The 252,652-nt window shown below is 39.7% G+C and overlaps 3 protein-coding genes across 3 annotated transcripts in view; 1 reads left to right on the top strand and 2 right to left on the bottom strand.

The window, feature by feature from the left end:
- Positions 1 to 18,663: 18,663 nt before the first annotated feature.
- LOC126197230 (protein SREK1IP1-like) lies at positions 18,664 to 19,559 on the bottom strand. Its single transcript, XM_049934624.1, has one exon. The coding sequence runs from the start codon at positions 19,446 to 19,448 to the stop codon at positions 18,990 to 18,992; it is 459 nt and encodes a 152-aa protein (XP_049790581.1). The 5' UTR covers positions 19,449 to 19,559; the 3' UTR covers positions 18,664 to 18,989.
- Positions 19,560 to 83,693: 64,134 nt separating this feature from the next.
- Positions 83,694 to 201,373, top strand: LOC126197214 (adipocyte plasma membrane-associated protein Hemomucin-like). The gene is made up of 8 exons (XM_049934623.1): positions 83,694 to 84,370; positions 123,402 to 123,511; positions 130,481 to 130,686; positions 148,192 to 148,308; positions 163,636 to 163,804; positions 177,713 to 177,847; positions 197,403 to 197,676; positions 200,924 to 201,373. The coding sequence occupies exons 2-8, from the start codon at positions 123,405 to 123,407 to the stop codon at positions 201,185 to 201,187; spliced, it is 1,272 nt and encodes a 423-aa protein (XP_049790580.1). The 5' UTR covers positions 83,694 to 84,370; positions 123,402 to 123,404; the 3' UTR covers positions 201,188 to 201,373.
- A 50,370-nt stretch (positions 201,374 to 251,743) lies between these two features.
- LOC126197155 (6-phosphogluconolactonase) overlaps positions 251,744 to 252,652 on the bottom strand; it is an 18,408-nt gene continuing 17,499 nt past the window's right edge. Inside the window, exon 4 of the mRNA XM_049934619.1 lies at positions 251,744 to 252,652. This exon is cut by the window's right edge and continues 1,368 nt beyond it. The gene's annotated coding sequence lies outside the window, so the exon portion shown is untranslated.

Raw genomic sequence — 252,652 nt, 5'->3', positions numbered from 1 at the left:
GGGGGATGTTGAATAAAAGTAAAACAAGCACAAAGGAAGCTATTTGTGACACTTATCTAGTTTAAGAGCAAATAATTACTGAGTTAGAGAGAGTAGGGTGAATAAATGGTAGACTGACCAGTGAAGTAATTTTCTGGATTCCAACAGATAAGTAATTCTAAGATGACTGCCTAAAAGAAGGTAGGTAAATGACACTAAAAGTATGCAAGAGCAATGTAGATGTGTGTAGCTAAAAACTGTAACAGATGGAGAAGTCCAGAACTTTATCCACATTGGCTGAAGAAGACGAAAAAAAAGAATAATCCCCAATGTTACAACCTTGTGCAAAATCATGTATTAGGCAAAGGCTATGTTTTGTTACTTGTAGACCAAATTGATCACTAGACAACAAAAACAAAATTAGTTTCAGTTTTTGAAATGTTACCACAGAAAGGACATACACTGAATATGAATATGTGTTTACTCCATGTCTAATGATCTCGTCATTGGCAGATTGTTGAACTACCTGACTGACTCATGACAAATTTTGATTTTCTTACTTTTGAAAACTGCCACCAGAGAGCTTTGTGATTCTTGAATATTTGATTTAGTTCATAAAATAACAAGAATTTTCACATCATTAATGGGATTAATGGTGAACATTTTTTATACTTTGTAATCATTTCCATACATTTTCTCAACAGAAATAGTTGTTCTGCTTAATTTGGGCTCTACTTCTTAATAAATAGTAAATATTAGTAACATCTGTCTACCTGTACGTAAGTCCTGTGGTGGTTATTTCTTGTGGTCTGGCGATATCAAGATTGCATTTCTTTCTCAGAAAATTGTAAATGCTAAGTAATGGAATGTTTGAAACTCACCTTAATTGTAAGGTACCATCAACCTAATTCCAAAGCATACAACCCTACTTAAGGCAAGTACATATAGGACAGAGAGAGAGAGAGAGAGAGAGAGAATGGCTGGCCAATATTTCCCTTGATGTGGCACAATGATAGGCATGCGGACAGAAATGTGTAAAATTGGATACAACACTTTTAGCTCTTAAAACTAGATATTCATTCATCACGGAGGAAAGATTGATTGATTGCTACATCTACATCCAAATGCTGAAAAACATTGAAGTGTTTGGTAGAGGGTACTTATCTTTCAACTGCATATTAAAATTTCTTCCTGTTATATTCACAAATGGTGGGCAGGAAGAATGATTGCTTAAATGCCTTTGCATGCACTGAAAATAGTCTAATCTTGTCATCATAGTCCCTATGGGAGTGATACTTAGGGGGCCAGCATATTGTAATAAATTCTTCACTTAATACTGTCTGCCACTTTAGGATTTTCAGCATTTTTGTGAGCCTCTTCTGTGGGTCAGACAAACCTGTGACCATTCAATCTGTCCTTTGTATACAGTGTTTTAAAAAAGAAGGAAAAATATCTACTTAACAGGATCTCTAAAATGCAAACCTTAAGAGCTATAAACACTTGTTCATCTTCGTTACTGTGAAACACACCTTTTCTACTGCAATACCTTTGCTATTATGAACAACCTGCAGACTGTAGTAAATGAGTGAAAACGTATTATACTGTTACTGCGAAACAGCAGAGCTTCAAACATAAACTGTTTGCTATTACAAATGCTCTGCACTTGTGAGCCTTCGCTACAATAGTGCTCAGTATGGTGTCATCATAGTAAGCCATACTTCTCTCCAACATCTCAGAGAATCACACACTCTCTGAATAACTCCAGGTTCATGGCCAGGATTGATGATGTGTTCTCGTAGTGCCTGCACATCATTAGTGGGGCTTGCGTACACAAAAGATTTCAAGTATCCCCACAACCAAAAACCCACAGGATTTAAGATCAAGGAAATGAGCAGGACAACATATTTGACATCCCCAATCTATCTGTTCCCCAGTAAATGTCTGTGTGAAGTGTTCTCAGACATTTTGGAGAAAGCAAACTAGTGCTCCATCATAGGTGAACCCTGTTTCCAGCCATTGTTGGAATGGGAACTCCTCTAGTAGGACAGACAAGTAGTTTGATGTGAACTGGTGTTCCTTGCATCAGTCAATCTGTTTGATAGTAAGTAATATCCTGTCAGTCTATTGTCAATAATTCCTGCCCATACATTAACTGAAAATCAGTGCTTGACATCTTGCTTCTTCAACTGTATGTGGTTTTGCAACAGTCCACAACATTGGTTATGAAAATTGACAATCCCAACTCATGTGAAACTAGTCTCCTCTGTGAACAGCATCTTTGTTGTGAAAAGTGGACCTTCAGCACACCTTTGGAACAGCCATTGGCAGAACTGTATTCAGACTGGCTGATCTTTTGTCAGAGGGCTTGGAAACTTTGTACAGAATATCAGTATAGCAACTGTTCATATAGGATTGTCTACGTTAGAGATTGACTAACGCACCCCTAGATATTGAAATTCTATGTATCAGTACTCTAGTTCCCGGGTCTTCTTTCACTCATAGCAATACTTGCTCCTCCACAACAGGAGTCGAATGGTGTGAGTCTACCACAATCTGTCATTGTTGGAGCTACAGGGCGAGAGTCTGCTAGTCACTGGAAAATATAGCTGAATAATTGTGCAGATGTTGCCCTATCTTCTGAATATTTTTCAACATACATGATACAGACTTGGCAGTTGCTGCCATTTGCCACACAGTAACAGTATATTATGCCTTGTCATTTTTCCATGTGGAATATTAGGCTTCCATTACACAGGGAAGTGCGAAGATAAAAATATACTATAAAAGCATTTCATATACTGATCAAAACACTGCACTTACCCAGGACTGTCTCTATAGTTTAAAGTAATAATATTAACAAATGTTTACTGCATGCTGTATCCATGGAATGTGTCCTCTTTTGTTTACTGCATTCTAGTAGGTCATTTGTAATCACAAAGATCTTGCAATACTCGCAAAGTCTGCATCAGCTTCATCGACAAGTATTGTTTAGTTTCAGTGCTGCTGCCACAAAATATTACTCATCTTTGCAGCGGTGCAATAGTGCTGGATGTTCTTTACTACCCTCAGTTTCAGTACCTGTGTCATCTGTTGTGCAGTAGTCACTGCCCTTTAAAAAGTTTCATAACATATACTGCATACCGTGAAGTGCCCCTTCTGTCATTAATTGTTCTACTAGGTACACATTATCAGGTGCTTGGTTGAACTATTTTTCTACACTTGAGCCATAGTTCCTGTACATGCTCCTACCCAGAGTTAAATGTTTCAAGTTCTTCTTGCTTAGTTGTCCTTTATATTTGATAATCATTGTCCTGCAACTGCTCATGGTCAGATCTATTTGTTGACATTAGACCTAATATAATTGTCTCTTGAGCAGAAAGTCTAGTCACGCCCATCACATACAAAACTGCAAGGATCCATGTGACTCCATCAACAGAACACATTGCTGAGCACAAAATGTACTTAAACTTGCAATGGTTACTTCATGCCCATGCCATGTAAGTTGCATCTCCCCTCCCCCTCAGATACCAGCTACTTCGAATTACATAATTGGGAATAGCCCTTCCAGTTATCCTTCAGTCCCGCAAAACTTCTGGCCACAGTTTCCATTATCCTCCATCTCACTTCCATCTTCACCCCTGGCCTGTGTGTGACCCCCACTTCACTGTTTATACACTTGCACACTCTTCTCCATAGTCCAACTCTTTTTCTGTTCAATCTCCTTTCTATGTTCCCACACTTCTCTGTATGCCACACACATCTCTCTCTGCCTGACTAGTGTGAACCCACTGGTGCCACATTCTTGTCCTGTCCTGTCCCTCTCTTTTTCTCCCTCCCAGCCATCAGCTATGTTCCCTTCCACCCCTTACTCAACAAGCCCACATACTTTTTTTCTGTCGCCCATTTCTCACAAAACAACCTCTCACCACAGTTGAGCTGCTGTTAGTTCTGAATAACAATGTCCAAAAGCTTCATAATTTATCCCATTTTATGTGCCCCTCCTCCCTACCATATGATGAGCTGTTTATCTCCTATAGCTAGTTTAATAATTACTTGATTGCATTGGTATTTTTCAAAGAAAATATTTGCCTCTATTTGTAAATGCAGAGTTCTGTTTAGAATGCATTACTGCTTATCATGCAGCTTTACAAAAACTGCAACTTGCTATTTAGAACTTTTCAGTCCTTGAATCTAGATATTTAGTTTGTAGTAGTAGTTCCTAATGAGGTATGCTTTTAATTTTCTTTTGAATTGACAGATTCCAAATTTCTTCCTTAAATTATATGGGTGCATGCTTGAATATCTTTGAACCACTGGACACAACTCCACTCTGAACCCTACATGAGAAGGCAAAGACTACATATAAATTTTTTTACATCTTCCCATGACAAAAACAAATACATATATACAACATTTGTGGACAAATCACAAGCTCGACAATCTGACATCTCCAGATCTAGTTCCCGGATCCATTCAGTCATGTCATCTGATATATGGTGAATGACCATACATTTTCCTTTGTACACTCAAAGGTAGTCAGCAAAAATATGGCGGATTGACTGTAAGGAGACACCACAGTCACAATGTGCAGAACTCGCCCATCCCAACTTGTGGTTTAAATAACCACATCTACTTTGCATGGTTTGAATCTGGTTCATGATCCTCCATTAACACCTGGGAGATCAAATCCTCATATGTGCTTGGAAGTCATTGAGTAGATGTTAACTGAGTATATATGATTGAAGTCATAAAATTGTCTCTGTCTGAAGGGCATACTGAACATCAGTTTTCTAGGAATTATGATGGTGACAGTGGAGGTGTGGAGTGTGATGGAGCTCTACAAATATTTCAGAGGTCGGTGCCCATTTATAACGTTAGATATATGAAGTACCTAGACGATGGGGACTCTAAAGCTTTCAATAAAATTAATGAGTTCAATGTTTATGGTGATACCTTGGTAACAAAACTGGAGTGTTGTGGACATGTGCTAGACTGAGGAAGCTACAAAGAGAAATGAAAGGAAAGTTGCTATCTGATGGAAGATCTCTGTCTGGCCGAGGCAGATTGGCAGAAACTGAAATGACCTCCTTCAGAATTATTATGGTCCGGCCATTAGATGAACTGCACCTGTGAAAGATGTTACAGCAATGAGAAAAGCTGTATGGGCCACCTACTGTCATAAGTTGTCCACAGATGACCACCCTGTTCACGGACTTTGCCCTAAAGGAGCAGATTCTTGGTGTGGTTACCAGAAAGTAAAAGAACGTGATCAAATATACCATCATAAGCATTCTCTTCCTGAGCCTGTTCTAAATGAAATAAAACCAATTTTTTAGAGACCTGAGTGACCCTGTTTGCTTAGTAAATGTCTTCCTGGGGGCACTAAGAATACAAATGAAAGTTTCAACCACTGCGTGTGGGAAAGATTACCCAAGAATGTTTTTGTAGGACTAAATACATTAAAAGTTGGTGTACTAGATGCAGTGATATGTTTCAATTCTAGTGAGATAGGAAGGTTGGACGTCATGAGAAATTTAGGCATAAAACGTGGCTCTAATATGGAAGATCAATTGCTGAAAGATTCACTCTTGAAGTTACCAAAGAAGCAAGAAATGCTAAAAGAAATGCCAAGAGGAACCTTGAAGATGAAGAAAAGCAGCAGGATGAAGACTATGCTTCAGGGATGTTCTGCGGCACAGTTTAATTGCACTCATATCTTCATTCGCAATTTCCTGCAAGTTCTATTTTTCAGAAATCAGGTACAAATATTTCCTAAAGTTTATAAGGCATTGCTCTTATTTTTTTCTTTAACTTGCAATAGTCCATACTTATGTAGTAGACCTAAGCTTTAGTGCAGAATCAACTAAATTATACGTAAAATAACATTTTTATTAGGAAAAAAATTATAAAAATTAAAATGTAAGGTGTGATTTTTTTAAAATCCTTGTGTTATACATAATAGGTAGAATTAAATATGTCTAGTAACTCAGCCATCATGTCATGCATATCTGGTAAAAATTTGGTCTCCTTCAAATATATAACATTGTATTAAATGGTACCTCAATTTGAGGAAGCATTTTGGGAAAAAAGTGCATCAGTTTCTTTGTAGTTTTTTTTTAAATAACCCTCAGCAGGTTCAAAAATATTCAAAATACTTCTATAAAGAAATTTAGCCCCAAACGAAAGTTTCTTGGCAGCCAGTTCCAAACACAACTGTGTAAGTACTGCAATTGTGAAGATAGTATTGACATTTCTGAGGACATTTCAGCAAGGAAGGGTCTTTCTAGTTGGTTATTAATTGCCTGTAACTCATGAAAGATGCACTGTTATACTATGACACTGCCAGTAACTGATAGTCGACATTACACTGTAAATATTCACCTTGCTTATGCAATGTGATGTATTGGACTGTTCAGTATTGAAAGGGGAAAGATAGGTGCCCAGACTTTTTGTACACAGGAATCTGCCTCCACTAACGTTTGACAAATACAAGAAATTAATACATAATGCTTTATGTGGTGTAAGTGAACATTCAATGAAAAGAGCAGCAGAAGAAGCAGTAGCCTTGTCTGAGAATACAGACATTGTAGCAGCATTTGGTGGATCTTGGCAGAAGAGAAGTCATACTTCTCTGAATGGGGTTGTAACTGCCACATTTATTGAAACTGGTAAGATACTAGATTATGAATGTGTAACAAAGTAGATTATGAATGTCTAACAAAGCACTGCCAGGGTTGTTCAAGTAAATTTACTGGCACCCATGTTTGTGTAAAGATGATGGCCCATATGGAAACAAAAGGTGTTCTAAACATTTTTAGAAGATCAGAGGTCAGCCGTGGTGTGAGGTATGTAGGCTACCTTGGGGATGGAGACTCTAAAGGGCACACTACTGTTGTTAATGACAGACCATATGGGGACACTAGGATAGAAAAGCTTGAATGTGTTGGGCACGTACAAAAAAGAATGGGAGCTCGGCTGAGAAAACTATGTAAATACTTAAGTGGAAAAAAAAAACTGTCAGACGAAACACACATAGGTGGCCCAGGTCATCTTACAAAAAGTGAAATTGATTCTTTGACTCAATATTATGGACTAGCAATAAGGAGATTTGGAGAACATGGTTTCACAGAGTGTCAACAGATAAAACCCCTCAGCATGGTTTGTGTCCAAAAGGGGAAGATTCATGGTGCAAGTACTGGTTGAGCAATGCTACAAGCATACAATATACCCACAGGCATTCTTTACCACTTGCTGTAATGGAGGCAGTTAGGCTTATATATAGGGATCTGGCAAATAAAAATCTACTTAGGAAATGTGTGCATGGTCTCTCTCAGAATGCAAATGAAAGCTTCAAAGCTGTATATGGGAGAGAATATCCAAAACTGTATTTGTTGGGCTGACAGAGCTGAAGATTGGTGTAATGGATGCAATAACAACATTCAATGATGGTGCAATTTCAAGGATCAATGTTACGAATAACTTGAACATCCAGACGGGAAGGAATATGGCTTCAGCTCTAACTGCTATTGATAAGTGGCGGGTAACCAAAGCAGAGACAGCTGCTACCAAGGAGTAAAGGATAAAGAAAAGCATGAAGAGAAAGAGCATGGAGGATAAGGAAACATGGGGACAACTGGAGTATGCATCTGGAATGTTCTAAACGAGCATAGTGAATTAATAACTCTGTAAATCTTCTTTTGCGGTTTACTGAAAACTTGAATTTTCATCATTCAGGCACACTTTTCTCCTAAATGACTTAAGTTAAACTTACAAAAATTGGTACAGATATTTAGAAAGACCTCCTCTACCTCCCTTGCCTACTATTTTCTGAAAAATTTATAACATGATGATGTTGGTGATATTTGAGCTACATCTTTAAATATTTTTGTTGTAGTAAAATAAATTACTTGTCTTTTTCACAGATCAGCATCAGGGAAGGAAACTGAAGGCATAAAACACGTGAATGTTGTCTGTACTCTTGACTCTTTTTAAAAGCCGTGCAGTCAGCGGTTCCAAAGAAAATGGTACCAGAGTGAAATTGTGTTCCGTTTTCTACACTATTATAAATATTGTTGTCAGTACAAAAATATAATAATTATCTCAATGATTTTCTGGGAAATGCTTTGACTAATGACCCTAATTGAGTGTAAGAATTGTGAACTATGTCTCATTTATACATCAGTTGCAATATGAGGGTGAAGATAATGCTAAAAATGCAGCCAGTTCAGGGGCATGTCCTCTTAAAGCTTCAGATATTTCTTACTGGTGGCCTGTACACTGTCAGTACTACATGCTTGTGTGTTTCCCAATCATCTACTGTGGCACAGCAGACAAAAAGCTGTTTTTAAAGTTATAATTGTTTGTACAAACATGTAGTTGGAATTTCAAAACATTTTTAGATTTGTTATTAGACTTTCTACTTTAAGTACACATATTTCGGTATTGCTAGCATTAAATCTTGAATATGCAGATGAAACTTTGGTTTAACCTTAATCATCACAGAAAAAAATTGAAACGGAGTTCTGGTATTCAAACATGTAATCTTTCTGTTTTATGTTTCTTTTGCTGCTGATTTACATCTAAAGGAACACACAAAACACAAGATCAAAGCAGATTTTTTGCACTCATAGTGAAGTACAGTGCAAGACAAACAGAAACATGGAGAGATACACAGTCCAACGTTAAATTCACAACACTCTTTATCTTATGCTCACAAACTTTTCCTGAAGGAGAATCCTTCATAAAAACACAATCTGTGAAAATAATGCAATAAGTATATCAGCAACTCATTTTCAAAAAAGACTAGAATTACTACAATTTTCAGAAGAACTGTAATCAGAATCCTCATCAAATAGTTTATTTTCATTATCTATAGACTTATCAAGGACTCTAAATCATTTTCATCAAATGTTTCTCCTCTTCACTATTTGAAACCACAAAAATCATCAAAACTGGTGGTGATATAATATTGCATTTGCTGCATGTTCTCATTTCCCAAAGGTTCCGTAACATTATGTGAGCTGTACGCTACGTGTTTATACATTGAAGGCCAAAGAAACTAGTATAGGCATGCATGTTCAAATACAGAGATATGTAAAACGACAGAATACGGCGCCACGGTCAGCAACGCCTAAATAAGACAACAAGTGTCTGGAGCAGTTGTCAGATTAGTTGCTGCTGCTACAATGGCAGGTTATCAAGATTTACGTGAGTTCGGGTAATCTCCGACATTGCTGCGGCCGGAAAAAGATCCTACAAGAATGGGATCAACTACAACTGAAGAGAACTGTTCAATGTGACAGAAATGTAACCCTTCTGTGAATTGATGCAGATTTCAATGCTGGGCCATCAACAAGTTTCAGCATGCGAACCATTTACCGAAACATCATAGACATGGTCTTTCGGAGCCAAAAGACCACTCCTGCACCCTTGATGACTGCACGACACAAAGCTTTACATTTTGCCTGAGCCCGTCAACATTGACATTGGGCTGTTGACGACTGGAAACATGTAGCCTGGTCGGACGAGTCTCATTTCAAATTGTATCGAGCAGATGGACATGTACGAGTGTGGAGACAACTTCATGAATCCACAGACCCTGCATGTCAGCAGGGGACTGTTCAAGCTGGTGGAGGCTCTGTAATGGTGTGGGACTTGGGCAGTTGGAGTAATATGGGAGCCCTGATATGTGTAGATAGGACTCTGACAGGTGACACGTACGAAAGTATCCTCTCTGATCACTAACATCCATTCATGTCCATTGTGTATTCCAACAGGCAATTCCAGCATGACAATGCAGCACCCCACATATCCAGAATTGCTACAGAGCGGCTCCAGGAACACTCTTCTGAATTTAAACACTTCCACTGGCCACCAAACTTATGAGCATATCTGGTTTGCCTTACAATGTGCTGTTCAGAAGAGATCTCAACCCCCTTGTACTCGCATGGATTTATGGACAGCCCTGTGGGATTCGTGGTGTCAATTCCCTCCGGCACTACTTCAGAAAGATAGCGTCCATGACACGTTGTGTTGCAGCACACCTGCGTGCTCGCGGGGGCCCTACATGATGTTAGGCAGGTGTACCAGTTTCTTTGGCTCTTTAGTAGTACAATACTAGCTCATCCCATTAACATAATCCTGTTCAATTTCAGTGATTTCCATATAATGTTCTGATACACAAACTCATATACAGATATTTTGTCTGCCGTTTCATTTGCCTCTTTCAGCATGAGAAATTCATTCTTTTAGTTACTGCAGCTTCTTTAGCTACTTAATGTGTTTTCTGTAATATCAGTGACTTTGGACAAACTGCAGAATTTGTTCTGCTAGTAGCTGTTTTAATTTGTTATATTTATTTTGCAGCTCTGACTTTCAGATACTATTATACGTCAGATACCATGATATTTGATCTTATCTAAGAAAATGTTGTTAACTGCACAAATGAATGTTTTTGATATGTCACAGAAAACATTAGTTTGACAATATTTTGTTAATTTGCGAACTATAACGTTTTATGAAAAACACCTTTGGAATCCAATTTGAGGTAGGTGCGTACATATCTTCACTGCTACCATAGCAGATGTAGTAAGCAGTGAGACTGGCCAGTAATTATCAGTATATATTGCATATACAACAGTTTTCATAAAATACAACACTGAAAACAGAGATATCCAACAACAGCTGCTACAAATTAATGTACTTCTGATACAATGGTTGGTGAATACTGTTATAGCAAGAACAAACATGATTTATAGAACTTAGTACTTTATAGAGCCAGCATAACATACGATGAAGTACTGGTTGCGTGTAGCACTGAACACATTGAATGGATAACAGTAATACAGAATAGGCTGAGGAACTGTTTGCTATCGCTTAAACAATGCTGATTCTCTGGCGGCTCACCAGAGCATGCCAGGAGCTGACCCAGGCGGCCTCGATAATGGGCCTGTGAACTGCATGTACATGCGATCTCTGAAATTGTACGTTTCATGAGTGAAGGTATATCGCTCCTCCCTTGTAGGGGTGGGAAGATCACATACATACATAAAAACACTAGACACAGAAAAATGCATGGTACTGAAAAATGCACAGTACTGAAAAAGCACTGATCTCATAAGGCACAGATTACTAGTCACAGAATACACCAACGATGGTGCTGAAGTCCGTTTCATCAGCCAATGATGGCTGCTGCTGCAGCATGTGGCATGCAGGCACTGGCGAGTAGGAGCAGAAGTGATGAGGGGCAGTTTCGCACTCTGTCCCCCGCTCTCATGAGAGGCCACACAGCAGGACCAGGGATGGCATCTCCATAGCAACATCCTCATCGAAGTCAGCAGTCGGCGCCAGAGGCACCAGTGGGGGTGTGGGACACGACAGAGGTGGCCGCGGCGTCAGGTGCTGCCGGGCAATGGCAGACAACAAATGGGGGCAGAGGCAGAGAACCCAGGCAGCTCCCCCACTGCGGTGTGAACCACACTGTCTGGGACACAGGAACAGGCATTGGCGGCGGTGAGGTTAGTTGAGGTGGTGGGCCCTCCAGAACAGACCCCGCCATGCACAGCCGCAGCTGATCAAAGTCACGGAATGCCTGCCAGTCAAGAGTGTGGGTGACTCTCAGGCATCAGCCCCGGCGACACTCAATGATGGCAGAAATTCAGTGCAGTCTGCAGCCAAAATCACGAGCCCAGACAGGCACACCTGGCCAGAACCATTGCGGAGCTGGCAGCACCAGCGGATGCGGCGTTGAATGCAGCAAGTAAAGGAGGGTCCATGGGTGATGTCCATGTAGTATAGATCTGTGGCTCTTGTACACCACCAGAGTAAAACGGTACAAGCTCAAAAAACTGTCTAAAGCAGCTTCATGGAATATACCAGATATGTATGACTGCATCCATGTTTTAAATGTCCAAACCATGCGTTCAGCCACATCATTAGATTGAGGATGAAACAGGGGAGCTGTGAGATGGCAACACCATTAGCCTGACAAAAGATGCAAATTCTTATGAAACAAACTGGTGTCCATTACTGGTAACCACGGTATACAGAAGTCCCTCAATTGCAAAAATCTTAGACAAGGCCAAAATATTGGCTGCTGCAGATGTGGATGGACAATATGCCACAAGGGAAACTTGGCATAGGCATCCACTACAATTAGCCAATACTGATTTAGGAAGGGGCCAGCAAAATCGACATGTAGACGCTCGCACAGGTGCTGTGGGGTCGGCCAGTGAGTCAAGCCGTGATAAGCTGCATAATGTACCCATCTCTGCCCGGCCAATACACGTGCCGGTGGGTCAAAGTTTTGGTGTGAGAGGTCCCCCAATGACCGACATGCAGAAGCCACAGCATAAGGAAGCGAATCACAACCCAAGGAGCAGTGTCCTCTTTAGCTAACAAAGGAACCCCTCAAACATAGAAAAGCAGTGCTCAAGGAAGAAATAATTACACAAGGAATCCGTGGCACAGCCCAGGGGTTTTTCTGCACCCCCCCCCCCCCCCCCCCCCCGTGCTGCACGAAAGAGAGGACCTGACTGAGTACAGGATCTGCAGCGATGGCCAATGCTGTTGTGGCACTAGTGATGGGGAAACTATCAATCGCATTCTGGTTCTCAGTATATAAAGAGAAACAAAGCAACTCATCCTGATTGAACACCAGGTCCAGCCCGATCGGAAGGTGACATAAGGCTTTGGTGTTGACATGTTGCACCATAGGTGGATAATGGATCTGATCTTGATAACGGGAGAGGAAGAGAGCTCACCACTGCAAATGATGCGCAGCCTTGTCTGGCATGGAAGCCAAAGGGTTAAAAAGAGCAACCAACAGCTTGTGATCTGTGATTAACAGGAACTCAAAACTGAACAAGATGATGTAAAATTTCTTGAGGGCAAACACAATTACTAAAGCCGCCTTTTCAGTCTGAGAATACTGCTGCAGAGCGGGAGCTAAAGTCTGAAAAGCATAAGCAATGGGTTGTCCAGATCTATCCTTGTATTTGTGCACCAAGACCATGCTGAAAGGCTCTGTAGCCAACACGAGATGCTGCCCTGGCTGAAAAGTGACCAGACACGAGGCAGATTGAAGCTTAGATTTAAGGCAAACACTCGGTCACAAGCTGGAGACCAGAAATAGGCACATTTTACACAAAAGTGCATCACAGGGGCTGAGCAACAGTGGATGAGTCTGGTAAAAACCAATGGTAGTACACAACTTTAAGTGGAAACACTTGCAGTTCATTAACAGAGATCAGCTGTAGCATAGTCGCAATTGTGTCAACATGACTGGCCCCTGTGCGAGAAATCTCAAAACCTAGGTACTCCATTGACGGCTAAAAAAAACTGAGAATCGGCAAGATTGCACTTGAGACTCAAAATCTGCAAAACAGAAAACAACGAGTGAAGATTGTTAAGATGGTCTTTGGTGGAAGAACTGACAACAATGGTATTGTCAAAGTAATTGTTGCAACCAAGCAAAGAAGCTATCAGCTGATCTAGAAAACACTGATAAATTGCAGGCACACTAGTGACATCAAAAGGCAATGAGAAGGCACCTAGTGGCCTCACCCAAGAGGCGCTGGAGGTAAGCTTCCAACAAATCAATCTTGAAAAAGTAGTGGCTACCTGATAATTTTGTGAGGAACTTATCAGGGCAGGGCAAGGGTAAGTGTCTATCATGGACTGTGCATTAATCATGACACTATAGTTGCCCCAGAGGTGAAGCTTACTTGTCAGCTTGTTAACAAAGACCAGTGGTGCAGCCCATTTCCTGGAAGAAGTAGGTCAAATGACTCCAAGTGACGGGTGGGATCGGACGCCACCGTTGACCCGCCAACTCAAATGTACAGTCCCTCACAAACAAGTTTGCCACTGGTTACATAAGTGAGGCCAGATGTGTTACACATGAGGTAATCCCAAAAGGAAGGTCTCCAAGCATTGGGAATGCAGAGAAACTGTGTCACTGTTGGCCACACTTTTGTCATTGGTGCCTCCCCAAGAAAGCATGTACACCTCACTAATCGCTCAGTCTCCGTGGGGAGCAGGGTTTCAGAATGGAGCTCCCACTGGAATCTACGACCAAGATGAGTCCCTAAAATGAGTATGTAAAAACTGACATTCAGCTCAAATTAATCCATTTGCCTGTGGCGACAGTCTAATCTGTAGCAGGTTATGTTGAGTCAACACCTAACTGTGTGTTCTGTAGCAGAGTTATCAAAAAGAAAAGATCAGATGCTTTCGAAACTGCATTTCTGTTACTGAATGGTAATACATATTTGAAAACATCGCATATACCATTTCAGTTGCTTGCTTCAGAGCCTTAAAAAGATCTGGTGAGATGTTCCCAGAGCAGCCTTCAGGAGCCTAATAAGCAGTTATGGACTGTGGCAAATTGTTTACCAACTTGGGGTGACGCCTGCCTTGACACTGTTCTAACAAATTTAAGTAGTTGAGACTACTCAATAAGTGTAGATGAACCAATATCGACAGACTACAGCGTAGTTATCAGGAGCTATAGAGTGTAAGTGGCGAAGCCAACAAATGTGAATTCCAACTAAAGGTTGTTCTAAGAGGCTGATACGTAGCATGGCCTAATACTTATGTTCACACCATATTTAACAGGTCGATTTCAGACCAAACTCTGGTGGTACTGTAGTCATTTTGACTGCACGTACGCCAAGTCCTAAGTCTGTGCAGTTACGAGGTTTTTAAACACAAAAGGCATTGAACTAACTGAAATTAATCACTAAACGATGGAAGTGCACGGACAGTCATTAACGGAGGTGCAAAGCGTTCACAAGTGATGTAGAGAGTTTACAGCCGTTCGTACAAAATTTCATAATAAATAAAGGAGTAGGAGACTATTTCCCAGACGGTCATGAATGTTGATCATCAAATCACTCCGGATGATTTCTGCACTTTTCTTCCTGAGATTTCCTGAAACATCATTCACAGCATTTTAACAAAAAACTGCAGTATCACAAGATTTGTGCTACGTAGATGGTTACCACAAATGCTGATGGAAGCTCACAAACTACAATGAGTTGATTCTTCACCACTATGCAGATGAAAGGATACATTTTTGAGCCTGGTTCTCAAGGGGAACAAAATCTAGGCATTCCACTTTACACCTGAGCTCTAAACAATCAATTGAGTGACATCATTCTTCTTCACCCAAGTCATGAAAATAAAAACATGGTCTACCAGTAATGTCATGGCAACTGTGTTTTGGGATCAAAAGAAGTACTGATCTCGCATTTTTACTTGGCCTCTGTGAAAAGCGTGCTCGGAATGGAAGCTTACAATCAGCTTATAGTACATTGGCTGCTGAGATAAGCCCCGCCTCCTTTTCCCAGAGCAGCCTTCAGGAGCCTAATAAGCAGTTATGGACTGTGGCAAATTGTTTACCAACTTGGGGTGACGCCTGCCTTGACACTGTTCTAACAAATTTAAGTAGTTGAGACTACTCAATAAGTGTAGATGAACCAATATCGACAGACTACAGAGTAGTTATCAGGAGCTATAGAGTGTAAGTAACCAACAAATTCTTTTGTGGCACCTAACTGTGTGTTCTGTAGCAGAGTTATCAAAAAGAAAAGATCAGATGCTTTCGAAACTGCATTTCTGTTACTGAATGGTAATACATATTTGAAAACATCGCATATACCATTTCAGTTGCTTGCTTCAGAGCCTTAAAAAGATCTGGTGAGATGTTGCCACTGAAACAAAATTTAAAAAAATAAATATCCTAAAAAATTCAAGAAAAAGTCGTGGTACTTCCCTAGACTAGCAAGCATGATATGCACTGTTTGGATACTGAATACTGGGTTAAATGCATACTTTGACTTTAAAGAGTGCACTATATTTCAGTTACCTACAGACAGAAGGACCCGCAGACAGGAAGTGGAAAAAACAAAGAAGCATGACACTGCTTTATTGAAAGCACTCACAATCCCCGCAAGGCAGCACAGGACCTGAATAAAAGTTCTCAGGCTTCAAACCACATCAAGTAATTAAAACTACTTGAGCTTTCAGCCAAATATTCCTTGGCCTTTGTCAAGTGGTATGATTACCGTGGGCTGCTTGTACACCCCTTGTATACACTATTTGCCATATATATTGACTCAGCATGGGACCTTGTCAACGGATACAGAAAAAAAACCATATCTTTATCAAATACATGTTAATTTAATCACGATTTTATCAGGGTAATTGAAAAAAATGTAGGTGCAATTCCCAACTTAGGAATATGTCCTGCAATTTCCATGAATCCTAAAAACCAGTGCAGCAAGCAAAATTGAAAAAAAAAGGGGGGGGGGCACAATAGTCAGTGAGCCCTGATATTTATGGCACACCCTGTACTATTCTAAAAAAGGATAATTGATCAATCACTAACTGAATAAATGATGAATACTTCTCTACTGGCAAATCCCCATACCTAAGTTACTAGACCTATTATGCACAGCTCCACTTTCAAAAAACGGAGACCCAGTGGAGTCTCATACTACAGGCCTATTTCCATAATCTTAGTACTGATTAAGGTGATTTTAAAGACAATAACCTCTCTTATGTACGAATGCATGCTTTCGCAGTGATATCTGTTAATAAAACATTCTCAGGTTTCAAGCCGTGTCAAGTGGTTTACTGCCCACGAGCTTTCGGTAGAGGAAAGCTCGTCGGCAGTAAACCACTTGAGGCAGCTTGAAAGCCGTGAAGTTTTCATTAATAACCTCTCTTGTGATGCAAAAAATGGTTTTTGGGAGGGCAATTCTTTTATGGCAGCAGTTCTGGACCTAATTACAAATGTAAATCAAGCTTTTGATGAGACAGCACTGGTCGTTTATGACTTTAGTGAGGCCCTTGTTCGCACCCCACATAAGGTTCTGCTTCCTAATTAAAATCCTACGGAACTGGGGGAATTGCCCCAGCAACCCTTAGATCATATCTGATATCTAACAAATGTCAAACTGGTGTCAGTTCATTGAACAGACTCACACAGAAAGAATTTGCTACATTGTGTACTCCAAGAATCCATACTGGGACTATTCTCTCTCATTTTTGTTGAAGGTTTACGATCAAAATGGACACATCCTACAATTCACAGATGACAACATTGATCATTAGTAATATGCAGGGTGTACAATAAGCAGATGTTCTGTTCAGTGAGGCAATGAGTGGTTTAATGCAAAGAAGATGGGGGAAAAAGGCCACAGAAGATTGCATGAAGCATCAGTGACACTAGAGTTTTTGGTAATATTGGCACTGTTAAGCTTTCGGATCTTTTTCTTTGACATTATACTAACCTGGAAACAGTACACTGCACTTGAGTGTGTCAAGCTTTTTGTTCATTCTGTTTTCTGAGGAACCTAAAAAGTTTTGGAAACATGTAGTACCTATTAGTAGCCTCCTACTACTACTACTACTATCACCACCACCACCACCACCACCACTACTACTACCTCTACTACTACTACTACGCCTTTGAATGCACATATTTGCTAAACTTGGAGTTGTGTGTCCAATAGCCTCCTCACATGGAGCTGAATTATAATATGTACAGCAGTACACAGAAAATTCGTCATCACATCTGCAATCGCAACAGTCTAGACAATCCAAGATATCAACTGAACAAAACACACAATAGTGTCCTAACAGTGACCACTACCATTCCTCACCAGTGGGGAGCTGTTTAAAGCAAAAATGTTACAAGACCTACAAGAACATTATAATATATGGATGAATTCTTTCCATTCTATGGATGAACTTTCTTCCCCTAATGGTAGCAAATAATGTGTACTTAACTTGCAACTCATTGCCGAGACACAAGCACCAACACTGACTGATATTGTAATTTATGTTGTAACACAGTACATTTTATTGTTGTATTATCTTAGATTTCATACATAATACCGACACAGTCCATGCAATCCTAACTAAAATGGAACTCCAGAGTTTTAACATCCTGGTGACAATGAGTTCATTACAGAAGTAACACACGCTTGAGTTGGGCAAGAATGGGGCAGGGAGTTAGCCATATCTTTTTCAAAAGAACCATCCTGGCATTTTCCATAACCGATCTACAACACTCGCAGTAAAGCTAAATCTGGATGGCCAGACTGGGAACTGAACCGTCATTGTCGTGGATGTGAGTATAGTGTGTTAACCACTGCGTCACCTCATTCAGTATTCAGTCCTAACTGGTTAATGACACTGGATTGGTAACAAATGGTAGTTTATACTACTTTATTACGATACTAAAGTAGCTATTCTCCTTCAATCAGTATGCAAGAAAATATAAAAAACAGCGACATTTGACTGTAGGCCTAATTATCTATAAGGTCCTTGTTGGCTCACAATGACACATTTGCCATTGTCCTGTTGGAGTTGCTGTGACCTTATGTTCCCTCTGCATCAACTGTTCACTCAGCTATATGGGCAACTACAAATGAATGTAAAAAAGGATCCATAGTACCGTTATACATAGTAAGAGTACCGTTTACGTGAAATTCACATTTAGAAATCCTAGGAAACAGTACGAAATGTATGCCAAACTTCAGCTATGCGACATATGTACCACATCCCAAATAAAATGTTTTAGAAACAACAAAATAGCTCGTCTTAAAAAGAAAACTCTCCCATTGAATCAACTTGTAAATAAAAATGGGTGAAGTTCGGAGATGATTAAAAAAAGGCCAGTAATTTGCGTTCAAGATACATTCAAAACCTGGTTTGTTTTCAAAAACACTGATCAATACAAAAAGGCACATCATACTTTGTTGAACGAGGTACATTTAAAAAGAAAACCTAAATAAATTTGCACACAAGTTCTGCATCATTCATTAGTAATCTAATCGTGTAGGTTTTTCGTCTGTTATTCGTGAACTAAACACACCTGGTTCTTCGAAATGAAAGCGTTGCATGCAACAACCAAACTGAAAAAAAAAAAAAAAATTAACACCATGCTTCACTGCGTTGATAAGTGCCAAAGGCAGTTTGCACGACGCTAATGGTGTAAATCAGTCGGATTCATTTGCACTGTCATCTGAGGGGTGCGTCGATTTCTTATGTTTTTTATGCTTCTTTCTTTTATGTCTTTTGTGTTTCTTATCACTGTCACTTTCTGATTCACTACCGGTGTCACTCTCTGATCTAGAACGAGACCGGGATCTGTCCCGTTCTTTCGATTTTTTCTTTATTTTCTTTTTCTTCCTCTTTTTCTTCTTAGCACTTTTCTTGGCTTTCTTCAGCTTTTTCTTTAGTTCCTTCTCACGTAATTCCGTTAACGGTGTCAAGTAATCATCAGCACTGTCGCTACTCGTACTACTAATGTCTAGGACAATTTCCTTGTTTGGGTCAACTTTAAGAAAATTTCTACACTGATACGTCAAATGTCCTGCGTAACCACATTTCTTGCATGCGGGGCGTACCGTCTCCTTTCCCTGTGGTATAAGTCGGGCAAGTATTTCTGGATCCATTCATTCCACTGTAATTACATGCACATAATCCGAAAACATTGCACAAAATCCGAAAACATTCCGAAAAACACTAGTTACAGCAATGTATACACACTTCGACCACAGATACTATTGTCGTTTGGTTGAAGAATTGATGGATTCGCTTTGCATATTAATATCTGTGGTTTTCTAAACCATAAAGAAAATCTAAGCTTCCACAGGCAATGAAACCTTGCACAAATAGCACCCGTATTGTCTTCAGCCACAAGGAGCTATTTCCATGGGCAGTATGAATTTCTATTTTTCGGGGTAGCGTAACCAGTAGTAGCTCGTGGACGCGATTAACACAGATGTGCAGATTTTAGCTCAAGAGCGGTCATAGACGTTAACGAAGAGAAAGAGAAACGCATCCCTAAATACTGGGTAGGAAAATAGAATCCCCTTCAAAATTATTTATGGAAATCAAAGACACTAATAAAAAAGTTACCAACAGGGAAGAAAGTAAAAAGTGATGTCTGAAAACCACTTTCGAATGTGTAAAATTAATTTTGAATAGCTTTTGGGTTTTGTTTACTCCTCTTTACATAAATTACATAAATATTATGTGAGATGTCATGTTAGGTTATGTTAATTTACAAGAAACATTATGTACTTGACAACTGCAGGCGCTCTTAATAACTCTGTTGCATACTTCCCACATTCCTAAAATCATTATTTTTGACTTTTCGCGTCTTATTTACAATACTATGGAGGTACAACATAAAACAAATCTCTTATCTCTACAGTTCTGTTTTATTTTTTCCTTAGTTAAATTTCTGAGAGGTTTCTGTTGATGTATATATAAAATAAATGGAAATTATTTATGGCATTATTGACCAACGGACTCCATCTAAGATAAATGTATATTCGTGCATATAATTACGAAAAACATTCTTTGTACCATTGTGCAGAACCAGTCATCATTCAGTGGTTGTACCAATAAGATTTCTATTGTGTTAGAACTGGATTTTGTTTCAGATCAATAGTAGCTTCAAATCAATGAAGGCACAAATACATTTTCTATTTCCGGCTCTTAGTAGTATTTACACTCAGTTATCAAAGTAAAAATTTGCTATCATTTAACTGAAATAAAAAAAATTAAAAATTACAAAAAATATTGTAAACCTCAGAAAGTCCATACTCGCTATTACAAAATACTTTTTGAACATATTGCACCCTGCAGGTGGTACTATGATACTTTAATGCTACTCGGTGACTAAAGGGAAATGCTCAGTGTTGGATTAAGATTCTATCACAAAAATTAAGAACATCTTACTGCTTTCCAAAGCCTTTATTTACGAAGAATATGAAGTTCATTTATTTTGGTCATGATACCAACTCTTCATGGAACAAACGATTCAGGATGCATACTGCCGAATTGACAAATGTAAAACGAAAAATATCTGACTAGGACAGTTGCTGAAGTCTTTGGACGTTTGTGGAGGATTGTATTGTATTGTATGTTAACGAGGGGTCTAGAAACGTTGGAGAGGCTCCATCCCCGCCACAGCCACAGTGGTCCACAACCTCACGATGGCTACCGCAGTCCACTTCACCCTTCCGCCGCCCCACACCGAACACCCAGTGTAACAAGTGTAACCCCTATGTTTGTATGGTAGAGAAATGGTGGTGTACGCGTATGTGGAGAACTTGTTTGTGCAGCAATCGCCGACATAGAGTAGCTGAGGCGGAATAAGGGCAACCAGCCCGCATTCGCTGAGGCAGATGGAAAACCGCCTAAAAACTATCCACAAACTGCCTGTCTCACCGGACGTCGACACAAGTCCGCCGGTCGGATTCGTGTCAGGGACCAGGCGTTCCTTCCTGCTCAGAAAGCCGTGCATTAGGCCGGTATTACACTATCAAATTTCTTTGTCAAAGATTTGATCAAAGATGTGATCCAATATTCCGTCCAATATATTTGACAAAGATCTTTGACATAGCGCTACAAGGGGTATTACACTGTCATCAAATTTTTCGTCAAAGTTCAAGATGGCTGACAACAACTTGTTATTAACCGCAGCAGTTCTACGTACTCCAATTGCATTGTGTGCACATGCGGAAAAGAAGTGGGGGGAAAAAATGGAACCATACATACGAGGTTGACAGTCTTAAAAGTCCTGGGATTACAACTTGATAATAAATTCAGTTGGGAGGAGCACACCCCAGAACTGCAGAAACGCCTTAGCAAATCTGTATTTGCAATTCGAGTGTTAGCAGACATAGGCAACATAAAAATGAAAAAGCTTGCATACTTTCATTCCATAATGTCATATGGGATAATATTTTGGGGTAAATCTTGAAGTCAAACAAAAGTTTTCAAGGTCCAAAAGCGTGTAATACGTATTATTTGTGGAGTAAATTCACGGACCTCCTGCAGAAACCTCTTCAAAGAACTGGGTATACTAACTACTGCCTCTCAGTATATTTACTTCTTAATAAAATTTGTCGTAAATAATATATCTCTTTTTCCAACAAACAACTCAGTTCATACATACAATACCAGGAACAAAAATGATCTGCACAAGGACTTAAAAGCACTTACTTTAGTTCAAAAAGGGGTCCACTACTCAGGAACACTCATCTTCAATAATTTGCCAGGAAACATAAAAAATTTAGTTAGAAATAAAGATCAGTTTAAAAGGAGCCCGAAAGACTTACTACTGGCCAACTCCTTCTACTCCATTGGCGAAATTTTTAATAGAAACAAATGATGTATTGTATTTATTCATACTATTAGTATTTTTATTTCAGCTTAAAAAAAATCGACATGTTCCACATCCACGAGGATCTCCTCAGCACGGATCTATGGAACGAAAAACTAATCTAATCTGTGTGAAGCCGTGGGTTTTACGACGACACGATAAAAGCATTCAACAAAACTTGTTACGTGAGCTTACAGTGGAAGACGTCAAGTCGTACATCAATTACTTAAGAATGGATGAGCATACATTTCTGTATGTGCTCAATGAAGTGTATCCTCATATCACAAAGCACAATTTTCACTTAAGAACTGCTACATCTTCATCTTCAGAAGACAGGCTCACTATAACACTCTGATCTCTTGCTACAGGAGAGGGTTATGATAGGTTAGGTTAGGTTAGGTCTCCAATCTTCTTAATCTATTTTTGTATTCAGGGTGCCTCACGTTGTAAAGCGCCTCATCAGCTTCAGACATCTCTATTAATTCTGTAGTTGTCGGCACACACCAATTGTATTTACCGGCAATGGTTATAAAAACACTACAGACGACAGAACGCTGCAGCGATGCTAGCGCTCCGCGTGGTAACATATCGCATTGCAGTGAACAGAAGACAAGCGATTTCTTTGATCAAATATACGGCCTCGGCCTAGATTTGATCAAATATTGGACTACATTTGTCACAGATCCCTATTACACTATCAAATATCTTTGAAAAAGATATTGGACAAAGATATTGGACAAAGAAATTTGATAGTGTAATACCGGCCTTAGACCGCACAGCCAACAGAGTGAGCTTTTGTGGAGGATAGTGCATGGGGTATGTAAGTTAAAGCTGACTAAAGATCCCTGCAAACACGAATCTTAGCCAACTTTCCACATCAATATGTTTACACCCAGGCATTGATTCATGTGAAAATATTGTCGTATCCCTCAGGAACATGTGCTCATATGTGAGATAGAGATGCATTTTAATCACTCATTGACTGTAGTTGGAAGTATTTTATCAGACAAACATGCAGTTTTTAAAGCATAATGACACTCTGTTCGTTTGACAGATAATGAATGACATGATTTAACCAAGAAATTGGGAAATGGTCAGTCTTTCATTACTGGACTGTAAAATCGTTTGAAGTTGTTACATTACTTCTACGAGGAGTAGAAGGCTGCACCAGTCATTGTTTAACTTGCCTTCCATCAAATAAAAAGTGATAACATTTTAGTGTAAATTATTCCTTAATTGAATCTCATAATAAATGCTATTCTTTGGTGTATTTTTTAAACTTATGTTGATAAATGTTGTAATATTCAGTACACTGTATCTGATCATATTTTGACAAGATACTTAAAATTATACTTTGCATTTCATGATAAAGAATGAAGGTTGCACAGCAAGTCGCAGATGATATTAGCCTCTAGATTACACTGATCAAAGGACTTTCTCAACTTCAACACAACCGTTATGCATACTTCAAAAGTAACATTTACTTATGGTAAAAGCTGAAATCGACAAGTTCAACATATAATTGGTATGCAATGTTTACTTTATATCCAATCACAGAATATCAAACACACACACACACACACACACACACACACACACACACACACACACACAAACAAACAAACAAATATAATACACTCATAAATGTGCACAGTTAAGACGATAAACTGTTTCACTAGGCAGAAGGTCACCAAGTGACTGAATTATCAGTATTTACCTTAGTCGGTTATTTGCATTTGTTTATCATAAACACTGATGTGCATCTTATCACAGTGAGTTGGGTGACGAGAGTAGAAAATTGCGTGACTCTGAAGATCACTTGTTTTCAGTCCTATTGGGCACATTTGGGACTCCATCAAGTGAGATGTATGGAACTTGTATCCAAGTCTGATCAATCTCCAAAGTACATGAGTGACAATTGTACAGTTTTGGATCAGAATGGCTCCCCAGCACTTTCAATTTCTAGTGGACACAGTGCCACAATTTGTCACCCCCAAAACACGGGCAAAATAGGTAGTACATACTACAAGATAGGCGGTGACATATTTGGGACCTAGGCTGAATCAGTGGTGTGGGCCATACTAGAGAAAATTTTATGTTAAAGAGCAACTGTTAAGTTTAAAAAAAACTATAGTTCTGTCTTTAGGTTTATTATGTCAAATTTTACAGTATAATTTGTGAGGTGCTGGGGGTGGAGAAGAGTTTGTACCTCTTTAATTCAGACGAATTTTGCATGAGAACTGGACATGCACTCGACCCACTTCTTACAAACCACCTAACTGATTATGTGCACAATGGTAGCGGAAGAAAATGATGGTAGACCCTGCTAGTTGGTAAAATAAGGAGTGCACACTCACAATAATTTAATAAAAATCGTAATCTACTCAGAAAAAAGAGAACTTTATCATAATAAACAACATTAAATGGGATTCTGCATATATCTATGAAATGATATGCGGATTAAATATTACAATGAGATTTATTATACATCACAACATAAATGTACGTGATTATCGACACAAACAGTGGGTTAAAGGACAAGATGTACTGAAATATTATGAGAATAAGAGTTGGATCGAGAACAAGGAGCTCCTACTCTCTGTGATGCAAACGATTGACGATAATGACTGGAGACCCTAATGAATCAAATATTAATCTCCCAATTATATAGCAGTATTGTAATTAGTAGTGCGAGCTCAAATGGGATCACATGGAGAAACAAACAAGGTGAACTTGTAGCAAAGTGAACGCGCGTGCTGTTGAGGGATTCAGTATAAAACTGCTAGAGCCGCAAAATACTGTACCAGTACTGAAATCTGCAGCATGTCATCGGTAGGCAGCGTCCTGATGATGTAGGTGCCGACTTCTGCTGTGCAGCAACTCTGTGTCAACCCCTGGCCTCGAAGGCTATCTGAGAATTCTAAGTTCTTCCGAAAAAGAGCGACCAAGTCGCAAGGCCGTCCGACTCCGACGAAGATCAAATCCCGAATCCCCTCTGTGATGCGATCCAAAAACGAAGCCAGCATTGCTCAATTCCCTACCCTCCTCGAAAACCGCGAATCAGCATTCAGTTCTGATTCCAAAATTCCCCCACACTGTCTCAGAACATCATTCAACCAATAGCTACCGTTCCCTCCAATTTCGAGCAGGGCTTTATGATGTCAACTAGCCTCAGTTTAACTTGACCAATCATGCCTCTGCTATTCAGCTGAGGGCACTTAAGTTGTCATTTGACCAGCTACAAAACAACCTGCCTAGACCACAGACCATCCATTGCTAGACAGTAGCACCCAGCAGAACACAGTCCACAAGTATTCTCAGAATCATGAGGACAATGCAGTCAGTTGGTGCCAGGAATCTTCGATCCGGACGCGCCGCAATGGTAAACACATAAACTGCGGCGACACTCAGACGTCTCGCAGGTCGTTTCGCCCTGCATACAATACTCGAAACTCGACCGACGTCAGTCGTTCCGCCAGGCGCTTAAGCCTAATGTACAAACCTCTCAGAATTCAGGGAAGTGCAGCTCCCAACCGGAAACGCAGTGTGCCGCGTCCTACGACGCTCGCCTCGCCCAGGCCACCCACGGAAGTAAAACAATTTGTTTAAGAGTCAAGTGAAAAGTAATTTTTTGAGCTCTCAGTACAAATACTCTCACTACAATAACCTTAAGCGGTTTGTTACTACAATTAGAGGGGACATGCAAAATAGGGTGCGGAACCTCCCTAATGTATTATTTAATAAACTTATGAGATCAAAAAATTAAAAGAGTGGAAATCACTAATATATTCAAATCAGTTCATTAAAGGTGATGTGAAGAACAGTTTTTAAACACAATAATATGAAATAAATATCCATCCAAAAATCAGTATTTCATCATTAAAAAGAACATATTCAATCTGTTAACAATCATGTTTGTTAGGTAGATGCTAGATAACAAACATTTAAATTTAAAATAACAAATACTTAACTAAATACAAACTTCTTAAAAATAACAACCTTAAAATGAAAATTTCAAATAAAATTACTGGGTCATTGGTTTGCACCTACATACCACAATAATGAAGCTATTGATAATATCTTCATAACATACTTGTCTTAGCACTTTGAGTGTAAATGAATTAACTTGTCATGTTCTGTCCCTCTCCAGGTGCTGTGGACAAGCTCAATCACAGCCTAGAATTTTCCTGAAGGGCTGCTGATATGCTTACATATCCGGTCCCACTGGCCCACTCACTACAGTGGACGAGATTAAGCACGTGATCCATGGATACCAGTGTGCTCTAGAATGCTGACATATTGAATTCAATTTCCACATCTTTCTTCCAGAACTGTTCAGAGTTCCACCTGCATAGATCTAGTGTGCATCCGTGTTTACCGTTGTGGTCCCTCCTTACACGTTGCAAATTTTTACATTGCTTTGTACGTTTTCAACATTATTAGCTTTGCATTTTTCTGTATTATGAGAGAAATGTCATGTCACCAAGGTTACACAAGTAAAATTATTGTGGAAATACTCAAAAGGAACAACAGTGAGTGTGAATTCTCTGATTTCTGTAGCTGTTATGGGTTTTTAGTGGATTCACAAAGTAGTAGCCCTGTTCATTGGCTGGGACAGTATATTAGCTTGATACTTCTACAAGAGGACATGTTGGCAGATATTCTAAATTCGAAGAATCAGAAAGTGATAATGAAACTCTTCAGGAAAGAGCATGCCTTACTGGTACTTTTGATTGTAACCAAACCGATTTCCAGCCACTAAACATGTGTTTGATGAGTTGATATCAGGCCACGAATGTCACCTGGTTAATAACTCAAGTATAGTGTCCTATTTTATGATACTTCTGTTAGGAGATCTGTTTCAATTTATAGCCAACGGAAAGAATCGATTTTATGTATATACCAGGACAAATATTCCATAATCCATGCATTCAAAGTGGAAAGTAGCTATATTGTTTTCTTGCTATTTATCTTCTAAAAGTTGATTTTGGGATATCGTTTTATACACTTCAGTCATCAGTGGAGTTATGTTTAGAGACCACTTTATTTTACTTGTGAAAATGATACACTTTAGTTATGACCAAGTGAGTATTGGAGGCAACAGATTGTTTACAACTATAAACGTTGTCGACAAAGTTCATACACTGTTTTGCAGCTTATCAGTGCACATCAGAAGCATTGTGTTGGCAATAGTCCCTTCTAGTTAAAAAGCTGATTATCTTTTAAACAGTTTATTCCATGTAAGTGAAATAGATTCGGAATAAGACATTTGTGGTATGTGATGTCACACGAGTATAATTTTGGACTTCATTGAATATAGTATGAAGGCACAAGAAGCGAAATTGGGTTCGATTATTTATGAAAAAGTGGCGTATAATATCAACACTAATGAGACCATACTTGGAACAGGACATTTACTATATGATGAAACTGTTATTTCAGTTGAGACCGATTTCTTGGCTTCACAGTCACAGAACAACAACATATGGCATTGTCCATATCAATTGGTGCAACATGCCAAAGCTGCAGAAGAAATTGAAAAAAGGAGAACTGAGTTTCATTCGATTGACAAAATGCTTGCTATTAAGTGGGGCGATGAAAGAGAAGTGTGAAGTTGATCTCACGAACCACAACGCGAATGGTTGAAACAGCGAAGACTGGCAGAAATATAGGTGAAAAGATCAATAAACCCCAATGTATTGTAGATTACAACTCAAATGAGGCTACAGTTGACTACAGTGACAAACTACTGCCCTCAGCAATAAACTGTTATATTGTTCAGGATTAAAAACCTCTTTACTAAGTCATTCCTGAACGCAAGATGATGAAAATTTCGCCAGGAAAGCGCTTTTGAATTGATGATTTATTTCGCAGACTCGTCAGGTAGACTCTCCTCGGATGTGAGCTGTAGTAAATTGAACCATTTATTGCTCAGTCCAAGTTTTAGGAAGTATACCTACAAAGTTTTCGTATAAATACGTTGGTATATGGTGACTTCTTTCAGGAGAAAATACCTGAAATTGCCGATATTCCAGCAAGATTTTCTCCAGAAGTATTGATGATATAATGGATACAGCTCCCTACTACAAGCTAAGTGATTAGTTAATGAGCTAAACTTACCTATTTGTCCCTGTACCTACTATTGTACTGACCTCTGGCTGTATACATCTCACTTGGCTAAGTAATTAAGGGCAGTGCGCCATGAACATTGTTTTTAACTGTGAATAACTCCCCATGTAAATCATTCATCTGTGCAGCTGTGTTTCCTGGCCACTCAGGGATGTCCTTCGTTAAAACAGTTTTACCTGACTTAAATAATGGTTAAATTCTTCACTGGTAGTGCCTCATTCCATGACACTTTCATGCTAACTCGTTGTACTGCACATTTCAATTCTGTATAATTTCTCGCAAATTTGCACATCTTTATCATTTATCCACTCTCTAAAGTCATCAGATAATCTTTTTCCTTGAGCCTTAACGCGCTTTTGTAACTTTGTATCTTGAACCAAGGGCCATACTGCTAACCTGAGCTGATAACTGCTGAACAATACTTTGTATATTCGCCTGTGCTGCGAAGAGACTACACATCAGTTGACAATTTTGCAATCACTTCTACGATACCTTTATAAGCTTCTTTTAGTCAAGAAATTTCCGTTGAAGTATTCGAAATACTACTGTTTATTTGAGCAGCAAATTTTTTATCATGTTCCTCCATTTGTGTAGCTGAATATTTATTACATTCATTCATTTGTGCAGCTAGTTCCTTCATGTGTGTATTTACATTTCTGTTGTACTCATTCATTCACACGTCCTTGTCAGATGCAATTACGATAGCTGAAAATTTTCGATACAGTGCTGTCGGTGGGTTAGATATTTCACTCATTTGCAAAATATCTTTGTTGATCTCTGACTGTACTTGTGTTTCATTTTCCATTGAGAAGGGTCCTATATTTTCAGTAGTCAGATCAGCTGTGTCGCTGCCATTAACAAAGGATTCAATCTCACTGTTATCAACAAGATCCATTTTATGCACTTTTCAGATTTTACAATACCACAGACAATAATTAAAATTTATGTTAAAACTTCACTTCCCTTATAATAATGCAACAAGAATATACTCAGTAATAGCAGTTCAAGAGATAAGTATTTAACATGGACTGTGCAACATTACAAAACAAGCTAACAATGACACACCATCTTTGCTTTGCACTACGTGAAGTCCGCTGTATTATGTATGTGATTTTCAAGTAAAATGTAATTAATGCATTTAAATTTCCAAAATTAGAACTGAACTAATTAATATGGGTAATTAACCATCTACTGAAATGCCTTAAGATTTGTGTAACACAAATATATGGAGTCGACCAATGATGATCTTACCTCTGTTGTAGTGATGGAATTTTTTTTTTAGTCAAAGATTTTTTTATGATTTAAAATCTTCTTCTGAGGTTTCTGCTGTTTCTTGACAGTATGTTTAACAAGATCCTACTTCATTTCATTTTCCTCCAGGCATTGTAGATTTCCTCCATGATATTTTATATGTATGAACATGAAAAAGAGAAGATATATGTTATAAAGGCATACATAAAATTTCAAATGTTATGTATACATATATATTTATTCTTTGCAGTCCCATACTTCAGAGATCAGTTTTAAAGTTAGTATTATATATATATATATATATATATATATATATATATATATATATATATATATATATATATATATATATATATATGTTTCCTGGAAGTAAAGTCAACATCTGAAGTGTACCTTTCCGCTTATATTTTATACTAACTTTAAAACTGATCTCTGAAGTATGGGACTGCAAAGAATAAAAATTTACATGAAGTTATCATCTCTATAAGAGACCTCAGGGAAGATCAGTCTGGGTTCCTAAGAAATATAGACCCACACATGGAGATACTGATCCTATGACTTACATTGTTTGTAAATGTCTCAAGTTCTGCATTCATGTGGACCAGGCTATGGATAAGGGAGAGTGTTTGCGAGAATTAATTCTAAAACTTGCTGAAAAATTTGTGCTAACTATTTTTTCTAATATGCCTACATCAACCCCAAATGTGAGACAACTATCTGACTTACAAGCAAAAAACAAGCTGGAGACAGCCAACAATGAATCCATTTGACATACCATACACATTCAACAAATTTCATTAAGGTGTCTCAACAATGTTAGTTTATTTTTAAAACTCTAGAAACTAGTTCCACGAGTTTCTTCCTAATTAAAAAGGATGGACAGCCATTCTAGCAGACGAATTAAAGAGGTGGTTAATTTAACTTACGATTTATGAATAAATGCTGTTCCAAAACATGAGCATGTTGAGGCCTATGTAAAACGCAGAATAAATTTCTTTTAAATCGCGTGTATGGTCACAAACGTGTAGGTCTACATTTACATCTACATACATACTCCGGAATCCACCATACGGTGCGTGGCGGAGGGTACCTCGTACCACAACTAGCATCTTCTCTCGCTGTTCCACTCCCAAACAGAACAAGGGAAAAATGACTGCCAATATGCCTCTGTACGAGCCCTAATCTCTCTTATCTTATCTTTGTGGTCTCTCCTCGAAATATAAGTTGGCGGCAGTAAAATTGTACTGCAGCCTGCCTCAAATGCTGGTTCTCTAAATATCCTCAGTAGCGATTCACGAAAAGATCGCCTCCTTTCCTCCAGAGACTCCCACCCGAATTCCTGAAGCATTTCCGTAACACTCGCGTGATGATCAAACCTACCAGTACCAAATCTAGTTTCAGTTTCAGTCAGCAATAATCATCTTCAGAACTGTAGCAAAGTACAGGAAAAATTACAACTAGCACATTGCCTACAGCTTAAAACAATAAAATAGACAATGATGAAAAGTATTACTGACATACATGTGAAAATTATGCGCTTTAAATATAATGAGGCATGCCTGTTTTACGAAAACATGTCCTAATATACTGGAGCCATAGTGACATCTTTAAAAGCTAAACACAGCATCGTCACACATTTATAAACAATAGTAATCACAGGCGTCATCTGGGTAGCAGCACAATTATTCAAGGCAAACTGCCATACAGGAGCCACGAAATGTTTGTGTTGCGAGCTCGCAAGGTGTTGCTACTGTAGGCGTACACATATACTTCAGTGATAATTGTACGATGTAAAATCAAAAGAGGAAACAATCATTAAAGTCTGTAGTGAGCTTATAAGCTGTAAAAGTCATTACAGTAATAAAATGTCATAAATTAAGACACGACAAAAGCTAGATTGTTAAAAAGGAAAAAGATTAAGTGACAGTAATTTAGACATGCTCAAGTGGCGATATTTTAGATAATGACGTAAGTAATAAACGGCTTTCTGAGTACACAAAATAATATAAAAATTACAAAATAAATAGCTAAAGAAGCCCAATGAATAAAAACAGACAGCAGCACATAATCCGTGCCCTCTGTTGGCACTACTGTCAGAACGCTGTATAGGCAAGAAGTGGTTAGAGGAACGTAACCGCCAGAGGGCTCCTCGTAACCTGAATGATAAAACACCGTACCAGTGCATGAGCAAGATCACCTAGTTAATGAAGCATATTACACTGAAGAGAAAAAAAAACTTGTACACCTGCCTAATATCATGTAGGGCCCCTGCGGGCACACAGAAGTGCTGCAAACATGACATGGCATGAACTCGACTAATATCTGAAGTAGTGCTGGAGGGAACTGACACCATGAATCCTGCAGAGCTGTTCATTAATCGGTAAAAGCACGAGAGGGGGAAATCTCTTCTGAACACCACGTTGCAAGGCAGCCCAGATATGCTCAATAATGTTCACATCTGGGGAGTTTGGTGGCCAGCGGAAGTGTTTAAACTCAGAAGAGTGTTCCTGGAGACAGTCTGCAGCGATTCTGGTCGTGTGGGGGTCGCATTGTCCTACTGGAATTGCCCAAGTCCGTCGGAATGCACAATGGACATGAATGATGCAGGTGATCAGACAGGGTGCTTAGGTACTTGTCACCTGTCAGAGTCGTATCTAGACGTATCAGGGGTCCCATATCACTCCAACTACACACACCCCACACCATTATAGAGCCTCCACCAGCTTGAGCAGTCCCCTGCTGACATGCAGCGATATGTGAGATTTGATGTTTTACCGGATTCCTGATATTCACGATAACTCTTGAAATGGTCGTATGGAAAATCGCCACTTCTTCGCTACCTTGGAGATGCTATGTCCCACCGCTAGTGCGCCGACTATAACAGCACGTTCAAACTCAGTTAAATCTTGACAACCTTCCATTGTAGCAGCAGTAACCGAACTAACAACTGCGCCAGACACTTGTTATCTTACATAGGCGTTGCCGACCGCAGCACCCTATTCTGCCTGGTTACATATCTCTGCACTTGAATACCCATGCATATGCCAGTTTCTTTGGCGCTTCAGTGTATACAAACAGAGAAGAGACAAGAAAACACTATAGTTGCATGCACAATGTAAGAAAATGAAGTATATATGTAAAGCATTCTCTACTAGGTGAAGCCATACGCAAGATATATAGAACAGAGGCGTTCAGTGATTACAGTGGAATTGTCAAACAAAGAAAAGTAGGCATTTTGTACAAAATCTCTTTACCAATTATGTACTTTTGTTGGCTCTTGTTTTTTCGCTTAATTATTAATTTGAAGCTCTTCTAACAAGTTAGAACACTGGTCTCAGTGTTGCTAATTCAATGATTAGTTTCTGATAAACGCTGTCCCAAGGTAATTTTGTTACAAGGTTGTGTATGTTCTTTAAACCTTACATTATAAGAGCGGCTGGAAGTGTCCTAAAAGAACTAACTTGTAAATTTTGTTCTGCACTTTGTAGATAGCTGAGATTAAGTTACCTCTTAATTCTTTTGCAGATGTGTCAGTCTTTTCTGTGCTTCTTATTCAGGCTGATAGTTTGGTTTGCCAGATTATCATCGTGTTTTGAACAATTTATTAGCATTTATGTGTTACACACTTAATTTATAAGGTACTGCCAATGACAACTTACTCCTGAGAGAACACTCTTACATATAATGTACGTAACATCAACATACTCCTATTAAATTACCAAGAAAGTCACAAAATATTTCAGAAACGCGAAGGTTAAAAAAAATTGAGAACAGCTGGGCGAAGCCGCCAATTTACGCTTTAATCACTGCTTTCATATGTCCACACTTTCATCCATTATACCATGAGGACCTGATGGAAGATCAGTCTATAACTTAAGAGCTCATGAAAGCTTTAAGTGCTGATATGTCATTACGTAGTGTTTAATTAAACAAATCGAACCAAGAACGACGTGTTTTTATAAATCTTCTCTTTGCCATTATCTTGAAACAGCACACTTTTATAACCTGCAAAGTATTATATGAAATCCGATATGGCAAGCCCCAAGCACCCCACATCGAACGCAAGGGAAAGTTGATTGTAGCTCATGCTGTATTCGATATTGCGTGTCATGTCCACAGTCGACTAGAAATAGTTCCTAATCGGGAGTGTTGGACGTGTAAATGATGTCACATGTGCATGAACCCTTGTGGAATGTGTGTTACCCCCCATTAATTTCCATTGAAAATGTGGAGTTATTTTGGGTCTTGTTTGTTGGTAGTGAATGCATGTGTTTCCACTGCTAGCTTGGGACATCACGTTTTCCACATCCACAGAACCAATTATATTAAAACTTGCAGTTTTAAAAACTTGCCCTCTGTAGTGAAAATTTCCGTGGACGCCCATAAGAAGAAGCCATAAGTGGTACAAATGAAAGTCCCTTCGCCATACAGTTCATAGCAGTTTACAGGGTACAGAATTATCGTATTTTCACATATTCCTTCCGCACTCGACACCTGGATCACAGGCTTCTTTTTTTTATTAAAAGTTTTCCTTTCTTCTAGCCCTAACCTTTCTCAGAAAATTCTCTAGCCTATCCCAACAGTTTTCTATGTTTCTTTTTCCTACCATTTTTATGTACTGTAATGTTTTCACTAACTCCTTTCACACTGGGCTACAGGATAGGCGGAATAGTAGCCTTTTATACAAGAAGCGCTGATTCTTCTTCTGATTTTGGATAACCTTTGGGTTCTGTAATTACCAAACGTTTCTCTTGAACGCATATAACCTTTTTTTTAAGTGAATGAAATATTTTTATTCCTATACTCATGCTGAAAAAAGCTCATGCCATTTTGCAATGTAGTTATGATGTTCATTCTTTCCTTCTGTTCTACATCTACGTCTATACTCTACAAATCATTGTGATGTACATGGCAGAGTGTACTCATTCAACTAATTATTAGGATTTCATCCTGTTCCGTTCTCATATAGCTCATGGATAGAATAGTTGCTTGAACACCTCTGGTGTCCACTGTAATTAGCCTAATCTGAGCTTTGTGGTCCCTACAGGAACGATAGATAAGTGCTTGTGGTACATTTCATATAATACTGGACCCTGAGCTTTGTAAGTTGACTTTCTTGGATAATTTGCATCTCTCTCCAAGCGTCCTTCAGTTCTAATTTTGCAGCATTTCCGCGAGGCTTTCACATGGGTCAAGCAAACATGAGAACATTCGTGCTGATCCTCTTTGTACAATTCAATATCCCTGTCAGTTCTGTTTTGTATGAATCTCAAAGGCTTAAGCAATGTTCTACACTGAATCACACAAGTGTTTTGCAAACAATGTTCTTCCCAGTATTCTATCAATGATGTCTGCTACTCTCTGCAAATACAACTGGGCCTCTGTAATTATTACATTTTATCCCACAAATTGTAACACCTAAGTATTTGTATGAGTCAACTATTCCAGTTGCCCCTGATATCGTAGTCACTGGAAATTACATCTTTGCTTTTTGTGGATTGCAATGTTCTACTTTCTCAAACATTGAAAGCAAGTTGCAAATCTTCACACACCTTTGATATTTTATTGTGATCTGATTGCTGAATTAAATTTTGATTCAGTTGAGGTATGAAGGGAGATTTTATTTTTGAAAGGTTATTATTAACTTACCATACAATTTTATGTTCTGATTCATTGGATTTAAACTGTGTGACTAAATTGAATTGTTGTGATTTTTTATTTAATTGAATTGCTGATCTTGAAGGACCAAAGAGAATCTCTGTGTGAGTAAACTGTAAATTGATCTGACTGAAAATGCAATGTTCTTTACTATTTACTTTAAAATGTGAAATCTGAATCACAATAATGTTCTGAAAGATTAAAGAATTAATTCTGTAATTAATGATTGTGATAATGCTGTAAATACTCGTTGAGAAATTAGAAAAGCGTTTATGTTAAGTTTATTGTATGAAGTACTGTCCTTATGAAGTGTCACTTTTGTTTGTTTTGAAAGTTGCTATCAAGAAGCTTTGGCTTCCCGACGTCTCGCTGGTCAGTTCGCCATAGACTACAGCGCATAAATATATTCGAATGCTCGTGACAGACCATTTAGACGTTTTCCATGCAGAGAGAAGAATGGGGAGTGGATTCTGGTAAGCACTTTCTGTCCTACTAAAAACTTAAAAAGGTGGAAAACGCTCTTGTCGTGTAGAAAGTTCTCCCAGTAAAGTTTTGACTGTATGCAGGCTCTTGGATTATTATCAGATTCCATCTCTCTGAAAGTCTAATTCAGTGAGTACCACTTAGGCATTCTTATATGCAGTATCACTTGGAATGGAAATCAAATTTATGTTTTAACTAAGGAAAGATGGGTTTTGATATGTTCCTCTTGTGAAACACAAATCTTGCTTGTATCAGTTGTACGGTGAGTATAGCAGATCATTAAAGTTTCTAAAGTAAAAAATTATCAAGAAGGCTGACTGTAAGAATGCAGTCAGGCTCCTACTGTCGCCTGGTACATATCTGGAAAGGGTAGGTTATGTATTTAGCTTCGTCTGTGTTTTCTTAGTAGTATAGTTTCGCGCGTGTTTTGCTCTATTTAAGAGATTTATTCTCGCGTTTTGTAATTAGGTGTAAGTTCAGGCAGACAGTAGCACTCTAGTTACTCACTTGTTTGTTTTGAAGAGATAGGGACCGTTCGTTACAGCATAGCAAGCGTCAGTCAGGCTCCTGCTGCAGCCTGGTACACACATGGAAATGGCAAGTTAAGCATAACTTCTTCTATGTTTTCTTTGTAGTATAGTTCTTCAACTTCGTGGACATTTTTTCTCTATTTGAAAGGGTTATTCTAGCGTTTTTGAAACTGTAATGTGTTGTCCAGTAGTCTGTAGTGCAGTTTTCATTTCTGCTAAACAGCAAGCTGTAACGTTCCCTGGCAAACTCACGTTATTAAAGAACAAGAGTTTATTTGTAACATATACGCCGCTCTGGGCAAGTTGTATATATCGTAATTATTGAACAAAAATATTACTGAATGTGGTGTAAAAGACATTTGTTATTCTCCTTATATTTTTTGTTGTAATATTTCTCTGTATTTAGGATAGGAATTTTTCTGTATTTATTATGTGATTGTAAAATGTGTCAATATTTGCGGTATCAGAGACATGAAAGTTTGCCAGAAGAGAATAATATCGTCAATTTACAAAGAAATGTTAATAGTCAGCAATGCTATTTAAGCACAATTCATTATGTATTCTCTGGTCTTCTCTGTTCAGAAGTCATTGCGGTAGGACACTGTGAAAGAGTTTTTTACGAATGTGTAGACTTCTTTTGTCTCTGTCTGGACTTAGCCGCCATTAGACGATGTGTTACGAATTAATGTGAGTTGTATTACTGTTTGATCTAAATATATCAGTATTTATCAAAAGTGTGAATTATTTATGTAAATTAGCTTGCCCACGTCATCTATAAAATTTCTTTAAGAATTTTTCAGCATTTTTTAGCGGTGTTGCTGGGCTGTGCCGCAACCAACAATAGCAGAGGCGGCACATTTAAAAAATTATCAAACCCGTAAAACGGGAACAGATGCATAAAAATCAATAGTGAATTAAGAAATTGTTCTTCTTTTTCAATGATCCTGTGGCTGATAAAATTTGAATTAATTATACGTTTGTGCATTCGTAGGCGGATAGTTAATGTTAGTTAACATTGAAATTTAAACAGTTTGGTTCTTTCAAAATACTTAAATGTATAGCGAAGTAGGTTTGATCAGTGATAAATGTCGGCTTGGCAATAATTAAAACATTTTCTGCTAATAGAGACAATCTTGTGTTCTGTGGCTATTGCCGGGATAAAATTCAGTAAAAATATTTAACAAAACCCACTGCATCTGGAAAGTGTATGCCAAGGCCGAATGATTTAAAGGACTCAATTCTCAACCTAATATTCTTAACCAGTTCATATGAGTTCACGTAAATATTTTTTCTTTAAATGTACGTAATTCTTAAGAAAGTAAATTTTTTTATTACCACACGAAAATAAGAGAGTGGTTCTACAACAAAGTTCGCAAGGAAAGAGAAAGAAAATTAACTTAAAAGCAAAAAATATAAAATTTATTATTCTTTAACGAAATTTCAAACCATTCATATTCAGATTTCGTTAAATTGGCGCCCAACGTGGGGCTCGAATATGCAGTGGCCACTAAATACCCGTGAGATAACTAGGGAATTAATATAGTCGAACTTTGTTGCAGAACATTTAATAATTTTTCTATGTATTGTATATATTGCATAACCAATATTGTGTGATAATACCTGTGTATGATTTTTTGCATGAGAACACTATGTACCCAGAGGCAAGCTGAAGAAGAGAGCTCAATATTTCGAAAAATTAATTACCTACCACAATATCAGGGGGCAGCTGCACCCAAGATAGATCACCAAAAGGTAAAGCTACAGTGTAGTTGTCCTGTGGGTAGTAAAGTAGCCTCAGTGCAGTGTTCTCGGATCATTAGTGGTGTGCTTGTTGTTAGTGCTTTGTTTTAAAATAACAGGACATTTAAGTAGTTAGTCATTGTAGTATATAGTAAGTGTGTATTAGTTAATGTCCATTTCTTGTGTGATTATGTCAGTGAAACCTGAGTGTTAGGATATTTAGTTCAGATTTTATTTCCTTTGTTTACTATGGTTAGATTGCGTAGTCAGAAAGATATCAACATGGATAATGAGCAACAGTTAGTAAGTAGTGATACCGAGTTAGAAAGTGGGACACAAAGTAATGTTAGTGACGTAGTTCAGGAAGTACAATGTGAGAATTTGGGGGCAGAAGGGCAAGAAATATTGCCACTGCCACCCAGTGATTCAGTTGATAGCGGAAATACTGTGCCATCCGCAAGCACTGGACACGGACCAGAGAGTGGTGAGATGCCAGAAGTGCAATCATTAAGAGTTATGTTCGAGCGCATGCTCAATTTCCAAGCTGAATTTGTACATATGCAAGCAGAGCGTGACCAAAGATTGGTAGCTGAATTTGCATGTAAACAAGCGGAGCGTGATAAAGAACGTGATGCTGAACAAGCAAAGCGTGACCAGAGATTGGTAGCTGAATTTGCATGTATGCAAGCAGAGCGCGATAGAGAACGTGATGCTAAACAAGCAGAGCGTGACCGACGCCTGCATGAGAGGGACTTGCAGTTGATGCAAACTTTAGAAGTTATCCAAAGTGACATTGTTAGTTTGAAACAAAAATATGAAACCATACCCAAAACGGTACAAGAATTAAGCGAAAGAGTAGATAGTGTTCAAGTGGCTAACGCCAATATCGTAGAGGAAATCAGTGTCCTGACTAACAGAGTCGAACAATTAGAAATTGACACAACTCAAGTAATTGAGAACAAAGTGACCGAACAAGTGCACAAAGTAGAAAATGAAGTTATAAAAGAAATAGATCAGAAAGTGCACGCCGCAATTGAGGCCAGAGAAGTGGACTCAAAAGCGGAAGTGCAGAATCTAAAAAAGATTGTGCAAAAAGACATTCCGCTGTGGCAGCGGAGTGTGGACCGTCGTCTTGCCGAGATGGAGCTTAGCTTGCGGCATGACGATGCGCAGGCGTATGTCACGCCAGCCAGGTCCAACAATGATAGGCATATAAATATAGCAGTAAAAAATTGCGACTGCGAGACAGAACAGGCAACCAGTGTAAGCGAAACAAATAAATGTCATTCCAAAGTAGTAATTGAAGAAAGCCTGATTAGGAACCGACAGTTTCAGATCTTTACAACGGAGAAGAAATCTGTTCACCCTGTAGTGTTTATCAAGGGATTTAGAAACATTTTGCCTAGCGTTTGGAGTCATACCCAGAAAATACAGTTCGTTATGTCTTACGTACAAGGAGATGCTGCATTATGGGCAACCGAAGCAGCTGATAGTTGTGATACATATGAGCAATTTGAAAAGGCATTCTTGGCCAAATATTGGTCAACATGTATTCAGGAGAGATTACGGAAGGAGGTATATAATCCAGAGCCGTATTCTCCACGACTAGGCAATTTACGAAAATATTTTGAGAAGTACATTAATAAGACCCGTTACTGGGACGAGCAGATTTCATCTCGGGATTTGATCAGACTTTTGAAATCACACTTGCCGATACATGTAAAGGAAAAACTTATACACGTGCCCGAAAACGATATGGAACATTTCTTGTCTGTTCTGGACTCAATTGACCTGATTCAGGAGGATGTTAAAGCAGCCTCTGAACAGGCTAGAAATAACGGAAGCGGTTATAGAAATGGTAGAAATAACACGCCTCCACCAAGTAATGGAAACGGCGGAGGTAACAATAGGAGACAAGATTATGCACAAAACGGGAATAGAGGTAGAGACCGGAACGGCAATAGTCCGCCGGTGAATAATGACAGGAAAAGGAGGTTCGATGACCGGTATGAAACAGGCCCACCAAGCAATAGTAGATGGAAAAATGCCAGGGGGCCGTGCAACACTAATACTTATAATGATGCAAACCGAACTTGGCCACAGAACCAGAGGCCCAGTCCGGACCGGCAAAACGGTGAAAGATATGACAATAACCGACCGCCACCACAAAATGCGCCAATTGCGCAACCGTGGCGGCCGACGCAACACAACTTGCATATAGTGGAGGTCAGTGACACAGAGCAGCCACACCCATCCACTATCAATAATTCAACAAACTAGATGCAGCCGAGATACGCTCTCCATCGTCGGCTGAGGTTTGGAGTGAGAGCAGCCCGACACAAAACAAGACACCGAACAAAATCTGTATCCTTAGGTATAATGACGGGGTACAGATGGGAGATGAACTAATAACTGAACCATCCACGTGCATAAAGGAGCACAAAGACAAAGTACAAGCGATAATAGAGATCAAAATTAACAATATTGATGTGCAAGCGGTCGTAGATACAGGTGCTACTGTCAGTGTTATGAGTATGGACTTATTCAAAGTACTGGGGAAGGAAAGGCGTATGCTGACTTTTCCCGTGAATAATTGTAAAGTCACTGGAGCCATAAGTGCACAGCGACAAATAATTAAACTCCAAGTGCGGGTAGAGATGTATTTAGGGGATGAAGCCATAGCGTGCTCATTCCTGGTAGTAAAGGGTTTAAAGGTAGCCTGCATTTTGGGGGTAGATTTTGTGAGAGAAAGGGACGCAGTAATCGACCTCTCTCGGGGAAAATTAAGTTTGATGAATGCTGGTAGGAGAATAGAATTGTCCATGCTCAGATCTGAAGAGGTACCTGTACCTAATTGTAATGCTATTAACATAAAGTGTAGGAATCAGTCGATACTACATTTAGACAATCATTGTCTAGGACAGAATCTCTATTATCCTGACGTACAAGGTGATCAATCAAAAGCAAATATGGACGCATTAGTGAACAAAGTATCACAGTCCGAAAATTTGAATTCTATGCAACAGCAGGATTTGGTACAGTTATTATTTAATTATGCAGAGGTATTTTCAGAACGACCAGGAATTGTTAAGGGATATCAGTACAATATCGAGGTGAAACCTCACAAAACTTACTGTCGAGCCTCATACTCCATTCCTTGGTCCAAGAAGGAAATAGTAGCTAAAGAAATAAGAAAACTGATCGAGTGGGGAATAATAGAACCGTCTTTGTCCCCTTATAGTAGTCCTTTGGTGGCGGTAGCAAAAGCAGACGGACAGGTACGGTTAGTACTAGATGCAAGAGACATAAATGAAATTATTGTACCTGTCAGGACTCATCCGGAAAACCTTGATGAGCAAATTCAAAAATTCCATGGAGTGCAATATTTGACATCTATTGATATGAGAAGTTCATTCTGGCAAATCCTGCTCACGCCCGAGTCGAGGAAATATACTGCATTTATATTTGAGGGAAGGAGCTACCAATTTAGGGTACTACCTTTCGGCCTAAATGTAAGTGCAGGAGTTTTCATACCAGCCCTCGACGCGGTTTTGGGTCCGGATTTGCTGCAAAGGGTAACAGTGTATGTAGACGATCTAGTGATTGCCACTGCCACCTGGGAGGAGCGCGTAGAACTACTGAGTAAAGTCTTAGAAAGATTTAAACAAGCGGGAGTAACAGCGAATCTTGATAAATCAAAATTTGGACGTAATCAGATTAAATTTCTAGGTCACATAATAACACCACAGGGCATCAAACCTGACAGCAAAAAACTTGATGCAATTCGTGGGTTTCCTAGTCCGAGAACTAAGAAACAGCTCAAAGCATTTATAGGTCTAGCATCTTTTTTTAGACGGTTTGTTCCCAACCAATTAATGAATAACGAATCTTTATTGAACCTGTTGCGTAAAAATGCGCACTGGGTGTGGACAGAAGGATGTCAACGCACATTTGACGCTATCAAAAATGCCTTGGTGAATGCAAACATACTGCGACACCCAGACATGACAAAAGATTTTTGTATAGCGACAGATTCGTGTTCATACGGTCTGGGCGCGTGTTTATTTCAGTGGGACAGGAGCAACGACCCCACAACAATCAATATAATCGGATTTGCCAGCCGCACACTAAACAGCTGCGAGAGAGCATATTCCGCTACCGAATTAGAGGCTCTTGCAGTGGTTTGGGCGGTAAAGAAATTTAACTATTACATCTATGGTAAAGAAGTCAAAGTATTCAGTGACCACCAGGCTTTGAGCTATTTAATGACTTGCAAATTATACCATACCCGCTTGCTAAGATGGAGGTTAGCATTACAGGAATATAAAATTAAAATTATGTACCTAAAAGGACAAGATAATGTTGTAGCAGACGCCTGGTCGAGGCTTCCACTAGGGCAATCCTCAATGTCAAATATTTTGGAACAATCGGAGGAATATCGAATACTCTTAGTACAAGATAAGGTACATAGGAGGGACTTTTTACATATGTGTAAGAATATGTCTAGATTGCAGGAAACTGATCCGATTTGGCGAGATATCATTAGCAAAATTAAAAAAGGAACCAATCTTAAAAGTGTTCAGAATTTCAAAATAGTAGATAATATTCTGTATTATAAAACAGGTGTGTCAAATGACCATGGAGTCGTGTGTATACCGCAACAGGCTATCCCAGCTGTAGTGTGGCACACGCATTTAGCATGGGGTCACGCTGGGATAGGCAAAACAATAAGGATTTTATCCAGATTCTGTTATTTTAAGGGGATAAGCCAGCAGACTCGCAACATTATCAGGACTTGTCCTCTGTGCCAAAAAGCTAAGTTTCAAAATAAGTCCACTAGGTTTGAACTGCATCCCATAGTGCCTCATCGGCCACTTCAGTTAGTATCTATAGACATAGCAGGACCCTACCCACGAGCCAGGGGTGGATTGAAGTACATTTTAGCGGTGTATGATCTTTTCTCTAAATACTTAAAAATATACTGCCTTAAATCAGCCACTGCTCGTGGAATAGTTAAATGGTTAGGGAAAGAATATTTTACACAAGTAGGTAAGCCTGAAGCGATAATATCGGATAATGCTTCCTATTTTACAGGCCATACCTGGAAAAACTATTTACATGAACAAGATATAAAGCACATACTAATTTCCCACTTTCACCCACAAGCAAGTTTAGTAGAGAGAACATTTGGAGAGTTAAATAAATTTTTCAGGTTATACATTGCATATAAGCACACAAGATGGCCAGATCTGATACCTAAGTTTGTAGAAATTCACAACGCAACCCCGCATGCTTCTACGGGGTATCCACCAAACGAGATATTAATGAATAATAATAGAATACTGAATGAGTGGCTGGCACCTTTGCCTAAGGTCCCAGTAATTCCTGAGCCTAAGGAAGAGAAGATAAGAAAAGCAGGGTGCAACCTTACCAGGTGCGCTCAGAAAAGGAAAGAAAAATATAATCGACATGTGACGAATAACCAAAAATTTAGTGTTGGGGACTTGGTACTCTTACGCAATCATCCTAAGTCCTCGGCATCCTTGAAACAGAATAGCAAGTGGCAATTGGTGTACAATGGACCTTTTCGAGTAGTAAGTGTGCCACATGAGTGTAGCTATCTCTTAGCAGATCCCCACTCAGGGAGAGTACGGGGACTGTATCCGCGTAAGGATGTAAAAGTATTCCTACAGTAAAAGACTAATAGTCCTATGTGGACACCATTCTTTTGTAAATAATGAACATTAATAATGTGTGATCTCTAGAGATAATGTACTAGTGTAGAAGTGTTTAGTTATAAGAATATGATTGACTTTCTCATGTGTACGGATATTTGTGTTATGTACTCTTTTAATTTGTGTTATCTAAAACATGCTCTAAATGTCTGCACAGATATTCTGATTAGTGCAATTATTTGTAGTGTTAAGCTGTGACAGAGTTCAGTCAAGAAGAACATTTTAGTAATGATTAGTTAGCGTATTACATAATTTTCTATATGTGTGTCAAAATTGAAATATTTCTTGGCACAATCTTTTCTATTATGTGTATGTATGTATATATGTGTAGCTGTCAGATTGACAGACTCGAACCCAGAATAATATCAGTAATATGAGGCCCTGAGAACTTTATTATCTCACCAATGTTATCAGAGAAAATAATGCACCCAGTAGTGACCCGAGGGCACCACGGGAGGCAAACTTGTTGCAAAGTTATGTAACGCAAAGTTACGCACAAAGAAGCTTCAATTGAAGCATGTGCATATTCAACCAGTAAAAAAGGGAGCTAGCCAAATATACTCCAAGTCAATTTTTGCCTACAGAGACTACACTGTAGTTACGTAGGACGTTGATAGTAAAGTGTGACATGAGTTCAAAGGAGTTATTGAACAATATGCCTGAATCCGGCTGGAATGCACAAATAAAATATAATCGAACACGAATATAGATGACTTTTGGGCAAACTAATACGAATTTTTAATATTTGTTACCATGTACGCAAATATCACACCTTGGTAAAGAGTTGCGAATGTGCTGTTACAAAAAAAATTGTACAGCGGACACTGTAAATAAAAATAAAGGAACTTTAACAAAAGTGCAGTATTGTGCGGCAGAGACAGACAGTGACTGTTAAACCTGCAGCAATACGTCACGGAGTATTTGTGTATAAGTAATAAAAAACTGTATCATCGCAGTGTGTGCAAGTGGACAAGGAACTAGCACGACACGAACAGTGAACCGATAACGGACGGTGGATCAAGTTAGTGTCAAAGTTTAACTCTTTGTGTGTCAAGGGACGCTAGGAAAGCGCATTGACTACGAAGATACATTTTGTCCTGAGGTGAAAACTTGCGTGTGACTAATGACAAGTCATGACATGGTGAAAAATATTGTGTGCCCATAAAACGTGTTACTGTGACAACGAAACATTGTGCAAACCAGACTAGTGAAGGCCTACTGAGTAATAACTGCCACTAACTGTGTGCGTTCTTTCCCACAGCAGGAAAAATGCCTATAAGGATAGTACACTGTTTGTGAACTTGTTGCATGTTTCCTGGAGCACTGCAAGAAGACGTCGCACGGGCGAGCTGATATCCAACGCGCATCCGGCTACACCAGCTATGCAGCGGCCGCAGCAGCCCGTAGCAGACAGACAGCCACGCCCCTCCGCGCCGTAGCTGTCAACGCCGGGGGCGGTGACCTACACGGAGTCAGCGCGCCGCGCCGAGCGCCGCTCAACAATCACTCCGCACTGCTCACCAAATACAGCATTATTGACTTTTTTGAAATGTTCACATAAACTGAATAACATGTCAATCACTTCATTTCGATAAACATTGAACATTTACTATGTATGTCCGTAAGTGATATATCCTAGAACAAGTGACCTTGTAGTGTATCACAAGAATAATAGTATCACACACAAAAAACTTCCGTTGAACTGTATGTGACTGTGATATTGTGTAATTGTGTAACCGTTTGTGACAAACTGCTAATTTAATTCAAATGAATAACTGTTAAAGAGACAATATTGACTATGAACCAACTGGGATGGCTGGGCTCCGGCACAGTTTTGCCCAGGTTTCCTGTCTGCCTACGCCCAAATGGGGGAGCCATGAACTTATATAACCCTGGGACTAAATAAAAGAGCCATTCCGTAAAAAAAAAAAATACAGAACTGAAAAGAACGTTACTGGCACCATTGTGTCAAAGTGTAAAAACTCTTTGCCAAATACTGCCAGGGGGCAATGTAACGTTCCCTGGCAAACTCACGTTATTAAAGAACAAGAGTTTATTTGTAACATATACGCCGCTCTGGGCAAGTTGTATATATCGTAATTATTGAACAAAAATATTACTGAATGTGGTGTAAAAGACATTTGTTATTCTCCTTATATTTTTTGTTGTAATATTTCTCTGTATTTAGGATAGGAATTTTTCTGTATTTATTATGTGATTGTAAAATGTGTCAATATTTGCGGTATCAGAGACATGAAAATTTGCCAGAAGAGAATAATATCGTCAATTTACAAAGAAATGTTAATAGTCAGCAATGCTATTTAAGCACAATTCATTATGTATTCTCTGGTCTTCTCTGTTCAGAAGTCATTGCGGTAGGACACTGTGAAAGAGTTTTTTACGAATGTGTAGACTTCTTTTGTCTCTGTCTGGACTTAGCCGCCATTAGACGATGTGTTACGAATTAATGTGAGTTGTATTACTGTTTGATCTAAATATATCAGTATTTATCAAAAGTGTGAATTATTTATGTCAATTAGCTTGCCCACGTCATCTATAAAATTTCTTTAAGAATTTTTCAGCATTTTTTAGCGGTGTTGCTGGGCTGTGCCGCAACCAACAATAGCAGAGGCGGCACATTTAAAAAATTATCAAACCCGTAAAACGGGAACAGATGCATAAAAATCAATAGTGAATTAAGAAATTGTTCTTCTTTTTCAGTGATCCTGTGGCTGATAAAATTTGAATTAATTATACGTTTGTGCATTCGTAGGCGGATAGTTAATGTTAGTTAACATTGAAATTTAAACAGTTTGGTTCTTTCAAAATACTTAAATGTATAGCGAAGTAGGTTTGATCAGTGATAAATGTCGGCTTGGCAATAATTAAAACATTTTCTGCTAATAGAGACAATCTTGTGTTCTGTGGCTATTGCCGGGATAAAATTCAGTAAAAATATTTAACAAAACCCACTGCATCTGGAAAGTGTATGCCAAGGCCGAATGATTTAAAGGACTCAATTCTCAACCTAATATTCTTAACCAGTTCATATGAGTTCACGTAAATATTTTTTTCTTTAAATGTACGTAATTCTTAAGAAAGTAAATTTTTTTATTACCACACGAAAATAAGAGAGTGGTTCTACAACAAAGTTCGCAAGGAAAGAGAAAGAAAATTAACTTAAAAGCAAAAAATATAAAATTTATTATTCTTTAACGAAATTTCAAACCATTCATATTCAGATTTCGTTAAAAAGCTTCGCAGATCATAAGGAATTTACCTCCACTTGTGACACGTCAGGGGCTTAGCAAGTTGCATACCTGGTTTTCTGTCTATGCTTTTGTAGTCAGTTCTCAAGTAAGTAATAGTGGTATGGGCAGGATATGTGCACGCTGTGTGCGGGTGCAGGAGGAGCTGGCCACAGTTTGCGAACAGGTGAATATTGTTTGGCTGTGGTCAGTTGTCTTCAGAGTGATGCCTCAGGATGTAATGGTGGCGGAAAATCTGGTATGTCGAGTGAGACACATCAGGTGTCACTTAATCCACCCATAGGCTTTGCTGACAAATGACTTCCCCCTGTACCTGATATGGTGGATCTACCCTCACTGGAGGATGAGTGGCTGGTGGTAATGTGTTTGCATTGCTTGAACCAGAGGGCAAATGTGGTGGCTGGCCATCTGACCTGGCCCATTCACCCTGTGATTGGACAGCTGACCACTTCTTCAGCAGGGTCCAAGCAAGAACAAGGGAGGAAGGCGTTACTAGTTATTGAAAGCTCCAGCATTATGTGTGTTATTGAGTACCTTAGGCAGACAGCATTCAGGGCTGGAAAGAAAGCCAGCGTGGTAAGTCTGGCAAGGTTCCTCATCTGAGGCGTGGAGGAGGCCTTGCCTGCGGCTATTGAGTGTGGAAGGTGCAGCCATCTGCAAGTTGTGGCACACGTTGGTATCAATGATGACTGTTGTTTGGGTTCTAAGGAAATCCTCATTTCAAATGGGCAGCTGGCAGAGGCAGTAAGGGCTGCTGGCATTGCAGGCAGAGTAGAATTGCAGTTCGCAGTTTGCAGCAATGTTTCCATAGTCAATCTGGGTCCTTTGGTTTGGAGCCACGTGAAGAGTCTCAGCCAAATGCTTCATCGACTTTGTGGTGGTCTTAGTTGCACATTACTGGACTTGCATTAACAGCTCAGGAATTGTAGGACGCCTCTTGATAAGTCAAGGACGCGCTACACAAAGGAATCAGCTGCTCAGATAATAGAGTATTTCTGGAGTGCACATGGGGGTTTTGTAGGCTAGACTCGCAGATAGTGAAATCAGACTCCATTCAGAGTAAAGACACTTTGTCAAAAAAATTTATCAGTAAAATGTCGAAATATTCATAACAAAGTTCCAAAATTTACTGCCCTCCATGGAACTTCTCACACTCAAATTATTATTGGGACCTGGAATTGGCTGAAACCCACAGCAGAAAGCTTTGAGATATTTAGCGATTCATGGAATGTATTTCGAAAATATGTATTTGGACCACAGGAGGGCTTGTGTTCATTGCAGCTGACAGAAATGTTGTCTCTACTGTGGTTTAGCCGCACAGAGTGGCCACGCGGTTTGAGGTGCCCTGTCTTGGATTGTGAGGCCCCTCCCGCTGGAGGTTCGAGTCCTCCCTCGAGCATGGGTGTGTGTGTTGTTCTTAGCATCTGTTATTTTAAATAGTGTTTAAGTCTAGGGACGGATGACCTTAGCAGTTTGGTCCCTTAGGAATTCACAAACATTTGAACATTCTACTGGGGTCGAATTTGAGTGTGACTGTGTATGACTGGTGTAGTTGAAACGAAGTTAATTGTTGGGTGTTTTTAAAGGCCGCCCAATTCCGCTGTGACGGTTTTAGAAACGTTGACAGAAAGTAAAAGATCAGTAGTGCGGAAATACCTAGATCATGCAATATTAGTTGCTGGCGACTTTCAACTACCGAGTGTAGACTAGGACGTCTACAGATTCATTTCAGGGGGTCCACACGGACATGGTTTCAAAGTTTTTTTGAACACATTTCTCGAAAAAGTCTTAAGTAGCTAGTTCGACAGCCTACATGCAATGCAGATGTTTTAGACACTGAAGCTACAAACATGCCTAACCTATTCGACGGCGTTAGTATAGACACAGTGTTAGTGGCCATGATGTCATCATAACATCATTCGTTACTAAAGTTAATAACAATGAATTGAGATCATTTAGTGCTAGTACGATTGACATGTTATTTGTTGCTGTGGTCTTCAGTTCTGAGACTGGTTTGATGCAGCTCTCCATGCTACTCTATCCTGTGCAAGTTTCTTCATCTCCCAGTACCTACTGCAACCTACATCCTTCTGAATCTGCTTAGTGTATTCATCTCTTGGTCTCCCTCTATGATTTTTACCTTCCACGCTGCCCTCCAATGCTAACTTTGTGATCCCTTGATGCCTTAAAACATGTCCTACCAACCGATCCCTTCTTCTAGTCAAGTTGTGCCACAAACTTCTCTTCTCCCCAATCCTATTCAATACCTCCTCATTAGTTACGTGATCTACACACCTTATCTTCAGCATTCTTCTGTAGCACCACATTTCGAAAGCTTCTATTCTCTTCTTGTCCAAACTGGTTATCGTCCATGTTTCACTTCCATACATGGCTACACTCCATACAAATACTTTCAGAAACGACTTCCTGACACTTAAATCTATACTCGATGTTAACAAATTTCTCTTCTTCAGAAACGATTTCCTTGCCATTGCCAGTCTCCTTTTTATATCCTCTCTACTTCGACCATCAGTTATTTTGCTCCCCAAATAGCAAAACTCCTTTACTACTTTAAGTGTCTCATTTCCTAATCTAATCCCCTCAGCATCACCCGATTTAATTTGACTACATTCCATTATCCTCGTTTTGCTTTTGTTGATGTTCATCTTATATCCTCCTTTCAAGACACTGTCCATTCCGTTCAACTGCTCTTCCAAGTCCTGCGCTGTCTCTGACAGAATTACAATGTCATCGGCGAACCTCAAAGTTTTTACTACTTCTCCATGGATTTTAATACCTACTCCGAATTTTTCTTTTGTTTCCTTTACTGCTTGCTCAATATACAGATTGAATAACATCGGGGAGAGGCTACAACCCTGTCTCACTCCTTTCCCAACCACTGCTTCCCTTTCATGCCCCTCGACTCTTATAACTGCCATCTGGTTTCTGTACAAATTGTAAATAGCCTTTCGCTCCCTGTATTTTACCCCTGCCACCTTCAGAATTTGAAAGAGAGTATTCCAGTCAACATTGTCAAAAGCTTTCTCTAAGTCTACAAATGCTAGAAACATAGGTTTGCCTTTTCTTAATCTTTCTTCTAAGATAAGACGTAAGGTTAGTACTGCCTCACGTGTTCCAACATTTCTACGGAATCCAAACTGATCTTCCCCGAGGTCCGCTTCTACCAGTTTTTCCATTCGTCTGTAAAGAATTCGCGTTAGTATTTTGCAGCTGTGACTTATTAAACTGATAGTTCGGTAATTTTCACATCTGTCAACACCTGCTTTCTTTGGGATTGGAATTATTATATTCTTCTTTAAGACTGTGGGTATTTCGCCTGTCTCATACATCTTGCTCACCAGATGGTAGAGTTTTGTCATGACTGGCTCTCCCAAGGCCATCAGTAGTTCTAATGGAATGTTGTCTACTCCCGGGGCCTTGTTTCGGCTCAGATCTTTCAGTTCTCTGTCAAACTCTTCACGCAGTATCTTATCTCCCATTTCATCTTCATCTACATCCTCTTCCATTTCCATAATATTGTCCTCAAGTACATCGCCCTTGTATAAACCCTCTATATACTCCTTCCACCTTTCTGCCTTCCCTTCTTTGCTTAGAACTGGGTTGCCATCTGAGCTCTTGATATTCATACAAGTGGTTCTCTTCTGTCCAAAGGTCTCTTTAATTTGCCTGTAGGCAGTATCTATCTTACCCCTAGTGAGCCAAGCCTCTTCATCCTTACATTTGTCCTCTAGCCATCCCTGCTTAGCCATTTTGCACTTCCTGTCGATCTCATTTTTGAGACGTTTGTATTCCTTTTTGCCTGCTTCATTTACTGCATTTTTATATTTTCTCCTTTCATCAATTAAATTCAATATTTCTTCTGTTACCCAAGGATTTCTATTAGCCCTCGTCTTTTTACGATTGAGGAATAAAAAATGGTTCAAATGGCTCTGAGCACTATGCGACTTAACTTCTGAGGTCATCAGTCGCCTAGAACTTAGAACTAATTAAACATAACTAACCTAAGGACATCACACACATCCATGCCCGAGGCAGGATTCGAACCTGCGACCGTAGCGATCACGCGGTTCCAGACTGAAGCGCCTTTAACCACACGGCACACCGGCCGGCACAGAGGAATATAGGCAAAGTTGAAATGGATTGTAAATCGTACGATAGAGAAGTAGGTGTCGAGTAAGTCGATTAAGGATGAAAAAGGTCCACTATGATTTAAAAATGAAATTCGAAACATGCTGAGGAAGCAGTGGCTATTGCACTTTCAGTTCAAAAGAAAACTCGCCAATTATGACGAGCGAAAGTTAACAGTCCGGTACGACAGCTGAAGATAGCAAAAGTAAAGCCAAAGTTTCAAATTTCACGTTTAAGATATCTTCCACACAGGAGAATTGCCCAAACATAACGTCGCTTGACGATCGCATAGACTCCCATATGGATTTTTCGAGGTGATAATTAAAAGCTTACGACTAACCCAGGGAGTACTGGCGCAGCCTAGGTAATTGCTGGATTTACAATTACATTACCGATCACATCACCTGATAATGTCATGTAACGTTGCCAGATTTCTCCCTCCTCTTCCTTCCACTGCTCTGATGTCACAGTTCTACATGTCAGATGTGGGTCTTTAGCGTAAAATGGCGAGAAATATAAAAAATGGTGGGAATTCAAAAACTCCACTAGATCTCTGCAAGAGCAATTGTCCTAAGTGTAAAAGTCTCCATATTCAAAAATCCACCTGGCTGAAGTCCACTTTTTCTATCCTCATATTTAATGTTTAAAGAGTTTCCCCACAACACTGCCAGGATACTTGTGGTCTTTAAACAACTGGGCCACCACTGGAGTAGGGTAGTATACGAACAATTTCATCGGTGTGATTCTTGATGCTGCGCCATCTGAAGGGGAGCGCCAAAGATGACCTCGGTTTGAGAAAGGCCGGCGTGTACCAGATTCCATGTCAATGTGGCAAGTCGTATATGGGTCAGACGATGCGTACCGTCGAGGATCGATGCCGTGAACACCAGAGGTACACTCGACTTATGTATCCGAGCAAGTCGGCGGTAGCTAAAAATTGTTTGTCAGAAAATCACGCTATGGAGTATGAACGCACGAGGATTCTGGTTCAGACTTCGAGATACTGGGACAGCGTTGTTAGAGAGGCCATCGAAATTCGCACCAATGACGACCTCATAAACCGTGACTGTGGCTATAATCTTAGCAAGGCTTGGGAACCAGCGATTGGGTTAATCAAGAGTAAATCGAGCAAACGTATAGTTGCGACAACCACGGCGGACGGAACCATCACTCCGACGTCATCTCAGACGCCGTCGCAATCTGTTCCACAGCGTGACCGTGGCGCGGGGCGCGGACAGCGGAGGGAGCGCGCCGCGGGCGGAGGGTATTTAAATCGGCCTCCGCCGCGACCGAACCCAGTTCCCTCTGAGCAGCCATAACGTACGGATTTCCGTGCCGGCACGTTCGCAGGAGCTCAGTCCGTCATTTCACCTGATGATGGCGACATGTATGATCGCCGAAATAATGTGCCCGTTGGACACTGTAGACCGGCAGTACACCCGTGGATATTTTGAATTTCATCAGTATTTTATTTGTTTAAACAACTGCCAACACCACTTCAGGCAGTTTGGCACTGTATCCACTCCACCTACATGTCGCCCCCTCTGCCACCACTGCTGTCCCCTGTGCTGCTCATATTTGAACAATTTTCCCCACAGCAGAGTCCAACCGCCAAAGCATGTGCAGTAGGACAGGAACGTTTATTTACTTTATAAAATGCATCTGCATATTATTCGCTTACACAGTCACGAACAGACGTGATACTGCAGTGCCCACCACTTATCCACCAGCTGCCTACTGAGCAGTGATGTAGTAGTCTCTGCCTGAAGAGGCTGAAGTGCCAGTCGGTTATGCACCTTGTTCACCACAGTCGACTGCCAGCACTGAACTCACTGCACCACAAATTGACGTGAGATCTAGTGACATCAGGCGATCCCATAACTGCAACGCCACTGACTGGTCCAAGCACACACCGTATTTGCAGAATGACTAACTCTGAAAAGTCTAGAGAGCAGGCAGCAACCCCCCAGTGGAGTCTGACTCATGCCGAACTTACTGATGTGAAGCTGGTTTCAGTTGTTAGGAATGCAGCAACACAGAAAAGTGGTAAAGCTTCATCTCTGACTAGCTGAAACTATTTCTAGTGTACAAACATTTCCTATTAAAGCTACGCTAATTCTGATGGCCACCAATTTCTTTCATAAAGAAGAGAGCAACTTTGCACAAAGCAAAAGTTCGTGTCTGTGCTTTATAACATATCTTTTGATGCAGCCACAGAGGTGAACTGCTGTGCTGGATTCAAACCTTAAGGGTCATGGCAATAATAATAATGGCAACTGATATTCCAGCTTATAGACGCCTACATAATAATTCCTAGTGTTTCTTTCAGTTAAAATGTTTGTGGAATCATGGAAACTTCATTAAATGAACAGAAAAAGTATTTATTTTATCTACATTTATAAAAAGCAAAGTCTTCAGAAATGTAACACCTGTAAAACCCTTATGTGATGCTACTCTTTATTTTATGTAGCTGTACCTGTTTAATCAATGAAAAAAGCAACATTTTCCTTCTTCCCTTTCTGGCGGTGGCATGATACGAAAGTTTCTTCATTGAAAGGTTTTGCCGATAATAATTGTATGATTACGTTTCAAACTTAGTTTTATCTTGTAAAACAAACAACCTTTCTGTTCTTCTGTTTTAAGTATGTAATCCAAGTAACTCCTGGTCGTTTATATCTACCCTCTATTGTTATTTATTTTGTATAAAAAAGTCGAACTTGCTTCTAAATTAACGGCTAAAACCACTGTAGAATCTGCAAAAAATAGTTTGTTTTATTGACTTAAAAGATGCATTGAAACTTCTAAAATATGAGGCGAAAAGTCAAATCCCTGAAAAAAATTGTTCTATGGAATTCCGAGCTCCTTATTTAGCGCTTTGGATGATCCTACCTGCGCCACTTTGATAACCCCTTTAGTGTCTGAGGATAGTCAGAAGCATTTCAAAATATAATACATTAGATTGGAGTCCTCAAGCGTCAATATGTGTACGCAAAAGACAATTCTTTCACTTCACATATTTGTTTTTGTTTGCGGTATTGTTTTTTGATAGTTTATTTGTGATCTTATTGTACATAGTTCTATCTTTCAAGTAAGAATGAATGGTGAGAAAGTTTACTCGGGCAGAAAAAGTACGAAAGCGGCATATCCAATGCGGTGCCAAAGCAGTAAGTCATCAAAGCGTCTAAAGCATAGATATGAACCTGAGAGCATTTTGAAACGAGTCAATGTGTCTGTGAAGAAACTGAAAGACAGTAACAAGGATTTTGATGTGAATTATGATTGGTTGATTGGTTAGTTGATTTGGGGGGGGGGGAAGTGGGGGGGACCAAACAGCGAGGTCACTGGTTCCATCATCGTCAGGAAGAATGGGGAAGAAAGTCGGCCATGCCATTTCAAAGGAACCATCCTGACAATTGCCTGAAGCTATTAAGGAAAATCACATAAAACCTGAATCATGATGGCCAGTGCAGGTTTGAATCATCTTCCTCCCAAATGTGAGTCCATTGTGAATTATGGGTTGAGCTGAAGAGTTGTAATTTTTCTTGCCATTTTTATTCTTCCACTGTTTTATCTCACACACAAAATGTAAAACATACAAAGCAGATACAACAATTCGCATGAACTATGTTCTAAAGACTTAGACTACCCAATAATTATTGCTTGTCCAATCTGTCCAGAAGTTGTTATACCAAGTAGTATTTTTATATAGAATGTACATGACATAAATCATCGAATCATCCTAGTAATGCACCTGCATGGAGTAGGGCTAAACGGAATTGCAAATTTTTGTTCATTATTTTTATTTATTTATTCTTCATAATTACAGCCTATTATCTGAAAACCCAAAATATGCCATACAAACTACATTTCCTTGGATAGTAACAAATTATGTATTAATTATTTATTTCTGATACATAATTAAAAATATGCATAGATATAAAAAAACTACAACTACATCTCCTACTATAAAACTACATTAAAGCTTTAACCAATTACCCAGTTACTAATCTACTACATATATTACAGGATGAGTTCTCTGTTTGTTTATTTATTTTGGTGCATTTAACTTGTAAATGGTTGTTTCTGCGACTGGATCCACCCTCATACTGCCCCAGGTAACAGCCATAATCTTCTAGATTCCTCAGGCATTGAGCAGCACATCAGCAGGATTTCCACTATTGCAAGTAATTCCACACTTCACTGTTACTTCTTAAACTCCACACTTCCACGATCGCTTGCACTGACTTCAGCTATCTTCTCTCCATGTACAAGATATGTTGTCTAGCATGGATGGCACCATGATGCCTTAGGATTGAATAACTCGTAAAGTCTTCCATGGCCTTTCTGGATACTGTGGCTGCAGTATCGTCCAAGATGCGCCAGGTCGACTTACTCCTTAGTGCTGCTTTGTGATCCAATATTCTTAATACATGACGTGTATTACCAGCTGCATCTTCTTAGGGTGTGCAGTCCCACAATGTGTGTTCTGATGGGCCCAAATTGCCGCAGGCGCAGCTATCAGTCATCTGTCTTCTGATTTTGTACAGGTACGTGGCCTAACGGCCATGACAAGTCAGGTAATGTATCAATCCACGATGAATTAAGAAATTTCATTTTTAATCTCTCCCTGATGTTAGGGAGAAATTCGTATTTTCTCCTGCCTGTAACTGAAGTGTTCCATTTATTTTGCCACATTTGCTATATGCGATCTTATACTGCCTTTTTCGAACAGGCCTCAGCTTCAAGCACCCTTTGTACTTTCATTTGATTACCTTTCTTTAATTAGTAGAAAGCTCCCCTTTTCCTAATTTCCAAGTCCATTAGTCATATTCCTAGAATTACTAACCAAACATCATTCGGAGTAGTGCAGTAGGCGTCCTTTAATCTCAGTAGCACGCCTCATTGAACTCTTCTCACTACTGAGGCTGGCTTCACTAACTGCAGTCTATGAGCCCAAACGCTCACACCATATCCTGCGACTGATGCTAGTATAAATTGGTGGTATACTCTGACTGTCTTCAAGGGAAGCCGAAATTGCCTATTTGCAATGGTTATAATTATATTCATCAGGTTTGTACCGTTTCTGGCTACTTCCTCTACATTATGTGGAAAGTTACGATGTTCATCCAGAAATACCCCTAGATATCTCGTTATTGCGCTTCTCCTATGTCACATCACTTAATTTTATTTTAGGATTTCTTACTAGGTGCCTTTTCAGCAGGAGGTATGTTGTTTAGTTTGTGAGTTCATAGAATTATCACTTCTGATATTTCAATCGTTATCTGATGAACTAGTATTTTCAATCGCAATGATCACAATATGATAGATCAGTCTTGATATAATAGAGTAATGGTAATAGTTTTCTAAAAGCTGAATCTTTTCATTTGTTCCTATTTGTGACACATTTCAAAACGAGATTTTCTGAGAATGTGATTTTGCAAAATGTCACACAGCATCATAACAAAAATTTTCACTCTTTTTATTTGAAAATTTAACACCAGTTTTGAAACAACAGTCCAAAGTAATCCACCTAAGGAATTTCCAGTTAGTTAATTTAAACTATATTTATAAACAAATGACTGTCCTTTTTGGTGAAAATTGAACGACTTTATCCATACACTGCACAATTGAATGAAAATCAATATTTCTAAAATCCTGTAAGTGCTCACTAGTTGCACTCATGCAGATAACATTGTTTTCTTCTTTTATCTGCATAAAATTGTCACCAGTTACAGAGTGTGCTGCAGATTGTCTCAAATTCAACATACATCAGAGGAATGGCTGTAGTGTCACCACACTGAAACACTTTCTGACAAAACGTTTTTGTGATATACTTAAATGTCTGCTCAGTAACTACTCCAAGTATTATTTCCCTGTAAACATTCCTTCCATCCAAAAAATTGTCAAGAAAACGCTCTTTTAGGCTATTGCAGTGGTGTTAATGGTGTTAATCCTTAACTTTTTAGAAATAATCTCTTCTGTATAAACATTAACTGTGTACACGGTCATTCATCAACAAGTGTGCTGTTAACTAACACTGACCATTTTATCCTGAATTTAATTTTCATTCCAGTTAGTGAAGCAAATAAACTTGATTTTATTTGAAGTAAAAAGTATTTACAACTATTTCAGCTGCTTATGACAGTAATCACAGTAACCCCTTTTTTACCAGCTTCGAAGTTTATACTTTTGTCTGAGAGTCTGTTTACACATGAACCAGAAACTCAATCACACAACACGAAAGGAACCACTTCACGAAACAGACAGTCTCATATTCTTCCAGAGTTAGCTAACAGGACGGAAAAAATGAGGAAAAAAGAGAAAGAAAGCAAACAAATAAGACTTCGACATGACAGGTGTGAAAAATCCCTTTTTTTGTTTGCCAGCTATGGACTTGCATCCCCTATACAAAGTGATCATCAAATGAAAAAAGTGTCAGCTAAGTTAACAATCAGCAGAAAGATGAAATTACACTCTTCACAGCTTGGTGCATAAGTCTGTAGGTTTTTTTCATTATAAAAAACAACAGATAACATAACAGAGGCTTTAATCATCAACAATAGATTCTCCTTCACTACTTACAACGGTATGCCAATTGTGGGATAACTTTTCGATTCTATGACTGCAGAAATCACGTGGTTTCGAAGCAACGAACTCGTCGACTCATATTCGGAGTACATTTTCATCCAGAATGGAATTTCCTTGAAGGTTGCGCGATAGAGAGCGGAAAAGATACTCAGAGGGCTCCAGATCAGGTGAATAAGGTGTGTGCAAAATGACTTCCCAAACCAACTACTGTACAGTGATTTTTGTTAGTCTATCAAAATGCAGGCGGGCGTTATTGTGGAGTAATATCACTTCACGCAGTTTTACTGGTCGTTGTTCTTGGATTGCGTTTGCAAGACGTCTCAGTTGTTGACAATCAATGCCAGTAGTGAAGGTTACACCTCGGGGAAGCAATTCCGAATATAACAGACCATCGCTGCTCCATCAGATGCATAATATTATCTTATATGGGTGTACACAGGTCTTTGTATGAGGAGTTGCTGCTTTGTTTAGAGTCAACCATTCCTTTCTTTCCCTCATGTTAGCATAAAAACACAATTTCTCGCCACCAGTAACAATACGGAATAAAAATGGTTGGTGCAGTACCGATATACCCGATTTTGGAACAGGGCTGACCACATGTGACATCAGGAAGAGTGGTCCGTTATTTGGCTGTAAGGGTACGACGGTACCGCGTTAGTACTGCACTGTAACTGGCATCTGACCTCACAGCATCCTCTGGACGTGTCATGCTGAGGCAGTAAATGTACAGAAGGCTTCAGCAGAGTGGCCCTTATTGTTGGAGACCTGCTGTCTGTTTACCTTTGCTGTGTATTCACAGAAAAGAACGTCTAGAGTGGAGCTGCAAACACGCCACCTGGGTGTTCTAATGGTGGGCCAATATTCTTTTCACAGATGAGTCCCAATTTGATCTGGCGAGTGATTCGCGACGGATTCGCATCTGGAGGGCATGTGGAACATAACTTTGGGACCCAAACATTGTGGCAAGAGACCAATATCGAGGAGGATCCTTAATGATGTGGGAAGCGATTATGTTGACCACTCGAACACCTCTTTACGAAATTTTACAGGTGAATCGACAAGATTTAACTGCTGTCAGTTACCATGAGGAGATCTTGGGATATCATGCGTGCTTGTTGCGAGGTGCTGTTGGCTCAGACTTCGTACTGATGAATGATAAAGCTCGACCTCGTGGTATTTTTCTTTGAAATGGAAGATCTTGCATCCATGGTGTGGCCTGCTCGCTCTCCCGATTTGAATCCTATAGAGTATGTCTGGGATGCACTAAGGAGACAGGTTGCATCACGTCAGCATCCACCAACCACTTTATAAGAACGGCGAGCATCTCTGTATGAAGATAGTGCCTTACTGTCTCACTATGAGACTGTCTAACATTCTGCGTGGTGTCTGTTTGTTCTAAGTCGTGTCTTCCTACCACTTTCGCGCAATGAGGCTCTGAGCGTGTTTTTAGGGAATTGACTAGTTGCTGTTGCTGGTAAGGAGACGCCAGACCACATATGACATGTAGAGTTCAGATGAGTTCAGTGAGACTAGCGATGATATAATCAAATACTTAATGATTTCAGCGTCAGCTCCACTGCACTCCCTGTAAAAGAATCTTAATACTTACTAAATTTAGTGGAAGGGGTTCAAGGCTTTCCTATTTTTAGTTAGCTGGTAAAATAACGTCGAAAAACCAGTTAAGTTTAGCATTGGAATTTTTATTCTACTCACAAAACATTGTTTATACATTGCGCTATTGATGAAAGGAAATATTTTAATACAGGATGATAAAAACCAATTGCGTTCAACAAAAATGTGAACGAATATTCCCTGAACGGGTTTCCAAGTTCTATAATGGATCGAAGGATGACCTATGCCATATGACATCTATAATCTAGGTTTAAGTTAAGTTTCATAAAACAGAAAACTATCAAAATGGTCTACAGTGACCCTCAATTATCTTTAATTACTTATTTAACTTGTCATAAATTACAGTGGCTGATGTGGCTTCTCCATAACTATATAACAGAAAAATCATCGCGTTTCAGATTTTAACTTCAATTAGCAAATGTGAATACCATGAGCTTTAACTGACGATCGACACTAGTATTACACAGAAATGGGATGTAGCAGATGAGACTTCTGCTGTTCTGAGTGAAGTCTTATGCGCTCTTATGCGGCATCGCGTGCGTTCATTACCTTGTCGGTGGTTACGCAGCGTCAGGGGGCAGCGGACGGCGCAGCTCCACACACCTCGCCATCTCGGAAGCAACTCTTTCTAACCTCTCTTTACTACAATTTACCGAAGTTGGTTTAAGAAAAAGGTATCTGGCTGTGTTTCCAACTGACCAATCAGGGTCTCAGTGTTAACCTTAAGCTCTGCCTACAAAAATTCTGTCCATCCAATGAGAACATTATACTTTTCGTGGTGGGGCAATTTTTTTAATGTTTGCAACGTAACAGAGACGCGTATAGTCTCACGCTAAAACTTGCAGCTGGTGGCCCTTTTAGTGTTATCGTAAGATCTATACTGTTCTTCTGGAGGGCTCTATCTTTTAACATGGGCTGGGGGCTGCTCTTGGGGGTTGGCTGGCGATGTGGGTGTTCTTTATCGTAGGGTCTTCCAGCTTACACGACTCTACTCTTGGCTTCTGTTCTCGTTTCTTCCCTCGGAACTGCGTCTGTTTCACGGTGGGAAGGTATGACATGCATTTAGGCGCTCTTGTGTTAGTCTGTGGTATTCCATTTGCTCACTCGTTGGTCATATTACTTTGGTTAATTTAATGTCAGGATTTATTCGGAGGTATGTGACATACTGCCGGATTTGCTATCATGTCAGGGTTTTCATGGAAGGTGTTGGATTTGCCTGACACCTTACAACATGACATGATTCACAGCACCACCCATCGTTGCCCGACTTATATTGCTAACAGAGATGGTCACACCCCATCCCGAGCACACAAAAAATCCGTTAAGCTGAAAAAACGAAGAACATTTTCGTCTACCATTACGTATATTGCAGTTGATTATGTCCTGTACTCTTTACATTGTTTCTGGTTTACTGTCACCTGTTTATACTGTTTCATGGCAAAATAAACGCAACCTTACAAAATTTCCGTTTGTTGCTTTAATTTTGGAAAACAGTGTAACATTTCTGTAAAGTAAAACAGAATTTCCAAAAAGCACATTTCAGAACAAGTTTGATAAATTTCAGCTGCGATATTCTTAAATATATATTTTGACTGATGCTTTGATTTATTGATTTATTCATTTTTTGAACGATACACATTGTATGGATGTTGTAAAATGTTTGTACAATATTTCTTACTAAAATAAACATGCCTCTTACAGTGTTTATAGCTCTTATACTGAGTCCTACTTTTCTAATCATGTGATAAATTGTTACATAGTATAATGTTCATAAACATGAAGCCACTATTTATAGCTATTTTAAGAATTCATTTAAGGTGTTTTTAACGTTTGGCTAAAAGTGTGGCGATCTTTTATAACTTTCACTTCCTGTGACTGTCTTTTGAACAATTTTATTCCATTATGCAATAAACTATTTTGAGTTTTTTACTCATTTCTTCTGTTTGGATGTAAATAGTGTCTGGATTTGGTTCCATGATCAATATTGTGATGTTTGTGGTTTACAGATTAAGACTTCCTTTTATATAAATTATGTGGTTATATATGAATTAACACAGAAATGTCAGAATTTCTAGCTTTTGCAAGTAATCATGCAGATACAGATGTCAGTTGCCTCTGGTGTTAAATACAGCAGTTTATTTTTTATAGGAGAAATTCTCAGTAGAATGGTTTTCATAATACTGGCTGAAATTGCTTGGAAAATCGCTTGTGCATGGCAGGGTTGAAATGAGCAGCTGATTGCACAAATATCACTTGTGACAGATTGCTTAGCATTTAAAATAGGTTACAAAGCTAAGAGTGAAAAGTGCTGAAAGAGTTTCACAACTCTTCAAACAACTATGTCGCATATTAAAAAGATCCACGATATTCTTCGTTGCTATCAGAGCATCATCTGTAGTGAAGGTTTTCTTTATCGAATTAATTATTTTTTTCTCTTTTTAGTGTGTTGGAAGGACAACACACTTGAAATAACTGAATTTTGCTCAATTTGTTGGTGCAGATTAGCAAATATACAAATGTACCACTGCCCCTATGTATTTTCCTGTAGGAATGGTGCCAACGAGTTTTTCCTAATTACAGTGCATACAGAGGTATTCAAGCAGCCATTATTTATGTGCACTATATGTGAATGGAAAGGAAAAAATCCTAATATGTTTCACAATGGGAAGAACAATTTCCCATGTATGTGTGTGTGGTTTGCAAAGTATGTATGTAGATGGAGAGGTTACTCAAATAAGTGAATATTGCCGCCACCAGAATGAGCCTGTTGCCTCTGGTATGCCTTTGCCTTCTTCCAACCTTAGATTTGTCTCATTCAGTTTAACAAAGATTCTATATCATAGTGTAACTTGGAATTTTGCACATTAGCAAATCCTTGTCAGAGATGATGGAGTGAAAAAAACTCCTTGCACAGAAGTGCGATTGAACCCCAGAGCTTTAGGTTAAAGGTTTAGCATGTCGACTAAGTGACAGAGCCCAACAATTCCTGCTATCTAAACATATTTATAAAGTCGTTTACTAGTTGTGAACTTCTAGTTACTTTTCATAAAAAACGTGTAACTTGCAAGAATGAAGTCAGCAGGTTGTGATTTACGAAGGAAGAAAAGACAGCAATAGTTTCCAAAAGTCCTACTTGAAGTTATAATGAGCTAATGATTTACCTTGTCTGCTAGAATGGCTTCTGCCATGTAGGATCACAATACTCGGTCCATAGAAACATCTTTCTGTGCCTGTCTCTGGAAAGGCACTACTGTCAAAAATTTATATTTATTGTAACATCATTGATTCACATGTTCGAAATCCAGAAACAAAATCAATAATCAAAGAATTAACACAAAAATAAAATATAACTGATGATTTATTGTCTACAATGCAAGAGCAGCAGCTTTTCAACTGTGACATAGTACTACACATAGAACGCATAAAAATTGTACAACATATTGCAACATGGATTATAATTTTTAATATTACTATTTTTTAAACTCACATTTGCAAAATCCTATCTCTTTGATGACTCTATAGATAGTAAGTAAATAAATAAATGATGTGGCTTAAATTTAGTACAATTCTCAGGGTTTTGTGGACTTTTTCTTTAACACAAAGATTACAGTTATCAGTCTTCTCCAACCATAATACTGTTGTCTATTCTTAAAATAAATGTAGTGTTTTCCACAGTCTTTTTTTCATCTTCTCGAGGTATGCACACAGTTTAAACCTTGTTTGTATTAGGTTGGTGCATAAATTCATAGCGTTATTTTTCTCCATGTTTGTATTCGGTTGCTGACGGTTTATTTATCGATTGTCATTTTTTATTTGTAGTTCACTGTTGCTACTTGAGTTTACTTATTGCCATTTGGATATAGTGAGTGAAGCTGTGGACACTAGGAAATGGTGTGCCAAGTAGAGAAATCAGAACATTTCCAACATGTTCTTATGTTTGAATTCAGTAGATGGATGACAGCAGTGGAAGGAGCCAGAAATATTTACACCATGTGTGGGGGTAATGCCATTGGACAGAGTATGGTAAGGAACTGTTTTTCTCGTTTTAAGGAGGATCGTGTTGACTTAGTGACTTATCACAATCAGGGAAACCTTCAGGGTTTGATGAAGGTCATTTAAAGGCTTTAATCCACACCTAACCACGTCAGTGTACTTGATAACTGCAAATGTGATGAACTGTGATCATTTCACCATTGTGTGACATACAGTTTTGGTCTCTATAAAATATCGCCTCATGCAAGAAACAACAGAATGATTCACATGAAGCCACCAGAACACATCAGTTTGTGTCTCTACTGCTTCTATCCTTCCTATGGCCCTCCACAGCAGGAAGTCTGTAGGCGTCTTCTCTGTGCCATGCTGCACCATCTGTGACTGTTTACACAGTGATTATGGATGTGGGACTATCCTGCAAACTCTACCCCACTTGATAGGTGTCCTGACGTCATTGCTGGTGTGGCTGTCCATTGATTGGTATGCCATCTTCCATGAAGAACACGATCGTAAAGAGATCTTTTGACAGTTTGTATGACTATAATGTGAATTAGATTCAGGGAGAGGAAATAGAATTTGCTGCTTTAATTTTGGACAACAGTGTACATGCTATGTAGGTTGTGCACATCTTTTCAGTGTACTAACAGTTTGGTTTTTATATTTATTAGTCCTCATTTAGTTTTCCATCAATTTGTCATATAGTTTAACTGCAAGTATGTAGACAATTTGTTTAGTAATCTCGACGTGTCAGAAATGTTGTCAATAGCAACACTGCTGATTTCCATAACTCTTGTTATAAATTGTGTAAGGGAGAGTTCGATTATATGTTATGAAAGGGACTTGAGTATAGCTGTAATAGACTTGCCCTAAACATTCAAATTAAATTATTCATTTAACATTATAGTACCATTACATCATTCTGTTTAGAAGTTTAAAAGTTTATTAATCCCTGTAGATGTTTTATAATTAAAAATCCCCATCAATTCAAAATGGTAACCTTTGCAAAATTACATGGCGTCAATGTTTTTTTTTTTTGCATTTGCATTACCTATTAATTTAAATGGAAACTCCACCACTAACTACACTTCTCAGAGTGGAGATCGTCTCTGAATAGGTGTAAATTTTAGTTTAAAGTGAAACAAAATAAAACCACGCCTTCATGCTCAGTAACTATACATATGGGGCACAGCCAGGCATGAGTCACATGTGATCCATCAGATTGCCTGAGTTTTCTATGCAGTCAGTGACTGATCAATACAATTTACATCATGTGATCTACAAAGCCATCATATCTACATGTGACAGATTATTGCAATCCAACTGTCATGTGTGGAGGCCTGCTAGAAAGGGCCAAAGCACAAGAGCAGATACATCTATGACTTCACCTGGTAGTCCAGGGTCCATGCAAATGCTACTGCTTAATGCTTTTATATGGGTATGTACCTGTAATATAGGACTCATGATTTTGCTTACACCTAGAGAATATACATATAATAGGTTACACAATAAAAACATACACTAGCTAGCACAGTTTTAATTCCTGTTTAGTTTCTTGCACTAATTTGTAATTCTAGTTTCTCTTAATGTTGAACATAACATTTATAACTCACAGTATTAACTTTTTCTCGCCATCTGCCCATGTACTCAGTCACACTTTGGAATTCCTCTACTATTAAAAAGTTTTTTAGGGATGCAGAAAACATCTTCTCAGTTTTGAGGATTTCTAAGTTCCTTGGCAATGCATGTATTAACTTTATTCCACAGTATTTAGGTCTTCTTTCATAAATCCGAAAACTACATGAAAAGCATCACAATTGTGTTGTGAGAATGAACAGTCTCATTGGTCTCCAGTTTTGTGGGATCTTGTAATGCAGTGCAGTGCAAATATTGTGTACATGGAAAGTCCTACTGATGTGCAGTTTCCACAGATTGGGTTGGCAGCCAGTGGCTTGTATTATCAGCCAATCAACAGATTTTAATAATTCTTAGAAAGTGTACATTTTCTGCAGACATATAGTTTTTTAAATGGAACAATTCCCACTGACATTAACAAACTGAAAGCAGGGTAAATTAGAATGTAAGTGGTGTTTGTTGCAAGATTCTAGTGCAAATCGTTGACGAAATATATTTTGTACTGTTCCCACACTGACACCTGTACCTGTGTTTGCACACAGTAAAGAACAACACAGTTGCATACACTAGTTATGTGGATACTGACCATTAACAAGACAATTGGCCATCACAGGTAGTGTTCAAAATGACCACTGGCAGTGGCAATACACACTTCCAATCTGGTACAGCCTGACTGCTACATACATGTTAGTATTTCAACGGAGATATCCGAGCAGGCTTCACTAATACAACGTTGTGTATCATTGAGTATAGCTGGTATGTCCTTATAGTCAGCGTCTGTTAGCTTTTCCCCCATAGGAAAGTCTACAGGTGTCAAATCTGGGAACAAGTCATCCAAGATACAGATCCTCTGCGTCCAATCTAACGATCGGAAAGCAATTTGTGAAGACATGCTGTAGTACTTCAAGCAGCCAATATGTTGATACCACAGGTTCCGCCCAGTCTGCAGAGGAACGTGTTCTAGCGTCTGTGGAAGATGCCCTGTTAAGAGGCTGTGAGAAACGAACCTATGAGCTCATGGTTCCCCATCACACGCCACACGTTTACACTCTGTCGACACTGATGTTCCACCGGGAGTTGTCAACGGTGGCTTACCTGGCCATGATTGGTAAATGTGCCTTCATCACTAAACAAGACACGTGATACATCTGGCATATCCTGTGTTAATAGTCATGTAGAGAAGTTAACATGATTCTCATAATAATTTCCATGCAGATCTGAAAGGTGAGAGATGTGATATGGATGGAACCTCTGTCGTTGGTGAATGCATAGGCCACCTGCCTGATTCATACTACTTCTTCATGTGATAGTGCAGGAGATAATGTGCAGATAACTGCAACAGCAGCAACAACATTAATTCCCCCCTCTTCAGTTGTCAGTTGTTTCCTTCTGCCACGTTGTCTAGGTATTATCACTTTCACATAATTGTTTAAAGAGGCTGGTACATAATTGCTGACATGGTTGATGTCTATTGGGCTATCTTGCTACTTACGCTGTACAAGAATGGACTGCATTTTCCATACACTCTCAATACACTACGAGCATGTCAGCTTTTTCTGAATTGGTAAATCCCATCACCTACTCACGACTCACTGAGAAGCAAGTCGCAATACATTCAAGGAACAAACCAGCACACTGTAAGCAAATATAATAAAATCGTACCTAGCAACAATGCAGGTTGAATGGCTCAAACAAGTACAAACTTTTCAAAATACGATATCTCCTAAACAAACTCATTGCATCTTCATGTACCAGAGGAGCGGTATGTCCATAAAACTGAAAAAAAACTAATTTCAAACAGGTTTACTTTGTTTGCACACTCTGCTGTCGGATTTAGAAGACTGGCACTAGAACCCTGCAATAAACACCACTGACATTCTACAGGGTGATTAAAAAAGAATACCACAACTTTTAAAATGTGTATTTAATGAAAGAAACATAATATAATCTTCTGTTATACATCATTACAAAGAGTATTTAAAAAGGTTTTTTTTCACTCAAAAACAAGTTCAGAGATGTTCAATATGGCCCCCTCCAGACACTCGAGCAATATCAACCCGATACTCCAACTCGTTCCACACTCTCTGTAGCATATCAGGTGTAACAGTTTGGATAGCTGCTGTTATTTCTCGTTTCAAATCATCAATGGTGGCTGGGAGAGGTGGCCGAAACACCATATCCTTAACATACCCCCATAAGAAAAAATCGCAGGGGGTAAGATCAGGGCTTCTTGGAGGCCAGTGATGAAGTGCTCTGTCACGGGCTGCCTGGCGGCCGATCCATCGCCTCGGGTAGTTGACGTTCAGATAGTTACGGACAGATAAGTGCCAATGTGGTGGCGCTCCATCCTGCTGAAATATGAATTGTTGTGCTTCTTGTTCGAGCTGAGGGAACAGCCAATTCTCTAACATCTCCAGATACTGTAGTCCAATTACAGTAGCACCTTCGAAGAAAAAGGGACCAAAAACTTTATTGGCTGAAATGGCACAGAAAACGTTCACCTTAGGCGAGTCACGTTCATACTGAGTTGTTTCCCGCGGATTCTCAGTGCCCCATATACAGACATTGTGACGGTTGACTTTCCCGTTAGTGTGGAAAGTTGCTTCATCACTAAACACAATCTTTGAAACGAAAGATTCATCTGTTTCCATTTGAGAAAGGATAAAATCACAGAAATCGATTCTTTTAATCTTATCAGCTGCAGACAGTGCTTGAACCAATTTCAGACGATAAGGTTTCATAACAAACCTTTTTCATAGGACTCTCCATACAGTTGATTGTGGAATTTGCAGCTCTCTGCTAGCTCTGCGAGTCGATTTTCCTGGGCTGCGAACAAATGCTTGCTGGATGCGTGCTACATTTTCATCACTCGTTCTCGGCCGTCCAGAACTTTTCCCTTTGCACAAACACCCATTCTCTGCAAACTGTTTATACCAACGTTTAATACACCACCTATCAGGAGGTTTAACACCATACTTCGTTCGAAATGCACGCTGAACAACTGTCGTCGATTCACTTCTGCCGTACTCAATAACACAAAAAGCTTTCTGTTGAGCGGTCGCCATCTTGGCATCAACTGACGCTGACGCCTAGTCAACAGTGCCTCAAGCGAACAAATGCACAACTAAATGAAACTTTATAGCTCCCTTAATTCGCCGACAGATAGTGCTTAGCTCTGCCTTTTGTCCTTGCAGAGTTTTAAATTCCTAAAGTTGTGGTATTCTTTTTGAATCACCCAGTAATTTACCCTACATTTAATATGTTAATCTCAATACACATTGTTCAATTTAAAAAGTGTATGTTTGCACAAAAAATACACTTTTTTAATATTATTACAATCTGTTGATTGGTTAACAATACGAGCTGCTGACTACCAATCCATTCAATGAAAACTGCACATCAAAAGCACTTTCTATTTCTACAATATGTGCTGTGCAAGATTTAGGTGATTCACCCTAAGTACTGTTGTACCCCCTCCCCCCCCCTCCTCCATCACCTTCACTACTCATAGCGTTTCCAAACGCTGAAGTTGGAAAAAATACTTTCGTCTCCAGGGGGGGGGCAGTCCAAAAAAGGAACTGTGCTTTGTTGCTCTCACGTGATGTCAACAGGCTGTGCCAGGCAGCTCGCTGTATGAAAGCAAGGTCGAGGGAAGGTTTAGATAGAATGTGCCCTCTGTAAATGGTTTAAGTGCTTATAAAAGGTGTTAAAGAAACATAAATAAATATTAGGCCAAAAAAAGTACATAATAAAAATAATTTTGCACTAGATGCAGTAATTCAGTTCGGAAAACGAACATGCCTGCATTCTGTAATTATAAGTATGTGAATTTCCTGTCGTGAGTAAAAGTACAATCTTCAATTTTTACACGGTCGAGGTGCTGTCCACATCAAATTCTTCTATGCCACATTCTTCTTCCATGCTCTTTCGTCAAATGCCTAATGCAAATTAATGTTCTCATTATTGCAGACAAACTCATTACATCTTCATGTGCCAGAGGAACGATATGTTCATAAAATTCAAAAAATATAATTTCAAACTGTTTTACAGTGTTCACCCAGTCTGTTGTCGGATTTAGAAGACCTCCTTGAGAAACACTAGATATCCAGGAATCAGAACCTACTCCAAAAATTGAGCACTTTTAAGTTCGCAATCCCAAGGATTTGTCAGTGGCTCAACACTTGGGAAATGCAAGATAGCCTGCCATGTAGCAGACAAAGTCAGCCGAAACGTCTTCTGTATCAGAATTTATTTCCTCTATTTTGTGGATTGTTCTCAGGAATTCTTCTTCCTCTTCCATAATGTGTGCAATATAACATATACTTGTCAATACAAAGTTCACTGGTAATGAATTTCGTCAATTCATCACCATGCGTTTCGGTGCCCATAGCAGTTGTACTGATTATCTCATCAGCAACCGATGCACATCGTCTGCATTTCCTGTTAAAACAAGAAGCCGAATTCTGTGCTTCATCTCGACTGCTGAAGGCTCTTGATAGGAAGCACTAAGATCTCAAATTCTCGAAAATTTTTCGAGACAGTCTTCATTTAGTCGGGATGTTAAGGTATACCTTCCTTTATCTTTCCTTACTTCTTCAAACAGTCCTAGACGCGATGTGATGGAGATACGATAAACCACTTTCTGTTTCCAAAGTGTATATCATGACAAACGTCTAGAAACTTTCTTAAAATGTTCTCTTGATTTGGAAGATTTACAATGAGCCCACAGCATAGTGGCATGCTATGCTCAAAGAGAACTCTGGAATTCAAAACGTCGAACTTATCATTGACTAATTAAAAAATTACATTCACCTTCTTTTCCTAGAACATACAGCATAGCTTTAGCCGAGTAGTGTGAAAATAACGAGCAGCCATGCTAACATTTTATCGCGCTCTATCTGTGACACTGAAGCGAGCTGCTGATTAGAGGCATGTTATATTCAGGCCACTTTTCTGACTGTCTAAAAGGCTCTCAATGAAGGCGCATCGTAGAAAACCACGATCTTCCTTTTATTGTCCGCTGGATTTGTGGAAAATGTTTTGGATGTGTCAACAGAAAGCTCATTCCACACTCTATTGATATTGTTCCTCCCACATAACACGTTATGGCTACAGCATGTAGCCCTGAACATTCGGCTTTCATTATTATATCTTGAAGCAGGTTAGTGTTCATTGTCACATCAAAATCATGATAAACTGGTTGTATCCAAGATTTACATGAACCACGAATCATCACAACTATTAAGCCCGGCCCACACGCAACGATCTGTCTGCGCAGACATCGGCACAGATGTCTCTACATGCAAAAGATCGCTGAAAATGTGGTGTGTTCACACGACACAAACCCCAATCTACTACTCGCCCGCCATCTGTCGGTGTAGAAAAGAAATATCAGTGGCAAGCGACAACGCTCTCCGTAAATGTCAAAAATTTAATTCAATTATTTTGAATATAGAAATGGAGGAAGTACTGTTGTGGTCTGTGTTCGCAACTTGTGTTGCAAAAAACGTTCAGACCAACAGCAGGAAACAGAGAAAGCGGTCAAAATGGTGTAGACAGTAGCTGATAAAGCGAAAGCAGTTTTCTCACGTAAATTTACTGCGAGAGTTGCAGGGCGAACCTAACGACTGGCGAAATTATTTGCGGATGGATGTCGAAACTTATAATTATCTCTTAAAGCTTGTAGCCCCTCATATTATGAGAAAAAATACTTGTATGAGAAGAGCAATTTCTCCTCATGAACGGCTGGCGGTAACATTAAGATTCCTAGCAACAGGAAGGAGCTACAAGGATTTAGAATTTTCAACTGCAATATCGAAACAAGCGTTGAGTGAAATAAAACCCAACACATGTGAAGCTATTTACGCTATCCTGAAGGATGAGTTCATGAAGGCAAGTCAAGTAAATTAAGTCTGTCAAGTTACAGATAATATTTTTGGCGTTGTTGACATGTTTGAAACACAGTAGGCCTATGCTATTAGAGATTATATACCTACATGGCCAATGGGCTATGGTTTACTTTGTTGCTGAGTAGGTATTTTCAGTTCGCTACTGTGTAGAAGCAACCTGTTACAAACTTTTGTTCCAGGATACAAAATTCCACTCTGAATTCCAGACAGAGATTCGTTATCTGCCTGAAAAGTTTTTTTTGTACGAGGTGCATTCAAGTTCTAAGGCCTCCGATATTTTTTCTCCGGACTGAAAAGAGATGGAAACATGCATATTGTTTTAAAATGAAGCCGTGTTCATTGTCAATACGTCCCAGAGATAGCAGCACCGTACGGCAGATGGAATTTTACCGCCAGCGGTGAGAATGAGAACTGTTTTAAATACTTAAAATGGCGACGTTTTCCTTACTAGAACAGCGTGCAATCATTCGTTTTCTGAATTTGCGTAGTTTGAAACCAATTGAAATTCATCGACAGTTGAAAGAGACATGTGGTGATGGAACTTCCTGGCAGATTAAAACTGTGTGCCCGACCGAGACTTGAACTCGGGACCTTTGCCGTTCGCGGGCAAGTGCTCTACCATCTGAGCTACCGAAGCACGACTCACGCCCGGTACTCACAGCTTTATTTCTGCCAGTACCTCGTCTCCTACCTTCCAAACTTTACAGATGCTCTCCTGCAAACCTGCAGAACTAGCACTTGCCCGCGAAAGGCATAGGTCCCGAGTTCGAGTCTTGATCGGGCACATAGTTTTAATCTGCCAGGAAGTTTCATATCAGCGCACACTCTGCTGCAGAGTGAAAATCTCATTCTGTGGTGATGGAGTTATGGATGTGTCGAAAGTGCGTTCGTGGGTGCGACAGTTTAATGAAGGCAGAACATCGTGTGACAACAAACCGAAACAACCTCGGGCTCGCACAAGCCGGTCTGACGACATGATCGAGAAAGTGGAGAGACATGTTTTGGGGGATCGCCGAATGACTGTTGAACAGATCGCCTCCAGAGTTGGCATTTCTGTGGGAAGGGCTGCGCGTGTGCTGTTTCACCAAGACAACGCACCCGCACATCGAGCTAACGTTACGCAACAGTTTCTTCGTGTTAACAACTTTGAAGTGATTCCTCATGCTCCCTACTCACCTGACCTGGCTCGTAGTGACTTTTGGATTTTTCCAACAATGAAAGACACTCTCCGTGGCCGCACATTCACCAGCTGTGCTGCTATTGCCTCAGCGATTTTTGAGTGGTCAAAGCAGACTCCTAAAGAAGCCTTCGCCGCTGCCATGGAATCATGGCGTCAGCGTTGTGAAAAATGTGTACGTCTGCAGGGCGATTACGTCGAGAAGTAACGCCAGTTTCATCGATTTCGGATAAGTAGTTAATTAGAAAAAAAATCGGAGGCCTTAGAACTTGAATGCACCTCGTACTACTGTGGTTGTGAATACTATAATTAATCTCTAAGTTACTATTGTTATGAACAACATGTTAGGTAGTAATACAACTGTTATAATCCCTCTGTCCAGAACACACAGTTGCAAGACCTTCCAATATTAGCTTAACACAATCTTCTGACTGTACTTTCTTCAGAACAGATAGGGCATGCTTTTTCTTATTGCTACAATGTCACATAAGATTATGGCATAGGACAGCACTGAGTGCAAGTGTGCTAACAATCCCTGTTGCAGGTAAACGTAATGAAAAAGATTTCAAAGGACAAAGCAAGCAAATCTTACAATTTTGTTTAAGTTATCCAAATTGTGGTCCCGCCTAAAAATTTTGATGCAGTGGGTACACCTGGATCCTCAGCACCCACTTCAGTTTTGAGTATGCCTTGGTAAAAATGAAAACAATTATGGAAATTTAAAAACTTACAAACTCTCGAAAACACTGACGTGTATCAGCCATTTTAATGCCCTGTGCGCACAAATACAAATACTAGATTGAGCAAACAGCTGTTTCGCGCCAGATTTGCGGCGATCTCCTGTCCACATGCTCCAACTTGTCTGCGCAGATGTGGTTTGAACCCACAGATTTGAGAGGTTTCGCTCAAATCTCCAACTCCAACTTCCAGGTTTGCACACACCTCAGGTTGGTGCAAATCTTCTGTCCACACGCAACGATCTGTCTGCGCAGACAGATCGTTGCGTGTGGATGGGCCTTTATATTGCTGTGAGGTCCTAAAATCTTGTCTTCCATCACATCGTAGCAGATTCAGCCGTCAGTGTTCATCTGGTCAAGACACAGCACTGTTTTTTTTCTAACATAGTAAATGTATGAGTCTTTGCTCTCAAAATAGTCATAACTTCTTCTGAAACACCTGGATTGCACTTAAAATCTGTAGTCTAATTCTGAAGCGTTGCACGACAGGGCAATGGAATGTTGTGCTTTCTGAAATACGTACAAGTTCTTCAAGAAAAGAAGATTATAGTTAGTCTGTTGCCAATATCCTGGGAACTTCATTTAAACCGTATGTTGCTATGTAACAAACAGATAATTTGTCCCAGAGTGAAACATTTAGAAAACAATTTTCTACCCTCTTGATCACCACACTTTCTTTCACATTTGTACTTAATTCTCTGTTTTTCAACAAGACGCAGCTTCCAGTGTTGATCTTTCTCAGGGCTGCATCGCGTTCTTTTAAGGTAATTTCTAACACTGCATTTTTCTTCTTCAAAACTGCTGGAATTGTGTGAACAATATATTTCGTGTGAAATTGAAGCAAAGTGCATTATGTGGAATATAATAGACCTCTCTGGTGCTATTGTATGCTCTGAGTTTTACATATGTAATTAAATGTTCCTTGGTTGTTGTGTTTAATGTATTTTACCTGGAAGTGCAAATATAGTTACTGGCACTAAGTGTGTTTTATTCACTATTACTTATCCACCCGTGTCGCCTATATTAGGTTGGGCCCAGCGATGCATTTGGAATAAGTATATACATAACATTGTAGTGAGAAAGTATTGAAAAAGTTCCAAGTAGTGCACTTGCATGAAGTACGATCTATCCTCACAAGACGAACGCAACTCTTTTGTATTATCCTTCGGTATTATTCTTTTCCTCAAGAAAGAAACGTTAAAATGAGTGCGGTACAAATTCTGCAGATTGAAAGATTTAAGGGGCGCGAAAACTATGTAAAGTGGAAATTTGAGGTAGAAGCACATTTACGTTTAGACGACCTATGGGATGTGGTGGATGGGACAATGAAATCCACAGATCAGAATTATTCAAGTAAGCAAAATCAAAGTTGATATTACTAGCTCACCCAGTGAAATATGTTCATGTTAAATAGCTGCAACGGCGGAAGAAGTTTGGGACAAATTACGAAGTGCGTTTGAGCATGGAGGTCTTACAAGGAAAGAAGAATTATTACGTGAGTTAATTACCACTCAGCTGGACAAATGCAAGACTGCAGACGAATATGTCAACAAAATAATAGCCACATCGAACAGACTGAGAAACATTGGATTTGAGATCGCTGACGAATGGATAGGGAAACTACTGTTGGCAGGACTGCCCGGGAGGTGTAAGTCTATGATTATGGGGCTGGGAAGCACAGGTCCTATTAGTCCACCAGCAATCCACAACAGTGTTAAAGTGAAAATCCTACAGGATGGAGTACTTCAAGCTATCATGTATTGGAGAAAGAAATCAGTGAGGTGCTATAGATGTCAGAAGAAAGGGCATATTGCATCTCAGTGCAGAGAAAAAGTAAACCCAAGGCCAGACACGCAGCAAAAGAAGTATGTTGCTGATAGCCTAGAGAGAGGGACCAATAAAAAAGTAAGGCACTATCATGTTTTTATTCTTTTGGAGATGTGGGTAATCGTCAACTGGAATGGATTTTAGACCCAGGTGTATCTCTGCATACTGTTAAAGACAAATCTCTTCTTTATGGTGTTAAAGATAAGACTCATATGGGAATATCTACTGTTGATGGCAGCAAGCTTCAGTGTTAGTGCATGTCTCTATCAACAACTCAGAAAAACAGATGGATAACAGCAGGTATTAAGAAGTCCTCCCAAACAATTAAACAATTCAGTTCCATGAAGAAGATATGCAATGATCCAGAATTCTTAAATTTCTATCATAGATACAAAAAAAATTATAGGAAGGCGCTGATTGCTGCAAAAAAGTCATTTAATGACAAAATAATATATAATGCAGAGAATAAAAGCAAAGCAGTCTGGGTTGTTATAAAAAAGGAAATGGGGAGTGGCAAACAAGCACAGAGTAACATACGGAAATACAGAAGCGTCCAATTCCACCTGACTGCTTTTAGCCATGACATCACAAATATGGCGGAAACGACCATATACTACGACTCCAATATGGCGCCTATGACGTCAATACGTAAACATGACCACAAACAAGAAAATACATTGAAAAACCAACATACACACATTCCACAGAAACCTAATGAAACTAACGTGACACGAGTGGGAAAATGGTAGGGTTTTTGAGTGGAGACAAAGTAAATATAAACGAATTTAGACACACACCACCATACCAAACCACACAAAACGACGAAAAAAACCGATACCGGAACACTCACAACAACTTCACATTGAAATCGAACAATTCCCTTGAGCTGTTATCCTTAGGACACCTCCACATATACCTGTCCCTAGTCCGAAATGCCATAACTTTAGTAAGCCTCATTTCTTCACGACACACTGCACACTTCACGACTTCATCCAAAAATCCGAATAAATGAAGAAATTTTATTAGAGACGACGCACTGTCCCCCATCATTGCGACAAACGAAAACTGTTGACCTTGTCAGTCATATCAATACCTACCAAAGACATAAACAAAACAATGTACCAAAATTTACACGACAAACAGAAAAAAACTACAATAACGTTGACATAACAAAACCAAAATCGTTAACTCACTGAAAAATATTCCGCTGAAAGCACAGTCACCACTGATACCACACATGTGCAATGCTACCACGCAAATGAACCCCATATGCCACATAACTCGCTACCCCAAAACACACCACCAGAGAGTACCACAATTCACATCAAAACGACACCTACAAACACACCACTCTCACAGACTAAACTCTGCGCCATCATGACATCACACAACACAACAGCCTTACATCACAGGTCAAAACCAATGGGTGGAATCGGACGCTTCCGTTGCTAAGGGAGGGGGATAAAGTAACAAATGATCCACAACACTTGGAAAACTATGTAAACGAGAATTTTTAAAGTATTGCACAGAAACCTGTAAATAATGTTGCACTAAATACAATGATGTTATTTCGAACCACAGAGAAAGAAGTCAGTAAAACAATTCAAAAACTAAAAACTAAAAAGTCAGTAGGCTTAGATGAAGTACCAATGTGAGTACTGAAACAATGCATAGGGGTTATACAAGGTCCCTTAACAAATATAATAAATGAATCCTTCACATCAGGGACATTTCCAGAGTAGTTAAAACAGGCAAGAGTTATACCTTTGCTTAAGAAAGTTAATGCAGAAGACATAGAAAATTACCAGCCCATTTCCCTGCTGTCAGCTTTCTCAAAAATAATAGAAGCAATTATGAAAGACAGATTAATCAATTACCTGGATAAAAACAATCTTTTTAGCGAATCACAGTTTGGTTTCCGAAGTGGCAAAAATATGGAGTCAGCCATAGTAGAATTCACAAAACTTGGACTTGATGACTGGTTCCGTTCATACCTAACAGATAGGATCAAAGAGTAGATATAACACATACTTCAAATAGATCTAAACATTTAGTAAAACACTTATCAGAAACGAAATACATTAATATAGGGATTCCACAAGGTAGCATATTAGGACCAATACTGTTCCTGACATACATCAATGACTTTCCCAGTAGTGTTACTCATGGAGAAAAAATCCTCTTCGCTGATGACAGCAATGTTATAGTCACTGAGAAAACAAGAGAACTCCTTGCCACGACAGCAAATGAAATTCTCAAGGAAGTTTATGATTGATCAATAAGCAATAAAGTGACATTGAACATAAGGAGAACTAATGCCATGAATTTCAGTTTGAAGAGGAAAAATAACAAATGGCACCTCTGTAGACTGTGTAAGAAATGCAAATTTTCTAGGAATGAATATTGATTCTCAGTTGAAGTGGTGTGAACACACAAAGGTACTTGCACACAGAATGTCATCAGCATTGCCCTTAGAAACATATCATCAGTTGTAACATGCAGTGTCTTTTAGTTACATATTATTCATATACACACTCAATTCTTAGCTATGGCATTCTTTTTTGGGGGAACAAATGCACGAAATATGAAGACTTTCAAGCTCCAGAAAAGAGCCATAAGAATAATAACCAAAAATACTAGTCGAGCTCATTCTAAAGATCTGTTCATAACACTGGGAATTTTAACTGCTCCATGTGAATACATTTACCAGTCAGTTGTACACATCAAAAATAACATTGGTAATTACTGCACAAACAGCTTTGTCCATGACCATACAACAAGAGATAGACTCAACTTACATTTACCAAGAAAAAATAAACATAACTCAAAACAGCTTTTTCTGCCAAAGAATAAAACTGTACAATAAATTGCAAAAATACAATTGTTTAAAAAGGCAGCTAAAAAGTACCTATTATGCAATACATTTTATAGATTGAAGGATTACTTAGCTGAAACAAAGTAGGGGTTTGATAAAAAAAATTTATACAAATAAATAATAATAATGATTATAAAATATCCAACATTCCACATAACACCTTCCCTTTATGTTTTTTTTCTTCTTTTTTTCTTTCCTAGAAATACTTACCCCCCAAACTATGCATGCACAATACTAACACCTCTTCCTCTTTCTGAGTGCAACATCTCACTCAATATGGAGGGATGCTGACTCAGTTTTTCAGAATAGCAAATGGGAAGTTGTGGTACAGAAAATGGCCCAGAGATCAGCAGTGTGTGTGTGTGTGTGTGTGTGTGTGTGTGTGTGTGTGTGTGTGTGTGTAGTGAGTGAAGTGTTATGAAACAATGTGTGTACAGTGTGTGCAGAGACTGATAGTGAGATATGAGTGATCAATGTGGCATTACATTATATAATATGTTAGTTGTAAAAAAAGGTATTGTACATCAGAAGTAAAACTAATGGTTTTCTCTAACTAGAAGTCTGTAAATATATGTGTGGACAAATTAGCTTATTTTAAATTAATCTAAATTTGTAAATACTTTGACATCTCCTATATCCTCGTAAAAAGAGATCTAAGGATGAATAAAGATACTACTACTTCATTTGGCTGGGCAACTAGACCTACATGTAAGTGTAAATGGTGAACACAATATAGTTACAGCACATGATGTTCATTATGTAAAAAATGTTGCGACTAACCTACTGTCTGTAGGGGAAATTGTCAAGAAGGGAAATACAGTCATTTTTGACATGCACAGAGCAAGAGTAAACAACAAAAATGGTGAAGTTATAACTACAGCCAGTAACAAAAGGGGTATTTTTAAGTTGGGTACCATTGACAGTAAACATAGAAATGTTAGTCATTCAGTATACTCAGCAGAAGGTTTTTTATGGTACCACAGACTTGGACACCTAAATAGAAAGAGTATGTCTATTAGAGAGATAGTGTGAAGAGAATACAGAATTATAGTGTAACCAAGGACCCTTGTGAGATATGCATAAAAGGAAAACAAGCGTGACTGCCTTTTAAGACTAGTAAAAGTAAATCTATGGAAGTCTTACAGTTAATCCATACAGATGTATGTGGCCCGATGGAGTGCAAATCCATACATGGGAGCCATTATTTTCTTACGTTTGTTGATGATTATTCATGATATACTCTTGTTTATTTCCTTAGTTCCAAAGACTAAGTCAGTGACATTTTTGAGGAATATTGAAATATGGTCGAAAGGTGGACAGGACAGAAGATTAAGATCATCAGGTCTGATACAGGAGAGAATACATTAACCAGAAATTCAAGGCACTTCTGGCAAAAATGGGAATCAGGCATCAAACTACGATAAGGTACACCCCATCTCAAAATGGGGTTGCTGGAGGACTAATAGGACCATTATCGAAAAAGCAAGAAGCATGATAACTGATGCTGGATTATCAAAAGATTTTTGGTCAGAGTCGGTATCAACGGCCATATACCTGAGAAATAGACCACCAACAAAAGAATTAAGGAATAAAACCCCCTATGAGATATGGGTAGGAAGGAAACCTGACCTACGCAATATATGGGTTTTTGAGTGTGATACAATGGCGTACATTCCAAAACAGCTAAGAGGAAAATGGGACGACAAAAGCTGAAAAGTATATTTTTGTAGGCTATTATGAGAATTCAAAGGGCTACCGATTAATGGATCTACTGAATAAAAGGATTGTTACAAGCAGAGATGTAGCATTCTTTGAAAATAGAAAGGACTCTGAAGAGGGCAAGACTACTAAGTTAACTGCACCTAGTTCCAAGAGTGAAACCTTATGTGGAGAAAGAGAAAGTGAAGAACAGGAAGAGGACAGTCAAAGACAAATGGAGACCATTTATGATGACAATGAGTTTGAGGACAAACAAAATGGAGTGAACAATCTAAGGCGTTCTTCTCGCGTACCAACACCGAAAGAATATCCAGATTTTGAAATGTATGCTGCCCAGTCTTTTAATGATGAACCAGAAACAGTAGAAGAAGTAATGAGTAGTCCAAACTCTCAAGAAAGGAAAGAAGCGATGGAGATAGAATTGGAATCTTTATCTCAGAACGAAACCTTTGAATGGGTAATTATGCCAGCAGATAAGAAGCCATTACAGGGAAGATGGGTATTCACTTTGAAGAGCTCTGAAAACGAATTACCAAGACGCAAAGCACGACTTGTAATAAAAGGATATTCGCAAAAATAGGGGGTAGATTACAAAGAAACTTTTTCACCCGTAGTCAAGTATGCCTCGTTCAGATACCTTTGCCTTGGCAGCAAAACGAAATTTAACATGGACATAAAAACAGCATATTTAAATGGGAAACTGGAGGAGGAGATATATGTCATTTCACATTCCACCAAGAGAAGCAATGGAACCCAGATCGGAAAGGGAAAAGATTTGGCGTTTGCTGAGAAGTATTTATGGACTTAAACAGAGTGCACATTGTTGGAATCGATGTCTACATAAAAGTCTAATAAATATGAATATGCAGCAATCTAAGGCACATCAGTATATACCATAAAAGTGAAAGAGAAGGGATAATAATAATGGCAGTATGGGTGGACGATTTCTTTATCCTGGCTAAAAATGAAAGTCAAATGAGAATTTTTAAGAAACAGATGCAAACCAAGTTTAAGGTGCATGACTTGGGAAACGTTAAACGTTATTTAGGTATGCAGATTACTAAGGATGAAGAGAGACAAGAATTGAGAATAAATCAATTATCATATACAGAAAAAAATCTTAAATAAATTTGGCATGAGTGATTGTAAACCCATAACTACTCCAATGGAAGTAGGAGTGAAGTTAAATATAATGAGACAGATTGGAATGTGATAAAAATGTTCCATATTTGGAAGCAGTAGGGGGTCTGTTATATCTGTCTCAAATGTCACGACCCGACGTTGCTTTTGCCACTAATGCAGTGAGCAGATATTGCAGAGACCCAAAGGAAAAACACTGGAAAGCTGTGAAAAGGAAATTACATAAGACGAACTTCAAACAACGAATTAAGATACCATAGAGGAGGTAATGCAAAACTAGAAGGCTACAGCGATGCAGACTGAGAGAGTGAATTGGGAGATAGGCACTCCACTACTGGTTGCTGCTTTAAATTAATGAGAGGCCTCATTTCATGGTCGTGTCAAAAGCAAAAAACTGTTCCATTGTGAACCGTAGAGGCCGAGTATACGGCGCTGTCTTACACCTTACAAGAAGCACTGTGGCTAAGACCATTAATATGTGAAATAGAATCCAATTTCATAGTGGAATCCATAACGATCTTCTGTGACAATGAAGGAGCCATTAATCTAGCTAAAATGATGTCACTAGTGCTAGAACAAAACATATTGATATAAGGCACCATTTTATTCAGGACCACATAGAGCGAGAGAACATCGCCGTGTAATACCTGCACACAGAAGAAATGTTGGCTGACCTGACAAAACCCTTGGACATAGAGAAGTTTGGAAAGATTGTAAGACTATTTGGTTTATCTTGTGAAGGCAAGCCACAAAATATCCCAGCTAGCACTGAAGCTTATTTCAAGGTGGATATTGAGTTTAGGTTCAGTTGAAAATTCAAGATTGTAAAATCAACCTGTTACACAGCTTATTTCAAGGTGGATATTGAGTTTAGATTCAGTTGAAAATTCAAGATTGAAAAATCAACCTGTTACACAGTTTGCATCAAGCTGTAAAAATTTAGCTTGAATTAAAATAATTTTCCCAAGCTTGAAATAAACTGTAATTTCCCTTGAAGGCTGTACAGCAGATGCGCGCGCAGCATGGCTTCCATAGACATCCACGGGAAGCGCCACAAGCGTTTATAAGCCTTGCACTGACTCTGCTAGGTTTACGGCCATTTTATCTTTGTGACGTGCGTTAATGATTGTTGACTGTTGTGAAGTTTGTTTTATACTGGAAAATAGTTTGGTAAGTGTGTGGCGTCTCCTGCCTTACTGCTACACTGGGTCTGAAGAGGATATGTAGTGTATTACAGGTACGTTGGTGCGAAAAAAAATTGTGGATAGAATAAAACGTCTACATTTTTCTAAACGGTAGTTTCCTTATAAGCTTACAGTATGAGGTGTATATGATTTCAAGTAAATGTTTCTTTATAATTCAGATTAAATGGCCTTGAAACTGTTAGAAATAGTGATGTGTGGCTTCTTCATGAAGTCATCGCAAAATTACCCAAATGTCATCTTTACTTCAAAAATTTCAAACACAAAGTTATTTCAAATTTCTTTAAAACTCTTTGGAATGAAGTCACTAGAAGCAGCTGCTTACTCAGTGACGTATATGCTAGTTAATGTTTCTTACTACATCAGTGAGTTTGAAGTTATTTTGCTAATCTGGGGCATAAATTATATTTATGTTCATCAGTTTCAACATTTTACATTTTTTATCTTTAGGTATGGCTAACATTTTCTTTTACCTGTTACAGGATCATTATACCAGCAGAAGACAGCGATATTTGATCCTGCTCTGGTCTGTGTGCTGGGGCTGGAGAGGCTTCAGAATAATAAAATTTTAAAATAAAACAATTTTAAACACTTTGAAAATAAAAAAATTTAAACATACATGTCCTGATAATTTTTTTCACACTATTTCCATTCTGATATTTATTTAATTAATTAGGTTCAATAAATTCAGATTAATAATTATATAGCTTAAAACAAGCAGTAATACCAGGCTGTATTCCATGTGTGTAGATACAGCTGGAGCCAAACTTGATAAGTCAAGCTTGAAATATAGCTTGAACTCTGCCAACTTTGATGTTTGTTTCAAGCTTGAATCCAACTAACAGGCCTGAATATTCCAGCTTTGATCAAGCTTATATACTTGAACTTTACATCTGGAAACAAGTTTGAAACCAGCTTACTGTGCTATCTGGGATATGTTCAAAGGGGGATGTTGGAATTGTGAGAATAATATATTTCGTATGAAATGGCAGCAAAGTGCATCATGTGGAATATAATAGACCTCTCTGGTGCTATTGTATGCTCGCAGATTTACGTATGTAATTAAATGTTCCTTGGTTGTTGTGTTCAATGTATTTTACCTGGAAGTGCAAATATAGTTACTGGCACTAAATGTGTTTTACTCACTATTACTTATTCACCTGTGTCGACTCTAATAAAAACTTCTGTTTTTTTTTATCCAGTCTTACGATTTCTTCAACCATAAGTCTTAAATCACTGGGTTCACAGATGGGCATTGTATTTGTTACTTGGGCTAATTTCATCTTCTTTTGCGATACAGATTCCAAGACATAAACTACCTCTTTCGCCCATCTCTGTTTTCATAGCGTAGAGCTCGCAGACTGCGCCTCGCGTTGCGTCTTGATGGTGCACACTCCATTCGCACGCAGCCGGCTGTCTGCTGGATGATGTGATAGTGCGAGGGGCACCGTGGGAACCTTGTCAGCGGGGCCACCTCGAATGTCCTACCTTATAGAGCCTACTTTCTTTGTACGTGTTTTTCAAAATGGCGAAGTGTGACGTTATTTGCACGGAAGTTATGTAGCTTTTAACTGAAGAGCTTATAGTGACGTTAATGAAGAATAAACGGATCACACAACACTACATAAATAAGAGAGAGCATAAATGAACATTATCGCAGTATAGCTGCATTTATTTCCAGCAGTTTAGAAACAGTGTTTCCTGTCTGTTGCGACACAGCCATGGAAGACTGTTTTGGGTTTGCAACACGTTGCAATCATCGACAACCCATTAGTGGCCGCAAACAACGTTGCAAACATTGTTGCAAAACAGGTTTCAAATTCAGTGTACGCCCGGCTTTACGCAAGCGGTGATGGGGGGCATGGACATGTAAGTGTGTGGAAACCAGGCTTCAAAAACATTTCGCTCACCAGTTTAGCGGCAATTTCCTGACCATACGCGACGATTTGTCTGCATAGATGTAAACTGCGCCCATAAATCAGAGTGCATTTGCTCCAACATGCGAAAATCTCCGTGTAAACGCTATGATTTGCCTTCTCAGAATTTTTGCGCAGATAAGTCATAGTGTGTGAACTGCTCTTGAAATAAACGAAGAAATTTACCCATGGTTGACCAGTTCGATTCGTCGATATTATCGATCTCTGTGTATGGTCGCGTTATTACGGGTTGTGTGGATATTTTCAATTTTCGATAATACGAAGTTATCACCTGCTGTTATGTGCTGGAAATTGCAGAAAACACAGAACCACATGCGTGCGTAACGTGGAATTAAAAATAACTACGAAAGAGGAATGTGTTACCGAATTGTTAATTTGCCGACCTTTTGGTTTTGTGGACGCTTCATAGGGAGATAACAAGCAGTTGAGACAGGTGTACCGTATCTGTCGAATTTTTTAAAAAAAGAAGTGTCTCGAAACTGCGACGAAACAGGCATCGTTCAATAGTAATTATTGTAATGGACACTTAACGACCTGCTCAAGTCGACGATCTGCCCTTTAACATCAGCATGGACTTCGGAACATAAATCACACATTGACGACATTGTTTATCACAATCTCAATACGAAATTATCAATTAAATGTATATAATCACAGCGTGACTAATTCGTCTTCGTCTGCATTAGATTAGCTCTCCTGTCAACACGAGCTGTTAATGAGATACAGCAGAAGCAATTTAAGAACTTGTTTGTCATCGGGTCATACGGAGAATTGGAAAGTCACGCTCCTGTTAACGAGTATTTAGTTACGTGAAGTGCGAAGGTAGTGCGTGCGGCGAATAAATTTTGAATGTTTATCTGACTCCTTTCGCAGTACTTCATCCAAAGGTTAGACGTTTTATATAGTAATGTATTATTTACATGTCAGCTCTTAACAAGAACGCCGAGATCACTAGTCCATGGGACAACAATTGCTAAAGCAGTATACCTATGTAGGAGTTAGATCACTCTTTATATTGCAACTTGATTACCTGAGCAGAGTTTTCATCCCAAATGTAACAACGAATTCTTAATGGCGTGTTTGCCAGAAATACATTAACGGAATGCCACACACGATCCTGAAACAGCTGTTAAAAGCTTTTGGGTATGGAAGCAGCCTCTGAATTGTCTTCAGACAGCCACTCATTACGTCGCAACAATTTACATTATTGTCTAGTGAAATAACTGCAATCTTAAAAAAAAAAAAAATCATTTAAAAGTTTTCACGTTCATTTATTTGCTGTGTTGTTAACCGATTGTATAGCGGTATCTTTAAACATCTGTAACATTTCGAACGCATTTTCGCGGAAGGCAAGCAGCAGATTGTTACATGTTCCAGAATGAATCCGGTTTGCAGAATTGTTTCCACTCCATTTTATAAATGATCTACAAATACCAAGAACTGTTGCAGGTCTTTATCACCATTTCATCTGAAGATGTTCAAGCATTTGCCAAGGCTGGTTCTTTAACAAAACCAGTTATGATGAATTTCCCCAATATGTATATAACAGAGCTGTCAGTGTTTTAACAAACCCTTAGACACAAAGAAATAAAAATAGCACCTAGGAACAGACAACGTCCCTTCAGCACTTCAGATCATTAATTCGAATTTAGAACTTGTCACAATAACTTAGTAACCCACCACCATTAAGAGTTTCACATGCTGTTTATATTCTGGGGACACTCGTCTTCTTACTCTCTCTTTTAAAACTTTATGATTTTTTTTGCTGGAGAGAGAACATATGCCAGTGGGGGTTAATTTATGATAGACATACACACCAATCAATTATTGCTCAAGTATTTAAATTTTTTTAATGTGTTGGTGTTAAAAACTACTGAGATGACATACCAAGACTGCAAAAGGCTTTCTGTGAGTGCAGTATGTTCAGTGTTGGATTGTGTAGCCACTCGTTGCTGAAGAGAAAAACCGATTTCTTGATGGACACATAGCCCTATATCCAGAAGTAGTCGTTCACAGTGCTGGGTTACAATTAAAAAAAAAGTGTGGACTGTCTTAAGGAATTAAATAGGCTGCTGTTAGAAAGCTCTTCATACTATTTTACGTTAAAAGTATAGTGTTTTCCCAAGAGATTAAACATGAGAGTTTTGGTTATATATGGCTGTAAGACTGCTTTAACGGACATGGTTTCTCCCATCTACAAGGAGTGTGCAATTTGTTGCACTATTCAAGTGTGTGTGATGGACTGACAGAAAGCCAGAGGCATGCCTTTGCAAACACTGCAGAGGCTGTCTTATTACACTATAGTGGATGGTTGAATCTTTGAATTGACCCTTGAGGTATACATGGATAGCACAAATGGTAGTACACTATCCATGAAATACAAACATTTGTGTTTTAACCCCACTCTGTACATAGTTTCTAATTCGTTACATGTCATCAACTTAATATATACTCCGTAAAAAGAAGAAAAATTTTCATGCCATGACAGACTGTGCTTGCTGTCCATTTAAGGCAACTTCTGTATTTTTATCAACATTGTGGTTTCTAGCCACCATCCACAGTATTTTCTTAGCATTCTTCTTTAGTCCTGCTGCAATCCCCTTCTACTCTATTTTTGTGTGTGTGTGTGCACGCACACATATGTAAGCACATGCTTGTGTGCATGCACTTTCCTCTTCATTCATCATCCTATGTAAAAGCTATTGCTATCTTTGTAGTATTCCTCACATGGTTTCCCTTTGCCTTGCGTCATCTGTGTTATACTGGAAGCATGCAAACTGAACTGCTGCACTGTGAATGTAGTCATTCATATTGTTGTATAACTAGCAGAATTATGCAGAAGGTTACCCAACTATTATATGAAGATGGAAGAAAGGAAGTTTCAGGTTTTAACTTTCTACATGGAATGGACAAGAATGTGGAGAAAATTAGGCATAATCATGCATGGTCTTGGAGAACCACCTAGCATTTGCCTGTGTTGTTTATGGAAATCATTACAAAATTAAGTCATGGCAGCTGGACACCCTGCTCATCCTGAATTCTCTTGGACAATGCTCAAATCCTAATTTTTAAGTTGCGTTTTGTTATTGATTTAGGAAAGCAATAGTTTGGAATGCAGAAAATGTCATCATAGCTGCATGTTCTTTCACATTACAATGATTAGTGATTTATACGTCACATAACATACACTTATTAATCATATGATCAGGACACAGGAAAAATGTTAAAAAATTGTTATTTAATTCCTTAAGCCTTATGTAAGATAATAGCTAGTGCTATGGAGCATTATTCTATTTTTTAAAAGTTTTTATGAGTATGTACAACTATAGTTGCATAATAAGGCTAATGATCAGTGACATTGAGCCTAAATCATCAATTCAACTTTCATAAACTCATGCACTGAGTGACATAGTTTCTTTTTCACTAGACTTGATACATGTTCAGAATATTCTTGCCTTTTATTCTATTGAAAGTTTTCAGTCTCAAGTATTGGAGAGTCTTGTTATATAATTTTAATCCTTGGGCAGGAAGCATAAATTTATCTTTATTTATTGTATTATACGAATAATCAAAATGATTTTTCATTAATAATTCTGGTTTGTTACATTAAAAGATTATTTTTTTGTAGTTGTTGTGGGGGCCAGGTGGCAAGGGACTGTTAAAACTACTAGGTTTGCGAGTAAATGAGCAACAGAATTCTCTTAGACATGCAGCACATGTATTTCTGATGACATGTTCTCTGGAACTTAAATATATATGATATATTACCAGCATGTCCCAAAAATACAATGCCATACCAGCACTGATTCAAAATAAGTCTATTTTTCAATTTTCTTTGTGACAGTGTCAGTGGCACTGGGTAATTGCATTGCAAATGCAAAGCTAACATATTTAGTTGATATGTACGCCCTTTGCATAGTCCAGTATAAATTTTTATCCAGATTTAGACCCAGTAATGTGACTAGTTCCACTTCTGCCGTACCCTTTTTTATGACTTATTTTAATTTTGTAATTTCAATAATTAATGGTTGCTCCCTGAGCTGTAAGTACCATATGCATTTTTGAGGTGTTCGGAGACAATCTGTTTAGCTGTTACCATGTTACAGAAAATATTAATGATGCAGTCAGATTATTTCTGCTTCACAATTTTCATTAAAACAAATGCTTCATCTGCAAACGGAACTGATGGAGAGTTGACATTAACAAAGAACCAGAAGAGAGTAGGATGGAATAGAGACTTGAGGTACATTATGGTCACTTTTCTTAATTTTGAAGGATAATTTGCAGCTTTTGAGGAGGTAATTACTCTTTGTCTTGTGTTATGTAGGTACAATATAAGAAACTGTAGCACACTGCCCCCTAAACCTTTGTATTAGCAAGTTATGATTTCCTGAGTTGAAAGCCTTTTCGAGGTCACAGAAGATACCTTCCACTTTACTAGTGAGTTGCTGATCTTGTGAAAGAAGTCATAAAAAGACATCTACAGTACTGTTTCTGCTCTGGAAATCAGTTTCGTTTGTTCAAACTAATCTTGTGTTTTCCAATAAAATATTGTATATTACTTGCAATTACTTTCTCAAACAGGAAGAAATTACTTTCTCAGACAGGAAGAAAAGTGATTGAATAATAAATTACCCTATCTTCCACAGACCCTTTCTTGAAGAATGACTTTATTCCTGGACATTGCACGAAATCAGGAAAACAAATTTGTTCAAAAGACTGATTTATTAAAACAGGTAGTGGATTGTTTTTATTTATTTCTTTACATTTTATGGCCTTCATTGGACCACTCTAGCCAAATTTATACAAAGAATTTTTCAGTTTCCTGTCAGCCCAGTACTTCTTCATTCTTTCGGATCTCATCCTTCTTTCTTCATTGGAAATCACCCTTCCTATTGTCTGTTTGTTGATTCTCGTTTTCAGTCTGGTTTGTTTGTCTGCGAGTTTCCTGATTTTGTCAGTTTTATTTCTTAGTTCTTCCAATGTAATCAGTAGCTCATCCATACCTTCCTTGATTTCTGTAATCCATTTAATGTTGCACTTACTATTCCACAATTTTTCTATAAATCTCGTGATGATCCTGTTCTCTGGTGTTCTGATTAGGTGTCCGAAAAGTGAAATGCTTTTCTTCCTGATTGTTCTCATTACTGGTTCTATTTCCTTGTAGACTGTTTCATTTGTAGCTGCTCTCCCGTGTCCATCTTTGTTGATGCACATTCTGATGATTCTTCTCTCTATTTTGAGTATTTTTTTCTATTTGTGCAGTGTTAGTTGTTTTGAAGATGGTTTCACTTGCGTGAATATTTTCTGCTTGAGTGACTGTTTTGTAGTGTTTTAATTTTGTTGCTATTGACAACCTCTTTTTGTTGTAGGTGTTCTTGGTGATGTATTGTGCTCTAATCAATTTGTTTATTCTGTTATGCCATGTTAGCTTTTCATTGAGGTTATATGTTATGATTTCTTCCAGATATTTAAATTTATTTACAATTTTCATTCCTTGGTTTCCTAAGGCAATTTTGTTTATGATTGGTGGGACAGTTAACATGATGACTGTTTTTTCAAAGGATATTCCAAGATCAATTTTTTGTGGTATTTCCTGTAGTGAGATAAATTGTTTGGTTTCCTGAATACTGTTGGACAAGAGAGCAAGGTCATCAGCAAATCCTAGACAATTTAAACTTTTGTTGTCTTTGGTTCTTCCAATTTGGATGTTCTTTGGGTTAATCTTGTACCATTTCCTCATTATGTATTCCAAAGCACAGTTGAACAGCAGGGGTGCCAAACAATCTCCTTGTCCTAAACCTGTTTTTATGATTAATGGCTCAGGGAGTTCCCCCCTGAACTTGACTTTTGATACAGTGTTGGTTAAGGTGAGTTCTATCAATTTGATTAATTTTATAGGGAGCCCAAAATTTCTTAAGATTTTTAACATTGAAGGTCTATGGATAGAGTCATATGCTTTATTAAAGTCCACGAGTGGGTTGTTTATTGTGTAATACACCAATTTACTGAACTTTGTATATTGTAAAAATAAGAACGTAAAAAATTGATGGTGTTGAATGAGAAGACATGAAGACTGACTTTTCCGTGCGGAACCTCAACTCCAGATCTCAGGCCGGTCTCTAATTTCATAGAATGGTTAACAGTTTCGTACATGCTCACTTACTGAAGAACTCTCAGCCTCAGAGTTACCAAAAGCACTAAAGTAGTTTATTTTTTTGTTTATTTAATCGTATGGCTAGGACCCCCCCCCCCCCTCCCCCGTCGGGCAGGCCGGTCCCCGGGTGCCCGTCTTTCAATTTGATGCCACTTCAGCAACCTGCAGTCAATGAGGATGATAGGATGACGATGAGGACAGCACAACACCCAGTCCTTGGCGGAGGAAATTACCCGTTCCAGTTGGGAACTGAACCCGGGCCCAGAGGATTGACAATCCGTCACGCTGACCATTCAGCTACTGGGAGCGGACAACTAAAGTAATGAAGAAGTATTAAAGACTCATCGACCTTGTCAGCAGAGGCTGGTATGGGTTACCAAATGTGGTTCAAATGGCTCTGAGCACTATGGGACTTAACATCTATGGTCATCAGGCCCCTAGAACTTAGAACTACTTAAACCTAACTAACCTAAGGACAGCACACAACACCCAGTCATCACGAGGCAGAGAAAATCTCTGACCCTGCCGGGAATCGAACCCGGGAACCCGGGCGTGGGGAGCGAGAACACTACCGCACGACCACGAGATACGGACACCAAATGTGGAATTGCTGAACTGGGACTGGCTAACACTCCTGTATTACTGTGAGCTCCATACATACTTCTGTGCCCACCACTGTATTCTTATTGATCAGTTTCTGTTTCAGTGAATTGGGACCTTGGCTTAAATTAATGGAAAAGATTGCAAAAACAACTATATTAAGGCAGAAAAATTCCTCAAGCTTAGATTTAGCTACATGCTGGCAGATGAAGGAGTGTTGAGGTGAAACATGTTACCTGACTTCTGTTTTAGATGTAGATGTTCCTGATTCAGCAGTGTCCTATTAAGTCTATTCAGGCACATGATGCACTGTTTGTGTGGACTCTGTTTTTGTCTCATTACCTTCTTGTAGGTACTCCATGGAGACTGAAGTTCAGCCGTACAACACTCCCATGAGCATTCAACCCGACTTATGTTTCGGAGAAGCAAATGGCAAGAATTACAGTACTGATATTAAGAGAACAGACAAACTGCCAAATGTATTTATTGTTGTTAAATGAGATGATTGAACTTTTAAGGAGTGGAAACCTGCTATATCCAGAAGAGTTTTCAAGTACCAGGTGCAATTTAGAAATCTGTGCCAAAGTTATGAAATGCAACTGTTTAATAGGAAAAATTCAGGTTAGATGGCCTCGGGCAAGTACAGAAAGGGCAACAGCCTCAAAGGGTGCGGGGCAAAGTCAGGACATGGGGGGACCAAGCAGCAATCGGTATTGTAATTGTAAACTGTCGAAGCTGCATTGGTAAAGTACCGGAACTTCAAGCGCTGATAGAAAGCACCGAAGCTGAAATTGTTATAGGTACAGAAAGCTGACTGAAGCCAGAGATAAATTCAGCCGAAATTTTTACAAAGGCACAGACAGTGTTTAGAAAGGATAGATTGCATGCAACCGGTGGTGGAGTGTTCGTCGCTGTTAGTAGTAGTTTATCTTGTAGTGAAGTAGAAGTGGATAGTTACTGCGAATTATTATGGGTGGAGGTTACACTCAACAACCGAGCTAGGTTAATAATTGGCTCCTTCTACCGACCTCCTGACTCAGCAGCATTAGTGGCAGAACAACTGAGAGAAAATTTGGAATACATTGCACATAAATTTTCTCAGCATATTATAGTCTTAGGTGGAGATTTCAATTTACCAGATATAGACTGGGACACTCAGATGTTTAGGACGGGTGGTAGGGACAGAGCATCGAGTGACATTATACTGAGTGCACAATCCGAAAATTACCTCGAGCAATTAAACAGAGAACCGACTCGTGGAGATAACATCTTGGACCTACTGATAACAAACAGACCCGAACTTTTCGACTCTGTAAGTGCAGAACAGGGAATCAGTGATCATAAGGCCGTGACAGCATCCCTGAATATGGAAGTTAATAGGAATATGAAAAAAAGGGAGGAAGGTTTATCTGTTTAGCAGGAGTAATAGAAGGCAGATTTCAGACTACCTAACAGATCAGAACGAAAATTTCTGTTCCGACACTGACAATGTTGAGTGTTTATGGAAAAAGTTTAAGGCAAATGTAAAATGCGTTTTAGACAGGTATGTGCCGAGTAAAACTGTGAGGGACGGGAAAAACCCACCGTGGTTCAACAACAAAGTTAGGAAGCTACTGCGAAAGCAAAGAGAGCTTCACTCCAAGTTTAAACGCAGCCAAAACCTCTCAGACAAACAGAACCTAAACGATGTCAAAGTTAGTGTAAGGAGGGCTATGCGTGAAGCGTTCAGTGAATTCGAAAGTAAAATTCTATGTATCGACTTAACAGAAAATCCTAGGAAGTTCTGGTCTTACGTTAAATCAGTAAGTGGCTCGAAACAGCATATCCAGACACTCCGGGATGATGATGGCATTGAAACAGAGGATGACACGCGTAAAGCTGAAATACTAAACACCTTTTTCCAAAGCTGTTTCACAGAGGAAGACCGCACTGCAGTTCCTTCTCTAAATCCTCGCACAAACGAAAAAATGGCTGACATCAAAATAAGTGTCCAAGGAATAGAAAAGCACCTGGAATCACTCAACAGAGGAAAGTCCACTGGACCTGACGGGATACCAATTCGTTTCTACACAGAGTATGCGAAAGAACTTGCCCCCCTTCTGACAGCCGTGTACCGCAAGTCTCTAGAGGAACGGAAGGTTCCAAATGATTGGAAAAGAGCACAGGTAGTCCCAGTCTTCAAGAAGGGTCATCGAGCAGATGCGCAAAACTATAGACCTATATCTCTGACGTCGATCTGTTGTAGAATTTTAGAACATGTTTTTTGCTCGAGTATCATGTCGTTTTTGGAAACCCAGAATCTACTCTGTAGGAATCAACATGGATTCCGGAAACAGCGATCGTGTGAGACCCAACTCGCTTTATTTGTTCATGAGACCCAGAAAATATTACACTCCTGGAAATTGAAATAGGAACACCGTGAATTCATTGTCCCAGGAAGGGGAAACTTTATTGACACATTCCTGGGGTCAGATACATCACATGATCACACTGACAGAACCACAGGCACATAGACACAGGCAACAGAGCATGCACAATGTCGGCACTAGTACAGTGTATATCCACCTTTCGCAGCAATGCAGGCTGCTATTCTCCCATGGAGACGATCGTAGAGATGCTGGATGTAGTCCTGTGGAACGGCTTGCCATGCCATTTCCACCTGGCGCCTCAGTTGGACCAGCGTTCGTGCTGGACGTGCAGACTGCGTGAGACGACACTTCATCCAGTCCCAAACATGCTCAATGGGGGACAGATCCGGAGATCTTGCTGGACAGGGTAGTTGACTTACACCTTCTAGAGCACGTTGGGTGGCACGGGATACATGCGGACGTGCATTGTCCTGTTGGAACAGCAAGTTCCCTTGCCGGTCTAGGAATGGTAGAACGATGGGTTCGATGACGGTTTGGATGTACCGTGCACTATTCAGTGTCCCCTCGACGATCACCAGTGGTGTACGGCCAGTGCAGGAGATCGCTCCCCACACCATGATGCCGGGTGTTGGCCCTGTGTGCCTCGGTCGTATGCAGTCCTGATTGTGGCGCTCACCTGCACGGCGCCAAACATGCATACGACCATCATTGGCACCAAGGCAGAAGCGACTCTCATCGCTGAAGACGACACGTCTCCATTCGTCCCTCCATTCACGCCTGTCGCGACACCACTGGAGGCGGGCTGCACGATGTTGGGGCGTGAGCGGAAGACGGCCTAACGGTGTGCGGGACCGTAGCCCAGCTTCATGGAGACGGTTGCGAATGGTCCTCGCCGATACCCCAGGAGCAACAGTGTCCCTAATTTGCTGGGAAGTGGCGGTGCGGTCCCCTACGGCACTGCGTAGGATCCTACGGTCTTGGCGTGCATCCGTGCGTCGCTGCGGTCCGGTCCCAGGTCGACAGGCACGTGCACCTTCCGCCGACCACTGGCGACAACATCGATGTACTGTGGAGACCGCACGCCCCACGTGTTGAGCAATTCGGCGGTACGTCCACCCGGCCTCCCGCATGCCCACTATACGCCCTCGCTCAAAGTCCGTCAACTGCACATACGGTTCACGTCCACGCTGTGGCGGCATGCTACTAGTGTTAAAGACTGCGATGGAGCTCCGTATGCCACGGCAAACTGGCTGACACTGACGGCGGCGGTGCACAAATGCTGCGCAGCTAGCGCCATTCGACGGCCAACACCGCGGTTCCTGGTGTGTCCGCTGTGCCGTGCGTGTGATCATTGCTTGTACAGCCCTCTCGCAGTGTCCGGAGCAAGTATGGTGGGTCTGACACACCGGTGTCAATGTGTTCTTTTTTCCATTTCCAGGAGTGTAGATACAGGCTCCCAGCTAGATGCTATTTTCCTTGACTTCCGGAAGGCGTTCGATACAGTTCCGCACTGTCGCCTGATAAACAAAGTAAGAGCCTATGGAATATCAGACCAGCTGTGTGGCTGGATTGAAGAGTTTTTAGCGAACAGAACACAGCATGTTGTTATCAATGGAGAGACGTCTACAGACGTTAAAGTAACCTCTGGCGTGCCACAGGGGAGTGTTATGGGACCATTGCTTTTCACAATATATATAAATGACCTAGTAGATAGTGTCGGAAGTTCCATGCGGCTTTTCACGGATGATGCTGTGGTATACAGAGAAGTTGCAGCATTAGAAAATTGTAGCAAAATGCAGGAAGATCTGCAGTGGATAGGCACTTGGTGCAGGGAGTGGCAACTGACCCTTAACATAGACAAATGTAACGTATTGCGAATACATAGAAAGAAGGATCCTTTATTGTATGATTATATGATAGCGGAACAAACACTGGTAGCAGTTACTTCTGTAAAATATCTGGGAGTATGCGTGCGGAACGATTTGAAGTGGAATGATCATATAAAATTAATTGTTGGTAAGACGGGTACCAGGTTGAGATTCATTGGGAGAGTCCATAGAAAATGTAGTCCATCAACAAAGGAGGTGGCTTACAAAACACTCGTTCAACCTATACTTGAGTGTGGGATCCGTACCAGATCGGGTTGACGGAGGAGATAGAGAAGATCCAAAGAAGAGCGGCACGTTTCGTCACAGGGTTATTTGGTAACTGTGATAGCGTTACGGAGATGTTTAGCAAACTCAAGTGGCAGACTCTGCAAGAGAGGCGCTCTGCATCGCGGTGTAGCTTGCTCACCAGGTTTTGAGAGGGTGCGTTTCTGGATGAGGTATAGAATATATTGCTTCCTCCTACTTATACCTCCCGAGGAGATCACGAATGTAAAATTAGAGAGATTCGAGCACGCACGGAGGCTTTCACGCAGTCGTTCTTCCCGCGAACCATACGCGACTGGAACAGAAAAGGGAGGTAATGACAGTGGCACGTAAAGTGCCCTCCGCCACACACCGTTGGGTGGCTTGCGGAGTATAAATGTAGATGTAGAATTGTGTGGCTTATATATAACTGTCATTTGCTGGTCAATACCCTAGATTTTAGGTGGGATTTTCTTTCATATAAAGATGTCAAAGAAATGGCTGTCAATCAATTACAGGAGAAGTGTATGACTAAGCTTAAAAATGTGAAGAAAATTAGTAGTTGATGAAAACAGGTGTCTTCATTTTGACATATAATAAGCTTCTTCTCCCAGACCATATTAAGACTGGCTTATGTCTCAAAGTAATGTGATTTATTACGAAGAAATACCACAGGTTTAGCTGTATTGCATTGACAGAGGCAGGTAAGTAACAGTAGCACAAATATCTGTATTTGCAAGTGCAGCTACAAAGGTACACTTGCTTCCAAACTACTCTATCCTTCAGCCAGCCTGAAAAATTGTCCACTGGAACAGCTATCCTCTTTTCCATGTTCCACAGAAATCCTTCTGCAAACCATGCTGGTTTAGTTCTGTTGAGAGAAGACATGACAAAATCAAACTTTGTTTTAAACAGATAACATTGCTTTTCAATGACATTGTTCTTGCCACTTGAACTGTTGGACCATGGCTTTGCTGGCTCGATGAACTGTTCCTGTGTTGATTAGCAGAATGACGTTGTAGAGGAGAGGTGCTCATGACGCAGCTTGCACTATGTAACAGCAGGACATGTTTAGTACCAAGAACATTCATCTCGGATGCTGACAATATAGGTGTAATCCAGCACCTCTGAAAGCTGAAGTTGTTAAATCTTACAGCTTTGGCTGTTCTTCTGAATAGGTAGAAAAACTGGAAGAAATGTAGTAATCATTGCCCAACGGTGATGTCTAGGCGCTCCAACCTGCTATGAATTCTAGAGTGGGAGTCCCGCCGTAGGAGAAACACTAGCCAGTTGGCTTACTTCTTAGATGTCAGCAGCTGCAGGCATATGCCTCAGGTTAAGTCTGCATGTAGTCAATATTGTGCCTTTGCACTGTTGTGTCATCTGCTGGGTTACCTCCTGTTGATGGCCACATGCCTGGTGAGCCTGGATTCAGTTAGCATTGCCCAATCTGGCACACTGCCACTATGGGAGCGGTCAGCTGCATGAGCTGTTCTCTCTCATGTGTAGCCAACAATGCGCCACCTTACGTCAGCTCTCTGCAACTGTGCTGTTACTAACATATGATGACCCAAGCATGCATCACGTTCCTGGCAGACTACTACTAAGCTGGCACACTTCAGCGACTGTGGCCAACAAGTTTCACCGATGGCAGCTATCTCCTCTCCAGCTACAATTCTGTATGTGTAACTGTCATGAATAAATGTCTGTCTTACCATGTATGTTTTACTGACAGTTTACTGTTCAACTCCAGCTCACCACCACAACTGCACCCAGGTCCAGATAGGGGAAATAGCACTCCATCACAACACAGTAGCAACTAATCCATCTAGCACGGTAGGGGTCATATCCATCCTCTACAGAACTATCCATCCACATACTCTGATCTGCCTTGAAGATTATGCCCTGTGGTCCAACACACTGCACTAATCTCTGATGAGCCTTCGTAATAGTGTGCATTCTGCTGCAAGGCCAAATTTTATTTACTGATACAACCACAGAGGCTTTTGGCAAAGCAATTATAGCCATATCCTATTTCATAGGGCTCTAAGTTCAATGTAGAATGCAGGAGAGCTTCTTTGGAGTTTGGAAAATGTAAACACACACATCAAAAAAAGTTTTGCATCTCCCCAGTTCCCAGAACTCCTGAACATAGATGTTGACTGTGGATATTATATCACAGACACAGTTCCCTTTACTGTTCAGAGATGTCACTAAAGCCGCCCAAAGATGTAAACAACCATGCATGAGCAGTGCCTATTAGACGGAGGGAGTCCGACAGCCAATCAGTCCCAGTCATTCCACCTGGAAGGAGGTACATGGTTCGTGTTGTCTGTAGTTCAACCATGCCTATATGGTCAATACCATGGTTCGATCGTGTCCGCATTGTTACTTTGTGCCAGGAAGGGCTCTCAGCAAGGGAAGTGTCCAGGCGTCTTGGAGTGAACCAAAGCGATGTTGTTCAGACTTGGAGGTACAGGAACTGTTGATGACATGCCTCACTCAGGCTGCCCAAGGGCTACTACTGCAGTGGATGACCGCTACCTACGGAGTATGGCTCGAAGGAACACTGACAGCAATGTGACCATGTTGATTAAAGCTTTCCGTGCAGCCACGGGATATCATGTTACGACTCAAATTGTGCGCAGTAGGATGCATGATGCACAACTTCACTCCCAACATTCATGGTGAGGTCCATCTTTGCAACAATGACACCATGCAGCATAATAGAGATGGGCCCAACAACATGCCGAATGGACAGCTCAGGATTGGCCTTACATTCTCCTCACCAATGAGCGTTGCATAAGCCTTCAGCCAATCGTCGGAGACATGTTCTGAGGCAACCCCGTCAGGCTGAACACCATAGACACTTTGTCCAGCAAGTGCAGCAAGGTGGAGGTTCCCTGCTGTTTTGGGGTGGCATTATGTGGGGCTGACATCACTGCTGGTGGTCATGGAAGGTGCCATAACGGCTGTACGATATGTGAATGCCATCCTTCGACTGATAGTGCAACCATATCGGCAGCATATTGGCGAGGCATTCGTCTTCATGGATGACAGTTTGTGCCCCCATCGCGCACATCTTCTGAATGACTTCCTTCAGGAAAATGACATCGCTCGACTAGAGTGGCCAGCATGTTCTCCAGACACGAACCCTATCAAACACGCCTGGGATAGTTTGAGAAGGTGTGTTTATGGACGACGTGACCCACCAACCACTCTGAGGGATCTACGCCGAATCACTGTTGAGGAGTGGGACAATCTGGACGAACAGTGGCTTGGTGAACTTGTGGATAGTATGCCACAATGAATACAGGCATGCATCAGTGCATGAGGACGTACTACTGGGTATTAGAGGTACCAGTGTGTACAGCAATCTGGACCACCACCTCTGAAGATCTCACTGTGTGGTGGTACAACATGCAATGTGTGGTTTTCATCAGCAATAAAAATGGAAGAAATGATGTTTATGTTGATCTCTATTCCAATTTTCCATACAGGTTCCGGAACTCTCGGAACTGAAGTGATGCAAAACTTTTTTTGATGTGTGTAGGGAAGCTTTAAGGCAGCTCGTGAGAGATGTCTGGACAGTTTAGTTGGTAAGAAGAATCCCTGCAGAAGGCAAGGGCTCACATGTGAGTCCCATTCTGGCACACAGTTTTATTCTGAGAGAAAGTTTCACAACAGTGGCCAGTCTGCTGCAAAATGGAAGTTTTCATGTAGAGAAATCAACTGGTTTGCAACCAGTTATAAAGTTTCCACTGTGTTGCTATAGGTCAGGCAGAGATTAAAACAAAAACGGGTCTAAAACATCAGACAAAACTTATTCATCAGGTACTCTATGTGACAGCCATTGTACAGAAACAATTAAGTATCTAGTATGCTTAAAAGAATAATCTGGTTCCTCAAGTAACACTAGGTTATCAGAGGAGCCAAACTCAACAGGAAAGTAAGTGGACTGGATAAAAAAATCACCTGTAAAATAGATCTCACATTGCAGTGGGAAATGAGCAGATTCAGCATACATCTCAAAAAACTGAAACTCAAGGAAGACCTACAAGTATGTTTGCTTCTCTAGAATAAGCGCATTTTTAATCATGTAACACACTTGAGCTAAGAGGCTGCTATCACTACTTAAAGGATGGCCTCACAGAGAATATGTCTAAATGTGGAATGGCTTCCTGTATAAAAAAACATTTAATGCCCCTTACATGTCGTAGGCATCCAAACAGTGGCTGCTAATGCTTGTAAATTTTTTTTTTTGATCAAAGTATGTCTCAGTTACTTTACATCACAAGAGGCTACAGATTATGAATTAATCAATGACCGTGTAACACATCTGTGCCTACTATTACTCTTTCTCGCATCCTTTTTATGTATTTGATATGCTAGGAGACCCAACATCAGATTTTCTCAGGTGTCAAGTTGGTGAAATTCCCATGATGTCCTATAAGCTATGTATGTGCAATAGGTGACACAACATGCAATTTGGTGTTGCTACAGAACCTTTCTCTGCCACAATTTTGTTTCCTCATCATTGTAGGTTCCTCGTAGTGGGAAGTTTTTAATGATTTTCATTCCATTAACCATTCTCCAGTCAGAATTTGTCTATTCGGTCAGAGTAGTTCATGAGAGAAAGCTACAGAGAAGGATAGCTAGCAGAGCAAACTGCCCACTGAACAGAAAATTCCTTTTTTGTGAATAGGATCTCTGTGTCTGATGTTCCTGATTTCTGTATCCTGTGACTTCTGAAAATGATTTCAGAAAAGTGCTGAGGTGCTTCCTTCACTTGAGCTATGATCAGTTTCTCCGTCTTATTTCTACAATTGGACTCCCTTTCATTTTTAATGACCGCAGCATTCCTGGCATATTAAACCCTTTACATGTTTATGAGGCAGCATCATGAACTTAGTAGATCTCATCACAAGTACTATACACCAGGCTGATGAATTGTCACTGTCACAACAATGCAGATCACAACAGGAGGCGTCTTGTTTCCTAGGACTGAATTTGTATGACAGTTTAAAAGGGTATTATCTAGGCATAGTTTTATCATAACTTTGTACTCCAGCATCGACTGAATACTTTACCAGACTTTGCTAGTATGGTGCCTATATGGCTAATTCTCAGTCAGTATCTAAAATAGTTGATAACAACAGACAGTGAAAGATTGGTTAAAACTTATTTGCCATGTTTTCCTTGCTCAACTTGATATGTCACATGTGCCAGCCTGCAACATACTATCTGTTGCCACCATGTAACAGGGTTACTCATTCATGGCTGGAGTAATGGTTACTCTCCTTGTTTTGCTGCCTCTACTGGCACATACGAGGTCTGTCTAAAAAGTTTCTGACCTTTGATTTTCCCGCATAAAATAGAGACAATAGCGCAGCGCCACTGTACACTGTAAAGGAAGAGACCTTTATGTGCATGCATGAATTTTGTCCACGCCTTCCAGCGCGTCAGTCGTTGCCTGTCGGTCACTGAGTGAGGTGCTACACAACGTGTTCATCGGATTACCAATTCTCTCAAGATGACTGAACATGTTGAGCAAAGATACTGCATAAAATTTTGTCAAAAGCTTGGTGATTCTCAAAGCAAAACAATTTGTAAGATTCAGCAGGTGTTTGGAGAAGATGCAATGGGTGAACACAAATTAAGGAGTGGTTCAACCGATTCAAAAATGGCCGCATATCAGCGGAGAGTGACCAGCATTCTGGCAGGCCACAAACTACTCAGAGTGCAGCTGTTGTTGAGAGTGTGCAAAATTTGGTGATGGCAGATCGTCTTTTGACCGTGCGGGAGATTGCCCAAGAGGTTGGAGTGAGTAAAGATTCTGCACATGCAATTTTGCATGATGATTTGAACATGCACTGAGTAACTTCAAAATTCGTGCCCAAGTTGTTGTCGCTGGAATAAAAAGACCTCCGTTTTGACGTTGCACAGGACTTTATGGACACCGCCAACAGTAATCCTGGGTTTCTGAACACCGTGATAACTGGAGATGACGGCGAAAAACTGGCAACTGCATCACGACAATGCTCCCACACATTCATCCCAATTGATCCAAAATTTCTTTGCCAAACATGGAATTACAGCTGTTCGCCATCCTCCCTACTCTCCAGACATGGCTCCTTGCGACTTCTGGTTGTTTCCAAAATTGAAGATGCCACTGAAAGGATCCCATTTTGAGAGTAGAGAAGAGATAATGCGGAACATGCTGACGAAGCTGAACACCATTCCAAAAGAAGCCTTACAGAGGTGTTTCCGGCAGTGTGTGCAAGCACAAGGGGCCTACTTTAAAGGGGATTAGGGCCAAAGGTCAGATACTTTTTAGACAGGCCTCGTACTATTAAACCAAGTATTGCATTAGATGAGTGTAATTTGGTACTGTTCTGTCAAATTCAGCATAAAACTGCATTGTAAAAAAAATAAAAAATTGTAACAAGATAGAAACTGATGTTTCCTGTTGGCACTGGGCATCTCATGAAACATATTATGAGCAGTATTTGTTTAAGCTGACTCCATCTACCCATTATAGTTAACTGGCAAAACAAAGGACAAAATGCACCTAGTGACTCTTATGAGAAAATAGAGTCAGAGAGAGAGATGGGAAAATTGTAATGACTAGGTAGAAGTCATGAGTGGCATCTAATAGGGTTCAGTGTTGTGTCCCCTCTTATTCATTGTTTAGGTGAACCACTATCCACTTAACATAATCAAGCAGATTCAGTACTCTCTGAAGATGACACAAACATATTTAATTTTGGAATTACAGAAACAGGAGAAACTGTTACACACATTTCTCATGGAATTGTATTGTGGTTCTCAGAAAATGGTCTATACTGCAATTTTTTTAAAAGTATGTTCTGTGGAGTAAAAACAACAATAAATGTAGTACTTGATGAATGAGAATCACCAAATAGAACAGAATTTTCCAATTTTTGGAACTATGTATTGGCTGGTATTTGAGCAAGGGGAAACAGATTAAGCTGCTCAAACTGTCAAATTCATCTTTTGATCCACGCATAACTGCTTGTATCTGAAACAAAAGAATCACCTGAACGTGCTTGGGTATTAAGACTCATTAACATCTTACATCATGATGAAATAGTTTTTTTTTTTTTTTTTTTTTTTTTTTGGGCTAGGTGTGTGAATGTATCCACTTTTATAGAACTAGAGCCAGAGCTCAAAGGCTAGTGAACACTGTTCTCTGTTACATTTGTCTTGCACCACACATCATTCTACTATAGGTGAGTGATTGCTTTTGTGTTATTTTATGTATTGTTCCATAACGCAATATACCTCTTCAAGGAGGGACTGATGATCTCAGAAGTTAAGTCGCATAGTGCTCAGAGCCATTTGAACCTCTTCAAGGATTTAATTAGGCTATCCTAACTGCATCCAAACAACACACATACACACACATTCACCAACGAAATCCATACTTCCACACTAATATTATAAATGTGAAAGTAACTTTGTTACACTTCACGACTAAACTGCTGAATTGGTTTTGAGGAAATTTGCTTTGGCTATAGTTTGAACACTGAGGAAGAAAATAGGTTGCTTTAGAAAATGTGTAGTTTGAGATATTTATTGATTTGAAGATGTACAGCGAAACATGGAACAATAATTACTCATTGAGAAAGTTTTGACTTATGATTTTCGAACTTTATCATGACTGCTTTTTGTGTTTGATATGTTATACATAATAAGATTCAGCATAATGAATACAAAGCTTATACACTCTTGAATGTGTTTAATCCACATTTCCATCCTAAAATCAGTCACATGCCCATCACATTTTAGCCACTGAGTGTCAGGTGCCTCTTATACAGGGTACGGCAGTGTTCATAGCATAATTTGACTTGCATAGTACAATGACGTACTGCAGGAATGTATGCCAGCTTGTGCCGCATTCGTGCACTAAAGAGCTGCCATTTCGAATGTGAAAGTGATATGGAGCGGTGGAGTGCACAGCATCGTGCCTTTGCTGTTGAAAGTTATTTCAAGAATAATGACTCTGTTATTGCCACCTAGCATCTGTTTTGGCAACATTTCAACTTAGGGACGTCATGGGAAAGTTCCAGATGGACAGACCATTGTGAGGTGGGTACATGCACCGCTTGTCAACATGCGCAAACTGTGCATCCGATCACTCATTCAGGAGGATATTGCACGAAGATCTCCATTTTCACCCATATAAGCTGCAGATTGTTCAGGAAATTAGGCCTCGTGACTGGGTTTTACATGAAACATTCTGCTTAACCATGTGTGATATCCATAGCCCAAATTCACAAATGTTGCACACCATCCTGATAGCAGATGAAGCTCATTTCGAGTTATGTGGTTCAGTGAATAAACAGAATATGTGTTATTGGAGTGATGTAAACCCACATGAACTGCACATCAAGCCCTTGCACAGTTCTCGTGTCACAGTGTGGTGTGGAGTTGTGTCCTTTGGGATTATTGGCTCTTACATCCTCAAGGATGACAGCGGCGTGGCTGTAACTATCACCGGTGAATGCTACCTAAAGATGCTGCAAGACTTTGTTCTTCCCCAGTTAGGTATGGTCGATGTGAATGTGGAACAATTATGGTTTCAACAAGACAGAGTTACCTCGCATACAACCAGAATGTGACAGACATTTCCCGGTAGAGTAATTTCCCATTTTGGTGACATTTCATGGCCCCCTCACTCACCTGACCTTCCATGTGCAGACTTTTTCCTTTGGGGCTACCCGAAGCAAGAAGTGTTCTGAACACATTGTGCCACTATTCCTGAGTTGAAGGATCACATCAGAACTGCCGTTGGCAATGTCCCAGGGAATACGTTATGCCAAATTATGGAAAGCTTCCAACACCACCTAGATGAAAGTGTTGTGCAGAGGGAGCATCATTTGACAGGAGTCATATTCAAAAAGTAATCCATGCAATGGACAGTGACTTACATGTTAGTAAATGGCATACCTTTAATTATTAATTGACATAAGAGGTAATAAATAAATTACAGTTACTGCCTGATGGTGTGTTTTTAATATCCTACTATGAACGGTGCCACACCCTTTAGTTTCTGAGATGATTGAGGACTCACAACAACAGCATCATTTGAGTGCTGTATGACAAACAGAGAGATGTTGTGTCCTTAGATATAGAACATGGGGGACTTTTAGTGAGACTGTATTTGATTATGATATGTGATACGCAGCCATGGGTAACAGGCATACATGTGGGGTTAGCTTTCTTTATTGCATGAACAAATATTATAAAATTTGCACTGCACCAAACTACAAATTATTTATTTCCTGTTGTTGTCAGTTTAAAGTTACTTAATAATTTTAGAAAGTCCAATTTTATGTTAGTCACATCACTCTTCATAACAAAACTACTGATGTTGATCAAGAGGTCTTGGTGTAGTGGTTACAGTTTCTGCCCCTCAATTATGGAGTCCCGGCTTTGATTCCGGGCTGGGTTGGATTGTCCCCTCTGGAGAATGGGTATGTGCGTGTTGTCCTCATCATCGTTTTATCATGATGGACATGCAAAGCAGCAAAGTGACATTAAATAAAAGACTTGCACCAAGCAGCTGAACATCCGAAAACTTCCTGCCAGTAAAGCCATAGGCACATTTCATTTCATTTTACTGGTGTGGGAGCACAATTGCATGTAACAGCTAGAGTACAATTCTTACACAATCCTCAGTGTGTTTATCTATATTTGCATGCTAATATTGTTAAATGTGAAACTAATTCTGTCAGTTACATTTTCACAACCAAACTGCTGAGCCAATTTTGATGAAATTTGCTATGGAGGTAGCTTGAACCTTGTGAAAGAAATCAGGCTACTTTAGGATGTAAAAAGAAAGAAGTCGACCCCCTAAGAGGCCGAAGTAAGGAATGGAACATCTTTTTTTTTCCTTGAGTGAACATGAACCATGTCAAAAAAATTATTAAATCTGTTGCATAATGTACACATGTTGTATAATGTATAGATGCCCAAGCCCCTCTGCATGCTCTGCTCGGCAATGACGCTGCATGCACCATATCGTCATGCATCGAGGGGGGGCCGAGGGGACTCACATCAAGAGCTATGCTTACCCGAAGAGGCAGATATATGAAGGCAGCTGACATTATTGCACGTACAACTTGCTTACTTACTCACCATCACTCTTTACAACAAAACTACTGACACATGAGTATAGCTATGGGTAATAGCTAGTTCAAATACTATTCTAAAAAAATAATGATGTACGTGTCTATAAGAACATGTACCATAGTTGCTTGGTATTAAAGTTACTAATGACATAAAAAAGGTGATTGATATGCTGCAAAAAATCTTTGCTGATTTGCCCAATATCGTAAAAGGCCTGACAAATGTTGTTGTTGTTGTGGTCTTCAGTCTTGAGACTGGTTTGATGCAGCTCTCCATGCTACTCTAACCTGTGCAAGCTTCTTCATCTCCCAGTACCTACTGCAGCCTACATCGTTCTGAATCTGCTTAGTGTATTCATCTCTTGGTCTCCCTCTACGATTTTTACCCTCCACACTGCCCTCCAGTACCAAATTGGTGATCCCTTGATGCCTCAGAACATGTCCTACCAACCGATCCCTTCTTCTAGTCAAGTTGTGCCACAAACTCCTCTTCTCCCCAATTCTATTCAATACCTCCTCATTAGTTATGTGATTTACCCATCTAATCTTCAGCATTCTTCTGTAGCACCACATTTCGAAAGCTTCTATTCTCTTCTTGTCTAAACTATTTATCGTCCATGGTTCACTTCCATACATGGCTACACTCCATACAAATACTTTCAGAAACGACTTCCTGACACTTAAATCTATACTCGATGTTAACAAATTTCTCTTCTTCAGAAACGCTTTCCTTGCCATTGCCAGTCTACATTTTATATCCTCTCTACTTCGACCATCATCAGTTATTTTGCTCCCCAAATAGCAAAACTCCTTTACTGCTTTAAGTGTCTCATTTCCTAATCTAATTCCCTCAGCATCACCCGATTTAATTTGACTACATTCCATTATCCTCGTTTTGCTTTTGTTGATGTACATCTTATATCCTCCTTTGCAGACACTATCCATTCCGTTCAACTGCTCTTCCAAGTCCTTTGCTGTCTCTGACAGAATTACAATGTCATCGGCAAACCTCAAAATTTTTATTTCTTCTCCATGGATATTAATACCTACTCCAAATTTTTCTTTTGTTTCCCTTACTGCTTGCTCAATATACAGATTGAATAGCATCGGGGAGAGGCTACAACCCTGTCTCACTCCCTTCCCAACCACTGCTTCCCTTTGATGTCCCTCGACTCTTATAACTGCCATCTGGTTTCTGTACAAATTGTAAATAGCCTTTCGCTCCCTGTATTTTACCCCTGCCACCTTCAGAATTTGAAAGAGAGTATTCCAGTCAACATTGTCAAAAGCTTTCTCTAAGTCTACAAATGCTAGAAACATAGGTTTGCCTTTCCTTAATCTTTCTTCTAAGATAAGTTGTAAGGTCAGTATTGCCTCACGTGTTCCAACATTTCTACGGAATCCAAACTGATCTTCCCCGAGGTCAGCTTCTACCAGTTTTTCCATTCGACTGTAAAGAATTTGCATTAGTATTTTGCAGCTGTGACTTATTAAACTGATAATTCGGTAATTTTCACATCTGTCAACACCTGCTTTCTTTGGGATTGGAATTACTATATTCTTCTTGAAGTCTGAGGGTATTTCGCCTGTCTCATACATCTTGCTCACCAGATGGTAGAGTTTTGTCAGGACTGGCTCTCCCAAGGCCATCAGTAGTTCTAATGAAATGTTGTCTACTCCCGGGGCCTTGTTTCGACTCAGGTATTTCAGTGCTCTGTCAAACTCTTCACGCAGTATTGTATCTCCCATTTCATCTTCATCTACATCCTCTTCCATTTCCATAATATTGTCCTCAAGTACTTCGCCCTTGTATAAACCCTCTATATACTCCCTCCACCTTTCTGCCTTCCCTTCTTTGCTTAGAACGGGGTTGCCATCTGAGCTCTTGATATTCATACAAGTGGTTCTCTTCTCTCCAAAGGTCTCTTTAATTTTCCTGTAGGCAGTATCTATCTTACCCCTAGTGAGACAAGCCTCTACATCCTTACATTTGCCCTCTAGCCATCCCTGCTTAGCCATTTTGCACTTCCTGTCGATCTCATTTTTGAGACGTTTGTATTCCTTTTTGCCTGCTTCACTTACTACATTTTTGTATTTTCTCCTTTCATCAATTAAATTCAATATCTCCTCTGTTATCCAAGGATTTTACCTACTTGATCCTCTGCTGCCTTCACTATTTCATCCTCAAAGCTACCCATTCTTCTTCTACTGTATTTCTTTCCCCCATTCCTGTCAATTGTTCCCTTATGCTCTCCCTGAAACTCTGTACAACCTCTGGTTCTTTCAGTTTATCCAGGTCCCATCTCCTTAAATTTCCACCTTTTTGTAGTTTCTTCAGTTTTAATCTACAGTACATAACCAATAGATTGTTGTCAGAGTGCACATCTGCCACTGGAAATGTCTTACAATTTAAAATCTGGTTCCTAAATCTCTGAAATCGACAGGAAGTGCAAAATGGCTAAGCAGGGATGGCTAGAGGACAAATGTAAGGATGTAGAGGCTTGTCTCACTAGGGGTAAGATAGATACTGCCTACAGGAAAATTAAAGAGACCTTTGGAGAGAAGAGAACCACTTGTATGAATATCAAGAGCTCAGATGGCAACCCCGTTCTAAGCAAAGAAGGGAAGGCAGAAAGGTGGAGGGAGTATATAGAGGGTTTATACAAGGGCGAAGTATTTGAGGACAATATTATGGAAATGGAAGAGGATGTAGACGAAGACGAAATGGGAGATAAGATTATGGGTGAAGACTTTGACAGAGCACTGAAATACCTGAGTCGAAACGAGGCCCCGGGAGTAGACAACATTTCATTAGAACTACTGATGGCCTTGGGAGAGCCAGTCATGACAAAACTCTACCATCTGGTGAGCAAGATGTATGAGACAGGCGAAATACCCTCAGACTTCAAGAAGAATATAATAATTCCAATCCCAAAGAAAGCAGGTGTTGACAGATGTGAAAATTACCGAACTATCAGTTTAATAAGTCACAGCTGCAAAATACTAACGCAAATTCTTTACAGACGAATGGAAAAACTGGTAGAAGCAGACCTCGGGGAAGATCAGTTTGGATTCCGTAGAAATGTTGGAACACGTGAGGCAATACTAACCTTACGACTTATCTTAGAAGAAAGATTAAGAAAAGGCAAACCTATGTTTCTAGCATTTGTAGACTTAGAGAAAGCTTTTGACAATGTTAACTGGAATACTCTCTTTCAAATTCTGAAGGTGGCAGGGGTAAAATACAGGGAGCAAAAGGCTATTTACAATTTGTACAGAAACCAGATGGCAGTTGTAAGAGTCGAGGGGCATGAAATGGAAGCAGTGGTTGGGTAAGGAGTGAGACAGGATTGTAGCCTCTCCCCGATGTTATTCAATCTGTATATTGAGCAAGCAGTAAGGGAAACAAAAGAAAAATTCAGAGTAGGTATTTAAATTCATGGAGAAGAAGTAAAAACTTTGAGGTTCGCCGATGACATTGTAATTCTGTCAGAGACAGCAAAAGAGTTGGAAGAGCAGTTGAACGGAATGGACAGTGTCTTGAAAGGAGGATATAAGATGAACATCAACAAAAGCAAAACGAGGATAATGGAATGTAGTCAAATTAAATCATGTGATGCTGAGGGAATTAGATTAGGAAATGAGACACTTAAAGTAGTAAAGGAGTTTTGCTATTTAGGGAGTAAAATAACTGATGATGGTCAAAGTAGAGAGGATATAAAATGTAGACTGGCAATGGCAAGGAAATCGTTTCTGAAGAAGAGAAATTTGTTAACATCGAGTATAGATTTAAGTGTCAGGAAGTCGTTTCTGAAAGTACTTGTATGGAGTGTAGCCATGTATGGAAGTGAAACATGGACGATAACTAGTGTGGACAAGAAGAGAATAGAAGCTTTCGAAATGTGGTGCTACAGAAGAATGCTGAAGATAAGGTGTGTAGATCACGTAACTAATGAGGAGGTATTGAATAGGATTGGGGAGAAGAGAAGTTCGTGGCACAACTTGACTAGAAGAAGGGATCGGTTGGTAGGACATGTTTTGAGGCATCAAGGGATCACAAATTTAGCATTGGAGGGCAGCGTGGAGGGTAAAAATTGTAGAGGGAGACCAAGAGATGAATACACTAAGCAGATTCAGAAGAATGTAGGTTGCAGTAGGTACTGGGAGATGAAGAAGCTTGCACAGGATAGAGTAGCATGGAGAGCTGCATCAAACCAGTCTCAGGACTGAAGACCACAACAACAACAACAACAAATCTCTGTCTTACCACTATATAATCTATCTGAAACCTTTTAGTATCTCCAGGGTTCTTCCATGTATACAACCTTCTTTCATGATTCTTGAACCAAGTGTTAGCTATGATTAAGTTATGCTCTGTGCAAAATTCTACCAGGCGGCTTCCTCTTTCAATTCTTAGCCCCAATCCATATTCACTTACTACGTTTCCTTCTCTTCCTTTTCCTACTGTCGAATTCCAGTCACCCATGACTATTAAATTTTCATCTGCCTTCACTGCCTGAAGAATTTCTTTTATCTCATCATACATTTCATCAATTTCTTCATCATCTGCAGGGGTAGTTGGCATATAAACTTGTAGTACTGTAGTAGGCGTGGGCTTAGTGTCTATCTTGGCCACAATAATGCGTTTACTATGCTGTTTGTAGTAGCTTACCTGCACTCCTATTTTTTAGTCATTATTATTCTGACAAATAGTAAAGCAAATTTTAAATCCAAACAGAAATTTTTCCTTGTGGGGTGCTCAAATTCTTTGAATTAGTGGCATCACAAAAGGAATGTAATAATTATGTAAAACATTGTAACCCTATTCTTAGATTGACCAAATCTACTGCCAAAATTAAACAGTATTTTTGTAAATTATATGAATGTAGAAGCTTCCAATAAAAAATAAAAGAGTTGAACACTAATATGATAAACTTATCTGCAGTACAAAGTTTATATCAGGGAATGACCACCTTTTTTGCTATCTGGAAAACTAGAGAGTAAAAGATTTTTTGTATGATTTAAACTGTGTGCAAGGTGACTGAGAAGGAATGTCACATAATTTGTGAGGTGATTCTACTTGTGAAAATAAACCGCAAAAATCCTATGAACATGTGTCCGATTTTCAATCATTATGGAACTGGAGGGTGTTGAAGACTACACAATCCATGCATGAGTATGAAGACAAGTGTGACTGTGAATATTACTGAAATGCTGTGGAGGCACTGTGGTGGGCAGAATAGTGGTGGGACAGGCAACCGATCCATCGTGCAAGAGGTGTTCAAGAAGTTGTCTACCCATCTCAATGTGCTTGTCAACTTGTTGGGCTTACTCAGTTAAACAACACTCAGGCACAAAATACACACAGCCTCACGACTGCTCACTGATCCAACATGTGACTGCACGCTGGGTATGATTGCATCTGTTGCCTTGGTGCGACGTCACAGTTCTGCCATCTGTTGGAGAAACCCCAAACTTCTTCTAGGAAGGACCAGTCATCTGTCCCAACATTATTCTGTCCACCACAATTCCTGCACAGCATTTTGGTAAGTAATATTCACACTTTTCTTCATTTTCATTCTTGGATGTGTGTAGTCTTCAACCTGCTCTAGTTTTGTAATGATAAAAAATTGGACGCGTGTTTCTTCATAGGAATTTTTTGGTTTATTTTCACATGTAGAATCGCCTCACAAATTATGTGACATTCCTCTGTTTATTCATTAGTCTGTGATAGATTTATGTTCAATTTAATGCACATGGTCCGCAGTGCTGGAACTCCGAAAAAGGTCTCAATTGGAGGACTCCATTGAATCTGCAAAGAAGATTCTCCAAAAGTCAACTCTTTTTAGGAATTTCTGTCATACTATTCCTATCTTACAATCTTTGCAAGATCAAACAAGTCGCAGAAGGTCCAAATTTGGACTGTAGGTAGTATGCACAAGGATTATTTAATCACGTATGCCAGTTTATTCCCATATTGATTATGTCTGATCTTATTAATTGATCTTCTCATTTAAATTTGTTGTTTATGATAGTGAAACAATGAACGTATGTACAATGTTCAAATAACTTACGCAAATACAGTCGGAAGACATCATCGACAGCTGCCGAAATTTCAACAGGAGCAGATCCTACCATTTTCAAGGCATAACTGCAGCAAGTAGTTCCCTTGCACAGTGCTTACTAGCAGCAGTTATGCACTGGAAATGGCAGGGTACGCTCCTGTCCAAATATCAGCGGCTGTTGATGACATCACCCAGATATATTCCCAAAAGTTATTTGAACAAGGTATGTACAATTCTTCCACTGCCATTATTTTTGTCCTGAAACTGGGTTTAGTATTCACAGTTAGTGGTTACCTTTTCTTCCCAGAAGAGCAATTAGAAATGACAGAAGAGGTTGACATGAGAAAGCTTCTCAGTATTATACTAGAATACTAGCTGGGCACATTTCAGCGATAATGCTCACACCTCTTATTGGTGAAAACAGTCACTGTTCAAGAAATTGAAAGAGTTATTAAGTCCCTGAAAAGTAAAAACTCTGCTGGAATTGACAACATTTCTAACAAATTATTAAAATACTGCTCCAGCCATGTAAGTAAAGTCCTTTGCCACATTTTTGATGCGTCACTTAAGCAAGGAATAGTTCCTGAGAGGCTTAAGTATGCAGTTGTAAAACCGCTGTATAAGAAGGGGCATAAGACGGATACTGGTAACTATAGGCCAATATCACTACTGACAAGCTTTTCAAAGGTTTTAGAGAAACTAATGCATGCCAGGATAGTTAAGCATCTCAGTGAACACAATAGCTTCAGCAAAAGTCAGTTTGGATTTCAGAAAGGTTTGTCAACAGAAGATGCAATATTTGCATTTACTGGCAAACTCTTGGAATCTATCAACAAAAAACTGAAAGTGATTGGCATATTTTGTGACCTAACAAAAGCATTTGACTGTGTAAATCATCAAATTCTTTTACAAAAAGCTGCACATCTCGGTATAAGTGGTGCAGCAGGGAAATGGCTCGACTCATATCTGTCAAACAGGAAACAAAAAGTTGTAGTAGATAGTCAAGATGGTGTCCCAGTATCTTCAGAATGGGGTACCATCACATGTGGAGTGCCGCAGGGCTCAGTTCTGGGCCCCCTACTTTTTATTATATTTATAAATGATCTTCCTCTCTCTACGGAATATTGTAGATTCACCATTTTCGCGGATGACACTACACTACTTATTGATAATTCAGTAGATAAGCTTGAGGTAACGGCAAATAAGGTTTTAAATGAAACGGTGAACTGGTTCAACATTAATGGTCTTATTTTAAATTACTGTAAAACAAACTACATTCAGTTCCACAAAACATCCAAAGATGAGGAAATATTTGTAAAGGTAGGTGAGCAGACAATAACCAGGGTAGATTCCCCAAAATACCTAGGCTTGCATATTGATAGCAAACTGAATTGGTCAAACCACATCGTGGATCTGTGCAAAAGACTAAGATCAGCAACATATGCATTGCACATTGTTTCTTCTTATAGAAATATGGAAACCATGAAGTCAGCGTATTATGGTTACTTTCATGCAATTGTGGCATTTGGAATTATATTTTGGGGAATCAGCCACTGGCTAAAAAAGTACTGTGTGTACAAAAAAGAGCCATAAGGATCATGTGTGGAGTCCATCCTAGAGCCACATGCAGGAATCTTTTTAAGAAGCTTGAAATACTTACATCCACTGCACAATATATATTCTCGTTGATGTGCTTCATAAGGAAAGAAAAATCCATCTTTAAGCTGAAGGAAACATGATATCCACTATGAACAGCCAAATCTAAGTATGGTGCAGAAAGGAGTCCATTTCAGTGGCTGTAAGATTTTTAATGCCCTCCTTTCAAGAATTAAGTGTTTGGTAGATGATGATCTCTTGTTTAAAAAAACCTTAAGGCAGTTGCTATTGCAAGGATCATTTTATACATTAGAAGAGTTCCTGAACTACAGTGTTTAACATCTCTTGTATTGTAAATTGCAAATGTATGCCCAAATTTGTATTTGTAAAGGTGCGTTTACACTGCGATTTGTATCGGCACATGTATGAGATACATGTATATGCGACTTTGCGACATGTATCGCGACTTGTATGAGTCGACAAGTATCACCCTCATACGTGTATGAGCGTGCGTTTACACTGGTTGATATGTATCACTGTGCGATAGCTTCCGACGACGATTTGGAAGATTTCACATTTTTATGTGCTGATACACTTGCTCTTTTGGAAGATGATAGGAAGAAAAGGCGGAGGAAGCGTAGATGGTGGCACAGAGAGTTTCTCGCGAATTAACGCTAGAGGATGGCGCATATTTTAGAAATTATGTTAGGATGAGTATGGAGGATTTCCGTGGTTTGTTATCACTTGTGGCTCCTCTTGTGTCCAAAACCAACACAAACTTTCGGGAAGCGATTCCACCAGAGGATCAGTTGGCAGTAACACTCCGTTTTTTGGCCACTGGGGATTCCTCATAAAACGAAGATTTCATGACAGAACATTTGCATTGTCGCGCGATTGCTAATGCCAACGTCTCACACACGATTGTCAGCATCCGTTGTCAACATTATCACACGAGGCCGCCGGAATAATAGTAAAACATTGATATACGTGCGAGATGCATGAAAAAAATTATATAATGTATTACATACTCTGATATATATATATACACTCCTGGAAATTGAAATAAGAACACCGTGAATTAATTGTCCCAGGAAGGGGAAACTTTATTGACACATTCCTGGGGTCAGATACATCACATGAAAACACTGACAGGACCACAGGCACATAGACACAGGCAACAGAGCATGCACAATGTCGGCACTAGTACAGTGTATATCCACCTTTCGCAGCAATGCAGGCTGCTATTCTCCCATGGAGACGATCGTAGAGATGCTGGATGTAGTCCTGTGGAACGGCTTGCCATGCCATTTCCACCTGGCGCCTCAGTTGGACCAGCGTTCGTGCTGGACGTGCAGACCGCGTGAGACGACGCTTCCTCCAGTCCCAAACATGCTCAATGGGGGACAGATCCGGAGATCTTGCTGGCCAGGGTAGTTGACTTACACCTTCTAGAGCACGTTGGGTGGCACGGGATACATGCGGACGTGCATTGTCCTGTTGGAACAGCAAGTTCCCTTGCCGGTCTAGGAATGGTAGAACGATGGGTTCGATGACGGTTTGGATGTACCGTGCACTATTCAGTGTCCCCTCGACGATCACCAGTGGTGTACGGCCAGTGTAGGAGATCGCTCCCCACACCATGATGCCGGGTGTTGGCCCTGTGTGCCTCGGTCGTATGCAGTCCTCATTGTGGCGCTCACCTGCACGGCGCCAAACACGCATACGACCATCATTGGCACCAAGGCAGAAGCGACTCTCATCGCTGAAGACGACACGTCTCCATTCGTCCCTCCATTCACGCCTGTCGTGACACCACTGGAGGCGGGCTGCACGATGTTGGGGCGTGAGCGGAAGACGGCCTAACGGTGTGCGGGACCGTAGCCCAGCTTCATGGAGACGGTTGCGAATGGTCCTCGCCGATACCCCAGGAGCAACAGTGTCCCTAATTTGCTGGGAAGTGGCGGTGCGGTCCCCTACGGCACTGCGTAGGATCCTACGGTCTTGGCGTGCATCCGTGCGTCGCTGCGGTCCGGTCCCAGGTCGACGGGCACGTGCACCTTCCGCCGACCACTGGCGACAACATCGATGTACTGTGGAGACCTCACGCCCCACGTGTTGAGCAATTCGGCGGTACGTCCACCCGGCCTCCCGCATGCCCACTATACGCCCTCGCTCAAAGTCCGTCAACTGCACATACGGTTCACGTCCACGCTGTCGCGGCATGCTACCAGTGTTAAAGACTGTGATGGAGCTCCGTATGCCACGGCAAACTGGCTGACACTGACGGCGGCGGTGCACAAATGCTGCGCAGCTAGCGCCATTCGACGGCCAACACCGCGGTTCCTGGTGTGTCCACTGTGCCGTGCGTGTGATCATTGCTTGTACAGCCCTCTCGCAGTGTCCGGAGCAAGTATGGTGGGTCTGACACACCGGTATCAATGTATTCCTTTTTCCATTTCCAGGAGTGTATATAACACTGTTACCTTCACTTCTTGGGATAAAACTTGCACAATGACCTCGCAAACACGAAGAATAATGTTGCATATTGCAATTTTTGATATTCTATGCAGATACATTAACGTCGAAACGACAGTCGGCACCTTCAAAACTCAAACAGCCGCCAAAGAGCCTGGTACTACGCATGCGCTAATCGTCGAAATAAGCGGCAGTCGACAAGACGACAGGAAATGATAGTACTGCGCATGCGCGAGTTCTTCAAATGTCGCTCATACATGTCGCGTATATGGCCAAAAAGCGATATACAAAATGTATACGCGACATGTATGAGCTGGAGGGTCCGCATACAGGTTCCGTGAATTTTTGTATGAGGTGATGTATCGCGACATGTCAAATTGGCATGTTGCTCATACATGTCGCGATATATGTATCCCAGTGTAAACGTACCTTAATACCGAATATTTTCATCGTAAACATATATTTTGCAATATTTATTTCTCTGTAACACTTATTAGTTTGTAATCTTTATCTCTCTCTAAAATGTATTTTTGTAGTGGGACCTAAGTTACTGTTTACTGTTTTTTGTTTTGTAATCTCTATCTATATCTAAAATGTATTTTTTTTGTAGTGGGACCTAAGTTACTGTTTACTGTTTTTGTTTTGTTTTATGTATTACCATAAATTCTGGCCAAAAGCTTGTAAAATTGACACGTTTCATATCCTGTGATAGTGTCACAACATGGATCACCGGAACAAGAGATAAATAAATAAATAAATAAATCAATAAATAAAAAAATTTATAGTGAAGGCACCAGTTCAAATAGTCAACTTAAGAAATTGTTTATATTTTTTAAGGATAATACTGCAAAATTTTTGCACTAAACTCTTAACATTGGAAATCAGTATGTGTGACTTACTTTTGAAATGAAACTCAAAAGAAAGGGATGAAACAGGTATTCAGAAGAGAAATATCTACTTAGCAGCTACAGTTAAAATAAAAACAGAAAGACTTGGGGCAGTGGAAAGTGGATCTATTATGTCACTGAGACTTTGTCCAAATAAAATAAGTATTAGTCTTATTGCACTAAAACATTGTGGACAATGATCTTTTAATCAGGTTACATGCTAGAGATATGAAATCTTTAGGTTATGCCAAAAAATATGTCCTAAATTTCCAAAATAATTTTCCTAGGCATCAACTGCAGTATACATCTTAGGTCCTGTGCTACCCATAATTATATACCTTACCGCTATGGAAGCTACCTGTGTGAGCTGCCGTATAGTAAAACATGGTCAGTGTACTCTATTCTTACCACATACAGGCATACTCAGATTCCGTTTCTAACAGAATGAAGGTTATTAAAGGAAAGGCAAACTATCGAAGCATATCAGAAATGCAAGTTCTGTTCAAGGTTTTGTTTTGTGTGGGCACTTCAAGTCATAATGAATGACTATATACAAATTGCTGTAACTGGCAATATTCTATTACCCTGTTGCTGATAATTCTGCAGATCATAACAGCAGGGCTCTGGATATTTGATTATTTACTATCTGGGTATCTATTTCAGCAGCACTTGCTGTGAGCTCATGAAGTGGGAACTGATTTCCATTGTGTGCTTCAGCCCTGTCACTCATCTGGTGGCAATATACTATACATTACTTATGCCTGTTTCTTCATCTTCCTCCACTTTTATCCTCAAAGCTTAACAGTGATTTACTTTTCTTTTTATTCATGTTTGTGGTGGGGAGGGTGCAAATCACTATCTGTACATCCAGAGGTATGTTTTCTGTGGCCTTTCTAAATTGCTTCAGATAAGTACTGAGATGATTGTTTGAAAAGGCTATTGGCAATTTCTTCGCCAGCTAAGATAGGGCCCCAGTTCAAATGACTTTGATTGTGATGAGATGATAAATGATAATCTTCCTTCTTTTTATTTCATTTACATTTGGACCTTTAAAATCTGTAGTTCTTGAAGAATTAATTAGATTTTACTTAATGATATGTCCTAATATTTTCCACTGACTTGTGTATCTCCTAATTTACAGCTTCAAATAACTTTGGCTTCTGAAAATTTTGCCTCCACCCCCTCATCTTTCTCATCTTGCACAGCTCCCTGCTACAAGCAATGTTTGCTTAGAGCACAAGATTGTCCATCTTTTCCAATCTTCTGACTACTTATCTGTCGATGTTCTGGCACAGTCTTGTTTGCTGTTCAAATGCTGCCTTCTATTCCTTTTATCTTCTTGTCCCTTCATCTCTCCCTTGGTCTCTTGCCCTCCATTTTCACCTTGTGCATCTTCCTTGGCATTCACTTCTCATCCAGTTTCTTCATATCCCGATATCATTTTAATGTTTTTTCTTAGTCTTTCTTGTAAGGGTTCCCCATGTGTTGTCTCCATTTCTCATCTTTTTGCTCTTTGTTACGCCCATGGAACTTCTCCAAGAACTTGATTTCAAGTGCACCTTACTTTCTTAACTTTCCTTCATGACCCAGGTTCCAGCAATATACAACAGAAACGGTCTTTAGCAAGATTGATACATCATCTTCTTACTTTTCTGGGGGACTTCTTTGGTTCATATAATTCCTATCACATGTCTCAGAAAGCTATCAGCTAGCCTTTGCTTTTTCTCTTTTTCCCACCTGAAGTGCTTGAAACTTTTCACTGTTTTCAGCTGCTCCCTGAAAAGTGTCATGCTTACTACAGGACTGTCCTCTTTTCTAGTGACCACTAGCTTGCACTTCCTTGCCTTAAATTTTGGGCCACCAGTATGAAAAGTAATGGAGATAGTGTTTGAGACTGTTTCTGTGCTTCAACCATTGTGTTTGCTCTACACTCACTCTGACACAAGCTACACTTCCCTGATACAATTCTTTTTCATTAGTACAGGATTGTTCTCTACACCCTTTCCTTCTTAGTGCCTCTCACATTTTTTGGGTACAGTGATGTACGCTTTTCCTAAATCCAGGAAGACGATCAGTAGATCTCTACCATACTCGTAATAGTGTTCCTGCATATGTCTCATAGAAAATAAGAGAGCTGTTGTTTACCTTCCTTTCCTGAAGTCAAACTCTAATCTCTCAGCTGCTTTTCCACTGCTCTCCGTATTTACCTTTCCAGAACCTCTCAGAAAAATTTTTCACAGTGCCTCTCAGGATAATTTCCCTACAGTTTTTAAAATCCTCTTCAGTTTTCATACATCTCTCATAATTCTTCACGACCACCTTGTCCCCCCCCCCCTCCCCCCCTCCTCTTCTGCTGCTCTGATCATTTCCACACTTAGTTAATCCAGTTTCGGTACCTTTCCTCATTTTGTTTTGTTCAGTGTCTCCTTTACTTAAATCCAGTTTTGAGTGTTTCATATTTCCAGTTCCCCCATTATCTCTATATCTTTGTTTTCCTCCACTGTTCCACTTGGGTTCAGAAAATCATAAAAATACATTGTGCACACTATTTGAGGTCCAACCCCTATTATACCCCATTCCTATTTTTATTAACTATTTTTAAATTTTCTACCATTCCTCTTTTCCTGTTTCTAATAATTTCTTACAGTATTTACTTATTTCCTTTACTCTCCTGCCCCATTGTCATGATCTGTTTTTCCATCCACTTTCTCCTTTCCACTTTGATAACTTTTTGCACTTTCTCACTTTATATTTTTCACTTGCTTCTGACATCCTTTATTAAAATCCATATTGTAAACACCTTATTGTTCTTGAAAAGCACTTCTTTAACTTGAGAATTTCACCAAGTTAACTTTTTGTATCTTCTCTTGTTAATTAGTTCTGCCATGCACCTCCCATGATGCTTCTACCAGTGTGCTCTTTAAAACTCCTGCATTCTTCTTCCACAGTTTGCAACTCACCTAGGGCTTTTTTCTTGTTACTTTCTGCTGATATTGTTCCTTTAGCTCTTCTTTAGCTGATATTGTCCCTTTAGCTTTTCCATGAACCATGGACCTTGCCGTTGGTGGGGAGGCTTGCATGCCTCAGCGATACAGATAGCCATACCGTAGGTGCAACCACAACAGAGGGGTATCTGTTGAGAGGCCAGACAAACGTGTGGTTCCTGAAGAGGGGCAGCAGCCTTTTCAGTAGTTGCAGGGGCAACAGTCTGGATGATTGACTGATCTGGCCTTGTAACACTAACCAAAACGGCCTTGCTGTGCTGGTACTGTGAATGGCTGAAAGCAAGGGGAAACTACAGCCGTAATTTTTCCCGAGGACATGCAGCTTTACTGTATGATTAAATGATGATGACGTCCTCTTGGGTAAAATATCCTGGAGGTAAAATAGTCCTCCATTCGGATCTCCGGGCGGGGACTACTCAAGAGGATGTCGTTATCAGGAGAAAGAAAACTGGTGTTCTACGGATTGGAGTGTGGAATGTCAGATCCCTTAATCGGGCAGGTAGGTTAGAAAATTTAAAAAGGGAAATGGATAGGTTAAAGTTAGATATAATTGGAATGAGTGAAGTTCGGTGGTAGGAAGAACAAGACTGCTGGTCAGGTGACTACAGGGTTATAAACACAAAATCAAATAGGGGTAATGCAGGAGTAGGTTTAATAATGAATAGGAATATAGGAATGCGGGTAAGCTACTACAAACAGCATAGTGAACGCATTGTTGTGGCCAAGATAGACATGAAGCCCACGCCTACCACAGTAGTACAAGTTTATATGCCAAGTAGCTCTGCAGATGACGAAGAGATTGATGAAATGTATGATGAGATAAAAGAAATTATTCAGATAGTGAAGGGAGACGAAAATTTAATAGTCATGAGTGACTGGAATTCATCAGTAGGAAAAGGGAGAGAAGGAAACGTAGTAGGTGAATATGGATTGGGGGTAAGAAATGAAAGAGGAAGCCGCCTGGTAGAATTTTGCACAGAGCACAACTTAATCATAGCTAACACTTGGTTCAAGAATCATAAAAGAAGGTTGTATGCATGGAAGAAGCCTGGAGATACTGACAAGTTTCAGATAGATTATATGATGGTAAGACAGAGATTTAGGAACCAGGTTTTAAATTGTAAGACATTTCCAGGGGCAGATGTGGACTCTGACCACAATCTATTGGTTATGAACTGTAGATACAAGGGCGATGTACTTGAGGACAATATTATCGAAATGGAAGAGGATGTAGATGAAGATGAAATGGGAGATATGATACTGCGTGAAGAGTTTGACAGAGCACTGAAAGACCTAAGTCGAAACAAGGCTCTGGGAGTAGACAACATTCCATTAGAACTACTGACAGCCTTGGCTGAGCCAGTCCTGACAAAACTCTACCATCTGGTGAGCAAGATGTATGAGACAGACTACAAGAATAATATAATAATTCCAATCCCAAAGAAAGCAGGTGTTGCCAGATGTGAAAGTTACCGAACTATCAGTTTAATAAGTCACGGCTGCAAAATACTAACGCGAATTCGTTACAGACGAGTGGAAGAACTGGTAGAAGCCGACCTCGGGGAAGATCAGTTTGGATTCCGTAGAAATATCGGAACACGTGAGGCAATACTGACCCAACGACTTATCTTAGAAGCTAGATTAAGGAAAGGCAAAGCTATGCTTCTGGCATTTGTAGACTAAGAGAAAGCTTTTGACAATTTTGACTGGAATACTCTCTTTCAAATTCTGAAGGTGGCAGGGGTAAAATACAGGGAGCGAAAAGCTATTTACAATTTGTACAGAAACCAGATAGCAGTTATAAGAGTCGAGGGACATCAAAGGGAAGCAGTGGTTGGGAAGGGAGTGAGACAGGGTTGTAGCCTCTCCCCAATGTTATTCAATCTGTATATTGAGCAAGCAGTGAAGGAAACAAAAGAAAAAAATCAGAGTAGGTATTAAAATCCATGGAGAAGAAATAAAAACTTTGAGGTTTGCCGATGACATTGTAATTCTGTCAGAGACAGCAAAGGACTTGGAAGAGCAGTTGAACGGAATGGATAGTGTCTGCAAAGGAGGATATAAAATGAACATCAACAAAAGCAAAACGAGGATAATGGAATGTAGTCGAATTAAATCGGGTGATGCTGAGGGAATTAGATTAGGAAATGAGACACTTAAAGTAGTAAAGGAGTTTTGCTATTTGGGGAGCAAAATAACTGATGATGGTCGAAGTAGAGAGGATATAAAATGTAGACTGGCAATGGCAAGGAAAGCATTTCTGAAGAAGAGAAATTTGTTAACATTGAGTATAGATTTAAGTGTCAGGAAGTCGTTGCTGGAAGTATTTTTATGGAGTGTAGCCATGTATGGAAGTGAAACATGGCCAATATTTAGTTTGGGCAAGAAGAGAATAGAAGCTTTCGAAATGTGGTGCTACAGAAGAATACTGAAGATTAGATGGGTAGATCACATAACTAATGAGGAAGCATTGAATAGGATTGGGGAGAAGAGAAGTTTGTGGCACAACTTGACTAGAAGAAGGGATCGGTTGGTAGGACATGTTCTGAGGCATCAAGGGATCACCAATTTAGTATTGGAGGGCAGCGTGGAGGGTAAAAATCGTTGAGCGAGACCAAGAGATGAATACACTAAGCAGATTCAGAAGGATGTAGGTTGCAGTAGGTATTGGGAGATGAAGAAGCTCACACAGGATAGAGTAGCATGGAGAGCTGCATCAAACCAGTCTCAGGACTGAAGACCCAACAACAACAACAGATTTTCTTTCTTTTTACCTTCCATAGTCAGTTTCACCTTTCAATGATTTACTGACACCTAGGGTCGCCATAGATTTCATGGGCCCCTAGACAAATTTTGTGAGGGTCCCTAGGCCATGTCAGCCCAAACCGGTTAATTATCACAAATATTAATTTTTCAGTATGTTGTTTTACACATGAGTGGTAATTAAATGCTGCCTGCACAGTCCTCTGTCAATTATTTATTTATTGATTGAATGTACTGTCTTTAAATAGTTACAAATTTTAATATAACATAATAATAATAATAATAATAATAGTAGTAGTAGTAGCTATCGAAAGAAAATCAGTCAATCCATATTTAAATAAATTTAATCTCCAGAAAAGTTTTGATTATTTGTTGCTCACAAATGTGCCAAATGCTTGCTCTGGGGATTAATCATTTTATTTCGCAGTAGGGGGTGTTCAGTCGTTGCCATACTCGATTATTAATATGTGTTGTAAAATTGAGTTTGATAGTTAGTTGACTATCACTTCTTCAACTTTTCTTGAGTCGTGTCAGATGCTAGTGTCGGGAAAAAAGAGATAAGCAGTTTGGTGGCTGCAAGGCAAGAAGTGTTGTGCAGGGATGTCTCTGGCAGTGGTGACAACATTTGCAGCTCACACCCTATTGTGACCATTTGCCATAAAGAAAGTAACACACAGAAGTACAAACGTTTTATCAAAGCCCATTAAAGTGACATTCATGTTCACATGTGGTAATTATTTGAAACAATGATAGTGATATGAAATTAAAGTAAGGCCACAATAAAGGTCAAAGAACAGAATAGTATTGCTACTGCAGTACCACTCAGTGTCAGCTTCACAAAAACTTATGAATCCCATTGACAAGTGTCAAGCAGTACTAGGGGGCATTGCCCCAAGAAAAGTTGGACAAGCTATAAAATCTTTTTGTTGTGTTGATTTTCTGTTATTTTAAATTTATAAACTAGCAAAAGCATCACTAGCAACATTGACCTTACATGCTTGTACAATTGCCCAGCACAGACAGCTTGATGAAAATTTCAATATTAAAGAGAATCACAGTTGAATAGTGAGCAAAAATAGATATAGAGAGATAATTTTTTTCAATGGCCCCCCTCCCGAACTTGTCAGAATCCCCCCCTCCCCTGTCCCCCTCCCCTCCCCCATATGAGTGGCCCTGCCATCAGTTCCCAAGATTCCTGTGAGGTCTTTCCAGCAATTGTAACGATAATGGGGCACATGTCACCACTGTATTGCACTCCAGCTGGTAGTGCACGACTTCTTGCCATTGCCCATGTCCCACTACTTGGACGAGGGGTTGGACTCTGGGAGGCCTTTCCCTGCTCTTGATTATTCCTTTATTATAAATAATTTATGTTGCTCCTGTTGAAGTAATTTTAAAAGATATCTGAAATCTGGGTGCTCAGTCATGTTCTTCATTTTTATTGTTGTTTTGCCTGAATGTAGATGTATCTGATATAAAGATTAATAAATAAATAAGATTAGTATTAATTTTTACCTTCATATTGCATATAAACAATGTGGTTACTCTTGTGAAGCATGCACTTGTAGAACATTATAGCATGTTGTAGCAATTCCTTTGATGATTATTTATCTAAAGACATATAAACCTGTGAGAAATAAAATCTGTATGAATTTTGGGTGTAATATAATGTTTTCTTACATGAATGTGTAATTTTTGCATAATCTGCTTTTCAGGAAATGGGCTTTATAAAATTCATTGGTGCCAGACTATTTGAAGCCACTATTTGCTTCATACTTATTACAGTGCTGCCTCTGCCACCTTACATGGAATTTACGGCCTACAGGTTTGTCTTAAGAACTGTAAATCTATACTGTATATCAGCTTCACTCAAACTTCATATAGTGGTGAGACTTAGAGGAAGTGTATTTAGCAGTGAATTATCAAAACCGGTATTGAGAGGACCAGATAGTAAACAACAAGGTAGTAGATACTTGTGTAACTTCTTGTAATTGGGATTCACATTCAAGTAATAAATAAAAATAAAAAAGTTAAATAACCTAAAAGGAATGTATGTGATATCAAGAATTGTTTTAGTAACAGTTGGGTGCTTATTTAAGAGGATTGTGTTTAGGATTGTTATTTAACTATTCTTATATGAAGACTGTTTTATAAGCTTATTTCTAACTAATGGGCTACTTAAGAAACCATGTGCTTTGATAACATTTTTTATCTGCAATGAATTTTCTGGTCTGTTATTAACCATTTCACATGTACTTGCAATGGCTACTAATATAATGTTATGTTAAATAGTTCTGGACTCCATTTTAGTCATCTGTTGGCTCAACCTTTTTGTATATTACTGTAGTTCACAATATTATATTTCAGTTACCATTTTAATTTTGATTATGTTTGTCTGACATTTTGTTGTAATGGCTGACTGATAACTTCTTTTGTCTTCACGAATGTGGGAGAGGCTTTCTTTTTCTCTCCCCCCCCCCCCCCCCCCACCCACCATTGTATAATGGCAGCCGGCAGCCTGCACAAGGATCACCACAAGACATAACAAATAAACAAACAACAGTTTTGGTGTGCCAGAAGAAAATAAATCTTTGACAGATATAGAATTCTTATGTAGTCTACATCAATTTGAGCTATGTTTATTATATATGGCCACAATTTTAAGGAATCTCGATCAAGCTATTATCAGTTATAACTATGAAACATTGCAGGAACTATTATCATCACTTTTGTATTCCTTCACACACACACTGTTCAAACATATGACGTATAGAAGTGCAATAAAGCTGCCACTAAGTTCACAATTTCATACTTTTACAAAAAGCTCAAGAAAACCAGGTATGATTCTCTTATTTCAAAGAAGTGTGGGAGTATCCAAGACATTGTGAGCTACTGTGAATAATCCAAAACAAGAGAAATCAAAATACAACAGGAAAGTCAGTAAAGTAAACAATAAATTCAGCAAAACACACAGCTTAATAAAGTACAAAGATCTGCTTGACTGTGGCTGGTGCTCTGCTTAAATAGCAAGAGGTGCTGCCCATCTCACGCCATGTTGCTGTGGCATACAGTGATCTTCGAGGGCATAAAACCAACTATTGCCATCACAAATCGATTTCACTGTAATTACTATGGAGGTCAGTGTGTTCATTTTCTTGTCTCTGGCACTGGTAAATGCGAAATTCGTGTTGGTGACAAGTGTGGTGTACATCTGTATTTTTGCGTGTATTCTTTTTGTGCTGTCCTACAGGATAACCTGAGGAAATATTGCAATAAATGACAAAATTTTTATACTGTACTAAAGAGCTTTGAGAATACAATGAAGAACTGTAAGTTCTTGCAATTATTGCCTCTTCAGGACAGTCAGGATATTTATGCACATCTATCATTATGTATATTCACTGATAATATTTAGGTAGTCAGCATTTTTTAAACAAATTATTTCATGGCCAATTGTGATACACAAAACAAAGATAGTTTGCTCTTGCACTCAGTCCAAGGACAGGTCAACAGCAGTCAGGTTGGCAGCAGTACCAATAATAGCAAACCTCCAGTCTTCACATTTTTCTGCCATCTTCATTTCTGTGTAGAGGAGCTACAGCCAAAACTTTTTAAATTTGATCTACATACTACATACGTAGCCTTCTTCTAGTTTATTAAGCATTCGCATAATACCCCTCTATTTTTGTTTTAGGACCTCTCTCCCCCCCCCCCCCCCCCCCCATGTCTCAATAGATGACCAGTAATCTGAACTCATCCTTTTAAATAGTGTACACTACTGTCCTCTCTCTCTGTTTTAAGGGATTCGTCATTCAAACTCTGGTCAGTCCTTTTACCTTTCAGGTTGTGCCTGTAACACCACATTTGAAAAATATTCAGTCTTTTCCTCTCCTCAGTAGCTAGAGTCCAGATATAATAGCCATAAAACATGACATTCCAAACATATGCTTTCAGAAACATTTTTCTGGTTTGTAGGCTGTTATTTTTGAGGTTAATATGTATTTTTTTAAATTTTAATTTAATTTTTTTTTTTTACCGAAGGGACTTTTACCTAAGGCAATTCTTTTTTTTCTTACTTCTTTGCTTCTCCTACCTCTAAATCCTAAATGAATAAATGAGTCAACTTGTTGCAGTTGCTTGTTACATACATGAGCTTTGGCTTCCTTTCTGTTGTTGTCACAAACCACCACCTTTGTTTTAGTCTAGTTTATTTTCAGGTTATATTTTTTTCCCATAACTTCATCCATTCCACTTAAAATGGCTTCAAGGCCTTCCTTTTTGTAAGGAAAGAAAAAATACAGATCTACATCTCCATGACTGCTCTGCAATTCACACTTAAGTGACTGGCAGAGTGTTCATCAAACCACCTTCAGACTATTTCTCTACCATTCCACTCTTGAACAATGCACAGGAAAAATAAACACTTTCTGTGCAAGCTCTCATTTCTCTTATTTTATTACAATGATCATTCCCCCCTCTGCAGTTGAACATCAACAAAGTATTTCCGCATTTGGAGGAGAAAGTCGGTGATTGAAATTTTGTGAAAAGATCTCACTGCAACAAAAACTGACATTGTTTTAATAATTGCCAAACCCAACTCATGTATAAAACATTGTTTTAATAATTGCCAAACCCAACTCATGTATAAATAATGTATAAATAATATCTGTGACACCCTCTCTCTTATTTCACAGTAACATGAAATGTGCTGCTCTTCGTTGAGCTTTTTCGATGATCTCATAAATCGTAACTGGTAAGGATCCCATACAGCACAGCAGTACTCCAGAGGAAGATGGAAATGTGTAGTTAGCCAGTATCTTTAGTAGATCTGCTGCATCTTCTAAGTGTTCTGCCAAAAAATGCACATTTTCCATGTTGTGATTCTAATTTAAGTTGGTCATAATTGTAACTGATAGGTATGCAGTTGAATTGACATTCTTTAAATCTGAGTCATTTATTGTGTAATCAAAACTTAATGGATTCCTTTCAGTACTCATGTAGAGGACCGTGCACTTTTTATTGTTTAGAAACAATTTCTATTTTTAGCATCATACAGACATCTTGTCTACATCATTTTTGCAGTTGATTCTGATCTTCTGATGAGTTTATTTCTTAGTAAATAATGGTGCCATCTGCAAACAGTGTAAGAAGGCCTCTTAGATAGTTTCCTAAATCATTTATACAGATGAGGAACAGCAGAGGACCTATAACACTTCCATTTTATTCAACAGCTTCCTGTCAGTTACTGCAAACTGTGGCTGTTCTAATAGGAAATCACAAATCCAGTAGCTCAACTGAGACAGTACTCCATAAGTAATGCAATTTGATTAAAAGTCGCTTGTGAGGAATTGTGTTAAAAGTCTTATGGATATCTAGAAACATGGAATCAATTTGAGCTCCCCTGTCCACACACTCATTACTTCATGTGAATAAAGAGCAAACTGTGTTTCACAAGAACATTGTTTTCTGAATCCATGTTGGCTGTTTATTAATAAATCGTTTTCTTTGAGGTAATTCACAGTGTTCAAACACAATATGTGTTCCAAAATCCTACTGAAAATCGACGTCAGTGATATGGGTCTGTATTTCAGCAGCTTAATCCTATTTCCTTTCTTGTGTGTTGATGTGACCTGTACAACTTTCCAGTCTATAGATATGAATCTTCCACCAAGTGAGCAGTTGTGTATGACTGCTAAGTATGGATCTATTACGTCAGCTTACTCTGAAAAGAACCCAGTTAGTATACATTCTGGACTGGAAGACTTGTTTTTATTAAGTGATGAAATTGCTTTGCTGCTTTTAAGTGACTCATGTTGGCAGCTGTTCTGTTTTTAACTCTGCAATATTTACTTATTTATGAAGATCCAGTTGTGAGGAAAAATTCTCAAGGATGTGACAAATATCCAAAATAAAATATAATGATGGACTAATCCCACATTCTAGCAAAAAGCTAAGTATCAGGATGTTGTTTAATGTTATTTGTGAAGGACATTTGCCATCGTTGACTCATATAATGTATTTAATGAACAACAGTAAAGGTTCTACTTTGAAAAAAAATACTGCTGCTTTTCTGGTTAAATTGTTTAGCTGTCATATATATATTTACTGCTTATTTAACTGTTGGAAACATAATGATTACAAGAGCAGGATAGTAGTTACGACACACCATATAAATTTAAATAAAAATCAACTCTTGTTGCAGTAAGTCAGCCTAGAGCTGGTTTCACAAAAGTACCCATGAAACTAACATAAGGACTATACAAACAATAGCTTGCACTATGGGGAATGGACTGGGTGGAAATGGTTCATGTATCAGTTATAGATAAGAAAGCTCAATAGAGTGTATGGAATGTGCCACCTATGCATTGCTCATACAATCACATTTAAATTCATGTAACCAGTAATAATTTGTGTTGAATGCTGTTGCAGTATCTCTTTGATCTTTTCTCAGCATAGTGGAGTGCAGTTCAACATTTTAATAAAAATCATTTGTCACTGAATGATATTCATTTGTACCCATTTCCATCAAACATATGACACTACTCTCTTAAGATAGCTACCAGTAAACAATGGCCTTAGTTATCAATCTTCTATTCAGCATCTTGTAAATGCCATATTAGACTTGTTAGTGCTCTCATCATATTACATTGTAGTTCAGCTCTCATCAATTTAAATGTGCTATATAAAGAGACTCTGATAGTTTGCAGGAAGTAATACAAAATCTCACTTTCTCACAAATTTTTCTTCACTTCTTTTCAGTGTACATTACTTATCGTTGTACACACTAAGTCTTCATCTTAAACCATTCTGCAAAGACTTCACAATGTATACTTAGGAACATTGGTCAAAAATGCTACATAGGCAGATACATTCATGTGAGTAAATTCTAAGTGATGCCACTAGCAAGTTTCTTTAATTTTTGGCAAAAGGAAGAGATTATTTGGGGCCAGTCATAGCCATAAATTGGTCATAGAATTGTCCAGTTTTAGGACTAGCCAAGAAATGCTTGTATTTTGAATGGCGGGGTACTGTCCTGTAGCCATAGTGGGACAAGATATGACGCAAGCCCATTCGTTAATCACTTCTCATAAATTCTTTCAAGAACTTTTCGAAGGAACTCCATGGTATTCCAATTTGTTGTTATTGTTGTACTTTCTTTGAATGTGAATATAGCAATGTGTCCTCCTACAATCAAGAAATTGCACACTCATTTTTCCACACACTCCTCTCATGCTGGGGAAAAACCATCACAGATGATCCAGATGCATTGATACTGATTTTTCCATGAATCGGATTATAACAGCCACATTTTGTCATCAGTTATGATGGTGAATATCTATTTTGAAATTCAAGTGATCAAGAAGCAGTGTACAGCACTATGAATGATGAATCTCTTATTTCTGGTGTAAGTGGTGTCATATGCTCTTGACAGCAAATGTTTTTCACATCAAGACTCACATGTAAAGTATATAGATAATCAGTGGCCCAATCCCAAGAATACAGAAAAGTTACAGTGGAAGTTGTGTGATATGACTACTTTCACAAATGTCCCCTCTTCTGATAGGGTAAGATATGCCTATGATGAGATTGGAATAGGATATGCTGGGTGGAATACTGGTTGGGTGCTTAGAGCAGATCTTGCAGTAGCATGTTCCTTAACACTTTATTATGCAATTGCAAGTAATACATCATCATTTCCATTGGTTGGGCAGTGACAGCTGGAAGCAGTCTTGACCAGTGTTGCGACTTACTGCTTTACAGCTCACCATGTACCATCTACACTTTCCAAGGAAGAAAAAAAAAAGTAAATAAAAAATAATAAAAGAAATAAGTAAGGTGCCAAATACATAATGGTCATTACTCATTACAGAAAAGCAAATTACTGGTTCCTTACAAACTTGGTGATGGAACAGCCTGTTTCACAAACAATGAACAGAATAAAAGGGAACTTAATGAATTTTTAAATACCCTTTACGACTGTATGCTTCAGCCTATTTATGCTTTGAAAATAAGTCAATAATAAAATACAAATTTGTTACATGGTTTTATTGCTTCATTTTCTATTTACTCAGTGGAAACTAAGGCAGCACCTAGTTTGAGAATGCAACCAGATATAACCCTGGTACCATGGCCATATAGTGTACTCATGATAGCAACTTTGTGCATGTTGTATCTCAGTGTGTGAATGTTTTGGACCCACATACTATTCTACTATCTGAACAGGCCTCAAAAGGCCTAATGGTACTGACTGGACACCATTTCATCCTTGGCGAATAGATATCACTGGATGTGGGTATGGAGAAGTATGTGGTCACACTGCTCTCCCAACCGTTGTCATTTTTTATGACTGAAGCCGCTACTTCTCAGTCAAGTAGCTCCTCATTTGGCTTTCCACCAGCGCTCGGCACATCCAGATGGTCACCCATCCAAGTGTTAACCAAGTGCAAAAGCACTTAACTTCAGTGATGTGATGTGAACGGGTGTTACCATGGTGGCAAGGCAGTTGGCAGCTTCACATTATAACTAATAAAATAAAAACCCTGGGGTTCAGAAGCAGGAAATTAATTCATTACAACATCTAAACCAACAGTGAGCAGTTTTTTTACTGAATGTACAACTGAAAATTTTGTTTTGTTTCATGCTAAAAAAGCCAAATAAGGTAAATGAATAGAGATATGGAATGAACACAAGATGTTATCGGAAGTGTTAAAATGAGTCTATTTAACAGTTAAATTGCTAGTGGAGAAATTGCTCTAATTTGTCATTTACAAAGCTTTGTTACTTTTTTTTGCAGTGCTCCTCCTTACATGCCATTTGAAGGACCATTACAGCTAAATGATAGATTAAACAATGCAGAACATTTATTTGTTGATCTTCTTAAGGGGCCTGAAGCATTTGCTGTACACAATGGAGAAATTTATACAGGAATACATGGAGGAGAAGTAGTTAAAATTGTAAACAACAGTTTAGTGCATGTAGCAACGTTTGGAAAACCATGTGGTACGTACATTTCAAATTGTAATCAATATTGTAATTGGCAACAAAATAATAAAAATCATCATTGCATCCTGCAGTTTTTTGTTACTGTACTGATTTGTTACCAGTTGCAGTGCGGGAATGGAAAAAATTAATATTAATACCATTTGAGTACTGTCACTGTTCTTGCTGCATGCATTTTTCATCGTAACTAATGTTCTGATTTAAGATTTTATCTACTCCCTTCGTTTCCATTCTTATGTGATAAATTTGTGCTGGAAGAATATGAAGCAGAATATGTAGCACAGATAAAGACAAACAATTACAGTGAAGTGCTCAGAACCAAATAAAATTAACTTGTAAGAATAACTTGAGGACGACAAAATTGTTGTACTGGATGAAAATACACTCGCCCGTAAAACAGTGGGTTCTTTGGCTTGCTCTGGGAGGTGACCGAGTGGATACTATAACACATAAAATATTAGTTTGCTTTATTACAACATGAATAAGAAGAACTACTTAACTTTGTAAACCCATTTCCCCAGGGATGTTATGAGTATTTACAACTGTCTCTGAACATTAATGTACCACTTGATACAGACAAAATACAAGTCTCTCACTCACAGTACATTTGACAATAATTTTAATGTAGTAGTCTGCTTAATACATTGATCACATAGTTGGCCTTCTAGAAGACAAAGCTGTCATCTTAGTCAGTGACCACGGACTAGATTGAGCAGTACTTTGCGCGGTCATAAGTAGAAGATCTGTTGCAGCAGTGTACTTGTAACAAAATGTTTCTGGATGTGGCTACACCATTGTCACTCATCTGTCGATGTAGCTTCCAGACATTATCTTTTCTTGTGGTTACTTTACCACCTTGCTCTTTAGATGACACCACGTAAATATATCCCCAATAGACTTAAAATTATTATGTTTTAGTTTTTGCTTTTGCTTTTAAACAGGTCTTGAAGGATTGGAATTACAGTATTTGTAAACTGTCTTGCAGTGGTTTTAGGATCAAATGTTTGTATCCTTCATTGCTGTCACAAATTACATTCCTGTTTTGAATAATCACTGGAAATAGATCATAATTTTATTGAAAATACTTTAATCCTGTAAATAAACTGTTTGCTTCAAATTGATAGAATCAAACATTATTGCCATATGTATAATGTTTCTCTCTCTTTATACTATTTATATTATTCAGTCTTAACTGATACTAAAATAAATATTTATTAATGCATTACTGAAGTATTGCCGACATTTTCTGTTTTGTTCAGGCCTGGACATAAACTCAGTGTAAGTAATTTATAAATTGTAACAAACAGTTGAAAGCCCTGGATGGAATAATAACAATATTAAAAGAAGGATAGATTGATACTCACCATATAAAGGAGACCTCGAGTCATGCTAGGCACAACGAAAAACTGCTGCCCATTAAGCTTTCAGCTTAAAGGCCTTCTTCTGAAGTAGGAAACTCATATACATTCACATAAACACAACTCACACACAAATTACCACTGCCTCTGGCCATCATGGCCAGATGTGGACTGCAGCTGTGCCTGATGTGAGAAGCAAACTGGTGTGGGTGGTGGGGGTAGGGAGGGTGCTAGGTTGGGGAGGGGAAGGAAGGCTGCCTGAGAGTGAGGGAAGGTGTACTACTGCTTGTGCGAGTGTGCGGGGACTTGGTGGGGACAGGAAAGGGTTGCTAAGTGTAGTTCAGATGTTTGGAGGGGAGAGGGGAGAAAAGGAGAGATAGACCTAGATGACATGTCCCTTACATCCTCACACCACGACGTACTGCAGTCTGGTTACTCACACCATTTGGAGCCCCTCTTGTTCTGCCATGGCCCCTGGATCCACCAACAACTCTGTCCAAATGTGCATGACCACACCTGGGCATCCACATAGAATGGTGTAGCTGCACCCACTTCATACTCTGGGAGTGCACACAGGAAACCCAGAAAAATCCAGTGAGGGCACCTGTAGGAATTCTGCTGGGTTTTGATCATTGATAGGTGCGGACTTGCAAGAAGCCAGGAAGAAGTCTAGTGCTGAAGCCAATTTAACAAACCCTAAAGCTTTCAGCATTTTGCACATTAAAGATGCAAACAAACTGTTCTGCTATGCCATTTGTGGATTGATGGAAAGGGGGTGTGGTCAGTTGCATAATACAACAGTGAGTGGAAAAGCTATTGGAGTGAGCAGCTGTGACCTGAGAACCATTTTTCATAATCAGAATGTGGGTTGCACACTCTATTATGAAGATCTGCTCCAAATCTAACCTAAAATCATTTTTCCTGAACAACTCCTTCTAGTCCATGGAAAAATAATACATTTATCAGTGTTATCATTAATCATGTATAAAGATCCTATAAGCTGACTTATTCCACATCATCTCAAGAAAAGAATGATTCAAATGAGCCATGAAATATCTAACTAACTAATTAAGTAATTATATCTAAAAACAAAGATGATGTGACTTACCAAATGAAAGTGCTGGCAGGTCGACAGACACACAAACAAACACAAACGTACACACAAAATTCAAGCTTTCGCAACAAACTGTTGCCTCATCAGGAAAGAGGGAAGGAGAGGGAAAGACGAAAGGATGTGGGTTTTAAGGGAGAGGGTAAGGAGTCATTCCAATCCCGGGAGCGGAAAGACTTACCTTAGGGGGAAAAAAGGACGGGTATACACTCGCACACACACACATATCCATCCACACATATACAGACACAAGCAGACATATTTAAAGACAAAGAGTTTGGGCAGAGCTGTCAGTCGAGGCAGAAGTGCAGAGGCAAAGATGTTGAATGACAGGTGAGGTATGAGTGGCGGCAACTTGAAATTAGTGGAGATTGAGGCCTGGTGGATAACGGGAAGAGAGGATATATTGAAGAGCAAGTTCCCATCTCCGGAGTTCGGATAGGTTGGTGTTAGTGGGAAGTATCCAGATAACCCGGACGGTGTAACACTGTGCCAAGATGTGCTGGCCGTGCACCAAGGCATGTTTAGCCACAGGGTGATCCTCATTACCAACAAACACTGTCTGCCTGTGTCCATTCATGCGAATGGACAGTTTGTTGCTGGTCATTCCCACATAGAATGCGTCACAGTGTAGGCAGGTCAGTTGGTAGATCACGTGGGTGCTTTCACACGTGGCTCTGCCTTTGATCGTGTACACCTTCCGGGTTACAGGACTGGAGTAGGTGGTGGTGGGAGGGTGCATGGGACAGGTTTTACACCGGGGGCGGTTACAAGGGTAGGAGCCAGAGGGTAGGGAAGGTGGTTTGGGGATTTCATGAAATGAGATCCATCCTTCATGAAATCCTCCCCATTCCACCAAGAGTGTCTTTCCACCGTCCACCTAACCTTCGTAACCTCTTAGTTCATCCCTATGAAATCCCCAAACCACCTTCCCTACCCTCTGGCTCCTACCCTTGTAACTGCCCCCGGTGTATAACCTGTCCCATGCACCCTCCCACCACCACCTACTCCAGTCCTGTAACCCGGAAGGTGTACACGATCAAAGGCAGAGCCACGTGTGAAAGCACCCACGTGATCTACCAACTGACCTGCCTACACTGTGACGCATTCTATGTGGGAATGACCAGCAACAAACTGTCCATTCGCATGAATGGACACAGGCAGACAGTGTTTGTTGGTAATGAGGACCACCCTGTGGCTAAACATGCCTTGGTGCACAGCCAGCACATCTTGGCACAGTGTTACACTGTCTGGGTTATCTGGATACTTCCCACTAACACCAACCTATCCGAACTCCGGAGATGGGAACTTGCTCTTCAATGTATCCTCTCTTCCCATTATCCACCAGGCCTCAATCTCCACTAATTTCAAGTTGCCGCCACTCATACCTCACCTGTCATTCAACAACATCTTTGCCTCTGCACTTCCGCCTCGACTGACATCTCTGCCCAAACTCTTTGTCTTTAAATATGTCTGCTTGTGTCTGTATATGTGTGGATGGATATGTGTGTGTGTGCGAGTGTATACCCGTCCTTTTTTCCCCCTAAGGTAAGTCTTTCCACTCCTGGGATTGGAATGACTCCTTACCCTCTCCCTTAAAACCCACATCCTTTCGTCTTTCCCTCTCCTTCCCTCTTTCCTGATGAGGCAACAGTTTGTTGCGAAAGCTTGAATTTTGTATGTATGTTTGTGTTTGTTTGTGTGTCTGTCGACCTGCCAGCACTTTCATTTGGTAAGTCACATCATCTTTGTTTTTAGATATATTTTTCCTACGTGGAATGTTTCCCTCTATTATAACCATATCATTAATTAAGTAATTAATGAAACATTCCTTTGTCGTGTCTCCAGAGTGTCTGTAGCACCTGGTGAAGTCCCATTTGTGGCCATGGCCAAAGTTTATACATTCTTATCAGTGTGCATCGTGCAAAATAAGTCATGTGATGTATTGTTTCGTAGATTTTCCCCAAAATGCTGGACCCAGACTATGTCTGTTGACTGCTACACGTATACTATCAAGCTAAGTAAGTCCCACCAACCTCACTTTGACCAGCAAGACAAGGTTTAAAATAGTCATTTTTCCATACCACTTTTCCTTGCCCCTTAGCTATCAAACCACTTTCAAAAACCTTTCAGATGTGGCCACGTGATTGGAAGAAAAGCACTACAAACAGTCTCTTTATCTGCCTAGTAACAAATAATGAGTGCAAATAATAGTCTTTTGATGTGCATGTATTACAGACAGTTTTCTTACACATATGATGCCTTCTAAATGATTTATTTCCAGTGCAGTCAGACTTTACAAGACAACATATTTGCTTTTCTTGTCTCACAGGAATATCTTTGGGAGTTATGCAGGAACAGGGTTTGTGTGAAAAGTAATGAGACTGAGCTTTTGAGTCAAAATTTATTTTAGATATCACTACAACCACTTAGTACTCTTCAATGTATGACCCTGGAGAGTCAACAACCTGCTGCATGTAAGATTTCCATGGTTCAAATGCTGCTGTGGACATTTGAGTCTGGGATGGCCTTCAAAGCCCTTGTAATGGTGGCTTGGACCTTCTTCAGGGACCCATGACGGTGTTCTATCAGGGAAGTTTTTAGTTTGGGGAACAAAAAAAAAATTCTGGCAGTGCTACATCGGTACTGTAGGGGGCTGGGGAATCACTAGAATCCCTTTCGTGGCCAGGTAGCTGGCCACCATGAAGCGGGTGTGACTCGGCGTGTCGTCATGATGCAGCTTCCAATCATCGGCAATGGCTGGCCTCACACGATGGATCCTGGCTTTCAGTCTCTTGAGCTTTTTGCAATAAAAAGCACTGTTGATAATTTGGCCTTGGGGCACAAACTCATGATGAACCATGCCCCTGATGTCAAAAAACACAATCAGCATGGCTTTCACCTTCGATTTGCTCATGCGAGCCTTTTTTGGACATGGGGATGCTGCAGTTTGGCATTCAGCACTCATGTGCTTTGTCTCTAGGTGGTATCTAAAAATTCTGGATCAGCTTCAAGGGTCTGGAGATTGTCTTGGCTGGTGTTCACATGTGCTTGCATTTGAAGATCTGACAAAATCTTTGGGACCATCTTGTCACAGACATTCTTCGTTGATAATTCTTTGGTGATGATGTTGTGCACTGTCATTTTATCAAGTCCAAGGTCATCTGCTATCATTATGACACTCATCTGATGGTCGGTGTTCAGTAAAACACACATACAGTCAATGTTTTCATCAGTTTTGCTGGTTGACGGGCGTCCTGAATGGTCCTCGTCCTCAGCGCTGTCGTGGCCCTCTTTAAAGCTCTTCACCCACATGAAAACCTGGGCTTTTGGCAGGCAATCATTGCCATAGGCTTGCTGACACATATCCAACATTTACATACCTGATTTTCCTAGTTTCACACAAAACTTGATGGCATAACATTGCTCGATCATTTGCTGCACATTGCGCCATGACCGATGTCTTTGCGATGTGTCCATTCAATGCACAATGCCACCAAGGCAAGAGCTCGCAGGCGACTGGCATGCTGCGCATTTTTGACCAGACACCCCCGACCACCATCCACAAAGTACAGTTGCATCAGCAAAAAATCAGTCTCATTACTTTATATACAAACCCTGTATTAGTCTTCCTGGTTGCGGTGTCAATATGAAGTCCTTGCATTTTGACTTTAGAGCATTGTGCAATACCCAGGCATTTATCCCAGTCAAATCCAACAAGTTGTGTAATGTGTGAACAGGCCGATGTCTGGGTGATGCTTTGTCTGAGTATTTGCAAGCCATTTAGTCAAGCATGTCGACTGCATATCTAGAGCAGCTATAAAATGTAGCTGTGTCTGACTTCTCTTTCAAACTGGCCTCAGCTTTTACATAATGATACATAATGCTGAGAATAAGGCCATTCTTATTCTTGCTGCTAATTCCCTGATAAACAATGTCATGTCATTCTTCTGTTCTTCTTCGACAACACTGTACTATATAAATCTTCTTTGGCCTTCTTGACAGAGAATGCTGAGAATAAGGCCATTCTTATTCTTGCTGCTAATTCCCTGATAAACAATGTCATGTCATTCTTCTGTTCTTCTTCGACAACACTGTACTATATAAATCTTCTTTGACCTTCTTGACAGAGACGTATTTCCCTGCGAGATTGATTTATAGTGTCCACAGTACTTGTACCATTTGCCTTCAAAGTTTCAGAGACAGCAAAGGATGTGAAAAAATGGGCACATGTGGCATCATTTCCCTTATTCAAGTAAGGTTGAACCAACATTTAAACATAGTTGTTGCAATTGAAAAGCATGTCTATGCACCACATAGATAAACAGTTATAAAATGAACATATCAACATGCACACCTTCTTCATCATTGATCAATAAATCACCATGTGGTGTAACATCATCATCTGATGAAGAATCTGAAATTAAAGGTTATGGCACTTCTTCCTCAGATGAAAACTCGAGCAGCTCATCCTCAGATTCATGAGCCAAAATGTCATTTACAGCATTTACATTGTCCTCTTCTGTTTCTGGATGTTTGACCCTAATGAATGTGCATGTTGCAATCACTATTTACGCAGTTAGACTGCACTGCTAACACTGTATTTCATGGAACTAAGCACTGGTTGTGCAAAACTTGTTTACACTTTCAGACATGTTTCAATCTGATTTCCCTCCCTTCTGCTGATGGAGAACTGCAATGTCATCAGGCAGTGACATTAAAGTTATTTTTGAGAGTGTGGACTAAACACAGTCTAAAATAAATGTGAACCAATAAAAGGTATGAGATTACTATAATGGCTGCAGCAGTGGGTCAGAGCTGACCCATCTGTGGTTCTAAGTGATCCTGGATTTTTATCTTTTAAAATTCCCCTGTAAAAGGTAAAATTAAATGTGATCATTAATTATCTTATTTGATACAAAGTCATAGAAATTCATTGGTCTAGGTAAAAATACAAAATAGTAACCATCAAAATATTTACGGAATGGGTCATGAGTGACCCAGCCACAATTCTAGTGTTAAGGGAAGATTATCCCTTTATCTCCAGGCCTGAGAATAGGTCCTGTGCCACAGAAACTGGAAAACTAGCACTACTGTTTGCAATACTGACCAGTACTAGCCCATGGGCACAGCTCAGGAAAGATACATTATATGGCCCCAGCTTTTTCAGCAACAGTTCTTAACTAAGACAGTGGAAATCTCAGAACTGAAAAATTGCATGTAACTTGAATAGCAATGGCTAGCTAGATGTTGTTTACAGAGGCCATATATATACTATCAACAACTTCGTCAAGGCTGGAAGTGGACATACAGTACTATATTGAACAAAAAAGATCTTCATCAGATGCCTGATCTTTCTAAGAAAAGTAAATAAAGATAAAATACTTGAAAAAGTGAAAGTTATAGTACTTCTTAAAACCAATCATCTATAAAACAAGAAAGGAACAAAGAAAACAACAAATCAATGCAATATAATTGAACTAAACTATATGTTACAATGAATAAGCAATCATTACTCATAAGGAATTGAAAATTGGGAAATAAGAAAAAACTCTCCCTGGAAAATCTAGGCTGGAATAATGATGCTATTACCAAAAGGATATATTGCTGTTCACCATATAGCACAGATGTTCAATCACAAATAGGCACAACAAGTAAGCTTTCGGGCGAAAGGCTTTCTTCAGAATTAGACTTCACACACACACACACACACACACACACACACACACACATTCATGCAAATGTGTGCATGCATGCATGACCATTGTCTCTGGCTGCCAAGGTCAGACTGCGAGCAGCTATGCATGATGGGAGAAGCAATGTAGGTGGGACTAAGAAGGAGGCTTCAGCAGGGAGGGGGAGGGATAGCAGGGTATAGGGGGGGGGGGGCGGTAAAGTGCTGCTTGTGGGAGCATACAAGGATAGAGAGGGAAGGGCAGCTAGGTGCAGTCAGGAGATTGAACAAAGGGTGGGAGGGGTGGGGTGTGGGTGGGGGTGCAGTAAAGGAGGGAAGTAAACAGACTGTGGGTGGGTTGGTGGAATAGAGTGCTGTGTAGTTCTGGAGTGGGAACAGGGAAGGGGATAGTTGGGTGACTGACAATGACAATAGAGGTTGAGGCCAGTAGGATACCAGTATGTTGCAGGGAGAGTTCCCACCTGCACAGTCCAGAAAAGCTGATGCAGAGGAATGCAGATGGCACAGGCTGTGAAGCAGTCATTAAAATGAAGCAGCATATTCAGCAATGGGGTGTTCCAGCTGCTTCTTGGCCACAGTTTGTCAGTGGTCATCCATGCAGACAGACAGCTTGTTGGTTGTTATGCAAACGTAGAATGCAGCACAGTGGTTGCAGCTTAGCTTGTAGATCACATGACTGGTTTCGAATGTAGCCCTGCCTTTGATGGGTAAGATGATGCTTACCACTGAACTAGAGTTGGTGATGGTGGGAGGATGTATGGGACAGGTCTTGTATCTAGGTGTATTACAGGGATATGAGCCATGAACAAGCAGTTTGGAACAGGAGTTGTATAGGGATGGATGAGGAAATTGTGTAGGTTCAGTGGGCAGCAGAATACCACTGTGGAAGGGTGGGAAGGATAGTGGGTAAGACATTCCTCTTTTCAGGGCATGACAAGAGGCAGTCAAAACCCTTCTTTAGTCCTTGTCCATCACCTCACAGCCCTCTGTTCCACCAACCCACCCACAGTCTTTTTACTTCTCTCCTTTTCTGCTCCCCCTCCCCATTCCCCAACCCCCACCACTCCCTCCTTTCTGCCCTCTGTTTAACTTCCTAACTGCACCTAACTGCCCTACCCTTTACCATCCCACACCCCCTACCCTGCTATCCCTCCCCTCCCCACCCTAGCTGCCTCTATGCCCCCACTACCCAGATTTTTTTCACATCATGAGGTGTGTGTGTGTGTGTGTGTGTGTGTGTGTGTGTGTGTGTAATCTCCTTTAGCTGTTCGTGTTGCCTTTTATGTGAAGTTCCTTTAATGTGTTAAATAATGTGTTACTATAGGTTATACATATTGACTGTCTGCAATTTAACTAAAGAGAACTACACCAGAAGTGTTTTGCTTTTATTTATAAAGCATCTTCCGTGGTTATTGGTGTTTCTTTACATATTCCGCTCCTTCCCTTCTTGCTAACAGTGTGGGCCTTGAAAGGCTTCATGTCACATTTGCAATTGGCAGTTTTTGCCATTCTGTAGAATGCAGAATGAGAAGCAGTTAAAGAAAGTGAACTGCAAATAATGCAGCACAGGAAATACTGCAAAACAGCAAAAACTGCCAAGTGCAAATGTGAAATGAAGTCTATGTTTTGAGCTTTTTCTGTGTTGTGTTGTCTGTCCTGTATCCTATTTGAATTCCATGTTTATTCAATATGTTGCCCATTCAGTGGATAATTTTGTTATTGTAGGTGAGTATGTGCCATTTTGTTTTGTGTGTGTTGTTGTACTTGATTTTTTTTGGTCTTTTTATGTGTGCAAATATACTGTTCTATAAGTTGTTCATGAGTATGTTGGCTAGGAGGCCACTGATTGGTAATCCTAGCCAATATATTCATAAACAACTTAGAGAAAGGATGTTCACACATGTAATTAGATCAAAAATACAAAGTCATATACTACTACTGTTAGGTCGGTGACGTAATATGACTGAATGATGAACCGCGCACAGCTACACAATGAAACAAACTACTTACACCCAAAAATTCACTTCTTGTTAGAAACAGAAACAGACAATACACTAAATTTTCAGGACCTCACCATAAGAAAAATAAACAACACCCATGACTTCACAATATTCTGGAAACCGACAGCCACAAGCATCACCATTCACAACCTGTCGAACCACCTGGTGGCACACAAGCAAGCAAGCTTCAGATTCATGCTCCACAGATTGAACAGAACACCTGTAAGCAAACAGAATTATACACAGGAGCCGAATTCAATAAAACAGATAGAAGAGAAAAATGGTTACAAGCCCCATATGATAGAGAAATGAAACCAACAAGTCTCTAAACAGAAAATGAATGAACACATACACACAAAACCTTACACATCACATATCAACACAACATACAAACAATGACCACATGAAAGACACAACAGTACAACAACACACACACAAAACAAAATGGCTCGTCATCACCTACAATAACAAAATTATCCACAGAATAGGCAACATACTGAGGAAACAGGGGCTGTGGCTGGATTTCATTATTTTTAAATCTGTTGCTATTGTAGTTGGGTGGTGGTTACGGGCTATTAAGTGACCAACAAATGTGCTGTACCACAAACTGACAATAGAAGATAACTTCTACATACAGAAGGCAATAGCAGAAGGCAAACAAGTTTTAAATGAAAACACTACACTCTGTAAAGGCACATTATTTAACACATTAAAAGAACTTCACAGAAAAGGCAACACAAACAGCTAAAGGAGTTTACACACACACACACACACACACACACACACACACACACACAGAAAAAGAGAGAAAAAGTAAACCAAATTCAGATTTGGCACCAAATTCTCTTGGGAACAAATGAACGCAACGGGATTAGGGAACACAACAACAAAGTGCGCACTGCATGTTGCAAAATGAAAAGCCATTTATAAAGAACAAAATTATACAACATACATTAATATGTGTGTGCAGTGCCCTCAGAATGCAAAAGAATGATCAGTCACAACAAAACATGAAAAATAACAAATATGTACGCCAAAAATTTTGACACGCCAAAACCACATTTTTTTTATAAATCAAGGGATGTGTTATCGCACTGATGAAATTCACATTTGCATCGTTTGGTTTGCAGTTGCTAAGCTGTCACTGCAGGACACCATAAAGATGGTCCTACAAATTCATACAATGTAAAATCATGGCAAATAAATAAATAAATAAATATTCATTAGGCCTCACTTTGTTAGATTTGGTGAAACCTAAAACTTGTTCACTTTTTACAGTTTTCAATAAACAAAAGCCACTGACGATGGCACAAAGGTGACGAAACATGTTTGGTAAAAAAAAAAAAAAAAAAAAAAAAAAAAAAAAAAAAAAAAAAAAAAAAAAAAAACAGTGTTTTTGCAAAAAGGTGGAACCTATATCCTATAATTTCTATATTCTCCTCTATAAACAAGAAAGGATGACAATCTATAGTTAAAAAGGCTAAGGATACAAACAAGAAGCCCACACTTCAAATTACCCCTGGAGCTATATAGATTTTATTATCCCCTAATAAATGTCTCCAAGTCCACCTCTTCGTTATCAAACAACACCTCCAGCTAGCTAGCTGTTCCACACTCTGTTAGGCTACCTCTTCCTCCAGAGTCCATATGTGCTCACCATACAGCAGCACCCTTCTTGAAATCAGATGACTTATTAAACCAGTTCCTGAGCCTGTGCACGGAAACCCACTTGTGAACACTTTCAAAACTGTCAGCACAGAGAGAACAACTTTATTGATCACTGACTATCTACTTCTGAAATACACATCGCAACACCACCTCTGCATCAGATGGGGGAACAGTAGCCTTGTACACCCCACAAGAGGTGCTGGCCAACTATCTGATTGTGCATGCTCCAGTCTGCTCCACAAAGTTATTTTAACTTTCAGACCTATCAGCCAATCAGCTTCCGGACAAGAGTGTCGCCACTTTCACAGGCCAGTTTGTGTTAATTGTACTGCTGTAAGATGCTACTGCCTGCCAACACTTCCAGAAGTTAGTTACCAAAGGGTATTAGGAAACACTGCCTTCATATGACAGATACTTGTGTTTAAAAACAGCTGTGGCAGGTCATACCACTTTCGTTTAGCTGGATTAAAGGAAGACTGGCACTTATCTCTAGCCTGGAGAATAACCTCTGTCTCACGGAAACCAGAAAACCAACTCAGAAATGATATGTCATGACCAATGACATCATTGAGGTCTGTTGTGTTTTGTTGGGTTACAGGATTTGGATTTAACTTACTTGAATCAGTGAGGTTAAAATATTATTTTATTTTTCTTATTCTTCTTAGCTGATTGTTGCTTTAGGTGCAGTAATCTAAGACTTCTTCACCTTGAAGGGACGGTTTATGCTGGAAGGAAATGCGATGTAACAACTTCCACTTTCTTTCAATAACTGTTCAGACACCTTTTGTATACATACTCCATATATTGTCTGGTTAGGTTTACAGTGGCCATCAGATAACAAAGGCTTTATTTAAAATATTTAACATGGAAACACTATGTACAAGTTCCTTTTACATAGCATGAAGGATTCAGAATGAATGAACCATAAAACGTTAATTTTTCCAGTCTCAGTTGAGTCATTGTCATCCTAGGGATGATATGCTTCTTCATTGTAGGCTGGCAATTCGTGGAGCCTCTATATTGGGCCTTTGTAGGTACCTCCTCTTATGAAGTTACCGGATCACTGGCGCCTCTTGAAGACACACATAATCCCTTGGGCTGATTCTTGAAATGCAAAAAACAATGCTCATGCTTTATGCTCTTCTGTATAATAATTTGTTTTATCATTCTTTCATTCATGAGTATCATTTGTAAGTAAGAAATACATAGGCATACACGTCACTCTTTCAGAATGATATGTAACACCTCAAAGACCCCTGCTTAGACGAATGATCTCGTGACACATTCAGCTACTTTACTTAACTAAGATGTCAGTTTCTGTGAAGGATCAATGCCTTTTATATTTACAATAAATCCTTTATATAAGAATCTCTGCCTACTGCTACATTATAAAGTTAATAGCCGCACAGAGTGGCCACGCAGTTTGGGGCGCCTTGCCACGGACTGCGCTGCCCCTCCCGCTGGAGGTTTGAGTCCTCCCTCGGGCATGGGTGGGTGTGTTTTCTTAGCATAAGCTAGTTTAAGTAGTGTTTATGTCTAGGGTCCAATCGTATTAAGATTCTGTTTCTCCTTACTGGATGTCTTGCTGTGATTTACAATACTCCAGTGATTATGTCTCTGCTGTAATTAAAGTAATGTGCCTTTATTAATGCACATAACATTTTTTGAATGTGACTAGCATATAACCTTAATATTTACTAAAACATACTTGTTGCAAGCAATGTGCTTGTGTTTTTTGTTTAGTTCTACTTTATCTTCATTGTATTTTCCTTTTAGTGCTGTTGCAGTAAAGTTGTAATAATGATATTTTTGCATCATAATTGTAAGACAGAATTTAAGAAATGCAAGTTGGTTTTATTTTTTTATTTTTTATTTTTTTTAACACAACAGATTCTGGCTACCACAACTTTCTGTAATAGACGTGTAGTACTTAGAAATCTTTTGCTTTCTTAACATTTGTGTATTGTAATTCAATGTTCATTATTTCCACCGTATAAACTTGACACTTTTTACTCCTTCAAAAATATCTTATTCAATTATCTCATTGTACTATTACAACTCACAAGGGGAGGCCATGACATTGGAATGACAGATTTACTTCAAACCTTGTACACCTTCAGTATGTCATTAAAACAACATAATGTGGGAATAGGAAGATGCACTACTCTGGCAATTCGAAACAAAATCTATTATGTGACTTATGTATCTGTGCATAGGTACCAGACGTTACAGTTCATGGTGGTCAAGTGATAAGCATTCGAGCTATGTAAAATGAACATCTACCAGGTGACGGTTCAATTCCCACTCAAACTTAATTATTATCCTTGTTTTTCATTACTAGTTATATTATTTAGTTGATATGACACTTGAGAGGTAATACAATGCCAAAAAACACATGTATTTTCATGAAGTTTCAGTTTATGTTTTCCATGTCTGTATGACAAATACCATCCTAAAATGTGTGATGTCGAGAGCACATCCGACAAGTAATTGTGCATTACTCATGTGGTGTGGCACATAGTGACATACTGTATTATTGATTGTGAACAATGTCACTCGCATCATAATTTATTGAGATTTGATGTGGGTTTTCCCCTCGTCCTTGAAAATTTAATTACAAACAGGAAATAGTCAAATAACATACAAAATTCACTACAGCTTCATGAAAAAGCACTTTTTTTAAAAAAAATTATATTATCTCTCAAATGTCATATAAATTGAATAAAGGGGCCACTGATGAGAAAAAATAGATTACAAAGTAAGTGTTAGCTGGATTCAAACTGTTGCCTTGACCACGGCTCTCTTGCAAGGCAAGAACACTAACTGTTTGATACAATTAAGTCTTATGACCGACACCTTCGCACAGATACATCAGTTACATAATAGACATGTAAACCTCTCCTGCAATTTTCTCAGAATTGCCAGACTAGTGCACCTTACTACTTGCACATTATGTTGTTTTAATGGCCTTCTAAGGGTGTATAAAGTTTGACGTAAATCCATGATCCCAATATTGTGGCCACCCCTTGCTAGGTAAATTTATTTCCACACAACATTGAAGTAAGTCTCAAAATATTAAATGTTCGACTTCTGCAGAAACTATCATTTACACCTCCTTTCTCATACACGTCTCCTATTTAATCAGATGTTTCTACAGATTCACATTCTTCCTCCCTTTACTCAACACAGGTGTAGCTCCTCCGTCATTGATACACATACAAATATCTGTATTCTTACTCCTACTTTATTAGCTAACACACTTAGTTGGTTGGTTTTATGCATAGTTTTATCATATATCCATTTTCTAAGTACCCATTTGTACCACCGTAACCAGCAGCCCTTGCATGTAAATTACAGGTATATTGTTTTAGCTAGCACTCATTATAAATTTATGTTACTTTACCATAATGTTACTTTTGCTGCTATGAAAGCATATAATTATTGTCTAATATAACATTGATGCTAGCAAGCCATAAATTATGCTTTTTGTAATGTATTCACCTGTTCTCCCTGTCATAAAATTGACGTTGCTAACATCCTTGAACAGAAGTGCACAATAAAACAATCATAATTATTATCTTCATACAGAAAACTATTGTGGTATAATATTACTATAATCCTGTGAATAATGACTCAATGAGTGGCTAAGGAAACATTTTTCTCAGTGCTCTTGTAATCCTGACTAATACCCAAAAAAATGGAAATAAAATTGTAACAAAAAGAGAATAGTCTCACAATGAGGACTATTGAATATGAAATGAGGGGATGATAGAACTGGTACCCAAAAGAGGGAAGTGAGAAGAAAGAAAAAATCAGCAATGATGACACTGATAAATGAAAGAAGATAGCCTCAAAGACAGATACTCATCTCAGCTCCCCCCCCCCCCCTCCCCCCCAGGTGGTAGTGGTGGGGGGTTACTTCACTGCCACTGAAATGTTGGAGGACAAAGATGGATGGAAATCCTACAGAATGGACACCACCAGGCCCTAAAAAGTGGTTTCAACACCTTGCTATTGCAGGCCAGTATCGATGACTCATTGTCTAAAAGAAATGCACCTAAAGTTGTCAGATTCCTCTACCACAACTTCAATACTTTCATTTATGTTCATCATATTTTATGAAACATGGACTTTTAAATCTTCATTAAATTCTCCATGTAATTAATAAATAAAAATATATATCATTTGCAATTTCATGCAAGAATAATGAACATTTTCTTTTCAATTGTGAAAGACCATTTCCTTTGTGTCATCTTGAAACAAGACTTATAGGTGTTAAGAGTAGAAAATAATCACAGAAGCTTCTCATAATACTAACAGGTTATTGGTCCTGATTTGCTTGTAACACTGTTTTGGATTGTTCACCCCTTAATAGGGTATAAGTACGAAACATCATTGTTACTCATTTATTTAAGACTATGGCGTGTACTGACAGTCTTACTGGCAGTGATAACTGTCTCAAATTTTCTTTGTGGTTTGATTGTCTTACTGTTGTTCTTGGTTTAGACAATGGAAAATCCAGGATGGGATGTAACAATATTATGAAAACGAAAGTTGCTACTCACCATATAGCGGAGATGCTGAGTCACAGATAGACACAACAAAAAGACTCTCACAAATAAGCTTTCATCCAAAAAGGCCTTGTTGGCTGAAAGGTTATTTGTGAGAGTCTTTTTGTTGTGCCTATCTGTGACTCAGCATCTCTGCTGTATGGCGAATAACAACTTTCCTTTTCCTAATATTGTTGTTCTTGTCTTGAATTACAAAACCTTTAGTATTAAAGAGACTTAAACTTCATCTGTGGCAGAGTCATTTGTGGAGGGAGTAGGCTTCTATAATGTACAGGTAAGTGTAAATAGATCCTGTATAAAGAAGTAGGATGGAAGTTTCCTATAAGAGTGCATTGTGTTAGCAAAACTTTCCTTTAGCATATAGAGCAGTGAAAACATTTTGTAAAGTGTGTAACAGTTGACATGAATGCTTTCTTAAAGTGTGGAATGGGTAACAGGAAAGCTTCTTTAAAGAGTCTAATGGGTAACAGGAAAGCTTCCTTAAAGTGTGAAAACATTAGCAGGAAAACTTTCTTAAACTGTGTAAGGTATAGCAGGAACACTTCCTTAAAGCATATGAGGACTAACTGGAAAGTTTCATGACAGTGATGTGATAAACTGGAGCTGTTTCCTGTTTGATATCATATCGTTAATTTAAGTCAGTCGTAAAATGAATAAAAGAATTTATAAAACCGTTTTACACAACAGTATGTTTCCCCACACTATGGAAGAATTTACAACTTTAGATATGTAAGCATCTTGGTATGAACTAGAACTGGTTACATGATAAATCAAGTCACCCAGAACCCTGGCAGCAATTACCCAAAATGCTTAAGAAAAACAGAAATGAAATTTGTCTTCATTATATCAATGCTTGGCGTTTCGTGAAAAATTGAGTAAGTTGTGCATTCTTTTAGCTGCACAGTTGCAGCAAACAGATGTAGGTATCCAGATACTTTTAACCTTATAGTGTATGCATTTAGTGAAACAGAGGCACAGAATTTGTGCCAAGAAACCAGTTTCTTTCATGGTCAGTAACTTAAGTGCAAGTGGTACAGTCAGTAGAAAAATGATTTAATTTTTTTAAAATTATTGTTATTCTTATTAGTTTGCTGCATTTCAGGTGGTTTCTGGGAAGAGAGTATTTGTGGACGCCCACTTGGCTTAAAATTTGACAAACATGGCAATCTTTATGTTGCCGATGCTTATTATGGACTGTTCAAAGTTAACGTTGAAACTGGTAAGTGTTCTGTAAACTAAACTAAATCTGAATTCAATATTGAAAATATGGTGATTTTAAATTTTCTTTGAAGTTAACTTTATGCCACTTCTCAGTGTTGAAAAATCTGACTGTATTAAATATTTTCGATCTCTTTATGTAAGGTTTATTATTGTGCACTCCCTGTAGTGTTACTATAAAATCGTATTTATCAAAAAGTGAAAACGCAGGGCCAGATGGTAAGATGACTCCTTTTACAGTACGTGACACATTTTTTCTCGATAAAATATGAAATTTAGTTTGTAATTTATTTGATAGCACAACAATAAAATACATGTCCTAGGTTCACAATGCACAATGATTAGTTTGAATATTTTCTTCTATTTGGAGAAATATTGCATGGGACTGTAGAAAATTTTGCAGCAGACACTGGTTAAGCAGCTTTTGGTGCAGCAATTCCTCTTGTGTGAGGATTACAAAATGTCATTTTAAAAATGAATTTTATTGTGTTGTATTCTTTGGCAGTTACTTTCCTCTCACATGAATTTATAGCCTGTTACAATATTATTTGTCAGCAAAAATTGCATAAAATAATATTAAAAATGAAAATACAAAGTCTATATCTGTGAAATTACTTTTGCTTATTTCACTACTAGATATGTTTTAAATTTAGAAATTTTTCTGAAAGCTACACAACTAATGACTTTTTTTGGGGGGAGGGAGGGAGGGAAGGTGGCAGTAATGTAACAGTGTAATGTACATTCTGGATGAATCATTTAATCATTCAGAAATTGCTGTGCTGTATATCCACTTAATAACATTTTCACAGGCATGTCATGAGCAGTGCGAGGGCGCCAAATGGAGACACCTCTACGTTGTCAGGATGGTGTTGTGGAACCTGTAGAGTATCTTGTAGCACTATTCAAACATGATTAGCAAGTAAATGTTTATTTGTTCAGATTTACAGTTCTGCATTTTGTTGTCAGCCTCAGCTGACGTCTCACGCTAGTGAAATGGAGGGACTTTGATGATTTTAATTGTCAGTACCCGTGGTCTAGGGGTAGTGTCTTTGATTCATAATCAAAACGTCTCTGGTCCCAGATTCGAATCCCACCACCATCTAAATTTTGATTAATAATCAGCATTGAGAGTTGAAGACTTCCGGCATAAGAAGTCACCCACATTCTGCCAATGGCCTTGTCAAAGAGGGCGGAGGAGTAGACAGAGTTTCAGGGCGCTCTCTTGTTCTAAGGGTGGGAAACTGCCCCTAAAGGCAGAAGAATCAGCAATGATCAACTGCATGAGGATACAGAAGGCAGTGGAAACCACTGCAGTAAAGACACTTAAGGTGTATCCACAGGACATGTGACCTGTAATTGAAGAAGTGTCATGATGATCTCTCCATTCCGGAATAGTCCCCTATTCAGATCTACAGGAGGGGACTGCCAAGGGGGAGGTTACCATGAGGAAAAGATTGAATAATCAATGGAAGGATAACGTTCTACAAGTCAGGGCATGGAATGTCAGAAGCTTGAATGTGGTAGGGAAACTAGAAAATCTGAAAAGGGAAATGCAAAGGCTCACTCTATATATAGTAGGGGTCAGTGAAGTGAAGCAGAAAGAAGACAAGGATTTCTGGTCAGATGAGTATAGTGTAATATCAGCAGCAGCAGAAAATGGTGTAACAGGAGTAGGATTCATTATGAATAAGAAGGTAGGGCATGGAGTGTGTTTCTGTGAACAGTTCAGTGACAGGATCATTCTTATCAGAATTGCCAGCAAACCAACACCAACAATGATAGTTCAGGTATACATGCCAACACTACAAGCTGAAGATGAAGAGAAAGTGTATGATGATATTGAAAGGGTGATAAAGGATATAAAGGGGGATGAAAATCTAATAGTCATGGGGGACTGCAGTTGTAGGGGAAGGAATAGAAGAAAAGGTTACAGGAGAATATGTGTTTGGGACAAGGAATGAAAGAGGAGAAAGACTAATTGAGTTCTGTAACAAGTTGCAGCTAGTAATAGTGAATACCCTGTTCAAGTATCACAAGATGAGGAGGTATACTTGGAAAAGGCTGGGTGATGTGGGAAGATTATAGTTAGATTACATCATGGTCAGACAGAGATTCCAAAATCAGATATTGGATTGTAAGGAGTACCCAGGAGCAGCTATAGACTCAGATCACAATGTAATAGTGATGAAGAGTAGGCTGAAGTTTAAGACGTTAGTCAGGAAGAATCAATCAATAAGGAATAGCTCAGTAGGCACTACAGTTGAAGAGGAATGGACATCTCTAAAACGGGCCATCACAGAAGTTGGGAAGGAAAACATAGGTACAAAGAAGGCAACTGCAAAGAAACTATGGGTAACAGAAGAAATACTTAAGTTGATTGATGAAAGGTGGGTGTACATAAATGTTCCGGGACACTCAGGAATACAGAAATACAAGTCGCTGAGGAATGAAATAAATAGGAAGTGCAGGGAAGCTAAGATGAAATGGCTGCAGGAAAAATGTGAAGACATCGCAGAAGAAATGATTGTCAGAAGGACAGACTCAGCATACAGTCAAAACAACCTTCAGTGGCATTAAAAGCAAGCATGGTAACATTAAGAGTGCAATGGGAATTCCACTGTTAAATGCAGAGGAGGGAGCAGATAAGTGGAAAGAATACATTGAAAGCCTCTATGAGGGGGAAGATTTGTCTGATGTGATAGAAAAAGAAACATGAGTCGATGTAGAAGAGATAGGGGATCTAGTATTGGAATCAGAATTTATAAGAGCTTTGGAGAACTTAAAGTCAAATAAGGCAGAAGGAATAGATAACATTCCATCAGAATTTCTAAAATCATTGGAGGAAGTGGCAACAAAATGACTATTCATGTTGGTATGTAGAATGTATGAGCCTGGCTGCATACCATCTGACTTTCGAAAAAGCATCAGCCACAAAATTCCAAAGAGGGCAAGAGCTGACAAGTGCAAGAATTATCGCACGATCAGCTTAACAGCCCATGCATCCAAGTTGCTTACAAGAATAATATACAGAAGAACGGAAAAGAAAAGGGGAGGATGCACTGGATGACGATCAGTTTGGCTTTAGGAAAAATAAAGGTCAGAGAGAGGCAATTCTGACAGTGTGGTTAATATTGGAAACAAGACTAAAGAAAAATCAAGACACGTTCATAGGATTTGTTGACCTGGAAAAAGCGTTCAACAATGTAAAAGTGGTGCAAGATGTTCAAAATTCTGAAAAAAGGAGGGTAAGCTATAGGGAGAGACGGGTCATACACAATATGTACAACAGCCAAGAGGGAATAATAAGAGTGGACAACCAAGAATGAAGTGCTCGTACTAAAAAGGGTGTAAGACAAGGATGTAGCCCCTACTATTCAGTCTGTACATCAAGGAAGCAATGATGGAAATAAAAGAAAGGTTCAGGAGTGGAATTAAAATTCAAGGCGAAAGGATATCAGTGATATGATTCGCTTATGATATTGCTATCCTGAGTGAAAGTGAAGAAGAATTACATGCCAGATTTTCACTCTGCAGTAGAGTGTGCGCTGATATGAAACTTCCTGGCAGATTAAAACTGTGTGCCAGACCGAGACTCAAACTCGAGTCCCGAGTTAATCTGCCAGGAAGTTTCAAGACTTACATGATCTGCTGAATGGAATGAACAGTCTAATGAGTACACAGTGTGGACTGAGAGTAAATCGAAGAAAAATGAAGGTAATGAGAAGTAGTAGAAATGAGAACAGTGAGAAACTTAACATCAGGATTGATGGTCATGAAGTAGATGAAGTTAAGGAATTCTGCTACCTAGGCAGAAAAATAACCAATGATGGACGGAACAAGGAGGACATCAAAAGCAGACTAGCTACGGCAAAAAAAGACATGCCTGGCCAAGAGAAGTCTACTAATGTCAAATATCAGCCTTAGTCTGAGAAAGAAATTTCTGAGAATGTACGTCTGGAGAACAGCACTATATGGTAGTGAAACATGGACTGTGGGAAAACCGGAACAGAATAGAATCGAGAGTTGGTGCTACAGACGAATGTTGAAAATTAGGTGAACAGATAAGGTAAGGAATGAGGAGGTTCTACGCAGAATTGGAGAGGAAAGGAATATGTGGAAAACACTGATAAGGAGAAGGGACAGGACGATAGGACATCTGTTAAGACATGAGGGAATGACTTCCATGTTACTAGAGGGAGCTGTAAAGGGCAAAAACTGTAGAGGAAGACAGGGGTTGGAATACATCCAGCAAATAATTGAGGACATAGGTTGCAAGTACAACTCCGTTATGAAGAGATTAGCACAGGAGAGGAATTCATGACGGGCCGCATCAAACCAGTCAGAAGACTGATGACAAAAAGTAACTGTAGCATGAGATTATGCCTCCACACACTGTAGAGCATTCTTGGCTGTACTGCACTCCATGGGACAGGCAGATCTTGGTACCTGGAAGTGATTGTAGTGATGATGAGGAACATAGGCACTGGATGGCCCTCTCACCCAGCAATGATGATGGTGTTAAAGTGACAAAGATGTACTGGTGTTGGAAGACCTCAAGCCAATGTAATAGGTGGCCAATGCAAAGTCCCAAGAGCTGCAACTTATGGTTACTTGCATGTTGCCATCTCAGGAACAGCAAGCAGCATATTCAAATGAAGTTCTGGAACATCTAACACATATATGTCACTGCGCAACAATAATCATTGACTCAAGTAGTTTGGTACAAATGCAATCGATCCTACTGACCAACTGAATTCAGATGTGGAGAACTGCAGTTTTTATGGAGACAGGAGGGAGGCAGTTAGGTGAAGTCTCTCTCTCTCTCTCTCTCTCTCTCAGTGGACATTTTGCTGAATGTGTAACTTGTGCCTGTTGATTGGTGCCAATGTAGCACCGTGTACACACATACAACACCGACTTACAGTGTTGATTGCAGCTGCATAGCTATATCAACCACGTCTTCCTGGAGTTGTCTGTGTCAGTGCTAGTGTGAACTAGGGTAAAATTTTAAATCCTTCCCCTTCACTACTCTGTGGCATAACACAAGTTACTTTTGTGCCCCACATAGAGAAGGCGTCACATAGCAGACAGGCACAGTTGAAAGAATACTAGGCGTGTGAGTTATTGTGTGAATGTATGAGAGCTCTACAGCTGAGGAAGGACTTTGTGTGATAGCTTAAATACTTCTAGTGTTCTTTTCATTGTGTGTGTCTGCGAATCACCACCTCCTCTGTGTGGTGAGTAGCAATCTATCCTTTCCATACTGTTGTTATTCCATCCTTGACTTTCCACTGTGTGTAACAAGTGTAGCTGCAAAAGTGAACCAGCCCAACACTTTTGAGTTCCTCCAGTTATATGGCTAAGAAATGGCTCATGAATTACAGCATTATACAGTTGGTCTGATAAAAATGGGCAAGCAGTTTGTAGTGAATATACAATAATGAACAATATCTAAACTAAGAGTAGGTCCTTAAAGTCATCAACGTATGCCATATTTCATTTGGCTGATTAACTGAATGTCAGTCTTTCCACACAGTCCTTGGAAGTAGAATCTACCAGAGGAAAGCAGAAAATCCATCCTCATGTTATTTCCCCATCACAGGCTCCTCAAATAAACAAAAGGGAAGGGAAAAAGGAAAAACTTCACGCCAAAGATGGATCGCATGCTTCAATGACGTGTTAATGGATTCTGGATATGTGGAAGAACTCAACTTCTGTCATGGGGAAGCCCCTTCTGTTGTGTGTACAGAAAATACATAAATACATTTTAGACCTACTGATGCCCCAGTCATTATGGATAGCCTCCGACAAAGATGAAGAGAGTGTGTTTGCATATGACACTCACCATTCTTCTTGAAGGCCCTCTTGTTACAGACCTACTGATTCCCCAAAATGTAATGGATAGCTTCCACCAAAGTTGAAGAGTGTGTGTTTTTAGATGACATATACCAGTCTTCTTGAAGGCCTTCTTGTTACAGACCTTCAAGTTTTACTGTTACAGTCCAGAGATGGACATTATTCAAGTAAATTTACATTTGGGTATTTTTTCAAATAAATAGACAAAAAATTATTCGTGGGAAAATCATTCTCAGGTGAAAGGATTATTCCTCACTGCAAATATATAAATATATTATTAATATTAAAAAGGATAACACTGCTTAATGTTCTGCAAAATTATATTTGTTCAGTCACAACCTGCTTTCGACTTCTCAGGCTATCTTCAGGCGACAAGTTGAGACAAGGATAACACTCTCTTTTAATCTGCAGAACTGTTTTTATTTGGTCATGAACCAGCTTTCAGCTTTTCAGGCCGTCTTTATTTGTGATTAAATAAATATAATTTTGCAGAACATTAGGAAATGTTATCCTTTTTAATATTACTATCATGTTTGCCAAGCACTGGCGGAAAATTTGGTTAACATAAACACTGAAGTGCCAAAGAAACTGGACTTGGTGTGTATACTCAAATACAAAGATATGTAAAAGTGCAGAATATGGCACTGGGTTCGGCAATGCCTGTACAGGGTGTATCATAATTAATGGTGTAAATGCATACAACTGAAAGTACATAATAATAGAGCTTAAAATTCTCAGTAAACATAGGGCCAAAAATGCATGTCTTAAGAGCTACGAGCAATTTTTCATCTTTGATACTGTGAAACAAATCTACTTTTCTGCAAATTCTTTGCTTTCCATATTTTGGGAACTGATAGTATGGACCAAAACAAGAAAAAAAGTCCAGTAAACATGTGCTCTAAAATGCATTCGCTAAGAATTATGAGCGCTTGATCATCTTTGCTACTTTGAAACACAACTCTTCTAATGATCAAGTGCCTGTAACTGTTAAGGTATGCGTTTTAGAGCACATGTTGCTGGACTTTTTTTCGTATTTTGGTCCATACTACCACTTCCAAAAATATGGAAAGCAAAGAATTTGCAGTAGAAGAGATCTGTTTCACAGTATCAAAGATGAAAAATTGCTCGTAGCTCTTAAGGTATGCATTTTCGACCCTATATTCTTGAGGTATGCATTTTTGACCCTATGTTTACTGAGACTTTTTTCCTTCTAGTATCATGTACTTTCAGCTGTATGCATTTACGCCATTAATTATGATACACCCTATGTAAGACAACATGTGTGTGGTGCAGTTGTTAGATCGGTTGCTGTTGATACACTGACAGGTTGTCAAGATTTATGTGAGTTTGAACATGATGTTACAGTCAGCGCATGAGTGATGGGACACAGCATCTCCAAGTAGCAATCAAATGGGGTTTTTCCCGTATGACCATTTCACGAGTGTACCGTGACTATCAGGAATCTGGTAAAACATCAAATCTCTGACATCACTGCAGCCAGAAAGAGATTCTGCAAGAATGGGATCAACGGTGACTGAAGAGAATCATTCAGTGTGACAGAAGTGCAACTCTTCCACAAATTGCTGCAGATTTCAATGCTGGGACGTCAACAAATGTCAGCGTGTGAACCATTCAACGAAACATCATTGATATGGGCTTTCAGAGCCAAAGGTCCACTCATGTAACCTTGATGACTGCACGACACAAGTCTTTATCCCTCACCTGGGCCTGTCAATGCCAACATTGGACTGTTGATGACTGGAAACATGTTGCCTGGTCAGACAAGTCTTGTTTCAAATTGTATCAAGCAGATGAACATGTACAGGTATGGAGACAACCGCATGAGTCCATGGACACTGCATGTCGGCAGGGGACTGTTCAAGCTGATGGAGGCTCTGTAATGGTGTAAGGCGTGTGCAGTTGGAGGGATTTGGGACCGCTGATACATCTAGATATGACTCTTGACAGGTGAAACGTATGTAAGCATCCTATCTGATCATCTGCATCCATTCATGTCCATTGTGCATTCTGACGGACTTTGGCAGTTCCAGCGGGACAGTGCAACACCGCATATGTCCAGAATTGCTACAGAGTGGCTCCAGGAACACTCTTTTGAGTTTAAACACTTCCAGTTGAGCATATCTGGGCTGCCTTCCAACGTGCTGTTCAGAAGAGATCTCCATCTCCTCATACTCTTACAGGTTTATGGACAGCCCTGCAGGATTCATGGAGTCACTTCCCACCAGCACTACCTCAGACGTTAGTCGAGTCCATGCCACATTGTGTTGCAGCACTTCTGCATGCTGGCAGGGGTCCTGCACTATATTAGGCGGGTATACCAATTTCTTTGGCTCTTCAGTATGTTACTCATAATCATAACTTAACTAACAAATGACATAAAGTATCACCATATTTTATTTGTGTATTTCTTGATCAGCACTCTCCCACATACAACCAATATTTTTCCTGTGATTCAGTTTCTGTTTGATGAATAACTTATTAATGTTTTACACAGTAGGTAAGTTCCACACTACAAATTGAGAGGTATAGAACTCTATCTCCCATTATTCTTTGGACCGTTTTTTCCACTGATAGCTTTTTTCAGTTCTTAATTTGTTAATGAAAAATGTCAAATTGCAGCGTGGTTCACAGTTTACATTAAAACTAAAGGTACCCCTAAAATTGGCTGTGTAAGGCAGTTCAAAAGTCACAGGAATGCAAGCATATACCAACTCCAACAGGGCCATGTCTAATTTAGTACTTCAGTGTTCAAACCAATTGTTAGGCTGAGGACAGCTGTACTTACTTAACAGCATTACAAATATAATATAAAAGTGTTTTGTTGTCAAACAGCCTTAGCAGTTACTCTACCAAAGCAGCCCAATTCAGCTGACACTGCACTTGCCAGTAATTCCTCCTCTTCTCCCCTTCCTCCCCGGTTAACAAGCAGAAGCACTGTGTGAGGTAAGCAAAGACAAGGATGCAGCTGACAGAGATTCCAACCCTCTATACCACTCTCAGCTATACCAAATTGCTAACAATATTATGTGTTGGTCTCATTGATATATTTGTGCAATACTCTCATGTTTGTAGTTCTACAAAAGGAATAAACAAAATAAGGACTCAATGGTTGGTAATGATCACCATCAACAGACTTTAAAGTCTCCTAAAACAGCAACATCAAGCAGCTTAGACATTCTGCATTCTAGCCCTAGACAAGCCAATTGGGCCTGACCGACCACCACATCAACCTCTTCCAGTAGCATCATTGGATTTGTTATGGAGGGGCATGTGGTCAGCACACAACTCTATGTGTCGTTGTCTTGACCTTGGAACCACTACTAATCTGTTACGTAGCTCCACAGTTGGCCTCAGGAGGCTGAAAGTACCCCTACCAGTCCTCCTACCAAGGAAAAATCCTTGGAAATACCGAGAATCAAACCAGGACCTCCACATGACAGTCAACTGCATCAACCTCCAACTACAGAGGCAGACAGCTTAGAAGAAGGTAGTTATAAAACTATGAGACAGAATTATCTTCAGGAGAAGTTTCTGAACTGCCAATAAACACATATAAAAGTACATACACTATCATAGCTTTAGAATTAATAGTTCTTTCTTTGGGGAGAAGAAGAGAGGAATAGATTTGGGAGGTTAGAAATGAAGTGCAAGTCACTCAGACCCCAGAATGAGAGACCCACCAGTTTTGATGAGTTTTATATATCAGCTCATGACATTTGGGCACTGATAATTGTGCTGTAAAAATAAATAATTATCAGCGTCATCACCAACTCAGGTCATAGCACACCTCATTTGAAGACAATTTTGTATGTGCAAGTTCCAGTTAATAATTTTTCATTTAATTCAGATTGATAAAATAAAAGAAATGGATAGGTTAAGGTTAGATATAGTGGGAATTAGTGAAGTTCGGTGGTGGGAGGAACAAGACTTTTGGTCAGGTGAATACAGTGTCATAAAGACAAAATCAAATAGCGGTAATGCAGGAGTAGGTTTAATAATGAATAAAAAAATAGGAGTGCGGGTAAGCTACTACAAACAGCATAGTGAACTCATTATTGTGGCCAAGATAGACACGAAGCCCACGCCTTCTACAGTAGTACAAGTTTATATGCCAACCAGCTCAGCAGATGATGAAGAAATTGATGAAATGTATGATGAGATAAAAGAAATTATTAAGATAGTGAAGAGAGATGAAAATTTAATAGTCATGAGTGACTAGAACTAAATAGTAGGAAAAGGAAGAGAAGGAAACATAGTAGGTGAATATGGATTGGGGGTAACAAATGAAAGAGGAAGCTGCCTGGTAGAATTTTGCACAGAGCATAACTTAATCATAGCTAACACTTGGTTCAAGAATCATGAAAGAAGGTTGTATACATGTAAGAAGGCTGAAGATACTAGAAGGTATCAGATAGATTATATAACGGTAAGACAGAGATTTAGGAACCAGGTTTTAAATTGTAAGACATTTCCAGGGGCAGATGTGGATTCTGACCACAATCTATTGGTTATGAACTGTAGAGTAAAACTGAAGAAACTGCAAAAAGGTGAGAATTTAAGGAGATGGGACCTGGATAAACTGACTAAACCAGAGGTTGTACAGAGTTTCAGGGAGAGCACAAGGGAACAATTGACAAGAATGGGGGAAAGAAATACAGTAGAAGAAGAATGGGTAGCTTTGAGGGATGAAATAGTTAAGACAGCAGAGGATCAAATAGGTAAAAAGACGAGGGCTAGTAGAAATCCTTGGGTAACAGAAGAAATACTGAATTTAATTGATGAAAGGAGAAAATATAAAAATGCAGTAAATGAAGCAGGCAAAAAGGAATACAAACATCTCAAAAATGAGATTGACAGGAAGTGCAAAATGGGTAAGCAGGGATGGCTAGAGGACAAATGTAAGGATGTAGAGGCACATATCACTAGGGGTAAGATAGATACTGCCTACAGGAAAATTACAGAGACCTGGGGAGAAAAGAGAACCACTTGTATGAATATCAAGAGCTCAGATGGAAACCCAGTTCTAACCAAAGAAGGGAAAGCAGAAAGGTGGAAGGAGTATATAGAGGGTCTATACAAGGGCGATGTACTTGAGGACAGTATTATGGAAACGGAAGAGGATGTAGATGAAGATGAAATGGGAGATACGATGCTGCGTGAAGAGTTTGACAGAGCACTGAAAGACTTAAGTTGAAACAAGGCCCGTGGAGTAGACAACATTCCATTAGAACTACTGATGGCCTTGGGAGAGCCAGTCCTGACAGAACTCTACCATCTGGTGAGCAAGATGTATGAGACAGGCGAAATACCCTCAGACTTAAAGAAGATTATAATAATTCCAATCCCAAAGAAAGCAGGTGTTGACAGATATGAAAATTACCAAACTATCAGTTTAATAAGTCACGGCTGCAAAACATTAACACGAATTCTTTACAGACGAATGGAAAAACTGGTAGAAGTCGACCTCGGGGAAGATCAGTTTGGATTCCGTAGAAGTATTGGAATACATGAGGCAATACTGACTCTACGACTTATCTTAGAAGATAGATTAAGGAAAGGCAAACCTATGTTTCTAGCATTTGTAGACTTAGAGAAAGCTTTTGACAATGTTGACTGGAATATTCTCTTTCAAATTCTGAAGGTGGCAGGGGTAAAATACAGGGAGCGAAAGGCTATTTACAATTTGTACAGAAACCAGATGGCAGTTATAAGAGTCTAGGGGCATGAAAGGGAAGCAGTGGTTGGGAAGGGAGTGAGACAGGGTTGTAGCCTCTCCCCGATGTTATTCAGTCTGTATATTGAGCAAGCAGTAAAGGAAACAAAAGAAAAATTCGGAGTAGGTATTAAAATCCATGGAGAAGAAATAAAAACTTTGAGGTTCGCCGATGACATTGTAATTCTGTCAGAGACAGCAAAGGACTTGGAAGAGCAGTTGAACGGAATGGACAGTATCTTGAAAGGAGGATATAAGATGGACATTAACAAAAGCAAAACGAGGATAATGGAATGTAGTCGAATAAGTCGGTTGATGCTGAGGGAATTAGATTAGGAAATGAGACACTTAATGTAGTAAAGGAGTTTTGCTATTTGGGGAGCAAAATAACTGATGATGATCAAAGTAGAGAGGATATAAAATGTAGACTGGCAATGGCAAGGAAAGCGTTTCTGAAGAAGAGAAATTTGTTAACATCGAGTATAGATTTAAGTGTTCGGTAGGTAGGAAATGTTCTGAGTGAGGCATCAAGGGATCACCAATTTAGTATTGGAGGGCACTGTCGAGAGTAAAAATCGTGGAGGGAGACCAAGAGATGAATACACTTAGCAGATTTAGAAGGATGTAGGTTGCAGTAGGTACTGGGAGATGAAGAAGCTTGCACAGGATAGAGTAGCATGGAGAGCTGCAACAAACCAGTCGCAGGACTGAAGACGACAACAATAACAACACCAACAACAACAACAATATAAAAGTATGAGCCACTCATGTAAATTGACAGTAGAGAATTGTACAGGAAAAAAGTGTTATTTTGTAAATTACTTGAATCATTCTACATCACAGCATGATATCATGAACAGAACCTTTGTAAGAAGCACTCTTATGTTTGCTTTATCATCATGTAAGGTACCAAATGGGCAACTTGTACAGAATATATTTTTCAGTTTAATAATGTATGTAAAATCAATAGAATGCTAAATTGCCAAACTGTGGCAGTGAACCACTCAATGGCAGATCATACTGCAGAGCACAACGTGCTTGATTTCATTGGCTCCCTCACAGCCCATGGCATCTAGGTCCTTCCCCCAAGCATCATCTTCTCTGAATTACATAGGTGGGAGTTTTTCTTGCAGCATGTTCTTCATTAATGTAACCATCCTGGTCTCAGTCTCCATCAACACCCAGTACCACAACCACCTCCACCCTGCACCAGAATCCTAATTTCAATTATCCTCAACTTACATCCTCTTCCCTGCAGTCTTTCTTTCCTCTGCTCTATCACCTTGCCTCCCAATGCATTTCATCATCATTGTGCACTGCACAAACTCACTGGTGCTGGTGGCCATATTGCATTATTATTATGTGCACCTGCTGCCCTCCCTCCCAGTCCCTGACTCTTTTCTCCCTCACTTGCTCCAACAAACACTACCTCTAGCCCCAGTCAAAAATGTAGACCTACAGTATTCACAGAGTGTATTCAGCCAGCATAACGTAGCCATACAAGAGTGTGTGTGTATGCCTGACAACTAGCTAAGTTTTCAGTCATATTTACGAGCTGTTGACAACTCAATGAACTCAAGGACTTTACAGTTTGGTGATTCATTACCTTTATTCCTAAATTATTTACTACTTTTTGTCTCTAAACATGAACCCATGGTTAAATTTCATCTTGTGTTGTGACAGAATCATACTTCATTCGTATGTAAAGTGTAGTGTAGCAACCTTTAGTTCATGTTTGTGGCACCCTTGGAGAATTAGCCAAAATATGTAAAGCCAATATACTGCAATGCTACTTATGATCTCAGTAATAATAGTGAATAAGTGCTCAGCCTATAAGAAAAACCTTCTCATAATGATTCCTGTACTACAAAACTTCATTTGTGTTTTCTCTCTGTCAAATCTGTCACTTTTATTACTTTTAACAGTGCTAAGCTATCCAATGGTTCACTGATATTGTTACTTAGCCAAGTGAAAGCAGTATTACTAGTCCAGTAATGAAAATTTTGTAGATTATGAAAATTTTATCTGTACCTTCTGATCTGAACACAGCACAAACTCCTAATGCTTTGGCTGTGGACTTCATGACAGTGATCAAAACAGTTCAAAAAGAATCATCCCCTTCCATGCCTCCCAAAAAAGACAAAACAGCCTTCTCATTTAACGAAAAACAGAATGTCTGTTATCTGTCACATATTGAAAATAGGTTGACATCCAAGGAAAGTTTAATTATGAAATGAAACAAGATTTTATATGAAATATTTTGTTTTGAAAAGAAACACTGGAAACACCAGGATGGAATAACTACAATATGGAAAGGATAGATAGTTGCTCACCACATAGAGGAGTTATTGAATTGCAGACAGGCCCAATGAAAGAAATAGATATAGCTTTTGGATGAAGTCCTTCTTGCCAACCAGAAAACAAGCGTACATTTACACAGGCACAAATCACACAAACACAAACATAAACATGACCAGTGTCATGAACAGCACTATGTTTCATTGTGCCTGTCTGCAACTCAACACTTCCTGCATGCAGTGAAAAGGAATCTATCCTTTCCATATCATCATTTGAAAAAGAAAACTTCATATCTGCAAGACTGCCTGAAGTAATAGCGAAATGGAAACAAATAATGCCCACTTTTAATTTTTGATTCCTGTTTTTGAATATTGGCAATGGCCTTGCTGCAGTGGATACACCGCTTCCCGTGAGATCACCAAAGTTAAGCGCTGTTGGGCGTGGCCGGCACTTGGATGGATGACCATCCAGCCGCCATGCGCTGTTACCATTTTTCGGGGTGCACTCAGCCTCGTGATGCCAATTGAGGAGCTGCTCGACCGAATAGTAGCGGCTCCGGTCAAAGAAAACCATCATAACAACTGGGAGAACAGTGTGCTGGCCACACGCCCCTCCTATCTGCATCCTCAACTGAGGATGACATAGCGGTCGGATGGTCCCAATGGCCCACTTGTGGCCTGAAGACGGGGTGCTTTTTTGTTTTTGAATATTAATGGAAACTTCATGTAATGTAACATTTCAAAGCTTAGTATACTCAAAACGTGAAGATAACTTTTCTTCACAGTGCATTTTTGAGAAAGTCCTTAAATGAATAGACAAGCATACATTACCAATCTGATGACGGAAACCAATGAGAGTAAATATCTGTCTAGAAGCACTTCTATTGATCACACAATTTACCTCCAAGCTGAAGCTTCTTTATTTACATAGGCTACATTCAAAGGTTTTATTGGATGCCTTTTTACATCTTGCTAGAAGACCATGCAAATTACATGTCTTCATATGTTCTCATGGCATGAGCTGGTATGAGCCAAGAACTCAGATAATTCTGTCTGCCCCTTGTAGTTCATAGAGAATAGTGTGTGTACTATTATTTCATCAAGTGCTCTCTGAATAAACCTGGTATCATTCTTCCTTTCAAACCTTTTGTTAAAAAATAAATAAATAAATAAAATAAAAAAATTACAGTGAAATGTTCTGAAATGGCCACGTAAAGAGTACATTCTTTGAAAAAGACCCTTATTACCTTCTTACTGACTGACTTTGTAGCACATGCCTGTGGTTGGAATCTGATAAAAGACACAAAGATTTAGGTGCAGTCAACATGTAGGTATTGCATATTCTTTGGAAATTTTTTCCTCCCTATACCAGAGACTGTAATGTCACTTTCTGTCAAGTATGAAGTGTTGTTATATTATGTTTCTATTAACTTTTTTGCAGGTTTGGTTACTAAACTGGTATCTGCAGATATTCCTATAAATGGGAAAAAACCATTACTAATAAATAGTGTTGATGTTGCCCGTGATGGTACTGTCTACTGGAGCCATTCTTCATCAGATGTAACTCTGCAAGATGGTGTATATACTTTGTTAGGAGATGGGAGTGGCAGGTATTCCTTCATTAAATGTAGGCTTCTCTTTGAGTAGTGACAAAGGCTGAAGCCAAATATTATCATGGTACAACCAAGTGATTTGCAAGAGTTTATTTTGTATTCATTTATATGCATTTCAACATCTTGAATGCAACATTGGAGTACTGATTGACAGTGTAAGGTTCATGTGAGAATGGGGTATCATGACAGTGTGTTTATGAAGTGTGAGAAGTCATCATAATAAACATTTAGGGGCAACTCACATATGGTAGTGTGCTATCTTTATTTATGTGTTATGCCCTATAAATATATATGGTTGTTTATTATATCTAGAAACAAAGATGATGTGACTTACCAAATGAAAGTGCTGGCAGGTCGACACTTTCATTTGGTAAGTCACATCATTCACATCATCTTTGTTTTTAGATATATTTTTCCTACGTGGAATGTTTCCCTCTATTATAACCATATGGTTGTTTATTATGTAGATTTCTTATTATTTTCTGTGCGCTTTAGCATTTCACTTTGTTTAATTACTGCCAGATTAACTAGTATAAGTGCCTATAAAATGTCACAAGAGGAGACAATCACTCTCCCTGTAAGCCCTGTTGAGTAGCACACATGCTCATATACAAAAGTGTTAACTTATCTTTTAAACACACATTTTATCAAATCTCATCCACATCATTTACACACACACACACACACACACACACACACACACAGATTCTGTGACGAGAAGAAAACAAAAGAAATTATGGTCCAACAAAGTAAGAGAAAGAGGGAGAGATAGAGTGGTAGCTAAATAACAGAATGGAGAAAAAAAAATTGCAAAACCAGGGAAGAATACTAGTGAATATGGACCCCAGAGCCCAGGCATCGCATTAAGATGTCACAAAATTATGAAAAGAGCACTACTCATGAATGAATATTCAAAGTAGTGGTGTAGAGACTATGTTCTAAAACTGAAGAATCAGACCCTCCAAAGCATCATTGTTTTGATAGATGATATATAACATTCAAAGTATTCACAGAACACAACACTAATATAGTAAAACAATGCTTGCTCAGTTCAGAAAGTGTTACCCTTCCTTTACAATATAAATTGGAAGGGGAATTCTACTTTTCACTTAATTTCTAACAAAATGTGGTGCAATAACACATTTTATTTCCTATATTTCATATCATCAGCCACCTACTTGCTTCCTTTCAGAGACACCTGTGTCTGAAAGGTGGATCCAGATAGGGAAGTGGTCACTTGAATGCCAAGCCATTGACCATTTCCCAGTGAGCAGGATCTATAAGGGCAGGAGAACAGGAAGCAAGATCTATGGGCAAAATGACCCCATGACACTGCTAAATTGTGTGCTACCACCAGCATTAAAATGGCATAACTTTTCTGACACAATGGTGTTTTCGATAACTTGACCCCTGCAGCAGGTCAGTGTAGATCCCTATAGCACATTGTGTGCATTAAAATCTCCTGCAAGTAGGAAGGATTGCAGACATTGTGAAATCAGCTCAGAACGAGCCACTCTAGCCAAAATTTTGTTGAGTGGCAGTTTTCACACTACAAATTGTAACATTGAATGAAATATACACAGTGACAGCAACTGCCTGAATATATGTTCTGAGAAAGACAGAGGTGGAGTGGTAAGTGTTGTTCACAAAGGCAGTCACTCCATCTTTATCCCTCTGTCCACTGAGGTCATTCTTTTGATGGAGTTTGTATCCCCTGAGCACAAGGGTGTCGCTGTGTTTAAAATGTGTTTGCTGTGGACACATATGGAGGGGTCTCTCCTGCGCCAACAGTTTCAGCTCCTCCATATGTGTTCTGTACCCATTAATGTCCTATTGAAGCACAGGAGTCATTTATCTGGGAGGTTCATGCTTTTCTCATGTTCTTCTTCATGTAGGAGAGCCCACTTCAGAAGAGGGAGAACTAAGAGATATCAAGGCTTCATTGAACCAAACATCAAAGTCCATGGTTGAGTCATCATCCTCTGAGTGTTTCTGGATCTGATGGTCCACCTGCTTTGATTCCACTTTCTGGACGGCACGATTCTCCTTAGTCTTCTCTTTGAGATTTGATGACACCGATTTTGGCTGTGGTAAATTAATTTTCAGCAATTGGCCTTCCAATGTGGCATCCATGTCAGTGGCAAAAGCAGTGCTTGCCATTGGAGTTTGCATGGAGACAGCTGCAGTTTCATCAGCATTGCTATTTTGCATGCGTGTTTGCAAGAGCATTTCTTGGTATCAGAATCTGTAGGTGATGTCTTTGTGGAAACATTCAGTCACCTTCAATTTCTGGATTTTCTTTTCTTCTTTGAATATCCTACACTCTCTGCTCCAAGTTGAATGCAGACCTGAGCAAAGACACAAAGTTTATAGGAGCCAGAAGTAGTTCCTTCAGCATGGGTGGCCATACAACCACTGTTCTCCCTCAACAGCCACGCATCATGTCAGGCATGCAGCACACCTTAAAACTGAAGGGTTTTTAGCGAGGTTCATTTCGTCTTCCCAAGTGAAATGGTTAATCCAAGATCCCTGGTCCATGTAACACCTTATATTCAACTGCAGCATCACATGGTGGTCAGTGAAGCATGCACAGAAGTTACAGTGACAGAGGGCTGGCGGCACTAACCAGTCCAGCTCAGCAAATCCATGTTTACCTAGCCTGTATCCAACAAATGAATTATAAGCTCCCCCCCCCCCCCCCCCTGCTGTTGTGGGCACCATCGACATTTGTCTTCTGGTTCCAGTGTATTCTTTGTCATCTGGAACCATTGCAAACCTGAAATCTTAACTTATCTCTAAAAATGCTTTACATATGGAGTGCAAAGCTCTTTGTCCTTAATGTGAAGCTCTTAACCATTTTCCTTGACATTGAGGTTTCTGTAACTGATGGATAAGTCTGTAAGTTCAATAAGTTCAATAAGTAATGTAACACATTTTTTTCTGAAAGCAGTTCGGTTTTATTCAGGAGTCCAATACACCTATTTTTCAACTTGATCTCCATTTAATGCAATGGCCATATGGCACCTTACTGGGAAGGCCTGTACGCCTGCATGGTACCACACAATTAGTCGATGTTAGAGCCAATGTCTTGCTTCCTCAATAACCTCCATCTAATCCATGTAGTGCTTCTCATGGAGTGCATCCTTCATTGGGCCAAACAGATGTACCTTCATTACTCTCTATGGCCTTCTGTCAGGTGGAGAGGAACCCAGCGGTCACACACCTTTGAGTACCCCAACTGGTGGACGAGTGTGTCAGCAATACCAACAGAGATGTCCAGCTGAGCAGTGAGGTGTTTCATTGTGATCCATCAGTCATATTGAATGAGAGTGTCTGTACATTCTAACATTGCAGGTGTCACAGCTGTGTGTGGCTGGCTGCATACAGAGAGAGAAAAGGTTCGCAAGACTTTGTTGCTGTGATGATATATGCCTCGCTCAAAGCCTCACCATGCATTTGTTCACTTCCAGATCTGTGTAGACATTCTGCCAGTGTGATGCTCTGGTTTTCTACCAAAAGAAACTCAATGACAGCTTTCTGATCACCTCCCGTTACAGACATCATTTTGAAGGCTATGTATAGTGCCACTACATGCAGGAACTTCATGAAACTATGGGGTTAAAAGCAGGTATATTCCATGATGTCCATCAAGTTTGACATTTTTTTCATCCAAAATTGGCCAAGCAAGAAAAATATGTTGCATTTCTTACTGAAAGCCCTCGTAACAGTAAATGATAATACAGGGTGATTATAATTAAAGTTCCAGTTTGAAAACACTGGGAAAAAAGAACCACTGCTCAGAATGATGTCAAATTTGAATGGAATGTTATGAAGAAGGGGGAAATGTCACATGGTGGGGAAATTAATGAAAATGTTCCCACTAGATGGTGGTGTAAGCATCATAAGGTTCAGCTATGGTATGAGGTGCACCTTAAACCAACCATACTGTGCAATGTGTATGACAGCACAGGTTTGGCATTCAGTAGTTGTAGCACTGTTAGCTAGGTAACCTCATCTACCAAAGCAGTTTTTAATTGTACAGAGGTAAGAAACCACATAAAAAGCAACAATGAAATCAGTTTTTAATTATCATGAGATTGGCACAAGACATGTTCTGTACGTTGTCCTCCATTTTCTGCCACAAGTTGAAATTCAGGAACAGCATCTTTCACAACAGATTGGAGTGTCTCAGGGGTCCTGTTCAGAATGTGTTGTGCAATGTGTGTCTTCAGTTCAGCTATGTTTGTAATCAGAGCACCGAATGCAAAATCCTTCAGGTAACTCCAAAGCCAGAAGTTACATGGATTGAGATCAGGTGATCTGGGCGGTCAGGCTGTAGGGAAATGGTGGCTGATAATTCTAGCATTTTTTAAATGCCTCTGTAGCAGCTGTTTCACTGGCTGCGCAATGTGTGGAGGAATGCCATCTTGCATAAAAATGATCCCACCTGCACATCCATGAAAAATATGGCCCTATGATACTGATGACATCAACCCACACCATCCTTTGCAGATGAAGGGGTACCATTTGATGTGTGAGCGGATTTTGTGTTAGCCATATCCTGCAATTCTGCATGTTTACATGTCCATAGAGATGGAAATGGGCTTTTTCTGTCCACAGAATGTCCATGGCCATTCATTATCCACTTCCATGCAAACAAGAAACTCTAGAGCAAACATTTGTCTTATTGGCAGGTCCTGAACATGGGTAATTTTGTATGGATAATAATGCAGGATGTTTCAGAGAATTTTATGCACATGTTCATAAGCATATCCAAAGTTCAGGCAATTCCCCATGCACTGCATGATTGCACACCTCCGCTTGACCCCTCCTGTAGTGCTGTGGCTACATCTTCTACTGATGCTGTATCAGTTGTTTTTCTCCCTCTGCCACATTACACTTGGAAAGAACATGTCTTTTTGAATTTTGTTATCATTTTCTTCAGACCCTTAGCAGACGTCAGACCGACACCTTTATTTATACCCATCTGGAACTTCTGCAGAGCTACTATAACACAGTCACCCTTCTTGTACAAGGCCTTTACCAGCAGCACGTGATCCTGCATTCAGACAGCTATGCTAAGCATCTCAGATGCAAACTGAGAAAAAGCTATGTACCCTGCATCTCTTGTTGTGCCTATTGTGCTGCTTACAGTTCTGTCTAGTGGTAAAATTTTCATTAAGTTTTTTTTTTTTGTCACTGTAATGTTTCCCCCTACTTTTATAATATTCCATTCAAATTTCACAGCATGCTGAGTAGTGGTTCTTTTTTACTTTGTTTTGAAACTGGAACTTTAATTATAACCGCCATGTATTTTACTCTCTACAATCCCTGCTGGCTCTTACTTATAAAATTTTTTCCAGGGTTCTGTATTTCAGAGTTCATGAACAGCTTGATGGTGAACTAGGTGAAAATCAAGGAGGCTTTCATCCAGGACGAAGCTGTCCTGATCAAATTATTAGTCTCAAATGGGTAATGAAACATCAAAGGGTCAGGAACAAGAAGCTAGTGATCACCTTTGTCGATTTTAAAAAAGCCTACAATAGAGTATGGTTCAGAGATGAATTCTCTGAACCTTTTGAGATTCATATTGACCTTCAAAAAGATGACGGATGATTGTCTCCATTATTGTTCAGTTGTGTGCTGGAGAAAATCATCCGTGAATGGAACAAGATATGCCCACCATCTGGTAAGATTGGAAGAAAGATTCAACTTAACTGTCTTCCATTTGCAGATGGTTTGCTGTTGTTAGTAAACAATACTGATGAAGCAAAGGTTCAGATAGAACAACTAGAACAATTAATGGCAAAGGTTGGATTGCAAATCTTGTTTGAGAAAACAGAAATGATGTCCAGCTTCCCAGTTGACATATTCCATATCATACTCCATAATGATCAAAAAATTAAAGCAGTAAAAAAGTTTAAATATCTTGGAGAGATTATTACGTGGAATGGTAATGAAAGAGCACCAATAGGTAGTAGAACATTAAAACTACAGCGAGCACAGAGAACCACATGGCCAACCTACAAAAAATAATCTCTCTCAATAAATGCTAAATTTCGACATTACTCCTCCGTCATTAAACCGGAAGCAACATATGCAAGTGAAACACTATTCATAACACTGACAAATTGCAGAAAGTTGATAGAAGAGTACTCCGAACAATTATCAGTAAAAAACATCAAGTTAATGGGCAGTGGAAACTTTTGCCCAAGTCAGTAGTGTACAAAGAAAGTGAATCCATTATTGATACAATGCGGAAAAGAAGAATTGCATTTTTCGGCCACATATCTTGCTTACCAAATACTAGGATCTTGAAGCAACTTTTTGACTACTTCTGGAACAGTAAAACCAAAAACATCTGGTTTAAAGAAGTACAAAGTGATCTGGATGAATTGAACATCACCACAGACCAAATTCAACACAGAGAAGAGAAACTGCTTCTGAAGAACAAATTCATATGGCTGACATTCAAGCCATCAGAATGGAAAAAGTATGTCATATCTTCAGAAGAACAAGCAAGCAGATCACAGTGAATGAAGAAATTTTGGGAAACAAAGAAATTGCTGACTGCTAAGACCCACACTTAATTGTAGACTCTATTGTATTACATTTGATTTTAGTGCTCCAATGTGGGTGTAAACTATGTAAATAAATAAATACCATCCCTTCTATGTTGAGTGTTATGTTCCGTAAAGACTTGTTGTCATCATCACACAAATTCTGTACTAATAAAGGACCAAACTTATCTCAATCTTAATGTGTCCTAACTGTTCCCCCAATTTGGCATGCAGATGGATTTCGTATGCCATCAGAATCAATTTTTTGTCACATTGTTCTTGCAATTTTACCCTTCACTACATGTACCTTGTGGAATATCACATTGAAATCATTGATGGGAGGAATTACCATGAGAAAGAGGAGGCATCTGAAGCTCCAGACTCCATGGAACGACAAATACCCTGCAATATTATATTGACATGAATAACAATTGCCAGCAAAAATGATAGCACAAGTATTAATCAGTATTAGCCAGTCAGTAATGAAGGTCTACAACACTTTAACTAGGATCATGATGACACCTAGGATCCTCTCGTCCAGTGCTTTTGCATCTGTAAACCGGCTCTCTCACAAGCATGTATTTCCCATTATACATCCGGCTTCACCTTCTGCTAAATTTTATCACTTGTTTTTCAAGTCTCCTCACTTCCATAACCTGCCTTAGTATTTTTATATATGTCCTTCACTTTTATATACTCTTCTCTTGTATATAGTTCTTTTTTATATACTTCCTTCTCTTTTCCTGGCTCCATACTCCATCTTGCTCTCTCTCTCTCTCTCTTTTTCTTTTTTTTAAGGATAGGTAAGAGTGGGTTACAAATCCCTGTCCGGCCTCCTCTTGTGATTGGTTCTTCCTTCCCATTATTTCTTTTCATTTCTTTTACAGTCTGTGAGTGTCTGTTTACATTTTTGTTCCTGTTTTCTTCAGTCTTTATCCCTGACTTGTGAAATGCACTCAGTGTCAAAGCAATTTTCTGTATTCTCAGGTTTTTGAATGATATGTGTTGCATTCTATATTTAATTTCTTTTTTATACTATCATGATGTATCTTTGGTGACATTTCTTAAAATATGTTTTCCAATATATGCCTTCCCCTTCAGCCTTCAGTTTTTACTGTCTTTAGCTCCCTCTAGTACAAATGCAGCTATTGTCTGATGTCTTAAGTATGTCACATCATCCAGTCTGTCCTTCTATCCAGTGGCTTCCACATACTTTTTCTTTGCCAGTTCTGCAGAGAATCACATCATTTCTTATCTTTCTTATTTTCAACATCCTTCTATAGCACCATATCTCAAATGCTTTGGCTCTCCTCTTTTCTAATTTTTCCATGGTCCATGATTTACTTTATATAATCCTGTTTTCCATATGTATATCCTCAGAAATTTTTCCTAAAATTAATGCCTATGTTTAATAATAATAGACTTCTTTTAGCAAGTAGTGTCCTCTTTGTCAGTGCTAGTCTGCTTTTTTTTTTTTTTATCCTCATTACTTCTTCTGTCATGCATTATTTTGCTTTCCAGGTAGCATAATTTCTTTACATTGTCTACTTCGTGGTCATCAGTTTTTATGTTAATTTTATCACTGTACTAATGAGTAGCAAAACTGGTGGCTCGAGAGTCAAGTATAGAAAGCCGCCCCTCAACATTTTCTGCATACTTGCCCCCCCCCCCCCGCCCCCTCCCCCCCACTCGTGTCCCTGTCATATACTTCAGCTGTCCCAAATTATAAGACTTCAATCCAAAGTATCATGCATGTCAAACCAAACCTAGAAACTATGCCATCAAACAATGCTGTCTGATACCTGTATACATAATGCATTACAAGGCACTCATTTGAAGATGACAGGATAACCCAGATTGACAGACAGTGAATTGCAATAAAGGTCTTACAGTCAGAAGTGGATGATGACTTCTTTATACAGTTTATGATGGCTATGAAACTGTGTGCCAAGAAAGTATTTAGAAAATACTGTAGTGAAATAGTAGCCTGTCTGGAAAAAATGACATACTGTCTTAGAGATGAAGTGTTTGACTTATATACTACTATTTTTATATAAAATAGAGGAAAGGCAACCACTCAACTATAGCTGAATAATGGATGGTGCTTAGAAACACTCAACAGACTGTAGTATTTGCATTAGATTTCGAGCTGGTACTCTATCTGTAGTAAAAGTGTACACATTCACATTCAAACACACTAGCTCAATGACACCCATAATGCCTGCAGCCATGATGAAACTGACTGTTGGTTATCGGTTATTGAGGGTAGTTGCTGGGTTGTTGGGGTTGGGGAGGGGGTAGGGAAGGATGCACAAGTCGAGGGGGGGGGCATCGGAATGGTACAAGGCAGGCCTTTTAACAGATGAATCAGTGGCTGCACAACAAGACAGAATGAGTTCAGAGGGTATGGCATATAGAAGGTAGAGAGAGGGAGGGGTGGGGGAAGGATGGGGGGGGGGAGAGATGAGGGTGCAGATGAAGGGGGAAACAGTGAGGGATGTGGGAGGAGAGAGGGTGGAAAATGGAGGAGAGAGGCAGAGGGAGAGGTTAAGGGGAGTATGGGAGAGAGAGAAAATCTGCCCTTTGGAGGGGGGGGGGGGTGTAGGAGAAGACACTACACAATCTAAATGGGGAAGGACTGGTGGGAGTAGAAGAGAGAAGGGAAAAGGTGAGGCAATGGGAAACAAGGTGGTGGATGTTTAGGTCAGCAGGATTGCAAGAGCACAGGATATGCTGTAGAGACAAATCCCACCTGCTAGTTCATAGAAACTAGTGCTGGAAGGAAGTATCAAAATGTCTCATGTAGTGAAGTAGCTGCTGATGTCATTCATGTTGTGGATCACAGCATGTTCAGCAATTGGATGGTCAAGTTCTTGGTTTGCCAGTTTGGAAGTGGCCACCAGTGAAAGCAGTCTTGCTGTGTAAAACATCAGCTGCCTGTTTTGCCTTTTGGGTTCCTTATCATAGTCACAAAATTCCAATACAGTTCAATGAACAACATTTCTGGATGTGTTCCAAATCAATGGCAGTCTTGGATTTGTTGGAGATTGAAAATTCATTTCGTATCTGCAGTTTTCCATTCCCTGTGCTGCTGCACATATTCTCTGTACTGTTAGGAGTAAAATACCACACACCTTTGCCATTGCAGTCTACAGTGTTGATTAGATTTCATTTCTTCTTTAAGGCCATGAAGAAATTTATGTATGACTCCCTATGTTTGGTTGCATGTGTCTTGTAACTTATTCGTTTTAATTTGCACACAAGAATAACTACATTATGTGATGAAAATTACAGCTCTCTTCCCAACTGTATAACAGTTCCATACAGCAAATTTGTAAGCAAGCAATGGTTACCAACAAAGCTGTTAACAATAAGTGTCTCTTCAGTAGCTTTTGTTTCTTACAATGCTGCCTGAAAGGCATTTGTGACAGAAATGGCATGATGGCAAAACTTTAAGGACTAAGCTAACTAGCCCAAAGGCTTCTCATTGGCCCTTAAATGAAAGGAAGGGGAGGTGTGAAGGAACTGATATACCCCTCAGCAGTAGCTGGCAGTTTAACTGATCCCTATTACGATCTCATTTCTGTCACTCCTCATTACTGTTGCCTTTCTTTGATGTATTCTCAACCCATATAATGTGTTCTTTATACTGTTCCGATCATTCAGCATGTGCTGTATTTCTTCTTCAATTTCACTGACAGTTACTTAAGTTTTATATTCTATTTGTACTTGGCTTCTCCAGACAAAGGAAATCTTTACACTCAGACAATCAATTTCATAAATGAATCTTATCATTGACATCCTTTCACCTTGAATTTTAATTCCATTCCTGAACCTTTCTTTTATTTGTTATAGCTTCTTCAATGAATGGATTGAACAACAGGGGCCAAAATTGCGCCCTGATCTTACTTTTTAATCTGAGCACCCTCAGTTGGTCTTCTATTCGTGTTGTTTCCTCTGTACATTACCCATGTTTCCCTACAGCTTATACTCATTTTTCCTGAGAATTTCAAACATCTTGTATCATTCTACATTGTAGAACACTTTTTTTGAGTCAACAAATCATATGAAAGTGTCATGATTAATACTGAGGTTAAAATTGCAAATCAACAAAAAGGCTGACCAGTATTTACCTCAAGAAGGAGTAACTCACATTACACCTAATAGAATAATTTAAAATAGAAAATAATACTTCTAGACTTAGGAATTAGCTCTTCAAGAGAGGCTGATTGATGTGCCCCTTTTGTCCTCCCTTTTCAACCCTCTCTTGTCAATCCCTCTTTCATCCCTGAAGAAAAAGAACTGTGTAGTTGCAAAATAGGAGTATTATTATTATCTATTGTAAGCGTTTCTGTTGCCTGTGCTGTGGGTTATGTTTCCTGATATTAAGTGCTTGTCACCCTTTCCATCTCTGTGTTATTGTAACCATTTTAACTGAATTTTCTGTTTTATACAATTATTACTGAAGTTTTATATTCTATTTTTACTTGGCTTCTCCAGACAAAGGAAATCTTTACATTCAGATAGCTTTAAATTATGGACTTGTATCTATAAGGGTCCGTGTAGCTGCTGCTACCACTCATACCAGTAAGAGCACATGTACCTGAATGCACATTTAACTTTCTATTTCACTTTGCTGGAGAAGCAGATCTAACTCACGCAAATTATGATTAATACAAATGAAAACAAACATTTCTTCTTATTAACACATTCAATGTGAAACTATAGCTGCATCAAGATTACATAGTATAGCAACTATACATTACACAGGCATCTCTTTGAATTTGAGAGTTTTCATTTTGATTCAGATATTGGTTTTGTTTCTATTGTATCATATTAAGTGATGAGGCAAAGTGATTAAGACACTGGACACCACTTGGGGTAAGTGAGTTTCTAATACCTGTGTACCTACCTTGATTTTTCCATGGCCGGCTTAAATCACATAATGAAAATGTCGGGATAGTTCCTTCAATAAGCCGAGTGCATATTTTTTTCCCCTTAGTCTTCAACTCATTGTCAGTTCTTCATTTCCCTACAGTTGTACTTTCTTTCTTTGTCCTTGACAGACCAGCAGTTTTCTGCAAATACTCAATTTTTTGGATACAGTATGGTTTTGTTACTTTGATGTTCCCTTTAGGTAAATATTTATATTTCAGTGGTACAGTTTCTGAAGAATTTATAGCATTTATAGAAAAGTATTGATCCTGACTTGGCGATATGTTATGAATAATCAAATATGAGTTATAATTACATCCCACTGTGTTTGCCATTGTCGACTGCATTTAAAATGAGTTGTAGTTGTAAAGTTTCTGATGACCATAGATCACGTACACAAAACAGTTATTGCTGATTTAGTGATGTTTTATGGTTCATCTAATATGAATTGTAATTACATCTGTAACACACATTTTGTGTGGAGCACTTCCTTTCACGCCGATCACCTGCCACCCTACCTAAAACCTCTTTCCTCATTACCTTAGCCAGCTTCATCCTGACCCACAACTTCTTCACTTTTGAAGACCAGACATACCAACAATTAAAGGGAACAGCCATGGGTACCACGTTGGCCCCTTCGTACGCCAACCTATTCATGGGTCGCTTAGAGGAAGCCTTCTTGGTTACCCAGGCCTGCCAACCCAAAGTTTGGTACAGATTTATTGATGACATCTTCATGATCTGGACTCACAGTGAAGAAGAACTCCAGAATTTCCTCTCCAACCTCAACTCTGGTTCCATCAGATTCACCTGGTCCTACTCCAAATCCCATGCCACTTTCCTTGATGTTGACCTCCACCTGTCCAATGGCCAGCTTCACACGTCCGTCCACATCAAACCCACCAACAAGCAACAGTACCTCCATTACGACAGATGCCACCCATTCCACATCAAACGGTCCCTTCCCTACAGCCTAGGTCTTCGTGGCAAACGAATCTGCTCCAGTCCAGAATCCCTGAAGCATTACACCAACAACCTGACAACAGCTTTCGCATCCCGCAACTACCCTCCCGACCTGGTACAGAAGCAAATAACCAGAGCCACTTCCTCATCCTCTCAAACCCAGAACCGCCCACAGAAGAACCACAAAAGTGCCCCACTTGTGACAGGATACTTTCCGGGACTGGATCAGATTCTGAATGTGGCTCTCCAGCAGGGATACGACTTCCTCAAATCCTGCCCTGAAATGAGATCCATCCTTCATGAAATCCTCCCCACTCCACCAAGAGTGTCTTTCCGCCGTCCACCTAACCTTCGTAACCTGTTAGTTCATCCCTATGAAATCCCTAAACCACCTTCCCTACCCTCTGGCTCCTACCCTTGTAACCGCCCCCGGTGTAAAACCTGTCCCATGCACCCTCCCACCACCACCTACTCCAGTCCTGTAACCCGGAAGGTGTACACGATCAAAGGCAGAGCCACGTGTGAAAGCACCCACGTGATCTACCAACTGACCTGCCTACACTATGACGCATTCTATGTGGGAATGACCAGCAACAAACTGTCCATTCGCATGAATGGACACAGGCAAACAGTGTTTATTGGTAATGAGGATCACCCTGTGGCTAAACATGCCTTGGTGCATGGCCAGCACATCTTGGCACAGTGTTACACCGTTTGGGTTATCTGGATACTCCCCACTAACACCAACCTGTCAGAACTCCGAAGATGGGAACTTGCCCTTCAGTATATCCTCTCTTCTCGTTATCCGCCAGGCCTCAACCTCCGCTAATTTCAAGTTGCTGCCGCTCATACCTCACCTGTCTTTCAACAACATCTTTGCCTCTGTACTTCCGCCTCGACTGACATCTCTGCTCAAACTCTTTGCCTTTACAAATGTCTGCTTGTGTCTGTGTATGTGCGGATGGATATTGGATATATGTGTGTGTGAGAGTGTATACCTGTCCTTTTTTCCCCCTAAGGTAAGTCTTTCCACTCCCGGGATTGGAATGACTCCTTACCCTCTCCCTTAAAACCCACATCCTTTCGTCTTTCCCTCTCCTTCTCTCTTTCCTGATGAAGCAACCGTTGGTTGCGAAAGCTAGAATTTTGTGTGTATGTTGTGTTTGTTTGTGTGTCTTATCAACCTGCCAGCACTTTCGTTTGGTAAGTCACATCTTCTTTGTTTTTAGATATATTTTTCCCACGTGTAATGTTCCCCCCCCCCCCCCCTTTTTTTTTTTGTCCCTGACAGCTACATTTTAAATGAGTGTAGTCTATGTTTCACCAGTGGCAGTAATTCCATTCTGTGTAATATAAGGCCATGTTCATTATTTTTCCACTTAATTATTTCAATGAGTCTTTTAACTGTGATGTCAGATACATTTTCACTTGTCTCTTCTTAATACAGGTTGCTAAAGTATAGCCCCACAACGAATACAAGTGAAGTATTGCTTGAAAAGCTGCATTTTGCCAATGGTGTACTTTTATCAGACGATGAAGATTTTGTGTTGGTTTCTGAGACACTCAGTTCCCAAATTCGCAGGTAAAAGGAAACAATATGCTTTTTTATATTATAACTAGTATATCTAGAAATTAAAAAAAAAATGAGTGCACACAGCACGAGATTATTGTTTTCATGTTTTTAAGTCCACTTAAAATGGAACTAAACAATGCTGAAAGCGGTAGAACTGAAATTAGGCATATAAATAAACACTGTTAAGATTATTATGTGATTCATCTCTATTATTTGATCAGGCTAATATCCTGTAGAGTGCACACTAATTGCTAGAAACTTTCACAAACCAGATGTAATTTGGAAACAGGAATAAGGTTCATACTGGGTGTTACTTAAAAGCAACATACAGAAGAATTTTATAGACATCATTCAGTTTTATTTTATTTATTTTTATATCCAGTCCATTGATGCAATGAATTCCTAAAATGTGGAATGAGTGAAGTTTTACATGGCAGAATTACAATGCTGTAAACAAAAGACCATGTAGCAGACTCCAATGAAGTGATGTGAACATGAAATGACTTATTATAATTCATGCATATCTCAATTGCACTAAATTCAAATATCTTACAATTGAAAATTAAGCACTTCATCAAGTTTTGTTACATGCTAGATTGGATGAAGTTTTAGCTAATGTGTCATTTCTGTAATACATTGAACTCCATCTGCTTAATTATTTACCTTAAATATTAACCAAGTAAATAAATAGATTCTTCAAAAACATGTTTCTTCAATTGGCTGTCAAATTGAGGTGTTGCATTAACAACACTTTTGATAACCTGCACATCACATGTAAATGGAATGGGTAAAAATCCTAAAAACTGGTACAATGCTACATGCCCTCTGCCACGCACTTAACAGTTGTTTGCAGAGCACAGATGTAGATGTAGAAGTGCACAAGTCTCACATTTGTTTTTTTTTAAATGTTGTGCAAGCCATCTTTTGATCTTGTATTATGACTTTTTATAGGCTCTATTTTTTAGGGAATAATTCTGATTACTACTTAAGGGGAAAGATTTATTGTGATATTGTTATAAGAATCTCTAATTTTCAGAAGAGAATCTTGCATGAATATTGTGGACATACTCCACGAAGAATTCAGATTACTCATTTCTAAGCAACAAGAAATATTTTCAGACATTTTCCCCCAAAGAATGATGTGATATTACAAATTGCATGAAAGTACCCTAAGTATGTAGCTCTAATAGTATCCTTATCAGTAGTCAATGCAAGTATGTGAAACAAGAGGTTGGCTTCCATAAATCTTTTCTACTGAGAAAGCAATATCTAATCTCACAAATGCGATTCTGATAGAACTCAACAATAAAAATTGCCCTGTTGATCTTTTTTGTGATCTTGCCAAGGCCTTCAGCTGTGTACCTTAAAAATTATACCAGCAAAACTAAAGTGTTTTGGCATTAAATGCATTTTTGGAGTAATGTCATAACCATACAGAAGAGATGACCACATAAACAAATGGTGCTACAGGTATAAGACTAAATTAGGAGTAGAGAATAAATTAAATGCAACATCTCAAAAGTTTTAGTGATTGGCTTACTCCTGTTCATAATCTACAGTAGACTTTTCCCCTGCTCTACCTGTGTACACGTATGTCTTATACAAAGTGCACAACTCCTATGAGCCCATCATTCCCTCCCACCTCTCAGCCCATATGCTCTTCCCTCCCTCTTTTCTGTCCATCTACACCTCCCCCCTCTCTCTGCCCGTCTCGTCCTCTCCTCTCTCTGTCCATCTCCTCTTCCCAGTTCCTCTCTGTACATCCCCTCCTGCCCCCGCTGTCCCTTCTCATCCCCTCCTACCTCTCTCTCTCTCTCTCTCTCTCTCTCTCTCTCTCTCTCCATCTCAACCTTCCCCCAGGCATTGCCAACTATATGTCTATTGTTGGGACGTATCAACGCTATTCAGCCATGTCGCACATCCTTGTCAGATACATAATGAATGCAGCATTTGTACATAAGTATAATGGTGATGGAAGCAAATAGCTATTTCACACTGGATGAATACAATGATACAGTGTTTCAAACTGGGTGTATACAGTGGTCTATACCTGCACTAAGAGCATGGTGTACGTCCAGCGACCACACAATGTGGGGCACGCTCTGGGTGTATAATCACATTGCATTTAGTATTCTTACTACGATGTACTGATGGTCATCAACTTGGAAACGACACATTATTTGCTGCGGAAGGAAGGGAATGGATGGGCATATGCTAGGGGGGAGGTAATACATCCACATATGGCAGATTACCTACCTGATTACCCATAAGGGACCTGACGTGTAGGCTACCCTGCGCAGTAGGTGGATAATGCCGGTCGATGCTATTGTATGTCTGTATCTCTGCAAGTATTAGAGCTAGAGCGTTATAAATGCCGCTGTGTTGGTCTCCTTGGCGGAAATGAGTTTGGTCCACTTTGGTCTAGGGGCCTGGCAGGAGTTTTCAGATATATAAACATAGTCTCAGCTGTATATATATTAAGACAGTGATTTGCCCAGTATGATGGACATCTCTTGAAAATGTCTGCTGTTTGCACACCCATAGCAGACAGAGCCAGGGGAATAATGGGGCAAATTTACAACTGGCTCACAGCAAATAGTTGATCTATAATCCTACAAAGACCTATGGTATGCAATTACAAACAAATAAAATGACATACACATACCTGAAGTAGTGATCAATGGGCAAACATTGGATAAGTCTCGATGTGTAAATTCCCTTGGCATACAGATGTGTAGTAAACTGTGGTGACACCAGCATGTGGATGACCTAACCAAAAAGCTCACTTCTGACAGCTTTACACTTAGAAGTCTCAGTCATTGTGTGGACCTCCCGTTGGGCTTGCTAGCATACTTTTACACAGTTCTTTGCTGTGGCATAGTCTTCTGAGACAACACAACAAAGGTCAAAGAAGTGTTTATTCTATAAAAGTGCTTGGTAAGGATAGCATGTAAAATTTATAACCGTACATCTTATTGCAGCCTCTTCTGGGACCTTGGGATTCTCCACAGTTATGTACCAATACATTTACCCCTAACTGTATTTGTGGTTAATAACAAGAGTGAATTTAACTCTCAAGCAGGCGCGCCTCTGTATAAAGTGTGCCAACCACAAAGAACATTGTCGTGCACAGTTCCATTGTTGTTTTACAATAGCAATTATTATTTCAGGTAGCACAGTGAGAAGTTGTGTTGTCATAGGTTCTCGTGAGTTACAGTTATTTAAAATAAACTGTGAGTGTGTCATCTTAATGTACAAAGTACGCCACATTCCAAGTCATGTAAGTAATTTTTCCTTCACTTTTATTTTGTTCCTTTTTAACTGAATCAAATGGTCACACATAACAAGCGGGTATATCACTGTGCAGGGCGAGATCAAAGCTGACAGACAATGAGCTTGATTGGTTACTCAATGGGGATCCAGAGTTCAGCCTTGTATCAGACAATTCTGAAGAAGAAGTGGAATTTATCACACAAAGTGACCGCGATTCAGATTCTGATCAAGTCCACAATTCAGATGATGACTGTGAAGAGCCACTCTCCACTGGTGATATTTTTATTGGGAGGGACAGAACATGTAAATGGAATAAAATATGTCCTACTGTGACTTCAAAAACAAAAAGAAAAAATTGTGAAAATATTCCATGGGCCTGCACGTGTTACCAGAGGGGTCACAAGTGAAACAGAGGCTTTATGAACTATACTTGGCCTGGAAATGATTGATGAAATTGTAAAATACACGAACATATACATTCAATCTAAGAAAGAATGTGTACAATATTCCAGAGAAAGAGATGCTAAAAAACTACAAGGTGTGAAATAATGGCATCATTGGGATTGCTGTATCTCAATAGGACTAAAAAAGCAAACCACACAAATGTCATTGAACTGTGGACAGCAGATGCTACTGGCATGGAGATTATGAGAGCTGTGATGAGGCACAGAAGATTTCTGTTCCTTTTATGATGTATCTGTTTTGACGACAAGAGTACAAGGCAAGAAAGAAGAGTAACTAATAGACTTGCTGCAATAAGGCAAATGTTGGATGCCTCTATGGTGAATTGCAAGAACGCTTATAATGTAGGACAATTTGTGACAGTAGACAAAAAGGTGCAAGCTTTTCAAGGTCGCTGTTCTTTTGTTTAGTATATCCCAAACAAACCAGTGAAGTACGGGATAAAGAATTTTGCTTTAGAAGATGCTAAAACATTCTTCACTAGTGATTTTGAAGTATATTGTGGAAAACAACCTAAAGGAGCATGGTATTGTAGGAAGGCTAGTTACCCACACTGAAGGCTGAGGAAGAAGTGTTACAATGGATAATTGGTACACTAGCTATTCCTTAGCCAACTCCCTTTTGAATAAGCGACTAACATGCATCAACACGTTGATAAAAAACAAACACAAGATCTGACAAGAATATTTACCTGGGAAATGTAGTGCTAACCACTCCTTTTTATTTGGTTTTCAGAATGATATGACACTAATTTTTGAATGTACCGAAACAAAACAAGGCAGTTATATTACTTTCAACTACACACAATTTTGGAACCACTGATGAAGTTACACGTAAACCAGAGATAGATTTGGATTGAAATATAACAAAGAAAGGAGTCGACACAGCCGATCAACTGGGAGGTGCGTGTTCTGTCGCACGGGTGACAAGAAGCTGGTGATTGGTTGTATCCTATGCTCTTATGGATATAGCAAGAATCAATGCTCAAATGATTTTTCATGCAAATGAGGCAAATCCAAAAAAGAAGAGATTTTTTTTTTTTTTTAAGATTTAGCACAGTCTCTTATGAAGTCTCAACTAGTGGTAAGAGCTGATATACCTTCACTTCCTGCCAACACTGCAACTTTCCTTGTGGAATAAAAAGATCAATGTGTTGAAAGAACTGAGGAGCCTACCACCAAGAAAAGAGGTCTGTGTGCGACATGTGGACAAGCAAGAAACACATCTACTACCTTAAGGTGTAATTCATGCCATAGCTTTGTTTGCAAAGGACATGTAAAAACAGTGCATACAGTGAGAAGTGTGAAGCATTTCCCAAAAATGTGCAAGACAACTAACTGTGTAGATGGAAGGAACTTTGTGATAACTGATACTTTTTCAATATATAAAGCCTTTGTCCTTTTATATTGCAGCGAAAGAGTGTTTTTATTCAGTATGTATTTAAAAAAGTGTTGTAATATATTGATATGTCAGCTGCAGTAATAAAATGATATGAAAGTTTCTGATTTGTTTAATCAAATAGTAAATTGGCAATGTAATATAAGTTTTTTGTATTGTTGTTTAAATAAACTAAAATTAAACTGTGATTTAGCTCATACATGTTTTCCTTGGTAACATAATGACAGCTTTTGACTACATGTGCACAAAGTGCGCAGAGCTCCTGCTGGTGTTATGAAAATCCCATTCTTCCTTAAAAATTTGTGTCAACATTTTGCAATTATGACTTATTAAACAGATGGTTTGGTAGTATTCATACCTTACAGCACTTGGTTTCTCTGGAATTAGAATGAGTGTTCTCCATGTAGTCTGAGCAGATTTTGCCTGTCTCATATAGATTACACACCAGGCTAACTCTCCCAAGGATCTCAACAATTCTGAAGGAATATGAGTTACTCCAGGGGAATATGAGTTACTCCAGGGGCTTTGTTTGTACTCAGGTCAATCAGTGCTTTGATAAATTCTTCTCCCAATATCATTTTTGCCATCTTATCTTCATCTACGCGCTCTTGTCTTTATATAATATTGTCCCCAAGTTTATTTCTGTTATGTACACTGTCAACACTGATCAGCCAAAACATGATGACCAGTGCTCACTATGACCTTGCATGTCACCTGGTGGCATTGCTGGCACTTGACACAGTAACAAAAGTATGTAAGTGGAGCAGACATGGGCAGGTGATCACCCTAGTGAGGATATGGATTGCAAATGGGAAATCCATTGAGCTAAGCAACTTTGACAAAGGGCAGATTATTATTAAGCAGACCCTATGAACGATTATCTTGAAAACAATGAATTTGGTTGAATGTTCATGTGGTTCTGTTGTGAGCTTCTACAGAAAGAGGCAGAAGGACAGTGAAACTACCACTAGGTGCTAAATGAATGGATGTCGATGACTCTTCACAGAACACAGGGTTCAGAGGCTTCTCTGCTTTGTAAAGTAGGATGGACAGCGGTCCATAGCATCTTTGCTGAAAGAGCACAATGCTGGTGAAAGCACTATCCATTTTTCCTTCATGGGGAACTCGTGATGCGGCTGGTCCCAGCGGAGGTTCGAGTCCTCCCTTGGGCATGGGTGTGTATGTTTGTCCTTAGGATAATTTAGGTTAAGTAGTGTGTAACCTTAGGGACTGATGACCTTAGCAGTTAAGGCCCATAAGATTTCACACACATTTGAACAATTTTTGAACTAGTGATTTAGAACTTTTTGAAAGAAATTTCTGCCATTTGAATGTAAATTACTGTTCATTTAATTCACAAAATCATGATTTTTGCTTTGTAATCATTCTCAAGTGCATGTTGCATTGAAAATTAATAAAACTTGTTATCATGCAGTGCAGGGCATAGGAACAATAAGTCATTGAGTATTTGAAAACATTACTTTCACTATATCTGACACTGTGCTCAGTGAATAACCATTAACACACAGTAGGACATACTGGGTGGCCCAAAAAGGATGGTCGGATTTGAACTGCGTAGTACCATTGAAAGGTGAGGAGGGGGGACCACTGCCGGCCGTCTGCAAGTCGGCCATTACACCCAGTTTGCCACGAGATGGCGCAGTGGACGGTCGAGCATCGTGTTTTTGCTGTGGAACAGTTTTTCAGAAATGATGAATCGTTTATTACTGTGCAACGATTGTTTCGACAACGTTTTGGTGTAGCGCGTGATGGACCCATTCCAGATCGCAGATCCATATCACGTTGGGTGACTGCATTCCGGACAACAGGGTCTGTCAAAAGTGGTAAATCTACAGGGCGTACACGTACGGCAGTTACTCCACAGAACATTGATGATGTTAGAGCATCAGTGCTGCAAAGCCCGCGTCGTTCCACTAGGCGTCGTGCTCAAACTTTAGGCCTCAGCCGTAGTTCGTTGCAGCGTATTTTAAGCCGTGAGTTACAGTTTCACCCATACAAAATTATGATCACGCAAAAGCTGTATGATCATGATTTTGAGCAGCGAAGACGATTTTGTGAATCAATGCTTGACATCTTGTACTCTAATAATGATGTTGTGCTTCTTATGTCAGATGAAGCCCATTTCCATTTAGACGGCTATGTCAATAAACAAAACTGCAGGTACTGGGCAGCAGATAATCCCAGAGAATTGCACCAAAAGCCTCTTCATAGTGCTAAGGTAACAGTCTGGTGTGGAATTTCAAGATTGGGGATTGTTGGTCCTTATTTTTTTGAGGAGAACAACGCTACAGTCACAGTGACCTCGAAACGTTACGTTAACATGCTACGTAGCTTTTTGGTGCCGAAACTGCGAGAGTTACATGTAAATCGAGATCGAATTTGGTTTCAACAGGACGGGGCCACGGCCCACACAGCCAATGACTCCATGTGTGTTTTAAGGCGGATGTTCCCCCACCACATCATCTCGCGTTTTGGAGATGTCCACTGGCCCGCGAGATCACCTGACCTCTCAGCCTGTGATTTTTTTCTTTGGGGATACCTAAAGTCAAAAGTCTACGTACAGAAGCCCCGAAACTTAATTGATCTGAAGGAGGCAATCAGTGCGGAAATTATGGCAATTCAAGAAGAAACAGTAGTGAAAGTGATGGAAAATTTCGAGGAAAGACTTGTGGAATGCATCACCGAGGAAGGACACCATCTTCCGGAAGTCATTTTCCGTACATGATTTTTTGTGGTTAGTTCTTGTAATTGGGTGCCTGGGAGCATTTAGTTACGTAATTGAATAAAATTAATTTGTAAAACTGATGGAGTTATAGTTATTTAAAATGTGACCATCCTTTTTGGGCCACCCTGTATTTAGCAGCCAATACATTGCTGTGACCTGCAGTTATCACACTCTTGCATCAAAAGATGTTAACACTTGTCATAACAGTGGCAGAGATTGTAACAAACTGGCACTATTGTGTGAGCCACATGATTTTTGGATTACCAGGGCATTACCAGGAAATATTTATTTGGCTAGGTGCTTAACATATCCACAAATACACGTTCATAACACCCTCATACAGAGATACAATTTAGTACTCTGAAAACAGAATACAAATAAAATATTTTTGGATGTACGACAAAATTTGAACTAAAAAAGGATCGTGTAGATGTGTCTCACAGGACCTTTCAACAATAGATAATAATTTTGTCATTTTAATAATGTCTAATAGTCTTTGATGGATGTGATATTTCATTATCTGTAAAATAACTGTACAGGTAAGTCACTTTGAAAATCTATGTAGAACCAATTATATTTTGGTTCTGATATTCACACGCTGTCTTTAATAAAAGTACAGAAATATGAAATTAATGTTATTTGTGTAATACTGCAATATGTGGTTTAGGTACATAATATAGTGCACTCATGTGCCATACTTGAAAATGTATATAGAATGTATTATGTTTGGTTCAGATCTTCACATGCTATGAGCAGTAAGACTACATTAATATGAATTTAATGGATATTCATGTAATATTGAAGTATTTGGTTAAGTACATAATATGCACTGAAGAGCCAAAGGAACTGGTACACCTGCCTAATATCATGTAGGGCCCCGCAAGCATGCAGAAGTGCCACAACACGACATGGCATGGACTCAACTAATGTCTGAAACAGTGCTGGAGAGAGCTAACACATTAATCCTGCTGAGCTGTCCATAAACCCGTAAGGGTACGAGGGGGTGGAGATCTCTTCTGAACAGCACATCAGAAGGTGTCCCAGATATGCTCAAGCAGAAATATTGAAACTCATAAGAGTGTTCCCGGAGCCACTCTGTAGCTATTCTGGATGTGTGGGGTGTTGCATTGTCCCCCTGGAATTGCCCACATCCGGAATTGCCCACATTTGTTGGAATGCACAATGGACATGAATGGATGCAGGTGATCAGACAGGATGCTTATGTATGTGTCAGGGGTCCCATATCACTCCAACTGCACATGCACCACACCATTACAAAGCCTTCACCAGTTTGAACAGTCCCCTGCTGACATGCAGGGTCCATGGATTCATGAGGTTATCATCATTGTATTGTGTATTAAACAGAGGACCTAGAAACGATAGAGAGCCTTCATCCCGCTGTAGCCCTCAGTGGTTCAAAACCCAAATCAGGCCACAGCAGTGCACCCACTCCACCGCCACCCCACACCGACCCCAGGGTTATTGTGTGGTTCAGCCCCCTTCAGACCCCTCCCTCCCCCCGGGGACATCTCATACCAGACGAGTGTAACCCCAAATGTTTGCGTGGCAGAGTAATTACGGTGTACACGTATGTGGAGACAGTGTTAGCACAGCAGTTGCTGACTTAGTGTAACTGAGGTGGAATAAGGAGAACCAGCCTGCATTCGCTGAGGTAGATGGAAAACCACCTTAAAAACCATCCACAGGCTGGCGGGCACACTGGACCTTGACACTAATCCACCGAGCGGATTTGTGCCGGGGACCAGCATGCCCTCCCGCTTGGGAAGCAGCGCATTAGACTGCACAGCTAGCTGGACGGGCTAGGTTATCACCATACCCGTAAACGTCCATCTCCTCGATACAATTTGAAATGAGACTCGTCTGACCAGGCAACATGTTTCCAGTCATCAACAGTCCAATGTCAGTGTTGATAGCCCAGGCAAGGCATAATGCTTAATGTTGTGCAGTCATCAAGGGTACATGAGTGGGCCTTCGACTCCGAAATCCCATATCGATGATGTTTCATTGAATGGTTTACACGCTGAAACTTGTTGATGGCCCAGCATTGAAATCTGCAGCAATTTGTGGAAGTGTTGGACTTTTGTCACATTAAACGATTCTCTTCAGTCATCGTTGTTCCCGTTCTTGCATAATGTTTTTCTGGCCACAGCAATGTTGGGGATTTGATGTTTTACCAGATTCCTGATATTCACAGTACACTCATGAAATGGTGGTATGGGAAAAATCCCCACTTTATCACTGCCTTGGAGATGCTGTGTCCCATTGCTCATGCACCGACTATAACACCACGTTCAAACTCATGTAAATCTTGACAACCTGTCAGTGTAATAGCAGTAACTGATGTAATAACTGCGCCAGACACTTCTTGTCTTATATAGGCTTTGCCGACCACAGCGCCATATTCTGCCTGTGTACATGTCTCTGTATTTCAATACCCATACCTGCACTTCAGCGTAGCTTGGTGGTGTACCATATTATATCCGTCCCCTCTCTCAATCCAGTACCCATGCCCACCTCTAAATCCTCTTTCCACCCCAACTCCTCCCATTCCCCTTCAACTTTCCTCTCCACTCCTGCCCCCCCCCTCCCCTCCCCCTACAGCCCCACATTTTGAAACTGGAACTTTTATTTATGGACACCCAGTACTTACTTCTCAAACTGACACACAAAATTACCTAAAATAATACAAAGACAATAGAAATTGTGCCCCTATAACCAACAGTTTGATCCAGTTCCCTTTTCAACATGACAAAACATATATTTTTACTTATCATAACATTGTTACATAATTACTGGTTATAATAAGAGAAGGGGATGGAAACTGTCTCAAATTATTACATTACTTCACTGAAATTAGATTACTACCTCCGTAAAACCTGAAATATAAATTCTCACAAAATTCCCAAATTATCAATTACCATTTGATCTTGTCAGAATATTCATATTAATTTCGAGTTGCAGTTATCAATTTAATTATCAAAAATATTCTTCTTTTATTGTACCATCTTTACCTTAAGCTATCAGTTCCAAAAAGTACAATTAACAAAGTCATATATTAAAAAACAAATATGCTGTGACTTATCAAATGAGATAGCACTGGTAGATAGACACAATAAAAAACACACAAACACACACACAAATTTCAAGCTTTCGCAACCCATGGTTGCTTCATCAGGAAAGATGCTGTTATCAATTTAATTATCAAAAATATTCTTCTTTTATTGTACCATCTTTACCTTAAGCTATCAGTTCCAAAAAGTACAATTAACAAAGTCATATATTAAAAAACAAATATGCTGTGACTTATCAAATGAGATAGCACTGGTAGATAGACACAATAAAAAACACACAAACACACACACAAATTTCAAGCTTTCGCAACCCATGGTTGCTTCATCAGGAAAGATGGAAAGAGAGGGAAAGACCAAAGGATGTGGGTTTTTAAGGTAAGGAGTCATTCCAATGCCGGGAGCGGAAAGACATACCTTAGGGGGAAAAAGGGACAGGTACACACACACACACACACACACACACACACACACACACACACACACACACACACACACACATATATATATCCATCTGTACGTATACAGACACAGGCAGACATATGTAAAAGCAAAGAGTTTGGGCAGAGATGTCAGTCGAGGCAGAAGTACAGAGGCAAAGATGTTGTTGAGTGACAAGTGATGTACGAGGGGTGGCAACTTGAAATTAGTGGAGGTTGAGGCCTGGTGGGTAACAGGAAGAGAGAATATATTGAAGGGCGAGTTCCCATCTCTGGAGTTCTGATAGGTTGGTGTCAGTGGGAAGTATCCAGATAGCCCGGACGGTGTAACACTGTGCCAAGATGTGCTGGCTGTGCACCAAGGCATGTTTAGCCACAGGGTGATCCTCATTACCAACAAACACTGTCTGCCTGTGTCCGTTCATGACAATGGACAGTTTGTTGCTGGTCATTCCCACATAGAGGGCTTCACAGTGTAGGCAGGTCAGTTGGTAAATCACGTGGGTGCTTTCACACGTGGCTCTGATTTGATCGTGTACACCTTCCGGGTTACAGGACTGGAGTAGTTGGTGGTGAGAGGGTGCATGGGACAGGTTTTACACTGGGGGCAGTTACAAGGGTTGGAGCCAGAGGGTAGAGAAGGTGGTTTGGGGATTTCATAGGGATGAACCAAGAGGTTACAAAGGTTAGGTAGATGGCGGAAAGACACTCTTGCTGGAGTGGGGAGGATTTCATGAAAGATGGATTTCATTTCAGGCCAGGATTTGAGGAAGTCATATCCCTGCTGGAGAGCCACATTCAAAGTCTGATCCAGTCCCGGAAAGTATCCTGTCACAAGTGGGGCACTTTTGGGTTTCTTCTGTGGGAGGTTCTGGGTTTGAGGGGATGAGGAAATGGCTCTGGTTATTTGCTCTTGTACCAGCTCGGAAGGGTAGTTGCGGGATGCGAAAGCTGTTTTCAGGTTGTTGGTGTAATGGTTGCAACAAACTGTCCATTCGCATGAACTACACAGGCAGACAGTGTTTGTTGGTAATGAGGATGGTGGCTAAACATGCCTTGGTGCACGGCCAGCACATCTTGGCACAGTGTTACACCGTCCGGGTTATCTGGATACTTCCCACTGACATCAACCTATCAGAACTCCTGAGATGGGAACTTGCCCTTCAATATATCCTCTCTTCCCGTTACTCACCAGGCCTCAACCTCCGCTAATTTCAAGTTGCCGCCCCTCGTACATCACTTTTCACTCAACATCTTTGCCCCAGTACTTCCGCCTCGACTGACATCTCTGCCGAAACTCTTTGCCTTTACATATGTCTGCCTGTGTCTGTATATGTGCAGATGGATGTGTGTGTGTGTGTGTGTGTGTGTGTGTGTGTGTGTGTGTGTGCGCGCGCGCGCTCACTAGTGTATACCTGTCCCTTTTTCCCCCTAAGGTATGTCTTTCCGCTCCCGGGATTGGAATGACTCCTTACCCTCTCCCTTAAAACCCACATCCTTTGGTTTTCCCCTCTCTTTCCCTCTTTCCTGATAAAGCAACCGTGGGTTGCGAAAGCTTGAAATTTGTGTGTGTGTTTGTGTGTTTTTTATTGTGTCTATCTACCGGCGCTTTCTCGTGTGGTAAGTCACAGCATCTTTGTTTTTTTAATATATTTTTCCCATGTGGGATGTTTCTTTCTATTATATTCATATCATTAATTAACAAAGTCAATATCATGTAAAACAAAATAAGCAGCAGTTTATATTGCACCTAGCTGTTATGTTTTCAGATCATTAGTCTTTCATTTAACTTTTTCTTTTGAGTGTCGCACTTCACATAACAAATACTTAATGTGCTTCCTAACTCACAAAAAGGTCCTACTACACAAAAATGATATGCGTCTGTACATATTTACCATGTCATATTTACTCAAGTCTCCATTTTCATCATAGAGTTTGTTTATGAACTTTGTGAGCTAGAGGAGTGCATTCACCAAAATTACCCTAACGCAAAGTCAGGCTTCTTAACCACTGGTGTCCTATCTAACATATTTTTCATTACTTCTCATTATTGCTTCGTTATTTCATCAATGCATCATTACTACCATCTAATGCATTACTACCATCTATCCTTGCTTCTTTACTTACTTCATTATTCCATTAACTAAAAAATAAACTCACTTTGATCTTCATATTCAAATAAGGAATCTGCAGAATAACCTTTCTTCAGTAATAAATCCTATTATTATATGAAAACTTTACTCTCATTACACAACTGACAAAAAGCACTAGCTAAAATCATTACTTCCTTTTAGGACTGAGGGCAGTGCAATTATAAACCTCGCTTGATTCTTTCACACACTTTACTGTAGCCAACTGTATCTGAACTTTAATCCATTTTACTAGTGGCTGAATGGGCTATAGCATAACACATTTGACTAAGGTTGAACATTTCCATAAATAATTGCACTGAACACAAAACTTTTATGTGTTATCCTGAATAGTGCTAAACCATTTATTCATAATGTTCTGTCTTTCTGTACTTCTGCTGCTGCACAAATTCCTACTGACTCCACATATTAGTCGAATGCATTAGATCTTTAGTGTTACATTTAAGCAGTTCCACATTTTTATATTTTGATAGCTGCTCTGATTCACATTAGCATTGCTTTGTGGTTGAAAGAAATTTATTATTGCTGAAACAAAATCATCCTCATTACAACATTCAAAACCAAATCGTAAACAATACATCATCACACTCCATGGCAGATTGAAACTGTGTGCCGGAGGACCAAGATTCAAACTTGGGACCTTTACGTTTCGCAGGGAAGTGCTCTGCCAATTAAGCTACCAAATAGAGACTCACAGCCCATCCTCATGGCTTTACTTCTACCATTTCCTCATCCTCTACCTTCCCCACTTCACAGAAGTTCTCCTGTGAAACTTGAGGGACAGACATTCCTGGAAGAAAGGAGCGGACACATGGCTGAGACACAGCGTGGTGTATATTTCCAGAATGAAATTTTCACTCTGCAGTGGAGTGTGCACCAATATGAAAATACTGGCAGATTAAAACTGTATGCTGGACCAAGATTTGAGTTCGAGTTTGAGTCTTGGTTCACCACACAGTTTTAATCTGCCAGGAAGTTTCATAACAGTGCACACTCCTCAGCAGAGAGAAAATTATATTCTGGAAACACCTCATCAGTTTCACTAGATACCATACAATCGTAAGCAAGCTAAGGAAAGCTGTGGAAATGATGGGGGTGCAAAAAACCAACAACGATAGCACTAATGAGGCAGTCACATGGGTTGCTATCCCAGGGGCAGAAACCACTCAGAAGTCAGCAAGACATAAGACGACTCCAACCACATGTACATACGATTTTTGTAGGCAGTATCTCTCCAAACAAAGCTCAGGTTAGTGATGTATTAAAAATGCCTTAGGAAACCTGGATGTTAATTTAAAATCCAGTAGACAAATAAATTGCAGTGACAAGTATATAACCTTGTAGCACCAGACTATGTAACACTTTGAAATGAGCTCCTTAAGGGGCCTTGAAGGCCCAAGAGATATCTGCCAGTTGCCATGTCATCCTCCGCCTTGCATTGTCATGTGGATGTGGTATAGAGAGGCATATGATCAGTACACTGCTCTCCTGACAGTTTTCCATGTATTTGTGAGAACAGGGTTTAAATTATGAAACAGCTGCAGAAATAAATGTGCATAAATTTAAGTACACTATCGATATTAAGGAACATGATTCAATTTCAGCTTCTTTGCTTGTTACAATGCGATTTTATAAGCATCTCTACGACAATGCCTCTTCATAGATCATCATTTGCACCTACAGCCATTTGCACTTCACAGTTGAAAGCTGCCGAAAGTGCTGCCAGATGACAGGGATTTTCTTAAGCTGACTCAACATTAGGCGTGTCTTAGTAGTAAAGAATAAATGTATTAAAACCTTATGGATGATGTGGTATTTTTTTTACATATGTCAGTGTTTATGATATTAGATCTCTTGAACTGTATGTCGCACAATTATAAATTTATGTAGGTATGTTCAGCAGCATGTGTGGGCACTGTCGGCAAAATATGTTATGAACAGAGTTAGTAGCAAAGAAGTATGTCACACACGATGTGGCAGTTTTCGATCCATCTCAGTGTTTATGACTTCATATCTCTCAATCTGTGTGTCATCCAATGATATAATTTTGTATGTACATTCAGCAGAATGGGTGGCTACTGTATGCAAAATTTGTTGCAAACACAGTTAGTTGAAAAGAAATAATAAATTTAAACACCATGCACAATGCAGCAGTTTTAAATGCATCTCAGTGCTTATGGTGTCATATTTCCTTAACTGTGTGTGGTACCATGATATATGTTTATAGGTACATTTAGCAGCACATGTGGATACTGGGTGCAAAATTTATTGCAAATAAAGTTAGCAGCACAGAAGTAACACATATAAACACCATGCAAGACATGGCAGTTTTTCACACATGTCATTGTGTATGACCTTTGCCACTCCCCTTCATCTATGTACACCCTTGTTCTCACTACAGGTGGATCATTCTCATTCTGGATCTGTGTGACCGATCTCTCATTTTATCCTTCTATAACCAATTCCTCTTTTCTTCCAGAAGAAGGATCTGTTAGTTCTTCTTTTACTTTTATGTGTGTCTTTTGACAATAGGACACATTTCACCTCCTGAAGGTATGTGAAGGCCAGCAGTTCTGCCTCATAAATTGATCTTACCCAGCGATTCTTGCATTATACATTGACCACTGATAAGGATTCTGTTGTCAAAAGGTTATTGCATTGACCACTAAGCTTGCTGTCGTTAATGAGTTATTCTCAGGAAAGTAATTTGTTGGAAGTCACCTACTCAGAAATGTTTGTGAACAAGAAAAGAAAGGAAACAGTTTTATAATTAGAGGTCACTTGTTTATCCCATGTTCTTCAGTCTTTTTAGTACTTTGTTTGAAATACCAACATAAAAAGAAGAGTTTCTTCTCTTTGTGACCCAATGATTTTTGAGAATAATTTTACAGCTGATTTTGCCAAACTAATGTCTGTGTTTTTCTAAGTAAATCTAATGGTTCTGCTTCTGGTGATCCATTCTCTCTCTCGGTTTTAGAAAAGCATGTTCTGAGACAACAAGACAAATTTGTTCTTGCTTGCAGTATCTAGAGCAATGGCCTCAAGTGTGGTTGGAGGAGTCATAGTGCAAAGAATGAATCACTCGTTCCTGCAGCCTGACCACCACCTGTGGGCACAACCGCAAGTGCTCACATGCTGTTCTTTGTGACAGCAAAGCCTCATTTGTAATGATGGTCTGTGTCATTGGCCACCTGCTGTCAGTATGCACATAGCCCGCATCTTTTGTGTGTGCACACTACGAAGATGCCTTAATGCATTTGTCTGCTACCTGGGGCTGCTGGTTCTACACATCCAATGGTGTCACTGTTCTGCTGGACCTATGCTAATGGAAAATCCAGCTATTACTTATAATACTGCAGGGGGGGGGGGGGGGGGGCGTGATGGCGCAGGAGATTTGAACCTCACCCCTTTTGACACCCATAGTGCACTACTAAATAAACAAATAAAAATAAATATCAGGTAAATATTGCTACTTACTGTATAGAAGAAATGTTGAGATGCAGATAGGCACAACTAAAAGACACTTGTAAAAAAGCTTTTGGTCATAGTCTTCAACAGCAAAACAGAAACAGAGAAACACACATTGGCCACAGTTTGGTGGTAGCCATTCACTCTGGTGGACAGCTGATTGGTAGCCATATCACTATAAAACGCTGTGCAGTGGTTGCAGCACAGCTGGTTTATGGCATGGATAGTTTCCCAGCTGGCCCATCCTTTGATAGGGTAGGATAAACCTGTGACACGACTGGAATAAGAAGTGCTGGGTGGGTGGATTGGGCAGGTATTGCACGTGGGTCTTCCACAGGGATATGATCCTTGTGGGATTGGGAGTGGCATAGAGATGGAGCAGGATGTTGCGGATGTTGGGTGGGCGCTGGAACACTACTTTAGGAGGGGTGGGAAAGATCTGGGATAGGATGTCCCTCATTTCAGGGTATGATTATAGATGATCAAACCCCTGGTGGAGGATGTGGTTCATTTGTTCCAGTTTGGGATGGTACTGGGTGATGAAGAGGGCACTCCTTTGTGGCCAGTTCGTGGGGGTGGTTGAAGGACCGGGGATGCAAGGGGGAAACAGCATGGGAGATCTGGTTGCAAATCAGGTCTGGGGGATAGTGCCTTTCTGTGAAGGCCTTGGTGAAACCCTCAGCACTCTGGGCAAGGGAGTTCTTGTCACTGCAGATACACCTCACCTGGGTGGCCATGTCATATGGGAGGGGGATTTTTTTAGTGCAAAAGGGATGACAGATGTTAAAATGCAGGTACGCTGGGTGGTTTTAATGTGGACAGTGGTGCAGTTGGAGCCAATCACCAGAGAGGAGGAGGTTTGCTTTGTGGGACACTCAACTACACAGTCATCAGCACCCATACACATTCTCAATCTGTACACCATCCAATCTAGCCACATTCATCAGTGATGATGGAATGGTGATGACAACACAAATACCCAGTCCCCAGGCAGAGAAAAATCCCCAATGCAGCCGGGAATCGAACCCACGACCCCGTGATCCAGAAGTAGCAAGGCTTGACATAGACCACAAGCCCCAGACCAGGTGAAACGGATGGGAGGGAAGGTGTTGGGGTTTTGAAGGAATCAAGATAGGATGTCTTGGCTCTGAGTCCAGATCATGAAGATATCATCAGTGGACATGAACCAGGCCAAAGGTTTGGCGTTTTGGGGGACTAGGAAGGTCTCCAGTAGATAGCTCATAAACAGGATGGCATATGAGGGTACCATGTGGTGCCCATGGCAGTGCTGCGGATTTGTTTATATACCTTCCCTTGCCACCTCCTGGCACAAGGATCATATCTCTGTGGAAGACCCAGGTGAAAGACCTGCCCATTCTACTCATCCAACACTTCCTATTACAGTCCTGTCGCAGTTTTATTGTACCCCATCAGGGATCATGCTAGAAACCAGCTATGTCATTTACCAACTCTGCTGCAACCACTGCACAGCTTATTATATTAGTATGACTACCAATCAGCTGTCCATCAGGATGACGGCCACTGCCAAACTGTGGCCAAGAGCAAAGTAGACCATCCTGTGGGACAACATGCAGCTGAGCATAATGTGCTTGTTTACTGGTTGCTTCACTACCAAAGCCACTTGGATTTCTCACACACCATCTAGTTTTCTGAACTATGCTGATGGGAGTTATCCTTACAACACATCCTCTTCTCCCATAATTATCCCGGCCTCAACCTACAATTACATACTGTCCTCTCACCCTCCACCTAACAGTTTCCACCCCTTCTGTCATATCATCTCCTCCCCATTCTCGTCTCCTAGCCTTTCTGTTTGCTGCCCTCTGTTAATGCACCCACCCATCTTTCTTCACCCCTCTCCTTTTAGCTCCTTTCTTTCCCCATTTCCCTGCCTCACAACCTCCTGACACTGCACCTGTTGGCATTCTAGTCCCTGTACACTCTGCCAGACAGTGGTCCTCCGTCCCCCCACCCTGCCCCCACCAGTGCACTACTGTCCCTTCCCCTTCACCTTCCCTGGTCCCTCCAGATTTTTGCTGCCATCTACAGATAGTTGCATCCTGGCCTGAGCTGCTGGAATTGGGGTTCATGAGTGTACGAGGTGTGCTTGTTTGTGCATACGGATGGTGTGTGTTTCTGTGTTTCTCTTTTGCTGATGAAAGTAGTGGCTGAAAGCTTTGTGTAAATGTCTTTTAGTTGTGCCCGTCTGCAATTTCCTGTATCTCCTTTATGGTAAGTAGCAAACTATGTGGAGTTTTCATTGTTTAAATATCAGGTAAACAGACCAAGGAACAGAGAACCTAAAAGGTATTTTTTGTGTGATAATAAAAAACACCACAATGATGGCACAGAGAGAATTGTGAGGTGTTACCAGATGCAATATAGAAGGCTTGCTACACTGGATTAATATTGATTTTTTCCTATTCTGTTCTACATGCAGGCATGAAATGTTGATTATATACTTTTTTCCTTCTTTTTTAGGTGCTACTGTATGCTAATTTTTTCCTTCTTTTTCAGATACTATCTTAAAGGTGCAAAGAAAGGGTCAAATGATATATTTGTGGATAAATTACCAGGTTTTCCTGACAACTTGAGCCATGATGGTAAAGGAAGCTACTTTGTTGCACTAGCATTTCCAGCAGATAAAGATCATCCAGCATTTAACCACATCATTAGTGAATATCCTGTCCTAAGAAAATTTCTTGCCAGGTTGCTGGCTTTGCTGGAGATGCCATTTCAGTTCATTGAACGTTTTTATCCTAACTATTACGTCAAGAGAGCCACTCACTGGGTATGTTTTTTATAGCTGTACACTCTTTATGTAAGCATTTTGTATTAACTATTTGAAGATCAACAGCCCTTTCATTCAGTGGTAGTGTACACATTCTGTCGTGGTGAAAAACTTTCAGAAATACGGCCCAAATTAAGGTTCACATTAACAGACACACGCAGCTGTTCAAAATTAATAACAGAAATTTCTGGATGGAAAATTACGTAAAATATGGGACAGACAACCACTTACATATAGAGGACTGGTGCATGGCACAAAGAAACATGTAATAGAAAACAATTAACACTAGTTTTTGAGCTCTTTCTTTTTTCTGTTGAGAGTAAACACATTCACACAAACAACCACACAGACAGCCAAACGTACACACTTGTGCTAGCTAGGTAGAGCTCGAAAGCTAGTGTCATCTGTTTTCTATTATGTGTTCCTGTGCACAACGCATGTGTCCTCTATACATAGATGGTTGCATTTCCCTTGTTTCATGTAATTAATAATTAAGTATCATCAATCAGTAATAAATTTTGTACTGCTTAATCAGGCTCAATTTAGCATAATAAAATGAACAAAAATACTGCTTTTTTTCCCTCAGGTATATTGAGTAATAGCTGCTTATATACTGCTACTACTTGCTTATTGTTTGTATAGTTACATTTTGAAAGAAAACTGTATACAGGGTGAGCCAAGTCACATTTTCACAAAAGTATCTAAAGAATGTGCTAAAACTGAGATGTAAGGCAGTCAGAATGTGTGACTTTGGTGTTAACACCACTAATGAGAAATTCTCTGACTACTGGGCAGGATGCTGTAAAATGGCCTGCCAGGTCCTTCAATTTGACTCATCTTGATTTATTTTCCTGTGGAAGCACTCTTGAAGATGCAGTCTGCCATGACGTCCCACCTACACCAGGTAATATGGACAAATTGCTGCACCATGTGCTGCTGACACTGATATTATCTCCTCTGCTCCTCTATCTCTGAGTGAAATGCTTGGTTTGTTGACTTATTTATTCTATATGATGACAATTTCAAGTTTCAAAATTGTCCTCAACAGGTATTTTATGGAATCTCCCAAATCCTTAAAGAAGCATTCGAGCTAGTTTGGGGAAAAAAAGTTCCGATAATCTCTTCACTGGTGGTCCTTTATTATCCCTCACACCTCGTTCAGCATTTACTTGTCTAATGCATGTTTTACAAATTTCAGTCAAAAAGTAATGCCTCGTATTTCTGTTTCTTTTTCTTCCCCCTTAACTTTCCATCCCACAGCACAGTTTTGAATTTTTTCTTCTTTGGTGAGTTTCTGTGATGTCATTCCATTGACTGCCTCTCTGATTCTGATTTTAAAAAAATGAACCCATGTTTTATCTCTGGTCAAATTTTTTCCAGAAACTCCTCTTCCTTCAAACAGAAGTGCTGCAAGAGTTGGGAGTCAATTGTTTTTCTTGCCTCTTTTTATTTTGGTTGGTTAACATTCTTGGTATGCAAGTTGCACAAACCTTTGAGTATCCCAGTTGTTGAAGAATCATCATAACATTGCCGTTATTGAGGGAGTTAATGCAACACAAATCATCTGCAGTCTCACAGTTGTCTCCACAAATGATGTCATTGACCCACTGAATGTTGCTTGGAGTGACTGCAGTAACCAGCCTGCCATTTCGCATTTCATCAGCCAAAGGTGTTTGCCCTTCAGCTCCATTACAGTGATGAACCCATCATCTGACAGAGCTGATATCCACTGTTGCATCAATGTACAAATTTTTCAAACTTTCATGAATGTGAATGAGCGTTTCATCTTCTGTATTCAAGAATTCTATCAAAGAATGCTATCTGATATGAACATTATGCATTGAGGTGTGAATCAGAGTTGAATGATAGAAACTCTTGCTTACACCTGATCACTAACTTTTGTGATTGGACTGAAGGGAGAGAAACCAACAGTGAACCTTTATGAACTGAAAACATCTTATCTTGACATACAAAATACATTTGTGTAGTTCGTGAATCTCAGGAAGCCTACTAGAAGGACTTAAGTTCAAAGGTTGGTGTATGCTGATGGAGGATTTTTGATATTCTAGGGATGGTTTAATCTTCTTTTGTTGATTTTTGAGGTACCTGAAGTCAAATGGGAACATTGAGGTGCTAAACAACCAAATTTTTCTTCTGCTATTTTCTCAACACCTTAGTGAGGACTAACATTATCTACCAAGTTGAAACTGTAGCAGCATGGCATGAGGAAAATTCTGCAGCAATCACACATCTGGACTGGCCTGAGTGTCTCAAGATTTGAAACCAATGGAAAATCTCAGGATTTCCTTCAACAGTCTCCAAATGTTGGAGACAGTACCACACCATGTACCATGTTCATGAGTTGTCTGTGGTAGGAATAATTTGACATTGATGATGTCTAGAACCTTGTGTGGTCCATACTGTAGTGAATCACCATTGCTACCAATACACGTGGCAGTGTTAAATACTATTTAGTCAGAGGTCACTAATGTTTGCCACAAAATCTCATAGTATGTGTCTACTACATTGGTTTACATAAAAAGTACCGTCCTGGAATTTATGTATACTATCTTGTTGGTGGACACCATTTGCCTGTATTTAGTTGTCACAGTCTTCAATTTTTTTTGCATGAGATTCGATCCCCCTATATTCTCGCAGGTGGTAACATGGTAAAAAAAAGTGCATCATCATCATCATCATCATCGTCAGTACATTGCTAGAAGAGTGTTAATGCTGCTGCTCTATGTTTAACTTCATATTCTATATTTAGTTGCTTGTTTTCTAGGCATCCTGTGGAAATATAAACAATTGATGAGGGTTTCACATAAGTTAAGAGAACTTAGTGGTCATGATGTTTGACTTACAGTCTCTTTGCCAGAGTTAATTCACAGCTTTTAAAAATCAGACTTTGGGACACATTTGCACTTGCAAGGAGATGGTGGTGGGATATTCTTTCTTTCGTACCAGTGCTGAAAAATAAGTACTGTCTTAGTGTTGTTCTACAAAAAGACTACAAACATGTAGATCTCTTGCTACTCTTGTGTGTTCATGTTGCTCTAACAACAGTGTTAAATCTGAAGCCACAAGGAATTACTTAAAATGTATCTATAGTGCATGCATTTTGGTGTAATTAAGTTGTATTTGACATAAATGTCATTTAAAAAGATGTAGTTTGTTTCATTGAAATAACAACTTTTCAAATGGTCAGTTAAAGATGATTAATTTATTAATAAAAATTATTTTTCAGATTGGACATTTTGAATCTGTACGATTTATGGAACCAAAACGGTTTACCTTATTGAGACTAGGTAAGGATGGGAAAGTATTAGAGAGCATGCATTGCTTGGATGGTACTCTCTCAGGAATCAGTGATGTTGTTGAGTTTGAAGACGCCCTCTATTTTGGATCCCCATACAATACATATATAGGAAGAATTAAATTGGAGAAACAACCCAGAATTTCCATACGGATCAAGACAAATAAGGAACCAACAGCAGAAATGAAATATTAATGGAACGTAAAGACTGAATGTTAATTAAGATTTTTTTAAACTTTGTTATTTTATTTTTGACTGTTTTAATTTTTGAATATGTTCTGTTGCATTTTAGTAATGTCATTTTATATAATGTGTTCACATCTTATTTATCTATATACCTTGCAGTGTGTAGAACAAAGGCACTATTAAAAATAATCACCTGTGGTGTGATCTGAAAGTGGAATTTGTTTCTTGAACGACTGGAAGTCTGTTTTTATTTGTTCTCAGTGCTGTCATTAAATTATTATGCAGTACTACAATATTTTGGGATGGAAAATACTTGTACTACTGACAGCCACATATAAAAATATTAATGAAATGAAGGGCATGTCACTCAGACCCCAGATGATAGGGGCTCACCTGTTGTGAGGAAAGATAAAGGGGGTGGGGGGCTATTGGCAGTACCAATATTCCACCTCATGAAGGTAAGTAATGACTCATAATTTTATTGTTTTCTCAAATGGATTTTCCTTTTGGTACAGTGTTAAAACCTGTTACTCAGACATACACTGAGCTTAATGTGTGCCTAAATGAGACTAATTCTCCCATCAATACTGTGAAGGAGTAATGTTCTAAGTTCGAACTACTTAACACACGTTTTGAAGTTTTTAAATTACATCCTGTAATATGACACTCTCCAATGAGTATTAAGAGACAAATGAGCAATGTTGTACTAATATATCTGAGGAATGTGTGGAGTGCACAAAAATTACTATTCTTTGGAGTTATTGAAAAATTAGAATGTAATGGTTTTCTGAGTTATGTTTTCTGGTTATTTGGAGAGTAGTTAAACTGGTTTTTTATCAGTATATCAATTATAAGTGCTACATGAAAAGAATTTTATCTGTTCCCCTCTCAAACTACTGCCAAAAATTGTAACTGTCTATGGAGAATTCCTGCATATTTACATGAAATGGGAATTAGTGTGTTACAAATTACTGAGTGTAAAATTGAGGCAGTATGAAAAAGATTGTTATATCTTTCACTGTGCATGCCATATTTCTTTTAAAGCTGACCTCCAGTATTAGTGGTAATTGCAAATAAAGGCAGAATGTGTGATAAATTCCCATAGTTAAATAAGTTTGATTTCCCATCTGCTGTTTCCTGTGTGAAAAGCTCTTCTTGAAAGTACTCTCTTCTGATTCAACATCAGCCAGCTTGTGAAAAAACCATATCCTTTGCTGGGGCTTCAATTACTCTTATTGTGCTATGGGATGAGGTATTATCTCGCCTTCATCACACAAAATGATGATCTGCTGTCCATCAAACAATGCAGTACACCAATATCTTTTCCCATTTCTGTGTCATCTCTGTCCCAGCATTGCATCTCACATGTCATTCATCTGTGGACAACCCAGGTGCAAGCCCTGTCCCCTACATCCACCCACAATTTCCTGTATACCAGACATAAGGCCACATTTAAAGTCAGCTATTAAATATATCTGTAATGTAGCAACTTTGGTGTGTTACAAGAGTATGTCAAACATAAATAGTCAATGCCAACTGTTGCTAACTGCGAACTTGACATTGAAGTGGCTCAACATGTTACACACAACACCAATGACCTCAACAGTTGCTTCGGTACAAGCGCTCTTTGAGTTCTCCATCCACCTCTCTCCCTCAGTACTAAGTTCCTTTGAATTACACAGGTAGGAACTGTCTGTGCAGCATATAAATCATTCCTGCAATCCCCCTATTCTGAAACTCCGCTAACACCGTTTTCATTCAGCCTATAGTGTAATCACAGCTCTCTCTCTCTCTCTCTCTCTCTCTCTCTCTCTCTCTCTCTCTTTCAAGCACCATATATCATGTACATATCAACTATTCGTGAATAATTTCAGACGGACAATTTATGATTGAAGTGAGAACATGTTTTAAGAGCACTCAATAAAGCTGTTGAGTGTAGTGCAAGAAATATCAATATTGAGTGTGATCATGCTGTCCTTGATGTGCAGTGTTGTTCATGACAATGTGTATGAGCTCCGTAGGAAGTGTATTCCATCTACTGCAAAGCTGTTCTCAGTGTAGCACGGCTCTGGGTAGGAGAATTTCAAGCGGCATTATGCATCCTTAGAGCATTCTACACATGCTCTGTGAGATTCACAGTCTGTTGTGCGTTGTGGTTGAGCGTTAGCATGTAGGATGAAATCATAAACTGTTCCTCAGTGAAACATCCCTGCTCACAACTAAGATGTAACTGCTTGTAAATTTAAGTTCAAAAATTGCAGTCGTCTTCTTAACTGACAGAGATTGTTGCAAAAGATAAAAATGTTTTGGAACAGGTAATGAGTCAATAATATCCAAATACACTGCTGGAAAACAATCAGTACACCCTTCTAAAAGTTTCTGGTTCACTCATGAGTTACTGCTGCAACAGTGTGTATGGATTACATGAAAGGATTACATTTATAGATCAATAGCACAAGTGATTCTGAGTTACCAAGTATTGACCCAGGCTGAAATATCTATATTAGTATGTGGTGTAGCCTTGATGGGCAGCAGTGCAGTCGCTGACTCTGGCATCCAGTTGATCACACAAATGGTGAATAATGTCCTGGGATATGTTATGCCACATACCATCATACCCCACACGTGCTCAACGGGAGACAAGCCCAGAGATCATGCTGGCCAAAGAAGTTGCCGCACATCTTGCAGAGCACATTGAGTTTCACAGGCAGTGTGTGGGCGAGCATTATCCTGTTGGAACAACACAGCTCCTTCCTGTTGCAATAATGGCAAAAGAACAGGTCTAACAACATTGTGCATGTACTGTTAGTGTCCCCTCCAAAAACACCAAATGTGAATGAATGTTGTAGCTTATCACCCTCGCAGACTATAAGGCCTGGGGTGGGGGCACAGTGTCTTGGACGGATGCACTCTATGAGACAGCCCTCCTCACCAGGTCTATGTCGTATGCTCAAACAACCGTCACTTGCAAGCAGAATCTGTTTGCATCACTGAAGACCATGGCATGCCAGTCCATCTTCCAAATGATCCTTTAATGGAACCAGTTTAGCTGTGCATGTCAGTACAGTGGTGTGACTGGAAGATGGCTAGAGATGTGCATGTGTGTTGACACGTCTGCACTCACAAGCTTTCTTATCTGTCCTGTAGTATGACTTGCCACTGCTGCCCTTTCAACACAACAATCCTTGTGGGTGTCTGTGCCATGTGGGCATTCAAAGCCTTCTCCACAGGTGTGAGAATGTTCATGTGACCACTGATACCAGTATCATTTTGCAGCTGGTGCAACACGTCCAACTTGTGTGCCAATTTTTCAAAAAGATCATCCCACTCCTCAGAAGCACACCAATTTGATCCCTTTCAAACTCACTCAGTTGGCTGTAGGAAGCATGAGTGCATCTCAGGGGCATGGTTGCCCACTTACTTCATATATTTGCACCACACTGAGCCACTTGGCTGTGACCACTCCCTATTAAAGGGTAGACATGGATGGCACTCTGGTAGCTATGCCACTACACTAGTTGGCAGATGATTATCAGTATATCTACTATCCCCCCAGGTGGCATCATCGGATCGAAACTGATGTTGTCTTTCCAGATGTACTATTTTTTTCTGGCAGTGTATTTATTTTGATGAATTAGAAGTGTTGAGGATTGTTCATCATGTTGCCACATCCTTTCTGTTCACTGCAGGTAGTATTGGTATGATTCTCTTGGAACATGTTGTATCCTTATGCCATTACAAACAATGTTTCCTTAACCAAAATTTTCAGACATCCATAATTTATTTGTAGTTTCTTTCCTTCTCATTTCTACATTACAAAAATTTTCATTAAAAGTCAAACTGAGACATAACCGTGTCAAACTGTGAAAAAATTGAGCAAAATCTGCCACAACCTGAATTGCCCATGTGGTTGCAGCCACAGTCACATATATAACATCTCAACAGTGCTTTCAGTTTTAGGTATTATTACAATTTAAGTTATGTGAAAATTACAATGAAAAACGAGTCCATAAAATAAGTACCATTTTGGAACAGAACTCATAAAAAATTTTTAAAAAATTACTAGAAAGCGCTTTTATTAAGCTATTTTTCTACATAGTTGTCACATTGCTCAGACATTTATCATAATAGATACCAACTTTTGTGTGTCGTCTTCATAGACAGATGCTGTCAGTGAAGACAGCCACAGCTGAACACCATTTTTGCGTCGTCATTATGGTCAAAGCACATTCCTTCAAAATCAAGCTTCAAGTTCAAGAATAAGTGGTAGTGAGAAGGTGCATGATCAGGGCTGTGCAGTGGGTGATCACAGTGCTCCCAAACAAATTGTTGAATAAGGTTTTAGTGACACCAGCAGAATGGAGACACTGTCATGAAGCAACACACATTGCCTTGACTGAGCATTCCACACCTTTTATTTTGGCCTGCCCTGATCTCACTCCTTCTAATTACCACTTTAAGCATGATTTTGGAGTAAGGTGTTCGACAAAGATGACAAAGCAAGAAATGGTGTCCCCGAATGGCTGTTTTCACTCGCAGTATCTTTCTATGAAGAGGACAAGGAAAAGTTAGTTTGCTGCTATGAAAAATGCCTGAACACTTGTGGCTCTATGCAGAACATTATTTTAAGAAATGCTCTTTGTTGTAAAAACAAATTTTGGTTTGAAAAAAAAATTTGATTTTTGATCCAAAACAGTACTTACTTTCCTGACACACCCCAAACGAGTCATTTCACATGTGACATCAAGGCCACCAGAGAATAAAAACATAATTTAAATAAATTGTTTGATTAAATGGAGAGCTTTCTAATATTGAATTTTGTAATGTGAATATGTTTTCCAATTAACATTGCAACATGTAAAGTATCATTAAAAATAAATGAAATTTTACTAACCTACAATAGCGGTGAATCTAATGCTAAAGTTTTTTATGCAAAATACAGTACTCCAATCTCTGCTGACAACAAATACATTAAAAAACTTTTACGTTATGAACAATCAGTTTCATCAATACATAGAATTTCACCGAGTTACTTTCTTTTAGGAAATAGTAATTATACTGTTATACAAAGGCTAGTGTAAATTGAACAATTAAAACATCATCAATCACATATGTTTACATAACACAACTGTTGTATTGTGATGTATATAAGTAGTATGTATATTAATGTTCAATAGGCGAGTCTCAGTGTGTTAAATTAAATGTATTATCTGACTGAAATAAAATAGCTGATGAGTGTGTTCATTACTGACAAAGAAAGAAAATGTTCATTACTTTAGTCATAAGAAATAACAGCCCTTGCAACTCTCTACATTACCTTTCAGAAATGTTCTCTCCTCTATCTTTGTGTATGCAAGTCCATTCTTCACAGCATTAACAAACAATAGTGGTTTCTATAATATACTGAAACAGAGTCTAAAAATCTCGATGTGTCTCTTACGGGCTATTGTGTCAACAAAATGAAATGTTCTTGAGCAAAAATAATCCTAGAAATAGTGACTAAGTGCTCATATACAGACAATTAAATATCTCAAAAATTTTGGAGTGCACAAAAAAAATTTCTACACAAAAAGTTAATATTAGTAAAGGGAACACCTGTCAGTGCTGCAGCTGGCCATCTCCTAACCACCCCTGCTGCATGAGTGGGGTCAATCTTGTATTTTCAAATGGTAACCCCCCATTTTACTGCATATTGGATTGTACACCAAAAAATATGTATGGTTTACTCAGATCTTTGTTTCCCATTTATGGTAGATGGCACTGTGATTGACAAATATCAAGTGTGCCTGTTTTTGCAATTAAGACCCAATGCATCGATTCTACATTTCATTTACGATGTAAATGTAAATCTTCTTGTTCAAGTTGATTCTGATGTTCAGACATTACTTTAGTGTTACAAGTATGATTTTATTGTACAAAGTAGACATTCTAATTTCTGGAAAATAAGCTATTTTTATGGTAACATAGTTTTCTGCTCCCTAAAGGGATGATTGTTGTCAGCCCAAAAACCATCGAGATGCTCGATTTCAGTGGCCGCCATCAGTGCGGTTGATTTCAGTGTGTTTCCAGCCAACCTTCACAACTCTAGGGATGGTTGCTATGCAGCTACAGGAGAATGCAAACCACAACCATTGTAATAAGACAGAATATGCGCAAAGTGATAGCGATGAGTGCACCTGCCATGGATACTCTCTGAAATCAATCACCACAATGGTGATAGGCACGGGAAAACACCAAAATCAAGCACACCATCGGTGACAGGCAAGGTGACTCACCAATATCAAGCATCCCAATACATAAACATCGTTGTTCCTGGATCACACTAAACATACTTTCAATGAGACACTGGAACGATTAACCAAATTGTACTGTACAATCAAAGTTGCAGCTCTAAAGTAAATTTTGAACATAAATATCAACTGTTAGAACACATGAGTTTACATTTACATCATAAATGAAATGTAGACTCAAATGCACCAGTTCTTAATTGCAAAAAAGGCACACTTGATATTTGTCAATTACTGCACCATCTACCACAAATGAGAAACAATGGTTTGAGTAAACCGTAGATATTTTTTGGTGCAGAATGTAAATATGCAGGAAAATTGGGGCATCCCCATTTGAAAATACAAAGTTGACCCCACCCACACAGAAGAGGTGGTTAGAAGGAAGTCATTTGTAGTACAGACAGAGGTCCCCTTTACTAATATCAACTTTTTACGTAGAACGCTTCTTTTGTACAATGTGTTTTCGAGATATTTAGTTTCCTCATGTTAAAATAAACACCCTGTTTTTTTTGTTTTTTTTTAACCAGTTAAATCAACAACAAACATCAACATCTCATATTCATTAATTTCTGGGTAAGGCTTACATACCACACAAAGCTACATATGCAGAACTATTTTTTATTTCTAGCAATACAAATACAAGTCTGTAAAAGACCACAGATAACTGGATATTGAGAGTAACATAAAAGACACCTCTTGTACCATAGGTAACACACACTACAGTTGGTTGTTGGACTGATTATTCCCATACATCCTGCCCCCCCCCCCCCCCCTCCCTCCACATATAGAGTGGAGCATGGAGTGCCTGGAATGTAAGGAAACTGAAAATTGGTTTCATGGCCGACACATTTACGGACTGCTGAGTGGTGATGCATTGTTTGTAGTCAGTAGTACCTGCCATGAAAGGCAGGGCTATCATTTCGTCGTTGGTGTACATTGTCACAAGGCAAGCTTCAATTTGTCGTCAAAAATGCTTAATGGCTTCATAAATTGCAAGCAGTTCTGTGTCAGATGTGCCCTACTGATGTTGTGGTTGTTGCAACTTTTTGGAAAAAAAGTTAATGGTTCCCAGTGTTGTTTGAGTTATTTGTTAGTGTGTGTAGTGTCTACAACTATTGCCATGGGTGCAGATGGTACTGGGTGAGCAAGGAGTGATGCACTAGTTAGACTGGCATGAAGATCACAGAAAACTTATTCCATTTCCATGCCTCACTTGAGACACCATCAGCTTGTGGTGTTGTGCCCTGTGATTGTATCTGGAAGTGGTGTTTGTATAGCCACCATTGCTTGGAGCTGGTGGCAATAAAAGTTGACCATTCCTACAAAACAACATAATTTATGGTAGTCTTCTGGGCTTCAGCACTGGTAGAGCTGCTGTCTTCTCTGGTAATGGACAAATACCATCTGCCGAAACAGTGTGTCCTAGGAAGATCACTTCTACTCTGCTGAATATGCCGCAGTTATTCAGCCGCTGACAAGGTTCTGAGCACTATGGGACTTAACTGCTGTGGTCATCAGTCCCCTAGAACTTAGAACTACTTAAACCTAACTAACCTAAGGACATCACACACATCCATGCCCGAGGCAGGATTCGAACCTGCGACTGTAGTGGTCGTGAGGTTCCAGACTGTAGCGCCTAGAACCGCACGGCCACTTCAGCCAGCGCCGCTGACAAGCTCCTGTACATGTTGTTCATGTAGCCAGGCATTTGGTGAGGACACTAGTATGTCATGAAGGTGTGCAAAGCAAAATGGAAGCTCCTTTAATACATCATCTTGCTGCATTGCCATGTCTTTGTAGCATTTTTGAGACCAAATGGCATAAATAGAAATTCAGATAGTGAAGTGTTCCCTACTCATATGTCTGAAAGAGAGTATACAAGGGCTGTTCAAAACGTAAGGTGACTTTTCAAATTGTTGCACAGGCAACATACATTCAATTATCGATCTCTTTTTGTTAAGTTGGTGCACATGTCCCGAATATATGTTCACAGTTTCAAGTGTACAGCATACTTCATTTGTCTTTTATATATAGAACGGTTAGATGTATTTTAGTATGCTCGGTGATTTTTGATTATTATAAAAATTGGAGCAAAGAGTTTGCACCAAATTTTGTGTAGAAAATGGAATAAAGTACTCTAAAACTCTTAAAATGTTGACACTGGCATACAGTGAGTCTGCTCTAAGTAAAAAAAAAAGTAAGTTTACAAGTGGTACAAGCTCTTCCAAGATGGCTGAGAAGATTCAAAAACACAACCTTGCTGAGGACCCCCAGCACATCAACAACAGATGACAAATTCGAAGTTGCGAAAAAAATTGACGAATTACCATAAAAGAAGTTGCTGAGGATGTTGGCATATACGTCGGCTCATGTCATGCAATTTTTTCAGATGTTTTGGGCATGAGACGTGTGTCAGTGAGGTTTGTTCTAAAACTTCTCAATTTTGATCAGAAGAATCATTGCATGAGCATCGCTCAGTAACTCTTAAATGACATCAATGATGGCCCTGATTAACTCAAAAAAGGTCATAACTGCTGACAAAACATGGGTTTACTGTTTATGATGTCAAAACCAAAGCCCAGTCGTCCCAATGGAAGCATCCTGGAGAGCCAAGACCGAAAAAAGCATGCCAAATTTGATCAAATGTCAAAGTTTTGCTCACTGTTTTTCTGAATTACCGTGGCATAGTGCATCATGAATTTTTGCCTGTTGGTCTTACTGTCAGTAATGAGTATTAACTTGATGTTATGTGCTTTTTGCAAGAAGCAATACACAAAAAAGTCCAGTATTGTGGAAAAACAGTTCATGGCTTTTGCATCATGACAATCCACCTGCTCATTCATCATTGCTTGTGAGAGATTTTTTGGCCAAAAACAACACGATAATCATGCCTCAGCCACCATTTTCACTGGATTTGGCCCCCAGCCTTTTTTTACTGTTCCCAAAACTGAAGAGAGCTACGAAAGGACGAAGATTTTCCACGAATGATGAAATAAAAACTGCATTGCTGTAAGTACTCAAGGCTGTAACAAAAAGTGCTTGTGAGAAGTGCTTCAAGGATTGGAAGAGGCATTGGCACAAGTGTATTGTATCTGAGGGGGATTACTTTGAATGGGACAACATGAATATTGATGAATAAACAACATTTTTTCACAAAAAAATAAAATCACGTTACTTTTTGAACACATCTCATACATATTCAGATTACAAACTCCGTTGCTGTCAGTTGCTGCCTCTTGAAATGCTATTTTGCTATTTGGACAAATCTTGAATTATTCTTAATATTATCAATATGGATCCCTCCACTGCTCCTACTGTTCTTGTGCTAGAATCTGGAAGCTTTAATATGTTCTCAGTTTCTGCAAAATAATAGAAAGAATTTCTTCCTAGAACAGTTACAGTATGTCTTTTGTTATAATTAATGGTATAAATGAACACCACATCTACAACAAATGTTCATACATTCAATCTGATGATACATAAACTAAATCTGACAGTACCAATGACTGTTCTGTATGAATTTGACAAACAGACTGAATTGTTGTATATCCTCCATGATGACAGCACCATTGTCAAGGTACCTTTATTCAGTGGTGTGCTCCACTTCTCCCAGCTGGCCCATCATCGTCTTGCCTTGAGGATGCATGACATCCATCTGGGCTGGAGTACATGCACAGGCAGTAACAAATATTGGAACAGTTTATATTTCTAAACTGTTCAACTAATAAAAAATACTTTCACTGTGGCAATCATCATTCGTCAGCTAGGCAGATGTTGGGTAACACATTACTTTATCAAAAGACATATCTTACATCACATGCCCCGTGCCGCCCCACCCCCATAGTGGTGAGTGCTTCTTAGGATTTTAAAACTACAACATGGGCAGCTCAACACTTTTACATTATCAATTTTAACCTACACAAACTGAAAGCAATTAATGCATAGCCTTTGTATGAAATACCAGATCATATAATTAAAAGTTTAAATTCTTGCAGTTGTGGCAGAGACTTAAGTGTTTTGACCATAAATTATTTGTATGTGTGTCTACTGCTGGCAAAGGCCTTAATGGCCGAAAGCTATGATTGTGTGAATCTTTTTATTGTGCCTTTCGCGACTCAGTGTCTCCGCTATATGGTGAGTAGCAACTTTCCTTCTTTGGTATTGTTACATTCTATCCTGGATTTTCCATTGTTTGAGCACAACTGTAATTTTGTCTTTTACACTTTGTAGGTGCCGATAAATTCTGAAGGGTTTTGTAACCTCATTTTTCTTGATAAATCACTTGTCTGAGTATTTTTTCTGGCGATTTGTGCAGTGAGCAGTTACATCAGTTTTTAAAGCAAGGTAAGCTTTATGATGTGATGGGTGCAAAATAATGTCCGACACAAATGCTACTGACCACAGGTCTAAATTGCTGATCTCTGGTATAAATTGTTCACGATCAGCAGTAACTTGTTGATGTATGAAAATATTTGCCACATTCACGAACCAGATTTGTGTTAAGTCAAGCGTAAACGACAGGGCCTGTATCTACAAACGTCACATGGAAGAACCACTTCATCTGGCAGACAGTTCACTGCTCCTAAGTGCAGTTCTGATGTAGAATAAATCACCAGAAAATTCATCACTTCAAACCTGTTTTAAAATGACCTCCTGATGTAGCAAAAGACCAACTGCACACTGGCCTGCAATTGGCATTGTTATCTGAACCAGTGCGGGGTTGTGTACTGTTTCAGTATCTGTTTATTTACATTACACTGTGTCCACGTTTTGCATTTCAGGGAGGAAGAGCTCCAAAAACTGGATTTCATAGCAAATTTCTTGAATCTCAATGTTGATGGCAAGCAGTTACTTTAACTGCCCACAAAATAAACTGTCTAAACATATACCTGTTCCTTCATTGTTGAGTTCAGCAATTATCTGGATAATGCTTACACTTCACATACCCTTCTACGAGAGGTAACACACACTACAGTCTGTTGCTGGATCAGTCATTTCCACAAATTCATTATCCATCATACATGTCACTCTTTATTGTATTCCTCACAATACTTCAGTAACATACATAATACCTATCACCTATAGCAAGATCATGATATCATTGGGGCATCAATATCCATCTCATCAAAACTTCACTACAGACAGATCATTCTCACCATCATTAATAATGTATTTCCGGTAATATTTTATCTGACCATGAAAAAAATAAACATTATTTCACTCAATATTTTGACTGCTTTGCATGGTCTTGCTATACACAGAACTTCCCTCCTCTTCCCACAGCTAACAAATACCTCAAAGTATGAGCAGGTTAATCAGTAAAAGCTTTTCTACATAATCTATACTTCCAGTAAGTTTGAAAACACTTCTGCTCTACCAAAGAAATGACTCTTACACATGACTTCATAACTTTGGCATAACTCTGTCCTGTGGTGTAATGCTTTTGCATGCAGGATACTCAGCTAGTTCAGATAAGATCAGCTGGATTTTTGTCAAACAAAACCTCATATGGGAAAAACCCAGTGGAAGTGTGTTGTAACTATTCAAGATATCTTCAAAGTTGTTAACAAATTTGTTCCAGTTTGAATTGTTTTTAAGTTCTACATAATCTGCCAATTTCATATATCTTTCTGTCAGATTAGTTGAGCCCCACAATGACAAAACTGTCATGTAAGTACTTAAAGTCAGGTCAGCGGAATTTACAATTATCACTATCAACATTGGTTATTCCAAAAAGAATTCCCTTGTACACTTTGTATTATTGATCAGCCTTTTTGTGTCTATTCTTTTGCGTGTAACATTTTACTAACTGCCAGTTTTGGTCAAGTTCGGATTTCTCTTTATAGCTTTGCAAATATTTCTAACTTTGTTCTCATCTTTAATGCTTTTAAGCACATAATTTTGAGTCTCTTTTCACTGTCCTCACTGTCATTTTCTTATTCACCCCTCATTGGTAACCTAGACAAAGCATAATTATGCAGTTATATTTTACTCCCACTTTATGTATTTAAAAGTACAGTCAAATTGCTGGACAAATAATGACTACCTAGTCAGTCTGCTATGATAGAGTTTACACTCCTGAAGATGACTCAGTGCTTTGTATTCTAAGTAAACCAAGACTTTGAGAAACAATAAAAAAAATCCTAAATTAACTGCAAGCCCAATGTTAAGCTAAGATTTCTTTTACTGTAACAGTGGACATTTTTCCCATCCCTTCCTACGGGCAAATACTGTGGATCTATGTTCGACATTCACATCAACTACTTGCTCCTGAAACAAATGTCACTTGTACCTGTCGTAAGACAAAAGAGAATTGCTAAATCCAGTTTGTGTAAAATTCTACTGTCACAAAGCTATTTATTAACCTCCTCAAAAGCCTCCTGGCAATTATTACCCCTACTCCAGATAATATTTTTCTTTAACAAATTATTCAAAGAAGGTGCATTTAAACTGTAAGTGTTAACAAATTTCATATAAAAGCCACGGGGTCCAAAGAATTATTTCAATTGCTTTTTAGTTTTTGAAATGTGAAATTTTGCAATTGCCCCTTTTTTTCCTATCACTTAAAATTCCATCCTCTATGCTGTGACCCAGAAATTTAAGTTTGTCACAGAACATGTAAATTTTTCAATTTTTAAAGATACACCCCCTTACTGTAAATTTTCATATACTTCCCTTAACACTCCAATATGTTCCTCCAAATCTTTCCCCATAGTTAAAATATCAGTAACATAAGCAATTCATTTAATAAGCTCTTTTCTCAAGATAATTAGAAAAGAAAATATTCCTTTTATTTCAGCCTTTGGTCACAAAACTTTTTGATCCTTTAGATGACTGGCTTCACTCAGCTAGGACCATGTTAAGGTCTGTGGAGAAACAAAGGAAAACCAAAATGACTAGCGGACAGTAAACTCTTAAACAATAAAATATGCCATAATGCAAAGTATTATTTAGTATTTAAACATGCACTTAAAACAGATGGGGCATACCTGTTTCAAAAATATGTCACAATATAACACAGCCAGAATGGCATAATCAAAAACCACACACAAAATCGGCTTAGTATCATTGGACATATTTAAAATATGTTGTCACTACTGCAAGCTTATAGGCATTCATCAATCACATAATATTACAAAATGCAATAAAATGAGAAAATACAATAGGTAAAATCAAGGGAGGGTCTCAAAAGGTTTATAAGTGATAAAATGTAATAAATTGAAAACATGAAAAAGTTTAAAATTTAAAGTTACTTGAAAGGAAATGGTTACATGACACTATGTGATTCTGAGAAATCCTTGTGATGATTTCAGATAAAAGATAATAATATACAAAAGAACAAGCTTACTGAGCTAACAAAATAAAATAAGAATGATAAAATAACGAGGGGAAAAGCCAAATGGATGAAAGAAAAGACTGAAGTAAGTAATCAGCTCCCTCTGTTGATGCAGCCACCATAATGGAGCATAGATGACAAGTGTTCAGAGGAACATAACCACCAGAGAGCCTCTCATACCCCACGCCAAGAAAAGGATAGTAAAACATAGTACGAGTCAATTATGAAGATTATATAGTCAATGAAGTATGTTATATAAACAAAGAAGGGACAGTCAGACATAAGAGTACAATAGTCAACATGCACTCTATACTAGGTAACAACAAGGCAAGATTTCCATAAGGGAGGTGTTCAACGAGTAAGATGTCAAACAAATAGAAGTTTGCATTAGGTACAAAATCATTCTGACATTTAGCACTCTTCCTGCCTCTTGTTTTTTGGTTTTATAAATTTCAAGCTCTTCTAACGTGATGAGAGCAAGGTCTTTCTGCACCCTATGGAGAATACATTAACCATTCTCAATGCTCCCTACAATGTGACCAGTTTCTGCTAAATGCAAACCTAAGGCAGTTTTTTATGTGGCTGCAAATGCTCGTTAAACTCTACATTAAAAGAATGGCTGGTTTAGCTGATATAATATTTATCACAGTCATTAAAGTCAATCCTGTACACCCCAGAGCCACCAAATTTTTCATATTCACTTTTCAACTTCTGTTTTACGCCAAGTTTTAGGGTGTTGTTAACTGGAAACCCATATCTAACCTTAGATTTTCTGAAACATTTCTCTGTTTGCTGAGACATATTCCATGAAATTTCGTTGAAATGGTTCTCATTCTTTTTTTATTAGTTCTGTTTTCTGGGTGAGAGTGCATTTGCTACTATTTGTTTCTTTTCTTTTTTGAGTCTTTTGTACTTCGGCATGTCATAATTTACAGAAAAAGCATTGGCTATTGCAATTTTCTTTAAAATATTGAGTTCATTACTATTTCACTGTCAGCTAAAGGTGATGCCTCTTACATTGTTGTGGATTGCATAAACTAGCAGTGATGATACTATCAGCACATGTACGTCACCGAAAATTGAAAATTTATATTTGTTATGAGCTTTATTAATAGCAAGGTCTAGGTAGTTCATGGTGTTCCCTTCTAATTTCCAAGTAAAAGTTATGTTTGGGTGCATGCTGCCTATTGCTTGGGCAAATGCGTTAACCTCATTGGAGTCACCCTCTACCAGTACTAAAATATCATCAACATAACATTTATAATAACTAGTTTTTACTTTGGTGGTAACTTGGCAAAAATTTACATTCTAATTCATTCACAAAAATATCTGCTAAGTACAGGGCAGACTATTAGCCATCCCAAGACCATCTTTTTTTTATAATGTATTTTGCCATTAAACTTAAAATAACTGTAAGCTAAAACAGAATCTAAAAATCCAATTAATTGTATACATTCTGCAGTACTAACCTCGTTATGGGTTAGCAGATTACATCTAATAATTTCAATAGTTTCTTTTATCGGCATGTTACTAGAGGCTTTTGACACCCTTGGATGCTAGTGTCGCATGATTTGGTATGTGTATATCCTTGGCTGCTTTTGCATACTCAGCATTGTTTCTGACCTCAAAGTAGGTACTGAACATGTAAACTGATCTAAGGTTATTGTTAAGAAACTTTTTGGAGTTTTGTCATCTTCACTGCTTCACATGCCACTTTAGTCTCAACTATGACTGACTTAATATTTTTCTAATTGTGCATTATTGAGCAAAAAATTTTTATCATTCAATTATGTGTTAGTTAAGTCAGCTATCTTGCCATTACAGCAATATTGTCCAATGCCAAACTTGCTTTTCGCCATCTTTGGATTCTGAGGTTTGATCAATTTACCTAAATTTTTATTATGGGTCTTTTTCAGTTTTTCAACATCATTTCTGACCCTATTAGAAATCTCTTGGCATACAAATTGAAACTGAGTGCTACAAAATTTGTTACTTATTTCCAAACATAATTCAGAAGCTTTTCTGCTTAACAGGTATTTATAAGTTCACTAACTGGGCCCCAGTCCAGCTGATCTCACTTGTGGTTTTTATTGATAAGGCAAGGGCTGATCACTGTTTAATTTTCACTTTCGCGTAGTTTGGTGTGACGCCTCCTACAAAAGACTGCTTATTGAACGTAATGTTTATTTACTTACCATATTACCTCAATACTGATTTGCTGATTCAATTTTAAGAGTCTTTAGACGCTGTTGTAGGCCACACCAAGCACTTCTTTCACAAGCTGCGACACAGTCGCGAATGGAACAGTTATCCAGAAAGTGTACAATAAATTCCTTTTACTTACACCTGTGATCACAAAACTTTTGGGTGTTTTGAATACTGGTTTTTATCAGTGATGACTATCTTCAGATCTGCAGCAAAACATGGAACAACCAAAACAATTAATGGACAGTCTGTATCTTAAAACAATGAAATATGCCAAAATGAAAACTACTGTTTTCATATATGTGGAAGACATGCACTTAAAATCTGATAAGGCATACAGGTTTTAAAACAATCATAATGTAATGCAACTATAACAGCAGCATCAAAAAATACACACAAAATCAGCTAACATTGTTGCACAATTTAAAATATTTTCTAAACTAGGTGATAGTACTGGAAGAGTCATCCTGTTAACATTGCTACTGTTCACAACAAACTGGGTTAGAGTAGCCACAAAATATGTATTCTCCAATTACATAATTTTGTAGAATTCAATAAAATCAAGAAATACAGTAGTGGTCTTATAATGTGTATAAGTCATGACAGTGATAAAATGGAAAAAATTAAAAACACGTATAAAATTAAATTTTTAAATTATTAACAATGAAATGGGTAAGGACTATATATCATTCTGAGAAATTCTTGTAATGATTTTACACAGAAAATAGTAATATATGCAAAAACATGATTAGCACTGCAGAATGTACACAACTAATTGAATTTTTAGATTTTTTAAAATTTAGTGACGAAATATATTATCAACAAGATGGCTAATAGTCTGGCTTGTACTTGAGAAGATATTTTTGTGAGCAATTTAGAATGGAATTTGTTTGCCAAATTTCCACATCTAAAAGAAAAAACTATTTAGGATGAGTGTTACCAGTATGTTGATGTAATATTATTACTGTTAGAGGGTGACACCAGTGAGATTAACGCATTTGCCCAAACAGTAGGCAGCATGCACCCAAAAATAACTTTTATTATGGAATTAGAAGAAAGGAAGTCCACAAACTTCCTTTACATTACTATTAAGAAAGTTGACAACAAACATTCATTTTCCATTTTCAGAAGACATACATGTACAGATGTCATCAACAATGCCATCTCTTGCTATCCAACATGATATAAAAAAAAACTTTTTCATCTCAATGCTTCACTGCCTCTTTTGTGCACCTTTGGCCAACTTTGAAATATGTAATGAACCCAGCATTTAAAGCAAATTATAATTGCCAATGATTTTTCTGTAGCCAATGTTATGCACAATAAAATATGCTAAAGAAACAAATAGAAAGCAAATGCACACTCAACCAGAAACAGAAATAATAAAGAAAGAATGAAAACCATTCCAACGAAATTTCACAATATGTCTAACCAAATAGAGAAATATTTAAGAAAATCTAAGATTAGATGTATTTTTCAAGTTAACAACATCCTAAACCTTCGCATAAAACATATGCATTAGATGAAAAGTGCATATGACACATTTGATGGCTCTGAGGCATACTGTAATAATTGTGATAAATATTATACTGGCCAAACCTGACCCTCTTTTAATGTAGAATTTGAGGAGCATTTGCAGTCATATAGCAAAACTGTCTTAGCATTGCAATTAGCAGATGCTGGTCATATATATAGGTATTCTCCACAGGGTGCAAAAAGGCTATGTTCTTGTCATGTTAGAAGAGCTTGAAATTTATAAAGCAAAAGAACAAAACCCACCAGGAGAGCTCACTAGGCACAGAGATTTTGTACCCAATGCCTACATTGGTTTGTTTGACAGTGTCTCATCACTGAATGACCCACTTATGTATATCTAGCCTTGTCGTTACCTAATGTAGACTGCATTTCATATTTGCTTCATTTTATTATGTTGATTGTAATACTCTTGTGCCTGTCTGCCCCCTTCTCTCCTCCTCTGTTTATACAATCCTGGAAATTGAAATAAGAACACCGTGAATTCATTGTCCCAGGAAGGGGAAACTTTATTGACACATTCCTGGGGTCAGATACATCACATGATCACACTGACAGAACCACAGGCACATAGACACAGGCAACAGAGCATGCACAATGTTGGCACTAGTACAGTGTATATCCACCTTTCGCAGCAATGCAGGCTGCTATTCTCCCATGGAGACGATCGTAGAGCTGCTGGATGTAGTCCTGTGGAACGGCTTGCCATGCCATTTCCACCTGGCGCCTCAGTTGGACCAGCGTTCGTGCTGGACGTGCAGACCGCGTGAGACGACGCTTCATCCAGTCCCAAACATGCTCAATGGGGGACAGATCCGGAGATCTTGCTGGCCAGGGTAGTTGACTTACACCTTCTAGAGCACGTTGGGTGGCACGGGATACATGCGGACGTGCATTGTCCTGTAGGAACAGCAAGTTCCCTTGCCGGTCTAGGAATGGTAGAATGATGGGTTCGATGACGGTTTGGATGTACCGTGCACTATTCAGTGTCCCCTCGACGATCACCAGTGGTGTACGGCCAGTGTAGGAGATCGCTCCCCACACCATGATGCCGGGTGTTGGCCCTGTGTGCCTCGGTCGTATGCAGTCCTGATTGTGGTGCTCACCTGCACGGCGCCAAACACGCATACGACCATCATTGGCACCAAGGCAGAAGCGACTCTCATCACTGAAGACGACACGTCTCCATTCGTCCCTCCATTCACGCCTGTCGCGACACCACTGGAGGCGGGCTGCACGATGTTGGGGCGTGAGCGGAAGACGGCCTAACGGTGTGCAGGACCGTAGCCCAGCTTCATGGAGACGGTTGCGAATGGTCCTCGCCGATACCCCAGGAGCAACAGTGTCCCTAATTTGCTGGGAAGTGGCGGTGCAGTCCCCTATGGCACTGCGTAGGATCCTACGGTCTTGGCATGCATCCGTGCGTCGCTGCGGTCCGGTCCCAGGTCGACGGGCACGTGCACCTTCCACCGACCACTGGCGACAACATCGATGTACTGTGGAGACCTCACGCCCCACGTGTTGAGCAATTCGGCGGTACGTCCACCCGGCCTCCCGCATGCCCACTATACGCCCTCGCTCAAAGTCCGTCAACTGCACATACGGTTCACGTCCACACTGTCGCGGCATGCTACCAGTGTTAAAGACTGCGATGGAGCTCCGTATGCCACGGCAAACTGGCTGACACTGACGGCGGCGGTGCACAAATGCTGCGCAGCTAGCGCCATTCGATGGCCAACACCGCGGGTTCTGGTGTGTCCGCTGTGCCGTGCGTGTGATCATTGCTTGTACAGCCCTCTCACAGTGTCCGGAGCAAGTATGGTGGGTCTGACACACCGGTGTCAATGTGTTCTTTTTTCCATTTCCAGGAGTGTATAATGTATTTATAATGTAAGGAAAAGATAGATTGCTACTTGCCACAAAGGTGACTCATTAAATTGCAAACAGGCACAACTAAAAGACTCTTACACATGAGCTTTTGGCCACAGCCTTCCACCAGGAAAGGAAACACACACATCCATTCACACAAGCCAGCACACCTCACACAACACAAGACCACCATCTCTGGCAGCTTGGACCAAAATGTAAATGTCATTTAGAGTGAAGGAACAATCAGGAGAAGGCTTGGAAGGGGAAGGGATAGCAGTGTACGGGTGGGGGAAGAAACGAGTGCTACCTGGTATAGTGTGCAGTGACTAGACTATCAACGGGTACAGTTTCAGGATGTAAGCGTAGGCTTCCGCGGCCGTTGTCTTCTTCAATAAAATTCTTCAGGGTATCAGACCGCATCATCATAATTTAAAATGCGCCAACGTTTCGGCCAGCGTTGCAGCTAGCCTTCATCAGGGCCTTACGTTAACTGCTAAATGAACACACGTGGTTCCTTAAATAGCTGCACGAGAAAACCGTGTTGTTACTTGATTGGCTGTAAAAGGAGGAGGAGGAGGGGTGAAAGGTATGCTTTATTGGTGTTTCCTTTATTATCTGTCATTGGCTGAAATAGCTGTTTTCTATTGGTCTTTATATTAATCCACCCCATTGGAGGAGACGGACGAATAGCGAACAGGTGATGGCTGTGACGTCACACTGTTTCCATGCTGTCCAGAAGCCGGCTGCGGCGTGCCATTGCTTTGTGTACTCACGACCACTACTGCGGCTCTCCGCGTGTCTGCATGGGCCGCCACGGCTCTGCCGCCGCTCCGTAGCCCTGCTATTGCAGGCAGCCAAGACCTCGGAAGCTTGTACCCGTCCTCTCTATTCATGTTGGCGGGTCTTTTGGCTATTTCTATCGCCTCTCTAATCTTTCTTTTGAAAGTGAGAGGCTGTTTCGCCAGGACGCGGGCTTCTTGAAAAAATATTGGTTTCCCGCACTCGTCTCGGTGTTCCACCACTGCTGACTTAGTGTGTTGTTTCAGGCGGATATATCTTTCATGTTCCGAGAGCCTTGTGCTAATTGGACGTCCCGTCTCACCTATGTAGACTAATCCACACGCACAACCAATTTCATACACGCCAGCTGTGTGTAGTTTGTCAACTGCATCCTTGGTAGAACCGAGCATGTCTGATATAGCAATAGCAGGGCTACGGAGCGGCGGCAGAGCCGTGGCGGCCCATGCAGACACGCGGAGAGCCGCAGTAGTGGTCGCGAGTACACAAAACAATGGCACGCCGCAGCCAGCTTCTGGACAGCATGGAAACAGTGTGACGTCACAGCCATCACCTGTTCGCTATTCGTCCGTCTCCTACAATGGGGTGGATTAATATAAAGACCAATAGAAAACAGCTATTTCAGCCAATGACAGATAATAAAGGAAACACCAATAAAGCATACCTTTCACCCCTCCTCCTCCTCCTTTTACAGCCAATCAAGTAACAACACGGTTTTCTCGTGCAGCTATTTAAGGAACCACGTGTGTTCATTTAGCAGTTAACGTAAGGCCCTGATGAAGGCTAGCTGCAACGCTGGCCGAAACGTTGGCGCATTTTAAATTATGACGATGCGGTCTGATACCCTGAAGAATTTTATTGAAGAAGTTTCAGGATGGTGTGGGGCAGAGAGGAGGGCAGAGGAAAAGTCAGTGTAAAAGGAGAGACACATGGGCAACTGTGGTACACATACAGGGTATGAGACAAGGATAGGGAGGCAGTCATAAGACAGAGAGGTGGAAACTGTTGGGCGGAGGTTGTGGGGTCAGTACGTTACCATAGGCTGAGACTGGGATAATTTTGGGAGCAAAGAATGAGTTCTAAGGATAACTCCCATGTGCCCCTCCCAATTCATAGCACCATCAAACTTTGATCCCCCCCCCCCCTCCCCCTTCACCTAGGAATTCTTTACTATCCTTGCCCATGTTCCTTCCTCAGAACTCCAACCTTTCAGCAGATGAAAGAACAGCCACACACAACCTCAAAACAAATCCTGATCTAGTCATCCCACTTTCAGACAGTGACTGCCTCACGGAAGGCCTCTGCCTATGATCCAACTCCTCCACCTATAAACTCTCCCACAGTGAACCCATCCCTGAAATTCAACATAACCTCCAATCCCTTTTTAAAGCCTTATTCCCTTCCCAGAATACGTTTCCCCCCCTCACCCCTAAGACACCCTACACACCCACCTTTTACATGCTTCACAAACCCAACAATCCTGAGCGCCCCTTGTGGCTGGTTACTGTGCCCCCACTGAAGGAATTTCAGCCCTCTTTGATCAATACTTCCAAGTAACTGCCCATAATCTAGCCTCAAATATCAAAGACACCAACCACTTCCTTCACTGACTGTCCACCATCCCCACCCCTTTAGCTCCTGCATCCCTACTCACCACTGTTGATACCACCTCCCTACACACCGATATCCCTCGTGTCCTTGGTCTTACTGCTATTAAACACTACCTTACTCAATGTCCTTCAGACTACAAACCCACTACCTCAGTCCTCATGTACCTTACTAACTTTATCCTAACTCACAACTACTTCTTTGGATGTGGAAGCTATACAAACAAATCCATGGCACAGACATGGGCACTGTCCTATGACAGCCTGTTTATGGGCCATCTAGAGGAGATCTTCTAAGTTTCCCAAAATGCCAATCCCCTAGTCTGGTTCAGGTTCACTTATGATATCTTCATGATCTGGACTCAGGGCCAAGACACCCTTTCTTCATTCCTTCACAATTTCATCACCTTCTCTCCAGTCCACTTCACTTGGTCCTCCACAGCCCAGGGTGCCACATTCATGGACGTTGACATCCTCTTCTCTAATGGCTCTATCCACACCTCCACTCACAAAATTAAACCCATTAACTACCAACAACATCTGCATTTCGACCCTTATCACCCCTCCACACCAAAAAAATACCTCCCATACGGCTTGGCCAACTGGAGATGGCATATCTACAGTGATAAGAACTCTCTTGCCCAGTATGTTGAGGGTCTCACTGGAGCCTTCACAGAACGGCACTATCCCCCAGACCTAGTCTGCAAACAGATCTCTCGTGCTATTTCCCCCCTCACACCCCGTAATCTTCATCCCCCCCCCCCCTCCTTGAAGAACCAGCCACAAAAGAATGCCCCCTCCATCACACAGTATGACCCCAGACAGTAACGACTGAACCACATCCTTCGCCAGGGCTTTGATTACTACTTACCATCAAGCCCTGAAATGAAGGCCATCCTGCCCAAGATCCATCCCATAAAATGGTGTTCCACTGCACACCCAATGACCAAAACTTCCTAGTCTATACATATGCCATTCCTAATTTCAACCCCTTGCCACAAGGATCAAATCCATGAGGAAGACCCAGGTGCAAGACCTACCCAATCCTCTCACCCAGCACTTCCTATTCCAGTCCTGTCACAGGCTCATCAGAGGCAAGGCCATCTGTGAAAGCATCCATGTCATTTACCAGTTCTCCTGCAATCATTGCACAGCATTTCGTATTTCTGTGACTATACCAACCAGCTGTCCTCCTGAATAAATGACCACCACCAAACTGTGGCCAAGTGTTAAGTAGACCACTCTGTGGCACAACATGCAGCAGAACATAAATGGCTGCTTCACCGCCTAAGCCATTTGGCTCCCCCTCCACCATCAGCTTTATGGAACTGCACAGATGGAAGTTATCCTTACAACACATTCTCTGCTACCAAAATTATCCTGGCCTCAATCTGCTGTAACATACTGTCCCAACACCCTGCACCCAACAGGTACCACCCTCTCTCTCCTATCACCTCCTCCAATTTCTTGTCTCATACCCTCTTTCTTTGCTGTCCTCTGCCAACATACCCACCCATCTTTCCCCATTCCTCTACATTTTCACTCCCTTTCCCTCTTCCCTCTCGACCTCCCTGCCCCGCAGCCTCCCAATGCTGCTCTTGGTTAACATGCCATCTCTGTGGTAAGAACAATCTATATATCTTTTTTACATTGTTCATATTACAACTTGGAGCTTCCATTGTTTGATTTCACCTAACAACTTTTCTTCCATCACACAACCCAGTGAAGTTTTCCTTTGTTACCATTCCTATAGCATTATTCTTCTCAGTGTCCATTGTTTCTCTTCTTCTTCCTGAATTAATTCACCGCCTTCCAAACCGCATACACTTTAGAGCTACAAGGTATCTACGATTGTCTGCACACAATACATAGCTATGTTACTGCTTGGATTGTTGACGCATCTCATGCCCCAAATTCTTCCCATCAATAATTACAATAATTATATTTACTCCTCCTTATCCCACTTCCTCTCTCGTCCTCACAATTTTTTTTATTTAAATTTTTTTTTTTTTTACCATTATATTGTCCACACCCGCCTGTGCCATACGAACTTGTGATCATCAACCTAACCGGACCCCCATCCCCTCTCTTCCGTCACCCCAACACCCATATACTCCCATACCTTGTCCGTTCCTTTCATCTACATCTACATACATACTCCTCAATCCACCATATTGTGCGTGGCGAAGGGTACCTCATACCACAACTAGTATCTTCTCTCCCTGTTCCAATCCCAAACAGAATGAGGGAAAAATGACTGCCTATATGCCTCTGTACGAGCCCTAATCTCTCTTATCTTATCTTTGTGGTCTTTCCACGAAATGTAAGTTGGCAGCAGTAAAATTGTACTGCAGTCAGCCTCAAATGCTGGTTCTCTAAATTTCCTCAGTAGCTTCACGAAAAGAACACCTCCTTTCCTCTAGAGACTCCCACTCACGTTCCTGAAGCATTTCCGTAACACTCGCGTGATGATCAAACCTACCAGTAACAAATCTAGCAGCCTGCCTCTGAATTGCTTCTATGTCCTCCCTCAATCCGACCTGATAGGGATCCCAAACACTCGAGCAGTACTCACGAATAGGTCGTATTAGTGTTTTATAAGTGGTCTCCTTTACAGATGAACCACATCTTCGCAAAATTCTACCAATGAACCGAAGACGACTATGCACCCTCCCCACAACTGCCATTACATGCTTGTCCCACTTCATATCGCTCTGCAATGTTACGCCTAAATACTTAATCAATGTGACTGTGTCAAGTGCTCTGAAGGAGATAGCCACTGTGAAAGCCCTGCTTCAAATATTACATCTCTGAACTGTCCCTTGCTCTCTAACATCTGGAGGAGCATTTCAGACAAAAATCCACAGATTTCCAAAATGTTGACATCCTACTGCTGCTTCAGGGCAGCACTATCCAAAACCCCAGTTTTCCTCACCCAAGCCCTAGCTGACCTTTTCATCTTGCCTCATCTCCCAACCCCCTCAGGAGACACCGCCTTAGCGAAACACTGTCCGTGTGGGCGAGGGGGTTTGTGTGATCCATTGAAGTGGAGGGCTATGCTGGCGGTGGTTTAACTACCGGCAGGGCCTCCAAAGCCGGACAGGTCTCCATAGAGGATCCAGACAAAGTGTGTCTCACAACGTCCCGTCTAGTGTCCTGTCCTATCCTATTCTGTTCTGTCCCATACTGTAATTCCCTTCCTTTCCTTTTCCTCCTTGTGATAGTGTGGCAGCAGACACAGTCCCCTAATGTGGAAAGCGGAAGATCCTTAGAAACTAGGACAACGTTGATGCACATAGGCCTTACTGCCTTACCTGGATAGCGTTCTGTAGTCGTGGTGAAGACAAGCTATCTAAGGGGTAAGGCCCTGAAATAAAACCTTGGCAGCCCCACCAGGACACTCGGGGGCTGTGGGCTGATAACCCGCACCACCAAAAAACACATATCACAGAAACTAAAAGGAGAAACAGCCGGATGGATCTTAAGGATATGACCTTTGGCCTGAAAAGGAAAACCCGTATCGGTTTTTGGAATGTAAGGACGTTGAGAGAGGCAGGGAGGCTAAGACAGGTTGTAAAAGAGATGGAGAACTATCGGCTAGATATATTGGGAATAAGTGAAGTAAGGTGGCCAGAATCTGGGGAATTCCAAACACAAAATGGTGGAGTGTTGCTGTATGCAGGTCAGACAGGTGAGGACGCGATGCATAGGAATGGTGTAGGGCTCTTACTATCTAAAAGCAGCAAGAAGAGCTTACTGGAGTGGAAACCAGTCTCAGAACGGATAATAACCGCCCGCTTTAAAACAAATGTATGATATGTCACTGTAATTCAATCCTATGCACCTACTGAAATAGCTAAAGGAGAATTAAAAGATGCATTTTATACAGAGCTTAACGGAGTCCTTAGACAAACAAATTCTAGGGACATAAAAATTTTAATGGGTGACTTGAACGCAAAAGTTGGTTCAGAAAATGAAGGGCTTGAACATATCATGGGCGTGCATGGCATGGGGATCAGGAATGTAAGTGGTGAACTGTTGATAGATACATGCGCTGAACATGACCTAGTCATTGGAGGCACATTGTTTCCACATCGTAAGTGCCATAAGATAACGTGGGTTTCTCCAGACCACGTTACCGAAAATCAAATAGACCACATAGTCATAAGCCGCAAGTTCCGACACTCTCTGTTAGATATCAGAAATAGAAGAGGGGCAGACGTTGGAAGTGACCACCACCTAGTTTTGGCAGAATTCAGACTGAAGATAGTGGCAAATAGAACCAAGCTCAATCATAGGTGCAAGAAAATAGAGGTGGCAAGATTAAAAGACCAACAGATAAAAGGAACATTTGCCCTTGAACTACAAAACAGATTCCAGGTCCTCTCTGAAGAAAACTTTATGGAAGAGGGAATTGAAACACGCTGGCAAAAAATCAAGAACAGTTATTTAGATGTGGGAGAAAAAATCTTAGGATTTAAGGCACATAAAAGGAAGGAATGGATCTCCGATGCTACGTGGAATGAAATCAGCCACAGGAAAGAACTAAAACTTAAGTTAAATTTTTGTAAGACAAGAGCGCAGAAGAGCGAAGCGCATAAAGAATACATGGAGGCGAACAAAAAAGTGAAAACATTGCTACATCGAGATAAAAGGAAATGGATAGATGAGCAAGCAAAATTAGCAGAAGAGGCAGCAAGACAAGGAAATATGAAAGAGCTCTACAACATTACCCAACGGTTGTCAATGAAGAACTTCAGACATGAAGGACCAGTTAAGAACAAGAATGGTGTGATGCTTACAACTCAACAGGCACAGCTACAGAGATGGGAGGAGCATTTCAGGGAACTGTTAAATTGTGAAGACAACCAAGAGGAACAGGTAAGAGATGTTCCAGAGGAAGTCGAAGAAGATCAAGATATAAATTTGCAGTGCCCCACAATGGACGAAATTAGGATTGCCTTGAAAACACAAAAAAATACAAAGGCTCCAGGCCTAGACAACATAGCACCAGAGCTCTTAAAAGCTGATATTGAAAGTACTGTTAAAATGCTCCATCCTTTGCTGAAGCATATTTGGCTTGAAGAGAAATCTCCAAAGGAGTGGAAAAATGGCTTGGTGGTAAAGCTCCCAAAAAAGGGAAATTTGTCAGACTGTAACAACTGGCGTGGTATTACATTAATGTCAGTGCCTAGTAAGGTCCTCACCAGAATTATTTTAAACAGAATTAAAGAATCCCTTGAAAAGCGACTGCGTAAAGAACAGGCCGGTTTTAGGGCACAACACAGCTGTGTTGATCTTATTAACACTCTTAGGATCATCTTAGAGCAAAGCAAAGAATTCCAAGCAACCATGTACCTGGCCTTCATTGATTTTCAAAAGGCCTTCGATTCTGTGAAACATAAAGTGCTCTGGCAGATGTTGCGGAAGTATGGCATACCACAGAAGATCGTAAACATCATAAAAGATCTATATGATGGCTACGAATGCTGCGTACTCCACAAGGGAAATATGACAGAGCCCATAAAAGTAACAACTGGAGTCCGGCAGGGTTGCATTTTGTCACCAACACTTTTTCTACTCCTTCTAGACTCTGTTATGAGAAGAGTCACAGCAGGCAGGAGACGAGGAATCCAGTGAGGGATCCATGAACGTCTGGAGGATTTGGATTTTGCAGACGACATAGTTTTATTAGCTCCAAGGCTGACTGATATGCAAGCTAAATTAAACTTGCTGAAAGAAGAAGCAGAGACTGCTGGCCTCAAGATAAATACAGGCAAAACAAAGGAAATGAGAGTAAATTCAGGGAACATGGAGGTGCCCCTGTTAATAGGTGAGCAGCGAGTGGAGACTGTTAACTCATTCCTGTATCTGGATAGTATAGTGGCAGAAGATGGTGGAGCTGGAGATGACATGAAAAACCGCATTAAAAAGGCAAATGCTGCCTTCATACAATTGTATCCAATATGGAAAAATAGAAATATCACATACAAAACAAAAATCCGTATTTTTAATACAAATGTGAAGGCTGTCCTTCTGTACGCCAGTGAAAGCTGGAAAATGGATAAAAAGATAACAACCCAGTTACAAAGCTTCATAAATAGATGTCTTCAACGCATCATGAATATCTGGTGGCCAGAAAAAATATATAATGTGGAGCTCTGGCGAATAACAAACCAGATACCTGTAGAAGACCAGATACGAGAGAGAAAGTGGGGCTGGTTGGGGCATACCTTGAGAAAACCAGATGGAGCCATCGAGAAAAAAGCATTGGAATGGAATCCCCAGGGAACCAGGAAGAGAGGAAGACCAAGGGGCACATGGAAGAGGACAGTGGAAGGGGAAGCAAAAAGAGTTGGTAAGACCTGGGCAGAATTGAGGCAAATGGCAAAAGACAGAGACGGATGGCGAGTTCTCCTGGATGCCCTATGACCCCATAGGGGCCAAAGGAATTAAGTCAAGTCAAGTCAAGTCATCTCCCAAGACACCAAACCAATGCCCCACAAAATGCAGAGCTGAAACATTCCTGAACACTGTTGTTAATGTTCCACCAAAACCCTCTTTACCATATTAGTTTCAGTCATATCCAAAGCCCTACATCAAAATGTAACCATACTGGGCTTGTCAAAGACCTACTCTCCTTCTCCTGATCCCTGTAAGTGAAACACTTCTTTGCCACCAGCCCCCCCCCCCCCCTCCAAACAAAGCCAATCTAATCTCAACACTGACCCCTGCCTCTCCCAATTCACACCACCATCCAACTGCAATCCTGACTCCATCCCACCTAACAACCCGCTGGACATCTTACAGGAATTCCTTACCCTCAACTTGGCAACAGGTCTCTTTCTCAGAACACCACCCTTGCAGCGGAAGAAAGGACAGCCACACACAACCCCAAAACAAATCCTGATCCAAGCATCCTACCTTCAGACAAAGGTTCCACCACTGATATGACTGCCAGAAGACGTCTGCTAGTTATCTGACTCCCACACTTACAAATCCTGGCAGAGTGATCCCATACCAGAAGTTCAACGTAACTGGAATAGCAAAAATGGGATGATTCAGAAATGGGCAAAATAAAATGTTAAAATGTTAGGTGTTTGTAAGGGGGCTGGATAAGTGGAAAGATGCCTAAGAAAGACAAAGATACACACAAATATGGAAAAATACACAGATCTGTGAAAATACAGACAAATATGTAAATATATGCAAGAAAGCTCAAAACCTAAAAATATGCTCAATAATATTAAAAATGTACAGAAACATGGAATAAAAGGAACGGACGAGGTATGGGAATATATGTGTGTTGGGATGAAACAAGAAAGGGTAAAGGGGTCAGTTAGATGGAGGAGCACAAGTTTGTGTGGCACAGGTAAGTGTGGCACAGGTAAGTGTGGCACAGGTAAGTGTGGAAAATAAAATGCTAAAATAAGTGAGGATGAGGGAGGAAGTGGTATCAATAGCAATAAATAAAATTATCAGTGGGAAGAACTTGGGCCAACAGATGCTGCATCAACACTCCACACAGTAACATAGCCATGTGTTGTGTGTGGATGATCATTGATGCAGAGTGGCTTGGAAGTATATCTGGTTTCGAAGGTGGAGAATAAACACAGGAAAGAAGAGAAACAATGGACACTGTGAAGATTAATGCTGCAGAGAAGAATAACAAAGGAAATAATCACGAGGTTGTGTAATGGAGGAAGAGCTATTGGGTGAAATCAAACAAGGAAAACTACAAGTTGGAATATCAACAATGTAAGGAAATGATTGCTACTTACTGTAAAGATGACACGTTAAGTTGCAGACAGGCACGATTGCCAACAGGTGCATCATCTGGAGGCTGTGGGGCAGGGAGCTGGAGAGGGTGGGGGAGGCAGAACATATGGCGAAAAAAGGAGTGGAGTGGGGAAAGATGGGTAAGTGCATTGATACAAAGATGTTGAGAGATGGGAGTAGGGAGGAGGTAATAGGACAGAGAAGTTGGAAACTGTTGGGTGGAGAGTGTGGGAACAGTATGTTACCATAGCTTAGGGCCAGGATAATTCCAGGAGCAGAGAATGTGTTGTAAGGATAACTCAATCTGCGCAGTTAAGAAAAGCTTGTGGTGGACGGGAGGATCCAGATGGTTCAGGTGGTGGAGCAGCCATTGAAATCAAGCATGTTATAGCAAAGGGTGGTCTACTTTGCTCTTGGTCACAGTTTGGCAGTGGCCATTCATCTTGGTGGACAGCTCATTGGGAATCTTATCAATATAAAAAACTGCCATGATTGCAGCATAGCTGGTATGACATGGCTTCTTTCACAGATGGCCCCGTCTCTGACAGGAGGATATGCCTGTGAAAGGATACTGGAATAGAAAGTGCTGGGTGGGAGGATTGGGCCAGTCTTGCATCTGAGTCTTCAACAAGGGTCTTGTCCTTGTGGCAACAGGTTCGGATTAGGTGTGGCATGGGGATCGATTTTGATGTTGTGGAGGTTGGGACACAACTTTAAGAGGAGTGGGAAGGATTGCCCCCATTTGAAAGCATGATGATAAATAATCGAAGCGCTGGTGAAGGATGCCGTTCATTTGTTCATATCCAGGGTGCTACTGGGTGATGAGGGGAGCACACTTTGGTGGCTGGTTTGTGGGGTTGGTGGGAGGATTGTAAGGGTGTGAGGAGAAGTGGCGTGGGAGATCTGTTTGCAGACTAGGTCCGGTGGATTGTGACAACCATCAGAGGCCATGGTGAGACCATGCAGATACACCATCCCCAGTTGGCTCTATGCGAGGGATTTTTTAGGTATGGAAGGGATGACAGCTGTCAAAATACATATACTGTTAGGGGTTTGTGGGTTAATATGGACGAAGTGTGGATGGAGGCATCTGAGAGAAGGAGATCAACATCCAGGAATGTGGTACACTGTGTTGAGGAGGACCAGGTGAAGCGGATGGGAGGGGGGTGTTGAGGTTATGATGGAAAGGAGAAAGGGTGTCTTGATCCTGAGTCCAGATCATGAACATATGTTCTATGAACCTGAACCAGATTAGGGGTTAGGCGTTTTTGGATGCTAGGATGGTGCAGAAACAGGTTGGCATAGGAGGGTGCCATGCAGGTGCCCATGGCCTGCCACTGATTTGTTTGTGTATCTTTTCCCTGGGTAGGTGGGTATTAGAGATAATGTAGAAGGTGAGGGTGTGGGGTGTCATAGGGGTGAGGAGGGAAAAGGACGCAGATGAGAGTTCCTAGAAGGGCCTAAGCCTTTAAGCAAGGATTGGAGATTATGTTGAACTTTTGGGATGGGATCACTCTGGCAGAGTTTATAGATGGAGGAGTCAGATAATTGACAGAAGCCTTCCGCCAGGTAGTCACTGTGATTCATAACAACAGTGGTGGATCCTTTGCCTGAAAGTAAGTTGCTTATGTCAGGATTTGTTTTCATGATATGTATGGCTGTTCTTTATTCTACTGAAAGGTTGGTGTTGTGAGGAAGTGACCTGGGAAAGGATGATGAGACCCAGTTGGCGGTACAGAATTCTTGGAAGGTGGTTAGCAGATAGTTAGGGGAGAGGGAAGTGGGGAGGATAACGATCTCATAGTGGTACGAACTGGGAGAGGTAGAGTTCAATGTTGGGGTTAGGTTCGCTTTGGTTGGAGGGATTGATGGCAAAGAAGTGTTTGCCTTACAGGGACCAAGAGAAGGAGAGTAGATCTTTAACAAATGAAGCATGGTTAAATTTTGGTGTAGTGCTAAAGATGAGGCCTTTGGAGAGGACTTAAATTTCCATGGTACAGAGGTTTTTGGTGGAAATATTAACAATAGTGTTATGAGAATATTTTGGTTCTACATTTGGTGGAGTGTTAATAGAGAGTTTTGGGAGATACGGCATGTTGAAAAGATCAGCTAGGCAGAGTTTGGGTGTTATGAGGGATTGACGAGGAGGAAAACAGTTGGTACAATAGGGTTTGGATTGTGGTGCCCTTAGGTGGCAGTCGGTTGTAAACAGGTTGGAAAACTTTTGGAGGCGGTGTCTGACAATGCTTGTCCAAGTGCTGGAAAACAAGCCATTCAATTTCAGAGATGTGATATATGTAGCAGGGATTGCACAGTAGCATTATCTTGTGGAGGGAATAGAAGTGCTTCAGAGATGCCTGTGCCATTGAGATGTATTTTTGCAGTACCACGATTGCAAGGACCAGTGACTGGTGGAATCTGAAAGGAGGAGTGGGATCCATAGAAAGGAATTTTTATGGTTAGGCTGTAGGGAGGAATTCATGGTTTAGGCAGCATTTAAGAAACAAGATGTAAGACTGTGTTTTATCCCTGCAAGGGATACTTCTCTGAAGTGATGCAGAAATGTGGAGCAGGGGTTCATTGCGCCAGGGATGGTATAGGCAGAAACAGGAATGATGCGGAAATGGCCAAAATAATTTTTTAGATGGTTGTGAGGAGAGCTGGATAAGACAAAATACATGTAAGAAAAATGCAAAGACATGCCCAAATACCTAAAAATATGCAAGACACCATGTAAAAATATGCAAAATAAGTTAAAAAAATACAGAAACAGGGGAAGAAAGGAATCAATAAAGCATGAGAGTAAGAGTGTGCTGGCATTAGGGAACAGAAGGGGATGTACGATTAGTTAGGTCAATAATCGCAAGTTCATGTGGAGCAGGGGGGGAGTGGAAAAGAAACTGCTAAAATATGTGCATATGAGGGGGGAATTGGGACCAATAGGAATAAATATAATTACAGTGAAGAGAATCTGCAGCACCAGATCCACATGAACCATCCATGTGGTAACATAACTATGTGTTGTGCATGGGTGGTCATTGATACTATGTGGCTCCAAGCTGTATGTGGTTTAGAAAGCGGTAAATAAACACAGAAAAGAAGAGAAAGAAGAGATATTGAGAAGAGTAATGCCTCAGGCAATAGTAACAAAGGGAAACACCACAAGATCGTGGGAGGGAAGAAAAGCCATTAAGTGAAATCAAACAATGAAAACTAGAGGATGTAATATGAACAATGTAAGGAAAAGATAGATTGCTACTTGCTATAAAGAAGACACATTAAGCTGCAGACAGGCACAACTAAAAGGCACTTACACATTAGCTTTCAGTCACAGCCTTCACCACAAAACAAAACACACACAGACATTCATTCCCACAAGTGAGCATACCGCATTCACACATGACCGCTATCTTGGGCAGCTTGAACTGGGATGCACCTATCACATAGAATGGAAGCAGCAGTCTGCAGAGGGGCAGGAAATATGAAGAGAGAGCAGTGTGCAGGTAGCAGGAAAGAAGAGCACTGTCAGCGGTGCATGTAAGGGCTATAATCCCAACAGACACAGCACTAGGAAGCTGTGGGGCAGGGAGGGGATGGGGGAAACAGGGAGCGAAAGAGGAGAAGAGTCAGAAAGATGGGCAGGTGCGTTGGCAGAGGCCAGCCCACAAAGAGGGTGGGAACCGAAAATAGGGAGGAGGTGATAGGACAGAGCAGGTGAAGACAACTGGGTGGAGAATGTGGGTGCAGTATGCTAAATATAGGCTGAGGCCAGGATAATTTTGGTACTGGAGAATGTTTTGTAAATATCAGTAGGGATCCAGGAGGTGAAGGGGTTGGGATGGTGGAGAGTCTGTGAAGGAAGTAGTTGGTATCTTTGAAGTGGGAGGCTAGGCTATGATCTATTGGCTGATCAGTTAGGGCTCAAATTCTTTCATTGGGGGCACAATAACCAGCCACAGTGGGGCTTCCAGGATTGTTGGGTTTGTGGATTTTGGGGAATATATAAAAGATGGGTGTGAGAAAGGAAATTGACTCAGGGGGAGAGGTTCTGGAAAGGGCCTAAGCCTTTAAGCAGGGATTGGAGGTTATGCTGAACTTCTGGCTTGGGGTCACTCTGGGAGAGTTTTTAGGTGGAGGAATCTGATAACTGCCAAAGCCCTTCAACCAGACAGTCACTGTGATTCATAACAACAATGGTGGAACCACTGTCTGAAGCTAGGAAGCTTTCAGGATTTGTTTAGAGATTGTTATGGCTATCCTTTCTTCTACTGAAAGGTTGGTGCTCCGAGGAAGAGCCCTGGGGAAGGATGATGAGGCTAAGTTGGAGGGAAGGAATTCCTGGAAGGTGAAGGAGGGGTACTGCACAGCTTTTTATTCTGATGTGATTAATAACCAGCAGTCCATCAAGATAAATGGTCACCACAGACTGTGGCAAAGACCAAAGTAGACCAGCCTGTGACAAACATGCAGCTGCACATAACATTTTTCATTTCAATGTCTGCTTCACTACCCGAGCCACCCTGATCCTCCACGATCTTTTCTGACCTGCGCAGATGGGAGTTATTCTTACAATACATTCTCCACTATCAAATTTATTGTGGCCTCAACCTACAGTAACATAGTGTCTCTCTCCACCTAACAGCTTCCACTCCCTGTCCTATCACATCCTCCCTACTCTCATCTCCTACCCCCTCCTTTTACTGCCCTCTGCCAATGCACCCACTCATCTTTCACTTCTCCTCACCTTTATCGCTCCCTGTTTTCCCCTCCCTGCCTCCTGTGGCTGTACCTGTTGCAGTCTAGTCCCCACACACTCTGCCAGACAGTGTTCTTGTCTCACTCCACCTGTGCACTGCAGTCCATTCCCATTCCCCACCTCCTCCAGACTGCTGCTTCCATTCTACACGACACTGAATTCCAGTATGAACAACTGATAATGGCAATTGTGTGTGCCAGGTGTGCTTGCTTGAATGCATGAATGAATGAATGAATGAACGAATGGTGTGTTCTCACCTATGCTGCATTTCGGTGGCTACGTCAACAGAAGATGCTAATTACTTACTTCAGTCTTGTTTCATCTGTGTGTCCTTTTCCATACTTACATTATCATTCTTACTATTTTGTTATATCATCATCATCTAAAATCATCACAAGAGATTCTCAGAATCACGTTGTGTCACATAACCATTTCCTTTTTAATAAATTTAAAATGTGCCTTTATTTATGTTTTCAGTTTATTACATTTATCGTTTTAATAGCTCACACACCTTATAAGGCCCCTCTAGATTTTACTACTGCATTTTTCCATTTTATTTCATTGTGTAAAATTATATAATTGATGAATTGCTGCTTACAGCAGCAACAATATATTTTAAATGTGTGTGATGATGCTAAACTGATCTTGTGTGTAATTTTTTTTTTTTTTTGTCTACAATATATTATGCCATGTTTTGAAAAAGGTATGCCTCATCGTGTTTTAAGTGCATGTACTTATTATACTTTTCATTATTGCCTAGTTTATTAATTTAAGATGCTTACTGTCTACTGTGTGTTTTGGTTTTTGCATGTTCTCTGCAGATCCGAATATGGTTATTGCTGACCAAAACTAGTACTCTAAGAACCAAAAGGTTTTGTGATCATAGGCAGAGACCACTTTCTGGACCACTTTTTTTTATTCATGAGTATGTCTCTGTTTGTGATAGCAATGTCTAAAGCATGACTAAATTCAGCAATAATACATGAAGTCCAGTTGCTGCTACATAGTATTGGTAACATTTATCCCCATATACAAATCAATATTCTTTCTAGAATCATGTTCTAGAAGAATTTTGTGGAACATAAAAGTAGTGATAGAGAACTGACACAATGAATCCTGCAGGGCTGTCCATCAGTCCGTAAGATTATGAGGGGGTGGAGATCTCTTCTGAATGACACAGTGCAAGGCATCCCAGATATGCTAAATAACGTTCATGTCTGGGGAGCTTGATACCTAGAAGAAGTATTTTAAACCCTGAAAAGTGTTCCCGGAACCACTTTGTAGCAATTCTGGAATTGACCAAGTCCATCGTAATGCACAGTGGACATGAATGGATGCAGGTGATCAGACAGGATGCTTACATACGTGTTACCTGTTTGAATTGCATCTAGATGTATCAGAGATCCCATATCACTTCAACTACTTTCGCCACACACCATTATTGAGTCTCCACCAGCTTGAACAGTCCCCTACTGATATGCAGGGTCCTTGGATTCTGGGGTTGCCTCCATACTCGTGCACATCCATCCAGTCAATACAATTTGAAAGAGACTCATCCAACCATGCAACAAGTTTCCAGTCACCAACAGTCCAATGTCGATGTTGACGGGCCAGGCAAAGCGTAAAGCTTTGTGTCATGCAGTCATCAAGGGTGCACAAGTGGGCCTTTAGCTCCAAAAGCTGATGTCAATGATGTTTCATTGAATGGTTCCCAGGCCGACACTTCTTAATGGCCCAGCATTGAAATCTGCAGCAATTTGCAGAAGGGTTGCACTTCTGTCACTTGAATGATTCTCTTCAGTCATCATTAGTCCCATTCTTGCAGAACCTTTTTCCAGCTGCAGCAATGTCAGAGATTTAATGTTTTACTGGATTCCTGACATTCACAGTACACTCGTGGAATGGTCGTACAGGGAATGTCCCCACTTCATCGCTTTCTCAGAGATGCTGTGTTCCATCGCTTGTACGTCGACTATAATACCGCGTTCAGATTCCCTCGAATCTTGATAATCTGCCATTGTAGAAGCAGTAACCGATCTAACAACTGCGCCAGACACTTGTTATCTTATATAGGCATTGCCGACCACAGATTGTATTCTATCTGTTTACATATGTCTGTCTTTGAACACACATTCCTATACCAGTTTCGTTGATGCTTCAATGTACACATAATACAATAAAAATACATTTTCACACAACATTTGCAAAAAAAGAAATTGAAACATGTATTACATTTGGGCTTGCATTGTAATCTTGAATCACACGTACAAATTTTAACAGTATTTACAAGGGACAAAATCTCTCATCTTAAGAATACTTCATGGTTTTATAAGAAAAGGTTGATGTGCAAAGTTCAAATTTTCTGCTCTTCTAATTTCATATCTGCTCTAGTGTAATAAGAGGAAGTAAGGGCACTCAAATGAAAAAGAGACAAATGAAAAAAAAGTGAACTGTTTATCAGTGGCAGCTCTTGAGCATACATTCTGGGTGTTCACAAACCTGTAGATTCAGATAAATTTGGGAGTCGAAATTAACATTATCTGAGGTATAACAGTTATGCTTATCAACAAATTTATACAGCTACAGCCACTGCCAATAATAATAATAATAATAATAATATGCATAACTTATCTGACAAACGAAAGAATTGTTTTGTAGAATTTTCTTGTTTTGTACGTAATGAAGTGCAGTTTAGGGCAGTAACAAAATAATGTGTAAGCTTTTGCAACTCTCTGTTTCACATTTTTGCATATGCAACAGTTTTTGTGCTTTTCCATTTTTTCGGACAAATGTACAAGATCCCAAACAGATGTATTAGTTCAAGAATTTACTTTCAGTCTGAAAATGAGATATTCTTACGCTGCACCCATACAAGAACTTGTGCTAACTGTACACATCCCTTATTAAATGTTCACTTGTAGTCATGCTTATTTGATTTTGTCTCTCACTCAATCAAAGGATCTGTCCTCAGAGGCCTAGTTTCTTTGTGGCTAACTTTTCCTGATAATTTACTTTTATGTTCCCTGAGTGAGATTTTCACTCTGCAGTGGAGTGTGTGCTGATATGAAACTTCCTGGCAGATTAAAGCTGTTTGCCAGACTGCGACTCGAACTCGGGACCACTGCCTCTTGCAAGCGAGTGCTCTACCTACTCCGCTACCCAAGCATGATTCACAACACCTCCTCACAGCTTTACTTTTCTGTTAGCATTTAAAAGAGATTTAACACAGTTCATGTTTACACTGGACACAGAAGCCGATTCCTGCACAGTAAACTACCAACTCCAAACACAAACAGCCATTTATGGAAATGATTAAACTGAAGTAGTAATGTCTACCAACATTATCACTTGACAAATGATGCACTGAGATCCGAAAGGGCCTAAAACACATCACCATTGGTCCCACAATTAGATGAATATCAGAGAAACCAGTGAAACAGCTTTTTGTGAATTTTCATACATGCAATATAGACCTACAGCACAGATAAACCTGACTCACCATAAGATCAACAGATTTCAGAAGCATGAACAAATGCCACAATATCACAATTGACAGTGATGGGCTTCAGGCCCATATGATTTCTCAGCCCCTCAAATGGAAATCTGTATGTATTTGGCCTGTAAGACAATTACATCACCCAATTTATGCATGTGCAAAAGCTCCTTAAAAAGTGCACAGCTGAAGGTGTGCTCACTACTCTGATGCCAAGTTTCAACAGCTTGGTAGATTCAAGTGCTGTATCTTTCAGGTTACAACATCTATGTTACATTAAACAACATTCAAAGAAAATTAACCAATAAATCCACAAGGTGTCAAAAGTTGTGACGTTCGTGTGCCCTTGCGGTCGTACACAGCAGCCGCCACTGCTGTTTGTTATTTCAAAAGCAGTCACCATAACTGTTAATATGTTTATCCCATTGTGAGACATGATGGTCAGTGCCTGCATGAAGAAATGTTTGCTGTTGCCTACAGAACCATGATTTACCCAAGCATTCAACTATTCATCCAAAGCAACTCGATGGCCATGAATGTCTTTCTTCAGGACACCAAAAATTTAGAAATCACCTGGGGAGAGACTGGGTTTGTATAGATGTGTGAGGCCTTCACAGCGAAACTTTTGCAGTGTAATTAAAACAACCTTGATAACGTGCTTTGCCCTATTACTGGCCAGTGATTTGCTTTGGATGAACTGCATGCAAGAGTAAATCACGGTTTTGTACGCAACTGCAACATTTTCCTATGCAGACACTGATTTTCTCTCTTCACAGTGGAATGAATGTATTTGGCTCAGTTTTTTACCTATCAGTCTCATTTACTACTGTCCGATGAATAGCTCATCTCTGGCAGAATGTGTATCTTCCAAATATCCCTTTCATTACCATAAGTCATCCCCTCTATTCTGATTATTGCTATTTGCACAGCTTTGAACAGTTATTTTTGTATCTGAAAGAAATTCGATTTATAGGATCTGTAAATGCCGACTCTTTACTGGAGCATTCAAAATGTACCTCAGCGTTAACAGTCCAAGCCAGTCCCAAAATTAGTCTTGACTCAGATCTGGTATTACTAGACACACTTGCAAAAATTTTGTTCCCAGTATGAAATGATTGCAGTTATTGGATTTTCAGAATTTTACTGTATCTCCCAGTGGCTCCCCTGATAGTCATTCCCACTACTGCATTTCATTTCAACAGAAACTACTTCATTCATTACTTAGATTTCCAGATATTTCAGGAAATGGACTACCACTGTCTACCAAGCAGTTTACCTCCTCAACCACCAAAAGTATCCAGACACCTGGCTGAAAATGACTTACAAGTTCATGGCGCCCTCCATCGGTAATGCTGGAATTCAGTATGGTGTTGGTCCACCCTTAGCCTTGATAACAGCTTCCACTCTTGCAGGCTATGTTCAGTCAGGTGCTGTTTGGTTTCTTGGGGAATGGCAGCCCATTCTTCACGGAGTGCTGCACTGAGAAGAGGTATCCATGTTGGTCGGTGAGGCCTGGCATGAAATCGGCATTCCAAAACATCCCAAAGGTGTTCTACAGGATTCCGGTCAGAACTCTGTGCAGGCCAGTCCATTACAGGGATGTTATTGTCACGTAACCACTCCGCCACAGGCCGTGCATTGTGAACAGGTGCTCGATTGTGTTGAAAGATGCAATGGCTATCGCTGAATTGCTCTTCAACAGTGGAAGCAAGAAGGTGCTTAAAACATCAACGTAGGCCTGTTCTGTGATAGTGCCATGCAAAACAACATGGTGTGCAAGCCCCCTACATGAAAAACACGACCACACCATAACACCACCACCTCCGAATTTTACTGTTGGCACTACACACTCTGGCAGATGACATCCTCCAAGCATTCGCCATACATACACCCTGCCATCGTATCACCATTTTGTGTACCATGATTCGTCACTTCACACAACGCTTTTCCACTGTTCAATCGTCCAATGTTTATGATCGTTACACCAAGTGAGGCAACGTTTGACATTTACCGGCGTAATGTATGGCATATGATCAGCTGTTCCAACATGCTATCCAAGTTTTCTCACCTCCTGCCTAACTGCAGTAGTACTTGCAGTGGATCCTGATGCAGTTTGGAATTCCTGTGTGATGGTCTGGACAGATGTCTGCTTATTAAACTTTATGACCCTCTTCAACTGTCGGTGGTCTCTGTCAGTCAACAGACGAGGTCCGCCTGTACATTTTTGTATTGTACGTGTCCCTTCAAGCTTCCACTCCACTATCACATCGGAAACAGTGGACCTAGGGATGTTTAAGAATGTATAAATCTCACGTACAGACATATGACACAAGTGACGCCCAATCACCTGACCATGCTCAAAGTCCGTGAGTTCTGCAGAGTGCCCCATTCTGCTCTCTCTTGATGTCTAATGCCTACTGAGTTTGCAGCACAAGTGGCAGCACAATGCACCTAGTATGAAAACCATATGTTTCTGGGTGTGTCTGGATATTTTTGATCACATAGTGTACTCCAGGATTAAAATCGTTCTGAACGAATACAGAATAAAAACAGTAATGAACCACTTCTATTACTGGAAATGCCAAGAGGTATGAGAAAAAGTCATTGTAAAAGAGACATTGTACAAAGGTGGACAGCAATGGGCCTAGTCATGGAAAACTCATGAGAAAGAGGCGAGAAAGTGTGCAGAATTGGGCAAGTTGCTGAAAATGTCCAAAAATCACACTCAGGATGTATACACAGTCAAGATTTTTCTCAGATCTCCCGGTAAAAACACACTTTTCCCCATGTGAAAATACACTGCTTCCAAAGTGAAAATGAACTTTTTCCACGATAACCGACAGTGTACTTTCCCTCGGAGCTGTAAAAATATAAATCCTTTGAATGTTAAAGGTTCTATAAACCAGCATATCCCGCCACTTTAGAAAACGAAACACGGCAAAGGGGAAAAAAATGAAAAGAAAGAAACGTGTTTTGGAAAGCTAATTTAAGGGTAGCAATATGTGCGCTGCATATTTTCATATTACAATACGCTGCATGTTTCCATATTACGAAAGTGTACATTCGAATTCCATCAAACACAGCACGTTGGTTTTCCAAAGCACTGAAACCGAGATTGGAATGCGCTTTTGTAAGCCAATCATGGCTCATGCCACGTGATCTCGCCGGCCAATGGCAGCAGATATTAGGAGCATAGAGCACGTGATGTAGTAAGCCAATAGCAACATCACTGGTAAGTAGTGTGAACACACAAACAGGAAAAGTTAATGGTTTAATTTAATGTACATAGTGCAGTTACAAGAAACTTAAGCTTTCATAAATAATATTGATCTTTAAGATTAAAAAGCTACAAGAAAAGCTAGCTTTCACATATAATATTGTTCTTTTTTGTGTGTTACACTTTAAGATAGATCACATAAATGAGCAAGTAAATTTTTAAACAATGACAATATCCGGTCTTCTAGGCTGGAAATTATTCGACCTGGATTTCATTATAATTTCATTCTTCGAGATCTGCAAGATCACCGACAGATACAGTCTTCATACTACTCTAAGTAGCTGGTACTCAAAGTGCTAGTTTAAAATGACAGCCAAATGCTCTGACATTTAAGGCATTCATTGCACATTCTCACATGTAACATAATTCATCTTGCGTAAAAGGGAATTTCCTTTGAAAATAAAGCTTTACAAAAAACCATTCGCAATATTTTTCCGTGACCTCATAAACATAGGTTCATTTCAGGAGCTGCCAGAGAGCACTAGAAAACAGGCATTACTAAGCGTCAGTACCTACGATGACATAGAAAGCTCGTACGTTCGTACACATGTAACATAGCATTAAGAGATCTAACATGATGTCATAAAAGATACAGGACGTCAGAGGATACTCCAAGAGCACAGGAATTTTGTAAACCATACTAAAAGCATAATTTGGCTTAAAAGACACATTTATATGTCCAGATTTACAAGGAAGCAGGCCCCAACCTGCAAGGAGCTGATTCAGGTGAGAAGAAGCTACAGCATGGTGTGCCACAGGAATCGGTAATAGGGCAACTGCTGTTCCTTATCTTCATAAATGACATAGGCTCCAATGGGCACACCTTGCAGTTTGCGGATGATACAACCTTGTTCTCAAAAGAAGAGAATGTTGTACAGGCAGTCGAACAAGCAGAAGTCTTGTTCAATGAAGCTAAGGCCTCGTTTATCATGAACAAAATGAAAATTAATGAAGAAAAAACTCAGAGGATGATACACAGCCTCAGCAATACTGGAGCACTGGGTAAAACTGCAGATGTTAAACTTCTGGGCTTTCTCATTGACACCAAATTAACTGGGCAACAGCACACCAAACATGTATGTTCCAAACTTTCACGGGTCCTGTACCTCTTGAGGAAACTGAAAAGTATAGTACCAGAACAATAGTTGCTAACTGTGTACTATGCATTGTTCCACAGCCACATCAGTTATGGGCTGTTGTTTTGGGGCCATTCTGCATGTTGCAAGAATGTGCTTTTACTGCAAAAGAAAGCAATGAGGATCATTACTTCAAGCAAAAAACAACCCACTGTAAACCAATTTTCACCAGGTTAGTAGTTCTGACTGTTTACAGCCAGTATATACTGAACTGCCTCTTCCACATAAAGAGGAACCATGATATTTACGCCGGCCGAAGTGGCCGTGCGGTTAAAGGTGCTGCAGTCTGGAACCGCGAGACCGCTACGGTCGCAGGTTCGAATCCTGCCTAGGGCATGGATGTTTGTGATGTCCTTAGGTTAGTTAGGTTTAACTAGTTCTAAGTTCTAGGGGACTAATGACCTCAGCAGTTGAGTCCCATAGTGCTCAGAGCCATTTGAACCATGATATTTACAGAAAGAGAAATGAAGTTCACAAATACAGAACTCGCAACAAACACAGTATCGACATGCCAAGGTGTCGATTAGCAAAGACACAAAACAGCTTCCCAATGGTGGCCCTGAAATTCAGTCTTTACCATGGGAGCAGGTTAAAACTACTATTTTGTGTAAGCTAAAAGAGTGACCCTTCTACAATATTTAAGAATTCTTCTCTAGCAATAGCATAGTGTCTACTTGAGCTGCAGCTCAGTTCAACGACTCCAACAGCAACCGTTATATTTAATTTCATTATATACTTGTATCTATTTTATTGTTGTGATATTATTGTAATCTACTTTATAACTTAAATGTATTGCAGTATTAAATTACTATCATAGTAGAATTGTATTCATGTATTTTGATAATGTTGTATCTTGACACTGTCTGTATAGCTGTGGCTGGTGAATGACATAGAATTGGTAATAAAGGTATTCAGTTTTCCCATGTGCTTTCCAGGATGCATATTTTTGGAGTACCAGTACTGTATTGTCTCGTGTTTGGTTCTTTATTATCGCATAATGCCATACGTGACGGAAGATGAAAATGTGCACCTGAAATTCAGTGAACAGTTGAAAGTAGCCAATAGAGTGGAATGAAACACTTCGTTTCTTATAAATTGACTGCATCTGTGGGAATGATTACTAAAAGCCACATTTATTTAACTAACTGACAAAAATAACTTAATTGTTGTTGACTGCCAAAAAGTGGAAATAAAATCAAATCAGAAAACTGAAACTAGTTAACATATTTTAGCCTTCTGTAATTATGTGAAAGTATTTTAATTCACTTGATGGATCCCGCCCAGGCAAAATCCATTTTGCTTTCATTTGATGTGTGAACTGTAAACGAAGAGGAAGCAGCAAAATCACTAGACCCAAACACGAGTCACTGTCCCTCTCCCCACTACAGTCCAGATTGCTCTGCGCATGTGCGAATCGGGCAGCCTGAACACGCCAGAAAAAATTTTCTGGGTAGCAGGACTGCTTCCTGCTACCGCTGCAGCCACACTTCAAGTAGCCAGAAGCGGAAGGTATTGCTCATATGCAACTCAACTAAGCACACACCCGCTGGCAACTGCTCAAAACGAACTTATGTAAATGGTTATGAGATCACTCTCATCGGAAGCAGTTTGCTGTTAATGAAGTATTCCATAGTCTTCATCCTAAAGCCTTTGACACATTTTGCTTTGGGCAGGCTCTTGTATGTGCACTGTGTTTTGTTGTTGTAAATGGCTCATTTCCTAGGTTTATCAGAAACCAGAATGCAGCTGACATGTCTCTGCTTTTGCTTGTAGTACTCCGTCCTGTGCAGAAATGATACTAACCGTAAGTACAGCTCATGCACTGTTGTGCTTTCAAGTCCCATACTGGTGCATTTAGCTAATGGGTTAAAAGGTCTGAAATTAAGCAATGTGCAACAACAGTCTGTAGTGTCAGACCACGTAAGGCCATAAATATGCTTATTTAATGTAAAAAAGTTTCATTTCTGCATCTACAGCCATTCTCAGCAAATCAATGAACTGCATGACACATGGAGTGTGGAAAGAATGACTGTTTTAATGCCTCAGTGCACAATGTAGTTAATTTAATATGGTTCTTGTGATCATTAGGGGAGCAGTACATAGGGTGTTGTAGTATATTCATAGATTCCTTATTTACAACTGACTTTTGAAACTGTTGAGTCAGTTTTCTCAGGACAGTTTATGCCTACCTTCAAGTGTTTACCGTTCAGTTTCTTCAGCAGCTCTTTGACACTCTTCCACAGGTCGTGCAAATTGTGAATGCTGCCCTTCATTGTAAAGATTCAATATCTCCTGTGTCTTATTTGACGTGGGTCCCACACACTTTATATTCTAGACAGGATGGGTAAGGTGTTGCACACAATCTTCTTTTGAGACTGATTTTACTTATCTAGCATTCTACCAAAGTCTGCCACCAACTTCACCTGCTAGTCACGAGAACTTTAAAAACATATGTAGGTACAGTCTCACTAAATGAGCAACCGTTAAGACTCTAGTTATTCTTCAGAAATCCATAGAATTCTTCCTCAAATTTCTAGGACTAGCAGTTCAGATAAAGCAAAATGTCACTAAGGCTCATTCTTACAATTTCCAGCAAAGAAAGAGTAAGAATTAACCTCCAGTATGCATTACAGTCAGAGTAAAATTAAAGCAAATTAACTTTGGCTCTTACCATCTAAAGATTAAGTTTCAGTGGCAGTTAATAAATCTTTAAACATTTGTAGCAGTTGGTACAGATTTTTATGGCACAAATATTATCTATCAGTCAGTTTCATTGTTTTGAAAGTTTTTGTGAAGGAAATCCATCTCATATGCTGTTTGATACAATGGCGAATGGTAAACAGAGTTTAAGACAGGGTAAATTTTCTTCTAATGATGAAGAAATTATATTTAAAATTATAGAGGAGAAACATCACATCATGGAAAATATGAAAACTGATGCTGTAACATTGGAACAGAAAAGTAAAAGGTCGGATGAAGGAAGTCTGAACCTCTGATTGGTAGCAAAAGACTTGTAAAAACTTTGAAGATAAGTATGACAACATGAAGGAAAAAGGATGACGGGCATGGGAAGAAGAGAAGAGGATTTGTAAACAAATAATATCAAACACGGGAAAATCTGGAATGGAATAATGACAATATTACGAAAAGGATAGATTGCTACTCACCATACATGGAAGATGTTGACTCGCAGACAGGAACAGCAATATTTTTGTTGTACATGTCCACAAAACGAATAATATATTTTACTTTTTAGTTCCACATTATTGCATTTAATTATTTGAATCAAATGTGACAGTACAAATGTAAAACATTTTTTCCTGTTGTAGCAAGATACAATTACATAGTTAGACGAAAGTCTTCAATCAGGCCAGTTCTTGCTGCAGCTTGTTGAATGTCTTCCACAACATCTGAAGCACAAACTTTGTAAATTTCTAAGGTAGTATATGGGTCTAGATGAAGCTCATCTTCTCTTTGTTTCTGAGCTATATTGTGTAATACAGCACAAGCAACAACAATACACACGGTTGTTTACAATTTAACTCTTAAACCTAGAGTAACACTGGAAACCTTTGCTTCAGAATACCGCAACAACTTTCGATTACATTTCTGGTACGAATGTGAGATTCATTATACAGCCTCTCTACTTTCTTACTGGGCCATCATATGGTCTCACTAAATAGGTTTTCCAAGGGATATCTACTGGAGCATAATATCCGTGAGTCTTTATAGTCTCCTCTATCTTAGTGCGCCCTAAACCCATTATTCATAATATGCTACTACCAGTTGTTGATACGGGTCACCTGCAACAGTGTCAGTGATAAGTAGCTCTGCACTGACCAGTACTTTTGCGTTTACAGAAAATAACCTTTTCTGTTCCTAAACATCCTTGGTGCCACCCACGCATCATTTCTGAGCGTGTTACAAATTAACCTTCAGGAACTTCAACACTAATTCGGCCTAGCAGCTGCTCTAGCTCCTGAGGGTTAAATAAGCCCTTAGACACGCTTAGGTGGAGTTTGCATACCTTCAGGTGCTAGAGCAGCCATGAGACTGAAATGGTATTAAAGTTTCTGACAACAGTCTGGCATTCATTATTCGTTTGGGCATCCTATCTTCAGTCATCCTCTCCACACATCCTAACCAACATATTGTTTGACATTTGATAAAATTCACTGTATCTTTCCCTTGTATAAGCTCTTGTATTTCATGGTTGTATCTCTCTCCAACCTTCTGCCTCTCTCACAGGCCCATAGATTTTTCATAAGATTTTCCTTTCAAATACCCTTAGTCTGTTACTGTCTGCTTCTGTCATTGTCCACTTTTCTGATCTGTATGTGGCAACAGGCCGCACAAGGGAATAGAATACTCTCAGTTTAGTCTTTCTTGTAATTAGAGTGTTCTTGAGTATCTTTAGGTTTGCGTAACAGGCTTTATTTCCTGCTTGCATCCTTTCTCTTATACATGGTCTCATACTGTTATCATTGGTTAGGAGGACATCTACATAATGGAAGCATCTAACAGCTCTGAAGCATTTATCAGAGATCGTGAAGTCCTGTGGTGTTGTTCTAGCTTCAGAATTGGACATGACAATATATTTTGTCTTGCTTTCATTTACAGTAAGTCCAATTCTTGTTACTTCTGCTTCCATTTGTCTATAAATTTCTGTAAGTGATGTTACATCCCTTATCATCTGCATATGCACATATCTGGGTGGACTTCTTCATTATTGTTTATCTACTTTTGTATGATACTATGAAGGGCAAAGTTAAAGAGGACTGCAGAGATGCCATCACCCTGTTTCAATCCATCCTCACTACACGCCAATGGGGGTGAGATTATGTTCGGGAGACTACAACCCTGCACTGTCCGTAAGAGAGCAGGGTTGAAACACCCAGTGGGTGGCAGCAGTGTGGAACATGTCAAGAATGTTGTCCAGCAGCTGATCGCACAGCAAACTGTTGTTTTCAACCGCAAAATGTGTGGAAATCAGTGCCTCAAAGGAAGGAGTGATTTCACTGACAATTTATGCCCCCTTCCGAGGCCTTTTCTTGTTGATTCTGAGTGGTGGTGTGATTGACATTTTTCCCTCTGCCACCCATAAGAAAGATGTGCGATTTAATGTCAGGTCTCGCAGTTCTCACCTCCATTGCAGAGGCATCGAAACACAGGGTGAAACTTGAGTAAGAGGGAGTGAGATGAAATTCCCCTCGTGTGACATGTCCACAGTGGCATTAAGCAGAAGTGTGTTAAATTTGGTGCCAATGTGACATATTAACCTACCTTACACCTCACATGAAATTCTGAGCTGTGGCCTTTTTCGTCGCACGTGTCAACACCTTGCTGTCTGAAGCATGACGTTGAAGTCTCAGAATGACCTGTGTTTGCACTGTTACGGAGGAACATTGTTGGCACCCTTGAGCCAAATTTTGAACTTGTGCTTCACAACAGGAGACAATGCCAGGGTTTTGAAAAAGTGATGCTTTAATTTTGTTATGCAGTGTGGTTGGTTCATTGATGATACAACAGTATCCCTGAAATGTAAATGTAATGCACAGCTTTAGATTTATCAAGTATTCATTAAAATTTTAAAGAAACATTATAGAACAACAACAAAAAAAGACTAAAATCATAATACAAAACTAGAATTTACCTTTATGTTTTATGATGAGTTTTGTCACATATATGACCACGGAGTAAGTCAATTACTGGTTTTGTTAGGTGGTATTGTCTACAGAATTCTTCATTTTCTAAAGTCTCATGATAGTCTATTATGGTTTTCACCTCATTAGGTCTACTTGTATGTATCCTAATTTGACCATCACCGCTATCTTCAGAGTCAGTTTCAAAGAACAGTATGTAATTCCTTTTTGCATTTGGCACATAGCCTTAAAATATGCCTCCATGAACAGTTTACTGGAAGATAATGCTGCATAAAATAACTGATGGTTAACAAATAGTTTAAAGACGGATGTCTCACAACTGGATATTGTAAAATCAAACTGTCGGTACAGTTCCCATAAACAGTTCACTGGGCATTATAAGAAGGGACCTAAGTGGGTTAGTGGTAAAAGCAAATGCTACAATGATTTGTTTCAAAGCTGTGTAAATGAAAAATGAGGCTTATTGTTTGATTTGTCGTTCGGCTGGTTGATTATAATTGAAGTGCAGCTACTAAAAGATATCTACTTTGAGCTGTTATGTGGCAGCTAAACTACACAGATATTAATGTGTTAACACAGAACCAATTTATCCTATAAAAAAATTAATTCCAATTTTGGGCACCAAGTGTAAATCTGTCACTGTGAATGCGAGAAAGACAAAGAAATATTTCCAAACGTAATGGGTTAAAAATGGGAAGTGGGCAAAGATCAAACAAGTGAGAAAGGCATAATGTTGATTTTATTATTAACCAACACTTAAACAATTAATTCAATATGAACACCAACACCAACGAATGTGCACCTATAAAACAACATGATCAACTGTTGCTTGCAGGGATTTTGGTGGACTCTGAGCAACATGTTCCTATATACTAACCTTCAGATCACGCGGAGACCATATGTCTCCCTGGTAAATGGATTGTTTTAAAAGAGTCTAAAGTAATATGGATTCAGATAAGATGACCTTCCAGGCCATGCATCTGGAAAACCTCTGGAGGTTACACATTAGTGGAAGGTTGCATTAGACAGAGCTTTTACTGGAAGGGCGACAATAGATGTTACTCCATTTTGCACGAAAATAGTGGATTCCACACTGTTGCGTTCTTCCACAGCAGGACTCACATGCTGTACAATGAGGTCTTAATAACATGCAGACATCATAACGCAGCTGACAGACCACTTGGGTGTATCCTCTTCAAAGAAGAACATACCGAGGTTAAAGGTGCTTGTGACTCCACACCACACACTCACATTCAGCAAGTGCAATGGATCTTTGTTTAAACCCAAATTTGGCAGTTCTGTATATTCACTGTATCCTATAGTGTAAAATGTATCCTGTCACTGCACAGAATGTAGTCTGGCCACATGTCATCTAATGTCAGAAATCAAAGAGGAAATTCAGAACATTGTTTCAGATCATGTGGCTTCAGTTGCTGTACTGTCTGGATGTTAAGAAGATACCAGTGCAAAACAGAGCTCAAAAATTTCTGTACAGTTGACCATGGGATGGACAATTCTTGTAACAATGCACAAACACTAACATTACCCAGGGACACATGATGCTTAGTCAGATACAGCAACAGCAAACTCGTCAATAATTTCTGCTGGGATAGGGCGCTTTCCTCTTCCAGGCGCCACACCATTCTCACCTGTATTTTTTAATTTCATTATCATCATCTTTAAAACATTTAATGACATCTGGCCTCTCCTCACACCTTTCAGTTCGTGATACTCCCTCAATGCGGCATTGTAATTGCTGCTGTTAGTTTCACTGACAGCACACGGTCTCTCCTCTTGATAGCAATACTGTTCACTGCTGTTATTGCTTGTCGAATGACAGCGTGGATGTAATACTGTGATACAAAGAGAGTACAGTACCAGATTTGCACCTGGTGGCCAAAATTGGAACTAATTTTTTCCGGCATAAATAGGTTCCGCACTAACACATTAGCATATCTACCAAGCTTCGATACCACATAATTATAGCCCACACTGGACATCTGTGAGTAGCTGCACTTTAATTATACCCACCCAGTTGGAAGCATGATGACTGAAAAAGAACCTTTTAGCTGGCCTCTGATGAGTGTGGAGTTGTTTCTCCAACTATTCAACATATCACATTAAAACACATTATAATGTTGAACTGTACATTTGGAGTATAATGTTTGAGGGAAGAAAAGCATGGTGTATGAGTATGAATTGTACTGTCAGCCAACCAAATGTTAGCAGGCCGACCTACCACAAATTCATTTCCATATTGCTATATGCAGTAATCTAAGCTCAACACAACTAATCACAAAAGTAGAGTCACTGCTGTAGATGGAGAGTCCAAGAGCAATCACACTACTGATTGTGTATGTCAGTATTTAACTGATCTGAAATTTGAAAGTTAGAGAGCTGTTATGAGGCAAACAAGTACATCTTCACACACTGCCATGGTTTTGAACAAGGAATCTGCTTTCTTCCTGGTGGATAGCAGTGAGTAAAGTGAGGTGTTTGTTGAAAAAGACTGTTACTGTTTGGGGTGCAAATATATTGTCGCAATTTCAATTACTGCAATGAAACAAATGTATTACTTCCAAGTTTAGTGATATGGATACTTATATGTTATTTGCTTTGCAGTTTCCTGCAAATTCATGCTGTAAAAAATTAACAGGTACTTTATTACTTCTTTTTTAACATAATTTTTTTTGTGGGTTAAGATTTTATGAAGCATATACCAACACCACAACTTTGTAATATTCATATGTAAGTGTGTGGGGTGGGACTAAAGGAAACTTTTGTGGACACTTTGAAGGTGTTATTATACAGGAATAAAAAAATAAATAAATTATAAAATCTTGGTTTTATTGTTGAACAAATTATGAAGAACAGTCTATTTAGAGCAATACAACAAGTAAACATTAAATCACCACACCACAATTCTAGTACAATCTGAGACATGTTCTGCAGCATTTGCCCACAAATTTTCAGGCTATACAACATGTGTATCGTCTCTAAAGCAAATGATTTATGACATTAGTTTCATGCTATGTTACATCACCAGTTTACTACATCCAGAACACAAATTAAAAATACTGCATCTCTGTCATAAAATATGGCACATGAAAGCTGAATTTAGTAGTGTGTAAGAAAATAGTTTGAACTGTAGTTCACTGAAACCATAAACAACAATATCTGTTACACGCATTACAAATTGGTAACTGTCTGCAGACCACATTATTTAAAAATACAGTAACACAATATTTCTGGAAAAAATAATATTGTGACACTAAATTTAAAAAAAGAAACAGTACATACTTGGCTGCTTTTACTTTATTGCAAAGTCAGACTGAATTCTCTCACAGAAAAATAACAGGTAAAATAACTCTTAATATCACTAGCGGTAGTGGAAGATTAAATGCAAGCATATTCAACAAAGATGACTTTACACCAAACCATTCACAATCTATATGAACAGCTACTTAATATCAAACTCCAAGTTTTGTCAACAGAGAGAGAGAGAGAGAGAGAGAGAGAGAGAGAGAGAGAACAAAGTGAAATGGCACAGAGATCACATAACAGATAATTATACAACACATTGTGGTAACAGAGACTGAAAAAAAAAAAAAAAAAAATATTCCAATACTCTCTGAAAGGGATAGTACATGAGATTTTTCTACAACTCAGTCCAGTTCCTCCCAGCAACAGGAATGATATGCAAACTTCATTGTGGAAATTTTAAAATAAATGCTT

This window comes from Schistocerca nitens, chromosome 1 (genome assembly GCF_023898315.1).
Source record: "Schistocerca nitens isolate TAMUIC-IGC-003100 chromosome 1, iqSchNite1.1, whole genome shotgun sequence".
Lineage (NCBI taxonomy): Eukaryota > Metazoa > Arthropoda > Insecta > Orthoptera > Acrididae > Schistocerca > Schistocerca nitens.
This window is presented reverse-complemented; position numbering and strand designations above follow the sequence as displayed.

Excerpts from the sequence above, each read along its gene's own strand:
- LOC126197230 (XM_049934624.1), bottom strand. The coding sequence starts at position 19,448 with ATGGATCCAGAAATACTTGCCCGACTTATACCACAGGGAAAGGAGACG.
- LOC126197214 (XM_049934623.1), top strand. The coding sequence starts at position 123,405 with ATGGGCTTTATAAAATTCATTGGTGCCAGACTATTTGAAGCCACTATT. Across the intron at positions 163,805-177,712 it reads TTAGGAGATGGGAGTGGCAG|GTTGCTAAAGTATAGCCCCA; the intron begins GTATTCCTTCAT and ends TTCTTAATACAG. Across the intron at positions 177,848-197,402 it reads CTCAGTTCCCAAATTCGCAG|ATACTATCTTAAAGGTGCAA; the intron begins GTAAAAGGAAAC and ends CTTCTTTTTCAG.